The sequence below is a fragment of the Artemia franciscana genome, chromosome 13, assembly GCF_032884065.1.
Source record: "Artemia franciscana chromosome 13, ASM3288406v1, whole genome shotgun sequence".
In the NCBI taxonomy this organism is placed as follows: Eukaryota; Metazoa; Arthropoda; class Branchiopoda; order Anostraca; family Artemiidae; genus Artemia; species Artemia franciscana.
In genome coordinates this window covers 21,989,218-22,277,575 of record NC_088875.1, presented here as the reverse complement: position 1 = coordinate 22,277,575, position 288,358 = coordinate 21,989,218, and the positions used below count along the sequence as shown (strand labels likewise).

The following is a 288,358-nucleotide window of genomic DNA, read 5'->3' as shown; positions in this document are numbered from 1 at the left end:
GGTGGTCATAAATAATAATCATAGCCACATTCCATATCAGGTTTGTATTTGTTCCCCAGCTAATGGATCGAGCTTTTGAAAAGCAAGGAAGTACTCATCAACCTTTACTCAATTCCAGTGTTGCTAATATACTCATTTTTCGCTTCTGTTTTGGTATTACCGATTGTGATGTGCCAATATATGTTATGGTCAGTTGTGCTATTAGGATATAGTTCCTTCTCAAGCGTTCAGTAAATCAACTGTTTGGTGCAAGTATATTGGCGTTTTAGTTGCATGCTTTGTGGTAATTTTTTTTAAATAATTTGTTTTACATCGTTGACAAGTGTTTAAACATTCCATAGCCTTGGTGGCATTTGGCTATTAAATTGGTGTCTTTTTTTAGGGAGTATATTGCAAGACGAAGCAAAATGCATTAACGATCAGCCAAATTTCTAATTTACCTTTTGCAGCGAAATTAACATACGACTTAAAATAGGGAAAATGAATATACCGATTTATTAACTTATTTTTTTTTGGGACATAATAAGTAAGTTAAAGACGTATTTTTCTAAAATTGCCAGTGGTGGTTCTTAAAAGTTGCAATATCACTCGCTATCGCGAATTCACAGACTTAGTATAGTAATGCCAAAGTTTACTCAATCTGAATGACAACCAGATCAGTTGAAAACATTTTATTCAGAAATTTTCTTTATGCTGATAAAACCAATCTGGGCAAAATTTATACAGATTGGTTGACACGCAAAGATTAAAAGTAAATATTATGTATATAAATTTAGCTTCTGCATACAGTACTTGAATGTTTAAACTACTTATACGACTAACAACGACTGCTCATTGTAGTACCAAGCCACCTATGCCTAACACAGTTGTGTACACTCCTCATTTAACCTTATCTTTCATAGCTTCACTCTTTATTCTTCCTCGTTAACCATGGACATCCTTTAAATTTTTGGTTATGAACCCTTCCCAATCCATCGTAAATCCTAATAAATAGACAAAAAAAAATTATATGTTTTATCACATCTATTTGGATTCGTACTTGAATATAAAATGTGTGCCAAATTGGCTTTAACCTTAAACATCAACAATACTTTTAAATATTATTCGTTTCTTAGACTTGTTGGATCAAAACCAAAAATGTGAAGCACCAGGAAGAGCTCAGAAATACAATCTTGTAGCTCTTTAAACGATATTAATTTCAATGGCAGTCTCTCATTTTTTTTTTTTTGGAAGACAGCTGTACTTATTCCAGTACTCATAAAACAATTAAACGAAATTATATTTAAGGTAAATTAGTTTTTCCGTTCAATCACGAATCCAAACCTTGTTCTTGGCCACAAACAACAGCATTAACGATAATGTTAACAAGGTTTTACAACTATAGCCTGTGCAAAGGCTATAAGACTAGTAACACATATGGTAACTCTAAGAAAATGCTGCAAAAATATCTTGCGATTGAGGATTACTAGACACCTTATAATGGTAAAACTTTCAGTTTAACAAAAAGCCATGGTAAATTACTCGACTCCCTGTGATTTAAGAAAAAATGGCTTTTGGGGGTCTGATAAACTATTTTACGACCCTAGCTTAGATACCAATATACAGTTATGAAAACTCAATTTATTTTTGGGACGAGCATCTCCACGTACTGAAAACTGTGTTGTGATAAAGATGGGCCCAGGATTGCACAAAGTCTCCATTCACACTGGAGGTCCTAGGGACTTCTTGCTGTCTGGCTCTAATCCAGCTTCAGCGCTTCGGCTTAGGAGATATGTTGGTCCCCATCCTGCACTGGTATTTGGGATTATTGCTTTTCCTGAATCCAAAATAATTTCAATGATTTAAAGAGCATGAAAATTGGAAGTTGGAATGTTACGACGTTAAAAAAATGACCATGATATCGAGGTTTTGACTGACAAATTCAAATGATTCGAGCTGGACCTATTAGAAGTTTTAAAAACTCATATCCCAGGGGTAGGAAGTGTGAAATTAGGTGATATAGAATTTGTTTACTCAGTCAGGAAGGATGCTTTACATAGACAGGTAATGGAAGGCTGGGAAGGGCTTGTTTAGGCTGGAAAGGTATTAATAATAGAATACTTACTGGTCATTTTATGACTAAAAAGTTCAGTGTATCAGTTATAGTAGTATATACCCCTGTTGAACCGACTGACGGGGACACTAGAGATTCAGATGAATTTTACTTACAATTACAGGAGCAAATAGACAGGGTACCAGGTGTATTTTTACTAGGGGATTTTAACGCCCAGGTTGGTAGAAATAGGGATATATGGTATTCTAGCCTAGGTAAATTTGGTGTTGGAAAAGAAAACAGTAGTTTCTATAGACTTTTGCAATTTTGTAGGTATAACAATCTAGTTATAACCGATACGGTGGTTGGTCATAAAATGGTCCGTAAGTTGACATGGTATTCGTGTGATGGTAAGACAGCAAACCTTATTGATTATGTTATAATAAACCGATATATTGGAGTGCCGCTATTGATGTTAAAAGTAAAGATCTCCGTTTAGTATTGTCTAGTGTTAATTTAAAGCTGAAACTACCTCCCGGGAAGTTATGATGCTGGTAAACTCCAGGTTGAGAATTTGAGAGAAACTTTCGAGGAACAGTGTTGAATGCTAAACTTGAAAGGTCAAAATTTGACAATGTGAAAGATGGTTGGAATGGTTTTAGACAAACAATTTGGGAGGTTGCTGATGGTGTCTTGAGAAGAATTTTAAGACAGCAGCTAGGAATATTAGTGAAAATGCTTTGAAAAGAAAAGCTTTTAAAAGGGTTTGTATAATATTTATCTTAATGATAAATCTTATGAAAACAAAAGGAATGTAAAGATAGTGGAAAAAACATTAAAATATGAACTAAGGAAATGTGAAGTAGAGGCGATAAGATAGGAGGGAGTATCCCCTAAAATTGTACTCAATAAAATAAATAACCCAAAAAAGTTTTTCAAAAGTAGGTCTTTTCTACCACTACAGTACCTTAAATTGAAACGCCATTCACATTAGACTCTTTATCAAACTTACTTTACCAATTCTTATAAAAGAAAAGGACGTTCACTTTTTCGTGTTTATAGTTCTTTAAATGGTCTGTTTTTCTATTGGTTCTTTTAATCTGTTGCATTGTCATCACTAGCAAGCTGCATCTTCATCGTTCGAGTCCAGTCCCTTCTGTCCATCATCAGTTTATGAGTTGCTGGGACTTCCAATAAATAAACAAGTTTTTTTAGCTGCAAGTAAGGAGCGACATTAAAACTTAAAACGAACAAAAATTGTTCCGTGTATGAAAAGGGTTGTCTCCTCCTCAACGCCTCCCTCTTTACGCTAACGTTTGACTCTTTGTTACAACTCTACTTTTTAAAACATTAAAAAACTTTACCGTAAAGAGCGAGGCGTTGAGGAGGGGTCCCTTTCATATACAGAAAAGTTTCTGTTTGTTTTAAGTTTTAATGTCACTCCATACTTGCAGTTAGAAAAAATTTTGTTTTCTTTTATTTAATTTCTGAACGCTTTTGAATTAATGCATCTTTTGATTTTAGCTCACCGCACATAATTAATTAAAACGAAATTTGCAAAATATTTGTTTTGCTAAATAGCTTTCTCGTAGTTTTGATAAGCAAAGGGGGGGGGTGGAGGAGGCCTAGTCGCCCTCCAATTTCTGGTAACTTAAAAGTGCAACTAGAATTTTTTATTTTTTTTTACGAACGTTTTTGTTAGTAATAAATATAGGTAACTTACAAACTAACCTACGTAATGAATTTCTATATTTGTGTATCTTTATTACATATATGAGAGGGTTCTCCCTCTCTTCAATGCCTCGCTCTTTACACTAGAGCTTGAATTTTGTCCCAATTCTTTAAGAATGGCTCCTGCATCACAAAGGCCGTAGAATAAATAGTTGAAATTATTAAAAATATTTTAGCACAAACAGCAAGGTATTGTGGAGGAGAAAAACCCCCTTATATACGTAATATTCTCTGTTTGTTTTAAGTTTTATTGCTGCTTATTAGTTCCAGTTAAAAAAATTATAAATTTTCTCATTGTTTTCTTTTTTAATAATGCTAGAAAATCCTCCACCTCCTTCCTGGAAATTCTCTTCCCTCACGATAAATGCCTCTATGGAAAGATCCCCCATGTAACCCACTCACACCGACCCACCCCCTCCCCAACGTGAAAACTCCCCCTGAAAACGTCTGTACACATCATATAACCATTGCTGTATGTAAACAATGGTCAAAGTTTGTAACTTGCAGCCCCTTCCCTGCGAACTCTTGGGGATGATGGCGTCCCAAAGGACATATTTATTAGGTTTTTGACTAATTTGAACAAAATGACTGTCTCAAAATTTTGATCTGGTGACTTTGGGGATAAAAAGGGCGTGGAAGAGGACCTAGGCGCCCTCCAATTTTTTGGTCACTTAAAAAGGGCACTATAACTTTTAATTTTCGTTAGAATGATTCCTCTTGTGACATTTTAGGACAACTGGGTCGATAAGATCACCCCTGAAAAAAAAAAAACAAATAAATACGCATCCGTGAGCTGTCTTCTTGCAAAAAATACAAAATTCCACATTTTTGTAGAACCTTTGTACTACCATTTTTGTAGCTTGAAACTTTTACAGTAGGGTTCACTGATACGCTGAATCTGATGGTGTGATTTTCGTTAAGATTCTATGACTTTTAGGTGTTTTTCCAATTTTCTAAAATAAGGCGAATTTTCTCAGGCTCGTAACTTTTGATGGGTAAAACTGAACTTGATGAAACTTATGTTTCTAAAATCAGCATTAAAATGAAATTCTTTTGATGCAACTATTGGTATCAAAATTCCGTTTTTTAGAGTTTCTGTTACTACTGAGCCGGGTCGCTCCTTACTACGGTTTGTTACCACGAAGTGTTTGTTACCGTAAGGTTCAGGTGTACCTTAGTCATAATGTGCGTGTCTCCCGTAATCATAGGGATTTTTCAGGTTCGTATTATTTGAATAACGGAATATGTCCTTCTTTTTATTTTGATAGTTTAGGATACCTGAAAAAAGGGTACCCGCAGTTACCCGCAGCAACCACAACTATGTGCCTGGTTACACTCACTACAACTATAACAACAACTACAGTTATGATTATTACTGCAGTAATAATTTCTATCTTAGGAATGCTTGTTGTAATGCAAATTAAATGTATCTACACATGGGTTTTAATTTTCCTATTATCTTAACTCTAAATTCATGGTGAATTTTTGTGTGCTCTAGTTGGCACTTCATTTCAAATACTGTCAAATCAGTGTTTTGATGAAAATTTGAAAAAAGGACATTTTTCAGAAAAAAATCTGAAATAGCATTACTAATTTGTATACAAAATCTAAAAGGTCTGTATGAACGAAAATATAAGAGTAATATAAAGTGTTGACAGTAGAATAGATTTCAAAGCTAAAACGAAAATATTTCCTCAACAGAGACCGCTTTGGCTGGGACGCACCAAGGAGGAGATATTTCGGATTTGCCCTCTTCCCCACATCCTAAATTTTTCAAAATTACTGGTCACTTTTCATTTAAATTATCCAATATAAAGTATTCTATATTGTTGAGCCTGAAAATGTGGGAGGTCGAGTATTTTTTTCAGTGAAGACACAAAAAAGGGCAATTTAAAAATCTAGAGGAAATAGTTTACCCCTTAATTGCCCCCCCCCCCCCCCGCACAGACTGTTAGAGGCATAAGCACGAAAATTTATCCTGGCGGGAAAATCATCTTTGAATAAATGCCAGAAATATGCAAGTTAAATAGAAAAAAGAGCGCTGAAACAGGTTTGAGGGTTGAAGGGGGTGAAGGCCTCCCCTATATATTCCTTGGTTTTGGGCTAATATATCTGTCTCTATCTTGGCTAAACTATCTACCTAATTGAATAAAAATATGTAGGACAATGCCTGCTAATATTCAGTAATTTTCACATCCAGTAGTGTAAGAAATCCAATTCTTGAAATTGTGGCAATGTCAAAGGGAGTCAGAACCGATCTTTCCTTTTTTTGGCTTCGGGAGAATATGAGGAAAAAACGTCAATAGCTTGTTTTAAAAAAAAATTATTAAGAGGTAGAAAAACAATATTAACTGCCTAGCCTTTCGTTCATAGAGTTCTATGAGCCTACTACAATAATAATAAAACAAAATTGAGTCATTTCAAGGCTAGTAAATAACTGTAAAAACTCTTCACCAGATCTTTGTAAATAAGATACAAATCTGTAATTACATGTGGTTAGACTTTTCGGAGTTATCATTAATTGAATTAATATAGCCTTATTATAAAAATTTGTAAATTTTCGAAATTTGTATTATAAATTTATGAATTTTTGTCACGTTTTCGTGCAGCTAATAATACCCGAAAATTCAAGACCAAATTTCTACCGGTAGTTTACAGCTTTTAATTTTTTCAGATTTTTATACAATTTTTCTTACATTTTGACGTTTTTTCCTAAGAGGGGGGGGGGAGAAGGGTACTTTGACAGATTTTGGACGAGATATGTGTGTGCTATAATTAGTCTCTTTAATTTATTCAACAACAAAAACAAGTTTTTTTTATCTGGAAGTAAGGAGCGATATCAAAACTTAAAACGAACAGAAATTACTTAGTATATTAAAGTAGCTGCTCCCTCCTCAACGCCCCGCCCTTTATGCTAAAGTTTGAGTCTCTCCCAACTCTACTCTTTAAAACAGTAAAAAACCTTAGCGTAAAGAGCGGGCCGTTGAGGAGGGAGCAGCTGCTTTAATATACGAAGTAATTTCTGCACGTTTTAAGTTTTAATATCGCTCCTTACTTTCAGTTTGAAAAAAACTTGTTGTTTTTTTTCTTTAATTTCTGAACGTATTTTGAACTAATGCATTCTTTGATTTTGGCTCTCTGCAGATGAATAATTAAAACAAAATTTGCATATATTTTGTTTTGGCTAAATGGCTTTCTCATAGTTTTGATCGAAGGATTTTGAGAAAAGAAAGCAGGGGAGGAGGCCTAGTTGCCCTCCAATTTTCTGGTTACTTATAAAAACAACTAGAACTTTAATTTTTAAAGACAATTTTTATTAGTAAAAGAAATAGGTAAACTTATAAATTAGCTTAAGTAACGAACTTCTGTATTCGTATGTTTTTATTACGTATATGAGGGGACTCACCCCCTCGTCAGTACCTCGCTCTTTGCACTATAGCTTAAATTTTGTCCCAATTCCTTAAGAATGATCCCTGGATCACAATGACCGTAGAATAAATAGTTGAAATTACTATAAAGTCTTTAGCGGAAAGACTGAGATATTAGAAGGGGATGCATAATAATTTCTGTTTGTTTGAAGTTTTAATGCTGCTCCTTACGGTCAGTTGAATTTTTTTTTCATGTTTATTTTTTAATTTTTTTTTAGTAATACTAGAAAATCCTGTGCTCTCTTCATGGATAACTTCTTTCCCCATGAAAAATTCCTCCATGAAAAGCTCGCCCAACATATCCCCCTCTCCTCAACCCCTTCCCTCCAAACAAAACCCCCCTGAAAACGTCTATACACTTCCCAATAACCATTACTATATGTTAGCACTGGTCAAAGTTTGTAACTTGTAGCCCCTCCCACGGGGATTGTGGGGGAGTAAGTCGTCCCCAAAGACATAGTTATAAGATTTTTCGACTATGCTGAATAAAATAGCTATCTCAGAATTTTGATCCGATGACTTTGGGACAATAATTAGTGTGGGAGGGCGTCAAGGTGCTCTCCAATTTTTTTGGGTGACTTAAAGAGGGCACTAGAACTTTTCATTTCCGTCAGAAGCCCTCTGATGGCCTCTCACAATATTCAAGGACCATTGGTTCGATACGATCACCCCTGGGGAATATATATATATATATATATATATATATATATATATATATATATATATATATATATATATATATATATATATATATATATATATATATATATATATATATATATATATATATATATATATATATATATATATATATATATATATATATATATATATATATATTTACACACATATATATATATATATATATATATATATATATATATATATATATATATATATATATATATATATATATATATATATATATATATATATATATATATATATATATATATATATATATATATATATATATCATGAAAAGAGAAATCACCAATGCAACAGCACAAACACATAAAAAAAAAGACAGAAGGAGAAAAGAAGACTGTTTTCCTAAATTAGTGATTACTATAGACCAGCACTTGAATGAGGACTTAACTTCACTCATCCATACAATCACATAGGTCAAACAGCATAGCAATACACAATCAACCATAAAGAATAATCCATGGACAGGCAGTCATGTCGTCAATAAGTCGTCATTTACCAAACAATAGAAAAAATAATAAAGACAAATAATTCAGAGGCAACAACCCAACACAAGGGCTCATCAGGAGAATACACTTGCCTATAGGGTTTCGCCACTTTAAATTCTCTACCCAGCCAAGTGTTGAGGCTACCACAGAATATCCATGGCATCCCCGTGTCAGGTATCACCCCCAAAATACATGCCTATGAAAAAAAAAACTAATGTAAAACAACCAAGTAACACCAAAACAAGCTTATCCTGTTAATATATCCCTCTTTTTGGCAACAATAGGTAAACTAAATATGATAAATTTTACCAAATCACAAATATTAACACAATGCAAAAAAAAATTGAATGAACTAAACAATTATAGAATTCATCTTTACCATGTGGCTATTTAAAAAAAAATCCGCTCTATTAGAAACATAATTCAAAATAAATGGCGCTGCATCACCATTTTTCGAACCTCCGAAATTAGTTGAAAATTTCTTTAAATATTTCCAGATAATTCTTTTGATTTTTATTTAAAAGTTCGTTATAATGAAAACTAAATTTACTGTTTTCCTGTATTTTTATACGGATGAATTTACCCGGTTTGAAGAATTAAGTTTACCATCTCAAGCATCTTTTTATTATGATCTCAACCAAAAGGATATACGTACAGAAGAATACTCTCTTGTGAAAGAAATCTGGAATATCTTCGAGTGCGAAAATTAGTGGCATTATAACGAAGTTTATCTTGCATCAGACGCGTTAACTCTAGCCGATGTTTTTATGACCTTTGTTGAAGATTTACTAGATTTTTATAGTTTAGACCCAAATGCATATTTTTCAACACCACCTTTTTAGCATACCAACTAATGCTGAAATTTGCAGCTCCACATAAAATCAGCTTAATTGAAGATTTAGAAATTCATCATAAGATTGAAAAAGCCATATATGGTGGTTTGTTATTCTATAATGACCGATACATTCAATGTGACCCTACTCATCGTGATAATCTAAGCTACGATTTGTGTTTGGATCATAATGGAATATATGCAAACTGCTTGTCAAATTATGAAATGCCCATTGGTGATTATAAAATATTAGAGCCTCAGAATTACCCCGATTTTTCTACTATAGAAGAGAATGGAGGGTATGGTTATTTTATGACAGTTAGCGGAGAAATTCCACAAGAATTCCACGACTGTTGTCAAATGATGCCACACTTTATTTCTACGCAGAAAATCGGTTTTGAAAATATGTTCCCATACAACCGAAAACGCATAAAGGAACACAAGATTCCATAGACGTCAACAAATAAATTGGTCACATATTTTAATGCAAAAAATGAAATTACCCTACACAATATATACTTGAAATTTATACTCAATCATGATTTTCGTCTAGATAAGATCCACAGCGTAATTCAATTCAAGCAGGAATTTTTTATGACCCATTTTAAGATATTGATGATTGTGATTGGTCATTTCTCCTGAAAACAGTCGAATCTAACGGTTGGAAAAATACCAGGTTCTTTATGACTTCCTTCTGGCCCATTCCTATTTAACTCTAATAAATTAGACTGACTAGAGTTGTCTTTTAAAACTGATATTTCGCTACCAAGACTGACCATTTGAAACATTGTAATCCTTGGTCGAACTTCATCTGTAAAATTGCTTTTTTTTGCTATCAAGGGCTTGCGGGACTGGAGGTCCTTTCCGGACCACGGAAAGGGGAAAATCCCCGTCAAATTTTGCACAATGAATGTTGAGACTCTGGATCCCAGTAAGTAAATATCCGCTTCCATTTTCTGCATACTTTTCCGCCGATTCGTTGACTTTTGTGATGCATTTATTAATTTCCGAATCTATATCCCCACCTCTATAAAAGCGTTCCATGTGGAAAAGCAATAGGACCGCTTTCCGGGCTAGAAATTGTATTAATTGCCAGTTGAGCCCTTGCACTAGTACGTTCTTCTTCTTGAATTACTGTATTATTCCACAGATAGTTTGGCACAGAACATTGACTACTTCACCAGATCTTTGGGTCTTAAGGGCGACATTGGATTTAAAGCTGTATGATCTTAAGTAATTGCTGAAAGTATGATCTTTAAATTCAAATTAAGCCCCTCCAAAATGATTAGAAGGACCCGTTTGATCTAAATCGACTTGTAAAGAGAGATCATTGTCGTTTGCATCCAATAGTTGATCTTTAAATTCAAATTAAGCCCCTTCAAAGTGATTAGAAGGACCTGGTTGATCTAAATCGACTTGTAAGAAGAGATCAGCGTCGTTTGCATCCAAAAAATTTTGGACTAGCGAATCAGCACTGGTTTGTGTGTCGCTGCCATTCAATTCAAATTGAGTCCCTCCAAAATGATTAGAAGGACCTGTTTGATCTAAATCGACTTGTAAAGAGAGATCATTGTCGTTTGCATCCAAAAAATTTTGGACTAGTGAGTCAAAAGTGGTTTGTGTGTCGCTACCATTAATTGAAACTCTTATCTTTTTCACTGGTGGTTCTGAAAATCCAGAACCGTGACTACTTCCACTGTTAAAATTTTCATTTGCCATAATAAATCACTGAACATTTTCTTATCGTAATCAAGACTATATGATGCAATGATCTTTAGACCCTCCCCTTTAATAGCCTCCGCTTTTGATTATGCAATATTGGGAAATCGACCTTTTCACAACACCTGGTCTTGCCAGTCATCGAAAGGTAGAAATGTCAACAATTACAGAACATGTCTAACCCTGTTTTCGATATCACCTTTGTTTGCCAACGATCGGAATGTAATTACCAAGATTGACAAATTTGCAGGGTTTTCCTCGAGCATTCCTGAATTTCTCATGAGGATACTATCTATGTATATATTTTATGTACTTTATGTGTGGTTTTATGGCACTTGGTATTAACCAAGTGACATATAGCAATCGCCAATTCTGTCGGCCTGTCGGTCTGTCTGTCGGTCCCGGTTTTGCTACTTTAGGCATTTCCAGGTAAGCTAGGACGATGAAATTTGGCAAGCGTATCACGGACCAAACCAGATTAAATTAGAAATTGTCATTTTCCCGATTCGACCATCTGGAGGGAGTGGGGGGTGGGCCGGTTAATTCGCAAAAAATAGAAAAAAATGAAGTATTTTTAACTTATGAGCGGGTGATGGGATCCTAATGAAATTCGATGTTTGGAATGATACTGTGTCTCAGAGCTGTTATTTTAAATCCCGACCAAATCTGATGACCTTGGGGGGAGTTGGAAGGGGGAAACCTAAAGTCCTGGTTTTGCTACTTTAGGCACTTCCAGGTAAGCTAGGACGATGAAATTTGGCAAGCGTATCAGGAACCAAACCAGATTAAATTAAATATAGTCATTTTACCCGATTTGACCATCTGGGGGGGGGAGTGGGGGGTCGGTTAATTCGGAAAAAATGAAGTATTTTTAACTTATGAGCGGGTGATTGGATCTTAATGAAATATTCTGTTTTGAATGATATTGTGTCTCAGAGCTCTTATTTTAAATCCCAACCGGATTTGATGACTTTGGGGGGTGTTGGAGGGGGAAAACCTAAAGTCCCGGTTTTGCTACTTTGGCACTTCCAGGTAAGCTAGGACGATGAAATTTGACAAGCGTATCAGGGACCAGACCAGATTAAACTAGAAATTGTTGTTTTCCTGATTTGATCATCTGGGGAGGGGAGTGGGGGCCGGTTAATTCGGAAAAAATAGAAAAAATGAAATATTTTTAACTTATGAGCGGGTGATTGGATCTTAATGAAATTTTATGTTTGGAATGATATTGTGTCTCAGAGCTCTTATTTTAAATCCCGACCAGATCTGATGACATTGGAGGGGGGGGAACCTAAAATCTTGGAAAATACTTATTAATCTTGGAGTGGAGGGATCGGGATGAAACTTGATGGGAAAAATAAGCGAAAGTCCCAGATACATGATTGACATAATTTGAACTGATTCACTCTCTTTGGGGTAGTTGGGGGGGGGGGGTGAGTAATTCTTAAAAATTAGAAAAAATGAGGTATTTTCAACTTACGAACGGGTGATCGGATCTCAATAAAATTTGATGTTTAGAAGGATATTGTGCCTTAGAGCTCTTATTTAAAATCCCGACCGGATCTGGTGACGGGGGCGGGGAATTGGAAGGGGGAAACCTAAAACTTGGAAAACACTTAGAGTGGAGGGATGAAACATGGTGGAAAAAAAACACAAGTCCTAGATAGATGATTGACATAAACGGAACGGATCGACTCTCTTTGGGGTAGTTGGGGGGGGGGGGGTATTTCTGAAAAATTAAAAAAATTAGGTATTTTTAACTTACGAGCGGGTGATCGGATCTCATTGAAATTTGATATTTAGAAGGATATTGTGGCTCAGAGCTCTTTTTTTAAACATGACCGGATCTGGTGACAATTGTGGGGGGGGGGGTTAGGATGGGGAAACCTAAAATTTGGAAAACACTTAGAGTGGAGGGATCATGGTGAAACTTGGTGGAAAAAAACGAGTTCTAGATACATGATTGACATAACCAGAACAGATCCGCTCTCTTTGGGGTAGTTAGGGGGGGGGGGGTTAAGTCTGAAAAATTAGAAATAATGAGGTATTTCTAACTTACGAACGGGTGATTGGATCTCCATGAAATTTTATATTTAGAAGTATATCGTGTCTCGAAGCTCTTATTTTAAATCCTGACCGGATCTGGTGACATTGGGGGAAGTTTGGGGTGGGGGAACCTAAAATGATGGAAAACGCTTAGATTGGAGGGATTGGGAGGACACTTGGTTGGAAAAATAAGGAGAAGTCTTGCATACGTAATTTACATAATTAGAACGGATACGCTCAATTGGTGGGGGGGGGGGTAATTCTGAAAAATAAGAAAAAATGACGTAGTTTTAACTTACGAAGGAGTTTTCGGATCTTCATGAAACTTCATATTAAGAAGGACCTCGTAACTCGGATATCTTATTTTAAATCTCAACCGGATCAAGCGTAATTGGGGGGGGGCAGTTGGGGGGACTAGAAATCTTAGAAAATACTTAAAGCGGTGAGATCAGGATGAAATTGGTTGGGAAGAATAGAAACCTGTCTAAGATACGTGACTGACATAAATGGACCGGATATTCTCTCTTTGGTGGAATGGGGGGGGGGATTTTGAAAATTGAGGTATTTGTAGCTTACGAAAGGGTGACCATATCTTAATGAAATTTGATATTTAGAAGGATCTTGTGCTACAAAGTTCTAATTTCAAATTCCGACCAGATCCTTTGATATTCAGGGGAGTTGGAGGGGGAAACCGGAATTCTTGGAAAACATGAAAATTGGGGTATTTTTATCTTACGAATAGATGATCAAATCGTAATGAAATTTGATTTTTAGAAGGAATTCATGTCTCAGACCTCTTATTTCAAATCCCGACCAGATATTTTGACATTGGGGGGAGTTGGAGGGGGAAATCTTGGAAAAACACTTGGAGTGGAGGAATCGGGATGAAGCTTGGTGGATAGAATAAACAAATGTCCTTGATACGTGATTGACAGAATCGTACTGGATTCGCTCTCTTTGGGGGAGTTGGGGGGAGGTTTTCAGTTATTTTGCGAGTTTGGTGCTTCTGGACGTGCTAGGGCGATGAAAATTGGTAGGCGTGTCAGGGAGCTGCACAATTTGGCTGGATAAAGTCGTTTTCCCAGATTCAACCATCTGGGGGGCAAAAGGAAGAAGAAAAATTAGAAAAATTTAGGTATGTATAACTTACGAGTGGGTGATCGGATCTTAATGAATTTTGATATTTAGAAGGACTTTGTGACTCAGAGCTCCTATTTTAAATCTTGACCGGCATTAAGCCTCTTACTCTCCTTTTTAAATCAATCTATTGATTCATAGAATTTTGTTAGAGCTCATACCATATGATCTCTTGGCTCTTAGCTCTTCTCGCCTCGTCACAAGTGCCATATGAGCTCTTAGCTCTTGTTTATTGTTACAATGCATTATTATATGTCTACTTCTTACTCCGACTGGCTATACCATATTGAAAGCTAGGAAAACCTAGACCTATTCTTAAAAATTTTTATCTAGCATGGAAAGAATTAAAATTCATAAATTTACTAGCCTAGTCTAAATTGTGTAATAACCACCAGGTGTTCGTAAATACCTACTCTTGCGACATTGGAATGTTGCGTCACTTGTCCGCAAGGTTCTGGCCGCTAGCTGTGGAGAAACCAGGTTAATTTAACACTTTATCGGGTCACACGTAATTTTTCCATGTCTTTAATTAGGAATACCCGAATAAGAAAAATTAAATTAAGAGTAATGTGGGGGAAAAGGGGTATAGAATGGAGGGTCATTTAGTATAGGCTTAATTATACCTCCTAACTACTTATGCCATATTGGAAGCTAGGAAAACCAAGACCTATTCTTAGGAAATTTCCTCTAGCATAGAAAGAATTAAAATTCATTAATTTACTAGACTAGGCTAAATTGTGTAATATACACCAGGTGTTTGTAAATACCTACCCTTGCGATATCGGAATGTTGTGTCACTTGCACCTGGGAGACAGTTCATTGGAGGATTGGGTTGGGAAGGGGCGGGGTTTGAAAAGCCTATCCTTGTCATGTAAATTATTATAGCCCTATTACTATAATTGATGAAACGGTATGTAATCTAACTAAAACTAATTTTTTCTGAGACTCCTTAATTTTTCAATTGTATAAACAAAACCTTGTAAAGTACTGTCTATTCTACTACTTTACTGTAAATTGTGACTCTATTTCTTTGTGCTCTCTTCTTGAGAGTCTTATGGTAGCGTTGGCCTACAATCTGGGGTTCGACCGGTAGAGGATGTCAAGTGTCTACCTTTCATAAAGTTTATGTGTAGAGTATAAAAATGTTTATTTACACATATAATACATTAAATGTATACATGACGAGGACAGACACAGAATAAGAACTGAATAAAATAATCTAAAACGTTGGCTTATATACACTGAAACAAGGAACTATTTTAATCTGTCAGTTCCTGCAAATATTCGGAATTTATAATATTAATGTAATCATTTAGCAAGTGGAAATTTCACAGAACTTAATTATGATTAAGAATTTAATTATGTATCTAACCTACTTTCAAAGTTTACAGATTTTCCCCCGGGTTTTCAAAATCTGTTTTTTTTTCAAAAAAAAAAATGATTTTCTATCCTCAAACAAAGGTATACTTAATAAAACACAAAATAAAATACTGGTAATAAAACTGAACAATAAGACACAAGAAAATATTGTCCCAATTGACACTTTATTCATTTCACTTTATATTGTCACGCTCAGTTCGCATAGAATTCGCATAACTACTCCTAATAGAAAAAATTTGAACATCGAAAGAATATCTTTAGAAATAACTCATGTTTGAACATAAGACCTAAAAAAATATGATTATTTCAAATCTAAAGAAAACAATGATTTTTTTTTTCTTTCTTTCATCAAAGCTTTAATTATTCCAAAGTTATTCATTATATATCAAAATGAAGTAAATATGCCATTCGAGAAAAGTTGCTACAAAGCCATCATTTGCCATATTTATCTTTCTGTATTCCCATCTCAAAGAAAGTGTTTCTTCTGTCTAGTTCATCAGTACCAATCTATCTATCTATTCTATTCCCAACACCATTTACTGAAATACCATATCCATCCCCTACTAATTTCTATATTAGGCCCACTGTACTTATCTCTATAATAAAAATTTTCAATACACTCTATAATAGCCTGGAGGCTTATTGCTTCTTTTCCTGTTGCTTCTCCTAAAACTACTTGACTCTCCATTCGAACCTACTTCACCCTCTATTTCCCTTTTATCTTTCTCTAAACTAACTTGACTATGTACTATTTGAACCTCTGGTTGTACACTAGAAACGGAACTATCCTCCATTATCTCAGAAGTTACTGCTGGAGTATCCACTGGAAGCTGGTATACAGATAATCTTGAATCGACTCCCCTAAGCCCACGATTCTCTAACTCCAATTCTACAATTTTTGATTCCTCCGACATTAACTGACTTGCTATTACTGGCTGCTCAAGACAATTTTGAACTACCAGAAGTTTCTCAGCCGGACGTTGACGTAAGTTATAACTGTTGCTACTTTGTTCTTCATCTTTAGACTTTGACTTAGGGATAATATTAGGATTCATCATATCTTTTTTCTCCCGAAACATAGGGTTCAAACGTAAGAAAGCTTCTGAATCTTTACAGGCTTCATTAGACGACCATTTACTGTTCTTCTTACAAACTTCCCCGAAAGTTCTTGTACCAGGAATAGGGTATATTTTAGGATTTTTAAAATTATAAAGGGTTCACGAAATTGAAGCTTTAAACCCTTGATTTCTCTTGGATTTTGAGCTTTATCCTGGACATAAACTAAGTCCCCTTCTCTCAAAACTTGTAATTCTACAGCATTTTTATCATACTGGTCTTTTTGAGACTTTCTCTGTTTTTCAATTTGTTCATCACAAATCCTGTAAATCGTTAGCAAATTTCTAACTAGATTAATCATATAATCCTCATAACAATCAAAATAATCTATTGAAGGCAGTGAAAGTTGAATATCCAAAAATGAAAGAGGCTGTCTGCCAAAAACTATGGGATGTGGTGAATATTTAGTTGTGGAAGAAATAGTAGAATTCAGTACATTCTGAACGAAAGGCAAATAAGTATCCCAAGAATTGGGATGACCCTGACAATAAGGTCTCAATGCAGATTTTGCTACCTTGACAAGATCTAACATATCCCATTCGATTGAAGATTATAACTTGACGAAAAATGGTGTTTGATTTTCAATTTTGCACCCATCTCTGAAATTAGATTTGAACGGAAAGACTTATGGGAATCAATGATCAAAACTTTAAAAAGACCAAAATATACTATCACTGACTCGCAAAGGAAGTTACACATAATTTCTGCTGTAATTATTGGCATAGCTTTCAGGATACAAAATTTTGAAAAATGGTCAACCCAAACTAAAATATGACAATTTCCGTTTTCAGGTCCACCAAATGCACCCCCCATGGGACCAGCAGAGTCTACCGAAAATACATGGAATTGGTATTTTGGCTCTTCATTATTTCCTAACATAGGTTTTATATTCTGGTGCATTTTGTTTCTACGCAAACACAAATTACAATTTTCACAATACTCTCGAACCTTAGTGCTCATTCTTTCAAACATAAAAATATGGCTCACTCAGTCTAATGTTTTCTCCATAGACATGTGACCACCAATGAGTAAGTGATCATGAGCCAATTTTTTGTGAGTCTACTAGGACACTTGGCAAGACTAATTTAGCTGTTCTAGGGATCCCTTTGTCCTTGCCAATACCTCCTAGCGGATAACAATAAAGGACACCATTACTCAGAAACAGGCCGTCAAAAACACTTAACAGCCAAGACACAAAACCGCTATCTACTCTTTTTTCCCCAGGTACGGAACTCTTTCCCGGCCTGTCAGCATATATCCAATGTGTGGAACTCCTTTCCACCATGTCAGCCCTTAACACCAAAGGTACGGAACTCTTTCCCAACCCATTGGCATGTATCCTGTGTGTGGAACTCCTTTCCACCATGTCAGCCCTTAACTCCCCAGGTACGGAACTCTTTTCCGACCCGTTGGCAAATATCCCATGTTTGGAGCTCCTTTCCACCATGTCGGCCCTTTCCAAATATTCCTGGTCCCTCGGTCGACCGCAGTCCGCCCCTTCACCAGCTTCATCTTGCTCGACACTGCACCTCCTACTCAGTGCCATATAACAAATTTCTCATCATATTTAATTCCTCAAAAATGTCTGTCTAAAATATTAATTTAACCCTTACATCCTATATAAAAAAAAATCTACCTCTCCCCTGGTCACATTTTACGTCAGTCCAGTTCTGACGGAGTCCTTTAATCTGTCCTGTCCAAATTCAGCATCTACGGTTGCTGATAAAATTCCTACTTTTCTTTAAAAAGTTCGTTTTCAATAGGGGATTCATTACTGGGGTTAGACCAGTAGAGGATGTCAAAGTGTCTCTAACTTTCATAAAGTTTATATGTTGAGTATAAAAATGTTTATTTACACATATAATACATTAAATGTACACACGACGAGGACAGACAGAGAATAATGAATAAATTAATCTAAAACGTTGGCTTATATACACTGAAACAAGCAAACAAACATTGAAGCAGTTGACAAGAACTAACCTATTTTAATCTGTCAATTCCTGCAAATTTTCGGAATTTATAATATTAATGTCATCATTTAGGAAGTGGGAATTTCACAGAACTTAATTATGATTAATAATTTAATTATGTATCTCACCTACTTTCACTACTTTCAAAGTTTACAACCTGCTAATATCCCAATCCCATTCAAATAAATTATAATTATGAATGAATGAATGAATGAACTTTATTACCCGTAAAGTATAAAAAACACAAAGTACGGAGTATTTTAAATAAATATAAATAAATAAACAAAAAAAAATACGATAAACAGCGAAGAAAAACAAAATTCAAACTAACAAAAGACAATATGGACTAATCAACCAGTGTCAATATGGAAAAAAGGCTGCAGAGGGTCATAAACGTGAACAAAGTTGACAGTCTTTTTACATAAATCAACACTGGAAGACCGAATCCGAGAAGGCACATCTACTAAACCAAATCGAGCAATTATTTTTTTGTTTCGGTGCCATCTAGGAAGCCGGAGGAGGAATTTGCAATATCTGAAATAAGCCGTACGTAGAGTATGTCGATCTATCTTACGAAACAGATGAGCCATGCCTGATAAAAACAAAAGCACAGGGGCGCAATAAGCGTTATAAATCATGCACAAACCGTTGCGGTTGTAACGGCTTTTGTTTGGGGATATTTTTCCGTAAGCGACGCGAAGGTTTTTCACGGCTTGATTCACTAGGGATGAACAGGTAGCGGAAAGTGTTGGGCCGAAACACAGACCAAGCCAACTGACCAACCCCTGTCTAGACAAGCTGAAACTTTAAATAATATGTTAAAAGGACAAACCTATATTACAAAAGAAAAGACTTATATGGAAGCAGGGGCGAAATTTGCTATGGAGCAGGAATGCAAACGCCCGTCCAAGACCTCAGTTTGCCCCCCCCCCCTTCACGCGGAAAAATCTTTCCACGTTTGTTTGTTCCCAAATATTAAAAAAAACTAAGATAAACCTACGTAATTCAAATATCAAAAGAAATAGATCAATTTTTCTAGTACATATTTACCTTTATAGTACTACTAAGTACCTTTCTAGCACTTTTATAGTACTAAATAGTACCTTTATGGTATCAAACGGCTTTTTTTAGTTTTTACCGTCATTTTCTCTTGATTTTTGAGAATTTCCTCCAACTTAACCCCCCCCCCCCCCCGCCCCTCCCAAGATTTTGACAAAATTACGCCACCGTATAGATGCTCCCAAAGAGATTTGATATTAAAATTACGTATTAAAAATAAACTTAAGATAAATCTTAGAACAAATAACCGGTGAAATGGTATGTAGCTAATGAAGTAATTTCAACTAATAGGAAACTGATTCAAAACTATCTCCCGTGAGAAATGTATCACATGCTATAGACAGGTGCAAAATACATTTGCAATACAAAACTACAAAAAATGTAACCTAAGTATGACCACAATTGAACCACACAAAAATGTCGTCACGATTGATATTTAAGTCCACACTGGTAGAGTAGAAGCAATACTCTCTTATTATTCAAACAATTGAAACGTGAGTTGGATTTTCAGGATCCTGGTATAATCTTAACCCACATCGATATTAGTCTCTTGCAAATAAACTAAAGTCTCGTGCTCTTTACAATCAAACCATGATGGGTGCTTTTCTATTTTCCAGATTTATCGCAGTGCCAAGTGAAAATTGAAAATACTCCTACACATGATTAACAAAAATTTCCATTGCAGGCTAAAGAGTCCTAAACTTGAGTTTCATAGTCTCTGAACAATGAAATTATAACTTTTAACTTTGATCTTTTAAATCTAGAAAGAATAAACCTTGATTTTTTTAACCTTATGCTTTCACATAACCTTTATCCCGCAATTTCAATCCCAACTAAGATAACAGATCATTCGGCAACCCTGATTGACAATATCTTCCTTTCTTCGGATGCAATTGTGGAGTGCTGTGCTGACGTTGTCTTACACGCTGGGTCCGGCCATCTACCAGTGCTTTGTACCATTAAAAATTTGGCTGTAAAAATAAAACCATTACTAAGCTTCAATTCAGAATGATCATAGCTTAAAAATATCAGGAAATTTAAAGATGAAATCAGCACAGTATCATGGCAAGAAGTCATGGCAGAGAAAGGTGACCCCTCGACTGCTTTTGATAAATTTATGAGTATTTTGTCTCCCACCTATGATCAGTGTTGCCCATTAAAAACTGCAACTAAGAAGAAAAACCAGCCGTGGAAGCCATGAATTACGGAAGAGATACTTGAAATGATGAAGAAGAGAGACCAATTATTCTCAGATTATCTCAATTGTGAGAGTGATGACATTAGAGAAGAGTACAGAAAGGCAAGAAATAGGGTGAGTTCTGCATGACGAGCTGCAATGTGGGAGTATATCGGAGAGAAATTAAAATCGCAGAAAGGAGAAATTAGAGGAACCTGGCTGACTATTATAAGCGTTCTCGACAATGTTAAGAATTCAGCATCAACTGAACAGTTAGCCATAGGTGAAAGAACTGTGTGTGGGAGGCAAGAAGTTAGTGAAGAGTATTGTAAGTTTTTTACCAAAATAGGATCGAAAATAAACCAAGAGGCAAAAGATCAAAGCGGACAGCTAGATACTGAGGAGTTTGAAGATAACCGTGGTCTTCATCACTCATTTTACTTTACCGAATGTACTATGGATTACATTACCCAAGCAGTGAAATCTAACAAATTTAATGTAGCTGGTGTTGATGGTCTAAACATTAAAGCATTTAAAGCAATGGCTGCGTATCTCTTACCTGTGTTATTATATCTAGTTAATTTATCTGTTCAAAAAGGTGTGTTTCCTGACGAACTAAAGCGGGCAAAAGTTATACCCCTCCATAAAGGAGGTGATAAAAGAAATATTTCAAACTGAAGACCAATATCTATTCTACCGCTCTTTTCAAAAATTTATGAAAAAGTAGTGTATAAGAAAATATATGAGTACATGAATTCGCTCGGGTTTTTGTCAGATTCACAGTTTGGTTTTAGAAAAGGTCATTCTACAGTAAATGCCGTTCATCACCTTTTAGATTGTGTAAATAGTGCGTTTGAAGATAATTTTATCCCTGTAAATATTTTTATTGATTTGAAGAAGGCGTTTGACACTGTGGATTTTGAAATTCTACTGGAAATACTGCGGAGCCTTGGAATTAAAGATACAGCATTAATTTGGTTTAGGTCTTATCTGTGTGGAAGATCAATAAAGGTAGTGATGAGTGATATATCTAGTACAGCTATGCCTATAAATTGTGGTTATCCCCAAGGATCAGTCCTTGGCCCGTTACTCTTCTTGGTATAGGTGGATACTCTTCGATTTTACCTAAATGAATAAGTTTTAACCTCTGTCGCCGATGATACAGCTATCACAGTGTTTGCCCTGACTTCAAAAGAAGTGTGCAAAAAGCAAACCACGTCCTTAGTCGCCTTCATATTTGTACAGCTCTAAGCTCCCTTGAAGTAAATCCAAGAAAAATGAATTTTATTGTGTTTAGTAGAACTCGTGTACCTGCACTTCTTGAAAATGTGCTTTATAACGGTGTTAGCATAACACAGGTATTTTTTGTAAATATCTCGGATTTTATATTGATTGTAATATGTCCTGGAAGAAGTATGGTGAAATAGAATCGGCAAAAGCAGCTAGAGGATTGGGAGTGATGAGGAGGCTGAAAAAGTGTTCCGGGTAGCAGTTGTCAAATTGCTATACAGTGCTATTGTGCACTCTTATATCAAGTACGGTTGTTCTGTTTGGGCAAGCAATTTTGTGATGAATTATAAAAAAACTCCAATAATACAAAACTAAGCACTGCGTCTGATAGGAGAATTTCAAAACTGTCAGAATACTGCGGAGTGTTTTAGAAAGAATGATATTTTGAACATAGGTGAGCTACTTGATTACCATCTAGCGATTTTTGTTTTTCAAAGTGTTAATAAGGTAAGCCCTGAGTACTTTTATGATTTTATTAAAACTAACTCGTTTTATCATCCTTATTTTACCCGGAATTTGGAGGATTTGACTCACGAGAGAAGAAATACAACGAGAGCAGGATTTGTTCTCAGGAACATAGGTGTCAGCGTCTGGAATGACCTTCCAGAATCGGTCAGAGCGGCAGTAAGTCTGGCATCATTCAAGAGAATGGTTAAATTCCATTTTTTAAAAAGGAGAGAAGTGTGATAAGAGGAAAGGGTATTTATTTATTTAGTATTTAACATTAATTATTTTATTTTTTTAGCCCCCTCCAAGGATTTTTTTCTTCAAAATCATTTTAAGAAATGAGTTAGCAGATTTATTTTGGTTAGAATTGCGGCCACAGTCAGGACTCTTTTGTCTTAAGAGTGGCCGTTAATGGTAAATTCTTTGTTTAATTTATATGTTTTGGATGAAAATAAAAATGTATGTCTGTCTGTGTTTGTATAAGCTACATGGGTTACTTTTTTAGTATTTACTGTCATATTCATTTGTAATAAACACGGAGGTAACGTATAAAATATCATATGAAGTAATTTGGAAAAAAATATATATGGAAAAAATGAATGAGTGAATGAACTTTATTACCCGTAAAAGTACAAAAAACACAAAGTACGGAGTATTATAAATAAACAACAAGAGCTAAGAGCTCATATGGCACTTGTGACGAGGCGAGAAGAGCTAAGAGCCAAGAGATCATATGGTATGAGCTCTAACAAAATTCTATGAATCAATAGATTGATTTAAAAAGAAAAATAAGAGGCTTAATGCCGGTCAAGATTTAAAATAAGAGCTCTGAGTCACAAAGTCCTTCTAAATATCAAAATTCATTAAGATCCGATCACCCACTCGTAAGTTATAAATACCTAATTTTTTCTAATTTTTCCTCTCCCTTTTGCCCCCCAGATGGTCGAATCTGGGAAAACGACTTTATCAAGTCAAATTGTGCAGCTCCCTGACACGCCTACCAATTTTCATCACCCTAGCACGTCCAGAAGCACCGAACTCGCCAAATCACTGAACCCTCCCCCCAACTCCCTTAAAGAGAGCAAATCCAGTACGATTCTGTCAATTACGTATCAAGGACATTTGTTTATTCTATCCACCAAGCTTCATCCCGATTCCTACACTCCAAGTGTTTTTCCAAGATTTCCCCCTCCAAAACCCCACAATGTCAAAAGATCTGGTCGGGATTTGAAATAAGAGCTCTGAGACATGAATTCCTTCTAAAAATCAAATTTCATTACGATCCGATCATCTATTCGTAAGATATAAATACTCCAATTTTCATGTTTTCCAAGAATTCCGGTTCCCCCCTCCAACTCCCCCGAATGTCACAGGATCTGGTCGGAATTTGAAATTAGAAATTTAAAGCACAAGATCCTTCTAAATATCACATTTCATTAAGATCTGGTCACCCTTTCGTAAGTTACAAATACCTCAATTTTCAAAATTACCCCCCCCCCAATTCCACCAAAGAGAGCAGATCCGGTCCAGTTATGTCAGTCACGTATCTTAGACAGGTTTCTATTCTTCCCATCCAGTTTCATCCTGATCTCATCGCTTTAAGTATTTTCTAAGATTTCTGGTCCCCCCAACTGCCCCCCCCCCCAATTACGCTTGATCTGGTTGAGATTTAAAATAAGATATCGGAGTTACGAGGTCCTTCTAAATATGAAGTTTCATGAAGATCCGATCCCTCCTTCGTAAGTTAAAAATACATCATTTTTCTTATTTTTCAGAATCACCCCCCCCCCCGCAATTGAGCGGATCCGTTCCAATTATGTAAATCACGTATGCAAGACTTCTGCTTATTTTTCCATCCAAGTTTCATCCCAATCCCTCCAATCTAAGCGTTTCCCATCATTTTAGGTTTCCCCACCCCAAACTTCCCCCAATGTCACCAGATCCGGTCAGGATTTAAAATGATAGCTTTGAGACACGATATCCTTCTAAAAATCAAATTTCATGGAGATCCAATCACCCGTTCGTAAGTTAAAATTACCTCATTTTTTCTAATTTTTCAGAATTACCCCCCCCCGCCCAACTACCCCAAAGAGAGCGGATCCGTTCTGGTTATGTCAATCATGTATCTGAGACTCCAGGTTTCATCCCGATCCCTCCACTCTAAGTGTTTTCCAATTTTTAGGTTTCTCCCTCCTAACTCCCCCCCCCCCCCAATGTCACCAGATCCGGTCGGGTTTAAAATAAGAGCTCTGAGCCACGATATCCTTCTAAATATCAAATTTCATTGAGATCCGATCACCCGTTCGTAAGTTAAAAATACCTCATTTTTTTTATTTTTCAGAAATACCCCCCTCCCCTAACTACCCAAAAGAGAGCAGATCCGTTCCGTTTATGTCAATCATCTATCTAGGACTTGTGTTTATTTTTCCCACCATGTTTCATCCCGATCCCTCCACTCTAAGGGTTTTCCAAGTTTTAGGTTTCCCCCTTCCAACTCCCCGCCCCCATCACCAGATCCTGTCGGGATTTAAAATAAGAGCTCTAAGACACGATTTCCTTCTAAACATCAAATTTCATTGAGATCCGGTCACCCGTTCGTAAGTTGAAAATACCTCATTTTTCTAATTTTTTAGAATTACTCCCCCCCCCCCCCAACTACCCCAAAGAGAGCAGATCAGTTCCGATTATATCAATCATGTATCTGGGACTTGCGCTTATTTTTCCCATCAAGTTTCATCCCGATCCCTCCACTCTAAGTGTTTTCCAAGATTTTAGGTTCCCCCCCTCCAACTCCCAACAATGTCATCAGACCCAGTCGGAATTTAAAACAAGAGCTCTGAGCCACAATATCATTCCAAACATCAAATTTCATTAAGATCCAATCACCAGCTCATAAGTTAAAAATACTTCATTTTTTCTATTTTTTCCGAATTAACCGGCCCCCACTCCCCCCCTCCAGATGGTCAAATCGGGAAAACGACTATTTCTAATTTAATCTGGTCTGGTCCATGATACGCTTGTCAAATTTCATCGTCCTAGCTTACCTGGAAGTGCCTAAAGTAGCAAAACCGGGACTTTAGGTTTTACCCCTCTAACTCCCCCCAATGTCATCAGATCCGGTCGGGATTTAAAATAAGATCTCTGAGGCTTAATATCATTCCAAACATCAAATTTCATTAAGATCCAATCACCCGCTAATAAGTTAAAAATACTTCATTTTTTCTATTTTTTGCGCATTAACCGGCCCCCACTCCCCCCCCCAGATGGTCAAATCGGGAAAACGACTATTTCTAATTTAATCTGGTCTGGTCCATGATACGCTTGTCAAATTTCATCGTCCTAGCTTACCTGGAAGTGCCTAAAGTAGCAAAACCGGGACTTTAGGTTTTACCCCTCTAACTCCCCCCAATGTCATCAGATCCGGTCGGGATTTAAAATAAGATCTCTGAGACACAATATCATTCCAAACATCAAATTTCATTAAGATCCAATCAACCGCTGATAAGTTAAAAATACTTCATTTTTTCTATGTTTTGCGCATTAACCGGGCCCCCACTCCCCCCCTCCAGATGGTCAAATCGGGAAAACGACTATTTCTAATTTAATGTGGTCTGGTCCCTGATACGCTTGCCAAATTTCATCGTCCTAGCTTACCTGGAAGTGCCTAAAGTAGCAAAACCGGGACCGACAGACAGACAGACCGACAGAATTGGCGACTGCTATATGTCACTTGGTTAATACCAAGTGCCATAAAAACGATAGACAGCGAAAAAAAATTGAACTAACAAAAGACAACATGGACTAATTAACCAGCATCAATATGGAAAAAAGGCGGCAGAGGGTCGTAATCGTGAATAAAGTTGATATTCTTTTTACATAAGTCATCACTGGAAGACCGAATCCGAGAAGGCACGTCTATTAAACCAAATCGAGCAGAAGCGCAATAAGCATTATAAATCATGCACAAACCGTTGCGGTTGTAACGGCTTTTGTTTTTGGGATATTTTTCCGTAAGCGACGCGTAGGTTTCTAATGGCTTGATTCACTAGGGATGAACAGGTAGTGGAAAATGTTGGGCCGAAAAGCAGACCAAGCCAACTGACTAAAGAAGAACATGGCAGAACTGTAGTACCAGCAACGAATGGAGCGACCACATAAGGCCTATTAAAACAAACAAACTCGCATTTCGATGCATTAACTGGCAGTCTAATCTTAGATAGTTCATTGGTTAAAATAGTATAATTGGAAAGCAATCCACGGTGAGTCCGGGCAACAAGAAGAGCCTCGTCTGCATATGCAACAGAAGACAAACCAATGTTATCGTAAACAATAGAACTTTTGAGAAAGCGCAGGTGCGATGCAAGGACACATTTAAATATACTAGGAGACAACACGGCACCTTGTCGAACTCCCTTATTTATTTTTACCGGGTTAGATATTTTGCCATTCCAGGTAACTTGGATTTTAAACTGTCAATACCAAGAAGACAATAAACATAGTACAGAAGGATTAACACCTGAAGACGAAAGGGAAAATAGAGCCTGAGCGTGCACAATTTTGTCAAAAGCCCAAGAAATGTCAACAGTAAGACAGTATAAAGACATTTTAGTTTTGTACGGCATCTTTCATGAGTCGGCTTAAGACATGATGTTCATGGGAGCAACTGAAACTTTTCCGAAAACCAAACTGAAAAGGCGTAAAATTACAATTCGACTCAATTTCTGGTAGCAATAAATGTTCAAGCAACTTACTTAAAAACACGATTCTGTATTGGGACGATAATTTACACATGACGTGGAGTCCTTGCCTTGCTTTTGAATAGACGTTACTTGACCACAAAGGAAACTATCAGGTACAAGCGACTGTGCTAAGCAAGACTGGAAAAATATTTGTAGATGGTTAAGAAGAGCAGGACAATCATAAGCGAAAAATCGGTAAGAAAGGCCGTCACCATCAAGGCTATTTGAACGTTTAATTTTTCTTAAAGATCGGTGAATTGCAGATATTGCTACTTGCTGGACGTGAGCCTGCAAGAGACGGTATGGTAACAACAGTTTAAGTAAATTATAATAAAAAGACTGAAAAAAATTACTAAATACACTAAACACACGCTTATAATGATCAACAAATTAGCTAGCTGGAGACAAGATAGGGCAGATGTAGAACATTTCTCACTATTAATAACCTTATTCCAGGAGGCCTTATCGGTGGGGCCTGGCCATGCATTCAAGCGTGCTCTCTTCAAACTGGCCTTATATTAAAGTTTTACACTTTTGTTTCACAGAGAAAACAGCTCCGGAGGATGGTCGGTCATATGATATCCACATACGTAGCCAAAATTTGGCTTTTTGCTTTGCACGTTTTACTTCAGGATCAACGTTCCAATTAGGCTTCCTAGTACCAATCCAACCTTTATCCACAGGCACTACAGTTTTGGAAGCTGATTTAAGGCAATGGACAATTTAGATAATAATAGCAATTTAGGTCAACTCCACTTGAAGGCGAGGAAACCAAAGTTTGCAGCAGGTGATATGGCACTTTTATGGTCGACAGTAAAGCAGGTAACGTAGCAAGGTATAGGGAGACATTAGCACGATCCCAGTTCAACTTCTTATGCCATTTCGGCTGAGCCGAAAGTGTTTTTCCAGATAGCTCACAGGACAAAATTACAGCCAACAATAAGGTGATCGTCATCAATCTTCTCTTCGTCCACCCTGACAATCGATGATAATAAGCTGGAACTACAAGTGATCACATGATCCAGGTTTAATTTGAACAGCCTCATTTATGAATATACGTGAATGTGAGGCTCTTATCTACCACGTGATATCTGCTAGGAAGTGATTCTAACAAGAGGGCTTACCTATCGGATGTACCAAGAATATCACGGTTAAGGTCACCATATGAACCCCAATTTAGGTCTTTCAACTTAGACTTTCGAGTATAGACTTTAAACTGGAGCAATATTTAGCGAAAGATTTGAACGATGCTATGGAACGTCGATCGCAAGGTTAATAAACGCTTATAAAGGCAGTAGTAACACATTGAATCGCTAAGATATTATCATTACAATGAATCACAGGGGGCTTTGATGGGGAATAGAAGAAAATTGCTAGACCACCGGAAGGGCGGCCTCTAGTATTCCTGGCCTCTTGCGAAAAAAATGGTGGACAGAAGATCACTTTAGGCTAGAAACGTTTGAGAATAGTGGCTTGGTTCATTTTGGAGTAGAGTTCAGAGCTCGTTTGATCACTTGGCAATTCATATTATGGGAAAAATGAGCTTCACTGCAGTTGCCACATTTCGGAGCCTCTAAGCAAGGATTGTTTTCAGTATTTGAATGGCATCCAGAGCATTTAGAGCACTTTATCTCATTCGGGGCACATGGGCAGTGAGCTAATGAATGATAGATACTTTGGCATCTAAGACACTGTCTGGGTAGTTCTTTGTATTCTGATATTTTAAAAGACTCGTAACCAAAGCGCAGACATGGAGCAATGGCAGATTTTAGTGCAGCGGAATCAAGGAACTCTAAACGGAATGTATGAGAAGAGCCGATCTGGGTGGCCTCAACAAGACCAAGAATAGTGGTGATGAGTATACTGCTAGAAACACTATCGGGAAGTCCCCTAATTACTCCAAGAGGTTTGCGATCGATTACTTTAGCAAGAAAATTTGGTTAGCTCGCAACAGCACATGCTGCAAGAACATTGGTTGAAACTTTATCCCGCATGACAACACCCCATCTTTTCCGTACCAGATCAGACTTTACCGACATAATTCCGTTATGTCTGGCGAAAGAATCAAGCTTTTCCTTGCGAGAAACGGCTCTTAGTTCTAGAGGCGGATATTTAAGAACGACGGCGTACAAGGGTTTGCGATTGGTAGCCATAATCTCTGAGACTAAAGAACTATTTATAGACGTTGCTGGACTATTGAGGTGAGCAAGCGATTTTAGCTGATCAAGGCACTGGTTGACATTGGTGGTAAGGATAGAATAAGTTGACGCCGGGATTCTCGGGACTTTAGAGGGGGGTTTGATCACGAACTCTGGAATATCAATATTTTCTTCAGAGCAGCGAGAAAGAGTAGCGATAATGTCCGACAAAGAACTATTCTTAGCACTGGGTCCCGAACGACGAGGTATAGGCTCACCTGGGAAGCAATTGCTATATAAAAGTTTCTTAGCGCCAAGAACGTCTTCATACGGGAAATAGTCACTTGCTCATTTCACAATTGACTGATTGTCCAGCCCCTCATCGAGATTATGCTGAACAAAGTTCAAAACTGGGCAAAAATAAAGCGTACCGGTATTCCAATTGTCAATCATAAGCAAATTTCACTCACGACTCGGCATCAGTCCAAAAACAAATAAGCGAAAACTGTATATCCACAGAGAAGTTTTCGATAAGCACAATTATGAAATGAATGCAATAAGAATAAATAATAGCTTATCTTTGAGTGGGGCAAATAATCCAGTAATTTGCAAATAATTGTAAGTAATCCAAGTATTTCAGTGCACGATTCAGATGATACTAGTGCTGAATTCTAACTCAGAGCCACTATTCATAAATAATCTTTAAGCCGTAATCACATATTAATTTATCTAACAAGTTTCAATTGCAAGTTCAAAAATATTTCCTCCCTATTATAGTCCTCCTATTAAGTCCTCCTATTATAGCTCTTCATTCAGAAGATATCAATTCCTATTGATTATTTTAAAAGAAAGGAGTAATCTTGTTACGGTAGGTCTTCCTACGCCCTCACATCCTACAAAGAATCTTAAATGGTGTGTTAATCGATGGCATGTAAATTATGGCTATAAATTATCAAACATTTTTATTCCCATGTCAAAAGGGTTAAAAGTGTCAGAAATACCAATAGAGAAAGTCAATATCAACTATAAGGGTTATGAAAATCAAATCAGTTATTACCAATTAATATAGACGAAGATCAATTACATTTAAAAAAAAATTTGAATGCATCTTACTCTTCAGAGAACCTTGAAAAGACGCCAAAAAGACTGTCCCCTTCTTTCTTAGACTACGATGTCTACTGCGTTGAACCTTAAAAGGCTGACAAAAGCAAATTTTCTGTGAAATTCTAGTCCGTTTTTAAGACCATTACTTTTTCTTTAAAGAGTTCAAATTAATAATTTATTCCAATAACCCACCTGATATTACGTGCACGGTCATGGGTATTTATTTATAAAATGAAATAACGAGGTTTTATATAATAACCTATGGTTTGCTTTGTTTATCTAATGGATTTTCTGGTCAAAAGTTGTGCTTACGAAAATCCTTTTGTAATTTGCACTTTTTTCCCCTTCTTTTAATTGAATCTTAAATTTGGATTTATTAAAAGACTTTGTCCTCATGTGTGACTCAAAAAAGAAAAACCCTTTTAACCTAATGACAAAGATGCCTCTCAAACCTCAGAGCAGCATATAGCCCATTGTTGATGATACGTAGTGTTTTTACTAATATATTTTTCTTTTAAGCTAAAGTGACTGGCTGGATCCCGAGGAAACGTATTAAACAAAAGAAAAACAAGGTTTTTTTTTAACGAAAGTAAGGAACAACATTAAAACGAACAGAAATTACTCCGTGCATTAAAGGGGCTGTTCGCTCCTCAACGCCCCGCTCTTTACACTACATTTTGACTCTTTCTTTCAATTCTACTTTACAAAGTAGTAAACAACCTTAGGGTAAAGAGCGGGGTGTTGAGGAGGGAACAGCCCCTTTCATACACGGAGTAATTTCTGTTTGTTTCAAGTTTTAATGTCTTTTTGGCTTTCCGCACATGAATAATTAAAACAAAATTTGCGTATTGTTTTTTGTTTTTTGCCAAATGGCTTTCATTTAGTTTTGATTGGACGATTTTTAGAAAATGGGGTTGGGGAGGAGGTCTAGTTGCCCTAAAATGTTTCTGTTGCTTAAAAAGGCAACTAGAACTTTTAATTTTAACGAACGTTTTTAGTAGTAACAAATATTCGTAACTTACGATTTAACTTCAGGTAACAAACTTCTATATTCGTATATTTTTATTATGTATATTTGGGGGTTTTCCCCCTCGTTAATACCTCGCTCTTTATGCTAAAGCTTTAATTTTGTCCCAATTCTTTAAAAATGACCCCTGAATCACAAAGGCCACAGAATAAATAGTTGAAATTACTAGAAATACTTTAGCGTAATGAACGAGGTATTTAGGAGGAGAAGGATCCCTCATATGAACAATAATCTCTGTTCATTTTAAGTTTTAATGCTGCTCCTTACTTTCTGTTGAAATTTTTTTTGCATAATTATTTTTCATTGTTTTATTTTTAAGTAATGCTAGAGAATCATGCGCCCCTTCATGGAATTTCACTTCCCCCATGACAAAGTCCTCCAAGGGAAAAACCTTCCATTTAGCCCCCTCCCCTTACCCCCCTCCCCCTAACCCAAAAATCTCCCTGAAAACGTTTGTACACTTCCCATTAACCATTACTGTATATAAACACTGGTCAAAGTTTGTAACTTGCAGCCCCTCCCCTGGGACTGTGGGGAGTAAGTCAGCCCCGAAGACATAGTTCTTATGTTTTTCAACTATGCTGAACAAAATGGCTATCTCAAAATTTTGATCCAGTGACTTAGAGAAAAAAATGAACTTGGGAGGGGGCCTAAGTACCTTCCGATTTTTTTGGTCACTTAAAAAGGGCACTATAACTTTTGATTTCCATTAGAATGAGCTCTTTTGCGACATTTTTGGACCACTGGGTCGATATGATCACGCCTGGGGAAAACACAAAAAAAAACAAAAAAATAAACACACATTCGTGATCTTTCTTCTGGCAAAAAATTCAGAATTCTACATTTTTGCAGATAGGAGCTTGAAACTTCTACAGTAGGGTTCTCTGATGTCCTGAATCTGATGATGTGATTTTCATTAAGATTCTATGACTTTTAGGGGGTGTTTTCTTCTGTTTTCTTAAATAAGGCAAGTTTTATCAGGCTCTTAGCTTTTGATGTTTAAGACTAAACTTGATGAAACTTATATATTTAAAATCAGGATAAAAATGTTATTCTCTTGTGGTATTTCTTGGCATCAAAATTCCGTTTTTTAGGGTTTCGATTACTATTGAGCCGGGTCGCTCCTTAATACAGTTCCTTACCATGAACTCTTTGATACATTAATCAGTTCCATTTCACAATCCATGAAAAGCACTGACGATCCCACGTATAAGATATCATGAATCCTAAATTAAGAAATAATTTTTTTCCAAAACATGCGTCAGTAGATTCCTACGCTATGAAAATATTTTTATGATTTGATCAAAGAATTTGGCAAGCATATATTTTTTTCAATTAATTAAGCTTGACTGATAATTAGTCTGCTAAAACAAAATTGTTGGTGTTTAAAGTTTGTACCGTATTTAGGTCTTCAGACGCTAGAGCGTCAGCAATAAACTTAAAACAAAAGTATTATAACATGAATTTTTCCACAGGTCAATCCAGCTCAGATGCAACAACTGCAACAACTACAGGGACCCCAAAAACGACGACCAGCATACCCATCTCATCGACAACGTCAAAACAATTACAAAGGTTACAACGCCGACAGAAACATTTGTTTATTCCACAGAAGATTACTTTTCACCTAATCACTCGACGACAACAGTAGCAACAACCACAGAGACCCCAAAAACGACGACCAGCATACCCATCTCATAAACAACGTCAAAAACAAATACAAAGTTTACAACTGGGGATAAAGTGATCAGGATTGGGATATATACGAAAAATACACTGAAATCTAAATTAAATAAATCCTCGCTGTTGCGTCAAAAAGTCGTATCTAACATTTCAAACCTCTGAAATTATTGCCAAAAATAGTTCATGAATCTGAATTCAAAAATCTAATTACCTCAGAAGTGTGAAAATATCAGATACTACCTTCAGACGTAAGAGTGTCAAAACTACCCATTTTGGTTAAAATTCACTTACTGCATCTTTTGTGACTGTGTCAGTAGAGTTAACAATATTTAAATTTGGAGCTGAACCTCTATCTAGTTCTTTCATTCTATGTGTAAAAGGCCATGTAACTTTTGCCCAGTAATTTATAGCAAATGTATCAAACTTTCTTTCAGAACTGTTATCTTGAGGCTCTTCCATTTCATTTAAACTAACTTTTTTCATTTCAACCGAATTTTCTGATTTTTTTTCTTTTTTGACGCAAAACTAAGAATAATATCAAAACAATATAGAATAATGAACGTTAAAATAAATAAGACCAAAACGGGAATCAGTATTGCTGTTATCGAAGATAAATCATTGCACTCAGGAAACTGTGTTGTCGTCATGACTACTGACTACTGTTGTCATGACTACTATTGTCGCCGAGTGATTAGGTGAAAAGTAACCGAAAAGCGCTGTACGAGTATATACCAAAGTGGACAAAACAGGGTATCAGTAGTATCTCAAGAATGACTTGGGAGATCGAGTTAAATCCGTCAGAAGGTGATTGGTGTCAAGTGGCCTTCAAATTTCAAAGAGTAAAATCAAGAATTCAATTTAAAACACCAGTTATACCCAGACTATCAAAATATCATATCTGCAATATCTTGGGAACGGCTTGGGCGATGCAGATGAAACTGTCAAGTAGTGTGTGTGTAGGGAGTGGGGGAATAAAAATGTTTTCCGATCCACTTAAGCGTTGTTGTCCTATGAACCCCTATGACAATTAGAAACAATTCATGTGTTAGTAGCGAAGTAAATCAAAAGAAACTATGTATTACTAGGTTAGCAAAATATCTTATCTACAATATCATGGGAATGGCTTGGGGTGTCAGTTCAAAACTTTCAGTGAATGTTAGGGGGGCATATCTATCTCATTTTGTAACTTGAGGGAGAGGTAGTAAAGTTGGGGGCTAATAAAGTTTATATCTAATCCTAAGCGTCTTTTTAGTATAACCCATATTTGAGCTATAATCTTTTCAGGGTTAAGTAGTGAGCTAAATCGAGATTTTTTGCCTTGTGTCTAAAAGGCAAAGCTACAATATTCTGGGAACGGCTTTGAGGATTAGTTTGGAACTTCCAGTGGACCTTGATTCTTGACTTAGGAGGAGTGGGTGGTGGGAAAGGGTCAAAGGTACAGACTGAGAAATGCTTTGGAGCTGACGGATTCTGAAGAAGATTTGTTTTTTGGAGAAAAAAACATTTGGGTGACGTTAATTTTTCCGGTTTGTGAAACAGATATCAATCCGACTTCTTCTACACTTTGAATCTGTAAGTGTAGATATCAGTCTCAAACATGGGTACTATGAACAATTCTACACACAGAAACCACTCCTTGAAAACATTTATTTTCAAACTTAGTCCAATGAAAACCACTTCATAATTTTATCAGCCACATTTATTGATTTAAAAGTTGTGGCGATGAAAAAGTCTAACAATTAAATTGCCACCACTTCCGATGGATTATCAGAATTTGAACACAGTATCATACACAATTTGTTTCGACAAATAGGTATTTATATAAACGTGACATTGGTGAGCACTAGCAACAATCTATCAAACTATGCAAGCTACATACAATATATGTTGATGAATCCAATATCCTATGAGAAATTGAGAAATGAAATCATATGAAATCAATTTTTCCTATGAGAAATTGAGAGGTGTAGCGATGGCCTATGATTATAGATCGAAGGTTGATACTGATAGTGAACTTACTCAATTTGTGAGCAATGAGTGTCATTTAGCTGATAAACTAAACCATGAAATATTTAATATGCCACATAAAGTTACAACTTGCTCCATCCAATTTCGTTTTGAGAAAAAACTTGATGCATCACCCGATGCAATTGTCAATCTCTACTCGGCAATACTTCATGTACTAAAACAATAGGTTATGAGTTCTGTTGCTTTGGTAATCGAAAAATTAAGAGCCTCTATAAATAATATCAAACTGCTTGTTCCTCACACAATCACCAATCAACAGAATATTGCCATTGATTCAAGTACCTACACCTATTCCTCATTTATCAATGGCAAAATCCCTTCAAAACTTGCTTTGGCACTCGTAAAAAGTGCCATTGCCATAAGATCATTCATTCATTCTTCACATAAATTTGAAATGTTTTGATTTTCCTCTCTTGTATGTAAAGTAAATGGTATTCCTCTCTACAATTTATCCTTTGATAAATCTTATAGGACCCTATATGAATTGACAATGAAATCCCTGAATTGAAATTCACATCTTTTTGAAAATGGTATGACCGATAAAATGTTCGTAAAAAGTCACGGTATCAATGTTTTGGACTTGTCTGGTACTCAAGATATGAGTATTGTCCGAACGGCCAGTGTATATTTAGAGTGTACCTTTGCCAAACCATTGACAGGGAGCTTAGCAATATTCTCACTAAATGAATTTGAAACCTAATGGGGTATTGATCCCAACGTTAGTGTTCTGTTAGACTTGGCACCATGAACACAAATCAAATAATCGATGTATTTAACTGGGATTCATACATGTCCATATAAAAATCCTATTGCATGTAATCGAAATTCCTTGAAAATATTGATAGTGCTAACAATACCATTATCATTGTTTATAGTAGTCCACCAACTATGCAGACGGGGGATTGGCTATATATCTTTCAAACAGTGAAGAATATAGACTTTTTTTTGTCCTCTTGGTCTACTATATGCATTTTACACACCTCACATCAAAAACTTCCATGAAAGAAGTGGGAAATCAATTATTCAAAATTGGAAATGAGTACAAGATTTATCATCTAAAAGCTGTGGTCTTCGTGCACTATTATATTTTTTTTCGATGTCTTGACTATGTTTACAGTGAATTTCTCAACATTTATGTAAAGAATTCTTGATTGAATGACTTCATAGTAAAAAATCTCCCCTTCTACCTTTATAATATTGATTTCAGTGCCCTAAGAATAAAATGTTTTACAGGTGTTTGTAAATTTGGTTTTTAATAAAACGTAATGAATGAACTTTATTACCCGTAAAAGTATAAAAAACACAAAGTACGGAGTATTATAAATACACAAAAACAAAAACGATAAACAGCGAAGAAAAAAAATCAACGCGTAGGTTTTTCACGACTTGATTCACTAGGGATTAACAGGTAGTGGAAAGTGTTGGGCCGAAACACAGACCAAGCCAACTAACTAAAGAAGAACATGGTAGAACTACAGTCCCACCAACGAATGGAGCGACCGCATAAGGGCTATTAAAATAAATAAACTCGCATTTAGACGCATTAACTGCCAGTCCAATCTTAGATAGTTCATTGGTTAATATAGTAAAATTAGAAAGCAATCTACGGCGAGTCCGGGCAACAAGAAGAACGTCATCTGCATATGCAATAGAAGACAAACCAATATTACCGTAAAAAACAGAACTTCTAAGGGGATGCAGGCATGATGCAAGCGCATATTTGAATATACTAGGAGACAAAACGGCACTTTGCGGAACTTCCTTATTAAATTTTACCGGGTCTAATATTTGGCCATTCCAGGTAACTCGAATTTTAGACTTTGAATACCAAGAAGACAATAAACTTAATACGGAAGGATTAACACCTGAAGACGCAAGGGAAAATAGAGCCTGAGAGTGCACAATATTGTCGAAAGCTTCAGAAATATCAACAGTAAGACAGTATAAAGACATTTTAGTTGTTACGGCATCTTTCATGAGTCGGCTTAAAACATGATGTGCATGGGAGCAACCGAAACTTTTCCGAAAACCAAATTGAAAAGGCGTAAAATCACAATTCGACTCAATTTCTGGTAGGAACAAATGTTCAAGCAACTTACTTAAAAAATAATTTACACATGACGTGACGATAATTTACACATGACGTGAGGTCCTTGCCTCGCTTTTGAATAGACGTTAAACGGCCACAAAGGAAACTTATCATGAACAAGCGACTGTGCTAAGCAAGACTGGAAAAATATTTGTAGATGGTTAAGTAGAGCAGGACAATCATAAGCAAAAAATCGGTAAGAAAGGCCGTCACCATCAAGGCTATTTGAATGCTTAATTTTTCTTAAAGCCCGGCGAATTTCAGATATTGCTACAGGCTGGACGTGAGCCTGCAGGAGACGATGTGGTATAAGCGGTTTAAGCAACTTATGATAAAAAGACTGAAGAAAACTATTAAATACACTGAACACACGCTTATAATAATCAACAAAATTAGCTAGCTGGAGACAAGATAGGGTAGATGGGGAACATTTCTCACTATTAATAACCTTATCCCAGGAGGCCTTATCAGTGAGCCCTGGCCATGCATTCAAGCGTGCTTTCTTCAAACTGGCCTTATATTCAAGTTTATACTTTTGTTTCACAGAGAAAACAGCTCCGGACGATGGTCGGTCACATGATATCCACATGCGTAGCCAAAATTTGGCTTTTTGCTTAGCACGTTTTACTTCAGGATGAACGTTCCAATTAGGCTTTCTTGTACCAATCCGAACTTTATCCACAGGCACTACAGCTTTGGAAGCTAATTTAAGGCAATATGTAATTTGATAATAATAGTAATTTAAGTCAACTCTACTTGAAGGAGAGGAAACTGACGTTTGCAGCAGGTGATATGGCACTCTTATGGTCAACAGTAAAGCAGTTAGCGTAGCAAGGTATAGTGGGACATTAGCACGATCCCCGTTCAACTTCGTATGTCACTTCGGCTGAGCCGAAAGTGTTTTGACAGATAGCTCACAGAACAAATTACAGCTAAAAATAAGGTTATCGTCATCAATCTTCTCTTCATCCACCTTGACAATTGATGATATTAAGCTGGAACTGGAAGAGATCACATGATCCAGGCTCGATTTTGAACAGCCTCTGTTATGAATATATGTGAATAGGAGGCTCTTAACTGCGACGTGATATATACTAGGAAGTGATTCTAGCAAGAGGTTTGACCTATCGGAGGTACCAAGAATGTCAAAGTTAAGGTCACCAGCTAAAACCCAATTTAGGTCTTTCAAACATAGACTTTCGAGTAGAGACTTTAAACTGGAGCAACATTTAGCAAAAGATGTGAAAGGTGCTATAGAACGTCGATCGCAAGGTAAGTAAACGTTTATAAAGGCGGTACTGTCACATTGAACGCTAAGATATTATCATCACAATGAATCACAGACGGCTATGATGGGGAACGGAAGGAAATTGCTAGGCCACCGGAAGGGCGGCTTCTAATTTTCTTGGCCTATTGCGAAAAAAATGGTGGACAGCAGATCGGTTCAGGCTAGAAACGTTTGATTTAGTCATAAGATGTTCTTGCAAGAACCCTATGTCATGGTCCAATAATTCATTAATTAACAAGTCTTTGTCTTTTGTGCCATTAATATTGAGAGATGCAAAACTTAAAATAGTGGCTTGGTTCATTTTGAAGCAGAGTTCAGAGCGCGTTTGATCACTAGACAATTCATACTATAGGAAACATGAGCTATGCCGCAGTTGGCACATTTCGGAGCCTCTAAGCAAGGATTATCTTTAGTATTGGAATGGTATCCAGAAGTTTAGAGCACTTCATCTCATTTGGGGCACATGAGCAGTGAGCTAACGAATGATGGATACTTTGGCATCTAAGACACCGTCTGGGCAGTTTTTTTGTATTCCAATATTTTCAAAGACTCGTAACCCGAGCGCAGACCTGTAGTAATGGCAGATTTTAGTGGAGCGGAATCAAGGAGCTCTAAACGGAATGCATGAGAAGAGCCGATCCGGTTGGCCTAAACAAGACCAGGAATAGCGGAGATGAGTAAACTGCTAGAAACACTATCGGGAATTCCCCGGATTACTCCAAGAGGTTTGCGATAAATCACTTTAGCAAGAATATTTGGATAGCTCGCAACAGCAGATGCGGCAAGAGAATTGGGGAAACTTTATCCCGCGTTACAACAACCCATCTTTTCTTTGCCGGATCGGACTTTACCGACATAATCCCGTCATATCCGGCGAAAGAATCAAGCTTTTCCTTGCGAGAAACGGGGTCTCTTAGTTCTGGAGGCGGATATTTAAGAACGACGGCGTACGAGGTTTTCCGATTGGTACCCTTACTATCCGAGACCAAAGAGCTATTTATAGACGTTGCTGGACTATTGAGGTGAGCAAGTGATTTTAGCTGATCAGGGCACTGGTTGACTTTGGCGGTAAGGATAGAATAAGCTGACGCCAGAATGCAAGGGACTTCAGTGGGGGATTTGATCACAAACTCCTGAATATCAATATTTTTTGCAGAGCAGCAAAAAAGAGTAGCGATAATGTCCGACAATGAACTATTCTTAGCACTGGGTCCCAAACGACGAGGTATAGGCTCATCCGGGAAGCAATTACTATATAAAAGTTTCTTAGAGCCAAGAACATCTTCATACGGGAAAAAATCACCAGCGTATTTCACAATCGACTGATGGTCCAAACCCTCATTGAGATTGTGCTGAAAAAAATTCGGAACTGGGCAATAATAAAGCGTACTGGTATTCCAATCGTCCATGATAAGCAAATTTCACTCACGATTCGGTATCAGTCCAAAAACAATTAAGCGAAAAAGGTATATCCGCAGAGAAGTTCTCAATAAGCACAATTATGAAATGATCTACACTGGCTAAATGAGTACAATAAGAATAAATAATAACTTATCTTTGAGTGGGGCAAGTAATCCAGTGATTTGCAAGTAATACGAAAAATTCAATGCACGACTCAGATTATAATAGTGCTGAATACTAACTCAAAGCCACAATTCATAAATAATCTTTAATCTGTTATCATATACAAGTTTATAAAATTATCTAACAAGTTTCAATTACAAGTTCAAAAGTATTTCACTCGTTATTTATTTCAAACAGGTACTGAGTTAATCCGTCTTAAATTCAAATAGTTGTTGACTGGTCAAATACCAAAAGAGAACTATAATGAAGATAAATGTACTGTAAAAAGTCTTTTGTCTTCATCTTTTAAATTTTTCTTTATCAATATATAGATGGTCGTCATTGACAATGATCAGTGATGGCAGATCATTGGGATTCACCTTTTACTGATCCTGGCGTTGAAAGTCAGTGTCTCCTTTTCCACAATATAATGTAACTTAATTTTTGTTATATCTCTTTGTGAAGTCAATGACACTATTATGACCCATGTTGTAAAATTCATATGTTTCTGTCTGCTTTTTCTAAGTAGTATCAGATACGATCTTCTCATATGAATAATCACTTTGTGCAACAGCCAAATAGAAAACACCAGGTTTACAATCATAACTACCATTGTCCTTACAACGGTGATGTAGGAATTATACACTCTTGATGTTTTTATAATTAAAACTTACTCCAAATTCTTCTTCCCAAAACAATTTAAATTACAAGATTCCGTAAGAATTTATGTTTCTCAAATCCATCTGTTTTTTTATCTTTATGCTCCCACTTTCAATTATAGACTAAACTGAACGTTGCAATTTTCTACTGTACGCACACTCTCAACTCCTATTGGTTTCCTAGAAAGAGGAGTAAACAATTGACAAAAATATCTAACCAAAGAAACAAATCATTATAAAACATTCTTTATTATCAGAAATGTAATATAAGAATAATATATATTTTCTCTCATTTTTCTTGAGGTGAGTCAATCCGTTGTCCTTAATGTGCTTCATTGTTGAATTCAGTTCATGTTAAAGTCTGAATATATGCATTGTATTCACTTTTGTTGGGAAATATAATTGTTCTTCTGACTTAAATTTACTCAAAGATATGACATATCTACTAAACATCTCATCCAACTCAAACGCTAGTCGACAATCCTCTCCAATTTCAACTGCTACATTGAAGCTCTTGTCTTCATATCGTCACTGTCAACTCCTTCAAGTTGCGGTAGTGTAAAACCACTTATTTTTTAAATATTAGAACGCTTTTCCCAACTTGAAGAAAAGTAAACTAATAAAGAGCGTATTTGGAACTGTGATACTAAGAAACTTACCATCGAATTTTTATATCAATAATCACGCGACGGGTGCTCTGCGCCTGGCCACTTGTATTCAAAAGTCCTTTTCACAAAGAAATAACAGCTGAAAAGCATTTCTCAGAATGTCCTTCTCAACCAGAAATGGTGATAACACCATATGTGTCGTAGGAATGATGGGATACTCTGCGCTCGGAATGATGGGATATGTGTCTACTTCTAGTAACGGGAAATGTCTGTGCTTAAAAGCAGAGGAGGGATACTACTCCCAGGTAATGCCATGAGGACTTTACTATCTTCCTAACCCATGTCAAGAGGACTTCCCTATCCCTCGTTGTGGGGACTTCCCTATTTCTCCATGTAATATCTTGAGGAATACTCTACCCCGTTGTAACGAGAAAGGTCCCTTCCAGTGTTGTGAGAACTCGCCTATCTTCTTATCCCTTGTCCTGCCGTCACGTTAAGCTACCTAGAGCCAGCATGCTGATGAATACTCCTCTTCCACGTCACCTTGTCAAAAGCTTCTGCTTTGGCCACCTCTCAAGAAGCCTCTGAAATTTTTCGTAATTTCTAAATATCGTTCCTGTGAAACATCGTTTTCCAGTCTTTTTCACTATCGAACATGCATGCCCAACCATCTTCCTGGTGGAGTTCTTCCACTAATTCTGACTGTTGACTTGACTTCTCGCAACGGTTCATCAGCTGGCACATAGAAAATCATGAAACCGACGTTATGTCGACACAAGGAGCTTTTTTTTGTCTTTTAGTTGACCAATATGTTTACTTTTAGGGATCTGAAAACGGTAATTTGGAGGGATAATGAGGCTAAACCATTGAAGCTTAAAATACTCCAAGGCATACTCATCCATGCTCATTTGATCCAGAGGTAGTGCCAATGCCATGCATTGAATACCGCTACATCCAGCCGTCTCATATACCAAAAATAAATAGCTCGGAATTTCTTCTGGCCAGGAATTGATAGCGATTACAAGTTTTTGCTTACCTTTTTCGTTGTCATTATTTTATTTCTACCTTCAGCAACACATACTTCTTGTATCCAATATGTTTCAGGCTCTACTAGTTTTATTTATTTTCTTTATTTTTCATCCACTCTGTATATGCATCACAGATTAGATTTAGGAGAGACTGCAGCTATTTCATTGCAAAGGCTTTATTAATGAAAGTGGCGTCACCAGAAGGGACTGAAAATGGCATCTAAAGTTATTTATTATATGTCTTCTATTATATATCTTGGATGCTTTGCAAGTCATGTGCAACTGCAACTGTCTTTATTCCGTGTTTACTCACAATCTTTTCCTTTTGTTTTTATCAATAGTTCTTCTTATAATTTCTATTCCAATTATTTCTGAATGGCATCAATTGTGGGGAAGGGGGGCCAATTTCCCCTCTCTAAGAAGATTTTTCCCCTTCCCTATATTTTGAAAAATATCTAATTGGCATTTTCAACCAAAATAGATTTTCTTGGTATTTTCATTGAAAAAACAACAAAATTGTTTCCTCCCCTTATATTTGAAAAACACGTCCCCTTCCCTCTTTATTTCCATGAACTAGCCCCACTGGCTTTCTTTCTTACAGAAGAGAACACATATTTAGCCATAAATGCTAAATATTTAGCCATAAATAATTGTTTAAAAATTAGACAGTTTTTGTTTTCACCCGAGATTACAGAAACACTTATTTCACCATGAACATATATGAGAGACAGAAATGACGTCACTGTTTAATAAGTCTTCACTACAAACTTTGACCAAAATTGAACATTTTTTTAAAGATATGTCCTTAACTATTTGCTTAAGGAATTATTAGCCTTAGATTTTGTATAAAAAAACTCATAAATCCTTTAAAACAAACTTTAGCAGTCTTTTGGAAGACATATGTAAAATTTTTATTTGGTTTAAGATGCTAAAATTACGGTTTCACTATTATATTTGTTAGTAATGTAAGCGAACCCCTCAAATACGAACTTCGGTACACATCAATCAAAAATCGTAAAATTAGACAAGCGAAACTACATTGCTTCCTAGAAATATATTTAATTTGGCGATTCCGTGTTTTTTCCTTGAAATTCATTTTGAATGCTTTAAATATAATTAAAACAACTATTAAGATAGGATTCTGTTCTACGTAAGGTACAAATGATAATCTAGTCTTTAAGTGGTTTGAGGGAAATCGCAACACTATATTTATTCCTGGTAGAAACAATTCTAAAAACTCATGGATACAAACATTGGTAGAAATTATAAGCCATCTTTGAGAATGTGGCTTGCATGCTGTTTTTATAAGACTTTTTATTGCACATTTAGCCCAGTGCTTGCAATAACCGGCATCAAAAACCGTAAGAAATCTCAAGTTTCAAAAATTTAGAAAATTTGGAAAATACTGTTTGAAAACCACGTACTTCCTACCCTTTTTGGGTGGTGGGGGGGGTTCCCTGTTTCAATATTCACTTTGTAGCAAAAAAAAAGAAGTCCAGAAATATTTGGATACCAATTGCGTTGGAAACCGAAGATGTTGTGAAAAATTTGCATACTTAAGAAAAAGCTGCGTACTGTCCTTTTTTTGGGGGGGGAGGCACTCCTATTACATTTTGAGTCCTGGATTTAAAGTAGTGGCCTCATTCATCCCTCAGTTAACAACCTAAGTGGAAATCAGATACCGACTGTGAAGTACATCCCAATCACCTTTTGATTTGAGACGTAACTTTTATCCTTGAAGGCAAAACCATTCAAAGAATAAATCATGTGAGTGATGCCATATTTATGTATATTTCAAGGATGACTCTGTACAGCTAAAGAAAAAGGCATGGAACAAGGAGCAGCAAAAATCACATTGAATTGCGTAGGAAAATGCTTCATAACAAAATATCCAGTTAGATCTAGCGTAAACATTTCAAACCACAAAATGAAACATCATAAGTGAATATAACAAACCATAACTTTTAAAGCAGGGCCTTTGGAAATAGACAAGGAAAGCATCGACAAACCTATCACAGACAACTTAAATTACGAAACCGCAAAAGTAAACATACCGAATCATAACTTTTAAACAAGGTCCCTTCGAAATAGGTAGGGGAAGCACTCTCAAACCACAAGTCAAAAGCTTAATGTTATACAACGCCACCATAAGATGTGGTAGTGTAGCCTTCAATTTAATTTTTATTTCCAAAACCTCTACCATGGCAAATATTTCTATAATTCAACTATTTCTTTTTCTATTTTATGTAAGTAAAATTTAGTTTCTCCTTTAATTGTCACTTTAAGGTATTATTTCAAGTCTGAAGTTATTCAGACAAGCTTTTTCATGTACTCTTATGGTCCTTGGCCTGCCTCAACTCCATACTATGTCTTATGTTTTTACTATTTGACTTTAATTTATAACATTAATAATAGCTCATCCTAGCAATAAGTGTGATGCACCTACTAATGACACCAAGGGGTCCATAATTTTAGAATTTTGAATTTCTAACTTTTAAGATTTTTTCGATTATTCACACAGGTTGACTAAGAGGTAATTTATGATTTGCTTATATATCCTTTAATCTTATGAGCTAGAAGGGATAAAAATATCGTGGAATAATTCTTAAAATTTCAGGTTTTAATAGCTAAAACTTGAGGTTTTCCTGCTTCTTAGCTCGTATTTCTAGAATATAACGACATTAGTGTATATTTTAGATTATTTTTAACCCCACTTTCTCCTTAATACGTTCCTAAGCAGGGACTTTTACAAATTTTCTTAGGTTCCGTGAAAAACTTGCAAGGCATAGAATTTGTTTTGAAGAGCTTTCAAACAAGATAAAAGTATTGGGAGAATTTTTTAATAAGCAAAATTTGTTTAGCAGAATTTTCAAACGCGAGAAAAACCTTCAGCACAATTTTTAAACAAAGCAAATTCATGTAGCAAAAAACTTGTAAAGCGCTAGATTTACCAAAAATTCCATAACCCCTAAAGAAAAATCCGAGAAACAGGGATCATACGAAGAGAAATCTCAAAAAGACAAGAAGTTGCGCAAGCAAAAAGTGAAAAGGACATTCCTGGGGTAATCAATTCAGTGGGGTGACGTTGCAGTGGCTCTCTGCGGCTATACGATCCCATGGCAGCTCCTAGGTTGCTTCACAGCGCTCTACTGGCCACTCAGGACATCACACTATAGTTGCCGTGACGCCAGGACATCACACCACGCCGACGACCATGGTGGTGCGGTTTTTTTTCCACTTTTTGCTTGCACAATTTCGTATTGTTTTAAGAATTCTCTTCGCGTTTTCTTTTTTTTTCAGTTTCGTCCTCACATGTTTTCGACTTTTAAAAAATTCTGCCACTTTACAAGTTTTTTTGCTAAATGAATTGTGTTAATTCATAATCGTGCTAAAGACTTCTTCATTGCTTAAAAATTCAGCTAAACAATTTTTGTGTATTCTGCTGAAGATTTTTTTTTCTTGTTTGAAAAATCTGCTAAACGAATCCTGTTTATTTAAAGATTCTGCTAGAGGTTATTTTCATGTTTGAAAATTCTGATAAACGAATTTCGTATTTTTACAAGTTTATTTTACGAAAATCCTTAAGAATATTCGTTTAGAAGCGTAATATGGTAAAATTGGGGTTGAAAAAAAAATCGAAAATATATACTAACGTAGGAATATTCGAGAAATACGAGCTAAAATGCGGGAAATCAAAGGCTTTAGTTATCTAAATCTGAAATTCATAGAATTACCCTACCAGTTTTTTTTATCTTGAAATGGTCATAAAGATTAGATAATATACAAAAAAATCCTAAGTTACCTCTTAGTCGGCCTGTTCAAATTATCGAAAAAAGTTTGAAAGTTCGATTTCCCTCCGTTTCCTTTCTTTTGGCTTCCTTTTCTGGTTTGGAGTGATCCCTCTCTCGGTCTTATTGCTTGGATAAGCTATTATTACTATTTGAAATTAGAGTCTTAAGGCTAAAACATAGAACATAGTACAGAGTTGACCTGGACCTAGGGAAAAGTTTTCAACTAGCAATAAACCTCACTTCGGATAAACCTCATGGGTTTCGAGACTGCTACTGCGCAAAGCTCGGAACAAGGAACTGCGCAAAGGACCTTTAAAGAACACAAGACACAATTTTGTGAACAACTTCAGATTTCAAATCACTGCTTAAGGAGAAACTTAATTTCATTTGCGGAAAATTTGAAAATGAAACAGTGAAATTATAGAAACTTGGCAATGTAGAGGTTTTGGCACTGAAATTCCAAGTTGAATGTTGTACTACTATATCCTGTGGTACTGTGGGTTTGATCTCAGTTTGCTAAAATGGGAGCCAGAGCTCAAACCCAGCTGTAGCAAAAGGGTGGAGGCAGCGATGCAGTACGAAAAATTTTGGTTTTTGGAGTGAAAATTATCAAAATTCTGGTCAAAATCAATTAAAGAAAAATTTTAAATATTATACACGTAAGAAATTAATATTAGAGCGTGCAGAAATAAAATAAACTAAGTTTAGGAGCTTAATAGGGTATTAAAAAGAGGTTAGCAATTAATCCATAATGTATGGCTAAAGAAGGCACAGAGGTTCGGAAATGGAAAGAATATAGGCTTTGGAGGGCAAATTTTTAGAATTAGGTTTAAAATCCATAAAAAGAAATATTCATGAATTGTATTCTGGTAAGAAATTGGTGCATGAGCGTGAGGAAATATGAATAAACTTACACCAGTAGCCTAGTATGGAAAAGGGGTTGGAGATCAATGAAAGTTGTATGCTAATATTGGCATATTCTAGGAATAAAAGATTGTAAGGCCTGTTTAAGCATTCTTTTCCTTCCTTTACCTTTCTTTTCTGTCTTATTATGGGATCTAGTCTTCCCAGCCTACTTGGTTCCATCTTCTTCCTTCTGCTCTCAAAGAAATTTGAAATTAAAATTACAAATTAACAATAGGATTAGCTTTTAATAGTGTTTAATATTTAAAACTAACAGTCTCGGGAGAAGGGATCAAAAGAAAAGGATTTAAGAGGACGATAACTTAAAAAAATTGCCAATTGCAAAAAATATTCCTCATGACCATTCAGATATTCGAATAGTTTAGTAGTCTAGTTTTTTAATCTTGGAAAAATTTAATCAGATTAAATGTAACTCCGACATTTGCGTTTAGAAGACTTGTTTTGCTTAAAACTCATGAAATATTTGATCTGTCAGAGACAACGCTATAGCTATACGCTATACGTTGCCTATGGCAAGGGCCATAATACTCCTGTGTTTTATTATTTTTTTTTTTCTAGAAACAGTTTTTAGGAAAAGAGTGGTCCTATAAACTTTGGATAGGGCTTGTAGTTGGAAGCTCTAGTGCTCTTTTCCAGAGTCAAAAGTGATCGGAGGTCAACAAGCCCCCCCCCCCCTACGCCCTGTTCCCCCAAATGCATCTGATAAAAATTTTAAGATAGAAATTTTGCTAAAAAATAGTTCAAAAACAGATACCGAAAACTCCGGGGTTGAAACTATCCCCCAGATCTCGGGGCAGGTTTTATAAGGTATTACCCGGGGGCATATAATGTTTTTATTGAAGGAGAGGTTGTAAGTTCCTTTGTTAAGAGTCAAAAGGGATCTTAGGGTATCTACACTCCCCCCTACCCAATCTCTTCCCAAATGTATCCGATTAAAATTTTGTGATAGTCATTTTATTCATAAAAGTCCAACGATCAGATAGCAAAACTTTGGGGTCAACATAACCCCCCATAGGCTGGGTGAAGGGTTGTAACTTATGCCCTGGAGGTATATATGGCTTTTATGGAACATGTGGTTGTATAAGCTTCGAAGGGGACTCAAATGATTAGAAATTGAAAGTTCTAGTTCCCTTTTTAAGAGTCAAAAGGGATCGGGTGGCAAATAGCCCTAGCAGACCCCATTTTACTTACTAGTTTATGTAAATAGCTCCCCTAAAAGCATCTGATTAAATGTTTGAGATAGTCATTATGTTAAAAATAGACCAAAGATCATATAATAAAAATTCCGGGGTTTACACAGCCCTCAGAACCCTGGGGCAAGTGTTGTAAATTATGCCTTGGAGATAAATAAGCTTTTATGGTTGTTGTATAAACTTCAGATGGGCTCATTTGATTAAAAATTGAAAGTTCTAGCTCCCTTTTTCAAGAGCCTTCCCTGTCCTCTTCTCCCCAAATCTATCTGATAGAATTTTTGAGATAGCCATTTTGTTAAAATAAGTTCAAAAATCAGATAACAAAAACTCCGGGGTTGACAAAACCCGCAAGAGCCCGGGGCAAGTGTTGTAAGTTATGCCATGGGGAATTATAAGGTTTTTATCGGATAATTTTTGAAACAGTTCAAAGATCAGATAAGCCTGATCCCCACTCCCACTAAAAAAACAACTTATTAATCATATTCTATTCCAAAACTGACCCCGGTCCTCACTCCCTGGCCCGACGCCTCCCTCTACCAAAAATTTTATTAACGATTCATTATTCCAAAAATTATGGGGGCTGATTCCTGGTCATCCCTCCATGGCCCGATCACCTTCCCCCTAAAAAAACTTATTGACCACATTTTCCTCCAAAAATTATGGGAACCCACATATGGCCCTCCATAGCCCGATCCTCTTCTCCACCCTCCCCAATACGAAACAACTAGTACTTATTAACGATATATTATTCCTAGGATTATGGGGATTGACCCCTTGGCCTCCATGGCCTGAACCCCTTCCCTCTGGAAAAATGCTTATCGAAGATAAATCATTGGAGCTAGTCCTTTTTCTCTCTCCGTGGCCTGACCCCTACCTTCTCCTCATTCCTTATTCCCAAAAGCATGTGAGCTGACCCCTGGCCCTCCCTCTATGTCTTAACCCCAATCCTCTCAAAAACAGCCTATTAAGGATATTTTATTCACAAAATCATGGGAGCTGACTTCTGGCCCGTCCCTCCCCCATCATAACAACTTATTAACGATATTTTATTACAAATAACATGGGGGCTGACACCTGTCCCTCCCTCCATGGTTTTCAATAAAAAAATTAGTTAGGCTACTATATATATATATATATATATATATATATATATATATATATATATATATATATATATATATATATGTATGTATATATATATATATATATATATATATATATATATATATATATATATATATATATATATATATAAAATAACATGGGGGCTGACACCTGTCCCTCCCTCCATGGTTTTCAATAAAAAAATTAGTTAGGCTACTATATATATATATATATATATATATATATATATATATATATATATATATATATATATATATATATATATATATGTATGTATACTTGTTACAACATTTAAAACAAAATGAAAATGGCAGTAAAATCAAACCTTAAGCTAATGAGCTTTCAGCAATTAATAGTCTTATATATCAAATATTCAGTTTAATTTTATTAATTCTTGCCAAAACTGTTTCTATATACGTATATTTTAATTTTGGAATAAAAAATTATTTTGAAATAGTGAATTATGAAAAACTTGAAACTTTTACAATCAAAAACGAACAGAAATTAATTCAAAAAAAAGTTTTCCAAAAAAAGAAGTCTTTCAAAGAAAAGTAAAGGCCATATTAATTATTAAGCTTAAGATCAGAAACATACAATAGCTCAAACTCAAAACGACCAAATATTACTTCAAAAGAATAAATGAAACCCAAAATGAATAGAAATTAAATAAGCAACCATGGCAGGAAATCTTGCAACAGGTGATTAATCTGTTGTAATAATTAAATAAGAATAAATAAATCTCAAAACGAGTAAAGCTTAATTTGAATATTCAAATCAAGCTTAAAACGAACAAAAAAATCTTGCTATTGAAGCATAAATGAAAACCAAAACGAACAGAAATTAAATAAACAATCGCAGCAAACAAACATACAATAGGTGCTAATATAAATGAATAAATAAATCTGAAACCAATGAAACTTAAATTGAATATGGAAATCAAGCTTGAAACGAACAAAAGTCACTACAAACAATAGTATGGGTATTGCCTGTTTCCCTAACTGTAAAAGTCTAAAGCCTACTGTGTCATTGGCGCTTAATTGAAAATGAATTATACTACAAATATTTTCTCTTCCAGTTATTACAGCATTGAAAAATGAAAATAAAAATTACAGTGAAATAAAATCTGAAACTGATGATGTTTCTACAATTAATATCATTATATAACAAATATTCAGTTTTGATTTTATTTTTGTAGTTTTCAAGACTGTTCAATACACACATAGTTTTCAGTAAAGCACCAATAACACGGTAGGTTTTAGGCTTTTAAAGTGAGAGAAGGAGGCATTACCCAAAATCTTGTTTATAGTGATTTTTGTTCTTTTCAGGCTTGATTTTCATATTCAATATAAGTTTCACTCGTTTTAAGATTTATTTATTCATTTATATTAGTACCTGTTGTATGTTTTCTTGCCATCTCTGCTTATTTAGTTTCTGTTCGTTTTGGTTTCATTTATTCTTTATTAGTAATTTCTGGTCGTTTTGAAGTTGAGTTCTGAGATTAAGTTATTGTAGGTTTCTATGTCTTCTGATCTTAAGTTTGATATGGTCTTTACTTTTCTTTGAGAAAATTTTTTTGTAAAGTTTTTTTTAATTAATTTTTTAAAACAATGCCTTCAAGGTGACCCTAAAAATATAAATTTAGAACTATTAAAAATCACAATTCGTGTGAACAAGAATAAGTTTTGGAACCATCGATCATGACGAAATCAAGCGGACAAAACGAAAAACTTAAGTTTTCAATGGCTGAAGGTGAAAAACCTGGATAACCAATACCAATCCGAGCAATTACAGAGATAAACTTGCCTCTTTACAGATAAACAAAGGACAGCTTATGTAGCATAGGAGGCTCTGGGGGGTTATGTCATCCCGGGAAGTATATTTATGTATTTATTTGACCTTCCGACTATTTACAATAACAAAAATATTCAATTTTTTTGTTCGTTTTTTTAAAAATCGTTTTTGAAATTTTTTTCAGCATTGAGGGGAAAGGGGGCACATCAAAAGGGCAAGAGGGCATATAGTACTCCAATAATTTGAAAATCCCCCTCAGCTTACCCTGCAAGTTTCAACTTAAAACCCTTAGCCGTTCCTTAGATATTGCTCATACACCTTTTTGGGAACCAGTACGCAAACAATCTGTTTTTATTGTGGTCAGCATTCCTCTCCAAAGCTGTGGAGGGTCATGTCATTCCGTAGGGATAATCATTTTACGTTTGACCATTTCAACAAGACGGCTATTTCAAAATTTTGATCTACTGATGGAGGTATGATAAGGCATCTACTTTCAAAAATTTTGATTCACTGATGGAGGTATGATAAGGCAACTTACAGCATTATTTTATGTTAAGGGGGAATTTTTTGAACTGCCCCTTTCCCCTTCCAACTCAACAAAACATCCTTAATTTTAGTTTTAGGACTAATCAAATAGCGAACGGCCCAATAGGGCTTTCGTTTGATAAATATATCTATCTATTTATTTTAACTATATAGCTAATTTGGTTGAAATTCGATGAATGAAAGAGCTAAAAGTAATTTAGGCCAAGAACAAATCCATGGGGTCGGAGAAGGAGACCCCTCCTAAGACTCTACTGAAACCCTTATTCGATTTTTTTTTTATCTTTTTTAGGATAAACTTCTCAATTTGGTATCCACCTCGAGTCAATCTATCTATCTATTTATTTTAACTATGTAGCTAATTTAGTTGAAATTCGATGAATGAAAAAGCTAAAAGCAATTTAGGCCTGGAAGAGATCCATGGGTTGAAGAGGGCGAACCTCTCCGCTCCCTCCTACCCCCCCCCCCCAAGACACTCCTGGAACCCTTATTTTGTTCTTTTTTCTTTTTTTAATCTTTTATAGGATAAACTTGTCAATTTGGTACCCACCTCGAGTCACACTGTCGCCTTTGTTCCACCGGCCTAGAGCTCATGGTATGAGCTCTAGCAAAATTCCAAGAATCAATAGATTGATTTAAAAGGAAAATTGGAGGTTTCATGCCGGTCAGAATTAAAAATAAGAGCTCTAAGTCACGAGGTCCTTCTAAATGTCAAAATTTATTAAGATCCGATTACTCACTCTTAGTTATAAATACTTCATTTTTCTACTTTTTCCTCACCATTTTCAACCTAAAATTTGGTTGAAATTCGATGAATGAAAGAGCTAAAAGCAATTTAGGCCAAGAACAAATCCATGGGGTCGGAGAAGGAGACCCCTCCTAAGACTCTTCTGACACCCTTATTCTATTTTTTTTTATCTTTTTTAGGATAAACTTCTCAATTTGGTATCCACCTCGAGTCACACTGTCGAGTCAATCTATCTATCTATTTATTTTAACTATGTAGCTAATTTAGTTGAAATTCGACGAATGAAAAAGCTAAAAGCAATTTAGGCCTGGAAGAGATCCATGGGTTGAAGAGGGCGAACCTTTCCGCCCCCTCCTACCCCCCCCCCAAGACACTCCTGGAACCCTTATTTTGTTCTTTTTTCTTTTTTTAATCTTTTATAGGATAAACTTGTCAATTTGGTACCCACCTCGAGTCACACTGTCGCCTTTGTTCCACCGGCCTACCAAGATTTTTTCCTAAATCCACCCCTGACCAATAGCAAGTATAATTCCACCGAAAAATAGGTATAAATGTGTGTCGTTATAATGTAACAAGAGTTAAGAGCTCATACGGCACTTGTGACGAGGTCGGAAGAGCCAAGAGCTAAAAGCTCATATGGTATGAGCTCTAGCAAAATTCCAAGAATCAATAGATTGATTTAAAAGGAAAATTGGAGGTTTCATGCCGGTCAGGATTAAAAATAAGAGCTCTAAGTCACGAGGTCCTTCTAAATGTCAAAATTCATTAAGATCCGATTACTCACTCTTAGTTATAAATACTTCATAAACAACTTTATCAAGTCAATTTGTGCAGCTCCCGGACACGCCTACCAATTCCCATCGTTCTAGCTGGGGAGCAAAATTCGGCTTATGAGCGATCTCCTCAGCTACTCCTGAGGAATGTTATTGTATAAAAAATTAAAGGACGAAATCGCTGAAAATTTAAGATTTTGGGCGTTGGGTCTGAGACCACTACCCCTCCCTTATGCTTATCAGCAGTCCCTACTGTAGCTATGTCATAACATTTATGTGTAATAACTCTTCTTTGTGGATGAGCATAAATAGATTATGCTGCTAAAAATAAATCTTGTCTCTAAGGATGCTTATGAAATATTAAGGATATCGTGGTGATAAAATTGGTAATCAGAAAACAATTGTATTTATCTGATATTTCAGAAAAATCTTGACTAGCAATATTTTGGGATAGTAAAAGAAAGGAAAAGGAGTGGTATATGGGAAACTAACTTTAACCGGTCAGACTGTTAAAACTCTATTTACATAATAATGAAGTATACTTTAATATAACTTTCAACTTTCATTTCCTTAAGCGCTTTTATTTAACTTCACCCTGTCTGGATCATAAATTGTAATCAATATTTCACCCACTTCTGTGGTTTAATTGTGCGCGCGCATTGACTTGATGATTCTGTTTATGTCAAGTATCAATTAACATCAACAGAACAATTCATTAAAACTATTTAATCATCTATTTATGTATATTTTGCCTATAGTGTCGACGGTGTCTAGAAAAATTGGAGCTTGTGAGATGCCTAGCGCAACCGACATGATTTCTGGATTTATACTTAGGACCCATTGCAGCCAAACCTGCAAACAGGGATAAGTTTGATTTTGAGAATGGTCTTAAGTACCTCTCTTGGACAAATGGTGGCATAAAGTGCACTTCCCATGGTTTTAACCCCCTGATTTTTGATAATGAATAATTAGGTATAATGTCTCACAGTTTCATCTCACTTAGATAAATTGTCGGTTCTACTGTATGATGGAAAAAACGCACGTTTTTTTTGGTGTTGCTTTACGGCGAGACTACAAATGTTAAAGATTCATAGGAGCTAAATATTATGATTATGTACTGTTTGGAAACGAAAGATTGGGGATATGCCCGACATCTACGATCCTTTTTCTCTTTTTACCCAAGACAGAACAAAATTCATTTTTTGGAACAAAAGATTTTGGAATAATTCTTGTGTTACTACCATCGGCGTGAATTCTGAAGCCGCCCGTGACGTAAGGAGCTTGCTACAGTTGGAACCTAGTTTGATTACGGACAAAGCTTCGTAAAGGATCATTTATGTCAAAAACCTTTTTTTTGTTTCAAAAACCATCAAGGACTGATGAAACATCCCCTATTCTCGAAGATTGTGAAGGCAGCTCTTTGGGGACGCTGATATGGAAGATGGTTTTTCCTGGTGATGATGGATTATGGCCGATGTGAAATCTTCAGTTAATGTAAAAGCGCTCAACGCCAGAACAGTGGTGGTTTAAAGAACTTTCAGCTCAAGCCCGAGTTATTTCCAATTAACAAAGAGTAATTGTCTTGTGGTGGAATGCTTACCATAGCTACAAACTGTACCTTTAAAATTGTGTGTATTAGGTAGGCTGAACAGGAAACCATAAAAGATCAGAGAAAAAGAAAAGAGGAAGAAAAAAGAACATATTGTCCAAGACAAACACCATTGAAAACGTGAAAGAAAAAGCTGAAAAGGAGATTAGTAAAGCTAATTAAAAACAAACAAGGCAAGAAATTGCAGAGGCCTTGCTCAAAGTATGATTGAGGCTTAGAGAAATATATGAAGAAGACAAGGCAGTAAGAGAGGTCAAACTGATCCAGATCAGAGCCAACATGTGAAGATTCACCCAGATATTGCCCTATTTTGCCAATTTTATTTTTTCTTTTTTTTTCTTTTTGGTTTTTTCCTTTTTCAGTTTTTCTTCTTTTTTTTGTAGAGGATAGTTTTTTATTTTATTTTCCTTTTTTTAGTTTTCTTTTAGTAATTTTTAATGTTTTTTTATTCATTTATTTTTTGTTTAGTTTTTTCCTTTTTTTTATAGAAGTTAGTGTAACAGATGGACATGTGCTACATTTATATATATATATATATATATATATATATATATATATAAATATAGAGGCTGAAAAGTAATAATTCTTGTCCGTTGGAAGTTTCAACTTCATTCTTTACTTCCCTCAGAAAAACTTTGTTTTTTTAGCTGATTCCGTGTAACAGCTGGCTTACGGAGAAGACCTATATGATAACCTTAGAAGGAAATTTAAAGGGACATAGACGGTTTCGACGGATGAATTGTGTCAAAAGTAAGTTTAATGCATGTCTATGTTAGAAACGCATATGTTTCTTACTTTTGTAAGAATCAAGGAGAGTTTTTAAAAGAAAAGCACTTTTTATATAACGCTTTAGCTTATAAGAGAAAAAATTATTGTATATGCGATAAGCTCTTGGATGCTTTTTTTCATATGTTTTATTCTTTCTTTTTTCTTTTAACTATGAATTGTATGAACTAATAAGGGGACCCGCATACATTTTCAGACGGAGACCCAGCATTTATTTTTCAGCAGGAAAGGGGGTTTTTTCCAGTGAATAACTAGTATTAATTTCAAATATTACGTGGGAATAAAGCAACTGTTCCCCTTGTAGACACTCTTGTACATCTTTAACTATTTTCTTTCTCTTTCAGACATCACTTGGAAAGGACATTACACTCCATGTAGAAGCAAGGAATCCCGCTGTGTTTTTGTATCAGAAGTTTTGCTTCAAGATAGAAGAGTTCATAGCTGATTTTTATGATAAATATCTTCCAGCTTCGTCATCTCAATGCGAACATGCACTTTTTATACAACTGAGTCGTTAAATAAGATATGTAATTTCAGTTCAAGAATGAATGTAAAAATGAGACGAGTTTTCTTCTTGCAGTCAGACCAATGAAACAGTGGAGAATCAAGTAGATGTCTAAAACCAATGCTTGCTATTTTCAATGGTTTGATGGTCTTATTGGAAATGATTATTAATTAATTCGAGTAAAGTTGTTTTTACATCTTCTATCGACTTTTTTTAATCCGTTAAAAAGGCAAAGTAAAAGAAGCAAAATCAGCAACTAAGTATTTTCTCTAAGTATTTTCTTAATCTGCCCACAACCTCGTATAGAATATATGGTAAGGCGACTAATTTGCTAATAGAAATAAACCCTTATATTTTTGGTACTTTATGCTTTTTCATACTCGTCCTTGGGAAGTTTTTTTTTTTTTTATCAGAATGGTTTAAGCTATAGTTTCCAAGAACAGCGGTGCCGTTATCTCGCTGTCGTCACACGGCAGTTGTTAATGACGACGGTCTTTAGATTGAACAACCTATGTTTCCTTTACCCTATACAATCGTAGTCACTCAGGGCTCAATCGGGTGGTGTGTCGCCCATTGGTGGAAGATTCTACCAGTGGCGAATGGAAGATTCGCACATAGCATTTTAGAATATTTGGATGATGAAGTCATCAGAAGACGAAAAAAATCGTTTGAAAGAGAGTATGATGCTTGAAAATCGTGTTATTGGAGGTGCGTTTGAAATTTTAGAAATTGTTCCACAAATATTGCTTCAATTGGGCTTCTCTACTTCTCTACTCTTTCGATTTGAAATTATATAACGCTTCATAATTTTTGACAAAATAAATTAAATTTTTGTCAATTTTCACTCGCTCAAGTCACGGTTCCACTCATCGTTTTAAACAAAGTGGTCACCGCTACACCCGAAAACGTCCCAAACCTGTTTATGGTCACTATGACTGCCGTCACGCAATTGACATTACGCTATTTGGTGTTATTGTGACGTTTGACGTTCTCTTGGAAATCTACCTTGATGGTTTGTATAGAAAACGTTCTGTTGACATCACTCCGCGCTACATTACGGCCGCTTGGTAATCACACCGTGTTTCTACGAAATCATAGCATAGCCCTACTTCCAGTCGATTTTGCGCTTTTTCCTGAAATTTTCTGAGTGAATTATTTCATTGCAACCTTCGATCTCGTGATGTGTTTCAAATTGTGGCAACACTAAGAACATCCAAAGGTTCAAGCTCCTTACGATCTTGTCCAAGCGAAGCGAGTGCCATCAAACTCCCCCGTGTTTTCATGCACAGCATCCTCAAATCGAACAAAAAATAAAAATAAACGCTTGACTAATATTTATTATTTTGTAAAAATAACAGTGTAGTTCATCCTCTCTTATAAACTAAACACTGCAATAACAAGATTCTTAGGACATGCAGAAAATTTATATTCAACGGATTTTCAGGGTCACTTTCAGTTTAACAGCATCCAAGCATCACCCCTTCTCTGATGTCTTGATTCATAGGTGAGCCTTATGCTCAGGTTTATTGATTTTGTAGCCTTTATTTTAAGTAGCTTTATCAAACAGTTCCTGATAAAGAACTGTATATACGGAGCGACTCAGCCAAATAGTGACCGAAACTCTCAAAAAACGGAATTTTGATATCAATAGATACATTAAAAAGAATCGGCTCATTATGCCGATTCCAAATATATAAGAACCTATAAAAAGCTATGAGTCTGGAAAAAAATTGTCTTATTTTTGGAAAAGGGGAGAGATATTCCCAAAAAGTCAAGGAATCTTAATAAAATCAGCTTCAGCTTTTTCAGAACCCTACTGTAGAGGTTTCAAGCTTTCATCTGCTTAAATGTGGAATTTTTTATTTTTTGCCAGAAGAAAGATCACGGATACCCGTTTATTTGTTGTTCTTCTTTTCCAGGAGTGGTCATTACGAACCAATGGTCCTAGAATATCGGGAGAGGGCTAATTGAAACGATAATAAAAAGCTCTAGTGTGCCTTTTAAGTGACTAGTAAGATTGGGTAGCTAACTCCCATAACGTGCCACTTTCTCTCCACCCAAGTTTTCCGATCAAAATTTTGAGATAGCGATTTTTTAGCATAGTTTAAAGGTCCAAGAACTACGCCTTTGGGGAAAACATGAACCCCACAGCCTCAAGAATTACCATTGATTTGATTTGTGAATCAGCTGGATCAAAGTGATGAAAAATTTAAGAATGTAGTAAGAGTAAAGCCAAAACTGATATAACTTTTTCAGGCACTACTTGAGGATAATCTATCATCCTAAGGCAAAACTAAGGCATATAGTTATACAATAAGGGCGATTCAGATACAATAAGGTGATTCAGGAATTACACAGCACACAGGATTTTTTATGGGGAGAACTTACCGTAGGAAGGAAATTTTGGGGTGAATTTTCCTGAAGAAATGCTAAATGGGAAAGAAATTACAGGCAGAATTAGAAAAAAAAAGTTTTTTCAACTGAAACTAAGGAGCAACATTAAACATTAAAAAAACACAGAAATTGTATTGTATATTAGGAGGGTTGCCTCCTTATCGACACTCGCTCTTAACGTTAAAGTTAGACTTTTTATTCTGATTCTTTGGGAAAGACTACTCAAACAAAAAGGGTGTTGGTTTTGGACAAGAAGCTTGTTTTTTGTAACTTTGACGCTAGCGTAAAGAGTGGGGTTGAGGAAAGGGTATCCTTCCTCATACATAAAATAAATTATGTTAGTTTTAAGTTTTAATATTGCTCTTTACGAGTTGAATTTTTTTTTATTAAGTTGATAATACAGACCCACTGTCGGTGAGATATAAGTAAAAAAGGGGGAAATCAACAAAATCAGCTAGCTTCTGTATACGGTATTGGGCCTAATAAAGGCATTGACAAGAGAATATGGGAGAGAGACTGGTGTGCTGTTAAACTAGAAGAGATTCTTTAAAATTAAATAAATAGATAAGTGCAATTAAACAAAAAAACGAATACAAAAGTCCCCTTCTTTTGAGCAACACACTATAATAACAAAATCCTTACATCATTACATTAGGAAAATTTGTATATAGGCTAGTGGATTTTCAAATTCGTTTCCTGGAAAACTGCATCCCAGCCCCCGCCCTAGATTCCATAGTTGTTGGTGAGTTTTTTGTTAGTATTTTTTTGTACTAATTTCTTATCAACAGTTGGTTCACAACGCCAAATAGTGCCAATTTGAAAATAAAGAGTAAACTTTTTTATTTAGCCCATGGCTATGTTTAGGCGTTAAAGATAGGATGCAATTAAAATGGAAGCGCCTCTGAAACTCCAGTAAATAAAAGTTCTGAATACAAAGAAAGAAGGATTGTGTTCTTGTAGTGTCTACTTTTAGTAATTAGCTGAAGAGAGGATAAACTGCACCGTTAACAAATAGAATATATTAAATTTGAAAATCACAGATTTAAAAGAAATGCATAAATTATGCTGAATTTATGAGAAATTATCTAGTAGAGATTCGGAAGGGGTTCGGGCTTCCCGAATGTCTTATTTGAAATAATTACAATATTGATGAACAGATACTTATCAGAACCTGGAGGCCCCTTAGTCTCAAATAATGGAGATAAACAAGAAGGTTAACCGTATGTTATAACATTTTAGGCCAGATCTGCTGCACATAGATGTTTTGTTGTATAGAGTTATGTTAACATCCTACAATTGAATGTGTATTTTAATTGTTATGTGTGTCAGGAGTCCTGATAATGCTCCTAACTTTTTTTTAAACTTTTAAGAATAATAAAGTTCATTCATTGTTTCATTCATTCATTCTGGAGTTTGATCAGCTGCAGGCCCGTGATTTTATAGTATATATTTGTAGGGAGTTTTACCGACCATCTGAATTGACTACACACCATGCGGCTTGCTTGAGTGAAAACCAGCCAAAGGATATAGATACCATACATTTTCATAGCATGTCTGAAATTTAACTTGAAAACTTGAGGCAGTTTCCTTGTAAAGGTGCCGAGGGCGAGACATACCATCAATTGATTTTTGACTTTTGATTATTAAGCTTTACTTTCTCTTATTAAAAAAGTCTGTAACTGACTCACTTGGCTCCTTACTTTTAAATTTGAGTTTTTTGTTGCTAAGGCTTTTACTTATTGAATCAGAGAATGAACTACTTTATTACCTTTTATCTGTTTTAAAGCCAATCCAAAGTTTATTTTTCTATTTTCAATATTTTTTCAACCATTCCGACATGTTTCAGAATAACCCTGTATTTTTTCGAATGTGCCAGATTTGACAGAACACTAATCGCAAGAAGTTCAACTCTATGTGCACTGTGTTAATCCTGTCATGTGATCTGTATGATCCAATCAGAAGTTCTTTGACTGCACTTAATTGTTTTGATAGAATTTCCTTTCAAGCCGTTGTGTTGAAGATTGGTTCAGATTATTTTTTGGACTTCGTTTGGTGTGTACCAGCCAAACAAGGGAAAACAATATTCTCAAAATTTTTTCCATCATTCCCACATGTTTCAGAATAGCCCTGTATTTTTTTTCAAAAGTGCCGGATTTGATTGAACATTAATCGCCAGAAGTTCAACTCTTTGTGCAGTGTGTTAATCCTATCATGTGATCTGTCTGATCCAATCAGAAGTTTTTTGACTGCACTTAATTGTTTTGATAGTCTTTTTCTTTCAAGCCGTTGTGTTGAAAATTGGTTCAGTTTATTTTTTGGACTTTGTTGGGTGTCTACCAGCCAAACAAGGGAAAAAATATTTTCAATATTTTTTTTATCATTTCCACATGTTTCAGAAGAACCAAGTATTTTTTCAAACGTGCCAGATTTGACTGAACACTAATCACCAGAAGTTCAACTCTATGTACACTGTGTTAATCCTGTCATGTGATCTGTCTGATCCAATCAGGAGTTTTTTGACTGCACTTAATTATTTTGAAAGTGTTCTGCTTTCAAGCCGTTGTGTTAAAAAATGGGCTCAGATTATTTTCTTGGACTTTATTGGGTGTGTACCAGCCAAACAAGGGAAACGGTTAAAAACGATAAAACAGAAATTCTGGCTTTTGATAAGATTCCCAAGGGAGGAATGACAGGGAACATATTATAGGCAAGGGAAGGGGCTAAGAAGCCTTCAGAATGGCTTTAAAAGAAGGTAGCATGGGCTTTATATCAGAAATATATATATATATATATATATATATATATATATATATATATATATATATATATATATATATATATATATATATATATATATATATATATATATATATATATACCTAGGATAAATACTTGATATTTGATACTTAAGTAAGAATTTGGAAAGTACTTATTACTTGATATTTAAGTAAAAAAAAACGATGTGAAACAATGTGTACTTAATACTTGATACTTAAGTAAAAATTTGGAGTACTTGTTGCAGCACTGATCAGGACCGTATGCAGGAATTTATTTTAGGGGCTTAAATTTGAAATGGAGATGGGGGGTTGAAAAGAAAATCAGGTTAATTATACAGAAACTGTAAGAAACCATATATTTTCTTAAATTTAGGGAGGGGACATGAATCCTCTATGTAAATACTTAGTCGGATACGAGCGGAGGAAACTTTTAAGGCGGGTATATTTTGGGGCCATAATTAAGATTAAAAACAAAGAATATGCGAATTATTCGGACCATAAAATATATAATTGGAAAAAGCAGAAAATTTACAAGATTTCGGGTAAAGTAAATTTACAATAAACACGAAGAAACATAGCAATAACTGGAACGTGACAATATCTAACGCAAGTTCAGTCTCTTCAAGTGAGGAATAGATCTGAAACCCCTGGGTTATGTAAAGAACAGCCATTAAAACAACGAACATCAATGAACCACATGGAATGTCAGTTACCTCTATAGTAGAGACATACAGAGATTACTCGTAGTCTTAGAATCGAAAATTTTGTGGAGGGGTCGAAAATTTTCAAATTTTAAATCAAAAAAATATTCCGAAAATATAAGAAATCATCTATCATCTATTAATCGTCTATCACTAAAAAATTAATCTTCCAAACTCTCAGCCCGAGATCCTCTTTTTGTTCCCCCTTGTCCTCCCTCTCGGCACCCTTTTGTATATGAGTCTTTCCTAACCCATATCCCAGGATTCCAGTAAAGTTCCAGAAAACCACTTATGAAAGCATTTAAACAAAAGTCAAACTTATGTTTATATTTCTCTTTGTTCTATAATATTTTGGGTTTTCACTTTATTCTTTATGAATTACTGTGTATAACTTGCTTCTTCTACGTAAAATGGGTGCACCTATTCTAAAAAAAATTTACTCTGTAAATTGTTGAGCTGCACCTATTCTAAAAAGAAATTACTCTATAAATTGTTGAGCTTAACACCCATCTCCTATAGTATATAAAATTCAAAGAAATTAATTTTGGGGTAGGAATTAGTGTTGAAGTGGAATATGGCCATAAATTAGGCGAAATTTCCTGATAATGAGTCCAGAAATTCCTCTGAAAGTCAAAAACAGTAAAACAAAACAATTTTGTTGACTTTTGTGTTTAAAACAAAAACTTGATTTTTTAAAAGGTTTTTCCAACTACTAAAATACCAAAACTAATGCAAAAATTAGGAATTAGCTCAGAAATACACAAACAAATGTTGAGTTTCAATTATGTTGAATTATTAGCAGGTATCCCTTGAAAACAAAAAAAGTGAACCAGACTAAATTCAGTATTTAATCCTCCATAAATGAGTTCTAGGAAAAAAATTCATACAGAAATTGGATTCTACTGGACAAAATCGTTTTCTTAGGTTGTGACTTCAGAAAAAAATAGCTGACTTTCCCCTTAAGCTTCTGAGACAGTAAGTAAGTGAAATATGCCCTATTGTATAACACTTTGACCATCCCTTCCTCGTCCAAATCTCAATAATCGATTCTTAATTGTCAAATTTATTTCAGAGTCCTCTAGTTAAGCTCTGCAAAGAAAGCAGAAGGGCGGTGGAAAAATGAATAACATAAGTGAAAAGCATTTTTCAAAATAGCATATTCAATCTATTTTGCTGTGTCGAGTAGCCAAACACATATTCAAAGGCATATTTGGAATTCCAGCACCATATGTTCCCCTTTCCTTGTGTGTTTCGCTTTTCTACAATGCATGCGCAGGGCTTTTGCCACTCGTATATGAGTTTATCACTTATATACGCATTTCGTGTTACCCATCCAATTCAAATCTGTTAAGGTGGTTCAATTCAGGTTAATCCTATAAGTAGCACTTGAGAAATTGTTTATGTATCTTACAATTCTATCAATATAATAGATCATTATAATTCAAAAAACTGGAATTGGAATATCATAATGTTATAATATTATAACAATTCTATCAATATAATACAATATATATCCATCAATTAAATGATCATTAAAAATATTTACAAGATAAAAATTACTTTATCTCTAGATTTTCACAGTATTTTTCTTCAGCCAATTTAAGATGGTCCCATAATGTTCTTTCATCCAATGATGATTGTCATCAGCTCGTTGATAAGCTCGACTTATTTCTTGATTATATACCCATTTCAACTGTGGATTTTCTTTTTTTAGGAAATATAGCTAAAATTAGGAAAAATATGTGTTAAAGGTGCATTATAGAAGGTTGGACTCAACAAGAAAGTAGAAGGGCCTTGTTTCGCATAAAAATATTCACTTCACTCATAAAGCTAAGAAAGTCATACATTCCACTTAATATGTTGTATGATATACTTTTGTTGCAACTGAGATTGAACTCTGGGTCTCCTACATTCAATCACAAATCAATCGAACTTTGCCATTTCAGGACGACATTGGTTCTTCTTTCTAACCTTTATTTAATTCCTGCTTAGTCAAGGGTCCCTGCCCCCTCCCCCTCCTTCTCCCTAGTCCCTCTCTTGAAAGACATAATAAAAAATTATAAATCCAAAACAACCCGTGGAAACAGTTGGCAAATTCTTTGAAATTTTATGCGGAATACCTATTTTTTCAAGGAAAATGTTTCACTTCAAATTTTCGTCTAAATGCGTTTAATAATGAACTCTTTTTGCAGAATACAACTCATAAAAATTCAAATGAAGTATTTTTCGAAGAAATTTGAAAAATATTAATTTTTAGGAAGTATGTGTAAGTTAAAGGTTGTGTGTATTAATACTGCATATATACGGAGCCTAATAATACCTTAAATAAAAAAAACTAATTTTTTTAGCTGAAAGTAAGGAGCGAAATTAAAACTTAAAACGAACAGAAATTACTCCGTATATGAAATGGGTTATCCCCTCCGCAATCCCTCGCTCTTTAAGCTAAAGCTTTTAATTGTTTTAAAAAGTAGAATTGTGGCAAAAAGTCAAACTTTAGCGTAAAAAGCGAGGGATTGCGGAAGAAACAACCCATTTCATATACGGAGTAATTTCTGTTCGTTTTAAGTTTTAATGTCGCTCCTCACTTTCAGCTAAAAAAATTACTTTTTTTTTATTTAATTTCTGAACGTTTTTGAATTAATGCATGTTTGGTTTTGGCTCTCCGCACATAAATTATTAAAATGAAATTTGTATATTAATTCTTTTTTTGGCTAAATGGCTTTCTCTTAGTTTTGATCAGATGATTTTGAGAAATACAGGGTGGAGAAGGAGGCCTAGTTGCCCTCCAATTTTTCGGTTACTTAAAAAGGCAACTAGAACTTTTAATTTTTAACGAACGTTTTTATTAGTAAAAAATATACGTAACTTAAGAATTAACTTACGTAACAAACTTTCATAACCTTATATTTTTATTATGTATACGAGGGGGTTTGTACCCTCGTTAATACCTCGCTCTTTACACTAAATCGTAAGTTTTGTCCCAATTCTTTAAGAATGGCCCCTGAATCAGAAAGGCCGTAGAATAAATAGTTGAAATTACTAAAAATACTTTAGCATAATGAGCAAGGTATTTATCTCCTCCTAAATATCTCGCTCTTTATGCTAAAGTATTTTTAGAACCCCTCATATGCGTAATAATCTCTGTTCGTTTTAAGTTTCAATGCTACTTCTTCCTTTCATTTGAAAAAACGTTTTCATGTTTATTTTTCATTGTTTTCTTATAGTAATGCTAGAGAATCCTGCACCCTTTTCATTAAATTTTTCTTCCCCCATGACAGATTCCTCCAAGGAAAGATCCTCCAACATAACCCCCTCTCCTCAGCCCCACCCCCAAACAAAATAAAATCCCCCTGAAAACGTCTGTACACTTCCCAATAACCATTACTATATGTAAACACTGGTCAAAGTTTGTAACTCGCAGCCCCTCCCCCAGGGATTGTGTGGGAGTAAGTCATCCCCAAAGACCTAGTTTTTATGGTTTTTGACTATGTTGAACACAATGGCTATCTCAAAATTTTGATCCGTTGACTTTGGGAAAAAAATGAGCGTGGGAGTGGGCCTAGGTGCCCTCCAATTTTTTCGGTCACTTAAAAAGGGCACTAGAACTTTTCATTTCCGTTAGAATGAGCCCTCTTGCGACATTATAGGACCACTTGGTCGATACAATGACCCCTGGGAAAAAAAAACATACAAATAAACACGCACCTGTGATTTGTCTTTTGGCAAAAAATACAAAATTCCACATTTTTATAGATAGGAGCTTGAAACTTCTACAGTAGGGTTCTCTGATACGTGAATCTGATGGTGTCATTTTCGTTAAGATCCTACGACTTTTAGGGGTTGTTTCCCCCTATTTTCCTAAATAAGCCAAATTTTCTTAGGCTCGTAACTTTTGATGGGTAAGACTAAACTTGATTAAACTTATATATTTAAAATCAGCATTAAAATGCGATTCTTTTGATGTAGCTATTGATATCAAAATTCAATTTTTTAGAGTTTTGGTTACTATTGAGCCGGGTCGCTCCTTACTACAGTTCGTTACCACGAACTGTTTGATAAAGTAAATCATGTGATTGGCCGTGAAAAATAAAGCGACAGTCAAATTCAACTATCCAAAAATAAAGAACTATCTTCTATTCATATTTCAGGCCTTTCTATATCTTCACACTGAACTTGAATATGAGCATTTTCTATAATAAAACAGTTTAATCTTTATCGTTGAGTCTCTTTAGTAGTCAATTATCTAAATCAGCTTTTTTGTATCAAGCAGTTTAAACTGAGATATTGACGTTATAAGCTTATCTGTTGTCTGTATATCAGAAATGATTCACTGTTTTATTTTTTTGCTATAAAAACATACTACAAAAAAAGTCAACAAAATGTTCAAAACTTGTTCTGCACTTCTTTTACTTGAAACACGCAGAAAAAAAAAGTCTTGTAAAACGACCTAACACCCATCTTCTTTAGTAGATAACAAAAAAGAGGTCAATTTGGGGGAGGAATCAGTATTCAGGTAAAATGTTGTCTACCTTTGGTGCTAAACATTCATTTAAAACCTTAAGCTAAGGGATTTATAAAATCATAGTGACAGTAAATGAGTCTCGAATAAAAAACATGTTACACATCAGTCCATAAAAGATTACCAAGCAAGATTAGGCCACATTGCTTGACTTTTTTTTTTTTTTTTTTTATTTTTCTTTATTTTCTTCTCAAATCAAAATAAGTTCTTCTTTAAGAATATATATATAAATTAGTAGAAAAAAAGTTTGAGTTGAATTATATAGGCAATCTAACAAAATAATGATTTCTTACCTCAAATATCTCACTCTTTGTATTGTAATACATAGAGAGTGCTTGAATCCATTGAATTGTTGTATGGTTGCCACCATAACTAAAATATAGGATTAAATGAATAACTGTTTAGAAACAGAAACTTACTATGGGCAATTAGTTGCTTCTTCTTCACCAAAAAACTTTGAAACTTGAAACTAATAAAACATAGTGTTAACTAACATTAATCTTAACAAAATACTAAAAGGTAGCCAGACGTCTGATAAATATATACAAACTGTATATGAGGAGGAAACTACACTATCTTTTCTCCAATCCTAAATATTTTCTAAATATCTGGAACACTGTCTAGGATTAAAGGTAACAAGATCTAACTTTGTCCTTCCAAGAGAATTTATAGTGTATGTTTGGTAAACAAATGAAACCCATACTTTACATTAAATTGTAAGACTAGTTATTTTCCGAAATAATATTTCAAGCAACAAGCGGAAATGAAGCATTGTTATTCAGGTCATTGATGCGTAGTATAAAACTGAACTTCTGGCTACAATTAATAATATCAGCTGAAATTAAAACTAACTTAGCAATGATTTTGAATAGGCCTACTGCGCAAGTAACCAATTTTACGAACAATCCGCAATTTGAAATGCAAAAGCATTTTTTTGAAATGTGACAATGTCACGCAAAAATAAAGCAACGGTTTGTATCTTGATCTGAACAAATTCAAGTCATTTCAAAAAAAAAAATTACAGAGTTGAAAATGGATGTTTGTCAATCCATGAATCAGAACTAGGCTTTTTAATAAAAGTTTCGAGGCTAAGCTGATGGTCGAGAAGGAAAGAAAGAAAAATATAGTCTAGGTGCATTCGAATACCATGAAACGTACAATTAGAACTATCAAAGGGGCAGCTGATCAGTGATGATAGGGAAAATATCGTAGAGCAGCTAACTACAAAGATCAAAGAAATAGGAAACTTGATAAAGGCGGTATCTTAAAGACTTGAACATAGATGGAATAGCAATCAAACTATTTTTGAAACTGATATAATAGCATTACGGGATTTGATACCTTAAAATCACTGTGTGAGCCACAGTATCAGCTGACTGTTTCCAAGACAAAGGACTCATTAGCAACATCTAGTGACAGCTATTGCAAACCATGTTGTCAAACTATGAAATTTGATTGGAAATACAATGAAATTTTGCGTCCCCTGTGTTAGCAGGGTTTCCAATCAAAGCGGTAGTAACAAACGGAACTCCCAAACCTGTAAAATCGCTCAAATCCTGTTTCCTTTGAGGTTATTTTCAGTGTTTTCTTAGCAGTTGTCCTAGAGCATTTCCATTGACTGCTCATTCCAGAAATATAAAAAGAAAATTCTGCTCTGTTCATTCGGAAAAACTTAACTTTTACTTTCTAATGATGAGAGTTTCATTAATACAGGATTTCTCTATATCCAAAACAAACGGAAAAAGTCAAATTCTTTTCTAAGATATCTTGCTACAATTTAGTTTTTTCTTTCTTTGTTGGGATCTTTGATCAGAACTCTACAGGCTATAAAAAGACTGCCCAATCGATTCTAAATAGTTTGACCACACAAACAAAAAGAGTACAGTGGAAGAAACAGGGGGATACTTCAAGTTATTGGATCCTGTTAACAAATACAATTGTGAAAACAGACTTTGCATTACAATTGTAAATTTTCATTTCAAAAGTGTTTTTATCCACTCAAAATGAGACAATAACGGCTTTAGCTGACTGCTTTCCTATCAATTTTAAAGTGAAGGAAATAGCTCTCACCAGATACATAAGGATAGGAAGGCCGGATTATTGGCCACCCTTGAAAAATTTAAAAGGCCCTAAATTAAATGAACATGCATATTGTATTGATTCACAAGTAAATTATGTACTCAGTAATTCGCTCTCTACTCCCAATAATATAAATACAGTTTGGAAAACATTACGCAAAAACCTATGTATGAGGTTTGAATTAGTATGAGCTATTTTCCAAGACTCCTGAGCCCTTCTGTTTTTAACTGATTACGCTGACCTTGTTCATATTGTAAGAAACCTTCTCCTAATTATAAACTAGCACCAATTGTCATTGGTCACGGTAAATTGAATCCATTTCTATTAGAATTATTGAAAGTAATTGTTCCACTTGCGATTGTAATGACGAAGAGACTCTGGATCATTATATTTTTGAGCGTACACTTTATGAAAATGAAATAACAGAAATGCAATTCAAATTACAAGAGTTCCTGACTATGGTGTTTTAAATATTATTGCTATTTGGATAATTAAAGGATTAATTAAAAATGCTATTTGGATATTGGAAATGCTAATCCTCTTTGGATTAATTAAAAATGCTAGACATGGAATAATTCTTTTTATTGTTTTTCTCTTATTTTACTTCCTAATGGTATATTTGGACTTTTCAGTGTTTTCTTTATACCTTTCTACTATATCAAGTTTTTTTCAGCTTTTGATATTTTTTTTGCACTGTTTTGTGGATTAGGTAGTGAAAAGCTTTGTACGGGTTTCGTTACAGAATAAAATCATCCATTCATCCCCTTAACGAGCATTAGGTTTACAGAAAAGGAAATAAGACGCCTGTAACAAAAGACTCACCAAAAGTAGCTATGCTACCGACTGTTGCTATTGCCCTAGAGTGAAATAAAAAAAAGGTAAGTTTAGGAATTAGCTTAGTGAGCTTAGATAGTATGTTGTTTGTTTAAATCTAACTTTGGCTATTCATTCATATCATGTTCCCTTACTGTTTAACTCAGACAAAGAAAATTGCATTAAAAATAGAATGAGATGTTTCAATTCTACTTCTAGATACAAAGAAACAGAAGGTTAACATGTGAAAATCTTGTCCTCGAAAACTTTTCTTTCTTTTTGCTCACTTGAAATTTCACATAAAAGAACCATGCTTTAAAAATGTGGGGTTATTGTGCTTCACTTTCTGACGTGCGCTTCGGCAAAAATGTGATTGGCTAGTGGAAATACGTCAACGCCGTAAACGAAGAAAATAAAAACACAATTTTCTTCACGGAGCAACAGAAAAAGTAGTTCTTTTCTCTTACTTTGGTAGGACCTCATATACTAAAACTTACCGAGACGCTATTTGTTCAAAGTTGTCTCTTATAAAGGTTAATCCAAGACTTCTTCCAATTTGGTTTTTGGCCATTCCATGGTAAATATACATTGCATCCTCCCTTCTCATTCGGCTGTCATCAGTAATGGACAAATCTAGAAGCCTAAAAGAAAAATTACTAACTTAAATCCCGGCAATCCTCATGGAATTTGAATTTGACTTTTTAATTTTCTTGTAAAATTGTATTTTTTCTGGTTTCCGCTGCCTGAAATTTTTTCTGGTTTGTTTATCCTACGTTAAGTTTTTTTATGCCAGAGAGAGAGAGAGGATAACAATTCTGGTAGATGTTTGGAATTTGCAAAATTACATGTTAAAAACCAATAATTGATTCAATAATTGGCAAAAGAACAATTTTCGATGGTCTTGGCTCCTCCTTCACTGAAGATAAATCTTGGCCGTTTCCTACCAAATGAGATCCTACCTTTCCCGTGAAACATTCGGTTATGGCATTCATCATTGGTTTGATTGCTCTTCAGAATCGGAAATATGGTAAAACTAAATTATTAGACGTCACTGTATTTTAAAAAGGAAGAAATCTTATGTTAATCTTAGTTATTTAGTGAGTAAAAGAACATATTTATCAGCACAAGAAGAGGGAAATAAAAACATTACTAGTAAGATTCAATTAAAGAAGGAAAAATAATATAAGACATGCAGAATAGTTGAAACAAAGTCTCCTTTCAATTTTAAAAACAAGAGAAGAACTTATTCAGGTTCTATATAACTATCCTTCTTAATTTTCCTTCAAAAGAAAAAAAAAATCAAAATTCAATTATACTAAGACCATTCAGCTACCATATATGCTATATATATGTATATGTATATATATATATATATATATATATATATATATATATATATATATATATATATATATATATATATATATATATATATATATATGTATGTGTAAATATATATATATATATATATATATATATATATATATATATATATATATATATATGTATGTGTATATATATATATATATATATATATATATATATATATATATATATATATATATATATATATATATATATATATATATATATGTGTGTGTGTGTGTGTATAATGAAAAGAGAAATCACCAATGCCAAAGCACAAACACATAAAAAAAGGGAAGACAGAAGAAGAAAAGGAAGTCTGTTTTCCTACATTAGTGATTAATATAGATCAGTACTTGAATGAGGCCTTAACGCTATTCATCCTCACAATCACATAAGTCAAATAGCATGGCCACACACAATCAACCATAAAGAATAATCCATGGACAGGCAGTCGTGTCGTCAGTAAGTATAAGTCGTCATTTACCAAATATTAAAAACATTAAAAATAGACTAATAATTCAGAGGCAACAACCCAACGCAAGGGCTCATCAGGAGAATACACACTTGCCTATAGGGTTTCGGCACTTTAAATTCCCTAAACAGGGAAGTGGCATGCCTACCATAAATTCCCCATAGTATCCCCGTGCCAGGTATCACCCCCAAAATATATGCCTGTGAGAAAACCAATATATAACAGCCAAGTAACACCAAAACAAGCTTAATATACCTTTGTTCTGGCCCTCGTATATTTATGTTACGAATTCACAATCTATATTAATACTAAACAATTATTAAAAATTTTCACCATATCAAATTATTCTCTATTGATGAAAATGGGACCTAGATAAAAATCAAGGAAATGAATGCAAAATAATACCATTTGAAAAAACAATATATGCAAAATCCTCTGAAAATCCACTGTCAAAAATTAAGGACACGCCAAACTCAATAACAAAGAAAATCAAAATCAACCAAAGATTTCGTTAAGTATTTCAAGATAATACTTTTGGTATTTTTTTTAAAAGCTCGTTATATTGAAAACTAAAATTTTTAATTGCCAAGTTAATTTATTTCAAGAAAAACCTCTTAAAATCAATTTTTGGCTTAAAATGTTATATCTATTTTTAAAATCAGTATAATTACTACAAATCCTTGCACATCTAAGTAGCTGTGAGTAAAATGCTGTATATGTGATATTTGAGTGTATATTACTTTCAGGGAACGGGAAATTAATCACTCTAAGATCGAAATCATCCGTTTTATTATACATTTTAAAACCTAATTTATTATGTTCGGAAATGTTAATATTCAAATCTAAGAAATGATCTTTTAGACCAGTGCCATGACTAGGTTCCAGAGTAAGCTCTGATGGATGTATATTTTTAGAAATATCAATACATTTCTTACAATTTAAAACCAAAATATCAACTAAATATCTTTTATTATTTGACAATACATGTTTTAAATTATCTGGAATATTCTTATGCATCATATGTCTATATTCGAGTTGACTTAAAAACAAGTCAGCTATAAATGGGCTGGCGCCCCCCCCGCCTCATGGGACTTTCCCCGATTTGCTTGTACAAATTATCCTTAAATCTTATATAAGTATTATATAAAACAAATTATAATAAATCAAAAATCATATCTAAGGTGTAACATCTCGAGCTAACTGTAGTCTTAAAGCACTTTGTCGATATAGCTTTTTTATTACAAGTGTCTATTTTTAAGAACCTCTTACTAGATAAGAGGAAAGATTTCTTGATAACCGTTTTTAAATTTTCTAACACTAAATTAAGTGATAAATTAGTACACATTGTCGCAAATTCAAAAGACTCAATTCTTTTAGCTGAAACCATTGTTAAAGAGTCTATCACCTACAGTGAATTATTAACACTCCAGTATGGATTAAAATTAGAAATTTTTTAATACCAGAACAAATGGCTTTAAGTTTATTTATAATTTCCTTTGCAATTAAAGAGAGGTCAGTGGCAGCAATGCGGGTTGGATATCAAGCTGCTCCAGCAATAAACCATGGATTAGGGGGATTCTTATGAAATATTACAGTCTAATACAGGAACGGGAACTTTTCATCATTGTCATTAATGCTAATATTAAATTTTTTAAAGTATTTCTTCAGTTTGTTCAATTCAATTTTCATCCTCTAAATTCACCTTTTCGCAAACATTAGTCGTGCATAACTCCATTGTTAAGACATCACAATACAACTTCTGACAAATTATGGCAAAATTATTATTCGCTTTATCTACCACAGTAATTGCTTGTTTTATCCTAGCATTATAAAATAATGATTTAGTGTTACTATTTTTTAAATTAGCATATATTTTATTTCGTATTAGACCAATAGTTAAATTCTTCCAACTATGAAAACTCTCTTTATTTTTATTCTCTTTCTTACACCACTTATCAATAAAGAAATAAAAATCATTTTCCAAGCTATCAAGAATACTCGATGTTTTCAAATGAAGAGAATGACGGAAATTAGCACCCTTATTCATTATAATTTGAAGATCATCTTGTTTTATTATTGACAAGTCCCCTGTTATAACATATAATAATTTATTTGTTACCCGCTTGTTTTGACAAATTAAGCGGAGTAAAAACATTAAGGAAAGAAAAACAAAATAACACAAACAATACAATTAATACAGTCTAATCAAAGGGTGGTAAGGGCCCAAGCGTTGACAGGCCTCAGCACCTAATCTAGCATAGAGTTTTTTATAAACAAAAATAATATCAGTGGCACAAAACTTTCTGATAATCTTCTGATTTCTATAAGAACGCGGCAGATACAATAAATATTTACAATAACGAAAATACAGAACTCTTATACCCTGCAAATCTTGATTATTAAACAACGGGCGCAAACCGGAAAGAAACAATATAGAATGATCGCAATATGTAGAATAAAGTCTGGATAAAGCCTTTCGTGAAAATCTGCCTCGGTTCGGGACAATTTTCGCGTACCCTTTTTTAAGTTTACTTTTAATATCATTGAGCCCACAAGATCGAAAAGCCGATAAAGATGAACAAATACTAATATCAAGCCACCGAATCGAAGAAACGAGCTTAACTGAAAAATAACCACAACTAAGATCACTAATTTGATGCTTAGCATTAAAAACTAAATATTCACATTTTTCAGCATTAAGTTTGAGGCCGATTTCCTCAAAAGACTTAGAAACAAGCTGGGTCGACTTAATTAGGCTAGATTTAGTGCGGCTGATCAAAAGTAAATCATCTGCATATGCAATATACGAAAGATTAGTTAGGCCTAAAAAACATGATGGATTAATACGTGGCAAAACAGAATAAAGACAAGCATTAAAAAGATAAGGAGATAAGACTCCTCCTTGCCTAAGACCAGAACGGATGGGGATATTACCAACGTAGGTGTCACCTGACTTGAGTCGAACATATGAATTAGCATACCAAAAACGAAGAGTTGATATAGTAGACACATTTGCACCAAGTTGGAGTAAAGAATACCAAAGTTGGCTATGGCATATTGAATCAAAAGCTTTTGAAACATCAAGTGCACAAAAATGAACCTCAAAACCATTTTTATGTGCTTCAAGTAATAGCGAAACTATAGCACGATGAGCATGTTGGCATCCTATATACGGCTTGAAGCCAAACTGATTAGACATATAATCTACATTAGACAGGAGATCAGGGAGCAAAACATATTCAAATACTTTACCTAAAGTACAAGCAACCGTAATAGGCCTATACGAAGCGCAACTAGTTGGGTCCTTACCACGTTTCAAAATTGACGTAATGTTACCAACTAAAAAAAGAATCAGGGACTAAAGAAGAGCATAAACACATCTGAAAAAGTAACTGCAAGTGATAAACTAATTCCTCCGAATCGGTGTTGAGGTGAAAAGCACTGATGCCGTCTATATCATAAGATTTCGATTTAAGTCTCTCTACACTTCTTTTGACACAGTCAACACTAACGGGAGGTACATGACCTTGAATTATTTTCTTAGGCAACAGATTAGAACAGAGCTTGGCAAAACGGAAATGAACCGCATATATCACTGTATCGAAAATGTTACTATAATGATTAATCCATGATACATTAGGGATTCGGTCGGCCGTAGGCAATCTATCTAACTTCGCAACATTAATCACTTTTTTCCACTGGCTAGGAGACTTGGGAAATTCGGCACCATTGTACCTAATTTTTCGAAGATAGCGTTTAAAATCAAGCTTTGTTATTTGTTTAATATCGAAAACATTACCCCTTAAAGGGCGGCCGCAAGCTATCCAAATTTTTAGCCACAATTTAGCCCTGTTTTTTATTGTTTTGAGCTCTGTGTTATTCTTCCAAATTGAACTTCTTGTTTGTGCTCTAAAACGACATAGGGGAACAGCTACCTCTTCAGACCTCTTTAAGCACGATACAATGTGGCTATAATAAATATTAAGCTGAATTCTGGCTTGTGGGGACCCAATGCTTGTACACAATAGATTAAAAGGGACTTTAATCGTTGATAGAAGGCTAACAAGTGTAGAAAAATAAAGAGGCCAGTCAGCTTTGTTCCATTCTCTTTTAGAAATCCATTTTCTAGAATTGGGACGAAGGTTCTTCTCAGCAGTAGCATTAAGGGTAACAGTGAGGGATAGGGGGAGATGGTCGTAATCACGCTCATCCTGATCAACATGGACTTCGCTACAGATGAGACCAGAAGAAACGATACAATGGTCAATGTCCGAAAGTGAGCCACTATTATGGATATAGGAATGGGAGGCATCTTTCTCCAAAATTTTGTAACTATTCGGTAGGGAATCTAAAAGAAGCTCAGTCCGCACTGATGAAGAATTAATATTACAGTTCATATCACCAATTAATAACCAATCCAGTCCATAAATCTCAATGCCATTTAAAAGACTTTTTATTAATGCGCAAGATTTCGTGTATTTAGTTAAACTTCGGAGGGATTTCTGGTCGCAGGGGAGATAAACATTAATGAGGACAAGGTTGGCAAGACGAATAGCAATATAACAATCACTCTCATGATAACATAAAGGGGTTGTTGAAAACAGCGTCTTTCTTATTAAACATGCTAGGCCACCTGATGGTCTGCCAGAAGTTTTGCGTGCACTTTTAGAAAAAACTGAGTGTTCGTTACTTCTCTGTAGGGAGTTTAAGCTCACTAAAGGTAGGAGATGCTCCTGGAGGAATAAAACATCAAAATTTTCTAATTTCTGATCTAAAGAAACGTCTTTATCCTTAGCACCGTTAATATTGAACGAACATATAGTGAAGTTAGTCTTAGCACTCATTTTCTAGTATAGGACGATCGTTTCGACAGAAGTTCACGAAGAATTCGGCATTTCATTGAGAATGACACATGATTGCCTTGACAGTTCGCACATTTTGGTGTAGCCTGGCACGGAGAATCAGGCGAGGATTCATGTTGCCCTGCACAACGGGAGCAGCATTTTTCTTTATCACAATTTGATTTTAAGTGATTTGGTGATTGGCAATTATAACAGCATTTGGGTGGGCGTTGGTATTCGTAAACTCGACATATCTTATACCCAGTCTTTATACCAAGTCGAAGTGCATTAGCGAGCGCAACAGCGTTTTCAAAAAACACTCTAACAGCCAAAGAATTGCCTATTCGTTTTGCATGAGTAATATTGTTGCAATCAATTAACATTCCCTCATCAAAATTGGTTGGTATACCTTTAATGATTCCAATATATTTCGTATTTTACTTTGACGTCACAATCTCTCATTACAGTTGGAATGGCATTGCAAAAGTTCCTTGCAGCAATCTTGTCAATTCGTACCACCAGCTTATCGCCAGAGGGCTTAATGCTATGAATACATTCATGACCTGGAATAGAGTCTATTATTTCGCGACGCTTGGCAGGATTATCTAATTCTGTTAGGACTTTAGAAATAACAACGGTCGTCAGATCGGGATTCAATGACTGAGCGCCAGGGCTGCTAAGAGGGGGGAATTTAAGATCATACGACGAAATCTTCTCACGAATTTGCTTAAGTTCCGAATCAATGCTTATAAGCTTTGAGGCGAAGCTAGAATAAGCCACACCAGGTATAACAGGAACCTCGGTAGGTAAAACAATCACGTATGTAGGCAAAGACAAATTTTCGCTGTCGCATTTCTGGAAGATTTCCATCATGTCCTTAATGTGACGGTAATTAGCTTGATCGCCTTGGCGTCTTTGCACACGTTCACCTTCGTAAACATGAGACCAAAGTTCAATTTTAGCCGCCATAATAGACTTCTCATCGAAAAAACCAACAGCATGGTTAGCAATAACTTCATCACTCACTCCTTTTTTAAGATTTGATTGCACGAAATTCAACACCGACGAATATACATATTCCGTCATAATGTGATAACCAAAAAATATGGACAATTAGCCAAAGTCCAAAATCAAATCAGTTTATTACTCACCATGCTGTCAAACAGCTGACATCCGAATAAATTAGTTTCAAAATAATCCTTTTCAAAGTAACTGAATTCGTTATTTTCGTCACACTGTAGGTCAATAAGTATAGTAGGGATTATGCGTCACTATAATCCTTATTGCAAAATTTTGAGTTTCTTCACATAAAACTTACTGAATTAATAATGTCCAAGCAATATCCAATTTAGATGTTGACACTTTGAACTCCGTTGACACTTTGTAACATTTAGATGTTACAATATCCACATATTGGTAAGTAGGATTTATAAATGGACCTAGTTGCTTAAAATTACAAACAGGTTTCAAATTTATCTCACTCTCCAATCTTTTAAGTATTAAATTATAATTAAAAATTATTTGCCCAATTGTTTTTTAAAATTTTTAAGTTAAAACTGGACTATCATTAAAACTCAAACTAAAAGGAATATATATATATATATATATATATATATATATATATATATATATATATATATATATATATATATAGTAATTTACGTTGACGAAAATTGAACAGTCCTAATCTGGCCCTTTCTCTTTGAGCCGCAAGCCTGGTTATGCGTTGCTCTAGTGTTTCCTCCTTGTGTTCCCTTTTTGGTGACATTGTAGGATAATTATACACACATTGCTTTTGTATTAAAGCAGCATATCTTCTTTTTTTTACTATCTCTATCAGCCACAAGCCTGGTTTCGTGTTCCTCTGGTAGTTCCTTGACACGCCTTTTTTTTTTACTTTCATTTTCAGCAGCAAGTCTGGTTACGCGTTGCTCTGGTGGTTCCTCAACACACCTTCTTTTTGTACTTTCTCTGTCAACTGCATGTCTGGTTTCACGCTGCTCTTTTAACTTTTTGACGTCATATTAATTATAACGTCATTTATAGATTATTTTCAGTTTCTTATCCTTTTTTTATTCAAATTTTATTTTTGGTTTTTAAAGGTTTTTCAGTTTTTTTCTTTTAATTTATTTATTTATTTACGTCATATTGAATATGACGTCATGCTTAGACATTTTTTTCTTTTTTTCTTTTTCCCTTTTTCTTTTTTGTTTTTTTAATTTTGTTAATGTCATATTGAACATGACGTCATTTATACAATTTCATCTCTTTTTAGTTTTTTCCCTTTTTTTGTTTTTTCTATTTTTTTTATTTATTGACATCATATGAACATGACTTCATGTATAGTTCTTTTTTAGTTTTTTCTTTTTTTAGTTTTTTCTTTTTTCTTTTAGTTTTTGTTCTTTTTTTAGTTTTCTTTTTTAGTTTTTTTCTTTTTTTATTTCTTTTAATTTTTTGTTTTTTTCTCTTAGTTTTTTTAGTTTTTTACCTATTTTATTTTTTTATTTTTATTTTTTTATTTTTTTCTCTTTTAGTCTTTCTTTTTTAGGCTTTTTTCCGTTTTTTTCGTTTACATTAGTTTTGCCTTTTTGTCTTTTTTTAGTTTTCTTTTTTTTAGTTTTTACTTTTTTAGTTTTCCTTTCTTTTGTTTTATTTTTTTAAGTTTTTTTTAGGGTTTTTTCCTTTTTTTTAATTTTCTTTTAGTTTAGTTTTTTTTCCTTTTTTTCAACTTCTTTAAAAGAAGTTTCTAATTCTTTTTAATTTTTTAGTTAGTTTTTTTTATATATTGACGTCATACTTAGTGACAAACAGACGGACGGACAGACATACAGAAACTGCATTTTATATATATAGACTAGCTTTTGGGGTGGCGCTTCGCGCCACCCCAAAAGCTATGTGTCCCTGTGTCCCTGTGTCCCACCTGTGAATATATATATATTGTGTCCCTGTGTCCCACCCAAAAGCTTGTGTCCCTGTGTCCCACCTGTGATATATATATATATATATATATATATATATATATATATATATATATATATATATATATATATATATATATATATATATATATATATATATATATATATATATATATATAAATAAGTTGTCTGTCTGTGTGTCTGTCTGTGGATCAGGTGACGTCATGTTTCTGTGTTGACTGACGTCATAAAATTAGTTGTCGTCATTTTTGCTTTGACGGTGACGTCATTAAAGATATTTAATCATGAAGTTAGTTGTCGTCATTTTTGCTATGACGGTGACGTCATTAAAGATATTTAAGACATATATGTTCACGTAGAAATCTATTAATGTTTAAGTTTAAAATGACTGATGAACTTACAATGGCAAAAGCCGATGAAGATGCTCAAAGAGTGTATGCCAAAAAACTTGCTGCTTATAGAGAAAGTCAGAAAAGAAAGCGTGCCGAGGAATCAAAAGAACAGCAAGGAAACAGGCTTGAGGCTGATAGAGAAAGAAAAAACAGAAAGCGTGCCGAGGAACTACCAAAGCAACGCGAAAGCAGACTTGCTACTAAAAGAGAAAGTGAAAAAAGAAGGCGTGCCGAGGAATCACAAGAAAAGCAAGAAATCAGGCTTGCTGCTGATAGAGAAAGTAAGAAAAGAAAGCGTGCCGAAGAATCACAAGAACAGCAAGAAATCAGGCTTGCTGCTGATAGAGAAAGTAAGAAAAGAAAGCGTGCCGAGGAATCAGAGCAACCTGAAAGTTATCGCCTGGCATTCAGGTACAGCCCAGTCGATGATTATAGCTTGAGCAGATGTGTTCAAATCGGGACAATGTCTAAAATTTGTCCCTATTGCAAGGCCTTGAAATTCAATGGTGAAACAATGGGAATGTGTTGCGCCTCAGGAAAAGTTAAACTTTCTCTATTGGCTGCACCACCAGAGCCATTGAAGACTTTCCTTACTGGAACTACGTCAGAATCTAAGCGTTTTTTGTCAAAAATCAGAAAATACAACTCAAGTTTCCAAATGACGTCGTTTGGAGCCCAAATCGAAAATCCAGATCAATTTATTTCTACTTTCAAAGTAAAAGGGCAAATTTATCATAGAGCAGGGTCCCTTCTACCATTCTCAGGCGAGAATCATAAATTTTTACAATTGTACTTCATCAGTGATAGAAATTCTGAATTGAATGCACGTTGCGAAATTTCTCCCAACGTTGAAAGGACAATCGTTTCCCAATTGCAACATCTTTTCCACGAAAATAATAATTTAGTGCGTCTGTTCAAAACAGCCATCGATTTGATGCCTACTGATACGCATAAAATTGTTATTTCCGCTGACTAAACGCCCCCTGGCCAACATGTTTGTAGATACAATGCTCCAACTATCGACGAAGTGGCAATCGTTATGGTCGGTGATCAGTTTTTACCTCGAGATATTATTCTTCATAAGCGAAACGCTCAGTTGTTAAGAATTGCTGAAACTCATCGATGCTACGATGCCCTACAATATCCTATCATTTTTTGGGATGGAGCCGACGGCTATCACTTTAATATTAAATTGATGAATCCAGCCACTAACAAAGAAATGAATAAGAAATGCAGTGCAATGCATTATTATTCCTATAGGCTAATGATTCGGCAGGATGAAGAAAATTATATTTTAAAATGCCGTGAATTGTTTCACCAATTTGTCGTTGATATGTATGCTAAAATTGAATCAGAACGTTTGCTATATATCCGCCTGAATCAGACCAAGCTCCGCTCTGAACAATACATTCATTTGCGAGATGCAGTTATAAATGATGGTAATACCACAAACGTTGGAAGATTAACAATTTTACCTTCGTCATATGCTGGCAGTCCCCGTCATATGCATGAATATGCTCAAGATGCTATTGCGTATGTTCGTCTCTATGGTCGTCCAGATTTATTTATTACATTTACATGTAATCAATCTTGGGACGAAATACTGCAGCTTTTATTTCAAGGACAATCGGCGGTTCATAGGAATGACATTACGGCCCGTGTCTTCCGGCAAAAGTTGAAATCACTGATAAACTACATAGTAAAACTTGAAGTGTTTGGGTCAGTGCGATGCTGGATGTACTCAGTGGAATGGCAAAAACGAGGTTTGCACACGCACATATACTAATCTGGCTACATAAAAAAAAACAATGGAAAACCTAATAGAGGCCACAATCTTGACAGGGCCTTTTGAGGGTGAGGCTGTTCTTATTCCTCGCATTCCAATGATTCCAACGGATCTGCCTTTTCAATTTAAAAGATTGCAATTCCCAATTCGATTAGCATTTGCAATCACCATTAACATAGCTCAAGGATAATCATTAGAAAAATGTGGTATAGATCTTAATACTGATTGTTTTTCCCATGGACAATTGTACGTTGCATGTTCGAGGGTCGGTAAACCTGACAATCTATTTATATGCAGCGACAATTGGACAGCAAAGAATGTTGTATATTCGCAAGTTTTATGCAGTTAATTTGTATTGTATCTATCTATCTATCTATCTATATAAAAACGAGTTGTGTGTATGCATGTTTGTTTGTTTGTAAAAAGAGCGTTTGCATATGACGTCATTATTAGTACATACGGCTTTGTATATGCACAGACAATGGGAAAGCCAAGAATGTTGTATATTCGCAATTTTTACGTAGTTTGAAACACGTATATAAATCTATCTATATTCACAGGTGGGACACAGGGACACAACTACAATGGCGCGTAACTAATATGGCGCGTAACGACTTACGCGCGCGGGGGGGGGGCTTGGGGGGGCGCGAAGCGCCCCACCAACTAGGTGTATACAGCTAGTATATATATATATATATATATATATATATATATATATATATATATATATATATATATATATATCTATATATATAAAAATAAGTTGTCTGTCTGTGGATGGATGGATGGATGGATGGATGGATGGATCAGGTGACGTCACCTGAAAAAACTGGATTAGGTGACGTCAAAACTGAAAAAACTAAAAAAAGGCAAAAACTACAAAAAAAACTAAAAACTAATAAAAAAAATAAAAAAGCTAAAAAACTAAAAAAAACTATAAAGGTAAAAACCAATAAAAAACTAAAAAAAAAACTGAAAAAACTAAAAAAAGGCAAAAACTACAAAAAAAAACTAAAAACTAATAAAAAAAGTAAAAAAGCTAAAAAACTAAAAAAACTAAAAAAACTAAAAAAAAGGTAAAAAACTAAAAAAAATAAAAAATAAAAAAAAAACTAAAAAAAAGGAAAAAACTGAAAAATAAGCTAAAATAAAGGTAAAAACCAATAAAAAACTAAAAAAAAAAAGGAAAAAACTAATAAATGACGACACTCAAAGAGAAAGCGACCAGGACAAAAGGAATGTTCGATTAGCAATCAACAAAGCACCGGGACACAGGGAGTATAAATGACGACCAGGACATAAGTTCGACCGGGACACAGGGAATATAAATAACGACCGGGACACAGGGACACAACTACAACGGGGACACCGGGGGAAACAGGGGGATATAAATGACGACCGGGACAAAAAAACTAAAAAGAAAAAAAAACTAAAAACTAATAAAAAAAACTAAAAAATCTAAAAATCTAAATAAGCTAAAAAAGAAAAAAAAAGGAAAAAAATAAAGGAGAAAAACAAAACTAAAAAACGAATGTATATACAGACCGGGACACCGGGATACAAATGACGACCGGGACCCGGGACACAGGGAATATAAATGACGACCGGGACACAGGGACACAACTACAACGGGGACACCGGGGGAAACAGGGGGATGTAAATGACGACCGGGACACCGGGACAGGGAATGGTCGATTAGCAATCACCATCAACAAAGCTCAAGGGCAATCATTAGAATCATGAGGTATAGATCTGAATACAGATTGTTTTCCCATGGACCATTATATGTTGCATGTTCAAGAGTCGGTAAACCTGACAATCTATTTATATGCAAAGACAATGGGACAGCAAAGAATGTTGTATATTCGCAAGTTTTACGTAGTTAAAACCATATATATATATCTATCTATATTCACAGGTGGGACATAGGGACACAACTACAATGGCGCGTAACTATTATGGCGCGTAACGACTTACGCGCGCGGGGGGGCTTGGGGGGGGGCGCGAAGCGCCCCCACCAACTAGGTGTTGGGGTGGCGCGAAGCGCCACCCCAACAGCTAGTATATATATATATATATATATATATATATATATATATATATATATATATATATATATATATATATATATATAAAGGAAATTTTAAATTGAATTTAAAAAAAGGGAATAGTTGTGAGAAAAGTCAGAGTCAATGCCAATTGTAGAAAAAAGATCTATACCTCATTATTCTAATGATTGCCCTTGAGCTTTCTTGATGTTGATTGCTAATCAAGCATTCCCTGTGTCCCTATCTTCATTTATATATCCCCTTGTGCCCCCCGGCGTCCCCGTTGTAGTTGTGTCCCTGTGTCCCAGTTTGTATATACATTCGTTTTTGAATAGTTATATGATGAAATAAATTTTTGCTTTTTTCTTTTTTTCTTTTTAATTTTTTTTGGGGTTTTTGCCCTATTTTTTAGTTTTTTAAGTTATTTTTTCTTTTTTCTTCTTAGTTTTTTTTGTAGTTTTTGCCATTTTCAGTTTTTTTTTTATTTTTTTTTTTAGTTTTCTTTTCTCCTTTATTTTTCAATTTTTTTGTCATTTTTTTAGTTTTTTTTTTTTTAAAGTTTTGAGTTTTCTTTAGTTTTTTTATTAGTTTTTAGTTGTTTTTTTCTTTTTACCTTTTTTTTAGTTTTTTCTTAGTTTTTTTTTAGTTTTTTTTTGTAGTTTTTACCTTTTTTAGTTTTTTTCTTCTTTTGTATTAATGCTAAAGCCAAAGTTTGAACTTGGAACATCTCGGACCTAGAACCTGGAACATAACGCTTTACCAACTCAGCTACTTCGGCTTGAATACATTTACCTTTTCTATATATATTTTTTTTTAGTTTTCTTTTTCTCCTTTATTTTTCACTTTTTTTCCTTTTTTTAGTTTTTTTTTTCTTTTTCAGTTTTTAGTTTTTTTAGTTTTTTTTATTAGTTTTTAGGGTTTTTTTTCTTTTCATTTTTGTGGTTTTTACCTTTTTTTAGCTTTTTTTCTTTTTTAGTTTTTTACCATTTTTTTTAGTCTTTTTTGTAGTTTTTACCTTTTTTAGTTTTTTTTCATCTTTTGTATTAATGCTAAAGCCAAGGTTCAAACCTGAAACATCTAGGACCTAGAACCTGAAACATAACGCTTTACCAACTGAGTTACTTCGGCTTGAATACGTTTTTGAAATTCATTTTTGAATTGGTGTACGATGAAATAATTCAGACGTCATATGCGGACAGTGACGTCACTCGACAGACAGACAGACAACTTATTTTTATATATATAGAAGATTATTATTATACTAGCTGTTGGGGTGGCGCTTCGTGCCACCCCAACACCTAGTTGGTGGGGCGCTTCGCGCCCCCCCAAGCCCCCCCGCGCGCGTAAGTCGTTACGCGCCATATTAGTTACGCGCCATTGTAGTTGTGTCCCTGTGTCCCATCTGTGAATAGAGATAGATATAAATATATGTTTTTAACTACGTAAAACATGCGAATATACAACATTCTTCGCTGTCCCATTGTCTGTGCATATAAATAGATTGTCAGGTTTACTGACTCTTGAACATGCAACATATAATTGTCCATGGGAAAAACAATCCGTATTCAGATCTATACCTCATTATTCTAATGATGTGTCCCTGTGTCCTGGTCGTCATTTATATTCCCTGTGTCCCGGTCGTGATTTGTGTCTGGGTGTCCCAGTGTGTAATTTCTCTTTGAGGTTCCCGGTCGTCACTTATATTCCCTCTGTCTCGGTCGTCATTTGTGTCCCGGTCTGTAATTTCTCTTTGAGTGTTTTTTCTTTTTAGTTTTTTTTTAGTTTTTTACCTTTTTTCTTTTTTCAGTTTTCTTTTTCTTCTTTATTTTTCAGCGTCACTATGAAGTACATATCGACGAACCTTTGTTTTTTTAACTTAAATCTGGTAGGCATTGATGACCTTATCCAAGTCAAAATCCCAAACCCAATCATCATCGCTATCATTTTCAGTTTTGATATGTTTTAACTCTCGCTGTCCAGGTGGATTTTCATCTAACTGCGCGGTTTTTTGTTCTTTAGCCGCAAGCCTGTTTTCTTGCTGTTCTTGTGATTCCTCGGAACGCTTTCTTTTCTTACTTTCTCTATCAGCAGCAAGTTTTTTGGCATAAACTCTTTGAGCAGCTTCCTCGGCTGTTGCCATTGTGGGTTCTTCAGTCATTTTACAATTAAACATTTTTCCGTGAACAAATGTCTTAAATATCTTGAATGACGTCACCGTCAAAGCAAAAATGACGACAACTAATTTCATGACGTCAGCCGACACAGAAACATGACGTCACCTGATCCACAGACAGACAGACAGACAACTTATTTTTATATATATAGATATATAGACTAGCTGTTGGGGTGGCGTTTCACCCCACCCCAACACCTAGTTGGTTGGGGCGCTTTGAGCCCCCCCGAAGCCCCCCCCCATGTGCGTAATTCGTTACGCGCCATATTTGTTATGCGCCATTGTAGTTGTGTCCCTGTGTCCCACATGTGAATATAGCTGTCCCATTGTCTGTGCATATAAATAGATTGTCAGGTTTACCGACTCTTGAACGAGCAACAAATAATTGTCCATGGGAAAAACAATCCGTATTCAGATTTATACCTCATGATTCTAATGATTGCCCTTGAGCTTTGTTTATGGTGATTACTAATCTAACATTCTCTGTTTCCCCCGTCGTCATTTATATATCCCCCTTTGCTCCCCGGCGTCCCCGTTGTAGTTGTGTCCCTGTGTCACGGTCATTTATATTCCCTGTGTCCCGGTCGTCATTTGTGTCCCGGTGTCCCAGTCTGTAATTTCTCTTTGAGTTTCCCGGTCGTCATTTATATTCCCTGTGTCCCAGTCGCCATTTGCATCCCGGTGTCCCGGTCTGTATATACATTCGTTTTTGAATTGGTATATGATGAAATAATTTTTTTTTTCCTTTTTTCTATTTAATTTGTTTTTAGTTTCTACCTTATTTTTAGCTTTTTAGTTTTTTTCTTTTTTCCTTTTATTTTTTTTTTGTAGTTTTTACACATTTTTATTTTTTTTTATTTTATTTTTTTTTTAGTTTTCTTTTTCTCCTTTATTTTTCATTTTTTTTTCCTTTTTTAGTTTTTTTTTCTTTTTTAGTTTTGAAATAAATTTTCTGTTTTTTTTCTTTTTTTCTTTTAGTTTTTTTTGGTTTCTACCTTTTTTTTTAGCTTTTTTATTTATTTTTCTTTTTTCTTTTTAGTTTTTTTTCTAGTTTTTACCTTTTTTAGTTTTTTGTATTTTTATTTTTATTTTTTTAGTTTTCTTTTTCTCCTTTATTTTTCTGTTTTTTTCCTTTTTTAGTTCTTTTTCTTTTTTAGTTTTTAGTTTTTTACCTTTTTTTTGTTTTTTAGTTTTTTAGCCTTTTTTAGTTTTTTTATTAGTTTTTAGTTTTTTTCTTTTTAGTTTTTTTGTAGTTTTTACCTTTTTTTTAGCTTTTTTTAGTTTTTTTAGTTTTTTCTTTTTAGAATTGTGTAGTGTTTACCTTTTTTAGTTTTTTTCTTCTTTTGTATTAATACTAAATTCAAGGTTCGAACCTAGAACCTCTCGAACCTAGAACTTGGAACATACCGCGTTACCAACTCAGCTACATCGGCTTGAATACTTTCGTTTTTGAATTGGTATATGATGAAATAATTCAGACGTCATATGCGGACAGACAGACAGACAAATTATTTTTATATAGATATAAATAATAATATATATATAATGGCAAATGGGTGTAAGACAATCGTGTATTTCAAGAGGCAATTTTTAAATTTTTAAATTTCAAGAGGCAATTTTAAAAGAGAAGAAATTCCCATATGAGAGAGTTATTTTCCTTGGCAGTTTCGACTGCGGTAGTTACGATACTCCAGTATTCATTTTGATCGGACAAAATTTTTATAGGGTTTCAGGCTAATTTTTTAAATTCCCATCAATTTATTTCTGAAACGAACTTTTATCATTAAGGTTACTTGAAATTATGCTTGATATTCCTGAATCACGTTTAAATGGCGACTCTGCAACTTGGCAAATTTTTTAAACACGTTTTCTGATTTTTGGTCACTATGGGCTAGGGTTTCTTCTTTATTAGGTTGCTTTTCAGGGTGCAGCCAAGAAGGATTAAAGAAGCTGTTTCCGAATAAATAAATATAGTTTAATGTTTGGATTTTTATTTTGTAAATAAGGAATGATGTGAAAGAAGATTTTCCTTTTTGTATATTGTGTATTTCTTTACTGCTTTTTTGTATTTTTTTTTATTTTTTGAAACAGGTATTTTGAGAGAGAGAATATCTTTCTTTTAAATGGATGAATAATCAGTTGAGAGTTAAAGGGATTCTATTTGCCCTGTATAATGCAGTTTGTTGTCCTCTCTTCGTGATTGTTGAAAGTGGTATTCATTTTATAGTTTTTATTTGCTTATACTTTCAGAAGGACCAAAGATGTTTTTCGTGTCACCTGGTATCTGAAACTCAGATAATTTGTGGAAATTTGTTGATCTGTAAGCTCTCCAGACTTGTGGGTTAGGTTATACAAATAAGCTAATATAAATAAAACCTATTTTTCTACTTTTTAGTGATGGCAAGTGCTTTTACTTATATATAATGTTTCATTACCTTCTCAGTAGAAGAATATCATTTGTACATGTCAATCCCGATAAAATATGACCTCGTTCTGTAGCCACATTAGTTGACAAGTAGCGTCCAATTAGAAAATGAAAATGATGCGCTGTTCCAAAATGTTTCATTCCAGTACAAATAATAGCAGACTTCAAGTTTGGGGTAATCCTAAAAATAAATGTTTTTTAAATCTGGTTATAAGGGTTTTTACAATAATTTCGTCTTGAAAGCTTGGAATATTTATTTTTCGTTCAATGTCAACCTAATAAACTAGTGAACGTATGAATAAAACAAGGGTATGTTTAGTATTCCATTACGGGACACCATTTTTGAAAATGTTTTTTTTTCGTTATATTGTGAATATATTATATATTCTTTTCATAAAGAATTTTCTAATCTTAGACAGTACCATTGCTTTGCCTATTATTAGAAGAGTCAATCGCTGAAAAGGTAATTACAAAAATCCAGATACTCATCTGGTTTGAATCATTTCTCACCTGTATTCTGCTCAGGTGGAAAAAAAAAGCTTCAAAAATGCATCTAATATTACCAAAGCATCATCAAACTGCTAAGTTCTTAGTAAATTAGAAAAGCTTCTTTTTCTAATCAAATAGCCCTTGCGTTTCAGAATTCGTTATGAATGAATGATCGATCTTTATTACCCGTAAAAAGTACAAAAAACACAAAGTTCGGAGTATTATAAATAAACAAAAACAAAAACGATAAACAGCGAAGAAAAAAAAAATTCAAACTAACAGAAGACAACGTGGACTAATTAACCAGTATCAATATGGAAAAAAAGGTCATAAATGTGAATAAATTTGATAGTCTTTTTGCATACATCATCACTGGAAGACCGAATCCGAGAAGGCACATCTATTAAACCAAATCGAGCAACTATTTTTTGTTTCGGTGCCATCTAGGAAGCCGGAGGAGGAATTTTCAATATCTGAAATAAGCCGTACGTAGAGCATGTCGATCTTTCTTACGAAACAGATGAACCATGCCTGATAAAAAAAAAGCACAGGGGCGCAATAAGTGTTATAAATCATGCACAAACCGTTGCGGCTGTAACAGCTTTTGTTTGGGGATATTTTTCCGTAAGCGACGCGTAGGTTTCTCAAGGCTTGATTCACTAGGGATGAACAGGTAGTGGAAGGTGTTGGGGCGAAACACAGACCAAGCCAACTAACTAAAAAAGAACATTGTAGAACTGCAGTCGCTGCAACGAATGGAGCGACCGCATAAGGGCTATTAAAACAAATAAGTCTATTGAAAGCTTAGGACCAAAGGGATTTAAAAGGGACCCAGAAGATCCATCGGCTTCTGTGCTGAAGTTAAAAGAGTATTTCATTTATATTTATAGATTTAATAGTTGAGAAAACTGCAGAAATCAATTTATGGGTTTAAAGAACAAACTTCATGTTTGCTTGATATAAAAATGTTTGGGTTTTCAATCGATCAGTCTATCATGCATAATAGCTTTTTGGTCTTGGGATTATTCTTATAGACTAAATAACACAGAAGGAAATACTAAAGCCGATATTTTTCACAAAAAGAAAATAAGGAAAATAGTTTCTGATAATTTTTCAAATAATGTCGGGAAATTCACCTCCCTTTCCATATAATATTCTCCCTCCCCACGAAAATCCCTCCATGAAAAAAAATTATGAAAAATCTTCCCTGGAAAAATACCCTCCGACAATTTTCTAATCGCTGAAAACTCTTTCGTAAAATTCCATCCTCTTTGAAAATTCCCACGGAAAATTTTCATCAGACAATTCAGTCTGTAAAACTCTCCACCCTTCCAATTAAAACATTTCTTTTTACGTCATTTCTGATCGTTTTCAAAACGTTCATCAAAGGCATTTGTCGTTGTACTGTTAATTATTCTCAAATCCAAAAATAGCCACACAGTTTTCAGAAGAATGGAATAAATTTATTAAATTTTCCAGGAATCATGCATAATACAAATAATAAAAAAGTTTTTAATGTCCAAGGGCTCTGCAATTGGGTAATACAATAGTCTTCAGTCTCAAGCTACTTTCAAAGCTAGGAAAACATCAAAAGGAAAACCTTAATTAAACCACTGTATAAGAAAGGTGATAAGAGTGAGTGTGATAATTATCAAGGCATTTTTCTGGTCTCTGACAAATTACTTAGTACTATGATACTTTTCAGATTGAGAGATGCTGTAGACAAAGTTTTAAGAGCAGAACAGTGTGGTTTTAGAAAAGGTAGAGGATGTGTCGACCAAATTTTCATTCTTAGGCTTATAATCAAAAAGGGCCAGAGTTGTCAAACACCTTTGGTCCTCACTTATTGATTATGAGAAGGTGTTTGATTTTGCTGATAGAATAGCTTTAGTGAAGGTCTTATCCTTGTATAGTATACCAGACAAATACATTAGAATAATTAGTGCCATGTACAAGAATAACACTGCTGTGGTTAAGGCAGGAAATAAGGTTAGCAGCTGGTTGCATATTAAATCAGGAGTTAAGTAGGGTTATGTTCTATACCCCTTTATAGAAGAGATGATTTTGATGGATTTTGTCTTAAGGAGCACAGAAAAAGCAATCGGTGACCACAGAATCAAATGGAGAGGAAAATATATTTTGGACTTAGAAGGTGCTTATGATCTAAGCACCCTAGATGAAAGTGTGAGCGAATTGAATGAGCTTTGAGAGCTTTTTCGAGGTTAGAGTGCTAGAATCGGTTTAAAAAAAGTGAAGATGAAAGGTGACGTTGGATAAAGAGAAGTTTCATCAGGTGGACAGCCTCACTTACCTTGGCAGAATTGTTAGTAAAGACGATGGGAGCAGCAAAGATGTCAAAAGTAGAATAGCCACAGCTTAGGGCGTTTTTTCACAGTTAAATAACGTTTGAAGGAATAGGAGGAAAAGTCTGCAAATCAAGATTCGAATATTGGAAGAAACAGTAATGACAGCAGTTAAATACGGCTCTAAAGCATGGGCGCTCCGGAAAGCGGGAGAAGCTAGATTTACTTAATGTCTTGAAAAGAAATTGCCCACAGATTGTTCTGGGGACCCAGTTGACTGACTGTTTTTCAAACAGTAGGCTGTACAAAAAATGTGGTTCAATCCGACTTTCTAAGGCTATAGTTAGAAAAAGGTTAAGATGGCTAGGGCACGTTCTGCAAATGTAGTATGACAGATTGCCGAAGATTGTCTTTTTCAGCCAACCTAGGGCTAAACAAAAGGCAGGTCATTCTAGCTTGGGGTGGGAGTATATATATATATATATATATATATATATATATATATATATATATATATATATATATATATATATATATATATATATATATATATATATATATATATATATATATATATATATATATATATATATATCATACAAAGAGAAATCACCAACGCAACAGCACAAACACAAAAAAAAAAGAGACAGAAGGAGAAAAGGAAGACTGTTTTCCTAAATTAGTGATTAATATAGACCAGCACTTGAATGAGGCCTTAACCCTACTCATCCATACAATCACATAAGTCAAACAGCATAGCCACACACAATCAACCATATAGAATAATCCATGGACAGGCAGTCATGTCGTCAATAAGTATAAGTCGTCATTTACCAAACAATAGAAAAAATAATAAAGACAAATAGTTCAGAGGCAACAACCCAACAAAAGGGCTCATCAGGAGATATATATATATATATATATATATATATATATATATATATATATATATATATATATATATATATATATTATATTTTATATATTTTTACATATATATATATATATATATATATATATATATATATATATATATATATACATATATATATAGATATATATATAATGGCGAGGACCACACTGCCTTTCCATAATACAACGAAAAAAGAGAGAATAATGAGGACTTTTTTCCAAGACAGTGAAGCAACAAAACCTATTTGAATATTTCGGCCCTATATATAAGGGCCGTCTTCAGCAAAGAAAATAAAAAACAACAAAACACTTACAATAAAATTTCTTAGTTAAAAATCCATTACACTTACAATTTACGTGTTGTATTCACAAGTAATTTAAGTATAATGAATCTTCTCAATTCTGGTAAGGATAAAACCCCAGTTACTCGTCTACGAGAGGTGCATCAAATACCATGTAGTTGTGGAAATTATTACATTGGTCGAACCCACCAAAATTTAGGAACAAGATTATAGCAACACAAAGAAAGTATTGAAAAAGCATTAAAATCTAGAAATAACTGCATATCTTTTGATTCAGCTTTAAGTAATTATATTTTTGAAAATACAAACCATTATGTTCTATTTGACGAAATGATTCTAATTAGCGATGACCTAGGAATCAAACAAACTGTCCACGAGGCAATCGAAATCAAACGAAACTTAAATAATAATACAACCCTAAATACTTGTGTGAATACACAATCAGCCATATGTACACAAAATTAATTACAGAAAATAATCTAATTCAAAATAAAACAAAAACAGGAACGAACAAAAACAAGCCCAATCCCAAAAGAACTATCAGATTAGCTGCAGAGAAGGCAAATATCGCAATATGAAATTATTCAAATTTTTAATAAATCCAGTTAGTGAAATGAATGAACCTTTTTAGCTTGTAAAATGTTGGCTTTTATCGCACAGTCTTGGCTGAACATTTCGTTAAGAAGTAGTGATGCCAAGGCTATTTAAAAAAAAAAAAGTGATTTTTAACTAAGAACTTCTATTGTAAGTGTTTTATTTGTTTTTTATTTTCTTTGCTGAAGATGGCCCTTAGATATAAGGCCGAAATAATCAAATAGGTTTTGTTTGTTCACTGTCTTAGAAAAAAGTCCTCATCACTCTCTCTTTTGTTGTTGTATATATATATATATATATATATATATATATATATATATATATATATATATATATATATATATATATATATATAAGTTATCTGTGTGTGTGTGTGAGTGTGTGTGTCGACTGACGTCATGTTGTGTGTCGACTGACGTCATGTTTGTCGACTGACGTCATTATAAGGATTGAGCTGTATGCGTCATGAAGTTGTTTGTCGACTGACGTCATGTTTGTCAACTCATGTTTGTCAACTGAAATTACATACCGGGACACCAGGACACAAATGACGACCAGGACACGGGGAATATAAATGATGACTGGGAACCTCAAAGAGAAATTACAGACTGGGACACCCGGACACAAATCACGATCGGGACACAGGGAATATAAATGATGACCGGGACACAAGGACACAACTACAATGGGGACGCCGGGGGCACAGGTGGGATACATAAATGACGACCGGGACACAGGGATTGTTCGAATAAAAATTACAGACCGGGACACCGGGACACAAATGACGACCGGGACACCGGGAAACAGGGAATATAAATGACGACCGGGACACTCAAAGAGATATTACAAGCTGGGACACTTGGACACAAATTACGACCGGGATATAGACAATGGGATAGCGAAGCATGTTGTATATTTGCATGTTCTACGTAGTTAAAAACATATATATATATATATATATATATATATATATATATATATATATATATATATATATATATATATATATATATATATATATATATATATATATATATATATATATATATATATATATATATATATATATATATATATATATATATATATATATATATATATTGCGCATAAACAGCAGTCAAAAGTTCAGAAAAACAGTGATTTTCATTGTAAGTCATTGGGCTAATCCTATTAATCTCCATAAAGATTTTCTTCGTGCTATTCAGTTGAAACGAAGCTATTAATCTTTTTCTAATCTAGAAAAAAGTATATACAGCGGATTCTTAAAATTAATAAGGGCTTCAATTTTAAAATATTACTTAGACTTAATGATGATTTTATTTTTTATTAAGTGATAAAATCTTTACAAGTATTTCACTGCTAAATGTCTACAAACTAGCACTACAGAATAAAACTAAAATAAATGAAACTAATAAATGCTACAATAAAAGGCAACAATCAGGTATAAATATCGAATATTAACATCAAACCAGTCTTCTACATTAATACAAAAATTTGCTCAAACATTTCCTTAATTCTTTATCTGAAATTACTGAGCTAGGACAAAATGGGATATTAATTCCTAAAGAATGGTAATTACAGGGTAAGTAAAAAGGAAGTGGCTACAAGTTTCACTTTCACCACAAATGCACTCTCCGCTTCTATCTTTTCCAATTTTATTTAAGAAATAATTTTCTGTAATTAAAGTATATATTAATTGTTCATCTTCAAAATAAGTCAAGGAGCATAGATTTCAATCAAATTTACACACAACTGGAAGCTATAGCACTTAGTATCCGATAAATACAGATTTAACCTTAGGCTTTTAGATGTTCACCCTTTCACGATTCAAATGAGACTCTTACTAAGACTTACCTTGAGAACCGTTTCCCGTAATCAACATAACTCTCATCTTCTCCATACCAAATTTTTTTCCAGTCAAAAATTTTCTTCACTTCTTTTACACATGGAGCGAAATTCGTTCCACATGCAATTTTAACTACAATCGTTCTTAATAGTAAATCCAAGTGTTTATCCAAGGGATCTTCATTAAAGGAATACAAGTCATATAAATGTAAAGCCAAGCTTTGAATATGGCTCTGAAACAGAAAAGCACTTTCTGTGAACTGGAAATAAGGAAGATAGAAATATTCGGGGTTTAAAACAAACATTTTCTTAATAAGAGGTATGTTTCTCAGGTATGAAAAACAAGAGGTATGATCTGAATGTTAAAGCCCAGATAGCTGTTGGAAAGGAATTCGAAAACCAGGCTCTTTTTAAGAGAATTTCTTATGACTATTTCAATCATTGTTTTACTGCACCGACAAAGGATATTGCCTTCAATGACAACGTTAAAGAACCAGTCAGAACAGAAAAAGTCACCCATGAATCTGCTTTCACCAATAATTCAAAACAAGTGGACGTAGCATCAGCAAAAATTAGTTAAGAAAAACAAGAGGTATGGCGCTTAGACCTGCCGTAGTGCCTACCAACACCAAATCTTAAAACGAAATTTGTTTTCTATAAATGACAGCGTGAACCTACAATCTTAAAGTTCATGTTACTTCTCATAATGAAACACGGTCATTACCGACCTCTAGCATAAGGCAATGGGGTACAAAGGGGCAAGTGATGTGGCATCATTCTTGTTCCTCAGCCTATCTAATTTTGCTGGGTCCTTAGAAATTCTGACCCTTTATTCTAGCACCTAAATAATGAAAAAGACCACACTGCCTTTTCATAATACAACAACAAAAGAGAGAACAATGAGGACTTTTTTCCCAAGACAGTGAACCAACAAAATCTATTTGAATATTTCGACCCTATATCTAAGGGCTGTCTTCAGCAAAGAAAATAAAAAACAATAAAACACTTACTATAAAAGTTCTCAGTTAAAATTTATTTATATTTTTTTTTATTACACTTACAATAAAAGTTCTCAGTTAAAAATCCACTTTTTTTTAATTTTTTAAATAGCCTTATTGTTTTTTATGTTCTTTATTGTTTTTTATTATAAAAGATATAGGGCCGAAATATTCAAATAGGTTTTGTTGGTTCACTGTCTTGGGGAAAAAAAAGTCCTCATTATTCTCTCTTTTGTTGTTGTATTCTAGCACCTATGGCTCACAAAACAGAAATAGGTTTGTGTCGATAATATTGTGTTGCTACATATATCACTTAGCTGTTAACACCCTGTCTCATTTTGATAAGGAATTCCTCAAGCCAGGTCACACCCACTAATCTTTTTTACAAGTTCGCGATTAAGAGTTCACGACATTCAAAGTATTCAAAAATTTTGCAATTTATACATACATATCAAATGCATTCTTTAAAACGAGAAAATTACTTTTTACTTTGTAGTCCATTTCTAAAACCTGGCTTTTTAAAAGTTTTTTTTAAGTATTTTCTTGACAAGACATACATTAGATTCGGTATGAGAAATATTTTCGAATTGTGAAGTCGAAGACAAACATACAAAATGAAAATTCTTTAGAGTACGAGCTTGCGGAAAAGAGGGAAAATAACTACAAAAAGTGCTGGGACTCGAACATGCAGACGGGAGATCAATCTGTAAATCAAAATACGACAATATTTTGTCCTTGTTGCCACTACTTGATGAACGGTATCATTCGTTTTATAAGAACCTCATATCGATCACTTTATCAGCAGACTTCCTGACTGAGAAACTAGAGTCTGAAGAACTGTGAGCCTGATACTTCTCGCTCCCATACTTTCTGGCTTTTTCTCATAAATTATATTCGACACTAATTTTGGCTCTTGCTATTTTTACTTTCATTTATTATAAAGAACAAAACCGCAGACTAAACACGTTTGTGCGATCTATTTTTCCTATAAAATAATATTTTGCTTAAAGGTTTTCTTTCTATTTTTTAAACTGGTAGCTATTTACTAATTACTACCCCTTCACAAAAAAGCAGGTAAAGTTTGCCTAGATTAAAAAGACCTTTCAAGGATTGTTTATGTTTATTTTCTCTCTACTCTAAAATTAGAAAAAGTGGACTGAGAATGTATGTGCATAACGGAATGGAATGTAAAATCTATATAATAATATTGCTTGTATTTCTTACCCCTATTCTAAGTCTTTTTCTTACACAGAGTTCAAGGCCAATTAACTACGCTCCCCAAAATGGAGCAATTATTGGGGCGTATACTTTGTGTATATGTTTTTTAACTAGCGCATTTTGCAAACTAACCTAGTCCATTTAGCATTAAATAATGATATGTTTAATTTACAAAGCTTTAAAGAGTTGAACCCAAATAAACTTATGACACGTTTCCATTTAACGTCTTACAGACGTGCAGCATGAAAATCATTTCCACTAAAAATTTATTATGCGAGGTGTGCACGCAGCAGCCGCACAATGAAAATTCGAGGAAACGGTTTTTTATACACAGTAAAGAAAACAAGGTTTTCATTGGCGGATTCATTTGGAGTACCATCATATAAGTGTCAAATGAAAACATGAATTTAAATGTTTAATTAAAAGTAATCTTTACTAGATATGAATAAAATGTTTTTGAATAGTTCTAATCTTTCCGGGCAACGCTCTGCGTTCACGTCACTAGCAATTTTCATTTCTTATCAAACTCATTTTGATTTGCCAAAGTCTCCTCTGATTACTTTTTCAAATTCAAAGAAGTCATACATTTAAAAGGGCTCCGGCTTCAGTTCCTAATAATAGATTTTGAAGTTTTTCAAAGTTTCTATAGGCTGTTTCCCAAGGAAGCCAATCCAACTCCTTCTTCAAATAGGCTGTTAGATCCAGTGCTCGTTTGTAAGTCATATTTAAGGAAGTTGGTATGTAACCTTGGTATTTAACAGCCAAGTTGAAAGCATCATCAATTAGTTTTGCTCTGTTCAATACGTGAATTTGCGTGTGGTTGGTCTGTAGTTGATTCTGAATAAGGTCCCAGTTTATCTCATCATAATCCACACGGTAGTATCCTGAAATAACATTGAAAGTTAGCAGTTCATCAACTAATGTAAATTAAGCTTCATATTACCAAACAGCTCGCGGTAACGAACTGTAGTAAGGAGTGACCCGGCTCAATAGTATACGAAACTCTAAAAAATGGAATACTTATACATAAATCAAAAGATTCGGAATTTTATGCTGATTTTGAATATATAGGCTAAGTTTCATCAAATTTAATCTTACTCATCAAAAATAACAAGCCTGAGAAAATTTGCCTTATTTTGGAAAATCAGGAGAATACTCCCTGAAAGTCATAAAATCTTAACGATCACACCATCGCATTCAGCGTATCAGAAAACCCTAGTGTAGAAGTTTCAAGATCCTATCTACACAAATGTGGAACTTTGTTGTTTTTTTTTTTTTGCCAGAAGACTGATCACGGATGCGCGTTTATTTGTTTGTTTGTTTTTTCCCAGGAGTGATCGTTTCAACAAAGCAGTCCTAGAATGTCGCGAGAGGCCTCAATCTAACGGAAATTAAAAGTTCTAGTGCCCTTTTTAAGTGACCAAGAAAACTGGAAAGCACCAAGGCTTTTTTCCTCCAACGCTTTTTTCCCAATGTCAACGAATCAAAATTTTGGGATAGCCATTTTGTTCAGCATAGTAAGACAACATGATAACCTTGTCTTTGGGGCTGACTTTCTCCCCCACAGTCCTCAGAGGAGGGGCTGCAAGTTACAAACTTTGACCAGTGTTTACATACAGTAATGGTTATTGGAAATTTTACAGACCTTTTCAGGGGGATTTTTTGCTTAGGGGGAGTTGAGGGGAAGGGGCTACATGGGAGAATCTTCTCTTGGAGGAATTTGTCATGGGAGAAGAGAAATTCAATGAAGGCGGGGCAGGATTCTCTAGCATTATTTTAAAAAAAATAATAAAAATAAATATGAAAAAGTTTTTTCATCTGAAAGTAAGGACCAGCATTAAAACTTAAAACGAACAGAGATTATTATGCATTTGAAGGGTCCATCTCCACCTAAATACCTAGCACTTTACGATAAAGTATTTTTAGTAATTTAAACTATTTATTCTACAGCCTTTGCGATTCGGGGGTATTCTTAAAGATTTGGAACGAATTTAAGCTTTAGTGTAAAGAGCGAGGTATTAACGAGGGGGCAAACCACCTCATATACATAAGAAAAATATACGACTATAGAAATTCGTTACGTAAGTTAATTTGTAAGTTACGTATATTTTGTACTAATTAAAACATTCGTTAAACATTAAAAATTCTAGTTGCCTTTTTAAGTAACCGAAAAACTGGAGAGCAACTAGGCCTCCTCCCCCGACCCCTTTTCTCAAAATCGTCTGATCAAAACTAAGAAAAAGACGTTTAGCAAAAAAAATAAATTAATACGAAAATTATGTTTTAATTATTCATATGCGGAGAGCCATAATCAAACATGCATTAATTCAAAAACGTTCAGAAATTAATTTAAAAAAACAAGTTTTTTAACTGAAAGTAAGGAGTGACATTAAAACTTAAACATTAAAAGACATTAAAAGGAGAAATTACTCTCAGTATGAAAGAGGCTGTTCCCTCCTCAACAACCCGCTCTTTATGCTAAAGTTGTTTAACTGTTTTTATAAAGTAGAATTAAGAGTAAGAGTCAACTTTTAGCGTAAAGAGCAGGGCGTTGAGGAGGGAACAGTCCCTTTCATACACGGAGTAATTTCTGTTCGTTTTAAGTTTTAATGTCACTCCTTACTTTCAGTAAAAAAAATAGTTTTTATTTATTTAATTATTATAGGGGTTTACAGAATGAGGGGAAATTTTTTGCCGTGAATCTTCTCAAAATAGTAAGTTCTTTAGGATTTTCCTCATTATCTCGTACAATTTATTTACAAGCGGTTTTCTTTTTTATCGTTTAAATTTTTCCCTCTTAAACTATTTTCTCATAAATATACTAATTTTTTACATACCTAACCTATACATAAATCATTACTAGCAATTGGTTATTGTTAACCTATTGATTACAGCTAACCCATTAATTACAGGTTAACCTATTGATTACAGCTAACCCACAACATGAAAGACTGTCATATTGAATTCATGTTCTTAAAAAGGGTCTATTATGATATTTATTTGCAAAAGCTTTTTCTACAGTAGAAAATTGTTCTTGAAATAAGGATTGTTTTCAGTAAAGAGTAAATAATGTTCTTATTTTAAGAAGGCAAAGGGAGCACTATTCTTATTTGTGGTAGTTGTTCCTCGTTTTGGGTTTGACTTGATTAATTATTGTAATTCCCATTCGTTTTAGGTTTCATTTATTTATTGATGCTGACTTATGGTAGGTTCTCGTTTGGAAAATGATTTAAATTTACTTCTGCTTATCTTTGGTTTGATATAGCTCTTAACTTTTCTTTGAAAAAATTTTTTAGTGGAAATATTTATTTATTTTTCTAATTGACTGTTTTTTTCATTGGTTAATTAAAGAATATTTGAAATCTTTTGGTTTTTATCTGTAAGAATTGGGATTTTGGCTTACTATTAATACGTTGGACAATTGGAAAAATTTTGCACTAATTTCTAATAATATTTATACTTTATTGCTTTGAATTGAAGAATATAAGAAATCATATTCAAATTATTGGGTTGAAAATCTACATACTCTATTTGGTCTAAGTGATATGACATACTCTTATCTAGTGTAAGTATTATATTCTTCTATTTGGCTCACGGAATTCTAACCCCCACCATTCTACGACCTTGAGTTTATACAAACATTAATCCATTATCCCCCTCCACATGCCCTGAAAGTTTCAACTTAATTACCTTCACATTTTCTAAGGTATCACATATACACCTTTTTAACAACCTTGGATGAATATTTTGAACCAAATTGACAATTTATATGCATTTAAACTTTTTTTACTCAATTCAATGTCAGTAATCTAATTAAGCTGGATTATCTGTGACAATGAGTACCGAAAAACGTATATGTATAATCTATAACAAATCAAAAGTTGGTCAATCCTTTGGAGTCAATTTCCATTTGATTTGAGAAACTTTCATTCAATTTTTTTCCTCTTTCTTCGTGTTCTTGTAAATACAAAAACGGATGGAGGGGGAGAATATATGATATAATATTTAGAAACCATTTACAAAGCCGTAGTAGCTAGTATGGGAAGGAAAATTAGGGAAAAGGGTGGAGCTAAAAAACAAGACTTTGGAAATCTGGTAAGATAATTGTTTAGGGACTCATAGTTAAAATTTATAATGGATAGGGGGGTCAAGTGACTTATATGGTATGATCTAGAGTCTAAAACCATGAAAAACTGAACATTCACGTAAACTTTCAACTCTTTCCTAGAACAAATTCTTGTGATTGAAGTGTTATTATAATAACAGTAAATCTTTTTTGGCGGAAGGAATTTACTGCTCTGTTCGTTGATTTGGCTAATTTCCAGTCTTGGGGGGGATTTTACCTAATTTCCCTGTATACATATATACAAGTTTGATTCTAGTAAGTATTAACAAAAGCTTAATAAGGTTCAACAGGGCATTTAACAAGGGGTTGGAACTTCCTAGTAATCTTACCAAATGCTTTGTGGTTACAGATTATCCATCTGTCGGGTTTGTCTACTACATCAGTGTACACAACCGGCTCATATGTGTCTGACAACCAGCGCCTCTTTAAGGACGAATTGTTGGTAAAATCTTGGATAAATGTCAGTGGTATATGCCATGCGGTAAGCCATCGTTCCTGTCACCAACCTGAAAAAGAATGATACTCTGAATATTTTCTGAAATTAAAATAGAAACAACTAAGTGAGTCAATACGTATTTAAGGCAAAAATAATGTTTCAAAACATCCAAATACTTTGTTGAAAATAGCTTTCATTTTGGCACATGCTCGTCATAATCAATATGACCAATTGTCACAGTATACCAATCAAGTCACTCTGCTCCTGCTGAGTGAGTCCCAATTGTTTCTGTCTTGACAATAAAGCCTATCCACCTTGTTCGTCAATTGTTGCAAACCCGATTATCAAATATTTCATTTCTACATTGTACTCCGATAACTGTCATATTTAGATGTAAAGCAGCTCAACAGAAACTAAAACTGATAAAAAGCTTTCAGAAATAAAATAGAAGATCAATTTAAGGGTAGAGAGGCTGATTTTGTTCAATTAATTTTGATGCCGCTTGACAATCAATCATATTTGAAGACTTGCATTAGTCAGTTTGAATAATATTGCATCGTTCAGTTGCAATAGTTAACTACATCAGCATAATGTTATATTTCATTCTTCTTTTTGACAGTAAACTTTCAAGGATTTCTGAAAGAAATTAAAAACCAAATATTTGGAATGAATGCAAGTGAAATATAAGGGGACCATATGTCTATAGTTGCTATTATATACAGGAACACCCCTCCTCCATCCTAACCAATTCAAATCCTCGCTGATTATACCCTCCCAATAAGTACCAATCTCTATTAAATCCTTCCTTACCACCTCCTTTGAAATTGTCTCCACTTTGGGGTATTTTTTTCCACACTTGACTGGAAATTATTCTCACCTCCTAGAGAAAGAAATTAAATACAACCAATATGACAGTCACAAGGTTACGTGACCAACAGAATGATATCTATCCTACTATTCTCATCCTATTAAAACTTTCCCTTGTGGAATAATCTTTGTCAGAAAGTTGATACAGTTCTTCTCAAAGCGTTGGTAACACTGGCCAACAGACATATATGCTACAAATTATTTTTTAAATCGACATTCAATTATTTTTACTTATTAACAGAATCTTAGCACACAATTAACAAAAATCTTTAGTGCATCACAAGGGACATCTATATGTTTTCAACCTAAGGCTTTGTAGCTTATCTGCATAACCAGAAGGAAGGAAGTGGAGACACTGACACTAGTACATTGTAGTTGAAAATTATCAGCGCCATTGTATACAAATTAGTTTTTGATACCATTAATTCAACAACTTAATTTGTTTGTAGAGTCTCAACTTACTCTAAAACAAACCTACACATGAAAAATCAGAGTTTGTAAGATATATTTATTTGTTTCTTCAACAAGAACCAATTTTCACTGACTTTTCCCAAACGAAGGTAATAATATCGTCAAGGTTCATCAGCATATGTTCATTAAAATGCTACATGAAATTGAGAAAAAAAACATTTCAAGCGTTCAAAGAGAAATAAAGAAGTTATTTTTAAAATGACAGACTAACAAAAAACTTCGCCTTTTTTCTATAGCCATTAAATACTGTGTGACTAATTTTTCTTTTACTCAAGAAGAATCGATGCTTTTTACTTCAGAAGCACTGTTTATATACACACACGAAGTAGCTTTCATTTGCAAAAGGAAGAAATTTGCAAATCCAGTTCAATAAGAAAATGTTTTCACCCTTAACTATTATTCCTTCGGCCTGAAATTGATTTGGCGTTAAGCATCGTTATGACGACACTGTATATCGATATTAATCTTAATTATTTTTTTTTATTGTTTGAATAGCTTGTCAAACAACTCGCGACAAGGAACTATAAGCAATGAGCAGCTCCGGTCAATAGTTATTGAAACCGTGAAACAAGAATTTGACAGCAATTAATACATAAAAAAAAGAATTGGTTTTCAATGTTGATTCTAACTTTTCAAAACTAATTAAGTTTAGTATTACCCATAAAATCTTCGAGCCTGAAAAAATGTGCTCGATTTTCAAAAAATGGGGGATATTGATATTAACAGAAATTGCACCATAAGATTTACCCTATCTACTGGAGATGTTTTAGGAGCCTGTCGACAAAAATATCGAATTATGCAATTTTTCCCAGAAAAAAGATCACGGATAGATGTTTATTTAAATTTTTTTTCAGGGGGATCATATCAAACCAGTGGTCTGAGAAGATGGAGAGAGGGCTCTTTTAAATGAAATTAAATGTTCTAGCTTCCTTTTTAAGCAGCCAAAAAGATTGTGCAATGATAAAGGGGTATTTTTCTTCATTTTGAGGCACCAAGAATGATTTTACTTCAAAGCGGACAAAGTTGTTATTGATTGAAAATTTTGAGATAGCCAATTAATTAAAATGTATCAAAGACTATATATTGAGTTTCCCAGTGCCAGAAAAAATGATACCGCTCGGTGGCAGAGCCGTTCCTGATAAGATTAAATAAAAAAAAACATATTTCTTTTAACTGAAAGTAAGGAGCAACATTGAAACTTAAATACGAACAGAAATTACTCCGTATATGAAAGGGGCTTTTCCTCCTCAACGCCCCGCTCTTTACGCTAAAGTTTGACTCTTTCTCTTAACTCTGGCTCTCCGCACATAAATAATTAAACCAAAATTTGCATATTAATTTAATTTTGGCTAAAGGGCTTTTTCATAGTTTTAAGCGGAAGATTTTGAGAAAAAGGGAGCGGGGGAGGAAGCCAAGTTGCCCTCAAATTTTGTGATTACTTAAAAAGGCAACTAGAACTTTAATTTTTTACAGACGTTATCATTAGTAAAAAATAACGTAACTTACGAATTAACTTACGTAGCAAACTTCTATATTCTGGTGTTTTTATTACGTATATGAGAGGGTTCATCCCGTTGTAAACACCTCACTCTTTACACTAAAACTTAAATTTTGTCCGAATTCCATAAAAACGACCCCTGAATCACAAATTCAGCAGAATAAATAGTTGAAATTACCAAAAATACTCTAGCGTAAACAGCGAAGTATTACGAGGAGGTGAACCGCTCATATGCGTAATAATTTTTGTTTGTTTTGAATTTTAATGCTGCTCCTTACTTTCAGTTGAAAAAAACCTTTCATATTTATTTTTTCATTGTTATTTTAAATAATGTTAGAAAGTCCTGCGCCCCACTCATTGAAATTCTTTTCCCCCATGACGCATTCCTCCATGGAAAGATCCTCCATGGAAAAATCCTCCAACGTAACCCCCCCCCGTCAACTCCCCTCCCCCTAAAAAAACAGAGAAATCCCCTTGAAAACGTCTGTACACTTCCCAATAGCCACTAGTATATATAGATAGATAGATAGATAAATGTATTTCAAAAGCCCATGGGCCATAAACAAACAAGCAAGGAAATTAACAAACAGTACGAATTACAAATACGCACAAAAACAGAATACAACGCGAGAATGCCTAATCTAACAACAAAAGAAATTAGTCATAACAAACTTTTTCTTCTTATTAAGGATTTATCTATATACACTCCCACTAGAAATATTTTGGTTGGGTTACTATTTTGTAGAATACCCGGAAACATCAAATTAATCCCAAGCAAATGAATTTCCCATAAAGCCAAGAGCACCGGGCATTTCCGGAGAAAATGATCCAAGTCTTCATCTCACCTTTACAAAGGGGACAGACATACCGTCAATCAAGACAAACTATCATTTTATTTTTGTCAAATGTTTTTTGCCTGTTCTGGATTGGAAGACAATTCGCCCTAAGCTGAATTCAACGACGTAGAATCATAGCCGGTAAATTAAATTTAAAATAAACTTCCTCTCCAAAACTAGGTTTTGCCTGATTATGATGTTGTAGAGTTGTAGAATGTAAAACCGGCCCTTGCCAATGCTGAATTTCCTGACTCTCCTGACCTAACAGAAAAATTTCCTGACTTAACAGAAAATTGTTTCATCTGCTATCGTCAACAAAAAAATTTCTGGTTGAAACTTTTTGCTAGAATGGAATTTTCTGGGGGAGTATTCTTAGCGTGGGATATCTTACGTGATAGGAGCTTCCTTTGGAGTAATTTTAAAGGGAAGAGGGAGCCAGAAATCCCAGAATTATTTAGAAACAATCAGAAATTAAATAAGAAAACGAGTTTTTTCAACTGAAAGTAAGGAGCAGCATCAAAACTTAAAACAAACACAAATTATTACGATTATTTGTGGGGTTGCCCATTCCTCAATACTTTGTTCTTTATACTGAATTTTTTATTTACTAAATTAAATTTTTATTCTAATTTAATGGCCCTTGTGCTTCAGGTGTTGTGTTGTTCTTAAGGAATTGGGACAAAAAGTCACGCTTTAGCGTAAGAATTGATGTATTGAGTTTCAAATCATTTTAAGTTTGAATGCTGCTCCTTAATTCCAGTTGAAAAAAAAATAATTTCATTTTATTTAAACAATTTTTTTTAATGTAATCTTGGTTAGGCATGGACATGTTTTGAAAAAGATCAGAAATTCTCTATTCTCAAACTCTCGCTCTTTACGATAAAATTGGTTGTTGTTTTTTTGTCCTAATATGAAGAGAAAGACTGAGTAGACACATAGGCCTTTGGCTTAGAATTAAATTAAGAAAAAACAAGTTTTTTTCAACTGAAAGTAAGGAGCAATATTAAACTTAAAAAAGCGCAAGGAGCGAGGTGTTGTGGAGGGGACATCCCCCCTTGTATACGTAATAATTTCTTTTCGTTTTAAGTTTTAATATTCCTCCTTGCTTCAGCTGAAAAAACTTATTTTTTGAATAATTTTTGACCATTTTTAAAATAATACCAGGAAATTTGGCTTTCCCTCCACGGAAAAATCCCCCTCTCAGCGTAATAATCTTCTAGATATTCAATGCTGGTGAAAATTTACCTTAAAAAATTATCCTTAAGACCTCCGCACGAAAAATTGAGTCTGTAAAGAGAAAGCAAGACATTTAAAGAAATTTCGAATGGGAATCCTGGCAAATTTACCCGGTATACAATTTCCCCTGAAAAGTTCAACCCCTGAAAAATTTCCTCTATATAAAATTATCCCCGTGCAATATCTCCTTCCCCAGCAAAAATCTCCCCCTCCCCACTTAAAATATATGCATAGTGCCGAATAACAAATACTGTACGTAAACAATGTGCAAATTTTATAACTTAAAGACCTTTCCTCAGGGTATGCAGGGGGTCATGTTATCTTCCCAGTCATAGTTATTAGGCCTTTTCACTATGTTGAACAATTTAGAAGTCTCAAAATTTTTATCGGACAATTTTGGTAAAAATGACGTGGGAGGGGACCTAGTTGCCCTTCAGTTTTTGTTCACTCAAAAAGAGCCTTTTTAATTTTGTTATAATGAGCCCTCTCCGCGATATTCTAGGTCCACTGGGTTGATACGATCACCCCTGCAAACATAAAACAAAAAACAAATAAGCACGCATCTGTGATCTTTCTTCTGGCAAGAAGCACAAAATTCCACATTTTTGCAGATACTTTAGAGGTCTAAAGCCTCTAGAGTAGGGTTCTTTTGATACACTGAATCTGATAGTATGATTTTCATTGTAATTCTAGGAATCAAAGAGGGTGCTACCCCCTTTTTTATAAAAATCAGGCAAACTTCTCAGGCTTGTCACCTTTGATGGGTAAGACTAAACTTAATAAGACTTATATACTTAAAGTCAGCATATAGATCATATTCTTTTGAAACATCTATTGGTATCAAACAAATACAAAGTTGAAACAATAGGGAAAATTTTTTCAAGACATTGGAAATGAATTCTGTGAATATTTTGGCCCTATGTTTATGGCAGTGCTTCCATTGTCCCCGAATTTTCGGGGATTTCCCCGAAAATTGAGGAAAATCCCCGACAAAAAATTTCGTTCCCCGAATCCCCGAAAACTCCCCGAAAATCTTTCTTTTCCCATGATCTACCCGAAATAGAGTTAGTGGAAGGCTCACTGTTCGTTCCACAATTTTAATATTGTTTTGCAACTTTATACTATGGTACGCTGGCGAACGTATGATATTGAAAAATATAAAACGGAATTGAGCTTATAGTTTGGAAATTCAAATCTTCTAAGCATTGGAAAGTTCAAAATTAACCGGTTGGATATAATATCTTCTGCTTCAAGTTATAATTATCTCGTGAGTATTGGTGATTCTTCGTATTTCCTTGATTATTTTACCATACTTACACTTTAGACAATTGTGATTGCAGCTGAATGCTTCAGTTACCTAACCAGGGTCTACCTGGTCCCACCCGAAATTTCCATCCCCCCTACTCTCAACCTCTATTTGGAATCCTCCCTAAAGGACAAAGTGCAACAATATATACGCAAGCACCAAATGTTTGGTGCTTTGGAAGAAAAAGGGAGGTATATTGTATATCAGTACTATTGCAGAGTCCTTCAGTGTTATAAGTCCCAGGAATATGAACACACTCAAAAAGAATGTAGAGCTAAAGAGTCAGTCAGTCTGTTTGAGGTGCTCAGAGAAACACCAATCAGACCAGTGCCCATTGAAAACAATAGAAAACCAAGTGCCTCTGCGAAATTGGACTGGTTTCTGTGCCGACACAACAAACTCAATGATGGGATGTCATAATTCGGTAGCAAAGCTGATCAGTGACAATTATCCGTGGGTGGTAGTTGTCAAGTGTGGTTGCCACTCCATTCATCTGTGTGCTTCGTATGCCTGCAAGAAGCTTACCAAAACTCTGGAAGACTTTTGTAGCCACGTATATAGTCATTTCTCTATGAGCGCTAAGCGAGTTGCAGTACTTAAAGAATTTCAAGATTTCTCGGCTGCACCAGATCACAAAATTCTAGCCCCTGGACAAACCTGGTGGCTGTCCCTCCATGCATGTGTGCGAAAAATCCTTGAACAGTGGAGCGCATTGTCCCTCTATTTCACTACTGCCAATTTTGATGACCCCAATCATTGCAACAAACTTGCCCTTAGTGCTCTGAAAAATCCTTTTATGAAGGTTCTAATGATGTTAGTTGACTACGCTCTAGGCCTTTTGAACGACTTTAATGTATTGAATCGAAGTCACCAATTTTCTATAGGCTGAAGACGGAAATACTTAAGCTTATTGCAACCTCGGCTATAAGCTATATGGATGGAACCTACGTCAGAAACTGTACTGATCCTTAGGCTCTTGACATAACAGACGAGAGCCATTATGTTGACGTTCAGAAGGTCTATCTCGGGTATACTGCGGAAGAGGAGTTGGCATCCTTGGTCTCGTCTAGTCCAGATATCTCACAGTTGGAGGTGAGGAAGGTCTACATAACAGCAAGAGACCTTTTACAAGGAGGCCATTATCCAGATACAGAGACGCTTTACGTTTGAATGTGACGTTTATGAGTTCACAAGTCTACTTGATCCTGTCAATTCCCGAAACTTGAACCCACCTAGCTTAGCAAATTTTCTAAGAAGTCGTGGGTTGCCTTCGTGGAACAAGGCTCTAATTGACAGGGAATGGCGTGAACAGAGCACTGTTTCTTTGGCGGGTTTAGACATATGTACGATGTCCGTGGAGGAGTATTGGAAGTTTATCTGTAAGCAGACATACCCATGTGGAAAGCCGAGGTTTGAAAACCTAAGAAAGGTTTTAGACTACTGATTTTAGTACTGATTACTAGATTACTAACTATAGTACTAGATTACTAATGAGCTCTTGTCGCGTGCAAAAAGTAACCAGTTATTTTTTCCTATTGAATGTGTCTGGACTTCTAAATTAGCATAATGTCTAATGAGAAAGAAAGACTTAATGCTTAGTTCATAATGCTTTGCTAAATTATTTATCGCGAGCGCTCCAAGCAAATAAGACTGATGAAATTTGCGAAAAGGCAGTGGGATTTTATGACAAGGATACGATTATAAAAGCTAAGGATACACTTTGGCACTGTTCGAATACTTCGAGTCGCAATGCTGCTCGCCAAAACACTGCCGATAATGTGTTAGATATGCTGAAACTGATCCAGTTATGTAAGACTTACCAGATCAAATTGCCGAAAATCGTAATCTTTGATCCTACGGAGGTCCCAACTACGCCTGATGAATTGAGTGCTATTGTTACTCAAAAAGTGACAAAAATCTCCAATAATTTGAAGGACTTTATTGAAAGTGAGAAAAAAGCCCTTGCAGCTGAGAAACTTGCTACATCCATGAATCAATTAGTCACTCCACCGGCCAAGCCTTCCTATGCAGTTATTCTCAAGAAGCCCCCCTTAGACCTTAAAAAGCCTGACTCCCGTAAAGCTTATCTGGAGCATGTTTGTGGAGAAGCTAGTGGGAATATAATCGAGCTTCGTCCCAATAGAGACGCCTGGAAAGTAGTCACAAAGGATAAGTGGTGACGAATCTAATATATCACGCATAATCGGGAATAACCCTGAAGTCGAGCCTAAACTCCAATGCCCCTCCTTTTTCGGTATTATCCGTTATGTTCCTGAAGATCTGGATGAAAATAGCCTATATGATCTGATTGCCAACTGTTTGAAAGCAACTCAAATCCGAAACACCCGTTCGTTTCAGCTCCTTTTTGAGTCTAAAGAGGACCTCGAATCTTCTATTCGCTTTCCGCCCATCATAGGGTACGAAAGACTCCCCATTAGTATATTTCAACGCTTGCCACCCCAATGCTTTTCTAGCCAGTCATATGGTCATTTTGCGTCTGCGTGCTCAGGTACCTGAAAATGTTCCAAGCGTGGTGAGGCTGGCCACTCCACAACCAAAGATAATCCTTGTACCAAGGCACTTAAGTGTGCTCTTTGCAATTTCTCCGACCACCCATGTTACACTTTTAAATGTCCTGTTGCTCAGTCTCTTCTTAAGAATTCCAATGCCTGAAGAAACCTTAAAAATTGTATCGTGGAACATCAGTGGGAAAGTTCAACCGAGACATCACCTACTGTCTGAACTTTGCTTGCGGTTTGACGTGGTGGGTCTTCAGGAACACTTCTTGTCAAGCGATAGTTTGTTGGACTGTTGAACTGTTGGAGTTCACGTCTTCTCATAATCTGTTTTTCCACCATGCTAAGTCCACTCGCGGTGGGCCTTCAGGTGGTTTGGCCCTGATGATACGGAAAGAGCTACTTGGTAATCTAGTTGCTAAGTCTGATAGTTTCCTTGCGGTTGAAGTTTTGAATGTGGTCATATTCGTCGTTTATTTTCCTACTAATTACCGTAATGATATGTCTGATAGAAAGTTCTCTCTCACATGTACATCTATTGCCACGCTAATATCAAAATATGAAGATGAATGCCTAAGTTGTCTCCTGTTTGGTGACTTTAACTGTGAACTGTCTGACCCTGAAAACAATAAATCTCAGATCTTGCTCCATGCTTGTCCAAGTCTCACCTATGTTGGAAATGATCGGGATTTTACGTACATCCATCACTCTGGTTCCGTGTCTCGGTTGGACTATTTCTATTGTTCTTCTATGATTAAAACCACCTCTAATACTACGGTTCTTCTTGATTACTCCATATCCGACCACATGCCGATCTGTAATTCTTTTCAAATAAAGCCCTTGCCGCAAACTTCACCCACAAATTCCCCAACTAAATGGTTATTCAGCCTCAACTGGGAAGCAGCTAACATCGATTCCTACCAGAAACAATGTGACTACATACTGTCGAAGATCCGAATTCCTTTTGCACTTCTCTGTTGTCCCAATATGACAGTAAAATCAGAAAAAACCATCCTACTAAACATCTACTGTTCTGAGATAACGCATGCTATCCATACAGCTGAGAAAACTGCAGTTCTGGTCCGCGAAATTCGCCACGGCACGGAAGTGCGTAATTGGCGGAATACGCCTAATCTCCTGGCCGCATGTGATTCAGCAAAATTCTGGCTACATTTATGGGTAGACTATGGGAAGCCGCGCTCTAGAGTAGTCAACGCTGTTCGTATTTACATGAAACGTAAATTTTTCAAAGCCATCGCACAGCATAAGGCTAACGAAATTGCCCGTACCAGCGAGATTGTCGATAATTCGCCTCTTGCTTTATGGCATCTTCGATCTAAGAACAAATCTTCCAATGGCCCGCCCTGCATGCCAGAAAAAGACTGGTGTGACTACTTAAGAGACCAATTTTCAGCCCCTAATTCCTACCTAGATAACACCTTTTGCCAGGCCCTCGATTAGGAGCTTCAGTTTGCAGTTAAGGATATTGGTGTCCTGGTCACTCCGTCCTTGATGCGTTCCAAAATTGATAAGGTAAAAAAAAAAGAAATCTAAGGGCATCGATGGTATATCTGGTACCCATTTAAGCTTTGACAGCAATCTTCTCCTAGAGCACCTTTCTCTGCTATTTCAAATGATTTTCGTTATTGGCATCGTTCCAGACAGCTTTGGTGTTGGATTGGTCCATCCTATTCTCAAAAAAGGTAAACCAGCTGACCAGTGCGCTTCATATCGTCCGATCACTGTTTCAACTACTTTTTGTAAGCTATTTGAATCCCTTATTTTTGATGAAATTGCACTTCTATGCACTACTCCGGACGACCAGTTCGGTTTCAAAAAGCACTCAGGACAGGAACACGTTCACAGCGTTCTTGCAAATCTTCTTATTGATGCAGATAAAAATGGTGATCTTCTCGTCTTTGGAGCACTTGATGTTAGTAGAGCCTTCAATTCTGGCATCCATGGCCATATCCTGCTCAAAGCCCTTCAGCGAGGTGTTTCCTCTTGCATCCTTTCCCCTGTTTACAGTATGTACAACAAGCTCTCGGCTGTCAGCCTGATCCCTTCTCAGTCCGGCACTTTTCATTCTAAAAAAATGCTGAGTGTCAAGAAAGGCGTACGTCAAGGTGGCAAAACTTCACCATCACTGTTTAATAACGCTATCATCGAAGCACAGCAAGTAATAAAGCCGTCGTGCTTTTTCCGTGGGATTAATCTTTCGCTGCTGAACTTTGCTGATGATATTCTTCATGTTTCTCGTTCGATATCTTTATTTCAACAAAATTACGACTCACTTGCAGCGGCATACAAGTAGATCGGACTTTCCTTCAACGAATCTAAAACAGAACTTCTTTTCTTCAATGGTTCAAAAAATGAGCTTTCAATTAACCTCTCCGTTAAAATTGGCGACACTCTGATTAAGCCTTGTGAGTCCCTTATGTATCTTGGCCTTCCTATTTCTTCTACATTGAAGGACACACGCTCAGCACTGACAAACCATTTCTGTTCCCGTCTACGAGCGTCTTACGGATTACTTATTGTCAATAAGTATCGTTTCAACCGTCCTCTCCTTGCCCGGCTATACAATGCTTTTACTACCCCCCATCTGCTTGCTCTGGTTCCCTTCTGGAAAATATTCAAAGCTACCGAAAAGAAAGCCATTTGCAGCGCATTTCACAGATATGATAAGTTTCTCCTGCGTCTCCCTTTGTGGGACAGCAATGGCGGCATCTCCAGGAAATATAAGGTCACCAACCCTTCCATGGCCATAGAGAGAAGAATCTCCAAACTCAGTACCAATGTTTTAAGAGCCAACCACCCCTGGACTAGTGTTACTTTATAATATTTGTAGTGGAAGTGTATTTAAATTTTTGTGCTTTTCTTTTTTTTCTTTTATATGCTCCGTCTTTTCCGTTTTTGACGGGTAATGAATTAATAATACTAATAATTACATGTGTGCACTTCAATTTTCTAACGTTACAGCAGAACGCTTGTTCAGGGCCCTCAAAGATTTGAAAACAGATAAACGAAACTGTTTGGCGACAATATCGGATGCGTGTAGTCTTCAGACCAAAGTGAGAATGAAGAGACTCAATCGCAGTTCCTCTTCTCTTGTCCTTGACCGTGAAATGACGAAGCTTCTGTCAAATGTTAAGGCTTCTGCAACTGCTGAAGAAGCAGCTACACTTATTTCTGGTTTTGTGGCTCCCTAGGTCGTAGGTAGTGTGCTTAGTTTAGCTGATATTGAGCCTCTTCCTGGCAATTTTCAATGACATATTTTTTTTCGTATAATTGAATATAACTGAAACTTGAAGGCTTCATTTTAAAGTCATTTATTTCTTAAATTCCGGTAAAGATAAGACCCCAGTTACTCGCCAAAGAGGGGTCTATCAAATACCCTGTGACTGTGAAAATTACTATGTTGGCAGGACCCATCAGAATCTAGAAAATGGCTACAACAGCATAAAAAAGACATAGACAAGGTTTTAATTTCAAATAGTTCCAACAACTTCTTTCATTCTGCTTTAAGTTGGTATATATTTAATAATCCCTCCCACATGATACGTTTTGAAAAATATTCACTCGTCAGTAACGATTGGGGGATAAAACAGGTGGTTCGGGAATCAATCGAAATTAGTCTCAAAATAAATAATAATATTTCTATGAACAAGTACTTAGGGGAGTACTCACTAAATTCTGTATACTCAAATTTAATTAAAAATGATCTAACAAAATATTTTACTAAACTGATTTATAATAGTATTAAACCAGATACGAAATGGCCTTTGAGGCAAGCTGCTAAAAATGCAAGGTTGGCTCTGAATAAAATTGAATGAATTTATCATTTCACATCGCTCTTTTTGTCAGTCCTGGTTGAACTTCGTTGAAGTAAGGATGCTAGGCCTGTTTTAAAAAAAAGTTTTTAAACAAACATTATTTGTTTTAATTCTTGCATTTTAATGTAAGTCTATTTATACATACATATTTTTTTTTCTCTCTCTCTCTTTCTCGTATTGTGCTGAAGACAGCCCTTGGACATAGGGCCGAAATATTCACAGAATTGATTTCCACTGTCTTGAAAAGATTTTCCCTATTGTTTCAACTGTGTATTTGTTTGTTATGGATAAGCAGTGGGGTCTTCGTTGCTATTTCCGTCTAGCCTATGGGGAGCTTTTGTTTGATTAGTCTTGGCAAAAAAAATCAGCTAATATGATCAATCAACATAAATTTTTAGAATCGTGTAGAAATGAAAACTTTATTCACAAGTCTTTAAGATTTAACTTACATTTAAACACCCGGAAAGAAGCGCAATTTGCCCATACACTACAGTAAAAAACCTTAGTCCATATTATTAAGTACAAAGAACAAATAAGACACATAATTTCATCAGAGAGAAAATCGTTGGAAACTTTTTTGCTGGAAAATCTGTCCACTGTTGATTTTGCTAAAGTTGTCAGAACGTCAATTCACAGAATTAATTTTCACTTTCTTGAAAATATTTTCCCTATTGTTTCAACTTTGTATTAGTTTGTTATGGAAAGGCAGTTTGGTCTTCGTTGCTATTTTCATCTATTGGTATCAAAATTTAGTTTGTTTAGAGTTTCAGTTACTATTGAGCCGGGTCACTTCTTACTTATAGCTCGTTACCACGAACTGTTTAATAGAAAGCTTTTTTAAAGCCCTATAAAACTTTAGCGTAACGAGCCACAGATTGGTAAGGGAACAGCTTACTGTACCTGATATATGTTGTTGACATTGTATATTCAAAGTCACCAGAATTTTCTTCTTTTCAATTTTATTTCTTGTTCTCAAGAACAGAATAATTTATTTTTGTTTTAGGTTTTAATGTGGGTCTTTACTTTCAGCTGAAACAACTTCTCTGTCTTTTTTAATTAATAACTTACACGGATTGGTTCTTAGCAAAAAGAAACAAAAAAATTTCTACTGGAGCCCCCAGTCATGTGACAATCTATAATTTTATTTTTTTTGAGTGTTTCTTTTCAACTGCAAAATTTCAAGAATTTTCTTGTTCATTCTTCAAACACTTATGCAGTTACTTATGTAGTAAAATTCTGTCGTTTCTGCCAATATTTTTATTTTTGTGTTAATAAATAAAATGGGGTGTTTAGAAGCCAGAGCGAACAATCTCGTTATTTAATAGTTAAATTTTATTATCAGTGTACTTGACTTACTCTTATTCTGGTACTTTCAAATAATTTTCAATTCTAAATGCTAGATATTTTTGTTTAATCAAATCTAAAGAATTCTGAGCCAACCATCAAATACAGAGACATGAAATGACAACAAAAATTGCCAGCGTTATTGTACCAGACATGTGTGGGTGATACTGTGTATCAAAACAAACAGAAGGCCTTTCTTTTCGATTTTATTTGTTGTCAGTTGTGCAGGGTCAATTGTTATCACAGTAGACTATCAATACCGTTTTATACTCCCTGACCTGACCTGTTATGAATTAAATAAAAAACAAGTTTTTTTAACGGAAAGTAAGGAGCGACATTAAAACTTAAAACGAACATAAATTGCTTCGCATATGAAAGAAGCTGCTTCCTGAAAGGAGCTGCTTACGCTAAAGTTTGACTCTTTCTCTTAACTCTACTTTTTAAAACAGTAAAAAACTTTAGCGTAAAGAGCGGGGCGTTGATCAGGAAGCAACCCCTTTCATGTACGAAGTAATTTATGTTGGTTTTAAGTTTTAATGTCGCTCCTTACTTTCCGTTAAAAAAAATTTGTTTTTTTTTAATTTAATTTCTGAACGTTTTTGAATCAATGCATGTTTTGATTTTGGCTCTCCGCAGATGAATAATTAAAATAATTAAAATGAAATTAGCATATTGATTTTTTTGGATAAACGGCTTTCTCATAGTTTTGATCGAATGATTTTGAGAAAAAAAGGAGCGGAGGAGGAGACCTAGTTGCCCTCCGATTTTTTGGGTACTTAAAAAGACAACTAGAACTTTTAATTTTTTACGAATATTTTTATTAGTAAAAGATATACGTAACTTACAAATTAGCTTACGTAACGAACTTTTGTATTCTCATGTTTCGTTACGTATGTGAAGGGGCTCACCCTCTCGTCAGTACCTCGCTTTTTACAATAAAGCTTAAATTTTGTCCCAATTTTTTAAGAATGTCCCTTGAATCACAAAAGCCGTAGAATAAATAGTTGCAATTACTAAAAATACTTTAGCGTAAAGAGTGCGGTATTAGGAGGAGCTGTGCCTATCATATGCGTAATAATTTCGGTTCGTTTTAAATTTTAATGTTTCTCCTTACTTTCAGTTGAAAAAACTTTTTCTTTTTTATTTTTTTATTTTTTTTAATAATGCTAGAAAACCCTTCACTCCCTTCATGAAAATTTTCTTCCCCCATGACAAATTCCTCCAAGGAAAGTTCCTCCAACATATCCTCCTCTTCTCAACCCCCCCCCCCCACCAACCTAAAAATCCTCCTGAAAACGTCTGTACACTTCCAAATAACCATTACTATATGTAAGCACTGGTCAAGGCTTATAACTTGTGGCCCCACCCACAGGGACTCTGGGGGAGTAAGTCGTCCCCAAATACATATTTATAAGGTTTTTTGACCACGCTGAATAAAATGGCTGTCTCAAAATTTTGATCTGGTGACTTTGGGAAAATAATTTGCGTGGGAGGGGGCCTAGGTGCCCTCCAATTTTTTTGGTCACTTAAAAAGGGCACTAGAACTTTTCATTTCCGTTAGAATGAGCCCTCTTGCAAGATTCTAGGACTACTGGATCGATACGGTCACCCCTGGAAAAAAAAAAAAAAACACGCATCCGTGATCGGCCTTCTGGCAAAAAATACAAAATTCCACACTTTTGTAGATATGAGCTTGAAACTTTTACAATAAGGTTCTCTGATGCTCTGAATCAGATGGTATGATTTTCGTTAAGATTCTATGACTTTTCGGGGTTGTTTCTCCCTATTTTCTAAAATAAGAAGATGAAACTTATATATTTAAAATCAGCATTAAAATGCAATTCTTTTGATGTAGCTATTGGTATCAATATTCTATTTTGTAGGGTTTTAGTTACTATTGAGCCGTGTTGCTCCTTACTACAGTTTCTTACCATGAACTGTTTGATCGAGCCTCTTTATATTTTAAATTCCCATGGATTAAATTCCAAACATTCGACAAATTCAGTTAAAACTTACTAGTCTAACAGTAATCTCCGAATAGTTTTCAGGATTTCTGTGGACCTTCACAACAGGGAATGTTGAGCGATACAAAAACCTTGAGCGATACAAAAACCAAGTGTCCATTATATCATTTACAGTTAGACCGTTTAGGTCTACCGAATACTTCTCAGCTGCAATATCCAAAGATATCCACAAATTATCAGCATTACCCGTGTAATATCTCCTGGAAAATCAAAAATATAATTTCAAGATTTGAGTTTAGAAAATGTGTCACAACAGAGGCAGTCTACAAACCAAGAACTAATTCCAGAGATGTTTCTGGAAAAGAATTTGATTAAAGCAGAGTGCTATTAATCGGAATAAAAAAGTGCCTTAAATATCACACTTCTACAATTGTAATCGGATCTATAATAAACTCGCATTCAATGTAGATTGAGCTTAAATAAAATGAAATTCTTGAGTGTTTCTGATGTACTTTGCTTTGTCCAAAAATTGAAAGTATCCAAAAATTCGGAAATACAAAATAATAATTTTCGTTTTATTATTCATAAGTATCATTGTTTAATGCTTAGAGCTCACAGAAGACATATATATATATATATATATATATATATATATATATATATATATATATATATATATATATATATATATATATATATATATATTATCAGGTGGGACACAGGGACACAACTACAATGGCGCGTAACTAATATGGCGCGTAACGACTTACGCACGCGGGGGGGCTTGGGGGGGGGGGGGAGCGAAGTGCCCCCACCAACTAGGTGTTGGGATGGCGCTAAGCGCCACCCCAACAGCATATATATATATATATATATATATATATATATATATATATATATATATATATATATATATATATATATATATATAAATTTAGTATCTGTCCATTACATTACCGTTATTACCGTTACACGAGCTAAAAAATTGAGGTTTATTTTAAATTTTATTAAATTGCTTAAAATGTGAAAAACTGGTGATTGCACAAATATTTCAATATATTTTAACAATGGATTAAAGTAATTCGAAAACCTTAAAACAGAAAACCAAACCAAGTTACGTCATCAATTCGATCCAAAAATGACATAGCGTTGCCGTAACCCAGAAGACGTGGGACAATGAGAATCCATATATGGATGCCTGCCGCTTGCCAAGCTGGGGCCCGCGGGGACCGATGGCAAAGCCGTCGGGACCCAGCACTGTCTGTGTTAGAACACAAGGGACAATGAGAATCCATATATAGAAGCCTGTCACGTGCCATGCTTGGGCCCGGTTGCGAAGCCGTCGGGACCAAGCACTCTCTGCGGTTAGAACACAAGGGACAATGAGAACACATTTATAGAAGCCTGCCATGGGCCATGCTGGGGCTTGGTGGCAAAGCTGCCGGGACCCAGCTAGTATCAAATATAATTATCCATTTTATAAAAGGCGTTTGAAGCGGTTCATAATGCCTAGAGGAAAAATAACAATCTAGACCATTAATTGCGAAAAGAACAGCCAGAGCAGCAAAATTAAATGGTACTGAAACAGTATCTAAAGTAATAATAAACAGAAATGAAAAACACAGAAAATACACTTAGAATACTTGTGTCAGTGACAATGACAACGAGTCAAAAATGAAACTGAAGAACAAAAATTATCCGATTCGAAGATAAGCAGCAGCAGGAATAAAAACGATTCAAAAACAATTGTGAAAAACAGAGAAATATGTGGTTACAAGACATGCGAAAAGAAAGAGTAGAACCTATTAAAATGATTAGAAATTAACATGAGTAGGGCTCGAAACCTCTATGCTTTCTAAAAGTCAGAACAAAAGTCAGTTTAATATACATATGCTGATATTTATTTCTTAAAATCTAGATTGGTTTTTTGATTTATTAAGGATAAAAAGTGAAAATATTAAAAAAATAATTTCAGCAAAGCGTAAATTATGTTCTGGCTCTTAGAAAGTATAGGGGGTTTTAAGCCCTACTAATGTTAATTTCTGCTCATTTTAAGTTTGATTCAGTTATTTACTATAATTTCTGTTTGTTTTGGGTTTTACTTCTTTGACGGTGCTGATTTGTGGCGGTTTTACGCTTTGCAGATTATTTGTTTCGATTTTATCTCATTTTGATTTAACCGAAATCTTGACTTTTCTTTGAAAACTTATTTGAGGGGGAAAAAAAATTCAATTAATTTTTTTTTCGTTTTATATTGACATTTTATTTTTAAGGGGAAGAGAAAATAATAGTTTGAATCTCTTGGGTTCTTCTTCAAAAATGTACAGTATGGAATGCAATTTGTATTCTGGAGAAACTTTTTCAATTAGCAACATACATCCTTTTAAAAATCTGAACACAAGTAGTAGCAATTGATTTATTTTTAAGCCTCTTGTGGTTGACCTGAAAAATAAAACTTAATACCATTCACAAAAAATTATATCTATGCTCCCTAAAGCTTGGATACACTTAGACTCTTTCGATTTACTGAAATTTTAAGAGCAGAATTAGTAAAACAAGTAGCCCCCGAAAGTTTGAACGCTCAGTTGTTCTTGTGAATATTGCTGAGGGGCTAACCTACGCATTAGCCCTAAAGATCATGTTAGCTATAACCTAAAGATCAGCTATTCTAAACAAAATGGTTATCTTAAATTTTGATTGGATGTGTTTGGAAAATTATGAGCTAAGGAGGGTGCTGATTGACCTCCAATTATCTTTGGCTCTTAAAGAGAGTATTAGAACTTTTAATTTCCGATCAAATTAGCTCATTTGAAATACCAATGATATTGCTAGCAGTAGCAGTAACCGTAGAAGTAGTATTAAAATTATACATATAGTGTCTACTGGCTAGTTCGACACCCCTCAAAACTTACCCTGACAGGTCTAGACTAAATAATTTGAGCCATTATCGTGATATTGCCTTGTAACCCTTTTGACAATATAAATTATCTCACTTCGTTTTGATTTAGTTCAACATCCTCCTAAATATTCCTTGAAGGATTCACCTTAATACTCATAGCTTGTGTAGTAGCAATAGTTGCAGTATGTTGAAGTATGTTGCAATATAGTTGAAGTATTAGTTGCAGTATGCACATAGCACCTATTTTTTTCAACATCCCCTTCAATACACGTTGAAATTTCAGACTTAATACCATAAACTGGTCATGAAGGATTGCTGATATATTCTCTTAACAATGTGACTATGTGGGTATAGTATATTTCAATTTAGTTCAATATTCCCCCTCAGTATTCTGTCGAATTTGCTGAACTTGTACGACTAACAAAATATGAACAAAATATTATTACCCATAATTCAAGTAGTTTGTCAAACCCTCCTTAAATACTTGTAAACCAAGGAAATCTTCCATCATGCGCAGGATAGCGGCACCTATAATATAGAAGAAAATTGAACATAAAACTAAAAAAAAGCATGTAAGAATTGTTTTCAACGCATCGTAGAAGATGCATATTGACCTCCAACAAACTGTATGTTGTTTGGATGCTCCCAAGCGTCTTGATGCTTTTTCTAGATATTAATTTTAAAAACTTTGGCCACAAAACAAGTTTTTAAAAGAAAAATAAAAAGCTTTACTCAATAAAAAATAAAAGGAAATATAGTCAAATAATCTTCCAATTTTAAAACTACCACAAAACACCATCATCAAATAAATGAAACCCAAAACAAAGATAGCTGAGGCTATCTATTGCGAGCAAAAATTAACAAGAGTAAAGCTAACAACCCCCATGCCATCTCAAGGCCAGAACATAATTTGCACTGTACTAAAAGAAGACCATGCATTGTCAGTTACATATGTCAGTTACGTACACATACATATGCTGATATTTATTCCTTAAAGCTTTGATATGTTTTTACTTATTAAAGTAAAAGAAGTGAAAACAATTAAAATGTATTTGTTTTCAGAAGAGTACAGATTATGTTCTGTCTTGAGTAGGTATAGGGGTTGTCAGCCCAAATCATGTTAATTTTTGCTCGTTTTGAGCTTGACTCGGCTATTTATTTTAATTTCTGTTCGTTTTGGGTTTCATTTATTTGTTGATGCTGATTTGTGGTAGTCTTACGCTTGGAAGGTTATTTGACTTTATTTCTTTTAATTTTTTGACTAATCGAGCTTTTTACTTTTTTTTGAAAACTTGTTTTGTGAGAAAAGTTTTTTAAAATCAATTTTGTTTGTTTTCATTAGCATAGTCAATTATATGGACATTTTCTTATATATATTTATGTTTTTTTTCAACAAGAATGAATTTCTTTGCTTCCTTTTTTATATTGGAGAAAGTTTTTTAACAATTATTAATCCTAACACAAATAGTTACACCTTGTCAATTTCACCTGAAAAATAAAATTTCATAACAATTCTAAAACCTTTTACCTATGCTCTTTAACAATCTGGATACACTTGCACTCTTTTGATTTATTTAAATTATAAGAGATCAAGTAATAATAGTAGTAGTCCTACTTCTCAACAAAATGACTGTCTCAAAATTTTGACTGAATGTGTTTGGAAAATGAATGGGCTTGGGAAGAGGGCTGTTCACTCTCTAATCTCTTAACTCTAAAAAGCGCACTTGAGCTTTTAGTATCTAATCAAACTAGTTCCTTTAAATATTTCAATAATATTTCCAGCTATCATAGAACAGTACATCCTAAGGTATTACATATATACATTTTTGAAAGCCAGCATACATATGGTTTTGTGTTTAATTCAAACTCACCCTAAATGGTCCCTGAAACTTTCACCTTAGTACCCTTAGCGTCATTAGTCACAGTAACTGTAGTGGCAGCGTTAATAGTATACGCATAGTACCTTCAAGCTAGTTCAAATTCCACCACAACATACCCTTAAAGGTCTAATTTAATATCCTTCTTGAGATATTTGTTTGTCACCTTTTTGAAAAACTATAGGTTCATAGTTCATTTTGAGTTCATTCAACATTCGCATAAATATTCCTTGATAGCTCCACTTTATTACTCTTAGCTTGCATAGTAGCAAAAGTTGTAGTAGTATTAGTAGCAGTTTGCACATAGCATCTTTGGTTCATTCAACATTCCCTTGAACACACACTGAAAGTTTCAAATTAATACCATCCACTATTTCTGAGGCCTTTTTGATACATCCTCTAGACATCCTGTGTGAACATTGGGCGTTTCAATTTCCATACCGTTTCAATATTTCCAAAATTATTCGCCTTAATGCCCTTCATTTTACCAGCAGTAGTATTAGTAAAATTAATGGTAGTAGCCATAGCTAAAGTGGCAGTGTTAGAAGTCAAAGTAGTAATAGTAGTTACAGTTGTAGTAGCATTTAATACAACAGTTGTAGTACAACTTAATACAGTTGTAGTACAACTTAATACTTAATACAACAGTTGTAGTAGTAATTTAATACAATGCGCCATTGCTTTGACATTGCTGGTATGTCCATATGTTCATGTAACCTGTATTTTCATCTTGAAATTTTCATATCAATGCTGTTGGCCTTACAAGTATTTGCAATAGAAGTAGTATCTGAAGTAGTAGCAGTAGCAGTAAATGTAGCAGTGATAGTAGTATTAGTAGCAGCGTGCACACATTGCCTTTTGGTCAGATGATCTTCCCTTTTAATCATTCTCTGAAAGTTCCAACTTAATGCCCAAATAAATTTTTGAGATCCACTCTTTTGACAATGTAAATGCACATTGCGTCTTTTGATTAAGTATAAAATTACCTTCAATAGTGTAAATGGAGTAATCTGGTATTAGTAATAGTAGTAGTAGCAGTACCAGTGTTGGTAGTAGTAGTAGCAGTGGTAGCATGCAAATGTTGCCTTTTTGATCATCTTTCTTATCATTTCTTGAAAGTTCAAAATTAATATACTCAGTCATTCCTGACTTACGATCTTTTTACAATCTGTATACGCATAACATGTGTTTTCATTTAGTTCAACACTCCCCTCAACATGAAATGCCTTTCGTCTTTTTTGAAATTAAAGTTCAAATATGCATACCTTTCTCAATAGCATACAATATATGTAAACAATAAACGAACTGTATATTACAACCCTTGCCCTAAGGACTGTCGGGGGATTAACATCTGCAAAGACATAATTACTGGATGTTTCAACAATGCTGAACAAAATAGTTCTCTTAAAATGTTGATCAGATTTTCTTAGGGAATGATAGGCTTGTGGGGGAGGGACTGGTTGCCCGCCATTCACTTTTTATAGTTGAAAAGGGCACTAGAACCTCCGACTTCTGATCAATTAAGCCCCATCTCATTCAAAGTTTATACGACCACCCGTGCCATAAAAAAAACCTTATATACCTCGGCACAAAACTTACAACCCTTGCCTGATAGATGGACAACTCCATCTATAGGAATTACCCTGGTTAAAAATATAAATATATAGTACGTTATGACAGTATTGCTCTTTACTTAGGCATCACTATTTAGGCATCACCTGTGATACCAGAGTTTAGGTTAAAAAGACTTTAAGGTTCAATCAACTGAGAAATCCAACTATGTATAATTCCTCCATATAAGAGATTCTTTAACCCCTAATCTTGATATCTACTTTTTAATATAATCATGTTCTTCTCTCATAGTTGTAAGAATGGAATTTTACTTAAACATAGAGGTTAGCAAATGTTTGCTATAGAGACGATCACAGAGGGGTTTACAAAGAATTATACAACCGAAGAGTCCAAAACACGAACGATATATAGTTGGCTGGAAAACTGGAAGGGAAATTTCAATTCATTAAGTTGGGAAGCAAAGAGATCCCTTGAGACGATAATGTAGGTTAGCATTTAATTTAAGAGACAAAAACCGTTGAAACTTGTATGGCGTTGGTATTAGAATACCACTTTATTTGAGAAAGTAAAGAATCGGTCTATCCTATGTTCCATTGGTGTGTACTCTGCACTCAGCATTATCTTTTAAAAAAGACTAAGAGAAATAATATTCCTGTCCTATATCGTTAAAAATGGCTTTTTAGACAAGAAAAGGAAGGTTTAAAACCAAGGTAAATTTTCTCATTGTTTTACACATTGCAATTTTTAAAAGATTAAATAAACGAAATTGTAAAAGTACACACAAACCCGTATTTCTAGAGGGGGGGGGGAGAGAAATTTTACATGATTCCAAAAATACTTTCCATTTTACACTTAGTCAATGAATTTTTGAAACTTATAGAAGGAACTTCTCGCCATCTTCCAATGATATTTTTTGACAAATGTAATTCGCTTTTCATTAAACCAACAAAAAAAATGACCATTTTCTCGAGCTTATATGACAAAAACCTCTAGAAGCATATAAATAAAAAAAATTTTACATCCCCTATTAAACATCGTTGCATTTCGTATATTTTTTTTATAGACAAAATAATTTTTTGGGCCTTTCCGTCTATGAATAAAGCGAAACCAACAAAATTTAATTGCGAATAAAATTTTGTTTAAGGCAACAAAAATAAGCACACTAGAAAAAGCCGCATTGTCTCTACTTTGCGTCCGAGAGCCTTCATCAAACCAAAAAAATAACTTTTTTTTTGGTGACAAAATTTCCATATGGGAAGCCATCATATTCAAACTTATACTTGATCCTTATGCTTAGCTGTTCCTAAGATATTACATATATGTCCTTTTAACAACATGAACACGCATGGTGTCTTTTGTTTTAGTTCAACTCCCTCTGAAAATTTTAACTAATAACCTTTGCCATTCAGATTTGTTACAGATATCCCTTTTTGCCATCCTAGATGCACATAATTTCTTTTGATTTAGTTTAGTCCTGACTAAAAAGTTTCACCAGCTATTAATGTACTTTCATATAGCTTCATTCATTAGTTCTAAACTTATCAAGCATTTGCGCAATAATTTCCAGTTTTCTATTGCGCTTTTTAGAGTTTTTTGAGGAAAAAATCTAGCATGATCTACTAAGAAAAGCTAGTTGAATTACTTATTTTCCATTTTTGCCATAATTTTTGTATTTTTATTGTTTTTTGTAAGAGCTTGGAATATGTTTTATTATTTATTTGCAAATACACAGTAGAATCATTTTTATTTGTCAACAAATTATATGATTCCACAAATAATTTGTTATATTTAGAATATGAATTTGATTTAATTCTACTTTCATTTAAGAGAAAATATTATCTTAATTTTCAATGAAAAACTAGAAATGTTGGCGTTGGAAATTACCAAAACAAGAAAAATAGAAGTTACTGGATTTCCGAAAGCCTGGAGAGGACTTGGCTCATGGAATCTTTTTTGCAACATTGATATAATTATATCTATTCAAAATATTGACAAGTTGGGTGGCTGTAGATGTCACCATAAGTTTAGGGGACAGGATTTTGACTTGCACGGTACACGTTAGTTCAATCCTTGGAGCTATTTTTGGGTGAAAAGTGTGGTAAAATAATATTCGTGAAAATGCTGGTGAGAGAAGCGGACAAGATCATGCCCAAGATGTTTCTCCAGGGAGGGGGGTGAGGGCAAAATAATTTTTTCCCATGGACTTTTGCTAACAGTTCAAACAAGGTTAAGCCTGAGCATAATGCTTGATACAATATTAGTTCAGCCCTCGAGAACAAGGACACTTCCATGCTGTTGTATGTTTAAGAGGCATATTTTTTAGTGCCATAAAAGCAAGCCAAAAATAAGTATTTACAAAATAAGGTCTAAACAACGATTTTTCTTCCTTGCAAAAATGTCCATTAGCTTTTCAGGGTTTAAAAAAAAATTCTTAGACGGTAATTGGGGATAAGCCACAGACCCTTTCTTGCATTGTTGGGTTTTTTTTAGCAAATTATTCAGCCTTCTAAGTGTGGCGAAGCTTATTCCTGAAGTAATAGTGCTTACCGGCACTGTTGCAAATACAGCCAAAGAAGCATAGTTTTTTGTGAAAAAGGAAGGGTAATATTCCTAAAGGGAAGACATAACACAAGAAGACATTTCTGTAACGGAAATCTTATCCTTTTGCTGCATCAAAGCTCAACCCTTGCTTGAAGCAATTTGCCTCGTGCAGAATATCATCGTATAGCTTAGGCAAAAGCTCAAGTTACATGGTTATCCAACTTCTGCCGTCTGTAGAATTTAATATTGTTCCTAATAACTGTGTATTGGTCAAGTCCATGGGTGTTTCTATTTAATGTGAGTGTTAGAAACAATCTTAGAAGAGACTTAGATATGTCAAAACCTGCTGGCAAAATTCAAAAAGTTGATTCAGTTGCAAAATGAAGTGGTCTAGAAGAGGAATAACTAGACGGGTTCTATAATGATAAAGCAGACCGGGATCACTTGGATAACAACTCTTTCCACCTCTCATTCCCAAGAAAATCACCTTAAGTTCTGTGGTTTTGGTAAACCACTGAACTTCGTCAAAAAAGAAATGAAAAAAGTAGAAACATTCTCTTGTATTATATTTGTTCCGGAAAGGACATGTCTGCAAGCACATGTCAAATTGTATTGAAGAGCTGAAGACCGATTGAAGAGTAATGCACAAGAGAAGCGTCGGCTTGGTGCTGCAGTGAGTTATTAGTAGTAGTAGAAATATGTTTAATTTCTCTTCGTTTTGGGTGTCATTTATTCTTTAATAGTAATTTCTGATTGTTTTGAGTTTGAGATATTGTAGGTTTCTATTTCTTCTGATATTAAGTATAACATGACCTTTACTTTTCTTTAGAAAATCTTGTTTTTCAGAAAAAAAAATTTTAAATTAATCTCCCTTCGTTTTTGATTACCAAAGTTTCAAGTTTTTCAAAATATTCTATTTCAAATATTTTGTTTTATCTTAAAATACAGTATCAGTTTTCAAGAAATAATAAATTAAGCTGAATATTGGATACATAATGATATTAATTGCAGAAAGCCGTCCAGGTCAAGATTTTGTTTCACCAAGGCCGGATTCAAAGCTTTAACACCTCTAAGCCCCAAGCAGTTTTGCCACTCCATTTTGCAAAATTTTTGGCGAAATACCCAAAACTTCGGGAACAGTGAAAGCCGCTAAATTTCACTGTAATTTTCATTTTATTTTCAAAGTTGTAATGAGAACAAAAGAAGATATTTGCAATATAATTCCTTTTAGTAAAGCTCTAAATACGTAGTAGGCCAGATACTTTTACCGTTAGAGAAACGGGCAGTAACCATAGATAGATAAGATAAGTGTATTTCAAAAGCCTAAGGGCCATATACACACAAAAATATAAATAAATAACAAACAAGCAAGAAAATTAAACAACAGTACAAATTACGAGCACGCACAGAAACAGAATACAGCGCGAAAATACCTAATCTAACGACAAAATAAGTTAATCATATAAACTTTTCTTCTTACTAAGGATTAACGGACTTTTCCCTTTATTAATAATATTTTCACTCTTAACAACCTATTCTAAAAATATTGCCAAGGACCCCCACGCTTAATTGGTCGTCCCATAAATCTTCCGCTTTCCCGATTGAAAGAGAGAGAAAAAAAGAAGAGAAAAAGAAATTCTTGTGTTTTGTATCGTATATCGGGAAAGAGAGAGCACTTCCAATCTTGATGGGATTGGAAACATACTCATGTTGATGGGATTGTCACTATAAACATACTCATGTTTGTAGTGAAGACACCATTCAGTAGGAGCAAACAGCCCCTGCTCCCTGAAAACGACCGCAGTCTTACAACAAATCCTTAGTCGAATTTTTACTTGTATTCGAATTCTGGTCTCTAATTATTATGATAAAAAAGGTAAACTAATTTTGAAGAACCTTTCAGCCACTTAAACAGAATAATAATTCTGAATAAGAGAATTGGTTATTTAAGTAAAAGAATGATACTTTTACCGTTATGTAAACGGGCAGTAGCTCTACTCTTGCTTATAGCAAAGACACCATTCATCAGAAGTACATAACCACAATTCTCAAACAGTTTGTGGTAACGAACTGTAGTAAGGAGCGACCCGGCTCAATAGTAACCAAAACTCTAAAAAATTGAATTTTGATATCAATAGCTACATCAAAAGAATCGCATTTTAATGCTGATTTTAAATATATAAGTTTCATCAAGTTTAGTCTTACCCATCAAAAGTTACGAGCCTGAGAATATTTGCCTTATTTTGGAAAATAGGGGAAACACCCCTTAAAAGTCGTAGGATCTTAACGAAAATGACACCATCAGATTCAGCGTATCAGAGAACCCTACTGTAGAAGTTTCAAGCTCCTATCTATCTACAAAAATGTGGTTTGTATTTTTTGCCTGAAGACAAATCACGGGTGCGTGTTTATTTGTTTGTTTGTTTTTTTTTTTTTTTTTTCTTTTCCCCAGGGGTTATCGTATCGACCAAGTGGTCCTAGAATGTCGCAAGAGGGCTCATTCTAGTGGAAATGAAAAGTTCTAGTTCCCTTTTTAATTGACCAAAAAATTGGAGGGCATCTAGGCCCCCTCCCACGCTCATTTTTTTCCAAAAGTCAACAGATCAAAATTTTGAGATAGCCATTTTGATTTTGTTCAACATAGTCGAAAACCATAATAACTATGTCTTTGGGGATGACTTACTCCCCCACAATCCCTGGGGGAGGGGCTGCAAGTTACAAACTTTGACCAGTGTTTACATATAGTAATGGTTATTGGGAAGTATACAGACGTTTTCAGGGGGATTTTATTTTGTTTGGGGGTGGGGCTGAGGAGAGGGGGCTATGTTGGAGGATCTTTCCTTGGAGGAATCTGTCATGGGGGAAGAAAAATTCAATGACAAGGGCGCAGGATTCTCTAGCATTACTATAAGAAAACATGAAAAATAAACATGAAAACGTTTTTTCAAATGAAAGGAAGAAGTAGCATTGAAACTTAAAATGAACATAGATTATTACGCATATGAGGGGTTCTAAAAATACTTTAGCATAAAGAGCGAGGTATTTAGGAGGATATAAATACCTTGCTCTTTATGCTAAAGTATTTTTAGTAATTTCAACTATTTATTCTACGGCCTTTCTGATTCAGGGGTCGTTCTTAAAGAATTAGGACAAAACTTACGATTTAGTGTAAAGAGCGAGGTATTAACGAGGGTACAAAACCCCCTCGTATACATAATAAAAATATAAGGTTATGAAAGTTTGTTACGTAAGTTAATTCTTAAGTTTCGTATGTTTTTTACTAATAAAAACGTTCGTTAAAAATTAAAAGTTCTAGTTGCCTTTTTAAGTAACCAAAAACTGGAGGGCAACTAGGCCTCCTTCTCCACCCCTTATTTCTCAAAATCGTCTGATCAAAACTAAGAGAAAGCCATTTAGCCAAAAAAAAGAATTAATATACAAATTTCATTTTAATAATTTATGCGCGGAGAGCCAAAACCAAACATGCATTAATTCAAAAACGTTCAGAAATTAAATAAAAAAATACTAATTTTTTTGGCTGAAAGTAAGGAGCGACATTAAAACTTAAAACGAACAGAAATTACTCCGTATATGAAATGAGTTGTCCCCTCCGCAATCCCTCGCTCTTTACGCTAAAGTTTGACTCTTTGCCACAATTCTACTTTTTAAAACAATTAAAAGCTTTGGCGTAAAGAGCGAGGGATAATTATATTCATAGAGAGCATAAAAAAGGCATCGAGTGGTATGTTCACTTTATTGGTATATTGTGATATATTCACCACAGCTTCTATAAATAATCAAATTTTTGGGTTTGAAGGAAATCTAGCGCGTCTTTAGACTGTGTTTTTTATTCCAGGAAGAGAAAGAATATTTGAAAAAAGGGCAAAAAATAAAACCGTTTCAAAATTGAAAGTTTGAAAACATTTTTAGAAAATTACTTCAGAAAAAAAAAACGAATTCTAAGTCCCTTATGAACTTCCTCGTTTGTTATGCCTGAAAGTTAACATGCCCTGAAAGTTTTAACGTAATACCCCAGGCAATCTTTCAATAATGAGAAAATTTCATAGAAACGTCTACAATCAAACAGTTCGTGGTAACGAACTCCACCCCTTATAAGGAGCGACCCGGCTCAATAGTAACCAAAACTCTATAAAACGAAATTTTGATACCAATAGTTACATCAAAAGAACCGCATTTTAATTTTGATTCTAAATATATAAGTTTCATCAAGTTTAGACTTACCCATCAAAAGTTACGAGCCTGAGAAAATCTGCCCTATTTTAGAAAATAGGGTGAAACACCCCCCTAAAAGTCATAGAATCTTAATGAAAATCACACCATCAGATTCAGCGTATCAGAGAACCCTATTGTACAAGTTACAAGATCCTATCTAGAAAAATGTGGAATTTTGTATTTTTTGCCAGAAGAAAAATCACGGATGCGTGTTTATTTGTTTGTTTGTTTGTTTTTTTTTCTTTTTCCCAGGTGTGATGGTATCGACCCAGTAGTCCTAGAATTTTGCAAGAGGGCTCATTCGAACGGAAATGAAAAGTTCTAGTGCCCTTTTTAAGTGACCAAAAATATCAGAGGGCACCTAGGCCACCTCCCACCCTCATTTTTTTCCCAAAATTGTCGGATCAAAATTCTGAGATAGCCATTTTATTCAAAATGGTCCAAATACCTTATAAATATGTCTCTGGGGACGACTTACTCCCCCACAGTCCCAGTGGGAGGGGCTGCAAGTTGCAAACTTTGACCAGTGCTTACATATATTAATGGTAATTGGAAAATGTAGAGATGTTTTCAGGTTTTTTTTGGTTGGGAGGGGGGGTTGAGAAGAGGGGTCTATGTGGGGGAAATTATCCATGGAGGAATTTGTCATGGGGGAAGAAGATTTCCATAAAGGGGGCGCAGCATTCTCTAGCATTATTTAAAAAACAATGAGAAAATAAATATGAAAAAGTTTTTTTCAACTGGAAGTATGGAGTAGCATTAAAACTTAAAACGAACAGAAAATATTATGCATATAAGGGGTTCACTTCCTCCTAATACCTCACTCTTTACGCTAAAGGATTCTTAGTAATTTCAACTATTTATTTTACGGCCTTTGTGATTCAGGGGGACAAAATTAAAGCTTTAATGCAAAGAGTTATTGACGAGGTATTGACGAGTGGGCGAACCTTCTCATATACTTAAGCTAATTCATAAGTTACGTATATCTTTTACTAATGAAAACGTTCGTAAAAACTAAAAGTTCTAGTTGCCTTTTTAAGTACCCAAAAAATTGGAGAGCAACTGGGCTTCCTTCCCCTCCTTTTCTTGCAAAATCATTCGATAGAAACTATGGGAAAGCCGTTTATCCAAATAAATAAATATGCAAATTTCGCTTTAATTATTCATCTGCAGAGAGCCGAAATCAAAACATGGATTAACTAAAAAACGTTCAGAAATTAAATTAAAAAAAACAAGTGTTTTTAACTGAAAGTCAGGAGCGACATTAAAACTTAAAACGAATAGAAATTACCCCGTATATGAAAGGGGCTGCTCCTTCTTCAACGCCCTGCTCTTTACGCTAAAGTTTTTACTGTTTTCAAAAAGTAGAGTTGAGAGAAAGAGTCAAACTTTAGCGTAAAGAGCAGGGCGTTGAAGAAGGAGCAGCCCCTTTCATATACGGGGTAATTTCTGTTCGTTTTAAGTTTTAATGTCGCTCCTGACTTTCAGTTAAAAACACTTGTTTTTTTTTAATTTAATTTCAGAAAGAATCGGGGGAAAAAACTTTTGGAGAGTTTCTTAATTAATTTTTGTTCATTGTTTGATTGCAAAAATGTTCAAATTTTTAAAAAACTATGTGTTTCAAAATAAGATTTTTTTTTCATGATCAAACTTTCATTAAAGTATCAAAACTAGTATCAAAGTAAGAATATCAAAGTAACAATAAGCTGCTTGCTTAATTTACAGCCTTTTCACCTTAAATTGAAGTTACCCCATGTATAACTAAATCCAAGTATCAAAGTAAACAAAATATCAAAGTAAAAATAAATAAGTTCCATTACTCAGAATAATTTCCCTGGGCCTATGGGAGGAGATTAATCCCAGAAGCCTAGCTATTTGGCCTTCGAAATATTTTGAACAAAATGGCTATCTCTAAATTTCTATTGGATGCCTCTTGGAAAAATGAGGCGTGGTCAAGTTTGCCAATGGTCACATTTTACTCTTAAAAAGAGCTATAAAATTCAATTTCCGATTCAACAAGCCTCCTCCAAAGTTAATATGACCAACCCTTCCACAGAACCTTATATTCTAATACTGGGCTACTTACATAATTACCCCTAACTTATCTTCAACCCCTAATTTACAGTAATTTGAATTTTGGACTATTTTGAACAAAACGGCTATTTCAAAATTTTGATAAGATACGTTTAGATAGAAAAGGCAAAAATGGGGGGGGGGTCCTTTTAATCACTTTCAATTCTTATGGACTTACAACTTACAAAAGTTACAATTCTTGTTCGGGTGTTATGGAGGATTTCTCAACCCTTAGTTTAAAGCAATATAAACTTTGGACTATTCAAACAAAATGGCTATTTCAAAATTTGTGTAGGATATATTTGCGGAAAAAGGCGTGGGCATGAAGATACCATCCGATTAATTTTGATGATTCTGAAAATTGTAGCTATAACTTTCGATTTTCAATCAAACGAGCCATCTTTGAAGCTTATACGACCACCCCTTGCATAAAACCTTATATTCCTTTGGGGCATAGCTTACAAACCTTGCCCCCGGGCTTTAGAGGGGATGTGTCAATGCCGGAGTTTTTACTATTTGATCTTTAAACTATTTTGAACAAAATAGTTAATTTCACTCCTATCACTTTTGACTCTAAAGAAGGGCACTAGAAATTCTGATTTGCAATCGAATATGCCCCCTCTGAATTTTATACGAATATCCATTCCATGACAACCTTATATGCGCCCACGGCACATTTTACAGCACTTGTCACCGGATTCTGGGAAGGGAGCTGTTTTATACCGCTCTGAAGCCCTCTCTGAAGTTTATACGAGCGTCGCTTCCATAAGAACCAAATATGCCCTCAAAGCATAACTTTGTTATATATTCTTTAAACTATTCTAAACAAAATGGCTATCTCAAAATTTTTATCAGATACATTTGGGAAAAAAGGGCGTGGGGTGGCTGGTTGCCCTCCCATCACTTTTGACTATAAACTACGACACTAGAAATTCCGATTCCCAATGTAATGAACCTCCTCCAAAGCTTAAGTGACGATCCCTTCCATATGAAGTGCTTCTGGGAAAAACATTGGAGACACATGGCCTTTACTATAGGCAACGCTATGGCGTTGCCTCTGAAATATGAACCAGAACTTTCAATTTCTAATCAAAGAAGACTTCAGAGTCCTCTCTGAAGCTTATAAGATTATTATTTCCATAAAAACAAAGTATGCCCCCAAGGTATGTCGACACCAGTGTTGTGTTGACACCAGAGTTGTGTTGACACCAGAGTTTTTGTTATCTAACCTTTTAACTATTTTTAACAAAATGGCCATCTCAAAATTTTTATTTGATACATTTGAAGGAAAAGAGGGTGGGGTGGGGGAAGTTAGTTGCCCACCGATCTCTTTCGTCTCTTAAAAATTGAACTAGAACTTCCAATTTTCAATCAAATAAGTCCTTTCTGAAGTTTATACGAGCATCCCTTTCATAAGACCCTTATTTTCCCATAGGATATAACTAACAAAGCGTGCCCATGGGCCCTGGGGGTGGGGGTTGTGTCGACACCAAAGTTTTTGTTATCTGACTTTTGAACTAAATTAAAAAAAAAATCTCCAAATTTTTATCTGAAGTATTTGGGGGGTAAAGAGTGGGGGAGGGGGAGAGAGCTAGTTGCCCTCCGATCTCTGTCGACTCTCAAACAATAAACTAGAACTTTTTTCCAATCAAATAAGCCCTCCTTTGAAGTTTATACGGGCATCCTTTCTATAATCCTGGGTTTTGAAATCCCATGTTTTCGAAGAATATTGAATATGCACTGTCCAAAAAAGATGACAAACCCGTCTATCCGTGAAATGAAGCAAGAGCTTCTAGTAACCGACATCATCAGCGTCAGAAGGTTGAGATGCTTGGGACACATCCTACGTATGGACGACTATAGGCACCAAAAATACACTTTACACTGACGACCATCGAGAAATTGTAGCCAGGAAGTCAAGAAAGACACTGCACCGGACCTACTAGAGGGATCTAAGCAACCTGCACACTTCATTTTTACCAGAATTGGAAGACATTGCTACAGCAGCAAACCAAAGGAAAGATTGGTGGCTTCTTCTTGATACCCCGGGTGCCTCAGGAGGCACAGTCGGAACTAAGCTGTAGGGTAAGGAAGGTATTTGTGTTTGACTTGTATGACATTTCGATTGCATCCATCCAGTTTCTCACGGGGTTGATGAAAATTTTTTCTAAGCAATGATGGTCACCTTTGCAAGTTGTTTGAGATGAACCAAAAACGCAAAATCTACAAAAAGTGGCGTCTTCAGGAGGAGGATAAGACAGCCAGCTGAAGGGAGCCATCCAATTCAACTAAAATTTCATATTTCTTTTCCTAGATACTGGAAAAGTGTACAAGACAAATGTACAGAGTCAAAGGCTCTATAGCAAACAAAGCTTGGACATTCCATCAAGTGTTGAGGATTTGCTTAAAAAATGACCAATATGGTTTGGAACCGACAAAGAAAACTTATCAGGTGTTTGCTGTTAAGTATTTGTATAAGTATCGACTGGATTGGACGTATACGGTTCAGAGGCCTTAACAGTTATTTGAGTATCTTGCAGGCAAACAAAGCAGACAAGCGATCCACAGATGACTACCTAACGTTAGCATCAGAAATACCCATCCTTGCCAAACTGGGTTCGAAAAAAAGTAATATCACAATTCGTCTTTATTTTGTAAGTTCTTCACTTCAAAAAATCACAACAGTACTGACAAAATAACTGATTCAATCTTGTACCTCTTTTTCTCGAATTGATAGTTTGCAGCAAAATCACATGGTCGGTTTTGCAACCCATGAATTATAGAATGCAATAGCTTAGTGATTCTCAAGATTTCTGTTACCAACCTAGTTTTATGTATATACTTTTTTAAAGACCAATTAAGATTTGGAGAATTTGTTTTTTTGTGAGGGGGGTAAACCAAGTACCTCCCTGATACTTCCCAGGAAGCAGAGTGTTACCTCGTCAAAAATGTGTAGCTAGATTTATACACTGACTCTTAATCAGTACTTGAGTGATAGCATTTATTTCAATCGCTTAGTCTCCCAATTCAAAGAAAAATTTGAAAATTTTACATTATACTTCATTATATTTTTTGGAATTCCTAGCATCTTTTGCGCAATAAAGTAAATTATGAAATAAATCGGGTGAATATTGAATCTCTTATTAGATGATGAGTTTTAGAGCATTTTCCCCAGTGGACTTTTTGTATGAAATAAAGAGGGTTGTTAAACCTAAGACACGAAGAACATATTTAAGTTGTAGCAACAAATCATAAGACAGACAGAAATCCCCTTAAGGTTTGGGGTTGCCCTTGGCTCTCATCGATAACATCAAATTTGCGCCTGGGTGGAACGATTGAAATATTTCTAGTTTTCTTAATAAGAAAAATATACCATTTGTATATATCTGTAAAGTACAGCATAAGGAGCAAGGAACCTAGTGTGTGGTGGCCTTTTGATACAAAAGGTAGTGTGTTTCATGTTTGAAGTTGCCCTAGAATATTTGGATGTTGAAATAATACCTTACATTACTTTAATGAGTAAAAGATATTTTTTAGAATTCTTATTTCTAAAAAAAAGGATTCTTTTTTCTTTTTCACATTTATATTATAAAATATGAACCATCTAATTCACATTTCATGATAATTTTTTTCTCCAATTGAGAAGAATTTTAATCCGCTAGTACCAATCACCCAAAATTCATGGGTTTAATCACCCAAAATTCAAATTTACGTTTGCATGGATCCCCCTCTAAATTTTTAATGATTATTGACTGGGAATAACCCCACCTGGAGAATGTAAAACACCTGTTGAACAGCAAATTGAAAGATAATACCATGACCAAATTTTGATAGCAGCTTTAGCTTACAATTGTTTATACTTAACTTTGTATGAAAAGTTTATAGGAGAAAATAATAATTTTTTTCCAAAACACGCTATATCTGTGTTAATACTAAGACATTCAATTTTTAAGGAATAGTTTAAGCTATATTTGGATCCATTTCTTGGATTTAAGTCAAAAAAGTGGTTATTCCTTTTGGTAATACTGTTTTAACTAAGCATCAAGGATTTTGTTGCCTTGAACAATTCGATAAAACTTGGAAAATTGTAAATATGAGATATGCACGCACCTAACACATAATACCTACTTACCTTTTTTGAAAAAGTTTAGATCAAAAGCCCGATTGATTTCAGCTTCTATATCATCATCGAGTTCACTGATTTCAGCTTCCATTATCCTTGGGTATCAAACAGCGGATTCATCAAGTTGCATCGCGTGATGAATGGCATCATTTAAGTACTTCTGTTCCATTTTCATGTCTGGCTCAACCTTAAAATAAATTTCATATTTATGAAATGGAATTTACTGGTGCATTTCTTTAAAGTTAATTTAACCCTTCTTGATTTGATGCCTGTTGAAGATTAAATATTTTTGGGATTTGAGTTGCATATTATTTTAGTTTTCAAAAAAGAAAACTAAAAAAACGACAAAAGTTCAAGATAAAGAAAAATATAAAAAAAATATAAAAAGAGACTAAGAGAAAAAAAATAATAAAAAAAGAAAGAAAAAAGGTAAGAAACTAAAAAGAATAAAAAACTAAAAAGAAACTAAAAAACGGAAGAAACTAAAAAAAATGAAAAACTAAAAAAAGAAAAAAACTAACAAATAAAAACACTAAAAAAAATTAAAAGTTAAAAAAAATTAAAAAAAGAAAAAACTAGAAAAAGAAGAACTAAAATAAAAGACGAAAAGACAAAACTAAATAAAAAAAAGAAAAAAGAGAAAAAACTAAAAAAAATAAAAAAGAATAAAAAGAAAAAGCAAAAAAAACTAAAAACCTAAATTAGATAAAAAACTAAAATAAAAGAAAAAACAAAAAAGAAAAAAAACGAAAAAAGAAAATAACAAAACACAAAAAGAAAAAAAAACTAAAAAAGAAAAAAACTGAAAAAAAGAACTATGCATAACGTCATATTGACGTAAAGAAACAACTTAAAAACAACTAAAAAAAGGAAAAAAACTGAAAAAAAGATGAAAATCTTTAAATGCCGTCATGTTCGCAACGTGAAACCAGGCTTACGGATGACAGAGATAGTAAAAAAAGAAGGCGTGTCACTGTATTACAAAAGCAATACATGTATAATTAATCTATAATGTAACCAAAAAGGGAACATCAGGAGAAAACACCAGAGCAACGCAAAACCAGGCTTGCGGCTCAAAGAGAAAGGGCCAGATTGGAAATGTCCAATTTACCTCATCAATTCAATCCAATAGTATTGGCCCTTGCGTCTTCCTAAATAGCAGCAACGTTGCTGCTTGGTGAAAGAACTGCTCATTCTGCTTTGAAATTGCCTCTGAATATGCAGTCTACAGAAACTCCCATGTGCAACATTTCCAAATCATCTGGGATGGGTAAAGTATTGCAGCAATGCAAACTTATTGTTTGGGACGAGTGCACAATGGCACACAAAAAGTCACTCGATGCTCTTGACCGATCATTGCAAGATTTGCGAGGAAATTCCAAACCCTTTGGCAGCACATTAATATTGCTTGGACGAGATTTCAGGCAAACATTACCTGTTATTCCTAGATCGACACCTGCAGACGAAATGATTGCTTGCCTTAAAAATTCTAATTTATGGGTACACATAAAGACATTAAAATTAACTAAAAATCTGCGTGTCCGATTGCAAAACGATCACTCTGCTGAAATATTTTCAGATCAGTTGCTGGCAATTGGCCGGACGATCTATTTATATGCACAGACAATGGGACTGCGAAGAATATTGTATATCCACAACTTTTACTCAGTTAAAAATTAGCACCTTACATACGTGTTGCTTCAGAGGGGGGATGGGTTAGGCATGCGGCTAAGAGAGAAAATACCAAAAGAAAGCGTGTCGATGTATTACAAGAGCAACGCGAATACCAGCTTGCGGCTGAAAGAGAAAGTTAAAAAAAGGATGCGTGCCGAGGAATTACCAGTTGTATATCCGCAAGTTTTACGTAGTTAAAAATTAGCACTTTGCACACGTGTTTCTGGGGCATGTTCCCGAAAAAAACTACAAAATAAAGAAAAAAAATTAAATAAAAAATAAAGAAAGAAACTATAAAAAAACTAAAAAAAGGTAAACAACTAAAAACAACTAAAAAGAAAAAGAAAAAAACTAAACAAAAATAAAAAACTTAAAAAGAAAAAATCTAAAAAATAAAAAAAATAAAATTAAAATTAAAAAACAAATGATAACAAGAATTCAAAAACCTTAAAAAAGAAAACCAAAATTTTGAAGCTTAGTAGATATGATGGTTTGAAATTGGACTTTAGTAGTATTTAGTAGTTTTTTCAAATATCTTTGAAAAAACTACAATGGAACACAAGAGACAATGGGAATCCATAAATAGAAGCATGCCGCGTGCCGTGCTGGGGCCCTGCGGCAACGCCATCGGGACACAGCAATATATACACACACACACACACACATACACACACACACACACACACACAAACATATATATATATATATATATATATATATATATATATATATATATATATATATATATATATATATATATATAATACATATGTATATATATATATATATATGAAAACCCTATAGGCAAGTTTGTATTCTCCTGATGAGCCCTTGTGCTGGGTTGTTGCCTCTGAATTATTTGTCTTTGCTGTTTTTATTGTTTGGTAAATGACGACTTATACTTATTGACGACACGACTGCCTGTCCATGGATTATTCCTTATGGCTGATTGTGTATGGTTATGCTGTTTGACCTATGTGATTGTATGGATGAGTAGGGTTAAGGCCTCATTCAAGTGCTGATCTATATTAATCACTAATGTAGGAAAACAGTCTTCCTTTTCTCCTTATAACTTTTTTTTTAATGTGTTTTTGCTGCTGCATTGGTGATTTCTCTTTTCATTATATATGTATATATATATATATATATATATATATATATATATATATATATATATATATATATATATATATCTTAGACCCTTACCAGTTTCCACGAATAAGCCGATATCGGCGGCATAAAAAAAAAACAAAAAAAAAAAACGGGACAAACCATTCCTAGAAACTGGAAAGGGTCTAACCTGTGCAGTTTTTACGGAAAGTGTGGACCTCAGGCCGGATTGATGAATATGGCATTACATTTTGGAAAGCTACGCAGAACTCTTGCCTGGGGCCCAAAAGGATGGTTTTTGCTTGTTAAAAGTTCTGTCATTGCTAAAAGAATTGGAGCTTATCCTTTGCTCCTTTCTAATTGGTGACGTTAGAAAGTTGAAAAGTTTGAAAGTTTCAAGGGGTTGACAACTTCAGTAGTAGGGTACACACTGAAACCAAAAATAAGACGATACCAATTGTGAGACATGTAGGGGACTTGTAAGTAAAGGTCATTTGTTAGCTCATAATCATCTTCGGCAGTGAGGGGCTTGCGAATTTGGCTATTTGGTGTACCTATTTTTTGTTTCCATTGTATTTGATGATAAGACCGAGTTGGTTCCAGTGGTAAGACATGTAGGGGACTTGTAAGTAATAATCGTCTGTTAGGCTACAATCATCTTTAGTGAAGAGGGATTTGCAAATTTTGCTAGTTGGTGTAGTCTACCCATACTCACCGTAACCTAGAATTAAGTGTTTACGCAACGGGTACAAATGGTAACGTAAAACAACGATTCAGTTTCGTAATAATTAATAGAGTGTCAACTATGGTATTTTGATCCAGAAAAGTTACGGATAGCTTTATAATACCAACTAGATTATATAAGATATTGTTCCAAGTCTTGATCTGTCACGATGTCTATGATTGAAAAGGATAAAGTTCAACTGGCTGCAAAGTCAATTTAGTCCCTTCTTTCGATATTCTTTTGTTATTGTTGTTTTTTCAACGCTGAGGAATAGCCTTTGATCATGTGATTACTGATCGCGTTCTTCTTTGAACATAACGTTTTAAAAACTTTGATAGGCTGACAACTTCAGCGTTTAACCGATAGCAAAGAAACAAAACCAAAGTGTTGCTCTCGCAACACTTTATTCGGCGAAGCCGGACAAAGGTTGCCACAGCACTTCACGTTGCTCAGGCAACGTAGGTCTGGTTTTACTTAAATAGAGATGAAAATTTCATCGAGAGGACAGAAGTTCAAAAAAATTGTAAAACACCGTCCGCACAATATTTGACGAGTGATTTATTTCCTTAATAGAAATTTTGATCTAATATTAATTTTATCTAGTTCAAAGCAAAGATCATACGAGTCAGAAGACACCAAGAAGAATTTATGTTGAATATATATTCTATAGAGATGTTAGATAGAACTATATTTCAGATATTTTCAGCTTTTACCAACGCATAGTTCGCTTATGGTAGGTATAAATGACATATATTTTAAAATTCTTTGAATATATGTGAAACAAAAAAAAATTTTCTTTGTCCAAGGAGACCAAGAATCAATTTTTTTGCCCCGTTTGGAAATATATTTGGTTTAGACAGGATGGTCCTGCAGAACCAACAGATATACTGTCTAGTAATTTTTTCAATTTCATTCGTCTTTTTAGACGTCGTATTTCAATGCTAAACCCATTTTATTTGATAAAGGAAATAACACTTTTCCTTGCAAGTTTATTGATATTGTGCCATTCTAAGGAATTTTGTTGAAAAGAGTATGTATCCGAGAAAGAGTGGTCAGAGTTAGAGCCACCTGTACCTCTTACTCATCAGAAATTCTCGCATCCATTAAAATAGAGCTGTAGATGTCTAATACATCAGAAATTTATAGAATAAACTCACCCAACCTACTCCTTTAAACTCGAGATATATTGCAAGTCCTTCATTGAGCCAAAGAAAATCCCACCAATCGCTTGTGATTTGTGAATTGTCAATCCACTGCCGTGCCAGTTTGTAAGCTATAGCAACAGCAACTTGCTGTTTGTTTTTTTCTGATGAAAAATCTGGATCATATAGAACCGCTCTTTCACTAAAAAAAAAAAAAAATTAGAATTTAGGTCCTTCTCCTTCATTGAGAAATTGGGAAGATCCAATGAAATGTATTTATGCTTATGTCCAATTTGTGGGGGAAATTCATAAATTTTATATATCATTTCAATACCGTCTGCAAGGAATTGCAGAACTCGATTTCTGAAATTTCTTTACAATAGATCAGAAAATGAGACTGATACGGAATATTCTAGGGTAGTTTTTCTTCTCATACCTGAACTTAATGTACGCAGAGATTGACCTTTTGCTAAGGGACTGCCAAACATTTAAACCTCCTGCTATTTACATTAAAGTTTATCTTGTAATTTAAAGAAAACAGTAGAAATTTTTAAACACGAGCTCTTTGTCATAATACTTTTAGAATTTTTTTTTTTGCTTTTAATATACAATTTTCTGTAAGACTGCAGAGGACGATATCTGAAATTCTCTGAAAGAAACGGGAAATGATACTTAAGAGATATCTAAGTGCACATGTAACGGGGCTCTCAGACATCTCAAGTTTTGGATACTAGTTTTAAACGGACCTAGGGAGCCCTCTGTTTTGGAGGTACCCTTCCCCTTTGAAAAATAAGCATCTTTCTCTGTAAAATGAAAACAACTGTAAAGAAGAGAAAACAAATATAATAACGGACAATGAAAACAAATGCAAATACTTGGGTCAAGTCCTTCGCTCCACTATCTTCAGTGCGGAATAAACTAATTAAAATACATATAAAAAAGAAGACACTCCTTTTAAGTAGCGATTTAAGTGTAACTTAGAAAGGGTGCTCTTCTTTTGATTTTAGTGTTCTTAAGGTTTGTTTTCTTAAATTGCCGCTGAAGACTATTAGTCTATTCTGTGGAGGTACCAAAATGTCTGCAGAGTTATCCTCTGTTTTTCACTGGCTGTTATTATACTCGTTTTTTCTTTTCTATGGTTCTAGTCATTTTGTATATATATATATATATATATATATATATATATATATATATATATATATATATATATATATATATATATATATATATATATATATATATATATATATACATATATATATGTGTATATATATATATATATATATCTTTTATATATATATATATATATATATATATATATGAAAATGTACTGTCTGTTATCTGTTACGATATGACGTCAATTTATATATAAGAAAGCTTTCATTTTAATACATGACTTTATATTCAATACTAGTGGTTGGGGTGGCGCTTCGTGCCACCCCAACACCTAGTTGGTGGGGGCACTTGGCGCCCCCCCCAAGCGCGTGTAAGTCGTTATTAGTTATATATTAGTTACGCGCCAATGTAGTTGTGTCCCTGTTTCCCACCTGTGAATATAGATAGATATATATATGCTTTTAACTACGTAAAACTTGCGAATATACAACATTCTTCGCTGTCCCATTGTCTGTGCATATAAATAGATTGTCAGGTTTACCTACCCTTGAACATTCAACATATAATTATCCATGGGAAAAACAATCCGTATTCAGATCTATACCTCATGATTCTAATGATTGCCCTTGAGCTTTGTTGATGGTGATTGCTAATCAAACATTCCCTGTGTCCCCGTCGTCATTTATATATTATTTTTAGTACCTAAGGCAATTACCAACAATGATGGATACCCTTTATATAGAAGGTTTACCGAATATGGAGAAAAATCAGCAATCATAAAGTATCGTAACTGTTACATCAAAGTAGATAACCAGTGGATCATTCCATATTCACCTTTATTATCGAAAACATACAATGCGCAAATAAACGTGGAGTATTGTAATTCCGTAGAGGCAGTCAAATACATATGTAAATACGTCAACAAAGGCAACGACATGGCAGTTTTTGGTTCCGAAATCAGTGATATTGATGAAGTCGTACAATATCAGGCTGGGAGATACATAAGCAGTAATGAGGCTGTGTGGGAAATTATTTCATTTTCGATACATGAACGAACTCCAGCTGTTGTTCACTTATCGGTACACTTACACAATGGTCAGCGTGTTTATTTTTCGGAATACAAAGTACAACAAAGAGTCAGGAATCAACTGGATACAACGTAAACTGCTTTCTTCACGTTATGTCAGAATGATTCTTTTGCAAAAAAAAACTGCTGTATTCTGAAGTGCCTACGTATTACACGTGGAATGCTAATGAAAAATCATTTAAACGTCGAAAGCGGGGTGAGTCAGTTGACGGCCAACCTAACATCTTCAAAGAAACCACGATAGAAAGAATCTACATCATTCACCCCAACCAAGATGAACGCTTTTTTTTCAGCCTGCTTTTGGCTAATGTACCCGGCCCAACATCCTTCAAGCATTTGAAAACTGTAAACAGAAATGTACTTGACACCTATTGTAGTGCATGCCAAGCTCTTGATTTATTTGAAAACGACCAACACTGGAGTAATTGTATAAATGACAAATGCGAAATGTCAACTCCAAGTCAAATTTGTGCATGGTTTAGAATCATATTGACAACTTGCTCTCCTTCATCTCCTACAGAGTTATGGAAGAAATACAAATCGCAAACGGCCGAGCATTTACTCCACCAAATACAGCTTGAGAGGTCAGATATGACCTTAAACCTTACAACAGATATTTATAACTGGACTTTAGTTATGATTGAAGATTTGTGCTTATCTATTGCAAACAAACTTCTCTCACGCATTTGGGAATGCTTTCACCTAACCGTACTGCTCCTACTTCAACATGTGTAGAATTGGATCTAAAACAAAGTCACAACAATTGATCTATTATCGTATGTACAAACAAATATTTCTAAGTTAACTTCTGTGCAAAAGGCGTTTATGATCAGATAATGCATTGTGTCAATAACCAAGTTGGGGAAATCTTCTTCTTGGATGCGGCAGGAGGTACTGGTAAAACTTTTCTAATTAGATTACTTCTGGTATCAATTCGATCCAAAAATGACATAGCGTTGGCCCTTGCGTCGTCCGAAATAGACGCGACGCTGCTGCCTGGTGGGAGAACTGCTCATTCCGCTTTGAAATTGCCTGTGAATATGCAATCTAAAGAAATTCCAACGTGCAACATTTCCAAATCATCTGGGGTGGGTAAAGTATTTCGGCAATGCAAACTTATTGTTTTGGACGAGTAAAAAATGGCACAAAAGAAATCGCTCCGGGCTCTCAAGCAATCATTGCAAGATGTGTGAGGGAATTCTAAACCCTTTGGCAGCACATTAATAGCGCTTGCAGGAGATTTCAGACAAAAATTACCTATTATTCCTAGATCAACACCTGCGGATGAAATAAATGCTTGCCTGACAAATTCTTATTTATGGGCACACGTAAATACATTGAAATTAACTATAAATATACGTGTCCTATTGCAAAACGATCACTCTGGTGAAACATTTTCAGATCAATTGCTAAAAATTGGAAACGGAATGTTCCTAGTTGAGTCAATTTCAGGACGTATACAACTGCCTTCTGAATTCTGTAATTTAGTGAGGTCAAAAATGATTTGGTTGAAAAGGTATTTCTGAATATTCTAATCAGTTATAAAAATCATAAACGGCTCAGTGAACGAGCGATTCTGGCAGCCAAGAACAAAGACGTCCATGAAATCAACAATATTTTTCTGACCAAGATTCGAGACCAGGCACTTATTTACAAGTCAGTCGACACAATTCTGGAATCAAATGAAGTGGTTAACTATCCATCAGAATTTTTAAATTCCCTGGATCTCCCAGGGTTTCTACGACACGTGCTACAATTATAAATAGGGTATCAATAATACTGTTGCAAAATATTAATTCACCAAAGCTTTGTAATAGCATGCGACTTGCCGTAAAAAAAAGCAATTTAAACGTAATAGCGGCAACGATCTTGACAGGGCCTTCCGAAAGTGAGGCTCTTCTTATTCCTCTCATTCCCATGATTCAAATGGATCTGCCTTTTCAATTTATAAGATTGTAATTTCCAATTCGATTAGCATTTGTAATCACCATCAACAAAGCTCAAGGGCAATCATTAGAAAAAAACTGTATAGATCTTAATATGGATTTTTTTCCCCATGGATAATTAAATGTTGCATGTTCAAGAGTTGGTAAACCGGACAATCTATTTATATGCAAAGACAATGGGACAGCGAAGAATGTTGTAAATCCACAAGTTTTACGCAGTTAAAAATTAGCACCTCGCATACGTGTTACCTTAGGGGAGGGGAGGCTTGTGGCTCAGAGAGAAATTACCAAAAGAAAGCGTGTTGATGTATTACAAGAGCACGCGAAACCTGGCTTGCGGCTGAAAGAGAAAGTAACAAAAGAATGCGTGTCGAGGAATTACCAGAGTATATCAGAGGAATTACCATTTGAATATCCGCAAGTTATACGTAGTTAAAAATTAGCATCTTGCCCACGAGTTGCTGGGGCATGTTCAGAAAAAAACAGCTTAAAAAATAAAGAAGAAAAATAAAATAAAAAGCAGGAAAAAAAAACTAAAACAAGATAAACAACTAAAAAAAACTAAAAAGAAAAAAAGAAAAATAAATAAAAAACTAAAAAAACTAAAAAAAAATTAAAAATTGAAATTAAAAAATAAGGGATTACAAGAATTCAAAAACCGTAAAAAACCGTCGAAATAAATAGTGACGCAGACCACACTGTTTTTCCATTACAAACACCAAAAAAAAGAAGAACAACAGGAAATTTCCTAAGACAATGAGAAACAAATTAAAATGAATACACAAAACAATAGGTATTTACACTTTAAATCAAACTACCCCCCAAAAGATAAAACTGCTGTCATAATATATCTCGTTAATCGTACACTAAACATTTGTTTAGATTCCTACATCATAGCAGAACTAGACTTTATCAGAGACATACTTTTTGGAAATGGCTTTTCTGTTTTATTTATTAATAATACAGTTAAACTTAGACTGAAAAAAAAAACTCCCGTAAAATCGACGATAATTTACCATGTGAGCCCCAAAACATGATTTACCTCCTATATATCCCAAAAATCACTCGGAATCTTAAAAAAGTATGCACACAAAATAATTTTAATGTTATATTTACCAACAATTTAAAAATCATTAATTTCTTAATTTGTTGTAAAGATGAAACTCCAGTTACTCGTCAAAGGGTTGTCTATCAAATACAATGCGACTATGGCAAATTCTATTTAGGGTGAACACACCAAAATTTTGAGAAACGCCTACAACAACATATCGATATCACCACAGCTCTAAATTCTAATATTGCTTCTGTTTCTTTTCATTCTGCTTTAAGCAGCCATGTTTTCGAGAATCCTAGCCACAAAATACTTTTTGAAGAATTCTCCCTTAACAGCAATGACCTAGGTATGAAACAAGTAGTTCGAGAAGCAATTGAAATTAGACTAAAGATTAACAATAATATTTCCTTAAATAGTGACTTGGGAGAATATTCACTAAATGCTCTATACAAAAATTTAATTAAAAACGACCTCACAAAATTTTATACAATACCAATAGATATTAACACAGAATCTGCCACATATAGACTTGTGAGATCAGCAGCCAAAAAAGCAAGGTTGGCATTAAAAACATATTTTTAAGTCATTCTCTTTCCTTTCAATGAATTACCTCGTTTCATCACAGTTTATTTATTATTCCTGGTTGAAGTTTGCTGAGGTAAGGATGCTGGCACTGCTTTGAATTTTTTTCTAGTTTTGTTGATTTTATCCTGTTGAAAGTTTTTCTTCTTATATATTTTTGTATTGCTGAGGACAACCCTTGGACATAGGGCCGACATATTCATTCTAATTTGTTCCCACTGGTGTTTGTATCAGTCAGATATATTTATAGATATCACTACGTCCATAAATATAGAGAAATACCATGTATGGAAGACCAAAGGTCTAGGTGATTTGACACTCCACAGCATCAAATCAAAATATACTGTCAGGACTCATGAATTTGGTCACTTTAAGACACTGGAGCATGCCATTTATTTGAGGAAAAGAATGGTCCAAATGACTAAAGACGGTATCAGTTTGATACCTTTTCAATCGTGGGATTTAGTGAACTTTTTATTGTAATACTAGCCTGACTTCATTTTAAAGTAAATAATATGCTATTCTTAACTACTTCTACTAGTAACTCAATGCAAGACGGAGTCGAATGAAGCCAATCCAGCTACACAGGCTCCTCATTTTTCCCTTTCTATTCAAAGTCTCCTTTTCACATTCTCTCAGGAAGCTTCCATTTCTCTTAAATTTTTACTTATGACATCCTCCCACCCAAATCAAGGACGACATGTTTTATGTTTAGCCCTTGGTGGTAGGCCAATAGGGAAATTCTTTGGCTATCTGTCATCCGTTATGTGCAGAGTGTGTCCGAGCCATCTCAACATTTATCTCATTATAAACCTAGAAAGTGGGATTGAATCAAACTTTTCTTACAACTTACTGTTTGAAGTGCGTTCAGTCAATCAGGTGCCCAAATCAATCCTTAGGCATTTCCTCTGGAAAACATATGCAAAATCTTCCTCCGTTCTTAGATTATCTTCCTTCCTCCGTTCCGATTCTTAGGTAAAAGTATATGTAACGATTTTCTTCTTTTTGTGCCTATCGTTCATAGGCTTGGACGCTAGATTTTTATATTTGAAATCAGTAGAAAAGTTAAATTAGGCTGTTTTATTGCATTGGGTAAATGAACAAAGTTTTTCACAACAATGGGAAAAGTATATTGAAAACTAAACTTCTATTATATTCAAAAAAAAAAAAAACAGAATAAAGAAAATATCAGGAGAAGCATGAAAAGAGGCTATAGTAGAATATTTTAGAAACAAAATTTATGCTTAACACTATGAATTAATTAGAAAATTATATTAATAGCGGTGCTTTTATTAGAAAATTTAGTGCCAAACAGTATCCTATTTGAGCATCCATTTCAAAATGACTAGTAGCTTTTACACCTGAATATAGATTTTAAATGTCTTTTGTGTTGTTTTTTTTTTTCTCTCTCTCTCTCTCTCTCTCTCTCTCTCTCTCTCTCTCTCTCTCTCCCTCTTTTGGTAGAGTTAGCTGTATCATACTTTATTTTTAAATAATTATAATAAGAGCTTAAAATATGTCAATCAACTCTCTCCTCTTTTTCTTTATAAATTACTGAGATTTTGATTCTAATTTAGACTATTCGGTAAAATTCTAGTCCATTGACTTCTTGCTATCTTGGAAAGTTGTTGGGCTAGAGAATTGAAACTTTCAGGGTTAGGTCTACAGGCTGAAGTATATTCTGGGAAGGTATTTTAAAGTACCCACCTCCACTCCTTCTCCCTCTAGAGGGCCCTGAAATTTGCCTACATGACAGGTCCATACCTGTTGAAATTTTGACAAAACAGCATTTACCTTAATTTTCAGTTACTAGTTGCCTTTTCTCTGCCCTTACTTCTGAAAATACAATTCCTGTTATTTGAGTAGAATTTTGAGCCATATCAACATGTTTTTTTTTCAAAATTTAGGAAATGTATTTGCATATCTTTAAAACCTTATAAAATGGAATTGAGCAAAGTTATGAAGCTGAAAATAATTTTGCTGTACTTCAATTAAGCAGAAGATCTATTTTTCAAGGTTTCACTTTTATAACACACATATTTTTAAAGGTCATCAAAGGTCATCAAAGGCTTTAGTCTGTAGGTTCATCCCTGAAAGTTTCATTTTCCTAACCTAAACTCTTTCTGAGATAGCAAGAAGTCAATTAACTAGAATTTTACCGACTATTCTATTGGAGTTGAGCAGCCTAGTAGGACTAACTTAACTACAAGGAAAGTTTACAACCGATATTTATCATTTTGTGTAATAGAAGAGCTATCACAAAACCATTTATAGTAGTCTTATTCCCTCTGAGCAAGAAACTGTATAAATTTGGGTTGAAAATTTTTTTTAGTTTCAATCGAAACAAAAAAGCTTCGTCATACCAAATGTTTCTCTCATGAATTTCAAGGATCCTTAGCTGAAAAAATAAATACCTGTATATTATTGACCCATAGTTATCCGTAGCCCTTGGTCCTACGTCTGGAATGGCAATCATATCATGCTTTTGAAGAGGATAAGGAATTTGGAAAAACTCCTCAAAGTACTCCAAAACCTTAGAAGCTATACTTATAGCATATCTGGTTTGCTCTTCAGTGCCAGGTCGCGACCAAACAGTCACCTCTGTCTCACCTACAATGAAACATAAATTACAGTAGTTTTGTTTTTTCTAATAGCAAGCAAAAGTATATCTTTCAATGATAAAATGAGGCTGTTTAATACTTTTTAAAAGTGAAAAAACCTTAAGTTACTTGAAAGTAAATTGAAGAGACAAAAGCTATAGAGTATATATTGATGTATTATTTTATTTTATTTTCTATGATTATTATGACAAAATGCTTGGTGAGAGATTGGCTGTAGTTTTTATTTTGAATTAAATGAAAATAAAGTTTTTTCAACTGAAAGTAAGGAGCGATAATAAAACTTAAAAAGAACAGAAATTATTCCGTATATGAAAGGCGTTGTCCCCTCGTCGATGCCTCGTTCTTTATGCTAAAGTTGGGCTCTTTCTCACAACTCTACCTTTTGAAACAATAAAAAACTTTAGTGTAAAAAGCGAGGCGTCGAGGAGGGGACAACTCATTTCATATACGGAATAATTTCTGTTCGTTATACGTTTTAATATCGCTTCTTACTTTCACTTGAAAAACACTATTTTTTTTATTCTATTTCTGAACGTTTCTGAATTAGAGCATATTTGATTTTGGCTCACCGTACTTGAATAATTAAAACAAAATTTGCATATTAATTTTTTTTTGCTAAATGGCTATCTCTTAGTTTTGATCGGAAGATTTTAAGGGGAAAGGGGTGAAAGAAGCGGCCTGGTTGCCCTTCAATCTTTTGGTTACTTAAAAGGGCAACTAGAACTTTTAATTTCTTACGAACTTTTTTATTAGTAAAAAATAAGTAACTTACGAATTAACTTACGTAACGAACTTCTATATTTGTACATTTTTATTACGTATATGAGGAGTTATTCCCCCTCATTAATCCTTCGCTCTTTACACTATAGCTTAAATTTTCTCCAATTTTCTTAAGTATGACCCTTGAATTACAAAGGCCGTAAAATGTATAGTTGAAATTACTAAAAATACTTTAGCACGAAGACCGATGTATGAGGGAGGAGATGAACCCCTCATATGCGTAATAAGTTCTATTCGTTTTAAATATATAAGCTTCATCAAGTTTAGTCTTACTCATCAAAATTTAAGAGCCTGAGAAAATTCGCATTACTCTAGAAATTAGGGAGAAACAGCCTTTAGAAGTCAGGGAATCGTAAAGAAAATCACACCGTCAGGTTCAGCGTATTAGAGAACCCTACAGTAGAAGTTTCAAGCTCCTATCTACAAAAATATGGGATTTTAGATTTTTTGCCAGAAAACTGATCACAGGTGCGTGTTTTTTTTTTTCCAGGGGTGATCGTATCGACCCAGTGGTCCTAGAATGTGGTAAGAGGACTCATTTGAACAAAAATTCAAAGTTCTAGTGTCCATTTTAGGTGACCTGAAAATTGGAGGGCTCCCAGGCCCCCTCCCGCGCACATTTTTTCCCAAGGTCACTGGATCAGAATTTAGAGACTGCCATTCTGGTTAGCTTAGTAAAAAACATAATAACTGTGTCCTTGGGGATGACTTAATCCCCCAAAATTCCCGAGGGATGGGCTGCAAGTTATAAACTTTGACTATTGTTTACATATTGTAATGGTTATTATGAAGTGTACAGATGTTTTCGGGGGGACTTTTTTGCATTGGGATGGGGCTGGGTCGGTGGGAGGGGGTTAAGTGGCAGGATATTTTCATAGAGGAATTGTCATGAGGGAAGAGAATTTCCATGAAGGGGGCTCAGGATTTTCTAGCATTATTTAATATAAAAAAACAATGAAAAAAAAATTTCTACTGTAAGTAATGAACAGCATTAAAACTTAAAACGAAGATAAAATAATACGTATATAAGGGGGTTCGCCTCTTCACAATACCTTGCTCTTTACGCTAAAGTATTTTTATTAATTTCAACTATTTATTCTACGGCCTTTGTGATTCAGGGGTTAATCTTAAATATTTGGGACAAAATTCAAGCTTTAGTGTAAAGAGCGAGGTATTAAGGAAAGGGGCGAGCCCCCTCATATACGTAATTAAAATAAGCAGTTATAGAAGTTTGTTACGTAAGTTATTTCGTAAGGTACGTGTTTTTATTACAAAAAAAGTGTTCGTAAAAAAAATCTAGTTACATTTTTAAGCAACCGCAAATTGGAGGGCAACAAATTGGAGAGGCCTCCTCTCTCATCCCTTTTTTTTATCAAAATTGCCCGAACAGAGCTGTAAGACAGCCATTTAGCAAAAGGAAATTTAATATGCAAATTTTGTTTTGATTATTCATGTGCGGTGAGTCAAAATCAAAACAAACATTAATTGAAAAACGTTCAGAAATTAAATAAAAAACAAGTTTTTTTTAAAAACAAGTAAAGAGCGATATTAAAACTTAAGACGAACAGAACTTATTCCGTATATGAAAGGATGTGTCCCTTCCTTAACACCCCGCTCTTTCCGCTAAAGTTTGACTCTTTGTCACAACTTTACTTTTTAAAACAATAAAAAAAATCTTTAACGTAAAGAGCAAGGTGTTGAGCGGGGGACAACCCCATATATTCTCTGAGGCCAAATTAACCTAATTTGAATTAACCTGATGATGACAGGCACAGGTCCTCTCGAAATTATCGTTAGAAGAAAAATCAACCACCTGACATCCATAGTTTAGGTAAGCTTATTACCATCTACTATTATTATGGACAATCCCATGCATATGCGGAATCATTTCTGTTCATTTTAAGTTTTAATGTCGCTCCTTACTTGCAGTTAAAAAAACTTCTTTATTTTATCTAATCTTGCAGGAAATGATAGCACTAAATTATAAAACTGCCCAAATTGCATAGGAAGAATAAATTTCACCCGTATCAATTGAACAATAATTGCATGTACATTAGTAAATTTTTCCTGGAAAATCGTACAAGGATTTTTTCTAAGATTTGGCATGCTACCGTATTCTAGTGTGAAGAGCGACTTAGATAGGTCCTGACTTTGGGGAATATTTGTTTCCAACTCCAGTCTCTTTGTTTTGTTTTTCTGTTGGCTGAAATTCGAGAGTCTTGAAGGTTGAAAGCCGCAAGCAAAAATAAAAAATGTGTATTGACATAATCAGTTGATTAAGAGCTGTTAGAGAAAAAAAATTCCATTTTGATAGCTGCGAATCGTGTCTTATATTTAAAGAGAGTGGGTAACATATTAAATAATTTAAGTCACCCATTATATTTGCTGGGATTCTCAATGTCTTTGTATCGGATGCTACGCATTGCTGGGAAAAAAAATATAATGATGCTTTGTCAGGGACAGTTCAGGCCTCTCTTGGGCCCGGGGAAAATGTCACCCCCTTCCGTCTCCCGCAAAAAATTTTGACATAGTTTTAACAAAATTTGTATTAATTAATAAAATTATTTTCGATTTGTTGATTATTTGATAATTTGTTTTTAGCCTTTTTTATTTATATTATCAATTAGCTAATGATGAATAGATTATTTTTAGTTATTTACTGCGTCTTCTATTTTATTTTGATAAAAATAAAATTATAAAATGACTGTGACCGTTATATTATCCATTTGAAATTTTGCATCCATAAAATTCCTGCACCCGGGGCAAGTCCTTTTCTGTACCCCCTAAAACTACCCCTGTAATTTATAAACCTGGGAAAAGCTGTGCTTGGTGATTACTCTTTGTTTAACTAGATCGTTCAAGATAAGATAATTGTTTGTTAAATAAAAAAAAAGTTTTTTTTTAACTGAACGTAAGGAGCAAAATTAAAACTTAAAACGAAAAGAAATTAATCCGTGTATGAAAGGGGTTGTTCCCTCCTCAACGTCCCGCTGCTTACGCTAAAGTTTGACTCTTTCTCTCAACTCTACTTTTTCAAACAGAAAAATGATCCCTGAATCACAAAGTCCATAGAATAATAGTTGAAACTACTAAAAATACTTTAGCGTAAAGAACGAGGTATTAGGAAGAGGTGAACCAGAATTTCTGTTGTGTTTTAAGTGTAAATGCTGCTCCTTAGTTTCAGTTGAAAAAACTTTTTATATTTACTTTTTCATTGTTTTTTATAAATAATGCTAGAAAATTCTGCACTTCCTTCATGGAAATTCTCTTCCTCCATGACAAAGTCCTCCATAGAAAAATCCCCCCACACAAGCCCCTCCCCTCAACCCCTCCGCTGCCCAAACAAAAAAAAATCCCCCTGAAAACGTCTGCACACTTCCCAATAACCATTACTATATGTGGTTAAAGTATGTAACTTGCAGCCCCTACCACGGGGACTGTGGGGGAGTAAGTCGTCCCCAAAGACATACTTATTAGGTTTTTTTACTATGAAGAATAAAATGGGTGTCACAGAATTTTGATCCGGTGACTTTGCGGAAAAAATGAGCGTAGGAGAGGGCCTAGAATTCGTACAATTTTTGGTCACTTAAAAAGAGCACTAGAACTTTTAATTTCTGTTATAATGAGCTTACTTGCGACACTATAGGACCACTGGGTCGTTACGATCACCCCTGGAAAGAAAAAAAAAGAACAACAAATAAAGACGCATCCGTGATCAGTCTCAGGGGAAAAAAACTCACAATTTTGTAGCCAGGAGCTTGAAACTTTTACAGGAGGGTTCTCTGATATACTGAATTAGATGGTATGATTTTCGTTATGATTCCATGACTTTTAGGGGGAGTTTTCTCCTGTTTTCTAAAATAAGGCAAATTTTCTCCGTCTCGTAACTTGTTTGATAAGACTAAACTTGATGAAACTTATGTATCTAAAATCAGCATGAAAATTCAAATCTTTTGATGTAACTCTTGGTATCAAAATTCCATTTTTTTTAGTTTCGGTTACTATTTAGCCTGGTTGCTCGTTACTACAGCTCGTTATCACGAACTGTTTAATATAGATTGGTCAAGTCTTTGGGAAAATTTGGATAGGGCCTTAATTAATTTTGGAAAAATATTATTTAACGAATAACATCACAAATTCCCGTATATCGAATATGCTAAACGGTCTTAGCGAATAAAATAAAATGAAATTAAAGCTATTTTTCAAAAGAGATTAAAAATACTTTCTTCTTTTCAACGGCTTAAGTTAAGTCTCTGGTTACCTTTCTTTATACTATGGTAGTAAAAAAAACACAGTTTTTGAGCTGCTTGCCAGCTAAGTAACCCTGATTAACAAATAAATAAATTCGAAGTTACACTTTTTGTAAGGAATAAAAAGAACATCTGACTTATATAGATATTAAACAAAAAAAACAAGTTTTTTTTAAATGAAAGTAAGGAGCGACATTAAAACTTAAAACGAACAGAAATTACTCCGTATATGAAAGGGGCTTTTCCTCCTCAACGCCCCGCTTTTTATGCTAAATTTGACTCTTTCTCTTAGCTCTACATTGTAAAACAGTAAAAACCTTTAACGTAAAGAGCGGGGCGTTGAGGAGGAAAAGCCCCTTTCATATACGGAGTACTTTCTGTTCGTTTTAAGTTTCAATGTCGCTCCTTACTTTCATTTAAAAAAACTTGTTTTTTTTGTTTAATTTCTGGACATTTTTGAATTAATGCATTTTTTTTTATCTTGGCTCTCCACGCATAAATAATTAAAACGAAATTTCATATTAATTTTTTGGGGCTAAATAGCTTTTTCATAGTTTTAATCGGAAGATTTTGAGAAAAAAGGAAGCGAGACAGGAGGCCTAGTTGCCCTCCAATTTTTTGATTACTTAAAAAGGCAACTATAACTTTTAATTTTTTACTAACGTTTCCATAAGTAAAAATATACGTAACTTTCGAATTAACTTAAGTAGCAAACTTCTATATTCGTATGTTTTTATTGCGTGTATGAGGAGGCTCACCCCGCGTCGGTACCTAGCTCTTTACACTAAAGCTTAAATTTTGTCCCAATTCCTTAAAAATGACCCCTGAATCACAAAGGCCGTAGAATAAATAGTTGAAATTACTAAAAATACTTTAGTGTAAAGATTGAGGTATTACGAGTTGGTAAACCCCTCATATACGTAATAATTTCTGTTCATTTTAAGTTTTAATGCTGCTCCTCACTTTCAGTGGAAAAAACTTTTCATATTTATTTTTTCATTGTTTTTTTAGATAATGCTAGAAAGTCCTGCGCCCCCTCCATTGAAAATCTCTTCCCCTTGAGAAGTTCCTCCATGGAAAGATCCTCCGACGTAATCCCCCTCCTTCAACTTTCCCCCCAAGCCAAAAAAATCACCCTGAAAACGTCTGTACACTTTCCAGTAACCATTACTATATGTAAACACAGGTCAAAATTTGTTACTTGCAGCCCCTCCCAAAGGGACTGAGGGGGAGTAAGTCGTCCCCAAAGACATAATTGTTCGGTTTTTTCATCTATGGTGAATAAAATGGCTATCTCAGAATTTTGATCCAGTGACTTTGGGGAAAAATGAGCGCAGGAGGGGGCTTAGGTTCCCTCCATTTTTTGTCACTTAAAAAGGGCACTAGAGCTTTTAATTTTCGTTAGGATGGGCCCTTTCGCGACATTCTGGGACCACTGAGTCGATACGATCACCCCTGGAGAAAAAAACAAATAAACACGCATCCGTGATTTGTCTTCTGGCAAAAATGCAAAATTTCAGATTTTTGTAGATAGGAGCTTGAAACTTCTGCAATAAGGTTCTCTTATACACTGAATCTGATGGTGTGATTTTCAATAAGATCGTGTGACTTTTAGGGGGTATTTTCCCCTATTTTCTAAAATGAGGCAAATTTTCACAGGCTCGTTACTTTTGACGGGTAAGACTAATATTGATGAAACTTATATATTTAAAATCAGCATTAAAATACAATTCTTTTGATGTAACTATTGGCATCAAAATTCCATTTTTTAGAGTTTTGATTACTATTGAGCCGGGTCGCTCCTTTTTACTGTTCGTTACAACGAACTGTTTAATTCCTGCATTACCAGTCTGTTCTAGGACATTTTTAACCAGTCATTTCTTGATCACTGGGGCTATCTGGAACAACCAGTGACCCGTCAATGTCAGAATACAGAAGTCCATTTTAAGATTTTTTTCACACAATTTTTTTTCTGTGAACTATCTTTTCCTCCTGGGGATATACTCAGTATGATTAAAATGTTGTTTTTGGAATAAGCAGAAAAAAAAAACTCTTGGATGTATTATTTGCTTTAAAAATTCCTTTTTTTAGAGTTTTGGTTGTTATTGTACCGAGTCGCTCCATACTTATAGTTCGTTATCACCGACTTTTTGAAAGTCTAAGTAATATCATGATCCTTGGTGAATCAACTGATACGAAATTAGCAAATTCAATGATTTAAATACCTTGTATTTACGTATTTTCCTAAAAAATTTCCCAGTGAAGTCGTCTCAGACATTTCTTTACAAGAAAATCCTATCGACGCAATCGCACACATACTGATCTGGTGACCTCAATAATATAGGAACAGACGAGAGGCAGCAAACGAAATTGCACATGCACAATAAGTAACAACAAAATGTATATTTCAATTTGGCAGCACACCAATCAAAAAAAGATATAAGGTAAACTGAAACAATGGTAGCGCTTACTGCAGTTTTTCTCGTCAGAGCCATCAGCACAATCCTTTTCGCCATCACATCGCCATCCTACAGGAATACATTTCATTGGATCGGAACAACGAAACTCGTCTGCGCTGCATGAAGCACGTGGCTCTAGGTAAGAAATTAAATACAAAAAACAAGTTTTTTCAACTGAAAGTAAGGAGTGACATCAAAACTTAAAACGCACAGAAATTACTTCGTATATGAAAGAGGCTGCTTCCTCATCAACGCCCCGCTCTTTACGCTAAAGTTTTTTACTGTTTTAGAAAGAAGAATTGAGAGAAAGAGTCAAACTTTAGCGTAAAGAGCGGGGCGTAGATGAGGAAGCAGCCTCTTTCATATACGAAGTAATTTCTGTGCGTTTTAAATTTTGATGTCACTCCTTACTTTCAGTTGAAAAAACTTGTTTTTTTTTTATTTAATTTCTGAACGTTTTTGAATCAATGCATGTTTTGATTTTGGCTCTCCGCAGAGGAATAATCAAAACGAAATTTGAATATTTTTTTTGGGGGGGGGAGCTAAATGGCTTTCTCATAATTTTGATCGAATGATTTTGAGAAAAAAAGAGCGGGGGCGAAGCCTAGTTGCCCTCCGATTTTTTGGTTAATTAAAAAGGCAACTAGAACTTTTAATTTTTTACGAATCTTTTTATTGGTAAAAGATTTACGTAGCTTATAAATTAGCTTACGTAAAGAACTTTTGTATTCTCATGTTTTTATTAAATATGTGAGGGGATTCGCCCCATCGTCAGTACCTCGCTCTTTACACTAAAGCTTAAATTTTATCCCAATTCATTAAGAATGACCCCTGAATCACAAAAGCCGTATAATAAATAGTTGAAATTACTAAAAATACTTTAGCGTAAAGAGCTAGGTATCATAAGGAGGTGAGCCCCTTATATGGGTAATAATTTCTGTTTGTTTTAAGTTTTATTGCTGTTCCTTACTTCCAGCTGAAAAAGCTTTTTCACATTTATTTTTTTTTTTTTTAAATAATGCTAGTAAATCCTGCTCTCCCATCATGGAAGTTTTCTTTTCCCATGACAAATTCTCGATGGAAAGTTCCCCCAGCATATCCCCCTCTTCTCAACCCCTCCCCTCAACCAAAAAAATCCTCCTGAAAACGCCTGTATACTTCCCAATAACCATTACTATATGTAAGCACAGGTCAAAGTTTGTAACTTGTTGCCCCTCCCACGGGGACTGTGGGGGAGTAAGTCGTCCCCAAATACATAGTTATAAGGTTTTTCGACTATGCTGAATAAAATGGCTATCTCGAAATTTTGATCCGTTGACTTTGGGAAAATAATAAGCGTGGGAGGGGGCCTAGGTGCCCTCCAATTTTTTTGGTCACTTAAAAAGGGCACTAGAACTTTTCATTTCCGTTAGAATGAGCCCTCTTCCAACATTCTAGGACAACTGGGTCGATACGATCACCCCTGGGGAAAAAAAACAAAAAAAACCAAAAAAACAAAAAAACAAAAAAACAAATAAACACGCATCCGTTATCTGCCTTCTGGCAAAAAATGCAAAATTCCACATTTTTGTAGATAGGAGCTCGAAACTTCTACAATAGGGTTCTCTGATACGCTGAAGCTGATGGTGTGATTTTCTATGACTTTTAGGGGGTGTTTCCCCCCATTTTCTAAAATAACGCAAATTTTCTCAGGCTCGTAACTTTTGATGGGTAAGACTAAACTTGATGAAACTTATATATTTAAAACCAGCATTAAAATGCAATTATTTTGATGTAACTATTGGTATCAAAATTCCATTTTTTAGAGTTTCGGTTACTATTGAGCCGGGTCGCTCCTTACTACAGTTCGTTACCAAGAACTGTTTGAATAGCGTGCAAACAAAAAGGTAATAAGAGGAAGAGGCAAGAAAGCTCAGATATTTTAATTTTTATTTTAAAAATGTTAAACTACCTAAGCGGGTGAAGATCACAAAAAACAAAGCGAACAGCGGGTAGTTTGGACCAATATTCACGGTCCGTCTTTGACACGGAAAGAAGACAAAATTGCAATGCAAAATTTGAAATAAAAACAATAAAAGCCAATGAAGTAAAGGCACAATCGCAACAGACACAAAAATAAGAATGAATATACACAAGAAAAAGTCTTAGGAGACTAAGTATTTCAGATCTAAATTAATACACTTTTTTACTTTTTCTTATTCTTTTTCTTTTTAATTTGCTACGATTGTACCATTGCTTGATCCTTATCTTAGTTCTTGACGTTGGAAAATTTCTATGTGAAAGTTCTTCCGTAAAAATATTTGTTTGAGCAAAAGTATTGACAATAATAACCAGAAAAATTGTTCTTTGAACAGCCATTATCTGAATATTACATCATCTTTGCATTAAAAGCTGCGACATAGTAAAGAGCCATTCACAACTCATAGTAACCGAAAATTCAATAACACGTTTTTAAACAAATTTATGAATCCAAAAGAATGAATCCAAATTATGAATCCACTCATAAGCTGTTTTTTGTGTGAACAAGTTTAGTAACAATATAATTACTAATTTTAATATAATTATAATTGTACAAAATCTAAGAAGTCTGAACAATATACTCATTAGAAGTATCGGCTCATTTTGTGCCAATTCCAAATGTGTGACCTATACTAAGTTCCAGGTTTTATTTCAAAATTTAGTGCCAACATCAGTTAGTGCTAAACATCATAAAGAAGAATAATACACAGAAAGTAGGTGTAATCTTGAGGAAAGTTAAAATGCTTGATTTTGAACATTTGATTCCTATATAAGCATAAAATTCTAGTCCTCTGCCTAAAAAAAAAACAAAACAGAATGGTACAATTTTCTTGAAAAAGACGGTTATGAATGTGTACTTAATTATTTGCTTTTTGCCGCTCTTTATTTATTTATTTTTTATGTACCATAGGTGAGTATATTACTGAGCCAGAGGTCTTAAGAAATTAGACAAGGATTTCCACAGTTCAGGTTTTGCTTAATATATTTTTGTTTTTATTCAAGCCTCTCTCCTTATTTCACGTTTTTTTTTGATAAATGTAAGAGTGCATAAACATCGTTAAGATTACTGGTGAAAGAATATCTTCTTTTTGAGCATAGGAGTTTGAGCGTAGATACAGAATTGTCAAGCATGGATTCAAAGTAATTAAATTAGCCGGAATGCTTATATGAGGTATATCAGTAAGAAAATTATGAGTTCAACTTTATAAGTTTAGAATTAAACCATCAATAATTGGTTTTGTCGAGTTGGGCGCTGTACACAGTGCGCTGGGAATTCCATAAGATGATATATAGATGTATTTTCAGAATTCAAATATCTTCTACTTTAAATTAAGACATATTCTATAAGATGATATATAGATGTATTTTCAGAATTCAAATATCTTCTACTTTAAATTAAGAAGTTTCATCCCAACGATGACTGTAGAATATTTTTGCTGAGTCTCCTAATAGGTCCTTATTGTTATCGTTGCTAGTTTCACTTTTATTATGGTACTAGGCAGTATATGCACCTTTATTAGGCAAAGTGGTATAAATATATATCTACTTAAATATATAATACTTTTATATACGTATAATACTGGATAACTTTTGTCTTACCTGTATTTGGAGCTATATTTTTAACAAAATCAGATATGACAAAAACCACTAAATATGTTGACATAGGGGCAGATTCTTCATATATATCCCATTCATAATCTGGCATACTCTGGCTAAAAGAAAAAAAAAGAGAGAAAACTGATATTTTTGATATTATTATAGGAGCTTTCTTTCTTAGCTTTAAAAAAACACATCAACTGTTGCATGTTATAGTTTATTTGTCCACCCCTACTATAATGATCAGGCCGTCAAGCAGCCATCCTCGCTAATTGAAAGTCCATGTATCCTTCAGGAGTGACGAAAAATTAGAAGCCAAATTAGACATATCTAAAGTAGGTGTCAACAATTTTATGAAGACACACATTACAGACCCAAAAGTTTCCAGCCTTAAGTGGCATTGGGAAATTCCCTCAGTATAGCTATATACCATTTAAACGAGTCATCAGATTTTTTATACCATTTATTTTATGCCATTCATTTACACCATTTTTGAGTCATCAGAGGCAACGCTATAGCGTTGCCTATAATAACGAATCATAACACTTATTTTTCCAAAGGTACTTCCTATGGAAGGTGCTGGGTGATTGTATAATCTTTGTTGGGGGTGGTATTATTGGAATGAAAAGTCCTACTACCCTTTTGAGAGTCAAAGGTAGTTAGAGGGCAACAGGCCCCCATCCCGTGCTATTTTATCCCAAATGTATCCAGTCAAAATTTTGAGTTAGCCATTTTATTTAAAATAGTTCAAAATTGAAACAATTCCACCTCGAGGGTTGACACTTCACATAGCCACCCCGGTATAGGGCTGTAAGCACTGCAAGTTGCCCGTTGTTAACATATAAGATTTTGTTTTGGGAAACCGTCAGGTTTGATCATGGGTCTCCAAAAAGAATTAGGGAATTAAGCTGGAACCATAAAGAAACCTTGAAAGGGATATCGGACGCAATCAAAACACACCACGTACTTGCTTTTTGTCAAAAAGGATTATCAGCAATATCTACAAAACAGCTGAGAGTATAAAGTTGAAACTTTCAAAGTCCGGTGAGGAGATATTGGAAAGGGATTGGAGGGTAACCAGCTCCCTCTACTTGCCCTTTTTAAGAGTCCCTATTCTCATCTCTGATCAAAATTTTGAATTTGTCAATTTGTCAGAACTAGATAAAAGGTTCAATAGTTATACCTGCAAGGATGCCATGCCCCTCACAACCATGGGGCAAGAATTGTAAATTATGCAGTTTGCCCATTCTTTACAGGTAGGATTAATCATTAAGAAGAGTGGAAATATTTGACTCTGGGAGTATCCAAATAGGATAAAGGTATTAAGGTGAAACTTAGGAGAATTTTGAGAAGTATTTTAAAGTAAATCAAAGGCACTATTTGCATCTAGTCAATCAAAAAGGACGATCCGCAATTTATTAGGGACAACTAAAGGAATTAAGTTGAAATTTTCAGGTGTGGTTGAAGAGGATTTTGAAAGCCGTTGGAGGGATGCCCGTCCAGTTCCTTTTTTAGCTGCCCCCGCCAAAAACATTGCTTAAAATAATCTAGAGGCTAAACAATTATGCAACTGGGGACAATGTATCCTCCCCGTTTAGATTTCGAGAGGGATGCCGAACACAGTCGAAACACATCGTTTGCATGATGGTCGTCAGAAGGGCGTATCAGGAATGTCTAAGGAATAGTAGATGGTATTAAATTGCAATTTTCTGGACTAGTAGAGGGGGATAATTAAGAGTAGTTGGAGGGCTGCCAGCCCCTCCCATACCCTCTGCTCTACCTCCAAAAACATTTGACATGTTATTTATACAGCTTTCTTGTTCAAAACAGACTAAAGTTTTAACTACTAAGGGGTGGATATTTTTGGGTAGCTCGGAAGATATTTATTTACGAAAAGTAGATATTATATACAGTATAAGAAATACTTGAAACAAATTTTACTAAAGATCAATTTATCAGATTGAGTTGAATTGTGGACAACCCCTTTCAGCTTGGGTTTGTTTCGATGGAAAGTGGCCCTCTGATGCCGACGATAGTCACTACAAAATATACAAACCACTTTGTTTTTCCTTGAATTGTCCCGAAACTTCATATATTCGTTCTATTTAGCTCACTAGTTCTTTCGCATATGAAAATTTTCCTCAAATTGACCTTTAATAGTACACTGGTCAACAGTTTCTCAATTAACTGATACTAAAGAAGTAGCTTGCGACGAAAAGTTTCTTACCCGATTCGTTAGTCCTTCTAAGGTGTGCCTTCTTGTCAGGCACAAAGGAATTTGACAAACAACCTCCAATCTTTTTGGCTGGCTACCTGATCCTGGTGCGAATCTGGTGGGCTCTAACAAGCAGTGTTGAGAGATACTTTAGTAAAAGTACTTATGTAATTACTTAAATTAAAAATCTGAGTACTTGTACTCTACTTAAGTAAAAAAAAATCTGCAGTACTTAATACTTATACTTAAATAAATAATTGAAGTGTTTAAGGGTACTCCTGTACTCAAGTATTTTCTTCATGGCACGGAAAAATTATACGTACATGACGCATGGCCAATACGACATGTTAAGAGAGATTTCTTTGCTGTAAGACCGTTGAAACTGACAAGGTCAAAAGTGAATTCTTCGGTATTGGACTATATTGTGGATGAAATGCAACCCCTGTATACCGTTGAGAGGCTGTCATTCAAAAATATGATAACAGGTCTTGCACCTTATGCAAAGGTTCCAGGAAGAAAAGCTTTAGCTGTGCAAATTGAAGTAAAATGAAGCAAAATGTTATTGGCAGCAGATATTTGGTCTGCCAACGGCAGAAGCTGCATGGGAATAATCGCAAACTTGCTCAACGAGGATTTGAAATGGAAATCTTATGCCCTTGCTTGTTCCCAGTTCAAGGGCTCACACACTTATGACAGAATTACTGAACAACTGAATGGCTTATTTGACAGGTAGAAAATTACAGTTGATAAAAAGGTACGAGGGGTTTTGACTGATAACGCCTCTAACTTTAGCAAGGCATTCAGGGAATATCTGATGGTTTCCGATGAAGATGTTCCAGTCAGTGATGAAGAAAATGAAGATGAAGCAGGCCAGAATGGCTCATTCTCTTTTACAAACGTTGGAGAGATACACAATTCTCGTGACGATCCCGATTATTTCCAACTTCCTCCACACTTCAGGTGTGTCAGCAACACACTTAACCTGCTTGAATCCACTGATGCTGATAAAGCCCTCTATTGCCCATGAGAGGCAGTACCACGCCGCTTTTCCGAAGTGTATTGCTCTTTGGGACGCCAATATGACAAACAGCTTATAATACGTGTGGTAGCCAGGTGGAACTCGAAGTATGACAATATCAAACGTCTAATGAATTGTCACAAAATTGGAAAGCTTGCTGTCGTATGTGATACTTTGCAAAAGCCAAGGCTAACTTCTCGTGAGGTTGAAATTCTGGAAGAATACATGAAAATTATGGTGCCAGTACCAGTGGCATTGGACACTCTTCAAAGGGAGGAAAAATTTTACTTTGGTACTAATTATCTTACAATCAAATTGCTTGAAAGGAAGCTCAAAAAGCTGAAAGATTGCCTATAGTTGGTACATGCTCTTTTTGTGGGTCTCGAAAACAGATTCTCCATGATCCTAGACAAGAGAGTTCTTCATGCAAGAGACTATTTTATTGCCACTGCAAGTCATCCTTTCTTGAAATTGAAGTGGTTTCCTGATAACCATAAGGATGTAGCGGTTGAACTTTTGGTGGACGAAGCGAAAAATGTCGAAGATTTCAGAAGTACTGACAAGGTTGATAAAGGCAGATTTTTGGCTGGAGATGAAAATTATGACCTTGGTGATGAAGAAACAACTCGTGATAATTCTGGTAACCATGGCTGTGAAACCAATTGTATGAAGATGGAGGTTTTGTGAGATTTGAATGAGAGGCGAAAGGAACTATCTGTGCTCAAAGTGTACCCAATGGTAATGAAAGATTTCAGGAAATACAACTGTATTCTTCCTTTGTCTGCACCCGTAGAGCGACTTTTTTCGGTAGGTGGGAAACTATTTACTCCAAAAAGAAACATGCTTGGAGATGGTATCCAAGCATAAAAGCTTCTGCTGTTGAAAGGAGCAAGTAAGAAATTAACTTAAGTTATGATGAAGTTGTAATGAATGTTTTTTTTGTAAAGTCTTTTCTTTTTATATCTTAACTTAAGTAAAATTTGATTTTTCGTGAAACTAGTTGATTTTTTTCATGAAAACTATCGGTTTTACTGATAAGCGGTCGATTTCTCGTCGGAATCTTGCTTATCTTGTCTACTTGGAAAGGAAACGGATATTAAAGAAGTGTTTTGCGTGTTATTTACTGTAAGTAAAATATTAGTACTTGAGTACTTAAACACTGAAATAAAATCGAAATACTTAAGTACTGAACTACTTTTTCAAAAGTATTTACTACTTAAGTAGGTTCTTAGAGAAGTATTTAATACCTCTACTTAAGTAAAAATTTCTGTGAGTACTTGGTACTTGTACTTAAATAAAAAAAAGAAGTTTTTGGCACAACACTGGTAACAAGGTCTCTCCAAATAAACCTTAGGATTCTGCTAAGACAATCATTCTCAAAGTTGGTAGGGCATTTCTCCCGTCCTGCAAGCAACTTTAGAAATCCCATAGAGTAACTTTCTACTGAAAAAAAATTGTTCTGGAAAAGCTGAAGTCTCAGTGTTCAGGAGTTTAAGGTGAATTTATAGACTGGTAGAATTCTCCAAAATACCTCAGTTGATAAGGCTACTGTGATGCATAATTATTTTCAACGATCTCCACTGGAAGTTACTGTGCCTCCTAAGTAATTGAAGTGTGTCCCATGTTAGATATCTTCCCGTCAAAGTAGGACTTCCTATGCGTCAACTGATAATTGACTTACCTTAAATCTTCGAGGTGGGGATGTGCAATCCGAACTCTGCAGCATTGTTCGGGGCCTTGTTTAGAAGTACCAAAAGCTTATGTAGATGCTCCCCTGTAGGATCAATATCGTTATCAAAGTCGAAACCCGTTAGAAGATTTCTCTCAGTTCATATTTGAAGTCCATTAATCTGTCTAAAAGGTGTAACAGTACCAATGATAGAGAAAAATTTTGAAGGCATATCGTTGCCTGGCTCCAGTCATCACTATTAAGCAGCACATGATACCTTCAGGGGTTTTAACATAGCATTTTATCTTTTCGGTGCTAGGCGTATTCCCTTACCCCAGGAAAATCCCCCCTCCACAGAAAGATCCCTCGCAGAAATTTTACCCCATAAGAAATTCCCTCACTGAAAATTTACCTCGTCGATAATTCCCTCATAACTTGCAGAATTGAGAAGCCACAGAGAAAGTAGGACGAATAAATTAATTTACAAATAATTTACAAATAATTTTTTTTTGGAAAATTCTACTTATTTTACAAAATATAGGCAGAATGTGGGGTTAAGAAAAAGGGGCCGACAACCAATGAGCACGGAAAGGTGTAGCATAAATGGCAGACAGTAACAACGGCAATCAAAGGGATAAAATTAACCCTTGCCCACTTAATTCAACAATCTGTCTTGGCTTTTTTCTACAATTGGCCATGACTTCCACTTTTCCCACAACTATTCCCTCTTTTTTTAAATTCAAAGATTGTTTGATTGACAGATTGACAGATTGTTTGAATTTAAAAAAAGAGGGAATAGTTGTGGGAAAAGTGGAAGTCATGGCCAATTGTAGAAAAAAGCCAAGACAGATTGTTGAATTAAGTGGGCAAGGGTTAATTTTATCCCTTTGATTGCCGTTGTTACTGTCTGCCATTTATGCTACACCTTTCCGTGCATGTGTGTCCCTTCACAAATGCCAGGGTCTTAGTCAATATTGATTAACCATTATACCTAAAGGGTTTGACTTTGGTTTCGTGTGGTTTGCTATGAGAACATTAGTATTAGTAGATATCAACTGATTCTTAGCCGGTTTTTTTAAGACTCAAAGGTCTCTTTGGCCGTAACTATGTGGGGTTTTTGAGTCATCCCCTAGGCTTCTTCAATGTATTTGGTTTAGATCATCAAGGGCTTCGACTTTATTGGACAGTTTAATACGTAGCAGAGATGAGGAGCCCTTGTCACTTGCCTTGTCTATGCCAAAGTCTCTTAATGTGTGCCTTTTGTTTCCAAATATCTGATTTCAGTTTAAATTTTAGCATGGTTGTGACTAGTTTTTGACATGGACCAACGTCAGTGCTTCTGAAACTTTTGGTAGTCAGGGAGCCACACGAGAGAAATGTTGATATTTAAGGATTGAGGTGATCAGCAAGCAGCAGAAGGTTTGAGTGTGCAATCTAATGCAATCGACCATGCTGAAAACGAAAATCGGCGTTATATAGTCGACAAATGGGTGCGGCATCCACATTTCTTCAAATTCCCTAAAAATCCATTTTAACTAGCAAAAATTATATTAAAATCGATAAAAAATTACTGGTTGCTCCAAAATTGTCCAGCTATACCTCAGATCGAAGGTAATTAAATAAAGAATCATATTCTCTTTTCAAAACATTTTTATCTTTTGCCGTTCAGCTGTAATCACAAAATTTCGACGAAAAAGTTAACACAATTTATCTCTCTTTTGGATTAATCTTGATCCATCTTGAAAATTTGCCTAACTGAGGTGTATTTTTTTTTAATGGCTTCTGTAGGAAATTTATTGTCCTACAAAATGACTGATCCAGAAATTCTCTAACTCTTCTCGTTTTTGAACTATTGACAGAAAAGCGGATTGACCCAATTTTTAGCTCGGATAAGCAGCGGCATCTATCCAGTGTGAATGCGTCAGGGTTCACCCGGCCAGATAGATTTTCCAAGATAAGCTGAATAGAAAGATTTTCCAGATAGATTTTCCAAGATAAGCACTAAAGAAAGCGTGTTCTTTGAAGAAAAGTTGGAACAGAAACCCTTCCCTGTCGTCTTCAAATCTGATTCAGCCTAGAAAGTTTGGGAAGATGTACCTAGTTTGGGAATAGAGGCGACCGATAAATGCAGCGATCTCATTGGTTTGTCAGGTGACCAGAAAGTTCCCGTTTCAGACTTTTTCACGATCTGGCTTCTTTGTAGAGCTTTGCCGACGCAGCTCATTAATGTATCAAGTGACTCGGCAGAATCTCAACCATATTTTAGTTTCAAGTGTTTCTCAGCAGTGTATGGCTGTAAGGCTGATATTCCTGTTACCAGGATCGGATACCTGCCAGTGGTTCCCCACTCTCCCTCGAACCCAGCAGTCGTGGAAGAAGTCATTAAGTCTTTCCAGAAAACTGCCAGAGAACTGGGACTGAGTTACACCGTCGTCACATGTGACCAGGCCGTATATGAAATCGTTCATGCTCTGAGAGTCAGAAATCCTGAAGCATATTCTAATGTTGTCCTCAGAATGGGTGGTCTTCATATTTTAATGAACTTCATGGGTGCCATCGGTCATATAATGAAGTGCTCGGGTCTAGAAGAGGTGATTTACGAGGCTGGAGTTCTGTTGGAAGGAACCGCAAAGAAAGTGATGAGTGGTAAACCGTACTATAAAGCTTTCGCTGCTCATACGTTAGTCCTCGAGGCAATATCCATTCTGTACTGGGAAGCTTTCGAAGATTTTTGCGCAGAATCAGACGATTCATCGTGCATCACTATCTTTTAAGAAATGGGAGATTTACTGCAAAACTGCATTTACTGCAAAACTGCAAAATCTCAAGAGAGGGTGATGAGAACTTGAACTGTCTAAAGGAAAAACTTACCGCATTGTCCCCGTGGTTAGAAAGGTTCGAGACTTCTCGTGCACGCTCAAAAACCCACAAGTTCTGGAAGCAGTACAAAGAAATGGTACTGGTTTTGTGGCAGTTTTCGTACAGTGAAAGATCTGGTGACTGGGATGGCCATCTTGAAGGAGCTAGCAAAATGCTTCCTTATTTAGTTGCATGTTGTCACTATAAGTATGGCACTTGCTTGATTGAGTACCTGGCTGAGATACAGGGCTTACCTCAAAAAGTAGATCAGGCATTCCACAATGGACTGTTCAATGTGAAGAGGAGGAATGCAAAATTCAACTGCATATCCCCAGACCATGCTGTAGAATCTACCATTAATTTAGATTCAAAAACGGAAGGTGGAATGACGGGTATTACCATGAATGAGTTGGCACTGGTGAAGTGGACTTTAACTCTTCCGTTCTGTGCCTCAGTCTCGTCTACATTCACTGAGATGCTACGCATTGTTCCCCAGACTGATTTTGACTCCTCTCACCACGAAGATCACCCTTCCTTCGTTCTGCGGCAACACATGGCTGTTGATAAAGTGAAGTCCGTTCTGGAAGCCAGGCTCAATCCCTTTCGATCCACTGACGAAGATATGCTGAACATTTATACGCTTGAGACAGTTGATAGTGAGATAGCTGACAGTCTCCTCAGTGTGCGATCCGTTGGAAGCAGAGCGGTTGATCGCTACTTGGACGGTGAAAAAGGTGCCTTTAGCAAAGTAAAGGTCATGAATAATGAGAAGGCGAAACAGAAAAAAGCAACCAATACTTCTAGTGCTGTAAATAGCCTTACCAATGTTGAACTTCAAACTGTCAAAAGGGTATTGGTGAGTGTTGACTTTACAGGCGAAAGAGGACTTCACCATCTAAAGAATTTGCTTTCCCATGAGCTTCTTCCATATGCACCTTCTATATTCCAGAGAAGTGCCATATCTGGAATGGTTGTGCTTCGGACAGGAACAAAGTCAGCTCTTCTGGAGTATTTGAAAACAAAAATCAGCTTGAGTGAGTGGCCCGTTAACCTCGAGATTAGCAGTGAGTCGACTCACTCAAGGGTGGTAGACTTGATGCCCTACCTCAGAGGCCATCCACCAAATCCATCGGAAACCGTTGAGAGCTATGGAAAACGGACATTTTCTACGCTTGTGTCTTTCAACAGCAATGTTAAGGAGCTGCACGTCCTTGCAGATAGATATGATGGGATTTTTGGATATTCCGACGAAGAAGGCAAGGTGATCTGCCTAAAGGACTGCGGTGGTTGCCATGAGCAGCGAGGATGTTCAAACAGGTCTCCGGTAGCTCTAGGTAGACACTCAAACCTAGATGACTGGAACTCGTTGCTCTCAAATTCCAAGACAAAGGCAAGACTGATTGAGCTTCTATTCGGTGAGTTTGAAAACTCAGTTCACCTGCTGCAAGCAGGGTTCACTGTGTACCTCTCAGGAGGCTTTCGAGACCGGATGAGAGTGGTGATGCTCAACAGAAGTGGAAATGCTGATACAAACTTTGAAGAGCGTTTGAGCTGTACCCATGAAGAGGCCGATACAAGAGTTGTGTTACACATGTTGGACTGTTTGGAGAGGGGTTTCGATGTCGTTTTGGTCGATGCGAATGACACAGACATAGCTGTCGTCTTGCTATATCACTACAAGTTATTCCTTGGGAACCACCCAAATTGTGAAAAGCGGAAAATTTATGTCAGGTTCCGCAACTATTTAGTGCCTATACATCGGCTTTGCAGCAATTTACCGAACGATTTTGTTCACTCCATCTGCCTTCTTCATACTCTTTCAGGGTGTGATACCGTGGGTTTCATGTTTTCTAAAGGAAAACGAGTGGTGGCCAAGGCTGTCGAGAAATGGGGATTGGAGAAACCGATTGCTTTGCTTGTCCAAGAGATACAGAAGTCAAAGCTCGACCCTGCGGTTCTAGAAAAATTCAGTGTGATTTGCAAAAAGGTCGTTGTTGCCTCATACGGAAAAGACCCAGACCACTTTACCTCTCTTAATGAATTAAGAGTGCATTTGTACCCTCGAAAGCGGGAGCTTAAGTATTTGCCACCATCTGACGCTGCCTTTGAGTGTCATGCTAAGCGCGTGTACCTGCAGTTGGACATTTTTTTGCAAGCAAATCGAGCAAAGCCACAGTTTCTGGATCCCCTGCAATTTGGCTGGATGTTTCAAGACGGTGGGGTTAGGCCAGTTGTGTCTACTTTTCAGGCATTTCCAGAAGGTGTGGTCCCCCAGTACTGCTCGTGCAAGCACTGTACAAAAAAATGTTCATGTGCTGGAAATAGACCTTGCGATTTACTTTGTGGCTGTGGTGGGAAGTGTTTTATGGACGAGTTTGATATGCTTGATGGATAATTTGATATGCTGAGCTACTTTTTAAGTTTTGTAGTAACAAGTGCCGTTCACGAAATCCGTAGCAGGTGTTAGTATAGTAATATTTTTTTTTGTTTATTCAAGCTTATTGAATAATAATCTTGTCAAGTTTACTAATAATTCTGATTAGGAATGAAAGAGATTTGTAATCAAGGTCATTGTTGAGTATAGTGGCAATCTTCCTGTCTGAGATAATAAAACTATCCGCTACCAACTGAATCTAGGCGTGAAATCTTTTCCAGCGCGAATAAAAAAAAAAAAATAAAATTGCAAGTTTCAAGGTCATTCGCGATGGTCTCTACTGTACTCGTCACTTCTGGCATCAGTTACGAAAGATTTGGCGATCATAGTGGAAATTTTTCCGAAACGTGATTTAATAGTAAAAAAAAACGCGAAATTTTCAATTTTCGGGGTCAAGCACCCCCCGGCCGAGTATATAACGCCCATTTTCGTGATCAGCGCTATCGATTACCCCATATTCCGTTGTCAAACCTTCTGCTGCTCACTGATCACCTACCCGACACATTTTCGTTGAGCGGCTCCCTGACTATGGCGTCTTTTTGCCTCGTTCACCATCTCTGGCGAATTTGAAATTGATCGATTTGATTGTTGGTGGTACCACTTGGGGAAATTCAAGTGTGCTCATGGATGCTTTTATGTAGAAAGAACTTGCAATCGATAATCATATCCCTTCCCACGGCGGAACTGACACTTGGGTATCGTTAATGTTTTGAATTGCTAACTCAACGGTTTCACATTACTTCAAGGAAACAGAGTCTGTCTGGTTAATATTCATTGAATTGAATTGAATTTATTTATAGCCCGTTATAATACACATGAAAAACGGAGTATAATGTGAATGAAAGAAAAGGAGAAAAAGAAAATGACCTAAAAAACTACACAAAAAACTTTGCAACACTTCACCTTACTTAAAAATAATTAAAACATACAAAAGCAAAACATTCATTTCATCAAAATAGCGCTCCATGGGTGCCGACCAATTCTACTATTATAATTTAGCTTCCAAACCAGGCCCTATTGGGGAGGGAAATCGAGTCAGCCACTTATTAAAGGTTTTGGTAGAAATTTTGGGGTTGATGTTTGAAAATACATCCCTTATTTGACGACTTTCTTAATTTATTTCATATTTGTGCTCTAATTAGGGCTAGTGTCTTATCTAAACTAATTTTTGCCCCCTCAACTTCAAAACCCAAGCTTTTATTTTCACGGAAAAAGCTTGGTTGAATTAAATCTATTCTAAAAACGGAATCAGTAATAATATACAATGTATTTTTGTTCAAACTAAAAAATTTCAAAAGTTCGATTAATCAATTCGAGGATCTTTTCAAGGTAAAAAAACTAAAATTACTTCTTCATCAAGCATAATATCTCTCTTACGCCTAGGGATCGTATCTCACATAATCCCACTGCAGGGGTAATTTTCAATAATTTCTTGCTAGTTTGAGCGAAGATACATTTCTCTTCTAATCATTGTTTTCAGAACAGCTTAACAACCGGCTTTGGCAATTGTCTTAGAAATATGAGAAGACCAGAAACAATCTTTATTTGAAAAATAAGCGATATCCTCCTTTGGAAAAATAAAATCAGCACCCAGAGTCACTTAAACTGCTAATTGGTTTGTTACTGACTACGAAAGTGTATCAATACTTATGATTTTAACCCGTCTAACTTGACCTATACTTAATCGTTCCAGACTCAAGTATTAATTTCGTTTCTTTGAAAGGTAACTCAATTATTTGACGAATAAAATTATTACACTTACTGAGGAACTGTGCGATTAACTGGCATATTTGAGAGTGAGGTCATATTTTTTTTCCTGCCCAAGGTGATGGCAAATCTCGCTTTGAAGTTTGGCTCGTCGAAACAAGGAAATGCCCTTCTTGCATCTGTCGGCTGGAATTGAGTAGCAGCGATATGTCTGAAAGAGAAAGTAATTTTAATAATTGCTTAAATAAGTTCAGCGTCAGCTGGCCCCATCAAATGATAAAAAAAGAACATAATTTCAGTCGCAAATGTTATTTACTTAAACTTCTTGATGGGTTGCTTTTATTAAAGCGGGCTAGTCACGCTGATATTTGAATATTTTTTTTAAAATATGACTTGCTAATTGAATATTGGTAACACATTGTGTAATGTCCCTGAAAAAATTATGTAATTGCCGTTTAATCCAGATACGTTTATCATTCTCGCAGCAGAAATATACATAAAAAACAAAAGCAAAAAGACATAAGCTCCACAATAAAAAAATTTGAAACAAATAAACTAAGCCACTCTTCATTATTCTGCCCTCAGGTACCGCACAATGACAATTGTTCAGCAAGTCGCAAAAAGTTTACGGGACATATTATAGCCCTGACGGCTTAGGAATTTTTCCGACGCACTTGGATGTATCAAATTTGGAGAAACGTTTTGTTGAAGTCCTTTATATATATTTCGAGAAAGAGAGAGAGAGAGAGAGGGAGAGAGAGAGAGAGAGAGAGAGAGAGAGAGAGAGAGAGAAAGAGAGGAGGGGAGAGAGAGAAAGAGAGTCAATATCACAAACGTGTAGTTCATCAACAGTATCAAGCGATGCATCAGGACGAAAAACTCTTGGAAGTACGCCTAATTCCAACTGTAATAAAAGTACATAAAGTGTTTTGACTTGCAGCGACTGTGTTGCGTCAAAAAACTCTTAATCATAACTAACCTTAGGCTTTGGATATCCATGTTATCATAATAAATGGAAGATATGTTATAAGGTTCATCAAAATAAGAAGATCTGTAAAAACCTCCAAGTCTATTGAGTTTGGCCAAATATGACATGGTAAGACTGAGCTGCATTCCTGCTTTTAATTCATCACTAAGGTATATGGTGAAAAATTGCGTAATTTTGTCGAAAGAAGTGTGGTGAACCAATATGCCTTCCAATCCCTCTCCAGATACCTGAAATATTTTCAATAAATTAAAACGCAACAAAGTGAATTTTCGTCTATAATCGAAATTAATCTAAATCCTTTATAATTCTATTTCTATAATGACATCAAAAAAATTATCTATTAAATTTTTCTAGTTGCTAACAATATTTGAGTTCTATTATTTTTGGCTATTCATCCTCATTTCATTGACGTAAAACTGCAGCAAAACATAATTCTAATAATGCAAAAGTTCAGTCAGTCTTAGCGTATGACTTCAGATTATCACTAGTTACTGTTAATGAGTCATCAATAACAACTACTATTTTGTGATCGACTAATATTTGTTTCTTTCTTGGAATATAGATTTTAAAACTGTACTCAAAGAATAATGTAATTCACATGTCTTCTATGGTAATTGGATTCATCGTCTTCTAAAAGTTATGTGCTTATATTTTGTAATTGCGTTGCGAGAGCAACACTTTGATTTTGTGGACCTTAGGTCAGATTGATGAATATGTTTTGCATTTTGGAAAGCTTCGTAGAACTCTTGCTTGGGGCCAAAATTATATTGTTTCTACCTATTTCTGTTCGTGATTTCAGCTGAGTTTGTCATTCGGCTTTTTTGCACTTGAAATTGTGGTAGAGAAATGGCATCAGCTGTGCCTCTTAAACTTTAAAAGTTCTCTCATTGCTAAAGAAATTTGAGTTTATCCTTTGCTCCTTTCTAAGTGATGACGTTAGAAATTTGGCCTAAGGCAAAAAGGTCAACTTTTAAACTAAGATAGATCGTTTTTTTTCGACGGCAGTCGATAGCCTTTGATGGGTTGATCAAAGTATATGTCATAATTTTTTGGTAGAAAAATTCGTTCATGAGAAATATCTGTTTGAATGTGTAAAGGGGTTGACAATTTCAGCAGTAAAGTACACACTGAAAACAAAAATAGGCCGATACAGAAATGGTATCAGAAGTACCTCTTAAACTTTAAAAGTTCTCTCATTGCTAAAGAAATTTGAGTTTATCCTTCGCTCCTTTCTAAATGATGACGTTAGAAACTTGGCATACTGCAAAAAGTCAACTTTTGAACTAAGACAGAGAGATTTTTTTTTTGGACGGCAGTTGATAGCTCTTGATGAGCTGATCAAATTATATGTCATCCATTTTTTGATGGAAAAATTCTTTCACGAGATATACCAGTTTGAAAGTTTACAGTGGTTGACCACTTCAGTAGTAAGGTACACACTGAAACCAAAAATAGGCCAATACCAATTGTGAGACATATAGAGGAATTTTAGGCAACAGTCAGCTGTTTGCTCATAATAATCTTCGGAAATGAGGGGTTTGCAACTTTTGCTAGTTGGTGTACCTATTTTTTGTTCCCAGTGTATTTGATGGTAAGACCAATTTGGTTCCGGTGGTAAGACATATAGGGGACTTGTAAGTAATAATCGGCTCTTAGAATACAATCATCTTCAGTAATGAGGGGTTTACAACTATTGCGAGTTGGTGTACCTAGTATTTGTTTTGAGATCCTTACAGATTAACAACTCCAGTTTTAATCGAAGCGAGGAAACAAAACCAAAGTGTTGCTCTCGTAACACTTTACTCGGTGAAGCCGAGCAAATTTAAATTTTGTTTTTATACTTTGTGGTAATAAACGGTAAGAAAGGAGCGAAATGTGCTAATAGTAAACGAAACTAAAAATAAAAATATTGACAACAATATACACATCAAATCCGTCTGTTTTACATGTTGAGCCAGAATATTCATAATTGATCAAGTTTAAAGTTACTCATCAAGAATTACGAACTTGAGAAAATTTACCATATTTTCAAAAAAAGAAAATAACACCCTTATAGAGACAAGTAAGCATGATGGAAATAAAACAACCAAGCTCCATCAAGTTTTTAAGCTTGCATCTTCAAAAATGTAAAATAATTCCTTTTTTTCTTTTTTTTTTTTTAGAAGGGACATTACGGAAGAGAGCTTATTTATTGTTGTGCTTCTCATGAGTTATTGCATCGAACCAATGCTCTTAGAAAATTTGAACATGACTTATCCGTAAAAGAATTATAAGTTCTACTTTTCTTTTTAAGTAGCTAAGAAGATAAGGCCACTTCAATATGATATTTTCAGCCATTTCGTGGCATCAAACAAAAATTTGCTCCTAAGGAGTCACGAACAGGGTTGGCTACTGCCAGCATCTCAAATGAGTCCAAATCAAGGCCCAAAAAGAGATATTTTTCCTCTAAAAGAGTGCAAGTTAAAAATATGTGCAACCACTTATACATTTCTGATCCTCTTGCGTCCTTTACAAAAGATTATAGGTTATCCCTGCGATCATTAAACATACTGCCATTAAACTTTTCAAATGTATTTAGAATGGAGGCAAGAAGGTACCCTACATAAATAAAGCTCTATATAATGAGTTATATTACAATTCTTGTTCTTTCTATATATAAAACAGATACTCTGCGAGACACTTGTATGTGTTAATTTTGATCACTTGGACCTTTACCTAAATTAAATAAAAAATAACTAATTTTTTTAGCTGAAAGTAAGGAGCGACATTAAAACTTGAAACGAACAGAAATTACTCCGTATATGAAATGAGTTGTCACCTCCGCAATCCCTCGCTCTTTACGCTAAAGTTAGACTCTTTGCCACAATTTTACTTTTTAAAACAATTAAAAGCTTTAGCGTAAAGAGCGAGGGATTGCGGAGGTGACAACTTATTTCATATACGGAGTAATTTCTGTTTGTTTTAAGTTTTAATGTCGCATCTTACTTTCAGCTAAAAAAATTAGTTTTTTTTTATTTAATTTCTGAAAGTTTTTGAATTAATGCATGTTTGGTTTTGCTCTCCGTACATAAATTATTAAAATGAAATTTGTATATTAATTCTTTTTTTTTGGCTAAATGGCTTTCTCTTAGTTTTGATCAGACGATTTTAAGAAATAAGGGGTGGAGAAGGAGGCTTAGTTGCCCTCCAATTTTTCGGTTACTTAAAAAGGCAACTAGAACTTTTAATTTTTAACGAACGTTTTTATTAGTAAAAAATATACGTAACTTAAGAATTAACTTACGTAACAAACTTCAATAAACTTATATTTTTATTATGTATACGAGGGGGTTTGTACCCTCGTTAATACCTAGCTCTTCACACTAAATCGTAAGTTTTGTCCCAATTCTTTAAGAATGACCCCTGAATCAGAAAGGCCGTAGTTTAAATAGTTGAAATTACTAAAAATACTTTAGCATAAAGAGCAAGGTATTTATCTCCTCCTAAATACCTCGCTCTTTATGCTAAAGAATTTTTAGAAGCCTTCATATGCATAATAATCTCTGTTCGTTTTAAGTTTCAATGCTACTTCTTCCTTTCATTTGAAAAAACGTTCTCATGTTTATTTTTCATTGTTTTCTTATAGTAATGATAGAGAATCCTGCGCCCTTTTCATTGAATTTTTCTTCCCCCATGACAGATTCCTCTAAGAAAGATCCTCCAACATAGCCCCCTCTCCTCAGCCCCACCCCCCAAAAAAATAAAATCTCCCTGAAAACGACTGTACACTTCCCAATAACCATTACTATATGTAAACACTGGTCAAAGTTTGTAACTTGCATCCCCTCCCCCAGGGATTTTGGAGGAGTAAGTCATCCCCAAGGACATAGTTACTATGGTTTTCGACTATGTTGAACAAAATGGCTATCTCAAAATTTTGATCCGTTGACTTTGGGAAAAAAATGAGCGTGGGAGAGGGCCTAGATGCCCTCCAATTTTTTGGTCACTTAAAAAAGGCACTAGAACTTTTCATTTCCGTTAGAATGAGCCCTCTTGCGACATTCTAGGACCACTTGGTCGATACGATGACCCCTGGGGAAAAGAAAAAAACAAAAAAAAAACAACAAATAAACACGCACCAGTGATTTGTCGTCTGGCAAAAAATACAAAATTCCACATTTTTGTAGATAGGAGCTTGAAACTTCTACAGTAGGGTTCGCTAATATGCTGAATCTGATGGTGTCATTTTCGTTAAGATTCTACGACATTTAGGGGGTGTTTCTCCCTATTTTCCTAAATAAGGCAAATTTTCTCGTAACTTTTGATGGGTAAGACTAAACTTGATGAAACTTATATATTTAAAATCAGCATTAAAATGCGATTCTTTTGATGTAGCTATTAATATCAAAATTCAATTTTTTAGAGTTTTGGTTACTATTGAGCCGGGTCGCTCCTTACTACAGTTCGTTACCACGAACTGTTTGACTATAGTTGACTGAGAAAATTTTTAGATATAATTTTGTCTCCAATTTGTTCAAATATTTTGAAATAATTGTTAGAAGTCCAAGCAAATATTCATGAACTACAGCTGACTTCACTATAGTCAAGTCCAGTACTTGCCGTAAAAAAATTGGTCAAGACATTCTTAATCGCATAAAATAATTCTTCTTCTTCCTATGCTAGATCTTTGCCTTTTTTATTTTCTTGGGTCCTACCCAAACAATTTCTTGGGCCCTAGCTGGTGAGATAAGATTTTATTTCAAAAAATGGCAATCTCAAGCTAAATCGTATTTTAAAATGGAGCAGAAACCTAAAGTGTTGGCAGAATTTTATCAGTTTGAGAGTGGACATTGAAAAGGTTTGTTCTGGTTGTTGCTGCTCCATCATCATCTTACTGCAGACTCATTTATCCATTTCCAACAAAAATAGTGGTAGCAAACAGCTTATAACTTCTTTTATTAAATTTTAATTTCTACCTTTCACAATCCCACTTGTTGTTTTGACTTAAATCTACTTCTTCTTAAATAGATGAAATACAGGGAAAACGACAGGAGAACCGGAAAGGCACAAACACAGATAGTAGAGATAAAAGCGGCTAGTAATTGTATCTTTTCGGGAAAACTGGCATCCTGATATACTTTCGCATAAATAAGGGATCTAGATAAGTCTGAAAAAATATGTTAGGAGTCTTAATTTTGCTTTGGTTTTTGCTAATGTCGTTATATAGTAAAAATTGCAGTGAAGGCATGACTCTTGTCACTCTTACTTTGAAAAATTCAAGATTTTCATGTATAGAGAAGTTTAAATTGAATTGATTAAAGAGCAAAAATCTAGTAATAGTGCAATTATTTGCATTTATTATTTTGACAAGGGAATTATAGCGTTAAGACTGGCGGCGACCTTCATATACAGAATAATTTTGTTCTTATAAAAGTTTAAAAGTTTATAAAAGTTTCTTTCTCTCATTTAGAAAAAACTGGTTTTTATTTTAATCTTGAAACAGACACATAACAATAAATGAAACTAAACAATAGACTGTACACTTTTTTTTGCTTTTCAAAATTTCCTTTAAACAGATTAGGATAAAACTCAATCTCTTTATAGCTTACTTTTAGCTGTTTATTTCCAAGTTATATACATTTGACTAATTTTTTCGCAAAATACCCAGTGCGTCATATTCTTAAGTTTAAAAATTCAGCCTTTCCGTGCTCTACATGAGCTTAAAAAGCAAAGATTGTGGAAATACGCCAATATAATGTTTCTAGCTATGGATGCTATTATATTTTGAAAATATTTACCAACCCTTAGAATTTGGCTTCAAAGCATTCTTTTTTTTTGCCAGTTACGTCTACTGTTTATTGATAAAAATAATTTTGGGTCAGTCTGACCAACACTTCTTTTTCTGGTCAGTTCAACGTGCTTATAATGAAAGAAACATGTTCTAAGAAGTTGTTGATTATTCAATGAAACAATTTATCGTACCTAATTAAAATAAGTTCTTTTTTGTTAGGTAGAAATTGTTGGTAAGATTGGCTTTTCAATACACTTTTTTGAACCTTTACAGTTGTCTATAAGCTGAAAATGTGAATGTTAAGGTCAGGGGCATCGTTCAAGAGGGACAAAGGGGGGCAGTTGCCCCCCAACAATTCGGAAAATAATTATTGCATAGCACATGCACCTGAACCATCCAGATAAGTCCCCTCATGTCCCCCCAATTAAAATTCTGGAGCTAGGCCTCTGATTAATATATTAAAATAGATAATGGCATTTCCATTGAAATATCTATGATAGGAGTCGAAATTTCGTCAGTTGTTCTGAAATTTGGTTTTCACCTAAAATTTAATTGTATTTGGTTAGTGGTGTTTGGGTCACTTGTGAGTGATCGTAGGCTTTTCTGTTCAAAAATGGGGTCAGTTGATTCTTTAATATGTCAAATAGGAAAGTACAAAAGCTATTTTAAAGGCTGACCATAGTATTAGACGCTAACACAAGAATTTATATGCCTGTGGGGGTTGGTGAAAAAGAAATATACAATCTAAATGAAATATATAGAAAATTTTTGGGAAAAACAAAAAGAATTTGGGAGGGGTAGGTAAAAATCCTCCTTCCGGCACTGTGTAAAGGCAATGTATGGGAGTATAGCTATAGATAATTTTAATTTTCTGGCTTGCCTGTATTGTTTCTTCATGAACATCGATGTCATTAATATGAAGCACAATATTCTTTGGAGACATTACAATAGACATGGTTTGAAGTGAAAACACAAACCATGTCTATTGTAACGTCTCCAAAAATTGAAAAATTTCCTTTGTCTCTAACATATCTGTAATCATAGTATTCTGGAGAAGGATGAACCTCTATGAACCTCTATACACTCTACGATTATTGCCTATTATAGAGGGAGTAATAATAGGCAATATTCGTAGAGTGTATAAAATTGGTAAAAATCCATGTATAAAAATAGGTAAAAATCCTCCTTCCGGCACTGTGTAAAGGCAATGTATGGGAGTATAGCTATAGATAATTTTAATTTTCTGGCTTGCCTGTATTGTTTCTTCATGAACATCGATGTCATTAATGTGAAGCACAATATTCTTTGTGTTTTCACTGCAAACCATATCTATTTTGATGTCTCCAAAAATTGAAAAATTTCCGTGGTCTCTAACGTTGAACATATATACAGAAGGACTCGCTATGAACTCTCCCTCTATAATAGGAATTATTCGTAGAGTGTATAAAATTGGCGAGATACTAGAAAATAAGAAAGAGGATTAATAAATATGCTCATTTAAATAGAGACTATACTGTGAAACAAAAATTATCTATCCGTCCATCACCCTACTTTTGCATATCTCACCCAATGAAAAACTGAACATCCAAAACTTAAATCCATGAATGATTCTACACGGACAAACTTAGCCTATCCTACGCCACAATCAACATATTCAGCCCAACAAAACTCAGACAACACAAAATTCTGCCTAGTATTACTTCAAGTCAATTCTAATCCGTAAAAGGATTTAACATGGCAAACCCAACTCATCAGGTTTTATCCTTACAAAATTTAAGCACATTCAAGTGATTAGTGCGCTATGTACTAGAATAACACTGCTGCGGGTAAGATAAGAAATGTGGTTAGCCACTGGCACTGTATTAAATCTGTGATTAAGCAGGATTGTGTTCTATACCCCTTTATATTGATCATTTTGATCGAATTTGTCTTAATGAGCACAGGAAAGGCAAGGAGAAACCACGGAATCATAAGAAAAGGAAAAACTCTCCTGAACTTAGATTATGCTAATGGTTTAAGTATCCTAGATGAAAGTGTGAACACAATGAATGAACTTTTAGAGGTTTTGTGAGCTGAGTGTACTAGAATAGGTTAGAAAATAAATTTTAAGAAGACTAAGTCACCAAGGCTAGGAATAAGTGAAATCAAAAGGTAAGGTTGGGTAACAAAAAGATTAATCAGCTGGGCAGCTTCACTTACCTTGGTAGTATTATCAGTAAAGACGGTGGAAGTAGTAAAGACATTAAAAGTAGAATAACCAAGGCTCAGGGAGTCCTTTCTCAGTTCAAAAAAAGTTTGGAAGAATAAAGAGGCAAGTCCACAAACAAAAATTATAATATTGGAAGCTACACTAATAACAGTGGTCAAATATGGCTTTGAAGCATGGGTGTTCTGAAAAGCATATGAAGATTGACTAGATGTTTTCTAGAGAAATTGCCTACTGATTGATGTGGGGGCCCGGGTGACAGACCGTACTTCATGCAGTAGGCTTTACGAAAAGTTTGGTTCAGTCCCGCTTTCGAGGGAAATAGTAAGAGAAAGGTTAAGATGGCTAGGGCACGTTTTGCGGATGAAGGATGACAGATTGCCAAAGATGGTCCTTTTGGCCAATTGTCTAGGGTCAAAAATAGCTGTAACATCTCTTAATATCATCCTTCAATGGATTTGGCTAAATCATCAATAAGAAATCATGATGCTGGTGCAACCTTCTTTATTGTATTATAGCAATCTTGCCACAAAATATAGTAATAGTAGATATTTTTCAGATTTTCGAAAAACATTTTATCACGATTTGTATTATGTCCGTTAAACGTTTTGTTTTGCCAGACATTGATGGTTCCCAAGGAAATAATTTGAATGGCGTTTTAACTTGTTAAAATCTCCTCTAATCTCAAAATACAACTAACCAAAGCCAAACTCAACCGGTAAAATAAATGTTCATTAAAAATATTACATGATTTTTTAATATAAATGAATTAACTACATATTATAACGCTTATATACATAAACACTAGTCAACAGCATGAAATAGACACTTGAATATATTTACATAGGTATACGCTAGGATATTAAATAGGCACTTAGAAATGGGCTCCACCCGGGGGACCGGATACCCCCGGAGAACGCACCGGCCAGAAATATGGCCAAAAAGCACAGTGCCCATTGCAGCGAGCAAGGACAGACACTGGGCTTGGGGAACAGAGGGTTAAGAGACATAAAATAACGTAATATTAAACATGTTTTTAAAATATTGATTCATTTTTTTGCAAAAAATAAAAAAATAAAAACATTGAAAAAAAAATACTACTTATAAAAAGACTAGAATACACACATTGCTGATATGGAAACTAATCAGAACCCCCTAACACCAGCTAGAGCTTTCTTCAACTTCCCCTTAATAGTTCCCGAAACTTTCACCTTAAAATCTTCAGCATTATTAGTAGTTGCAATAGAAGTACTAATTTTAGAAGCAGTAGTAGTAATGGTGGTGGTATGCATGTGCAGGTGGTATCTGTGTATAATTGTACTTTTACCCTTATAAATTTTCTTAACCATTAGACAAAATGGTTGCCTGCAGAGAGGGAGTCTTCCTGCCATAGAAGGTCGCTGTTAACAGTGGCAATCTAACAAACAAAAATTTATTCATTTTCTAATTATGCAAAAAAAACAAACACATTTTCTAATTTTCTAATTTTGCACATTGAACAAACACATTGCAGAAACACATTGAACAAACACATTACTTTTTTGTCAATTGATCATCTCCTCATCATTCCTTGAAAGTTCCAACCTAATACCTTAAGCCATTCTTTAGAGACACGCTATTGGCAACCTGCATGAACCTAGTGTATTGTGCACTTTAATTTTTTTTTTCTTTTTAGGCAGCCCTATTGCACTTCCTATGATCAGCACACCCCTTAACATTTCTTGACAGCTATCTGAATTTCCTTGGTCTTATTGGATACCAAGGGTCAAACACACACATCTTTCAATACGAAAAATACTATAAGCAAACAATGGGCAATTTGCACAGCTTACAGCCCTTGCCCCAAGGACTGTGGGGAAGAGGGCGACCTCCTAAGAGGCACAGTTATTGGACATTTCAACTATGTTAAAAAATGGCTATCTCAAAAGTTTGAGTAGATGTATTAGGGAGGAAAAAAGGATTGAGGGCGGCTGCATCCCTTTCAATCACTTTTGACTCTTGAAAGAGTCAGTAGAACCTTCAATCTCAATAGAATGAGCTCCTTCCAAAGTGTCTACGACAACTCCTTCCATATAAAATGTCTCAATGGAAAAAACTAATAATTTTATCATACACTTCATGTCCACTTTACTCTTTACTTTGGCAGCACTATTGCACTGTCTATGATAATTTGTTGAGTGAACCCTCTTAAGCCCAAACTCGAAGGGAGGAAGGGATAGGTACTTGGTATTATAATCTACCTACAGATCTCACTATTTTACCGATTCAAAAATTTCTTACCCAATGGCTAGAATCGGTTTAAGGGGAGAGCGAGAAATCCCTTCTTAAAACAGCGTCATGATTCAAGTTATACGATTAGCTCAAGCTTTCACTTGATAGCCTGGTTTTCAGCTCTTTGACGCCTTGATATAGTTTGATGTAGCCCCTCCTTTTCCTAAGATACTTCCTTAGTCAACAGTCACTATTGAGTTGTTTTTTCACTTTTACATAACCAAATTATCTATTACCTTTAACTCAAATTCTGTCAGATCTTTCAAGTGCGTCCAACACCTCACTGGATTAGTTGTAGCATATTTCTGTAAATTATATTTGTAAATTTTACACATTTGCCGGGTAAACAAACAAATTTGTCTTCCTCCTTTTAAGAAAAAATTCTTAATCGGCCATTCAGTAGCTATGTTTTATGTTGTAATATTCGTGGTTATTTCGAACTAGTTCATTGCAGCCTAATTAGTTTCGCACTAGCTTCAGGGTTACCACCCTCAGTGATTTATCATTATTTCTAGTGATTTTTTGTAGTGCTTGAACAAAAATCACTTTATCAGCACTTAAATCACTAGATTATTGAAGAGAATCACTAAAAATCACTAAAAGAGGGTAATTTTCATTCACCGGGCGGTAACCCTGGCTAGCTTACTAATGCTTTGGTTTCGTGAGTATTCTGCTGTAGGAAGTTTCTTTTAGCTTTTCTGTCTTTTTCAGAGATTTTTCTTAAGATTTCTTTCATACTGTGTACATGATTGAGTAAACTAAATGTTTGCACCCTGAGTTTGTAGTATAAATGAAAAATTTGTTGTATATGTATTTTTATCACGCAGCATTACCTATTTTGTGGTCATGTAGTACTTCTTATCGAATGTATACAATAATGATGCCTTTTCTTTCATTTTCAAATTTCAAATTACGGATTTTCGTTCATTAGCAGCAATAAAATGCTTAAATTGGCTTGGAGAAGGTCCAAAGTATGACTGTAAATGAATATGTGCTTGCGAAAAATTTATTTTACTTGAAAGTTCCAAGAATAATTTTTGATTCCAGGAAAACATTCCTAGCGTCCTTTTTTTTAATAAGGCAAAGACTGAAGCAAAAAAAAAATATTTGTTTGAATTACCCACTTGTATTATGAAGCTGAAGCTCAGACAGGAAAAAAAAATCCAATCGAAAAAGGGAAGGGGCTAGGATTCACCTATGGGCACAATTTCTAAGGCTTTCACCGGAATAGTTGTAAGTCTCAGTATGATATTAGCGTATTTGCCTTTATCAGGCAGATAACTATAGCTGTCAGTTCAGTTTTGAAGAAATGAAGGTTAGGCTAAGATATGATGTAGGCTAATGACCCCCAATACCCCCACTTTCTTGCTGTTAGATTGTATATATATCAATAATTGTAAACAGTAACCTTCTTTTCAGGTTTTCTGTTTAAGAAATAAAATGTTTGATTTTAAAGGAATTTATGGACGAAACTTGAATATTTGGTAATAATGTTGACAGAAATTAGTTTTGTTGAATCAGCTCTAAATAATATTTAAATTGAAGAATTTTGGTAGACAGATGGGGTTATTATTATGCTTGTGCATCAAAATTCTGCGCTATTCTTGATCTTGTTCGCGACTGAAGTCATTGTGAAATTGAAAGTAGGGTCCTTCGGTGTTTAAACACTACTTTTATTGATTTACTAAAGCACCAAGCCGTTGCAGGCCAACTCTCTGCTCACCAGCTACTCACGAATCCCAATGTATTTAAAACCTTCTTTTTTACACCATCCCGAGAAATTCTAATTATCCTTAAATACTTCCTTACGACCTTTTCCCATACAATCCAAGATCGACCTGGTTTTCGTTTGGCCCTACGTGGTTGGCTAAAAGGGACGGTCCTTGGAAATCTGTCATTCATCATCCACAAAATATGTCCTAATCATCAAGTTCTATTTAATCATAGCCGTAGAAACTGGGTAGGACCAAATTTTAGCACAGCATACAGTTCAAAATTTTGTCAGTAACACAGGTACAAAAAAGAATCCGTGGGTAATTCCCCAGGAAAACATTGAACAATTTATCTTCCGTCTTTTGCCGTGCCCGCCTTTCAGAACCGTACTTTGCCACATTTATCACTGTAGCTACCAATACTTTAGTCTTGGCTCGCAAATTTATCTTCGTATTCTCCCAATTTTTTTTCAACTGAAAAAAAAAAACACCCTCAGCTGTGGCCGTCGCTGCATACAAAATATTTAATAATATCACTATTATAAGTAAGTGAAGCTATTTATCAGAAAATTCTATGTCTGTTTGAGTTTTACTTGTCATTGAAGGAGTTTCTACTTCAAGGGGTTTGATCTTTCAGGCACTTCTCAGTGCCTAAGAGGTGCTTCTAAGAGGGGAAACTTGATTGACGCATCTCTTCTCTTCTTAAGGCCACGGTGCTCTTTTCTTAAAAACTTGGACTATGATAGAAGCAAGTGATTATCATAAAATGTAGCCATAACGACATTTATCAATTGGTTTTGTATAAACTGCCTGAAATTTCATAGCCCATTACATAGTTCATTGAATCTTTTAGATCGATTGGCTGCCTCAGAAATTGAAATCAACAACTAGGTCCTTTTTGGACCAAATTGCATAGTTTGACATCGTTGGTTGATGCCGAAACATAACAGAAAACGCCACTTTCCCACGGTAGGATCTTTTTGGCTATTCAAAAAAAGCAGTAGAGCTGTTAATTTTCGTCCTATTGAGGCTGTGAAGCTTCTCCTAATCTTCTGGGACCAGTGGTTTGATACGATGAGCCTTGGAAAAAAGATTTTAAAAAAAGGAAACACACGTTCGTGATCTTTCTTCTAGATAAAAGACGCAAAATTCTACATTTTTGTAGGTAAAATCTTGAAACCTCTAGAAAAGGGTCCTTTAATGTAATGAACCTAATGCCGTGTCTTTAATTGTGATCAGTTTCCTTTTTGGGAATGCCCCCCCCCCCATTTGCCAAATATCAGGCAAATTTTTTTAGGCTGTAAAAAGCCAGTTATTTTAATGTTTTAATTGTTATTAAAATTTGCTTTTAACAGTTTCAGTTGCTATCGGCCGAGTCACTTCTTACTTACAGTCTGTCACTACAAACTGTTTTAAAATCTGGGCTCTGTGAACTTTTACAAATTTAGCTTTGGTTGCGAAAACAGTTTAAGAGTGTTCCCAATGTAAGTGAAATATTCTTTGCATGCAATATACTACAGCAATATGAATTATAATGCATAAAAATTGTAATCATATTTTTCTTAGTATTAGTAGTTTGCCGTTTTTCAGGTTCCACTTTCAGCATCAGGTGCTTAAATCCATATTACGATTACTTAAAAGTTTTGCATTAAAAGCTTTATTTAATTATTGCTGCAATAATTTATTTTTTTTTTTTTACTTTGGAATGCTGAAACTTTGCACAAAACTCTATTTTAAAGTTATTGTGCACAAACAAATGGAGATGGTAAAACTCGTAAAAAAACGTTTAAATTGAATCTACCTCAAAACTTTTATAAGGCAATGAAACCTTCTGAATAAAAATTGACCTTATTACCACAGTTCAATAAATGCACAGGCTAATTCTTAGGCCTCCAAAATAATACTTACTGTCTCGGTAATCGGTAATTACTCTTGTCTGGTGGTCCGAACGTAGTGGTTGCCATGTCGGGTGGCGGAGACGTATTTGTTGCAGTAGAAGTATCTGTTGTCACTTCAGGACATGCCGGAGTAGTAGCTAAATAATAAATAAAAGTTCTAAAGCCGAGCTGGCAAGCCATGACAACAAACAACAAAGAGAGATAAAACTCAACAAAAAAAAACCTCAAACGAGACTGGGGTCAGTAGAGAGAAAAGAGATGAAAGACTAAAATAACGTTGATATTTCGCCTGTATCTAAACTAGGCGTCCTCTGCAGAGGAAAAAACACTAAACTAAAAACAAATAAAACCAACCCCAATAATAATAAATACAATTGTCGCTACTGATCTATGTAGAAATAAGCTATTAGAGTTACTTCAATGAAAACTTCAAATCAACTAAGGAAAAAAAATTAAACTAAATTAACTATTCTTTTGCGAAATAATCCTCTTGTTAGCTAATATTGAAGCAACTCTTTTTGGTCCAGTAGGTAATCTTGTCCCCTGGTGATTAGGTGAAAATTTTAATTCCCTTATTGACTATTGGTTTATTTCTCAAAAGACCATCATAAATAGGTCACTATTTAAATCGCCCGTGTCTCTATTTATTGAAACATTAGCAAACAAATGTCTTTTTATTTCTATAGCCTCCCTCGCCGACTGAAAAAGACCTTTATTATTAGAAATAGCTGTGGCTTCATCAAATTGTATAAAATGTTCAGGATGAAAGAATGTATGTTCAGTCAGAGCCGAAACAAATGTTTCAGGAGGCCTTCTTAATTGTAGGGTTTCATCTATTTTGTTGCGATGCTCAATAAATATTTCAATAAATTGTTGGTGAGTTCTACAAATTTAAAACTTTCCACAAGAACAAGGAATTTTATACACTCCACTAACTAAATATCCCCAGGTTAAATCCTTCCCAAAATTAAGAAAACTACCTACTGGTCTCACTGATTTGAAACAAGTATAAATATTAAGTTTACACAAATTTCGTTTAAGCATCTCCCCTAAAATAGGTATATAAAGCAAAGAAATGAAACTTTTCGGCATATTTAAGGGTGTACACTGTGAAACACCAATAGCCCCATTATTATGTTTAATGCGTCTATTTTTTATTATTTTATTAATGTATTTAATCAGTTAACTGTTACAAAATAAAATATCCCTTAAATAAAGCCATTCAAAATCTAAAAACTCCTGGGAAGAAATTCTTAGTGTGTACAATTACAGCCCCTTGTTTCACTGAGATAGGGTGGCACGAATGAAAGTTCAAATACCTATCAATGTGCGTGGGCTTTCTATATCCTGAGAACAGTAAATGGAAATCACTTTCAATCAATAGGATATCAAGAAAAGGTAGTTTGTCATTTTCTTTAAACTCCACAGTAAATTTTACATTTTTATCAAGACTATTTAAAGTTTTATTAAGATCTAAGGACTCTAAACCGTGTTTCCAAATGCAAACCATATCGTCCAGGAATCTGCCCCAGAAACAAGGGGAGAGTCGAAAACGAAAACTGTGCATAGCGAAGGTTTCAATAGATTCCATGAAAAGATTTGCCAACAAAAAAGAGAGAGATGCCCCCATATCCAAGCCAGACACCTGTTTGTAAAATTCACCTCTAAAGCCAAAATAAAGAGAATATTTATTTGCAAGGATAATCAACTTCATAATGACTTCAATCTCCAAACTGGCCATCGCCACATCTTGTATCAAATCAAAGTGCTTTCGTAATTTAAATCTTAATATATCTTGACACTTTTTCGCATTATGGAAACCACATCAAAACTACAGAGATTTATATTCTCCTGTAATGTGAAATTTTTCAACTTATTAGTGAGATCAGTGGAATTTGTTAAATACGACTTTTGTGTTCCTAAGAGTGGACGCAATGCCGTCGACAACCATTTTCCTAATTTTGAAACAGGTGACGAGAAAGTGGATACAATAGGACGGAAAGGGACTCCCGTCTTATGAATTTTGGGTAGACGATAGATCTTGGGCGCGGAACAACCTCTTGGTTAAAGTTTATTATAAAATTGTGGGTTAATGTGTAAATTACTTTTCAGCGACTCCAATTCCTTCCTTATCGACTTTATATATTTATCCGTAGGATCGAAATCCAGTTTCTTTGTAAGTAGTGGTATCAGGAAAAATTGTATTCATTTTATTATCATAATCATCGGTGTCCACAATTACAATAGTCTTGCCTTTGTCTGCCCTAGTGATAGTAAGGGCAGACAAATAATAGAGATAGTAAGATAGTAAGGCAGGCAGTAAGGGCAGATAGTTAATGTCATTTTTGTGATATCAATTTCAATTTTTCTCATGTTAAAAGTTTTTAGTTTCCTAACGATCTCGGTTCTAAGCTCCTGAGGAGCCTCGACTTTATCAATAGAAGCCTTAGTTCCTAACTCTACCCTAGAAATTATTTTTTAATAAGAAATTGGTATTGGAAAACAGAATTTAAAACCCTTCGACAAAACTGCCTCTTGTTGACTACCCAGACGAAAACGAGGATAAAAAATTTCCGAATCCTTGAGCTTATCAAACAAAAGTCTATTGAACTTGACGGCCTAACGAACCTTTGAAAAATAGAAATCATGGTGAAAAGATTTAACGGCCATTTCCTTAATTCTCAGAAAAAGTCAGATGGAATGTTATTCCTCAAAAGGCTTTCGACAAAATTTAAGTCTTTGGACAACTTAACACGTCTTTGTTTTTGCTCGGATGTCACGTGATTTAAAGCAATGAAGCTTTTTTTTTTTTATTCATTTTCAGTGCCAAAATGGGTATTGATTCTAAAAGATTTAGAATTCACGGATTCGCTCTTGCATTTTTTTAAGAAAAATTGCTCATGTAACGAATTTGCATGTTTTTTAACCAAAGAAACATAATTATTGACAGAAGCGGCTAATTGTTGCCCGTAGGCTTGACGAATAAAAGTTCATAAGCCGAACTGGTCGGCTATGACAACAAACAACAAAGAGAGATAAAACTCACCAGAAAAACTCAAACGTGACTGCGGCAAATAGAGACAAAAACATGAAAGACTAGAATAACGCGGATATTTCGCCTGTATCTAAACTAGGTATTTAGAAGTGATACCTGTATCTGGAAGTTATTACTTAATCTTGTACTTTGATGCTCAGTGTTCTTGTTTTTTCCTTTTCTTCTTTGTACTGCTCCGCTTTTCTCTTTTTATGTATGAGCAGGAAAAATAAATTATTATTATTATTACTAATACGTAACATCCCACATCCTATGATGTAACAATCAAAGAAATCCTGAAGGTTTTCCCTGCACCCTTAGGTTATTTAAACATACTTCGCTTAGAAAAAATTTCCCTATGACGTAATTAACACCTGAATCTCTTAGAAAACATTCCCTATGATGTAAGATGCACCTGATGGCTCTCATGGAAATGATGGCATAGGGTTTTCCTGGAATGGCAAGCTGCTGTGGAATGGAGGGATAGGACAAATTCAGAAATAGAAACCGGCCAAATTGAAGCCAGTGACTGTGACAATCAGAATGAGTCTCAAGCTAGTGGAGGTGAGAAAATTCTACCACAAATTTCAAGTATTCCTATTGTCATACTAATGAGACGACGAGACAATTGCATGGAGGAAAGTAGATTTTATCCCTCGGTGGTAAGATCATCTTCGAGTCGACCAAGAACTGAGCGGCAAGACCTTATTGGATGTTAGGTTGTTTTTAGACAACGAAAAAATAAGCCACATATGTGACCAGACGAATATATATGGTTTTCAGAGAGATGGCGAGAAGTTAGGTGGTTCTTTAGCTGACATTGAGCGTTTCCTGGGAGTCTTCTCGTATACAGGAATAGTGAAAATGCCCTCTTATCGCAGATACTGTTCAAACGAAACTCGTTACTCCGTGATAGCCGATGTTATGTCATGTGACAAATTTGAACTGATAAAGAAATATTTATATTTTAATAACAATGAAGGGCAAATGCCTCCCGGAGAACCTAGTTACGATAAAATTCTTGAAGTTCGTACGTTGATAGAGAAGGTTCAAGCCAAATACATTAAATTACACCCAGAATAACACCAGGTCATTGGTGAGCAAATAGTTCCGATGAAAAAACCGCATAATGAGAATAAAAGTTCATCTCCAGAGCAGGAATAAGTAGATTTAATGGTGGGGAAGGGGGTTACACAGGATGATCTTTCCATGAAGGAATTTATTATGGGGAAAGAGAATTTCCATGAAGGGGGACATGGATTTTCCAGCATATTTGTTTAAAAAAATAAGAAATTAAGAAAAAATCAAGTTTTTCAACTGAAAGTAAGGATCAACATTAAAACTTAAAACGAACATAAATTATGCGTGTATGAAGGGGATTACCCCCTCTTCAACACCTCGCTCTTTACACTAAAGTTTGTAATACTTTTAAAAAAGCTTCTTTTGTTCTAATTAAACGATCGTTTTATTTCAGGAGTCGTTCTTAAATAATTATGATGAAGTTTTCATAGGAGTTTTCATGTGCCCCTTGGCAAATTCCTGTCCAAGATCTAAATGTATAACCAAACTCCAATTAAACCAAGAAACAATTCTGGGCCATGATTTTGATCATGGATATAACGGGGGATCAGTTACACGCACACCTAACGGTTCTTGGTAATGCAAGAAAAAGTAATAAAAATGTTGCATAAAATTGACTGAGGAACCTTAATAGGGAAGAATTAGAACACATATTATAGCTTAGATAGTGGAGATGTGTCGATCTGAAGCACACTTGACAGTTTCTGTGAAATTTCATTCTTAAATTTCTTCTCTGTTGCCTCTGCTCTTGCAAGTGTATGAAAAAAATATATTTATAAATATTATATAAAACTGACTAAGGAAAACTAAATGGGAAGAATTAGAACTAGCATGAATATGTAGATTAACGAGTGTCGATCTTTCCCTACACTTCTTCAAGTTTTCAAGTTTCAAGTTTTTCTAATAGCCATGATAAAGCAAGGGACGCTTTATTATTAAAAAAAACTTTAACAATTTGCTTCTTTAAAATTTTATTATCTGATTAATTCTAAAAGAAAATTCCAAATTAAGTTTCCATATTTTTAACCTACGTAATATAAAAAATGGCACTCATGAATAAAAAAAAAAAATAGTGGACAACAACAACAAAATAACTAAAAAGATTGACTAAAGGGATATGTTTCGAAAACCGGTTAAAAGCCGAATAATGAAAATAAGGCAAATTTTCTCAGGCTTGTGACTTTTGATCGGTATCAAACAGTTCGAAGTAACGAACTGTAGCAAGGAGCGGCCCGGCTCAATAGTAACTAAAACTCTAAGAAATCGAGTTTATACACCAATAGCTACATAAAAAGAATCACATTTTAATGCTGATTTTAAATATATAAGTTTCATCAAGTTTAGTTTTACCCATCAAAAGTTACGAGCCTGAATAAACTTGCCTCATTTTAGAATATAGGGGAAAACAACCCCTAAAAGTCATAGAATCTTAACGAAAATCACATCATCAGATTCAGCAAATCAGAAAAAACCCTGTTGTAGAAGTTTCAAGCTACTATCTACAAAAATGTGGAATTTTTCATATTTTGCCTTTTTTTTATCACGGATGCGTGTTTATTTGTTTGTTTGTTGTTTCGCTTTTTCTTGTTTTTTTCCCAGGGGTGATCGTATTGACTCAGTCGTCCTAGAATCTTGCAAAAGGGGTCATTCTAACGGTAATGAAAAGTTCTAGTGCCCTTTCTAAGTGACCAAAAAAATTGGAGGGCACCTAGGCCCTCTCCCATGCTAATTATTTTCCCAAAGTCACCGGATCAAAATTCTGAGATATCTATTTTATTAAGCGTAGTCGAAACATCTTATAACTATGTCTTTGGGGACGACTTACTCCCCCACAGTCCCCATGGGAGGGGCTACAATTTAAAAACATAATTTTATAAAATGTTTAATTTCCCGATGGTTTCTTGGAATTTCTGGCAAAAGTAGGACATTTATTAAGAATTTAGATACATGTTTGAAGCCTTTGTTTGGGATTTTACAGCATGAAATTATCCGGTCAAGTCACTGCCCATTTATTTAAGCCATTTTCTGTCTAACTTTTTACCCTCTTTGAAGTAATTAGCGATTGCACTGTTATTTTTTTGTAAAGAGAGTTTGCTTTCCACAGCAAAATAGAATTATCCTTGATATTAGGGTGTTTATCCCCCCTTTTCAGGATAAAGTACTGTTTTTAATCGATCAATTTTGGAAACTATCATTATTCATTAAAATCGACGTTTTTGCAATAGAAGAACTACCCCCCACAGCACCCATATTGCACTATTAACCCTAAAACTTCCCTTTCAGTGGGATATAATAGATTAACCACTGGTTCTAAATCGCTATGAAAATAACCTGAGCCCAAAACATACTTTTGAGGCTTCAGTCTCGTTCCCCCCCCCCCCCCATCCGCTACAATACTAAAGATAAAAGTTAATCTGTATTTTCTGATATACGTGCTTTTTGCATTTATTTAGTTATTAAATAAAACAAAATGCTATTTTATATCTGCTGTTTCGAAGGTTTTCGCCCCCCCCGAAAAAATTCCTACGTACGTGCCTGCGATGACCAGTGCTTACATATACTAATGGTTATTTGGAGGTGAACAGACGCTTTCAGGGGGATTTTTTGGTTGGAGGGGGGGGGGGTAGATTAGAGAAGAGAGGGATATGTTGGGGGACACTTTAACAACACTTTAACAACATACTTTCGGAATAGCACAACATAAATCTAAAGTTAAAAAAAAATAATGTGCAAACCCTAAAACCTTGCACTGAATAATAGTATACGGAGTCATCGTTGACGTGACGTGTTTTTAAGTGTAACTTTTCAAAAATATCTACCCCAGATCATGTATGGAATAAGGAATAAAAAAAAAAAACACTACTGTTTGGTAGATTAAATTATTTTCTAAACTTAAATACTAAGTTAGCTGAGCTACAACTTTCTAAACCTGAAACGATTTAAGGTCATGATTTCAATAGCAGGAAATAAAAAAAATAACAAAACTTAAAACGGTTTTTTTTAAATGAGAGCAAGGAGAGACATCAAATATTTAAAAAATATAAATTATGCTATACGAGCAGGGAAGTCCTCTCAGAGCCCCCCCCCCCCCGTCTCCCCTATATTTACTCCAAAGTTTGACTTTGTGTCCCAATTTCTTAGGAACAACTGCTCAACAGAACAGAATAGACATATTGAAACATAATAAGACACAGAATACTGCCCGTTGAAACAGAATAAGACATATTTTTCAACTTCTATAAAAGTTTAATATAAAGAGTGGGGGGTTTAGTTGGCGACAGTCGGTCAGCAAGGTACCCAAAATAATCCTTAAACAATTCTTCTAAAAAAAAATCTAACAAACCTTTTTTACGTCTTGCCTCAGAATCATGCTTGACCAGTGTTATTATTGCAGCTTCCCATATTCTAATCTTGGTTTGCACACTTATATAAGATAGGTTTGTATTTGAAGTAAAAGTCGTTAAATATTAAGCGAATAAATTCTGCTAAACAAATGATTAAATAAACAAATGTTAACAAATACAATTAAATCTCGAAAAGTATTGGTTCCTCAAAAACATATGAAAGCTTAATTTCGAGTCTCCAAACTTTGGTTTTCTGTACTACGATAATAATAATAAAAAAAAAAAAATCCAATGGTTTTATTATTGGATGCCATGGGTATAAATACTACTAGAAATTCATGATTCATAAGTAAAAATCAAATATGAATTAGTTCTCTTGATAATTTCATACTTCAAAGAACAAAAACCAATATAACCCCATCACAAACAATTCCTTTTGAGTAACATAGATGAATTAACCATCAAAAGACTAGGCAGCAGAAGACAAAAAGCAGCAAAAGACTAAAATCTTGAGCTAAAAAAGTTGCATTTGACTTATAAGGAAGCTCATATAAATTTGACAAATGAAATTTAGGATAAATTAATTTATGCATCTTCATGTAGATACATAAGTCTTTTTTGCTCAACAATTTATATAAAAAAAAAGAATGATATGGTAAGAAAGGGAAAAACAAAAAAGAAAGAAAATGTGAGTGGAATGTAGTTTCTTTGAAACTGGTAGAATGTCCCTAACGAATGAGAAAATTTGACTCGTTCAGGTATTGCAAATAACATTTGAAGTTACAGGTATCAATTTGCAGTTCATGTTTTGTACAAAATAAAAAACTTTAACAGATGACATCCACAAATTTGACAAAGTGAGCAATACATTGCTTTAAATGCCTATAGCTCTTTTAGCCAATAGCGTTCTTTAGACAGCTTGTCACTTTATTTTTAGTGCGGTCGCACTGTGCGCCAGTTTCCAGGCTACACCTTATTCACGGAGTTGAAACTTCGACATATTCTCCCTCGATAACTCCAAATGATCAGAGACGTGTAAACGCTCCTTTATAAAATTTGGTTTTTGCCTGGGTAGGTCCCATGTATAAACGTACACAGAAAAATCCACAATATGCTATCAGTTCCCCAAGACGCATGAATCTTGCTACTCAGGTCTATCAGAAACTATTGTCACTTTTGCTTCTTTTTGTCTAACATAGGGAAGACCCGACAAATATATTTTCTGAATCTAGTTGTTTTTTTTTTAAAGGTTATACAAATATTTTTTTTTTTTTTTTTTACAGAATAAGTAGCGAGAGTCTAAATGAGCAATAATTCATGACCATTTTTTGGAAGAGTACATGGACATTTTTTTCCAATTTTAAACAAAAGTAATATTTTTATTTTTATAAGACTATATTTTTTCTAAGTTTTCAGGCTATTGAGCTATAATTACAGAGGGTCCAAAGCTTTATCAGTTTCCAAAGTATGACTTAACTTGAACTTCTTAATCAGATTTTTAAGGATTGCCTTTTCAGAAAATTGCAAAATGGAACAAGACAAAAAATTATTGTATTTAATTATCACACTTTCGTCATATAGCCATTGATTTTCAAAGGCACGGAGCTAGTTGAGTTTCTTTACACTAGTTGAACTAGTTACTGACGAAAAGACCTCAATCTACAAAAATCAAAAATATATAGAAGCTGTATTTTCTGACGAGTTTTCATGCTCGCTGTTAGGGATACATACAATATAATAATTGAAAATGTTGTGACAAATAAAAGTAAGGAAAACAAGAATGAGCAATATATCAGCTTGGGCTGAAAATGACCCGTGTTTCCAATACCCATTAAACTCGATTTCAGCTATTATTCAACACATAAGACTTACCTTTACACATGTCACACTTTATAAGGGTTTCCTTAATACTGCGAATTTCTTGGCGATTTGTTTGAACTTCCATTTGAAGCTCTTTCAAAACTTGAATCAGCTCAGTAGTGGTCTTGATAGATAACACATCTGAAACAAAAAGTTATCAATCAACACAACTACTGAGCTGATTCAACACATCTGAAACAAAAAGTTATACTAAAGGTAAAAGGAAGTATCATGGAGAACAAAATTTGCCACAGAAAAAAATAATCAAAGCGGAGTAAATTTTTTCTTTTAGAATTAATGCTTATAAAAAAAACAAAAAAAAAACTGAATATTCAACTGACTGAAAAGAAACTTCTATTCGATGACCACTAGTGTGCTTTCATATCGTTCGTCACTGTTTTTTTAAAGTTTTCTTTATTCTCAAAATGAGTCCCTTCTGGTATATTAGTCCTTTTTTTTAGGAATTAGTCCCTTTCAAAATCCCTATTTACTATGGCATTTCTCTTTATGTCCCAGATTCCGTCTCCGACGGCGAAATAAAAAAAATGGTACCCGGTTGTGTGAGAGCCTTCTACATTGGAAGAACCAGGTTTTTTAAGTTGAAGTTCTCGCGTCGTCTTGAACCCTGTTGTTATGAATAAGGAGCGGATTAAAATTGGTGAATAAGTTGGTTTCCTTTGCCTCCTCGGTGTTTCAACTGTCAGGCTGATGGGTATATGTCTGCTAAACTACTGATGCCTGTAAAGCTGCTATTTGCTACTCCCACTGTGGACTCTACTGCTATTTGCCACTCCCACACATTCGAGTAACAGCAACTTCCCTTGCCAGAACAGTGTCAATGTACACACTGTGCTCTCAAACTGCTCATTCATGTTATAGTTACAAATGCCCTGAAGCACAAAAGCTTTGAGTCCCACAATATGAATAGAGTACTCAGAATAACGTCGTGGAATGTAAACGGAGATGTAAATATGAAGCTTTCATTCATACAAACCCTATGGGAAGCGAATGATAAAGTATGTTTGCAAGAGCACCTAATGACTACGGACAGTCTTAATCTCTAAACATCAATACTTCTACTGTTACTTACTCTCATGCTGCCAAACACTGTGTGGATCCATCTAGCGGTAGCACTGCTATGTTTGTGCAAAGCAAACTTTTCCCATAGCCCTTTCACGACTTTTTTCGGCATATTTTGTCGAAGTCAAAACACAAAACTACATTGTTACCTCAGCTTACCTTCTCACTGATTATCATAATTCTAGTTATGATGTACTCTTTGATAAAGTGTGCTGAGCTCTTAGCAAACTTGCCACTGATTGTAAATCAAACGATCTGACAGTCATATAAACCGACAGCTTGAACTGATTTATATTATGACTCTGGTTGAAGAGCAAATATCCGGTGTAGCATGTGCCCTCAGCTCGTTCCAGCAGAAAATGAGCTTGGATTCAAATACATCCAAAGCTCTGGCAGTAAGTCTTCTCTGAAACTTCATGTTTTGCTCGCCTGAAAAACTGCCAAGCTCGGAAATCTATGTTATTACAGCATTCCAAATTTCAGGTGCCTTACCAATCAGAAATACTTTTCCGCTCATATTAACTCCAACGTAATCCCTCAAATCAAGTGATACCAGAAAGTGGCATGACATCTGTGACTGGGGTAAAATTGATATGTCTAATTTTCAAAGCATAAGTGATGAAGAAATTGAAATATTTAATAAGCATTGAAAAAATCGAAGTATAGTTCCAGTTCCTGTCTCAGAGGTCTGGAATTAGTTTTTCTGAAAGTTAGATTTAATTCAACACGTATCATGCTGAAATTGTGCACGCACCAAGCATTGCTGAAAAGACAAGGGTGCTGATCCACAGAGTGCAGGTCAGAGCACAAAAGCCTAGCTGGTCCAGCAATCCGGAATTCACCAAGTCGTGTGCAAAGTCAAGATGTTAGTTCTATAGTTGGAAAGAGTGTGGTATACTACGCACCGAGACAGTGAACGAAGTATGCCTTTATACAAACGGACACTTCGTGAAAGAGCCGAAACGACATCGGAAAATTCTACAGTCACAATATCCTACAAAGAATGCAAAGACCCAAACTTTGTGTGGAAAATGTTAAAATACGGCAAATTAAAACCATGTAGTGATTTTGTCCTTACAGGTTACCAGTGGTGTTCGGAACCTGAATTTTCAGAACCTGATGCAGTCTCGGAAAGTGCTTATGAGAAGAGTTTAAAAAATGGTAGCTCAAGTTGAGCAAGTCTTTTCAATTAAACAGGGAACACTTTTCGACAAGTTCTCCTCGTTCAGACCGATTACTATTTCCCCTGTACTTTGTACAATATTTGAACCGATGATTATTGACGAAATTACGACGAGTGTTATATACCAGATAGCTAGTTTAGGTGAAGAAGCAGTTGGCTGTGATCATTAATATCACCATATCGCTAATTTGTTGGTACGTGGTGATGAAAACGATGAATTTATTTACTTTGCCTTTCCTTAAATCTTGACTTTTCAAGAGTATTCGACTTTTGTGTCCATGCTCATATTCTACTGAGTGCTTATAAAAGTGGTTTGAATTCTTCTCATGTAAAGGCTTTTCGTGATATATATACATGAACCTGAATGTCAAAGTTGAAATTACTTCAAGAGAATTTTCGTATATTGTCAGAGCAGTGTGACCGTATTGAAATAAAGTTCAACAAGAGTAAAACCGAATTCATGGTTTTTAACTACTGTGTCCAAGAGCCAATCTGTTTATCTCTTAGCCCCAATGTCGTCCTTGAAAAAGATTACCTAAAAAAAACTGGTTTTTTTAACTGAAAGTAAGGAGCGACATTAAAACTTAAAATGAACAGAAATTACTCCGTATATGAAATTGGTTGTCCCCTCCGCAATCCCTTGCTCTTTACGCTAAAGTTTTTAATTGTTTTAAAAAGCAGAATTGTGGCAAAGAGTCAAACTTTAGCGTAAAGAGCGAGGGATTGCGGAGGGGACAACCCATTTCATATACGGAGTAATTTCTGTTCATTTTAAGTTTTAATGTCGCTCCTTACTTTCAGTTAAAAAAAACTAGTTTTTTATGCAATTTCTGAACGTTTTTGAATTAATGCGTGTTTGATTTTGGCTCTCCACACAAAAATTATTAAAATGAAATTTGCATATTAATTCCGTTTTTGGCTAAATGGCTTTCTCTTAGTTTTGATCAGACGATTTTGAGAAATAAGGGGTGGGGAAAGCCTAGTTGCCCTGCAATTTTTCGGTTACATAAAAAGGCAACTATAAATTTTTATTATGTATATGAGGAGGTTTGTACCCTCGTAAATATCTCGCTCTTTACACTAAATCGTAAGTTTTGTCCCAATTCCTTAAGAATGACCCCTTAATCCAAAAGACCATAGAATAAATAGTTGAAATTACTAAAAATACTATAGCATATAGAGCGAGGTATTTATAAATTCGGTGACGAAATTTTCACTTAAATAGAAGAACGTAATCCCAGATCATATGATGACGAGAAACGAGATTTCTTACCTCGAGGAAAATATTTTTATGAAATTCATCAATGTCCTTTAATTACATTTTACTCGTTCTGACACTTTATTATCTTTAATTGTTTTAATGTAAATAGAATTAATGTTTCTAGCAAGACCAGCAGAGAGCTTCTCATCCTCACCCAGGAAATCAGTACTTGAAACTCAACAACAAAAAATTCTTCATATGCACATTTCACTTCATTACTGGACACATTTTATAAGCTTGTCAGTAACATTAAAACTACAAAATCCATACACCAAAATGTTCTAAAGAAACCAAACATAGAGAAAATACGCGATCAACATTAAAAATAACGAAAACTTTGGAGCAAAAGCTGAAAAAAAACGAAATTGTGTGAATGACAATTGAGGCTGGCCTAAAATCTCGACAAAGTGTTGGGAATCTGTGTTTTCACTAGACAAAAATTTTAAATGGTTAAACATTTCTAATCTAAAAACTATGCATTTTAAAAATTTATAACAAGTATTGAAAATTTTTGAAAACATTCGGAAAAAAACTGAAACTGATGAAAAAACCTCGTCAAAAATTGGAATTAAATGTTATCTCTAGCAAAATTTAAAATGCTAAAAAATGTCCAACTTAAAAAAAGATAAAGAAATAAAAAAAACACGATGGATCATTACTAATAACATAACCCATCGATAATTGAATTTAGACCCTTAGTTTACTTTAGATTAATTTAATTAAAGTTACACATAGTTTGGCTTAAATTAGCTTAAATTAGGTTAAAATAGGTGAGCACTTGCCCCAAAAAAGGGCTATAAGACATTTTTTCCTATCGACTCAAAGCTTGTAGCCTATTCCAAGTCCTTGCAAATAGTGGTCCCGATGAATATCTCATTAGCATAACTGCATTAGCACAAAATTAAGGCATGCATTAGTTATGAAAAAGCAGCCCAATGAAAGTTGAAATACGGGTTTTCTATGGGGACATACAGGCGTAAAGGTTGACATGCCTTTGCGCGCGGATATCTTAAATTTTAATCAAAAGAGGGTGAAAATTTAAGCTTACTACATATTGTTGTTAAAAATCGGACTAGCTTCAATAATAAAATATATTTGAACAAACAGGGGACTTGGTTGGCCCATTTAGTGGGAAATTCGTCTAGGGTGGTAGCACACTTTGGGAGGGGATGATAAAAACAGTGCTAACAGTTGAATCATACGAAATTTAAAGGACACTCATGAAAATCTATTCACATATTACAGGAATATGCAGGTGAATTTTTGAGAATCGTGATTATTCGAAGTTGGCTATTGTGTCAAGTAACCGTCCAGTATCTGCAGGTCTGTGTGCTGTCATGGATAACAACTTCTTGAAAATTGTATTTCCGGTATAACAATGAAAAGAAAGACTTAATTTGTTACCTGAAGTACACTATTTTGTTTTGTTATGCTAGCTTTTATACAAGTTTAATACAAGTTACACAGTTTTTTTTTACTATTTATAGTAGCAAACTAACCACGTAAAATTCAACAAAATACGAATTCAGGTTACGCAGCATATTTAAACTCTATGTAGATAATATGTTTTTGGTTAAGATATTCGTTTTATATGATTTTCCCAGCTTTTTGGTAATTTACTTTTACATATAGGAAAAGCAAAAAGTTTCTTACCTCTCTCTTCATTGGCTGGTACGATCGGAATATCACCTGAAAGTAAAGTGGAACGAATTTATAGCATATAGTCAAATAAGAGGAAAGAGATGAGAAGGAAAATAAAATTTTAAATACAAGTTCTGTCTATCAAAACCTTTCACAAGACTTGATAATTGGTGCTATTTCAGTGAACCAGCTCTATAAGGCCTAAAAAGCAAAAAATTGCGATTATTACGAATGATGGTTCTTAGGAACCACCTGAACTATCAAACGTGAAAGGGCCCGAGAAAACGGCCTTAACATATTAAATTTACAATGGGTGAAAATCAACAACCTGTACGACCAATACATGCAGCTAAAGCAAAGGGCATTGCTAAATTGTCTGAAGTAATCAAAATCAAAAATGAAGAAGAAAGACAAACGAGGTTAGAAGATACACAGCAGCGAGTATCAAAACGTATCAAAAATGTAAATGAAGAGCCAAGACACGGGCGGTTAGAAGATATGCGAAAACGAGAATCTGAGCGAGTCAAATATTAAAATGAAGAGCAAAGACACACGCGGTTAGAAGAGAAGCAACACCAAAAATATGAGTGAGCCAAAAATGAAAATGGAGAGCAAAGACATGGTCATTTTAGAAGATATACATATTAAAAGATATGAAAAACGAGAAATAAAGCGTGTCAAAATTAAAATGTCTCTGAAAATTGATATCTTAGGATATTCCTGCCTAAAAAGAAAAATCCAAATAGGTCATAATTTCGAGAAAATTCGTTAAGAGATTTAATTTTGGAAAAAAAGATTTATGTCAGTGACGTCATTTCCCTAAACTTAATTGCAGTACTGCAATGTTTTTTTTTCACATTTATGAGGAAAAGCTGAAAATAATGCATGGAAAAGTATACAATAAATTGCTTAAATAACAAATACTGGTAATTGTTAAAAATATTTCTATGTATTTTGACTAGGGATTAAAACACTTCTAAAACCATAAAAAAGACAACCATTAGTTGGAGGCTTTGTAGAAATTGTTAGAAATCGGACTTGCTTGAAGAATCAAACATCTTTGAGAATTGAAATGATGATTCTCTGGAACCACCTGAACTATAAAGGGTGATAAAAACACCCCGAACAAATTAGATTCACAACGGGTGATAATCAATAACCTGGACTATCAAATAAGACAAGACCCGAAAAACAAAAATTTACAAGCTTTTTAAATGATAATTCATTGGAAGAAAAATAAATTTTTGTCCCACCACCTGAACCACAACCTGGATTGTCATGCATAACTAGAACAATAAGGACAGCTAACGAAAAGGGTATTGGGAAATTGTCTGAAGTAATGAAAATCCCAAATGAAGAAGAAAGAATAATGATGTTAGAAGATAAGTGACAGCAGTCAAAATGTGCCAAAATAGAAAATGATAGTTATGATAATTGGGTTGGGATTCTGACATGGAAAAGATAATCAATGTTTACCATGCCTTTGTTTAAAAAAAAAGTTTTTGCGACATCTGTTTCATAATGACAAAAGACAAACCGAGGCAAAAGTTGACTCTCAAAATTTTATAAAAGCTCCAAGCCATCAAATAGCTATAAATAATGACATTAGAGTTTATAAGGACTTTAGCCAAGAACCTGATACTGCATCAGGCTCTGTCAAAAAACAAAGTCTCGGCGTTATGTTTTTCATAATGACAAAAGACAAGCCAAGGCAAAAGTTAAAGGTCCAATAACAAAAATGTATTTTTAAAGAGACTAATTTTAATTCAACGCCACTTACAATGCTTAAAGGGTTGACTGATGAAAATGAAGCATGGATAAATGTGATTAGTACGCTAGTGAAAGTGAGAATCGCAACAGCTAAATAAAATGGCATGGAAAAAACAACATTGAGAATCACATTGAATTGTAAGCTAAATTTTAAACAGCTATCTGTGGTTAGAAACCGGAAAATCCGTATTTGTTATCTGTAACGCATTAAGAAATTAAATGAGATGACGTATGAATCTAAACTGCTAAAGCAAAAGACGTGGAAAAAACTTTCTGAGGTAAAGACGAACAACAATTGACAGTTAAATCTGCGGTTCGAGAAAGACTGGCAGCAAAAAAGATCTAATTAGATAAAAACTTTTTTAAGAAAGAATTCGTATTTTTCAAAGGGCGGCTGCACCGAACCTGTGACGTCATGACATTAAGAAAAGGCTAAAATTGTCTGCTGTTAGAACACTAATGTCAATGAGAATCCATATATAGAAGTCTGCCACGTACTAAGTGCCATATTTATATATATATATATATATATATATATATATATTATATATATATATATATATTATTATAATATATATTATATGTGATAGTCAGTCAGTCATAGCAAGTCCTAGCAATGCTTTGCAGAAGAAATATTACTGTACCAGAAATTGGAAGGTCTAATATAATCCTTTCATAATTTTACAGCGATAGGAATATAAACGTCATAGTAATCGCACAGGAATAACAGTTCTGTTGAAATAAGTGTTGCTATTTGATAAATACATTGTATTCTGTATGCTTTGAGCTACTGAAGCATTCAGACTGGTTGTGCCACTTATTTTTCACGGGATAAATTTATCTTTTATTTGGACATAATGCTGGGCGATCCCAAACTAAAAAGGATTTAGGTACATTGCATGAGTCAACTTTTCCTTAAGAAAAAAAGCACTGAGCAGATTTCTACATATTCATATTTAGTTCAATTGATCCAACTTCTTAGGTGGTCACTTTGAAAAGAAGCACTGCAACATTCAATTGGAAAGTACGACAGGAGCATGTCAGTACAATGGGTAAAATTCCAAGCCCTTATAGAAAGAGTTTAACTCTTTCTCTCAATTCTACTTTATAAAACAGTAAATAACTTTAACGTAAAGAGCAGGACGCTGAGAAGGGAACAGCCCCTTTCATACACGGAGTAATTTCTGTTCATTTTAAGTTTTAATGTCGCTCCTTACTTTCAGTTAAAAAAAAAACTTTTTTTATGTCACTTTGTATTAACCAAGTGACATAGCAATCGCAAATTCTGTCGGTCTGTCTGTCAGTCTGTCGGTCCCGGTTTTGCTACTTTAGGCACTTCCAGGTAAGCTAGGACGATGAAATTTGGCAAAAATATCAGGGACCACACCAGATGAAATTAGAAATAGTCGTTTTCACGATTCAACCTTCTGGGGGGAGTGGGGAACCGGTTGATTGGGACAAAATAGAAAAAAATGAAGTATTTTTAACTTACGAACGGTTGATCAGATCTTAATGAAATTTGATGTTTGGAAGGATGTCCTGTCTCAGAGCTGTTATTTTAAATCCCGACCGGATCTGGTGACATTGGGGAGGGGAGTTGGGAGGGGCAAACCTAAAATCTTGGAAAACACTTAGAGTGAAGGTATTGGGATGTAAATTGAGGGGGAAAATAAGCACAAGTCCTAGATACATGATTGACATAACTGTAACGGATTCACTTTCTTTTGGGTAGCTGGGGTGGGGGGAGTTAATTCTGAAAAATTAGAAAAATGAGGTATTTTTAACTTACGACCAGATGATCGGATCTCAATTAATTTTGATATTTAGCAGTATATCGTGTCTCAAAGCTCTTATTTTAAATCCCTACCAGATCTGGTGACATTGGAGTGTTTGGGGGGGGAGAACCTAAAATCATGGAAAACGCTAAGATTGGAGGAATCGGGAAGAAACTTGGTGGGAAAGACAAGCAGAAGTCTTAGATACGTGATTGACATAATTGGAACGATCCGCTCTATTTGGTGGAATTGGGCTTCCAATCCGCCTTATTGGGGGGGGGGGGTAATTCAGAAAAATTAGAAGAAATGACGTATTTTTAACTTACGAAGGAGTGATCGGATCTTCATGAAAATTCATATTTAGAAGGACCGCGTAACTCAGATCTCTTATTTTAAATCTCAACCAGATACAACGTTATTGGGGAAGGAGGGAGGCATTTTGGGGGGGGGGCTGGAAATCTTAAAAATACTTAAAGCGGAGAGATCAGGATGAAACTGGATGGAAAGAATAAAAACCTGTCTAAGATACGTGACTGACATAACTGGACCGTATCTGCTCTCTTTGGTGGAGTCGGGGGGGGGGGGTAACTCGGAAAAATGAGGCATTTGTAACTTACGAACGGGTAACTAGATCTTAGTGAAATTTGATATTTAGAAGGATCTTGTGCTTTAAAGATCTAATTTTAAATTCCGACCAGTTCCTGTGACACTGGGGGAGTTGGAGGGGGAAACTGGAATTCTTCGAAAACGTGAAAATTGGGGTATTTTTATCTTACGAATAGGTGATCGAATCTTAATGAAACTGTATATATATACGGAAGGATCTTATGTCTCAGATGCTCCATCTTCGACTCGAATTAGATCCAAGGACATAGGGGGTTGGAGGAGGGAAACAGAAATCTTGGAAATGGCTTAGAGTTGAGAGATCGGGATGAAACTTGATGGGAAGAATAAGCACAAGTTCTAGATACGTGATTGACATAAATGGAACGGATCCATTCTCTTTGGAGCAGCTGGGGAAGCGTGTTAATTTGGAAAAATTAGAAAAATTGAGCTATTTTTAACTTAGAACGGGTGACCTGATCTTAATGAAAGTTGATATTTAGAAGGAATTCATGTCTCAAAGCCCTTATTTCAAATCCCGACCAGATCTGTTGATATTGGGGGGAGTTGGAGGAGAAAAACTTGGAAAACGCTTGGAGTGGAGGAATTGGGATGAAGCTTGGTGGATAGAATAAGCAAATGTCCTTGATACGTGATCGACGTAACCGTACTAGATTTGCTGTCTTTGGGGAAGCTGGGGGGGAGGGGTTCAGTGATTTGGCGAGTTTGATGCTTTTGAACGTGCTAGGACGATGAAAATTGGTAGGCGTGTCAGGTAGCTGCACAAATTGACTTGATAAAGTCGTTTTCCCAGATTCGACCATCTGGCGGGTTAAAGGGAGAGGAAAAATTGGAAAAAATTAGGTATTTATAACTTACGAGTGGGTGATCGGATCTTAATGAATTTTGATATTTAGAAGGACATCGTGACTCACAGCACTTATTTTAAATCTTGACCGGCATTAAGCCTCTGATTTTCCTTTTAAATTAATCTATTGATTCTTAGAATTTTGTTACAGCTCATACCATATGAGCTCTTGGCTCTTCTTGCCTCGTCACAAGTGCCATATGAGCTCTTAGCTCTTGTTTTATTTAATTTCTGAACGTTTTTGAATTGATGCAAGTTTGATTTTGGCTCTCCGCAGATAAATTATTAAAATGAAATTTGTATATTAATTTTTTTTTCCCTAAATGGGTTTCTATTATTTTGATCAGACGATTTTGACAAAAAGGGTGGGGGAGTATGCCTAGCTGTCCTCCAATTTTTCGGTTACTTAAAAAGACAACTAGAATTTCGAATTTTTAACGAACGTTTTTATTAGTAAATAATATACGTAACTTACAAATCAACTTACGTAACGAACTTCTTAAGTCGTATATTTTTATTATAAACATGAGGGGATTTGTCCCCTCGTTAATACCCCGCTCTTTACAATAAATCTTTAATTTTGTCCCAATTCTTTAAGATTGACCCCTGAATCACAAAGACTGTAGAATAAATAATTGAAATTATTAAAAATACTTTAGCGTAAAGAGCGAGGTATTTAGAAAGAGATGAGCCCCCCACATACATAATAATTTGTGTTCTTTTTAAGTTTTAATGCTGGTCCTTTCTTTCAGTAGAAAAAAATTTTTCATATTTATTTTTTCATTGTTTTTTTCAATAATGTTAGAGAATCCTGCGCCCCCTTCATGGAATTTCTCTTCTCCCATGACAAATTCCTCCAAGGGAAGATCCTCCTACGTAGCCCCTGCCCATCAACCCCACCCCCTTCCCAACCAAAAAAATACCCCTGAAACTGTCTGTACGCTTCCAAATAACCATTACTGTATGTATTAATTAAAAAAAACAAGTTTTTTTTAACTGAAAGTAAGGAGCGACATTAAAACTTAAAACGCACAGAAATTACTTCGTATATGAAAGAGGCTGCTTCCTCATCAACGCCCCACTCTTTACGCTAAAGTTTGACTCTTTCTCTCAATTCTTCTTTTTAAAACAGTAAAAAGCTTTAGCGTAAAGAGCGGGGCGTTGATGAGGAAGCAGCCTCTTTCATATACGAAGTAATTTCTGTGCGTTTTAAGTTTTAATGTCACTCCTTACTTTCAGTTAAAAAAATTTGTTTTTTTTTAATTAATTTCTGAACATTTTTGAATCAATGCATGTTTTGATTTTGGCTCTCCGCAGAGGAATAATCAAAACGAAATTTGTATATTTTTTTTTTCTTTTTGGCTCAATGGCTTTCTCATAATTTTGATCGAATGATTTTGAGAAAAAAAGAGCGGGGGACGAAGCCTAGTTGCCCTCCGATTTTTTGGTTAATTAAAAAGGCAACTAGAACTTTTAATTTTTTACGAATCTTTTTATTGGTAAAAGATTTACGTAACTTATAAATTAGCTTACGCAAAGAACTTTTGTATCCTCATGTTTTTATTACATAGATGAGGGGATTCGCCCCATCGTCAGTACCTCGCTCTTTACACTAAAGCTTAAATTTTATCCCAGTTCATTAAGAATGACCCCCTGAATCACAAAAGCCGTAGAATAAGTAGTTGAAATTACTAAAAATACTTTAGCGTAAAGAGTGAGGTATTAGAAGGAGGTGAGCCCCTCATATGGGTAATAATTTCTGTTTGTTTTAAGTTTTATTGCTGTTCCTTACTTTCAGCTGAAAAAGCTTTTTCACATTTATTTTTTAATTGTTTTTTTTTAATAATGCTAGTAAATCCTGCTCTCCCTTCATGAAAATTTTCTTCTCCCATTACAAATTCTCGATGGAAAGTTCCCCCAGCATATCTCCCTCTTCTCAACCCCTCCCCCAACCAAAAAAATCACCCTGAAAACGCCTGTATACTTCCCAATAACCATTACTATATGTAAGCACAGGTCAAAGTTTGCAACTTGTTGCCCCTCCCACGGAGACTCTGGGGGAGTAAGTCGTCCCCAAAGACATAGTTATAAGGTTTTTCGACTACGCTGAATAAAATGGCTATCTCAGAATTTTGATCCGTTGACTTTGGGAAAATAATTAGCGTGAGAGGGGGCCTAGGTGCCCTCCAATTTTTTTGATCTCTTAAAAAGGGCACTAGAACTTTTCATTTCCGTTAGAATGAGCCCTCTTGCAACATTCTAGGACAACTGGGTCGATATGATCACCCCTGGGAAAAAAAACAAATAAACACGCATCCGTGATCTGCCTTCTGGAAAAAAATGCAAAATTCCACATTTTTGTAGATAGGAGCTCGAAACTTCTACAGTAGGGTTCTCTAATAAGCTGAATCTAATGATGTGATTTTCGTTAAGATTCTATGACTTTTAGGGGGTGTTTCCCCCTATTTTCTAAAATAACACAAATTTTCTCAGGCTCGTAACTTTTAATGGGTAAGACTAAACTTGATGAAACTTATATATTTAAAACCAGCATTAAAATGCGATTCTTTTGATGTAGCTATTGGTATCAAAATTCCATTTTTTAGAGTTTTGATTACTATTGAGCCGGGTCGCTCCTTACTACAGTTCGTTACCACGAACTGTTTGAAACGCTGGTCAAAGTTTGTAACTTGCAGCCCCTCCCCCAGGGACTGTGGGGGTGTAAGGCAGCCCCAAAGACATAGTTTTATGTTTTTTTTACTATGCTGGACAAAATGGCTGTCTCAAAATTTTGATCCGTTGACTTTGAGAAAAATGAGCGTGGGAGGGTTCCAGGTGCCCTCTAGTTTTTTTGTCGCTTAAAAAGAGCACTAGAACTTTTAATTTCCGTTAGAATGAGTCCCCCTGCGACATTCTAGAATAAGTTGGTCGATACGATGATCCCTAGAAAAAAAACAAACAAAAAACAAACAAGAAATAAACAAAAAAATAAACACGCACCCGTGATCGGTGTTTTAGCAAAAAATACTAAGTTCCACATTTTTTAGATAGGACCTTGAAACCCCTACCGTAGGGTTCTCTGATATGCTGAATGCGATAGTGTGATTTTCGTTAAGACCCTATAACTTTTAGGGGGTTTTTCCTTTATTTTCAAAAACAAGGCAAATTTTCCCAGGCTTGTTTCTTTTGATGAGTAAGACTAAACTTAATGAAACTTATAGATTTAAAATCAGCATAAAAATCTGATTCTTTTAATGTATCTATTAGTATCAAAATTCCGTTTTTTAGAGTTTCGTTTACTATTGAGCTGGATCGCTCCTAACTACAGTTCGTTACCACGAACTGTTTGATTACCTATGCTTCCATTTAAAGATACGACTTGTGAAGGAACGAATTTTGATAAGAATTCCCTTAGTGATAACATGCTGAATATTTTAGGAATTTTTTTATTTTTTATTTTATTATTAGCATTATATACTAGCATTCCTTGAGAACATTCATAGGGAAACAGTGGAAAAGGGCGACACGGTACCAAAAAGAAGCTCATAGAGCTACTGCACATATTACGCTTGAATATTTAAACATATTAGGGGGAGAGACGAGTTAAGATACTAGGGAATGACAAATATACCCTAAACAGCAGTTAGCAGTGTTAACCCCTAATAATATCCTAGGAAACAACACAAAAAGCTCATATTTGGCTTATCTTTAGAATTTTATGCCTAAATTTAGGTCAAAATAATCAGCTTTGCCTGCTGTTGCCCACCAGTTAGAAGTCATTTAATAACAGATCTTGAATTTTCCAATTTTCCAAAAATCTTGAAAGATTTTCCAATCCTTGAGAAGATTATTTCCTATTGATTCTATCCAGTCATAGAATATCTTTAAATCAACGCGTATTTTAGGATGTATGAAGTTGTTATCACTCTGATCAATGGGGGAAGAGAATGAATGCAAACCTAAAAACAGTTTAAATTGGAATTTATTTTCTTATTTTCCCAAAGTGTTAGTTAGCTAGTTAATTACGGTTAATTAGTGATGGCAAAGAAACCCTATATTTCTTTTATAATTTCAATATTTTCTCCTTGGCAATTGATTCAAGTTGTCGTTTTCATGAGGTATTAATTGATTCTAAATGAATGATCTACCCAAAGGAGCTTCAAACTTTTTTGTTGCGTATACATCAGATACATGGAGACTGGGCCCGAAACATGGGTAAAACCCCTGGTGGAAAAAGATGTAATTCATACACGTGGCAAACAACACACACATGATCTGGGATGGGAAGTTCGCCTGGACAAATTTGCCATCAGTAGGAGTTGAGCCCACAACTTCCTATAAAACTAAGAACTATACCCTAAGTGTTGTCACTTCAAAGACTCCTCTCCCCTAAAATGGGCATGTTTCAAGGTTCTTACGGGCACGATCATATTTAGTAGATTCAAAATTTATTTTCACTTTCTTAGGGAACCAATTTTCTCACAAATTTAGATTTATAAGGATTTTTTTTATTAAAAAAAAAATAATTTCCGTTACAAAATTTTCTACTCTTACGTTTTTTCAGTTTTTCTACTTTAACAAGAGCCAAGAGCTCAAATGGATCTTGTGACGAAGTCTGAACCTAAAATTATACTCGGTACTAGAGTATCGATTTTGCTGTTCGTCTAGAAGCACTGAAATCGCCAAAGCACTGGAAATACCCCCTTCCCAACTCCCCCGAATAGAGTGGATACGGGCCGGTTATTTCAATTAAAGAGTTCCTGGTAACGAACTGTAGTAAGGAGCGACCCGGTTCAATAGTAACGAAAACTCTAAAAAATGGGATTTCGTATGGAAAAAGTGGAAATAAAATGCCAATAGTTACATCAAAAGAATTGCATTTTAATGCTGATTTTAAATATATACCTTTCATCAAGATTAATCATACCCGTCAAAAGTTACGAGCCTGAGAAAATTTGCCTCATTTTAGAAAATAGGGAGAAATACCCCATAAATGTCATACGATCTTAACGAAAATCACACCATCAGATTCAGCGTATCCAAGAACCTTATTGTAGAAGTTTCAAGTCCCTATCTACAAAAATGTGGAATTTCGCATTTTTTGCCAGAAGACAAATCACGGATGCGTGTTTATTTGTTTTTTTTTTGTTTGTTTTTCCCCAGGCGTGATCGTATCGACTCAGTGGTCCTAGAATGTCGCGAAAGGGCTCATTCTAACGGAAATTAAAAGTTCTAGTGCCCTTTTTAAGTGACCAAAAAAATCAGAGGGCACTTAGGTCCCCTCCCACGCTAATTTTTTCCCCAGAGTCACTGGATCAAAATTCTGAGATAGCCATTTTATTCACCATAGTCAAGAAACCTAATAACACTGTCTTCGGGGACGACTTACACCCCCGAAGTCTCCGTGGAAGGGGCTGCAAGTTACAAAATTTGACCTGTGTTTACATATAGTAATGATTACTGGGAAGTGTACAGATGTTTTCAGGGGGATTTTTTTGGAATGGGGGTAGATCTGAGGGAGGGGGGAGTTACGTGGGAGGATTTTTCCATGGAGGAACTTATCAAGGGGGAAGAGACTTTCAATGGGGGGGGGCACAGGATTTTCTAGCATTATTAAAAAAAAAACAATGGAAAAATAAATACGAAAATTTATTCTACTGAAAATGAGGAGCAGCATTAAAACTTAAAACGAATAGAAATTATTACGCATACGAGGGGTTTACCTCCTCGTAATACCTCGCTCTTTACGCTAAAGTATTTTCAGTAATTTCAACTATTTATTCTACAGCCTTTGTGATTCAGGGGTCATTCTTAAGGAATTGGGCCAAAATTTAAGCTTTAGTTTAAAGAGCGGGGCATCAACGAGGGGTTAATTCGTAGGTTACGTATATTTTTTACTTATGAAAACATTAGTAAGAAATTAAAAGTTATAGTTGCCTTTTTAAGTAGTCAAAAATTGGAGGGCAACTAGGCCTCCTGTCTCGCTTCCTTTTTTCTCAAAATCTTCCGATTAAAACTATGAAAAAGCCGTTTAGCCCCAAAAAAATTAATATACAAATTTCGTTTTAATTATTTAAGCGCGGAGAGCCAAGATAAAAAAAATGCATTAATTCAAAAACGTCCAGAAATTAAACAAAAAAAAACAAGTTTTTTAAATGAAAGTAAGGAGCGACATTAAAACTTAAAACGAACAGAAATTACTCTGTATGTCAACGCTCCGCTCTTTACGCTAATGGTTTTTACTGTTTTAAAATCTAGAGCTAAGAGAAAGAGTCAAACTTTAGCGTAAAAAGCGGGGCGTTGAGGAGGAAAAGCCCCTTTCATATACGGAGTAATTTTTGTTTGTTTTAAGTTTTAATGTCGCTTCTTACTTTGATTTTAAAAAAACTTGTTTTTATTTTGTTTTCACGTATCTAGGACTCGTGCTTATTCTTCCTATCAAGTTTTATTCCAATCTCTCCACTTTAAGCGTTCTCTAAGATTTTCAGTTTCTCCCTCCAATTCCCTCCAATGCCACCGTATCCGGTCTGGACTTAAAATGAGCGCTCTGAGACACAAGGTCTTTCTAAACATCAAATTTCATTAAATCCTGATCACCCGTTCGAAAGTTAAAAATACCTCATTTTCTCTAATTTTTCCGAAATAATCATCCCTCCACTCCCCCCCCAGGTCGTCAAATAGGGGAAGTGACTTTTTCTTATTTAATCTGGTCCTGTTCCTGATACTCCTGCCAACTTTCAACGATCGTTATATCGATCCCGTATCTAATTTCAGATCTTCTTCATGTAAAAATTGAATTCGTCCAGAATTCAAACCTAGGACCTCTTTTACACAAAGCAAGAATCATATTACTAGACCACCGAGACATATATAAGAACAATCACTGCAAATAAAATTTATTTTCAACTATCTCGTTCGCTCGCCCCACCCCCCAGATGGTCGAATCAGGGAAGTGACTATTTTTAATTTAATCTTGTCTGGTCCGTGATACGCCTGCCAACTTCCATCATCCTAGCTTATCTGAAAGTGCCCGAACTAGCAAAACCGGGACCGACAGACAGAATTTGCGATCACTATATGTTACTTATTAAATACAAAATGCCACAAAAACGATTCCCACTTTAAACGTATGTGGAGTTTTCATGAAAGAAATACACCTTGACTTAAATTTCGGAAAATTTCGAGTTCAAAATGTAAAACCTTTACGCATTATCAAAACAATATCAACTAATATAATGGAAATTCTTTATGATAATATCAAAAGCATACATGGTACTATTAAAATCATGCAAGTTATTAACAAAACCTTCACGGTATTATCATTATATTAACGTTTTTTTACAATATGGCAGATAATGGGTATATGAATTCACTTTTGGCTAAATAAAGAGGAATTTAAATTTTGTTTTACTTAGGTTTACTCTGGCAGCAATACTAATTAAAGCTACGTTGGTAAGATGAGAAAATAATTTTGTTGTCGTTACAGTCCTTTTTTCTAGTGGAACTGCATAATCATCATTTATTTCTTGTCAAACACAAATTACAACCCCTGTTGCTGAAACTTCGATCACTGAAGCATTGGTGAGACACTGGAAATTTTCAAAATAGAGATGAATATTTTTATGAAGGACTTAGGGGATTACCAATTGAAATAAAAATGAAAATATTGATCTGAGACTACTGAACTACAATGATCCGCCGATCAACAAAGTGTCCACGGCAAATTGCACTTCTAATGTTTTTCATATAATAAATTCAATTTATTTATTTTTTATTTGTTCCTCTAAATTCTGCGTCTTAAATTTATTGCACTTTCAATAAAGAACTTAGCACTATAGGTACAGGAGATACTGGGTATAGGGCTGGAAATTACGGGTACATCTAAAAATCAGTGTGAAAACCCCTCATACATTCCAGCTTTACTTTTCGATTTTTATATCTGCTATAATTACATTATATTAATAACAATCCATGTCAATTGAATTCACTCGAATGATGAAAATAACGTTCCTAATAAGGTGAGCGAATGGAAGCAATTTACACTGTGCTAACTTAGGGCGTTACACAAAATAATCCAGTATAAATATGTCACGTGTTTTAATTAAAAATGTTGAAAATAAAATAGTTGAAGATTTATCAACGATTATTTCATTTCAATTCACTGTTTTGCCAAAAGGCTTTTGGCAGGGGTTGGTAAAGTCGTTTGTTGGGTCGAAGACATTGACATGTCTCCAGGGATTGATGAAACAGTGTTTCGTAAACTTTGAAAGTAGACTTTTACGTGTTAGATACATAATTAAATTTGGATTATTGAAACATGAATTGAACATCCGGTGCGAGTTGTGCAAAAAAAAGAAAAATAAAAGCCCAAAGGAAAGAAGAAGAAATAAAGATGCAACGACGTTTGATTTCTTTTCAAACCGACTGTAAGTGAATCTATCACACTTTAAGTTTTGTTTCATTGAACAAGTTGCTTAAAACAATTAAAATGAATTTGTAGCTGCTTAAAACTTTTATTTAAATTAATTTGTAAATATGAAAGATAAGGTTATTTCCAAACAAAAGCGAAACAACTTTATTGTTTGTTTTCCTTTATATAAATAAGTGAAAATCGTCAAGATTATTGATAACTGTAAAGCCCTGTTACAGAAAGTGACCAGAAAATTCTTTTTGTTCATTAAATGCAGGATTGAAAAAGAACCTACCAGGTTCTTTTCAGAATTTGTAACACTGGATGAAATTTTCAGGTTGATTTTATGTGGAATGATTCAAATAAAATACTTTTGGGTAACTTCAAAAGTCAAACTGAAAGAGCTTAAGGAACCAGCTATAAAATAGGAGTTTTCATGTGCCCCTTCGCAAATTCTTGTCCAAGATCTAGATGTATAACCAAACTCCAATAAAATCAAGAAACAATTCTGGGCCATGATTTTGATTCTGGGATTATCAAAATACGTAATGTAAGTTAGAAATTATTAACGAAACGAAAAGTAAAATTTTTAAATTCTAATCAACGCTAGCACAAACATATTCTTCGGCTTTGGGTTTAGTTGTGTTACTTAGGGGTTGATATGGGTGGGGTTAGGATGCGTGGGGTTAGGACAACGAAATCAAACAGTTCGTGGTAACGAACTGTAGTAAAGAGCGACCCGGCTCAATAGTAAGCAAAACTCTAAAAAACGGAATTTCGATGCTAAAAGATAAATCAAAAGAATCGTATTTTTATGCTGATTTTAAATATATAAGTTACATCAAATTTGTGTTGTTAAATAACAAGAATAGATTTTTATTTGAAATTATACACGGCAATTTTTCTAAGATTTTGGCTATAAATTGTTGATTAAATCAAATGATGGAAATGGATTATACAACTTTTACACATCAGATCTACAATGAAATACTAGCCTAAGTTTTAAACTAATGTTTTAACTTTTTCCTATTGTCTAGCGTACCTAAAAATGGAAACCAAAATGTAGCATTTTTTAAGGGAGGCTTAAAAAAGGCTTAGAATTCAATCCCCTAGTAAATTTATTACTTTGTACCAGAAGAGAAAAAAAGCACTAGGAGATTTATTTTTGTTAGTTCTCATTATTATTTACTTTGGTATTAGCCAAGACTTGGGACTATGGAAAAGGAGACATGTAGAACAAAAAGACAATTTTTAATTAATAATATGCGCAAAACATTTACCCCAAAACCGCAAATGTACAAATTTCTTGTTTTAAGTGCGCACTAATAAATAGAATTAGTACAGAAACAAAAACATAAATAATAATGGTTAGCCTATGTATATTTTCAACTAAGGGGAGGAGGTTGTGCATAGTAGAAGTTCCTTCAAAATGTGTTAATTTCAATTTTTCTACATAGGCTAGGCACATAAATAAATGTAGACCAACATCAATTTTTTTTTATTAACCAAAGGTTAAAATCCATCCATTAGGGAGGGAAATGAGCAAAATTATAAATGCGTACCTTTTTCTTGATAACACTTGGATGATCAATTTTCACCTACATATTAATCTTTTATTATTGTCTCATTTTGTCCAAAATGAGAATAATTTGCAATGTTACTTTTATAATTTTATCACCACAAGCCTATTATAACTGTTCAAGTCTTCTATTATCATAGCATAAGATGGTTTTGGTAATTCTTATTTAAACTGCAAAATATTTGTCATTTTTGGAGATATCTGCAGTATATCTACAGCAGATGATATCTGCTGTAGGGCAACAATAGCCTACATTGGATTTTTGGCCATATAAAAGTTGTAATATTTTATTTGATTCAGTGTATATTACAGGCTAAATTTTTTGATTTTCATAAGCTTTTTTAATTTAAAATTATAATGCTGTTTTGGTACAGCTTACCTGGGACATTTTTTCTTTTATATATGCTTGAATGTTTAGATTTTTTTGTGAGGGGGGGGGGACAGGATAAATGATGGACTGTTAACCAGGGAAATGAACAAGCTCCTCCTAATATGATTTGACTGTCAATGAAAATGTTGTGACTTGTTTTTTGCAGCAATGTTTAGAAATGATAAGCTTACAATTAGTGCTATTGAATATTGAATATTTTAGTGCCAATTTTACAAATTGGTGCCAATTAGTGCCAATTTTTGAAGTCAGCAGAGCCTGTAATTGATTGAGCTAACCATTGTCAATTTTGAAAGGTGACAATATGCTTACAATCTTTTCTAACTTGTATTTGTATGTATTTGTTCTTAGCATGAAATCATGTCATCCAGTTAGGTAGTTACATATGAAGTATTTCATTAATACTAATTTCTTGATATAACTATTGGTATGGTAATTGACTATCAGATAATTTCATATAATCAATATGAGTTATTTACAGCACAACTATCTATTATGTTTTAAAGCTCCTTCGAATTATCTGATAATTTGAATGATACCCGGAATTCTATTTCTCAAGATGCATATCTTCCATACATTTTTATGCTTCTTCAAAACATATGTTAAATAACTTTATTCCCACTATTTATTGAGTTTTGCGATTCTTGACAAATTTTTTACTATGTTACAATGTAATCTTCAGAAAATCAACCAAGTCAGGCTTGAATATTTCGAAACAAGTTATTGTAATCAAACAATCTACATATAATGAAATAAAATATCACCAACATTGTAAAAAGAACATAAAGAAAAACAATCATACGCACATAGAAAGTTAGAGAGATGGAAGTAGATTGGCATTGTCAACATAATGATTTTTTTTTTATTAGCTTAATTTTTGATAGAATATTTTTGCCTTATACATGCTTTTTTCCTTAAGGAATAAATGTCTACTTTGTAATTTAAATTTGAGCATAAGACAACCTAAAATTTTTATTAAAGATAGTTCTATTTCGTTTTCAAACATATAAAGTATTTTCATCCAAAAGGGAATTGAAATCATTTTGTTTTATAGTTTGTAACAACATTCCTAGAACACTAAACCTATACCCCTCCCCCTGAAGATTTTCGGGGTTGCAAAAGAGTAGGCACAGTGTTTAGGAACCACTCAAAACCTTATATACAAGTAAGGATCTATATATTGCTAGTTTTTCTTTGGACTATAGTCTAAAGATGCTTATATTCAGAAGTTTAGCTGGTATTTAAGGAGGCCCAACTGGACTCAAAAACAATTTGGAAGTCTAATTTTTAAATAGGCCATTATTGCTATTCTCTTCAGCGTACTTTAAAATTTAAATCTTGTTTGTTCTGTTTTTGTTTTTTAAGCTAAAAAATAAAATAAAACCTATTCATTGAAATGTGTCTTATGGTTCAACCAATGTGTTACTGTAGAATATTTATTATTATTGTTATACACTTCATTTTTTAACTTTTAAACATCCTGAATATAGTTAAGACTACTTTTAACGCTTTCTGTATGATAAAAATGTTTTTAAATTTAAACTTTAAAATGTTACTTATAATGATATAAAAAAATTTCAAGGTCCAATCTACAAAAATGTGGGATTTTGGATTTTTTTTTTTGCCAGAAGACAAATCACTGGTGCGTGTTTATTTCCAAAGTCAACGGATCAAAATTTTGAGATATCCATTTTGTTCCGCACAGTTAAAAACCATAAGAACTATGTCTCTGGGGATGACTTACCCCCCTACAGTCCCTGGGGGAGGGGCTGAAAGTTACAAACTTTGACCAATGTTTACATACAGTAATGGTTATTGGGAAGTGTGTCAGCGTTTTAAAGGGAATTTTTTTTGGTTTGGGCGTGGGGTTGAGGGGAGGGGGCTATGTGGGAGGACCTTTCCTTGGAGGAATATTTCATGGGGGAAGAGAAATTCAATGAAAAGGGCGCAGGATTTTCTAGCATTACTATTAAAAAAAATGAAAATATAAACATGAAAAAGTTTTTTCAATCAAAACTAAGGAGAAGCATTAAAACTTAAAACGAAAAGAGATTTTTTACGCATATGAGAGGTTCTAAAAATGCTTTAGCATAAAGAACGAGGTATTTAGGAGGAGATAAATAATTTGCTCTTTATGCTAAAGTATTTTTAGTAATTTCAACTATTTATTCTATGCCCTTTCTGATTCAGGAGTCATTCTTAAGGAATTGGGACAAAACTTAAGATTTAGTGTGAAGAGCAAGGTATTAACGAGGGGACAAACCCCCTCATATATATATAATCAAAAATATAATAATATAAAAGTTTATTACGTAAGTTAATTCTTAAGTTATGTATATTTTTTACTAATAAAAACGTTCGTTAAAAATTAAAAGTTCTAGTTGTCTTTTTGAGTAACTGAAAAATTGGAGGGAAACAAGGCCTCCTCCCCCACCCCTTATTTCTCAAAATCATCTCATCAAAACTAAGAGACAGCCATTTAATAAAAAAAAAACTAATATGCAAATTTCATTTGAATAATTCATGTATGGAGAGCCAAAATCAAACATGCATTAATTCAAAAACGTTCAGAAGTTAAATTAAAAAAACTGGTTTTTTTAACTGAAAGTAAAGAGCGACATTAAAACTTAAAATGAACGGAAATTAATCCGTATATGAAATGGGTTGTCCCCTTTGCAATCCCTCGCTCATTACACTAAAGTCTGACTCTTTGCCACAATTTTACTTCTTAAAACAATTAACTACAAGTACTGAGCGAGGTTAAAACTTAAAACAAACACAAATTATTCCCTATATGAAAAGGGTTGTCCACTCGTAAACACCTCGCTCTTTACGCTAACATTTTCATTGTTTTAAGAAGTAGGCTTTTGACAAAGAGACAAACCTTAGCTTAAAGAACAGGACTTTGAAGGAGGGACAGCCCCTTCCATATACGGAATAATGATCAGAAATAATGAATTTGAAATAATTAACAAGAGGGGTTGCCCCCTTCTCAGTATATCATTATTCAAGCTAATGTTTGACTTTTTGTTCTAATTATTTAACAATGACTTTTGACACACAAGCACTTTTTAATTAGGATAACAAGCTTTTTAAAAATTCACAACACTTTAGCGTAAATTGCGAGGTACCGAGGAGGGGGCAACCCACTAATATACGTAATAACAACCTAAAGAAAAATCCAAGAGAAATTTCGGTTTCGGTTATAAATGACCTATACTGGGTCCACGAGGGAAAGAATGGTCAGTGGGAGGGAGAATTTTTCCGTTGTGCTGCGTGCCGGATTTTCCAGAATTAAAAACAAACATCAGAAATTACATGATTTTTTTTTCCAATTTGTGAAGCTGAAAGCAAAAAGGGTCATTTAATTTTAAAACAAACATAAATCATTACGTAAATGCAGAAATTTTACTTTCATCAACATCACAATCTTTTGACTAGTGTTCGGATTGTATCCCGTTTCATTAATAACGACTTCCAAAACACAAGGGTCACTTAGTTATAACATTAAAAAGTTCTTTATAACTAGTAAATAGCAATTCATCGTGAAGAGAGAGGTGTTTAGAAGTATTTACTGGTGTTTTAGAGGTTTTAGAAGAGTGATATGTTTAGGAGAGGGGGAAACACTCTTCATATATCAGAAAAGGATAAAACTGTCCTTATTGTTTACACATACTATTTGTTATTGAAATGGTGACAGAATTTATAGCTAAAGGTAGACCACTCAACATCGCATTGAAAGATCATCGGTTCCAGCACGTTTTTGATTGTAGTAAAAAAAAAAAAAGAAAAACAGTTATGATATTGAATTTTAACATAAAATAATACAACAAAAAATATGAATAGCTATATTTTACTCTGAATGTAGATGGCGATGGCGGAGCATTTCATTTCTTTTTACCGCTGCAGCAATTACTTGCAAAAAAATTGACTAGGTTATTGTGCGCCTATATTATTTTTCTGTTAATTGGTTTCCAGGCTATTAGAAGCTTTTCCTGTTGATTAACATTTGTGAACTGGTATTTTTTGAGACTTGTCTTTGTTCTTAACTTGTTTTACTTTGTTTAAAAATCAGTGTTTACAAAACATCAGTGTAGCCTACCCCACAAAACATCTGTGTTTTGTTACATTTTGTGAATATCTGTGTTTAGTGTCATTTTGCAGAGCCAATCCTGGGTGAAATTCTGCAATTCTGGTAAAATTTTGCAGAGCCAATCCTGAACTACGCAGAGAAATCTTTGACCAGTAAGCAAGAGTTTTTATATTTTAATCTTTGGGCTTAGTTTAAGATTTCCTGATTAGGATATCTCTAGGTCAGTCTGTCAACAGGTGTGATTGGGCCTAGGCAGGGGTGTATTTTTTTTTGGAAGGGGGAGTTGCCCCCCAATAATGTGGAATAAAGATTATTAAAAATCCTACGCATCTTGACTCTGGATATGGACCCCTCCCCCCCCCCCCCAATAAAAAGGCTTGAGATTTATCACTAAGCCCAGGATTTTAAATTTGGAAAAAAATTAACCTGGAATCAAATGGTAGGCTAAATTTCTTTGATTTGAATCTAATTTGAGTATTGTAGCCTAAGTAGGCTAATAAGGTGCAGACTAGGCTAGGCTATTGTTAAAAGAGGTAAATGAATTAAAAAATGTTTTCTCAAAATGTGTCCTTATCAGTAGCCCCAGTCCTAGGCCAATGCCATCTGTTATAACAAATTAAAGCCAGGTAACAAGAAATTTAGAGACAAATTTATAGCCTTAAGCTTAACCTGGTTTATTAAAGTACTTTGATGCAATTGGTGAGATAACAATAATGTTTTGAGATACTGCTGAATTACTAAATCAAATAAAACAAATCTTGGTAGGATAAGTGTAGACATCTTTTTAGTATTGTTCAACAAATTAGCTGAACTTTTCACTTCATTTCTTATTTATTTTTTGGTCTAACATCTAGATATCTACATGATAGACATCAAGTATAGCTAAGTGTATATATTTCTTTAATACTGTGCAACAACTTAGCTGAACATATCACTTCACTTCTTGTTTATTTTTTGGTCCAAATATATTAATCATTGTGCTTAGAAATTCAATTTTAACACATTTATGGAACCTTAACAAGAATCAATTTTTATTTTAAATTATACACAACAATTTTTCTAAGATTTTGGCTACAAATTGTTGATTAAATCAAATGATGGAAATATATTATACAACTTTTACACAACAGATCTATAATGAAATAATAGCCTAAGTTTTAAACTAATGTTTTAACTGTTTCCTATTGTCTAATGTACCTAAAAAATGGAAAACAAAATGTAACCTTTTTTAAGAGAGGCTTATAAAAGGCTTAGAATTGAATCCCCTAGTAAATTTATTACTTTGTACCATAAGAGAAAAAAAAGCACTGGAAGATTTGTTTTTGCTAGTTCTCATTATAATTTACTTTGGTATTAGCCAAGATTTGGGGCTATAGAAAAGGAGACATGTAGAAAATAAAAAAAACAATTCTTAATATTCACAAAACATTTCCACCAAAACCACAAATGTGCAAATATTTATCCCAAACTATATTCCATGTGTCAGTCTTGGTATATATGAAGTATTTCATTAATACTAATTTCTTGATATAACTATTGGTATGGTAATTGACTATCAGATAATTTTATATAATCAACATGAGTTATTTACAGCACAGCTATCTATTATGTTCTAAAGCTCCTTTGAATGATCTGATAATTTGAATGATACCCAGAATTCTATTTCTCAAGATGCATGTCTTCCATACATTTTTATGCTTCTTCAAAACATATGTTAAATAAATTTATTCCCACTATTTATTTAGTTTTGCCATTCTTGACCAATTTTTTACTATGTTACAATGTAATCTTCAGAAAATCAACCAAGTCAGGCTTGAATATTTCGAAACAAGTTATTGTAATCAAACAATCTACATATAATGAAATAATATATCACTAACATTGTAAAAAGAACATAAAGAAAAACAATCATATGCACATAGAAAGTTAGAGAGATGGAAGTAGATTGGCATTGTCAACATAATGAATTTTTTTTTATTAGCCTAATTTTTGATAGAATATTTTTGCCTTATACATGCTTTTTTCTTAAGGAATAAATGTTTACTTTGTAATTTTAATTTGAGCATAAGACAAACTAAAATTTTTATTAAAGATAGTTCTATTTCTTTTTCAAACATAATAAAGTATTTTCATCCAAAAGGGAATTGAAATCATTTTGTTTTATAGTTTGTAACAGCATTCCTAGAACACTAAACTTATACCCCTCCTCCTGAAGATTTTTGGGGTTGCAAAAGAGTAGGCACAGGGTTTAGGAACCACTCAAAACCTTATATACAAGTAAGGATTCATGTATTACTAGTTCTTCTTTGGATTGTAGTCTAGAGATGCTTATATTCAGAAGTTTAGCTGGTATTTAAGGAGTTTACACTTTTCTTACAAAGTAAATTTTTTTGCCCATTCTGCTGAACAAGGTGAATCACTGTCAGCTTGTCGTGAAGCTATTTGTTATTATTAAATAGTATTCGATAAAATTGTAAAAGAAAATAGGGCTTTGCTAATACCAACTGAGGTCAAATGTTGAGATATCCGGGGTCCAACTGGACTCAAAAACAATTTGGAAGTCTAATTTTTAAATAGTGCATTTAAATAGTTCTCTTCAGCGTACTTTAAAATTTAAATGTTATTTGTTCTGTTTTTGTTTTTTAAGCTAAAAAAATAAAATAAAACCTATTCATTGAAATGTGTCTTATGGAACACCCAATGTGTTACTGTAGAATAGTTATTATTATTGTTATACACTTCATTTTTTAACTTTTAAACATCCTGCATATAGTTGAAACTACTTTCAACGCTTTCTGTATGATAAAATGTTTTTAAATTTAAACTTTAATAATGGTAATTTAATTTTTTTTTTCAAACAGTTCGTGGTAACAAACTGTAGTAACAAGCGACCCGGCTTATTAGTAACTGAAACTCTGAAAAACAGAAGTTTAATGCCAATAGTCAAACAGTTTGTGGTAACAAACTGTAGTAAGGAGTGACCCGGCTCAATAGTAACCAAATCTAAAAAACAAAATTTTGATACCAATAGTTACATCAAAAGAATCGCATTTTAATGCTGATTTCATATATATATAAGTTTCATCAAGTTTAGTCTTACAAATCAAAAGTTAAGAGCCTGAGAAAATTTGCCCTGTTTTAGAAAATAGGGGGAAACGCCCCCTAAAAGTCATTGACGTACTGATTTAGTGATTTTTTTTCTTTAGGCAATATAAAAAAATCACTACAAGCAGTGATATATCACTATGGTAACCCTGCATAGCTAGGAAGTTTGAACAGCCAAGAGTAGGGTTTTAGCACCTTTTTGCCCTTGGGTTTCCTGAAGCATGAGTTTTAGTTTTTCCCAGAGACAAAGCCTTATTCTGATATACTTCAAACTGGTGCAAAGTACATGTTTTTAATTGTAGTGTAGATTACTGTAAAGGAAGTTTTCAGTTTATTTTGTTGAGGGGTTTTAGCTTAGATCTGAATGACAACAAAGTATCAGTGAGTAATATACATAGATATATTACTGAATTTGAGAGGTATAGGTGCAATAAAGAATGTATCCAGGAATTTTTTTCAGGAGGAAGGGGATTACAAAGAAAACTTTTAAAAACGTATCAAAAATTTCGTCTACATCCCTTCTGTTATGTTTTGACAAGTCGGATAAACATTTGGGGGGGGATTCAAGCCCTCGTGATATGGCCTTGGGTGCAATACCCCGTTGATGGTGAAAGGGCTTAGTTTATCTTTTTTTCTCTTTCACTGTATCTATATTAGGTAAGCGTTTCACGCAGACTTTTTATTGGTCTGGACCATTAGAAAAATACTTGTCTTAATATTTCTGCCGAGATAAAGATTTATTCAATAATTGCATTTTAAATGACGACAAGGCAAACACATTTATCTCTCTCTCGTTTTTTTTTTATTATTATTATTTGAAGTCAGAGGATATTCCTTCTATCACTACCTAGGCAACAGATAGGCTTCTTCAACCGACTTTCCAAAGTCACATCTGAAATCAGAGTGACCTCCACAATTTCAATTCTTATCAAAAGAATTCCAAAATGTAATAAAAAAGTAAATGAAGACAAAAGAAAAGTTTAATCAATAAGCGTACCAATACGCCTTCCTTATGGCAACTAAAACCGGTGGGGACAATGTAGAATAATATATAGAGTTAAACCAAAGGTGAAAAAAAAACCTAAAACAACTCAGGCTATAAAAAAGAAAGGGCTGAAAAGAAACCAAAAATAATTTAAGATTTCTAGCTAGTAATGAAAGAGAACAAATAAATAAAGTTTAAAGAAATCTACTAAAACGAAAATAAGGAGTCCAATGTAGCATACAATTGGGACTTACTTATTAATCTTTGATTATTGTCTCATTTGGTCCAAAATGAGAATAATTTGCAATATTATTTTTATAATTTTATCACCACAAGCCTATTATAACTGTTCAAGCCTTCTATTATCATAGCATGAGATGGTTTTAGCAATTCTTATTTAAACTACAAAATGTTTGTCATTTTTGGGGATATCTGCTGTATATCTACAGCAGATGATATCTGCTGTAGGGCAACAATAGCCTACATTGGATTTTTAGCTAGTAATAGTAAAAATCTACTAAAACGAAAATAAAGAATCCAATGTAGCGTACAATTGAGTTTACTTTTGCCAAATTATGAAAACAAATCAACTTTTTTCATGTTCTATTTGTCAAACTTTAAACTTTCTTCTGAGTCTAACCTATCAAAAGTTACGAGCCTTAGAGAATTTGTCTCATTTTAGGAAATAGGAGAAAACACCCCATAAAAGTGACCCGGCTCAATAGTAAACGAAACTCTAAAAAAACGGAATTTCGATGCTAAAAGATATATAAAAAAAATAATATTGAAATGCTGATTTTAAATATATAAGTTTCATCAAATTTAGTCTTTGTCATCAAAAGTTACAAGCCTGAGAAAATTTGCCTTATTTTGGAAAATAGGGCGGAAACACCCCCTAAAAGTCATGGGATCTTAACGAAAATCACACCATCACATTCAGCATATCAGAGAACCCTATAAAAAAATTTCAAGGTTCAATCTACGAAAATGTGGGATTTTGTATTTTTTTGCCAGAAGACAAATCACTGGTGCGTGTTTATTTGTTTTTTTCCCAGGGGTCATCATATTAACCAAGTGGTTCTAGAGTGTTGCAAGAGGGCTCATTCTAATGGAAATGAAAAGTTCTAGTGCCCTTTTTAAGTGACCAAAAAAATTGGAGGGCACCTAGGCCCCCTCCCATGCTCATTTTATTCCCAAAGTCAACGGATCAAAATTTTGAGATAGCCATTTTGTTCCGCATAGTCGAAAATCATAAGAACTATGTCTTTGGGGATGACTTACCCCCCTACAGTCCCTGAGGGATGGGCTGAAAGTTACAAACTTTGACCAATGTTTACATACAGTAATGGTTATTGGGAAGTGTGTCAGCGTTTTCAGGGAAATTTTTTTGGTTTGGGCGTGGGGTTGAGGGGAGGGGGCAATGTGGAAGGATCTTTCCTTGGAGGAATATTTCATGGGGGAAGAGAAATTCAATGAAAAGGGCGCAGGATTTTCTAGCATTACTATTAAAAAAATGAAAATAATAACATGAAAAAGTTTTTTCAATCGAAAGTAAGGAGAAGGATTAAAACTTAAAACGAAAAGAGATTTTTTACGCATATGAGGGGTTCTAAAATACTTTAGCATAAAGAACAAGGTATTTAGGAGGAGATAAATACTTTGCTCTTTATGCTAAAGTATTTTTAGTAATTTCAACTATTTATTCTATGCCCTTTCTGATTCAGGGGTCATTCTTAAAGAATTGGGACAAAACTTAAGATTTAGTGTGAAGAGCAAGGTATTAACGAGGGGACGAACCCCCTCATATATATAATCAAAAATATAATAAACTAAACTACACTAAAGTCCGACTCTTTGCCACAATTTTACTTCTTAAAACAATTAACTACAAGTACTGAGCGACGTTAAAACTTAAAAAAAACATAAATTATTCCCTATATGAAAGGGGTTGTCCACTCGTAAACACCTCGCTCTTTACGCTAACATTTTTATTGTTTTAAGAAGTAGGCTTTTGACAAAAAGACAAACCTTAGCTTAAAGAGCAGGACTTTGAAGGAGGGACAGCCCCTTTCATATACGGAATAATGATCAGAAATAATGAATTTGAAATAATGAACAAGAGGGGTTGCCCCCTTCTCAGTATATCATTATTTAAGCTAATGTTTGACTTTTTGTTTCAATTATTTAACAATGACTTTTGACACACAAGGACCTTTTAATTAGGATAACAAGCTTTTTAAAAATTCACAACACTTTAGCGTAAATTGCGAGGTACCGAGGAAGGGGCAACCCACTCATATACTTAATATCCAAGTTACATCAAAAGAATCGCATTTCCAAGTTTCTCTTGGAAAAATCCAAGAGAAATTTCGGTTTCGGTTATAAATGACCTATACTGGGTCCACGAGGGAAAGAATGGTCAGTGGGAGGGAGAATTTTTCCGTTGTGCTGCGTCCCGGATTTTCCAGAATTAAAAACAAACATCTGAAATTACATGATTTTTTTTCCAATTTGTGAAGCTGAAAGCAAAAAGGATCATATAATTTTAAAACAAACATAAATCATTACGTAAATGCAGAAATTATACTTTCATCAACATCATAATCTTTTCACTAATGTTTGGATTGTATCCCGTTTCATTAATAACGACTTCCAAAACACAAGGGTCACTTAGTTATAACATTAAAAAGTTCTTTATAACTAGTAAATAGCAATTCATCGTGAAGAGAAAGGTGTTTAGAAATATTTACTGGTGTTTTAGAGGTTTTTAGAAGAGTGATATGTTTAGGAGAGGGGGAAACACCCTTCATATACCAGAAAAGGATAAAGCTGTGGAACTTGTCCCTATTGTTTACACGTACTATTTGTTATTGAAATGGTGACAGAATTTATAGCTAAAGGTAGACCACTCAACATCACATTGAAAATTCATCGGTTCCAGTACGTTCTTTGATTGTAGTAAAAAAGAAAAAGAAAAACAGTTATGATATTGAATTTTAACTTAAAATAATACAAAAAAAATATGAATAGCTATATTTTATTCGTAATGTAGATGGCGATGGCGGAGCATTTCATTTCTTTTTACCGCGGCAGCAGTAACATTACTTGCAAAAAAATTGATTAGGTTATTTTGCGCCTAGATTATTTTTCTGTTAATTGGTTTCCAGGCTATTAGAAGCTTTTCCTGTTGATTAACATTTGTGAACTGGTACTTTTTGAGACTTGTCTTTGTTCTTAACTTGTTTTACTTTGTTTAAAAATCAGTGTTTACAAAACATCAGTGTAGCCTACCCCACAAAACATCTGTGTTTTGTTACATTTTGTGAATATCTGTGTTTAGTGTCATTTTGCAGAGCCAATCCTGGGTGAAATTCTGCAATTCTGGTAAAATTTTGCAGAGCCAATCCTGAACTACGCAGAGAAATCTTTGACCAGTAAGCAAGAGTTTTTATATTTTAATCTTTGGGCTTAGTTTAAGATTTCCTGATTAGGATATCTCTAGGTCAGTCTATCAACAGGTGTGATTGGGCCTAGGCAGGGGTGTTGTTTTCTTTGGGAGGGGGAGTTGCCCCCCAATAATGTGAAATAAAGTTTATTAAAAATCCTATGCATCTTGACTCTGGATATGGACCCCTTCCCCCCCCCCCCCCCAATAAAAAGGCTTGAGATTTATCACTTAGCACAGGATTTTAAATTTGGAAAAAAGATGGTAAAATTCTAGTTAATTGACTTCTTGCTATCTCAGAAAGGGTTTAGGCTAGGAAAACAAAAACTTCAGGGATGAATCTACAGACTAAAGTATGTTCTGGGAAGGTATTTGCAAGCAACTACCTCCACTCCCTCTTCCTCTAGAGGGCCCTGACCTTTGATGACCTTTAAAAATATGCGTGTTATAAAAGTGAAACCTTGCAAAATAGATCTTCTGCTTAATTGGAATACAACAAAATTGTTTTCAGCTTAATAACTTTGCTCAGTTCCATTTTATAAGGTTTTAAAGATATGCAAATACATTTCCTAAATTTTGAAAAAAAAAAAAAAAAAACACTTATATGGTTCAAAATTCTTCTCAAATAACAGGAATTGGATTTTCAGAACTAAAGGCAAAGAAAAAGCAACTAGTAACTAAAAATTAAGGTAAAATGTTGTTTTGTCAAACTTTCAATAGGTATAGACCTGTCATGTAGACAAATTTTGATGCCCTCAAGAGGGAGAAGGAGTGGAGGTGGGTATTTTAAAATACCATCCCGGGACATACTTTAGCCTGTAGACCCATCCCTTAAAGTTTCATTTTCCTAACCTAAACCCTTTCTGAGATAGCAAGAAGTCAATTAACTAGAATTTTACCAAAAAAATTAATCTGGAATCAAATGGTAGGCTAAATTTCTTTGATTTGAGTATTGTAGCCTAAGTAACAAGGTGCAGACTAGGCTATTGTTGAAAGAGGTAAATGAAGTAAAAAATGTTTTCACAAAATGTGTCCTTATCAGTAGCCCCAGTCCTAGGCCAATGCCATCTGTTCCTATAACAAATTAAAGCCAGGTAACAAGAAATTTAGAGACAAATTTATAGCCTTAAGCTTAACCTGGTTTATTAAAGTACTTTGATGCAATTGGTGAGATAACAATAATGTTTTGAGATACTGCTGAATTACTAAATCAAATAAAACAAATCTTGGTAGGCTAAGTGTAGACATCTTTTTAGTATTGTTCAACAAATTAGCTGAATATATCACTTCATTTCTTATTTTTTTTGTTCTAATGTGTAGATATCTTAGTATAGATATCAAGCATAGCTAAGTGTATATATTTTTTTAATACTGTGCAACAACTTAACTGAACATATCACTTCACTTCTTGTTTATTTTTTGGTCCAAATATATTAATCATTGTGCTTAGAAATTCAATTTAAATACATTTATGGAACCTTAACAAGGAAAGATTTTTATTAAAAATTATACACAACAATTTTTCTAAGATTTTGGCTCTAAATTGTTGATTAAATCAAATGATGGAAATGGATTATACAACTTTTACACAACAGATCTACAATGAAATAATAGCCTAAGTTTTAAACTAATGTTTTAACTGTTTCCTATAGTCTAGTGTACCTAAAAAATGGAAAACAAAATGTAACATTTTTTAAGGGAGGCTTAAAAAAGGCTTAGAATTGAATCCCCTAGTAAATTTATTACTTTGTACCAGAAGAGGAAAAAAAACACTGGGAGATTTGTTTTTGCTAGTTCTCATTATAATTTACTTTGGTATTAGCCAAGATTTGGGACTATAGAAAAGGAGACATGTAGAAAATAAAAAAAACAATTCTTAATATGCACAAAACATTTCCACCAAAACCACAAATGTGCAAATATTTATCCCAAACTATATTCCATGTGTCAGTCTTGTTTTAAGTGTGCACTCATAAATAGAATCAGTACAGAAACAAAAACATAAATAATATTGGTTAGCCTATGTATATTTTCAACTAAGGGGAGGGGGTTTTGCATAGTAGAAGTTCCTTCAAAATGTGTTAATTTCAATTTTTCTACATAGGCTAGGCATATAAATAAATGTAGACCAACATAATTTTTTTTTATTAACCAAAGGTTAATATCCATCCATTAGAGAGGGAAATGAGCAGAATTAGAGATGTGTAGCTTTTTCTTGAAAACACTCGGATGATCAATTATAGCCTACATATTAATCTTTGATTATTGTCTCATTTTGTCAAAAATGAGAATAATTTGCAATATTACTTTTATAATTTTATCACCACAAGCCTATTATAACTGTTCAAGCCTTCTATTATCATAGCATAAGATGGTTTTAGCAATTCTTATTTAAACTACAAAATATTTGTCATTTTTGGGGATATCTGCTGTATATCTACAGCAGATGATATCTGCTGTAGGGCAACAATAGCATACATTGGATTTTTAGCTAGTAATAGTAGATAGTAATGAAAGAGAACAAATAAATAAAGTTTAAAGAAATATACTAAAACGGAAATATGAAATCCAATGTAGCTTACAATTGAGATTTACTTCTGCCAAATTATGGAAACAAATCAACTTTCGTCATGTTCTATTTGTCAAACTTTAAACTTTCTTCTGAGTCTAACCTATCAAAAGTTACGAGCCTGAGAAAATTTGCCTCGTTTTAGAAAAGGGGGAAACACCCCCTAAAAGTCATACAATCTTAACGAAAATCACACCTTCAGATTCACTGTATCAGAGAACCTTATTGTAGAAGTTCCAAGCTCCTATCTACAATTAAATTTAAAAAAAAAGTTTTTTTAAATGAAAGTAAGGAGCGACATTAAAACTTAAAACAAACAGAAATTACTCCGTATATGAAAGGGGGTTTTCTTCCTCAACGCCTCCCTCTGTACGCTAAAGTTTGACTCTTTCTCTTAGCTCTACTTTTTAAAAAAGGAAAAAACTTTTGCGTAAAGAGTGGGGCGTTGAGGAAGAAAAGCCCCTTTCATATACGGAGTAATTTCTGTTTGTTTTAAGTTTTAATGTCACTCCTTACTTTCATTTAAAAAAACTTGTTTTTTTATTTAATTTCTGGACGTTTTTTAATTCATGCATGTTTTGATCTTGGCTCTCTGCACATAAATAATTAAAACGAAATTTGCATATTTTCTTTTTGGCCAAATGGCTTTCTCACAGTTTTAATCGGAAGATTTTGAGAAAAAAGGAGAGAGGGAGGAAGCCTAGGTCCCCTCTAATTTTTTGATTACTTAAAAAGGCAACTAGAACTTTTAATTGTTTTACAAACATTTTCATTAGTAAAAAATATTCCTAATTTACGAATTAACTTACGTAACGAACTTCTATGTTCGTATATTTTTATTGCGTATATGAGGGAGTTCACCCCTCGTCGATACCTTGCTCTTTACACTAAAGCTTAAATTCTGTCCCAATTCCTTAAGAATGACCCTTGAATCACAAAGGCCGTAGAATAAATAGCTGAAATTACTAAAAATACTTTCGCGTAAAGAGCGAGGTATTACGAGGAGGTAAACCCCTCATATGCGCAATAATTTCTCCTCGTTTTAAGTTTTAATGCTGCTCCTCACTTTCAGTAGAAAAAACTTCTCATATTTTATTTTTATTTTATTTTTTCCTTGTTTTTTAAATAATGCAAAAAAATCCTGCGCCCCCTTCATTAAAAGTCTCTTCCCCCATGAGAAGTTTTTCTATGGAAAGATCCTCCCGCGTACATTCCCCCCCCCCACATCAACTCTCCCTCCCAAACCAAAAAAATCCCCCTGAAAACGTCCGTACATTTCCCAGTAACCATTACTATATGTAAACACAGGTCAAAGTTTGTAACTTGCAACCCCTCCCAGGGAGACTGCAGGGTAGTAAGTCGTCCCCAAAGATATAGTTATTAGGTTTTTTGACTATGGTGAATAAAATGGTTATCTCAGAATTTTGATCCGGTGACTTTTGGGAAAAAATGAGCGTGGGAGGGGGCCTAGGTGCCCTCCAATTTTTTTGGTCACTTAAAAAGGGCACTAGAACTTTTAATTTACGTTAGAATGAGCCCTCCCGCGACATTCTAGGACCACTGGGTTGATACGATCACCCCTGGAAAAAAAAACCAAATAAACACGCATCCGTCATTTGTCTTCTGGCAAAAAAAAATGCGAAATTCCACATTTTTGTAGATAGGAGCTTGAAACTTCTACAAGAAGGTTCTCTGATATGCTGAATCTGATGGTGTGATTTTCGTTAAGACTTTTAGGGGGTGTTTTCCCCTATTTTCCAAAATGAGGTAAATTTTCTCGGGCTCTTAACTTTTGATAGGTCAGACTAATCTCGACGGAAGTTATATATTTGAAATCAGCATTAAAATGCGATTTTTTTGATGTAGCTATTGGTACCAAAATTCCATTTTTTAGAGTTTTGGTTACTATTGAGCCGGGTCGCACCTTACTATAGTTCGTTACCACGAACTGTTTGAAAATGTGGAATTTTCGTTTTTGCCAGAAGACAAATCACATATGCGTGTTTATTTTTTGTTTTTGTTTTTTGTTGTTGTTTTTTTCTCCAGGGGTGATCGTATCGACCCAGTGGTCCTAGAATGTTGCGAGAGGCCTCATTCTAACGGAAATTAAAAGTTCTAGTGCCCTTTTTAAGTGACCAAGAAAATTGGAGGGTACCTAGGCCCCCTCCCACGCTCATTTCCCCCCAAAGTCACCGGATCAAAATTCTGAGATAGCCATTTTATTCAACATAGTTGAAAAATCTAATAACTATGTCTTTGGGAGGAAATATTACCCTGCAGTGTCCCTGGGAGGGGTTGCAAGTTACAAACTTTCACCTGTGTTTACATATAGTAATGGTTACTGGGAAGTGTACGGACGTTTTCAGGGGGATTTTTTTGGTTTGGGAAGTAGAGTTGAGTTGGGGGGGGTAGTTTTTTTTTACTTTTACGTTAGTTTTTTTTTCTACTGAAAGTGAAGACTAGCATTAAAACTTTAAAATATTTTAAAAAATATTTAAAGTATTTTCCAGCCTCTGCCTCAGACTGCCATTTAAAACCAATAAATTGAACCTAAAATTTCTTCCAATAAATTGAACCTAAAATTTCTTCCAATAAAATATCCATTTTATCAAAAGTGATACAAATTATTCTGACAAAAAATAAATACAAATAACTACTAGTTATTAGAATTCCGATATTGCTTTGCTTTGAAGGAGCCAAGAACCTCAAATGATTGCCAGTTCCGTGGAAATGAAATTCATGCCCTAACCAATGCAATTCTAGACCTAGCTGTATCTCAAAACATCTGGGGTAGTGGTCAAAACTACTTTTTAAACACAACTGAAAGGGAGGATCAGCAAAATGATATAGATAAAGAGGATTAAAGTTTGATCGGAGTGAACAGTTTTTGCAATTATTTCAGAATTTTTAAAATGTCGGGTAGCCTACAAGCTTCATTTGTAACAGTAACGATATGAAAATATAACGAAAATATGACAAGGGTAGCAAATCTGTAGAAAATTTCAAATGTAAAATGTTGTGACTAAAAAATTTCTGGTTATTTTTACTGGCTAAAAATCCAGGATAAAAGAACTATTCTGGTGTTACCTCTTTTGTTGGGTCAAAATTTGACACAGCAAAAACGAGAGAACGCAACGGTGGGTTAAAAATTCGTGCTTATATGGCTTTATTTTCTTACATGCGCTTAAGGAACACTTTGATTGACTAATAAAAAGAAAAGTAAAAAAACAAAACAAACACACATACAGAAATAAAGTAATTTTTTTTTAATCCTCTCCGTTTTTATCCGCTGTTGCATGTACTCATTTGAGTGAATAATATTTTTTAACGTATTTACTATGTCATATTTTAGGTAAAAAGGACATGGCAGCCGATAGGTTGTTTTCTGCAATTTTTTTGCCAATAAAAGGAACGAAAAGCTTTTGAGTTGTAGCATTCTTTAAATTAAACTCACTGTTTCTTTGTTGTTTCACACAGTAAATTATTATCGGTTTTATCGACTCAAAATTTGGCATAGCAGGAGCTATTAGTAGCTCCACAGAAGAAAACATGTTAAAAAAAACTGTACCTATAGATTTCTTCTTTTATTTTTTTTTCTCCAAATATTATGTTCAAGTACGCCCCCCATCCTGATGGTTCTAGATATTACCCATTTAATTTATTTTTTCGCTGTTTTTCATCCATTTAATGAATATTAGAATTTGCGATCTGTCCGTATCCATAGTCATTTATTAAATATTGACAAGTTTATTGGCTCAAACTTTTAGTTTTGATAGAAATATTTTCAATAAACGGGATTTGGTGAATGAATAAAATACGAACCTTTCTTGAACATTTCTGTCAAAATTTATAAGAGTTCGCTCGCATACACAAAATTTTTAATTTTAGTTAAACTGACTTACCAAAAAAAAGAGTCAAAGCTAATATAGTGAAAAATCCTTTAAATTTCATTTTTCAAGTTAATAATACTTTTCACTTATAATAAACAGCAGAACTGAAAACTTCGGCAATATAACATGAAGAAAGGAGTTAAAAAACTACAAGCGCCAGACGCAGCGTAGTGACGCAGACGCAGTGATCTGACGCAGTCGAAATTAATAAAAATGTATTTAAGTAAATAGAAAAATTTAAAGTCGAACTAGATAATTGGTATAGACCAAACTCAATAATATTGAAAACTCATAGTTTTCCAATTTCACCCCCCCCCCCCCAGATGGTCGAATCTGGGAAAACGACTTTATCGAGTCAAATTGTGCAGCTCCCTGACGCCTACCAATTTTCATCGTCCTAGCACGTCCAGAAGCACCAAACTCGCCAAATCACTGAACCCCTCCTCCCAACTCCTCCAAAGAGAGTGAATCCAGTACGATTCTGTCAATCACGTATCAAGGACATTTGTTTATTCTATCCACCAAGCTTCATCCCGATTCCTTCACTCCAAGTGTTTTTCCAAGATTTCCCCCTCCAACTCCCCCCAATGTCAAAAGATCTGGTCCGGATTTGAAAAAAGAGCTCTGAGACATGAGTTTCTTCTAAAAATCAAATTTGATTAAGATCCGATCATCTATTCGTAAAGATAAAAACCCCCCAGATGGTCGAATCTGGGAAAACGACTTTATCAAGTCAAATTGTGCAGCTCCCTGACGCCTACCAATTTTCATCGTCCTAGCACGTCCAGAAGCACCAAACTCGCCAAATCACTGAACCCCTCCCCCCAACTCCTCCAAAGAGAGCGAATCCAATACGATTCTGTCAATCACGTCAAGGACATTTGTTTATTCTATCCACCAAGCTTCATCCCGATTCCTTCACTCCAAGTGTTTTTCCAAGATTTCCCCCTCCAACTCCCCCCAATGTCACAGGATCTGGTCAGAATTTAAAATTAGAACTTTAAAGCACAAGATCCTTCTAAATATCAAATTTCATTAAGACCTGGTCACTCTTTCATAAGTTACAAATACCTCAATTTTCAAAATTACCCCCCCCCCCCCCAATTCCACCCAATTCTGCCAAGAGGGCAGATCCGGTCCGGTTATGTCAGTCACGTATCTTAAGACAGGTTTCTATTCTTCCCATCCAGTTTCATCCTGATCTCACAGCTTTAAGTATTTTCTAAGATTTCCGATCCCCCCAACTGCCCCTCCCCCCAATTACGCTTGATCCGGTTGAGATTTAAAATGAAAGATCTGAGTTACGAGGTCCTTCTAAATATGAAGTTTAATGAAGATCCGATCACTCCTTCGTAAGATAAAAATACGTTATTTTTTCTTATTTTTCAGAATCCCCCCCCAATAGAGTGGATCCGTTCCAATTATGTAAATCACGTATGTAAGACTTCTGCTTATTTTTCCCACCAAGTTTCATCCCAATCCCTCCAACTAAGCGTTTTCCATGATTTTAGGTTCCTCCATTCCAAACTTCCCCCAATGTCACCAGATCCGGTCAGGATTTAAAATAAGAGCTTTGAGACACGATATCCTTCTAAATATCAAATTTCATTGAGATCTGATCACCCGTTCGTAAGTTAAAAATACCTCATTTTTTTCTAATTTTTCAGAATTAACCCCTCCCCCAACTACCCCAAAGAGAGCGGATCCGTTCCGATTATGTCAATCATGTATCTAGGACTTGTGCTTATTCTTCCCACCAAGTTTCATCCTGATCCCTCCATTCTAAGTGTTTTCCAAGTTTTAGGTTTCCCCCTCCCAACTCCCCCCCCAATGTCACCAGATACGGTCGGGATTTAAAATAAGAGCTCTGAGACACGATATCCTTCTAAATATCAAATTTCATTGAGATCCGATCATCTTTTCGTAAGTTAAAAATACCTCATTTTTTCTAATTTTTCAGAAATAACCCCCCCCCCCCAACTACCCCAAAGAGAGAGGATCCGTTCCGTTATATGTCAATCATGTATCTAGGACTTGTGTTTATTTTTCCCACCAAGTTTCATCCCGACCCCTCCACTCTTAAGTGTTTTCCAAGTTTTAGGTTCCCCCTCCCAAATCCCCCCCACAATCTCACCAGATTCGGTCGGGATTTATAATAAGAGCTCTAAGACACAATATCCTTCTAAACATCAAATTTCATTGAGATCCGATCACCCGTTCGTAAGTTAAAAATACCTCATTTTTTCTAATTTTTCAGAATTAACCCCTCCCCCAACTATCCCAAAGAGAGCGGATCCGTTCCGATTATGTCAATCATGTATCTAGGACTTGTCCTTATTCTTCCCACCAAGTTTCATCCTGATCCCTCCACTCTAAGTGTTTTCCAAGTTTTAGGTTTCCCCCTCCCAACTCCCCCCAATGTCACCAGATCCGGTCGGGATTTAAAATAAGAGCTCTGAGACACGATATCCTTCTAAATATCAAATTTCATTGAGATCCGATCACCTGTTCGTAAGTTAAAAATACCTCATTTTTTCTAATTTTTCAGAAATAACCCCCCCCCCCCAACTACCCCAAAGAGAGAGGATCCGTTCCGTTTATGTCAATCATGTATCTAGGACTTGTGTTTATTTTTCCCACCAAGTTTCATCCCGACCCCTCCACTCTTAAGTGTTTTCCAAGTTTTAGGTTCTCCCTCCCAAATCCCCCCCCCCCACAATCTCACCAGATTCGGTCGGGATTTAAAATAAGAGCTCTAAGACAAGATATCCTTCTAAACATCAAATTTCATTGAGATCCGATCACCCGTTCGCAAGTTAAAAATACATAATTTTTTCTAATTTTTCAGAATTACCCTCCCTCCCAACTACCCCAAAGAGTGCGGATCCGTTCCGATTATGTCAATCATGTATCTGGGACTTGTGCTTATTTTTCCCATCAAGTTTCATCCCGATCCCTCCACTCTAAGTGTTTTCCAAGATTTTAGGTTTTGGCTACTGGTTTTCTTTCAAAAACTAATTTAGCTCAGTAGGTCTAGGATTGATGGGGGTAAATCATGGCTAAATAGGCTTTTTGAGCTAAGTAATTTTTAACAGATGGGTAAACTAGTTAAATAAGCTTGGGTTCTTTACCCTGAATTGCATCTCAAGTTTCCAAAAAACGTAATTATTTGGCTGTTTAAGGTGGGCTAATCTACTGTTTAAAAGACATACAAGGCCTAGCCTATTTGTCTGTGATAAAGTGTTATTTTTAATTGACTTGTTTATACAATTTCTTTGACTCTTTTAAAAGTACGGTTTAGGCTAAGTTCAAGATGACATGCTTTTTGCTAACTTGAAAGTATTTTTAAGGTCAGTCTAGCCTATGTAATTTCCCAAGCCTTATAAATAGGGAAGGGGTAGAGAAGCAGCTTAAAACATGGATGAAATTGTGCTCTAAAATCATTCCTGAATGTTTATTTGGTAAAATTCTAGTTTAGTGACTTTTGGCTATCTCGGAAAGGGGTTAGGTTAGGAAAATGAAACTTTCAGGGATGAGTCCACTGTCTAAAGTATATCCTGGGAAGGTATTTTAAAGTACCTGCCTCCACTCCTTCTTCCTCTAGAGGGCACTGAAATTCACCTACATGACGGGTCTCTACCTATTGAAATTTTGACAAAACAACATTTTACCTTAATTTTCAGTTACCAGTTGCTTTTTCTCTGCCTTTAGTTCTTAAAATGCAATTCCTGTTATTTGAGCAGAATTTCTGTGTTTCTGCGTTTTTTGATTAAGTTGCAATCGGAATCGATTTTTAAGGTAAAAATAATTGGAGTCGGATCGTAATTGTCCGTTTCTTACAATTGATCTCTAAAATCTGACATCCGATTGAGGGAAAAATGTTGTCCTACTATTAGCACTATTGTAGCCTGCTACTGGGGAAGAAGTCGTAGAAATCGATGGCCGAGGAGGACCAATAAGGATTAGTTTCTTTAGTATCTTTGAAAGTTGCCCAAGTTGGCAGAAAATGCCTGGATATACCGATGTCGAGAAGGTTTTCAGTGTTGCAGGGAAGATGATTCCTATACAGAGGGCACGACTAAAAAAAAACATTTTTAAATCTTGTGCTTCTGAAGTACATATTTGAAGATGTGGCAATACTTCTTAGCATACTTTTACCACTTTGAATTGAAATATATTTGTAAGTGAACTGAAAGTTGATATAATTGAACTAAAAGTGCTCGGAAAAAATTGTGGAAGCTAATAATTGGATTGTATTTGATTGAAAGTGGCAGGTTTAATTGCTGAAAATAACTTGTAAGTTTTACATTCCTGGGATAAACAGTCTATAATGATGGTGCATTTTTTTTTATGGAACTTCACGCAGTTGCGCCATTTTTTTGGTGGGGGGAGGGTGTCAACGGCCTTCCTGATTTCTAGAGAGGCCCAATTTCAACCACGTAGTTTCTTTGTTTATTCGTCCTTGTTCTACTTTTTTTTTTACTGTATTTCTACTGTGTCTACTGTGAATTATTACTAAATAGCAAATTGAAGAGTTATCAACGATTATTGTGTTGCGAGAGCAACACTGGTTTTGTCCCTTTTTGTTTTCTATGCCGCCGATCTCAGCTTATTCCTGAAAACTGGTAAAGGTCTAACCTTTGCAGTTTTAACGAAAGTGTGGACCTCAGGCCGGATTGATGAATATGACTTTACATTTTGGAAAGCTCCGCAGAACTCTTGCCTGGGGCCAATAAGGATGGTTTTTGCTTGTCCACGAGCCTGAGCCTATGGTGTGCGAAGTGAAGTGGAGTTATATAGCCAATGTCAGATAGGAGTATCTGAAGTTATCCAACCAAGCTTTCGTTTCATCAAACCAAGTTTCTTCTTTCAAGTGGAAAGCTCCGTTCTAGCAGGCAAGGAGGCAGGCACCACTTTCAAATTGAAGATGGACTAAAATCTATTTGTGTTAAATATATGCGGCAGTTACCCGGCCCCACTGCCAATATATCTTCTTTGAGTGATAAATAGAAAAATTTACAGAAGCAAAAATGTGGCATTTCCCACGGGTCCGAAAGTGCTGCCATCTATTGCTTCTACCCATTTCTATTCGTGATTTCAGCTGAGTTTATCATTCGGTTTTTTGGAGTTGGGATTTCGATAGAGAAATAGTATAAGATGCGCCTAATAAAATTTAAAAGTTCTCTCATTGATAAAGAAATTGGAGCTTATCCTTTGCTCCTCTCTAAGTGGTGACGTTAGAAAGTTGGCCAACGGCAAAAAAGAATAATCAACTTTTGAACTAAGACAGATAGAATTTTTTTTTCGACGGTAATCGATAGCTCTTGATGAGGTGATTGAAGTATATGACATCCATTTCTGGTACGAAAATTCCTTCATGAGGTATACCCGTTTGAAAGTTTCAAGTGGTTGACAACTTCAGTAGTAAGGTACACACTGAAACGAAATCTAGGCCGATACAAATCGTGAGACAAATAGAGGACTAGTAAGCAACAATCGGCTGTTAGGTAATAATCACCTTCGGCAATGAGGGGTTTGCCACTTTTGCTGGTTGGTTTGCCTACTATTTGTTTCTGTGTATTTGATGGTAAAACCAATTTGGTTCCAGTGGTAAGACATGTAGGGGACTTGTAAGTAATAACCTGCTGTCAGGCTACAGTCAACTTCAGCGATGAGTGGTTTGCAACTATGCTAGTTGGTGTACCCATTTTTTTGCTTCTGGTGAACTTGATGCCTATCACGGGAGAGGGACTTATAAGTAAGAATCGGTTCATTTTGGGCAAGAAACGGCTGTTAGTTTATAATCATCTTCGGTAGTGAGGGGTTTGCCACTTTTGCTAGTTGGTGTACGTATTATTTGTTTCTGTGCATTTGATGGTTAAACCAATTTGGTTCCAGTGGTAAAACATGTAGGGGACTTGTAAGTAATAACCTGCTGTTGGACTACAATCATCTTCAGTGATGAGGGGTTTGCAACTTTTGCTAATTGGTGTACCCATTTATTTGTTTCCGGTGAACTTGATGTCCATCATGAGAGAGTGACTTGTAAGTACGAATCTGTTCACTCTGGGCTAAAAATTTGTGCAAATTGGTACACATTGTATTCGATCTCTATAAATCTGACAGAATTAAGTGGTTACGCAACGGGTACAAACGATAACGTAAAACAATGAGGTAGTTTCGTAATAATTAGTGTCACCTATGGTATTTTAATCCTGAAAAGTTACGGATAGCCTTATAATACAAACTAGATTATATAAGATATTGTTCCGAGTTTTCATCCGTCACGCTGTCTACGATTGAAGATTATTTAATAGTCATCTGAGTCACTAGTATCTCTATCAGTCGGTTGTAAAGAGACATATACTACTATAATAATTATAATCTATTCCTCATAAGCCCTACTCCCTGTCTATGTACCCCATCCTTCCTGCCTGAGAAAAAATTCTATATCACCTGACCTGATTTCATGCTTCCTACCCCTGGGGTATAAGTCCCTGAAACTCTTAATAAGTCCAGTTCGAATAGTCTGAATCCGTCAGTCAAAATGTCAATACGATACTCATTTTTTAACGTCAGAATATTTCAAGTTCCAATTTTCATGTTATTTAAATCATTGAAATTATTTTGGGCTCAGAAAAAGTAGTGATCCCGGATACCAGTTCAGGAAGGGGATCAAATATCCTCTCAAGTGTACACCTAAGCACTTAAGCCGGCTCAGAACTGGACAGCAAGAAGTCACTGGGAACACTACTATAAAGAATGCAGGATTTGTTCAATCCCAGGCCAGTCTTGGTCGAAACATGGTTTTCAGCACTTGACGATGCTCTTCTATCAACAAAAGTCAATATCATCCACAGACAGTCTCAAACCTATTACCTCGGACTCATTATATGTTCATGCCCACAAATATTATGCAACTACGGGGAGGCAGCCCATAGTAGATAAATTAGCTAGGCAGAGGATTTTCAGCCCGAAAGCGCCCGTCAAATCAGACCAGGCCCAGGACAGTTACCTATTGATCAGAATCCCATGCGAATGTTGTGTCGTTTACTATAGTACTATAGCACTGCGTCGTTAGGCTATAATTTCCTCTACGGGCGCCGCTCCTTAAGAGGGAATAGAGTTGAACGTCAAATTCACTAATAAACCGTTTTCTGACAGCACCTCAAAGTATTTGCGTTGAGAGTAGAGGATCTCATTCCTAAAACCCTTGGTCCTAATTTCTTATAAATATAAGAAGTTAAATATAAGTTAAAAAGTTGGAAATACACTTCATTGTTATGAAAAGTGAAATTTTGTTCGTCAAAATTGACAGTATTTATTAAAACACTAGTTTTAAAAATAAAAAGTGACTATTCAGTGTATTATTACCTATATTTAAAACCTCCATTTAAAATTTCTTCAATGCATTTATATCTCTTTATTCTATGTTTCTTTTTACACCCCTAAGCGAACTAGTATTTGATGTTTAATCTTTTATGAATGGAGAGAAAGAGTCAAACTTTAGCGGAAAGAGTGGGGCGTTGAGAAGGGAAGAGCCCCTTTCGTACATGTAGTAATTTCTGTTCCCTTTAAGTTTTAATGTCGCTCCTTACTTTCAGTTAAAAAAAACTAGTTTTTTCTATTTAATAGCAACCAAAGGTGAGGAATAAAAAGGCTAAAGTGGAAAATACATTTCTGAAAAAAAACAACAACTATCAAACATATAAGTGTGGGGAGGGGATAATGGTGCAGCTAATTTTAAAAGTAAGCAAGAAAGAGGGAGAAAGAGAGAGAGAGAGAGAGAAAGGAGAAAGGTAATAAAACCCACTTGATTCAATATGCGTACTTCTATCAGCTGTTTTCCTAGCCTTATATGGAACTTTCTCCTGACAAAACTAATGATATCGCATCAGCCATATTTGGGCTGCATCGTTGAATTTTTAGATCACCTACAGAACGAGCTACAACAAAACCAACAAGACACACCTATAGAAGTTATGACACATCAAGTTCCTGTCCAAAGCAAACACAAATTTCAAATGATATACATGTGGTAAGTGATATACATGGTGCTTGTGACATACATGGACACTAGGGGAATAATCAATTTTTTCTTTTTTTAACATCTGTAAAAGGTAAGTCCAATGGACAAAAAACCTGTTGAATATTCCCATCGGTGTATATAGCTAAGCATAGGAAAGAGCTGCCACTGGGGGGATGTATAGCAATATATAGATATATTGTATAGGGAGCAAAAGGGAACTTAATTTTGTACAGAATTTTTGGGGAACTGGATTTTTTTTGAAGGTGTTTTGTTTACTGCTTTTATGCTTATGCTTGCTGCTTACTATCTTATGATTGCTGTTTGCTTATGTAGTTTTGTTGCAGGTCGGTTGGCCTAATAAATTAATCTACTTGGAAACAATACATGGTGTCAGAAGCTTCAGAAATGGACAATCTTCTTCCATGCCCATCATTCAACTGGGAATAAGCCAGTCTACAAGCATGGACGAAATTTGAAAACCATGTAAATCTCATATCCAGTGGTCCAATGAGTGGAAAGAATGCCAAACAACAATGTGTATACCTTCTTCTTTGGCTAGGAGAAAAAGGACGAGATTTCTTTAGTACTTGGACGTTAACATCAGAAGAAAAAAACAAACTTGATGTGTATCTTAAGAAATTTACTGAGTACATTGCTCATATGAACAATCCTATATTCGCTCGCTATAAATTCCATAAGCGGGACCAGTTGGAGCATGAATAAATTGAATATTACATTACAGCCGTCAAGGTGCTTGTCAAAGACTGTGACTTTACAGACAATTTTGAAAAGGAGATGGTGAGAGATAGATTAATATGTGGACTGAACAAAGAAGTATGACCAACCTACAACAAATGAGAAGTGTTACTTCTGTGGTGGGGCATATGACCCAAATCACAAATGTCCAGCAAAATGAAAGTCTTTCTCCAATGTGGAAAGACAAATCATTTTGCTCGTGTCTGCCGTAGCAAACCAGTAGATATTATTGATATGGAAGGAACTGATGGAAATCAAGAACAATAAATTTATATTGATACATTACTTATTGGAGCCATAGCTGAGAAATCAAGCCACCCGACTGTGGCTATCAAACTTAATTCAGCATGGGAAACTCCATTCAAAATCGACACAGAAGCCGAAGCAAATGTTATCCCAAAATCTATCTATGACAGGCTTAAACTCAAACCACAACTAAACGAGACAAGCCAGATCGTTGTAGCTTAGGGAGGAACTCGCATTCCAATTGCAGGAGTATGTTCTTTAAATTGTAGATATAAAGGAATTGTTAACAAAAAGTACATTTTCTTGTAGTTGATACACAGTCGAACCCAATACTAGGATACCAAGCATCTGTAGAAATGGGGTTTGTGAAGGTAGCTACATCTATCTCTTCCTTGTCTACAAAGAAGAATGTTAAGAAGAACCCAATTCACAAAGAGTTTGATGATGTCTTTGCTGGGATAGGTAAACGCCTAGGTAAGGTAGAGATCCATGTAGAAAAGAATGCAATTCCATCAATTAATCCTGTCAGGAGCCACCTTTTGTCTTACATGAGAGGGTTAAAAGCGAACTGGAGTGCCTGGAAAAATTAGACATCTTTGAAAGAGTGGTGGCTCCAACCGAGTGGGTTTATTCAATTGTAGCTGTGGAAAAGTCAGACGGTTCGTTATGTTTATGCTTGGATCCAAGAGAGCTTAATAAGTCCATACAAAGGCCCTATTATCTAATGCCAACTTTTGAAGATATAGCAGCCAAAATTCATGGCCATAATAAGTTCTCTAAGCTTGATGCAAAATCCGGGTATTTGATGCTGGCATTCCCTATACAATATATAAACCTGTTGAATATTCCCAGCCCCATGTATATCACTTACCACATATATATCATTTGAAATTTTTGTTTGCTTGGGACAGGAACTTGATGTGTCATAACTTCTATAGGTAAGTTTGTATCCTTCTGACAAGCCCTGGTAGAAGTTCATCAATGGAGAATATTTCATTAGGTTTGAGGCATTTTATTTTTAAGTTTATTTAGGCTTACACTTACCTGTTTTCCATTTTCAGCATTTTTTCAAAATAAAATGGGAGTTTTGTTTAGCACAAAGACAATTATTACTTTTCATTTTTTTCTCTATCTATAAAAATAGAAAGCTTGTAAGCTTGTTATACTTTAAATGGAGATATTGAATCTGGTGCGTAAATGTTAGTTTTAAGTTTGGGATTAAATATGACAAGTGCCATGGCTGTATCTCAGTTAGTTATTTCTTTAAAGATTTTTAGATTTGTTACGATCTCTCTATTTTCAACTTTTAGTTTTCCATATGGATCAAAGTCTTTTACTCACAAATAAAATTGCAAGTAAATCATATAAAATAGTCTACTTGGTGAGAAAAATACGATTTTTCAGGATAAAAAATTTATTCCAGAGCTTTTTTTTGCAGTGTATGGACGTGCTGACAATTATTTTTAGACTGTTTCTATTAACACCTCAGTAAGACCTAGTACGATGACAAAAATTGCTTGTTTCTAGCATTGAATAACCGGGGTAATACTTAATACGTCATAAGAAGATTTTTTTTATAGTTTTGTTGTGGATGAATAATATTGAAATCTGACTTAAAACAAACTTTGAACAAGAAACAACAAATATTACCTCACTATCAAACAGTTCGTGGTAACGAACTGTAGTAAGGAGCGACCCGGCTCAATAGTAAACGAAACTCTAAATAACGGAATTTTGATGCTAAAATATACATCAAAAGAATCGGATTTTCATGCTGATTTTAAATAAATTAAAAAAAAAAACAGATTTTTTTAGCTGAAAGTAAGGAGCGACATTAAAACTTAAAACGAACAGAAATTACTCCGTATATGAAATGGGTTGTCCCCTCTGCAATCCCTCGCTCTTTACGCTAAAGATTTGAATTGTTTTAAAAAGTAGAATTGTGGCAAAGAGTCAAACTTTAGCGTAAAGAGCGAGGGATTGCAGAGGGGACAACCCATTTCATATACGGAGTAATTTCTGTTCGTTTTAAGTTTTAATGTCGCTCCTTACTTTTAGCTAAAAAAATCAGTTTTTTTTATTTAATTTCTGAACGTTTTTGAATTAATGCATGTTTGGTTTTGGCTCTCCGCACATAAATTATTAAGTTTGGAAGGATATTGTGTCTCAGAGCTATTATTTTAAATCCTGACTGGATCTGGTGTCATTGGGGGGGGTTGGGGGTTGGGAGGGGGAAACCAAAAATCTTGGAAAACACTTAGAGTGGAGGGATCGGGATGAAACTTAGTGGGGAAAATAAACACAAGTCCTAGATACATGATTGACATAACCGGAATGGATTCGCTCTCTTTAGGGTAGTTAGGGGGAGGGGGTTAATTCTGAAAAATTAGAAAAAATGTGGTATTTTTAATTTACGAACGGCTGATTGGATCTCAATGAAATTTGATATTTAAATAGATATCGTTTTTCAGAGCTCTTATTTTAAATCCCGAACGGATCTGGTGACATTGGGGGGGGGGTGAGTTGGGAGGAGACCTAAAACTTATAAAACACTTAGAGTGGCGGGATCGGGATGAAACTTGGTGGGAAAAATAAGCACAAGTCCTAGATACATGATTGACATAACCGGAACGGATCCGCTCTCTTTGGGATAGTTGGGGGGGGGGGGTTAATTCTGAAAAATTAGAAAAAATGAGTTGTTTTTAACTTACGAACGTGTGATCGGATCTCAATGAAATTTGATATTTAGAAGGATATCGTGTCTCAAAGCTCTTATTTTAAATTCCGACTGGATCTGGTGACATTGGGGGGAGTTTGGGGTGGAACCTAAAATCCTGGAAAACGCTTAGATTAGAGGGATCGGGATGAAACTTGGTGGGAAAAATAAGCAGAAGTCTTAGATACGTGATTTACATAGTTGCAACGGATCCGCTCTATTGGGGAGGGGGGTTAATTCTGAAAAATTAGAAAAAATGACGTATTTTTAACTTATGAAGGAGCGATCGGATCTTCATGAAACTTCATGTTTAGAAGGACCTCGTGACTCAGATCTCTTATTTTAAATCTCAACCGGATCAAGCGTAATTGGGGGGGGGGGCAGTTGGGGGGACCGGAAATCTTAGAAAATACTTAACAGGTGAGATCAGGATGAAACTGGATGGAAAGAATAAAAACCTGTCTAAGATACGCGACTGACCTAACCGGACCGGATCTGCTCTCTTTGGAGGTGGGGGGGGGGGGTAATTTTGAAAATTGAGGTATTTGTTACTTACGAAAGGGCGACCAGATCTTAATGAAATTTGATATTTAGAAGGATCTTGCGCTTTAAAGCTCTAATTTTAAATTCCGACCTGATCCTGTGACATTGGGGGGAGTTGGAGGGGGGAACCGGAATTCTTGGAAAATGTGAAAATTGGGGTATTTTTATCTTACGAATAGGTGATCGGATCTTAATGAAATTTGATATTTAGAAGCATTTCATCTCTCAGAGCTCTTATTTCAAATCTCGACCAGATCTTTTGACATCGGGGAGAGTTGGAGGGGGAAATCTTGGAAAATACTTGGAGTGGAGGAATCGGGATGAAGCTTGGTGGATAGAATAAGCAAATGTCCTTAATAAGTGATTGACGGAACCGTACTGGATTCACTCTCTTTGGGGGAGTTGGGGGGAGGTTTTCAGTGATTTGGCGAGTTTGGTGCTTCTGGACGTGCTAGGACGATGACAATTGGTTGGTGTGTCAGGGAGCTGACAAATTGACTTGATAAAGTCGTTTTCCCAGATTCGACCATTTGGGAGACTAAAGGGAGAGGAAAAATTAGAAAAAATTAGGTATTTATAACATAGTAGTGGGTGATCGGATCTTAATGAATTTTGATATCTAGAAGGACATCGTGACTCAGAGCTCTTATTTTAAATCTTGACCGTTATTAAGCCTCTTATTTTCCTTTTAAATCAATCTATTGATTCATAGAATTTTGCTAGAGCTCATACCATATGATCTCTTGGCTCTTAGCTCTTCTTGTCTCTTCACAAGTGCCATATGAGCTCTTAGCTCTTGTTTCTTCTAAAAAATTTCAATGGCTGAAAATATCCTTGTATATCTATATGAATATATTCTATATATATATATATATATATATATATATATATATATATATATATATATATATATATATATATATATATATATATATATATATATATATATATATATATATATATATATATATATATATATATAATTCAGTTTGTGAATTATAGGATCAAAAATAATGAAACTTGTTGCCAAATCTGGCTTCGACGGGTATTGATCCCTCTTCCTCGTAGGTGATTTATAATAATAAGCTAATTAGAAAAGTTAAAGAACAGTTCTGGAAAAAAAAAATCTTTGACTCTTTCTCTTCTGCTTTTTAAAACAGTAAAAAACTTTAGCGTAAAGAGCAGCGGGGCGTTGATGAGGAAGCAGCCCCTTTCATATGCGAAGTAAATTCTGTTCGTTTTAAGTTTTAATGTCGCTCCTTACTTTCAGCTTAAAAAAACTTGTTTTTTTTAATTTAATTTCTGAACGTTTTTGAATCAATGCATGTTTTGATTTTGGCTCTCCGCAGAGTAATAATTAACACAAAATTTGCAAGTTTTTTTTTTGGCTAAATGGCTTTCTCATAGTTTTGATCGAATGATTTTAAGAAAAAAAAAGAACGGTGGCGGAAGCCTAGTTGCCCTGCGATTTTTTGGTTACTTAAAAAGGCAACTAGAACTTTTAATTTTTTACGAATGTTTTTATTAGTAAAAGATAGACGTAACTTATAAATTAGCTTACGTAACGAACTTTTGTAATCTTATGTTTTTATTACATATATGAGGGGTTCACCCCCTCGTCAGTACCTCGCTCTTTACAATAAAGATTAAATTTTGTCCCAATTCAGAAAGAATGACCCCTGAATCACAAAAGCCGTAGAATAAATAGTTGAAATCACTGAAAAAAACTTTAGCGTAAAGAGCTAGGTATTAGGAGGTGAGCCCCTCATATGCGTAATGATTTCTGTTCGTTTTAAGTTTTAATGCTGCTCCTTATTTCCAGTTGAAAAACTTTTCATATTTATTTTTTCTTTTTTTTGTCTTTTTTTTAAATAATGCTAGAAAATCCTGCGCTCCCTTGATGGAAATTTTCTACCCCCATGACAAAAGTCCTCGATTGAAAGTTCCCCCAACATATCCCCCTCTTGTCAACCCCTCCCCCAACCAAAAAATCCCTCATGAAAACGTCTGTACACTTCCCAATAAGCATTACTATATTCAAACACTGGTCAAAATTTGTAACTTGTAGCTCCTCCCACGGGGACTGTGGGGGAGTAAGTCGTCCCCAAAGACATAGTTATAAGGTTTTTCGACTACGCTGAATAAAATGGCTACCTCAGAATTTTGATCCGTTGACTTTGAGAAAATCATTAGCGTGGGAGGGGGCCTAGGTGCCCTCCAATTTTTTTGGTCACTTAAAAAGGGCACTAGAACTTTTCATTTCCGTTAGAATGAGCCGTCTCGCGAGATTCTAGGACCACTGGGTCGATACGATCACCTCTGGAAAAAAAAAAACTCAAAAAAAAAACAAACAAACAAATAAACACGCATCTGCCTTCTGGCAAAAAATACAAAATTCCACATTTTTGTAGATAGGAGCTTGAAACTTCTACAATAGGGTTCTCTGATACGCTGAATCTCATGATGCGATTTTCGTTAAGATTCTATGACTTTTAGGGTGTGTTTTCCCCTATTTTCCAAAAAAGGGCAAATTTTCTCAGGCTCGTAACTTTTGATGGTTAAGACTAAACTTGATGAAACTTATATATTTAAAATCAGCATGAAAATTTGATTCGTTTGATGTATCTTTTAGCATCAAAATTTCGTTTTTTAGTTTAAACTAAACTTGATGAAACTTATATATTTAAAATGAGCATTAAAATGTGATTCTTTTGATATAGCTATTGGTATCAAAATTCCATTTTTTAGAGTTTTGTTACTATTGAGCCGGGTTGCTCCTTACTACAGTTCGTTACCACGAACTGTTTGATTTCCGGCACGAACGGATATGAGCTTATTTTAAACGAACTAGAATTATCCTTTAAATGGAAGGTCTACGTCCCTGAAACCTCATTCATTATGCTAAATTTTCACTGAAGTTCTTGTAGAATATTAAACGTAAGCTTATGTAAAGTCCCCAAATTTCCGAAACAAAAAAGTTTCGAAAAAAAAAAAATTCTAGTGCGCTATTCTATTTTATGATGTATAGAAAAAGAAAATTATGGGTTGGCATTACAGGGGCATAAAAAAGTTCCTAGAACTCTTTGGAAGAACTTTAGGAAGAACTCCTTCTCCCCCCCCCTGAATGCAATTCGTGGATACGATGTAAAACATCGGATATGGAAAACATACCGACAAATAAGAAAAAAAATGAAAATAAAAAATTGAAAATTGGAAATAAAAAATTAGAAAAAGTAAAAATCCAAAATTGTAAAAGAATAAACTGCTATTGCTGATTTACACCAACATTTTAGGAAGAAAAGAGAAAAAAGGAAGAACTACTAAAATAAAAATGTCTTTTATTGAACAACATGAAAGACTTCAAATGAACAAATTGGAGTTAAACTTAAAGACATAACAACTGAATCTAGCCGAGGTGAATGGATAACTCAAATGAAAGGGAGGAGGGGCCTGACATAACAAAGTAATGCCATTTTTCATTGTGTAGTCAAGTCTTATTCTTTTATTTAAAACAAAAACTCTGTATTTCCAAAAGCGTTTTGTAGATATCTTCGTCGCTTTTGACATATTTTTTATTGACATGGATTGTTTTTGTATTACTAGATATATTTTTCTTTTTGCTTCCTATTTTCTTTTGCAGCCTATATTCAAAAGATTAAAATAAAAAATAAATGAATTCATAGCAAAAAAAAACTACGTTTTTGTTTTTAATGCATCGTAACTCTAAGAGAGCCTCTTTTAATTTAGTGCTTATTCAAAATTTGTTTCGTTTTTGTTTTGTCATTGGAACGTTTAATTGTACATTTTTTTTTTACTTTTATGTGCTTTCTTGGTCTGAGGGTTGTCGAGCAATTTATCTCTCCTAATTTCACTGTCAGGAATTATCCTTGTTTTTTCTTCTCCCTTTTTTTATTTCTTATTTTGTCATGATTAGCCACTATAGTCCTAAAAGTTGTTTGTGTTCGGTCGTAAAAGACGGTTATCAACTTCCGTAACGCTTGGTGATATAGGCTATCACTAACTTCTATAGATTTTCCAAGATCATCTACCTTTTATTTTTAAGTATGAAGCACTTTATAGTATTTTAAGTTTGTTTAATTTAATAACAAGTAGTTCCATAGAATATCCAAAAATTTCAATAAAAATTACAAACTTTTATAGGATATCCTTTTCCATCGTCAGTAATACCAGAAATGATGTCACCAACTCCAGGCGGCTTTGAAATGCAATTAAATAAAAAAAACTAGTTTTTTAAGTGAAAGTAAGTAGCAACATTAAAACTTAAAACGAACAAAAATTACTCTGTGTATGAAAGGGGCTGTTCCCTTCTCAACGCCCCGCTCTTTACGCTAAAGTTTGACTCTTTCTCTAAATTCTACTTTATTAAACAGTAAAAAACTTTAGTGTAAAGAGTGGGGCGTTGAGAAGGGAACAGCCCCCTTCATACACGGAGTAATATCTATCTGTTTTAAGTTTTAATGTCGCTCCTTACTTTCACATAAAAAAACTAGTCTTTTTTATTTAATTTCTGAATGTTTTTGAATTAATGGATGTTGGATTTTGGCTCTCCGCACATAAGTTATTAAAATGAAATTTGCATATTAGTTCTTTTTTTGGCTAAATGGCTTTCTCTTAGTTTTGATCAGACAATTTTGAGAAATAAGGGGCGGGGAAGGAGGCCTAGTTGTCCTTCAATTTTTTGGCTACTTAAAAAGGCAACTAGAACTTTTAATTTTTAACGTACGTTTTTATTAGTAAAAAATATACGTAACTTAAGAATTAACTTACGTAACAATCTTCTATATTTTAGATTTTTATTATGTAGATGAAGGGGTTTGTCCCCTCGTTAATACCTCGCTCTTTACACTAAATCTTAAGTTTTGTCCCAATTCTTTAAGAATGACCCCTGAATCAGAAAGGCCGTAGAATAAGTAGTTGAAATTACTAAAAATACTTTCAAAACTTTAAAGAGCAAGCATAAAGAGCATAAAGAGCAAGGTATTTAGGAGGAGAAGACCCCTTCATATGCGTAATAATCTCTGTTCGCTTTAAGTTTTAATGCTACTCCTTACTTTCAATTGAAAATTTTTTTTCATGTTTTTCATTGTTCATTATTTTTATGGCACTTGGTATTAACCAAGTGACATATAGCAATCGCAAATTCTGTCGGTCTGTCTGTCGGTTTTGCTGCTTTAGGCACTTCCAGGTAAGCTAGGACGATGAAATTTGGCAGGCGTATCAGAGACCGGACCAGATTAAATTAGAAATAGTCGTTTTCCCAATTTGACCATCTGGGGGAGGGGGTGGGGGGCCCGTTAATTCGGAAAAATAGAAGTATTTTCAACTTACGAACGATTGATCAGATCTTAATGAAATTTGATGTTTGGAAGGATATCGTGTCTCACAGCTATTATTTTAAATCCCGACCGGATCTGGTGATATTGGGGGGAGTTGGGAGGAGGAAACCTAAAATCTTGGAAAACACTTAGAGTGGAGGGATCGGGATGAAACTTAGTGGGAAAAATAAGCACAAGTCCTAGATACATGATTGACATGCGGAATGGATCCGCTCTCTTTGGGGTAGTTGGGGGGGAAGGGTAATTCTGAAAAATTAAAAAAATAAGGTATTTTTTTACTTACGAACGGGTGATCGGATCTCAATGAAATTTGATATTTAGAAGGACCTCGTAACTCAGAAGTCTTATTTTAAATCTCAACTGGATCCAGCGTAATTGGGGGGGGGGCAGTTGAGGGGAACCGGAAATCTTAGAAAATACTTAAAGCGGTGAGATCAGGATCAAACTGGATGGGAAGAATAAAAACCTGTCTAAGATACATGACTGACATAACTGTACTGGATCTGCTCTCTTTTGGGTAGTTGGGGGGGGGGGTAATTCAGAAAAAAACAAAAAAATGAGGTATTTTTAACTTACGAACAGGTGATCGGATCTCCATGGAATTTGATATTTAGAAGGATGTCGTGTCTCAGAGCTCTTATTTTAAATCCCGACCAGATCTGGTGACATTTGGAGGGGGGGGGGGGTCGGGAGGGGGGAACTTAAAACTTGGAAAACACTTAGAGTGGAGGGATCGGGATGAAACTTAGTGGGAAAAATCAGCTCTCTTTGGGGTAGTTGGGGGGGGGATTAATTCTGAAAAATTAAAAAAAATGAGGTATTTTTAACTTACGAACGGGTGATCGGATCTCAATGAAATTTGATATTTAGAAGGATATCGAAAGTATCCGTTTTCTTTGGGGTAGTTGGGGGGGGGGTAATTCTGAAAAATTAGAAAAAATGAGGTATTTTTAACTTACGAACGGGTGATCGGATCTCAATGAAATTTGATATTTAGAAGGATATTGTGTCTCAAAGCTCTTATTTTAAGTCGCGACCGGATCTGGTGCCATTGGGGGGACTTTGGGGTGGGGGAACCTAAAATGATGGAACATGCTTAGATTGGAGGGATCGGGTTGAAACTTGGTGGGGAAAATAAGCAGAAGTCTTAGATACGTGATTTACATAATTGGAACGGATCCGCTCTATTGGGAGGGGGGATTAATTCTGAAAAATTAGAAAAAATGACGTATTTTCAACTTACGAAGGAGTTATCGGATCTTAATGAAATTTCATATTTAGGAGGACCTCTTTGGTGGAGTCGGGGGGGGGGGTAATTTTGAAAATTGAGGTATTTGTAATTTACGAATGGGTGACCAGATCTTAATGAAATTTGATATTTAGAAAGATCTTGTGCTTTAAAGCTCTAATTTTAAATTCCGACCAGATCCTGTGACATTAGGGGGATTGGAGGGGGAAACCGGAATTCTTGGAAAACATGAAAATTGCGGTATTTTTATCTTACGAATAGGTGATCGGATCTTAATGAAATTTGATATTTAGAAGGAATTTATGTCTCATAGCTCTTATTCCAACTCCAGACCAGATCTTTTGACATGGGGGGGGGGAGTTGGAGGGGGAAATCTTGAAAAACACTTGGAGTGGAGGAATCGGGATGAAACTTGGTGGATAGAATAAGCAAATGTCCTTGATACGTGATTGACGGAACCGTACTGGATTCGCTCTCTTTAGGGGAGTTGGGGAGAAGGGTTCAGTGATTTGGCGAGTTTGGTGCTTCCGGACGTGCTAGGACGATGAAAATTTTTAGGCGTGTCAGGGAGCTGCACAAATTGACTTGATAAAGTCGTTTTTTCAGATTCGACCGTCTGGGGGGCTAAAGGGAGAGGAAAAATTTGAAAAAATTAGGTATTTATAACATACGAGTGGGTGATCGGATCTTAATGAATTTTGATATTTAGAAGGACATTTAGAAGCTCTTATTTTAAATCCCTACCGGCATTAAGCCTCTTATTTTCCTTTTAAATCAATCTATTGATTCATAGAATTTTGTTAGAGCTCATACCATATGATCTCTTGGCTCTTAGCTCTTCATGCCTCGCCACAAGTGCCATATGGGCTCTTAGCTCTTGTTTTTATATTAATGCTAGGAAATCCTGCGCCCTTTTCATTGAATTTCTCTTCCCCCATGGCATAGGCTATTCCTCCAAGGAAAGGTCCTCACACATCCCCTCCCCTCAACCCTCCCCCCAACCAAAAAAATCCCCCCGAAAATGTCTGTAGCTCTTCCCAATAACCATTACTGTATGTAAACACTGCTCAAAGTTTGTAATTTGCAGCCCCTCCCCCGGAGACTGTGGGGGAGTAAGTCATCCCCAAAGATATAATTGTTAAGGTTTTCGACTGTGCGGAACAAAATGGCTATCTCAAAATTTTGATCCGTTGACTTTGGGGAAAATGAGCGTAGGAGGGGGCCTAGGTGCCCTCCAATTTTTAGTCACTTAAAAAAGGCTTTAGAACTTTTTAATTTTGTTAGAATGAGCCCTCTTGCGACATTCTAGGACCATTTGGTCGATACGATGACCTATGAGGAAAAAAAACAACAACAAATAAACACGCACCCGTGATCTGTCTTCTGGCAAAAAATCGAAATTCCACATTTTTGTCTATAGTAGGCTAGCTTGAAATTTTTTCTATAGGGTTTTCTGATGCGCTGAATGTGATGGTGTGATTTTCGTTAAGATTCTATGACTTTTAATGGGATGTTTTCCCTATTTTCCAAAATAAGGAAAATTTTCCCAGGCTCGTAACTTTTGATGGCAAAGACTAAATTGGATGGAACTTATATATTTAAAATCAGCATGAAAATTTGATTCTCTTGATGTATCTTTTAGCATCAAAATTCGGTTTTTTAGTTTCGTTTACTATTGAGCCGGGTCGCTCCTTACTACAGTTCGTTACCACGAACTGTTTGAAACAACACTGCTATGCAGCGAAATATGCAGTGACTTTTCCTTCAATCGGCAGTTGCTCAGAATATGCAGATCCAACCGCAACTTATTGCGCAAAATCAAGCACTACAGCAACTACTTCAACAGAGTGCGGTAAGTCCTTAAAATAATTGTATGGAACGCACCAAAGGGATTCACACCGTGGAGTCGCTAAAATATGACATTATTCCCTAGAGAAGCAACTTTTCAAAAGACATTTGTGCTAAATTACTAGTCAAAAGCAATGTATGTTACGTCATCGTGTAATTTTCATTGAAAATGGCATTTGAATTCAATATTAGGGGAGAGGGGGGCAGGTCCGTCGCGTTTCTGCTTTTTGGCAAATCAACAATTTTTTTGAAGTTCAACCGAATTTATTTTAGTCCGATTATCTAGAATGATATCTGTACTATAGTTAATACTTTGTAGAATCTCGTTACCTTCATCCCTCTCTTCGCACTTACCATTTGCCTATGAGTTATTTTTTTCCGGACCTGCCTCAGACCCGGAGTGGGTTTGGGCATGGATGGAGCAGCTCAGGGCACCATTTTTTCCCATTGTCAAGTGGGCCAAATTTCATTTTGCTTTTATTTCAGATATATAGTAAAATTCGGTAGTAAAAATGTAAAATAGGGTAAAAAAGTTGAACCTTCTAGCGAATGTTATGGATACTGCCCAGATTTAGCCCAAACGTTATTGCTGAGGCAATCCGAGTAACTTCAGTGGTAACTATAGTAAATTGTTGATGTTGTAAATTCCGAGTAATTGTTGGACATGGTAGTCTGAGCTTTACGTCTTTAATATCAACTTGAGTAATGTCATCCACATCTGGAAAAACGAACTTCAGGCTGCTCCCTAACTTTTTCCTCTCAAACATGATCTTGAGCTCATCCTTCTCCATTTCGAGCACAAGTCCGACATAGTAGATGAATGAGTTTTTGCTCTCAAACTTAATGAACACGAAATCCTCGGGAAGCAATATCCCTAGATTAACAGGCTCTTCTCCAAATGGAAACTGTCGTCCAAGTCACTTTCATCCTGATATTGTGCTACCGCTGGGTCTGAATCAGATTCGTTCTCCTCCAGAATAGGTTTCAAAGACTTATTGTTTTTTTGCTTTTTCCCTTCCCCAATATGGCTCTTTTTTCCTTTGCTCTCTACTCCGTTTCTTTCTCCTTTAGCTTGTCTTGATTTAATTTTTCAGCTGCTTCAAGCAGATATAGAGCAATTAAAGCTGCTGATCCAGGAGATAAGATGGATGTTTGGTCTGTATCGTCATTTTTGTGACCTTTATTTGAAGACTGTTGCAGTATAGCCCTCACAGATGTCGAAATAAAAGAATCGGGACACGCAGTTGCCACTACTGGTGTTGAAAACTGCTCTGGTCTGTCACTAATTGATGCATCATAGAAATCTTCATTGCTGTTGGTAAAGCGTAAGTGAGAAGCAAAGCGAGCGTGCAAACCACACAAAGATATCATCAAATAAGTATACAAAGAGCTTGAAAGGAATGATTTTAATTTTTTAAATCATTGAGCATCATATGGAAAGGGTATTGGCTGGTATCCGGTTTAGGTGATCTGATCCAAAGTAGCTGAAAGCAGTAGAAGCCCTCGAGTATCAAAAAAATCCATCGTTTTGTGCTGACAACGGTGCATGGAATGGCGGTGAGCCAGGTGTTTTTTTTTTCTCGATCCAAATCAGGAGTTGGTGCTGTTGGTAAAGCGTCAGTGAGAAGCAAAGCGAGCGTGCAAACCACACAAAGATATCATCAAATAAGCATACAAAGAGCTTGAAAGGAATGATTTTAATTTTTTAAATCATAGAGCAGCATATGGAAAGGGCATTGGCTGATATCCGGTTTAGGTGATCTGATCCAGAGTAGCTGAAAGCAGTAGAAGCCCTCGAGTATCAAAAAGATCTTTCGTTTTGTGCCGACAACGGTGCATGGAATGGCGGTGAGCAATGTGTTTTTTTTTTCTCGATCCAAATCAGGAGTTGGTGCTGTTGGTAAAGCGTCAGTGAGAAGCAAAGCAAGCGTGCAAACCACACAAAGATATCATCAAATAAGCATACAAAGAGCTTGAAAGGAAGGATTTTAAAATTTTTCTGGGTATAATCACGGCCGTATCCAGGGGAAGGGGCCACCCGGTTGGAGTTGACGTAAAAAAAGGGATGGAAGAGTTCTGGTAGTGATTTGTCCGAGCACGCACTGGCACAAGTTTTAGCTTCTATTTCGTACGACTGACTGTCAGGGCTTCTGGGGGTAACATATCACGGTGAACAGGGCTAGACATCAGCGAAATCTTAAGTGGGATGTGCTTACCACAGAGCTAGTGAAGAGAGGCAACCCTAGCTTACAAATGTTAAAATTAACGATAAATTTTGTATTCCATCGTCCCATTTTTCAAGAATTTATGGTATTTTGATAAGCCTGTTGTTAGGGTGGACTCTCCCAGTATGGCATTTTTGTTTCACTTTGGAATAATTTAACCTTATTAACCCTTGTTAATGCGGAAACAAACGAACAGCAGAAACAGACTCTTTTTGTCCTTCTTCGTCAACCTGGAAGTTCCATATTTTTAATTTTCAGTTAAATTTGATTTAGTTACGTTGGAGCAAAGCAAACTGAAGCTGAACTTATTTTTTTTTGGGGGGGGGATGCCTAGATACCCATAAGCACCGTGACATTTTTCCCATATATTTTATACCGAAACAACATGATCTTCATCAAACAACATCTTCAACAACCAAACTTAAGGAGGGTTGCAACCTCCGAGGGCTGTTGTAAGATCAGTTCCAAAATCGACAGAAATAAATACGAAATCTATGCGGTATGAAAAAATATTTGTCCCGAGTGGCGTTCATGTGCACAATATTACCCTTTAGTAAATTGTGTATTTATTTGCCATGATTTTTTTTTTGTATTTTAACTTCTTTTTTTTATCATTTGATCTTATAATATAATAATTTTTTTTCATTTCAACTTTTATTGTGCGTTATTTTTTGACTCTGTGTTGTATTGACTGATAACATATATTCTTCATGCAGACAGTTATTTGACAATGGCCATGAAAGTGATTTTTTAGATTAAAATACGAGATTTGAAAGATTCCTGAATAAGCAAAAAGCTCAAAAGCTTTCCTATAATTTCCCAAACTCACAAATCCCCTTACTGTGTAATCACCATAAAACTTGGTAACTCAAAGAATTATTTTCGATTTCGGCGATTTTTTTTCTTTTTTTTTTCTATAAGAAAAAAGAACTCGAAAATAGGCCTCTAGCTGCATCCAGTCGTCGAATATCTGAAGTAGAGGGTATTCAGCCTGCAAAGGTAAGTCTTATCTTTGTCATATACTGTATGATTCAGGGCCAGATTAAGACCGTATGGACGACTGGGCATAAGCTTGCAGTTTGAATATGCATCTTTAGGGCGAAATACAAAAAAAAAGTACTCTCTTGTCTTAAAAAAGAATTACCAAATATTAAAAGAATTAAAATAGGAATTAAAAAAAAGTTTTTATCTTCAAAAAGCTCGTATTTCTTTTAAACCTATTTTATTTTCCTAAATATTCTTGAAAATGTTAAATTCCAGTCTGGTGTTCAACCCCCCCCCCCCTTCACTTCCCAACAGTTGAGTTACTGAATAGGTCAGCTGGTTTATTCAATGCAGTCCTTCTTTCACCGGGATGAGAGAGTTGCTCTAAATTTTTTAGCAAAAAATTTGTCCTTTCTTGAGGATAATACAGGAGCAGAGAATATTTTCAATTTCAAAAAAGATTTTCTTATAGGTGCGACTCTGGAAGTTCGAGTCTTCCTCCTAGGGTCGATTGGAATATCTGAGAAGCTATTGACCGATCATCCACAACTTCATTGTATTTCATACTGGTCAAGCATGGTTAAAATAGAACCAAAGTAGTGCAAGTCAAATGCTTGAATATAAGTCTAAGGCAGTTAATAAAATGTTGTGCTATCCTAACCGACATGCGCTTGCTTTTCTATGAATCCTGGGCAGTCACGGCAATATCAATCAACACGCACGCTGCTTGGCTAAGTTCGCTGGAGACTCTGCTGACTTACACATGCAAAAGCTACAGATGACACTGATATCTGCCTGTATCGACCAACAAGAATTCTTGACGAACCGACGCCTAAACAGGTATTGTCATCAACTAGTTACTAGGTAAAGACCATGCTAAAAAATAATTTTGTGTCGTTAAAATTAAACTTCCTAGAAAGTCCCACATAAGACCTGTAGCTACTATTTCCCTTTTGAATTGAATTTTGGAATTTTCCTACATATCTTGAGCTCAAAATTTCAGAATCAATGTTTCAGGATTTTTTTTTCTTTTTTTACATGTGATATTAATAGACAAGTATAAGCTCTTACGTCTTGACAAAAGTGTGAGTGGGTATATTGCGTTGGAGGGGGTATTTTCCGGTTGGTATTTTCTGCGGGAGGGAGGGGGTGTTTTTCAGGGGGTATTTTCCGTGGGAAGTATAATGTTTTGATGAAACAACTGTTTTGATATTATCAGTTAATCAGTATTCCAAGAAGAAAATCATGCAGGGCCATAGCACTGAAAATAATGAATATAAAATTATTTGGATTGAGCAGGCTTAAATCTGACATACTTAGTTCTTCATGAGCGAAAGATCTTATATATATCGAAGTGACATCCATTGTGGGTATAAAGATATTGATGGTGCCTGGCATAATTCCATAAGAAAAAGAATTTTTAATTTTAAAGTGGCTCACAAATTGTTTCAGTCAGTTTCTAATTTCGCGAATAAACTGCATCCTAAATTGTTTCTTTTCATATTCCCCTACAAAAAAAAAATTCCAGTTCCCCAAAAATTCTGTACAAAATTAAGTTCCCTTTTGCTCCCTATATAATATATATATTGCTATACATCTCCCCAGAGGCAGCTCTATCCTATGCTTAGCTATATACACCAATGGGAATATTCAACAGGTTTTTGTCCTTTGGACTTACCTTTTACAGATGTTAAAAAAAAGAAAAAAGTGATTATTCCGCTAATGTTCATGTATGTCACAAGCACCATGTATGTCACTTACCACATGTATATCATTTGAAATTTTTGTTTACTTGGGACAAGAACTTGATGTGTCATAACTTCTATATGTAAGTTTGTATCCTTCTGACAAGCCCTGGTAGAAGTTGATCAATGGAGAATATTTCATTAGGTTTGAGGCATTTTATTTTTAAGTTTATTTAGGCTCACATTTACCCGTTTTCCATTTTCAGCATTTTTTCAAAATAAAATGAGAATTTTGTTTAACACAAAGACAAGTGTTACTTTTCATTTTTTTTTTTCAAACAGTTCGTGGTAACGAACTGTTGTAAGGAGCGACCCGGTTCAATAGTAAACGAAACTCTAAAAACCAGAATTTTGATGCTAAAAGATATATCAAAAGAATCAGCTTTTAGTGCTGATTTTAAATATATAAGTTCCATCACATTTAGTCTTTGCCATCAAAGGTTACGAGCCTGGGAAAATTTTCCTTATTTTGGAAAATAGGGAAAACACCCCCTAAATTGCATAGAATCTTAACGAAAATCACACCATCGCATTTAGCGTATCAGAGAACCCTATAGCAAAAATTTCAAGCTCCTATCTACAAAAAAGTGGAATTTCGTATTTTTTGCCATGTGCGTGTTCTTTTTTTTTCCAGGGGTCATCGTATCGACCAAGTGGTCCTAGAATGTCGAAAGATGGCTCATTCTAACGGAAATGAAAAGTTCTAGTGCCCTTTTTAAGTGACCAAAAAAATTGGAGGGCACCTAGGCCCCCTCCCGCGCTCATTTTTTTCGCAAAGTCAACTAATCAAAATTTTGAGATAGCCATTTTGTTCCGCCTAGTCGAAAATCACAATAACTATGTCTTTGGGGAATTTTTGAATTTAAAAAAGGAGGGAATAGTTGTGGGAAAAGTGGAAGTCATGGCCAATTGTAGAAAAAAGCCAAGACAGATTGTTGAATTAAGTGGGCAGCCCAGTCAAGGGTTACCCACAGTTACCTCCCCACAGTTCCTGGGGGAGGGGCTGCAAGTTACAAACTTCGACCAGTGTATATATATAATAATGGCTATTGGGAAGTGTAAAGACAATTTCGGGGATTTTTTTTGGGGGGGAGGGGGGTTGAAGGTAGGGGGCTATGTGGGAGGATCTTTCCTTGGAGAAATTTGTCATGGGGGAACAGAAATTCAATGAAAAGGGCGCAGGATTAACTAAAATTACTAATGAAAAAATAAACATGGAAGTTTTTTCAATTGAAAGTAAGGTGTAGCATTGAAACTTAAAACGAACAGATTATGACGCATATGAGGGGTTCTAAAAATACTTTAGCGTAAAGAGCGAGGTATTTAGGAGGTGATAAATACCTTGCTCATTATACTATAGTATTTTTAGTAATTTCAACTATTTATTCTACGGTCTTTCTGATTCAGGGGTCATTCTTAAATTATTGGGACAAAACTTACGATTTATTGTAATGAGAGAGGTATTAACGAGGGTACAAACCCCCTCATATACATAATAAAAATTTAAGAATATAAAAGTTTGTTACGTAAGTTAGTTCTTGAGTTACGTATATTTTTACTAATAAAAAAATTCGTTAAAAATTAAAATTTATAGTTGCCTTTTTATGTAACCGAAAAATTACAGGGCAACTAGGCCTCCTTCCCCACCCCTTATTTCTCAAAATCTGATCAAAACTAACAGAAAGGCATTTAGCCAAAAAAGGAATTAATATGCAAATTTCATTTTAATAATTTATGTGTAGAGAGCCAAAATCAAACTTGCATTAATTCAAAAATGTTCAGAAATTACATAAAAAAAACTAGTTTTTTTTAACTAAAAGGAAGGAGCGACATTAAAACTTAAAACGAACAGAAATTACTCCGTATATGAAATGGGTTGTCCCCTCCGCAATCCCTCGCTCTTTACGCTAAAGTTCGACTCTTTGCCACAATTCTGCTTTTTAAAACAGTAAAAAACTTTAGCGTAAAGAGCGGGGCGTTGATGAGGAAGCAGCCCCTTTCATTTACGAAGTAATTTCTGTTCGTTTTGAGTTTTCATGTCGCTCCTTATTTTCAGTTAAAAAAACTTGTTTTTTTATTTAATCCATCTATAAAAACAGAAAGCTTGTTATCTTGTTATACTTTAAATGGAGATATAGAATCTGGTGCGTTACAAAAAATGTTAGTTTTAAGATTGGGATTAAATATGACAAGTGCTATGGCTGTATCTCAGTTAGTTCCTTCTTTAAAGATTTTTGTTAGAATCCCTCTATTTTCAACTTTTAGTTTTCCATAGGGATCAAAGTCTTTTACGAATAAAATTGCAAGTAAATCATATAAAATAGCCTACTTGGTGAGACAAATACGATTTTTCTGGATAGAAAATTTATTCCAGAGCTTTTTTGCAGTGTATGGACGTGCTGACAGTTATTTTTAGACTGTTTCTATTAATACCTCAGTAAGACCTTGTACGATGACAAAAATTGCTTGTTTCTAGCATTGAATAACTGGGGTAATACTTAATACGTTGTAAGAGGATTTTTTTCTAGTTTTATTCAGTTTTTCGTTGTGGATGAATAATATTGAAATCTGACTTAAAACAAACTTTGAACAAGAAACAACAAATATTACCTCACTATCTATCTAACATAGATCAAAAAGACTAGTACAAATGAACTCATTCATCATCTTTCCCTGTATTTGTGGGATTATAGAAAACTAGCGCTTTGCTTTTGGTAGTTTTGGTCAACTAAAAGTGAACCATTTAAGAAACACTTCATGATTTTTTTTGTCAACAAGTATGATGTAAAGACATTTTGACAGTATTAGGAGCATTAGGACTATAGACTAGCTTTAAAGTTTGTATCATAGCTTGAAATTCTCCGTTGTATGTAGAGAATAACTGGAATTCCAGAGTTTAGATTATGGTTTATTTGTTCTAATTTCGAGTAATACTAAGTTGCGTTTTTTGTTACAATTTAGAATTAGATATTACTCACTAATGGTATTGTGATCTTTGAAACAATCTGTAAAAAGTGTTCAAGACAACGTTAACTAGATCTACGTTGCAAGGACAACGTGAGGTGTTCCGGCTACGTTTGTTTGGCTTTGTCGAGCAAAGTGTTGCGAGAGCAACACTTTTGTTTTGTTTCCTTACTTTGATTAAACGCTGAAGTTGTTCCTATGTAAGGATCTTAAAATAACAAGTCCCCTACATGTTTACTACTGGAATCAAATTGGTCTTGCCATCAAATACACCGGAAACAAATAATAGGTACACCAACTAGAAAAAGTTGTAAACCCTTCATTGCCGAAGATGATTATGAGCTGACAGTCGACTGTTGCTTAAATCTCCCCTATATATCTCACAATTATGAGGCCTATTTTTGGTTTCAGTATGTACCTTACTACTGAAGTGGTCAACCCCTTTAAACTTTCAAACTGGTACATCTGATGAACGAATTTCTCTACCAAAAAGTGGATGGCATATACTTTGATCAGCTCATCAAGAGCTATCAACTGCCGTCGAAAAACTATATATTTATTACTTACCACAAGAGCCTTTGGGCTGAGGACATATGGAATAATTTGGAGACTACCCTCTACATTGCACGTGTACCGGTAAATATGATTGTGAAAGTCAGAGAAACAGTTTCTCAAGGCAAAATCCAAGTATTTCTTAAGCTGATTTGGATGTTCAGTTTTATTAATAAAACCTTGATGTTTGTTATATTCTAAATTATGCTACTGATATATAGTTTAATCTATTTTACTTGTCAACGCTTTGTTCATTAAACAAAAGTTTATAGTGCTTTGAATAATCTTTTTTTTTTCAATTGTATATTTTCTTAAATATTCGGAAAAAGCCAAACTTCACAGTAAAGAGCAAGGAGCTACAGAGCATGCAATACCGCCTTCATACAACGAATATTCTGTTCAAATCTTTTCCTGGATTTCAGTTGAACTTTTTTTTTTTTTATTTAGTTTCTGATTGTTTTCCAAATCATATTCAGGCCTAACCAAAATATAATTTGAGGTACTGGTCCATAAATTTCTGGTTACTTACTTTTAAAATGTGGAAATCAATAATTGTACGTTGATTAGTACCGTCCTACGTCAAAATTTTCAATGTCATAGTTGGGTTAAATTTGAATATACTTTAAAAATTGGCGATGAATTGTAATTTTGGTGATAAGTCATTTTAAATATCATTACTAAACAAATTCGGTTCGATAAAAAGTAGTATTTCTGTTTTCTTGACGGAAATTCTGTGAGACTTTTGGTCTTCTGCATTACAGAAGTCATCACAACCTTTACAATAAGATTTTCTTATCGATAAATACATTACAAGCATTCGTTAAAACAGGGAAGAGAAATATTACCATTTAAAATTGCTGAAAACTAAGTTCCTAGCAGTATTTGCCACACCAAAGAAAATTCCTGGCGTGGCTGATGATGACCTGCCTTGTCTTTTCCACCTATAGGCTTTCAAATATGGGATCGTAGTATTTTAGCTGCATAGAGAAACATTTTAAGTAATTCCTGCCCCCTCCCTACCTCTTTCAACATTTATCTGAAGTTTCAGGAAGAATAAGCAGTATTATTAATTAAAATGTAATTTTGAAGGAATCTTCCCTACCCCCACCTAAGCAATGACTCACTCATCTTCATTATAACTTATACGCACTTTCAGATCACCAAACAGAGCCTAATTTCATTGCAAATAAAGAGAATCAAGTTGGCTGAATCCACGGTTTGGCATTACTACTCTCGCAATTGGAATGGCTAAAACACAGTTATTGATACTTTTAAATCAATTAGCCTATCATAATTTCTAATTAAGTAAAACTTAATGGTCTTCGTAAGTAAAACTTGCGACAAAGTCGTAATTGGGTGCCATAAACCGCCTAAACTGTCACCCGACCACCATTGAAATTTTGACTTTTACCCCCTTCCCCTGAAATTTTTCTGCCGGTGCCCTAGAATCCAACAAAAATTGTTCACGATTTCAGTTTTCGGCCACCTGCAATTGTTTTTAGTTCAGTGATTCTATAATAGTCCCCTCTTGCACAGAGACTTCTTCTAAGTCCAACAAATACTTAGGAAGTTTTGGTCTTCCATGTTTCACGTATATTTGTTTTAACTTTTCCCTATCCTTTTGCACATTAATCAAATCAAATCCTCTTTATTGTACTTTTTCCCCATAATTAAAAAAAATATATTGAATCTCTTGAATAGAACAACATACGGCTTGAATTAAACAACGTACGGCACGTTTACCGGCAGTATCATGCGCAAGATACAACACTTAGCAGTTAAAACACTGACCCAAAAATTAAACAACCCATTCTCAACTTGAGGGCTCTGTAACTCCAATTCGATTGCAGCCAAATAAACAGATGGTAAAAACATAAACTAACATAGTTGTTCTTATTTTGAGTACAATCAACATAAACTATCTAAACAAATAGTTCAGCTTAAAAACATTAACAAGTTCGTGTGAATTTTATTGAAGTTGTTAACATAGTTTTCTTGAACAAGGCCAAGAAAATTTTTGTATAAAAAAACATTTAAAAAATAGAGATACCATAATAAAAAAATGAATCTAATTAAACTATAGCTATTAGTGCCCTGAATGGGTGAACCACAATTTGAGTTCTCAAATATACCTGTTGCTATAAACAAACAAAATTTCTTTAACAATGAAGAGATAGCCAAGTGACTTGGACAGCTTTCGCACCTTAGAAGATCAAATATCAGTGTTAGGGAAGGTTACGTGCAGTGTTACCAGAGTGGCATTTTTCACCCCTTGGTGTTGTTTTAGCCGTCAAGGGTGGGTTGAATTTTGGAGCGGGCGTGGGGCAGGAATGTGGTTCTATTAATGGGCTTATTTTGACTGAAAGTTGCGAACCGTATACAAATTCCAAAATCACCCTGACTATAAATCAAAATGGCATCTTTAACGCATGGAACGCTATTCTTCATCACTCTCCCCATGGCTCTGCAAGTGTAATCTGGTTATAGATAGGATGATGACAAAATACTCTAAATTAAGGGAATGTAATTGTCAAGTTTGTTATTCATATTGCCACTCAGATTAAGGCAAAACCTGAATTATAGGCAGATTTTTGCTTTTTGGGTATATTTGAAAGATCTTTGTGAAACAATTTTGGTTGATACTAAATTGATGGAAGTTTTATGTCCAAACCTTGGATTATTTTTCCTGGGGTTGCCTCTTATTAAGGTCCTTTCTCCGTACTACTCGCCTGGGGTTAGAATCTCACAGAGAAAAGGACGAACAGATGAGATATAACTTTAACATTTCTCTTTCAGAACTTTGTTTCGCCACAAAGAAACAGAGTTATAACTATAAACAAAGATTTTAACTCAAAAACTTTTTTTACGGGCTGTATTGTTTTTACAGGCTCAAAAATTATTTATACCAAAGATAAATTAGGCTCTGCGTTTGTAAAATTTTACTGTAAATGTGTAAATTAAAAAAAAAATGAAAATATTAAACTTACACGTTTTATGCATTAGCAGAAATTTTAGACAAGTATTTAAAATACTGATGTAAAATAAATAACTATCGCATTTAGACGGAAAGATCTCTAGGAAGACTTAAAGAATTTCGCTTTTAATCAAAATTAACAATAGGATTTCACTTAACAATGTTGCTTGTTTGTTCTTACTTGATTAAACTAGCCCGTCTTTTTCAGGCCTTAGTTTAATTAAATAAAAAAAACAAGTTTTTTTCAACTGAAAGTAAGGAGCGATATTAAAACTTAAAACGAACAGAAATTACTTCGTATACGAAAGGGACTGCTTCCTCATTAACGCCGCTCTTTACGCTAAAGTTTGACTCTTTCTCTCAACTCTTCTTTTTAAAACAGTAAAAAACTTTAGCGTAAAGAGCGGGGCGTTAATGAGGAAGCAGCCCCTTTCGTATACGAAGTAATTTCTGTTCGCTTTAAGTTTTAATGTCGCTCCTTACTTTCAGCTGAAAAAACTTGTTTTTTTTATTTAATTTCTGAACGTTTTTGAATCAATACATGTTTTGATTTTGGCTCTCCGCAGAGGAATTTGCTTTTTTTTTTTTTTTTTTTTTTTTTTGGCTAAATGGCTTTCTCATAATTTTGATCGAATGATTTTGGGAAAAAAAGAGCGGGGAGGAAGCCTAGTTGCCCTCCAATTTTTTGGTTAATTAAAAAGGCAACTAGAACTTTTAATTTTCTACGAACCTTTTATTAGTAAAAGATATACGTAACTTATAAATTAGCTTACGTAGAGAATTTTTTATTCTCATGTTTTTATTACACATATGAGAGGGTTCGCCCCCTCGTCAGTACCTCTCTCTTTACACCAAATTTTAAATTTCGTCCCAATTCATTAAGAATGACCCCTGAATCACAAAAGCCGTAGAATAAATAGTTGACATTACTAAAAATACTTTAGCGTAAACAGCGAGGTATTAGGAGGAGGTAAGCCCCTCATATGGGTAATAATTTCTGTTCGTTTTAAGTTTTAATGCTGCTCCTTACTTCCAGCTGAAAAAACTTCTTCATATTTATTTTTTCATTGTTTTTTTTTAAATAATGCTAGTAAATTCTGCGCTCCCTTCATGGAAATTCTCTTCCCCAATGACAAATTCCTCGATGGAAAGTTCCCCCAGTATATACCCCTCTTCTCAACCCCTCCCCCCAACCAAAAAATCCTCCCGAAAACGCCTGTACACTTCCCAATAACCATTACTATATATAAGCACTGGTCAAAGTTTGTAACTTGTAGCCCCTCCCACGGGGACTGTGGAGGAGTAAGTCGTCTCCAAAGACATAGTTATAAGGTTTTTCGACTACTCTGAATAAAATGGCTATCTCAGAATTTTGATCCGTTGACTTTGGGAAAATAATTAGCGTGGGAGGGGGCCTAGGTGCCCTCCAATTTTTTTGGTCACCTTAAAAGGGCACTAGAACTTTTCATTTCCGTTAGAATGAGCCCTCTCGCAACATTCTAGGACAACTGGGTCGATACGATCACCCCTGGAAAAAAAAAAAAAAAAAAACACGCATCCGTGATCTGCCTTCTCGCAAAAAATACAAAATTCCACATTTTTGTAGATAGGAGCTTGAAACTTCTACAGCAGGGTTCTCTGATACGCTGAATATGATGGTATAATTTTCGTTAAGATTCTATGACTTTTAGGGGGTGTTTCCCCCTATTTTCTAAAATAACGCAAATTTTCTCAGGCTCGTAACTTTTGATGCGTAAGACTAAACTTGATGAAACTTATATATTTAAAATCAGCATTAAAATCCGATTCTTTTGATGTAGCTATTGGTAGCAAAATTTCATTTTTTAGAGTTTTGGTTTCTTTTGAGCCGGGTCGCTCCTTACTACAGTTCGTTACCACGAACTGTTTGATCAAAAATTTATCTTGTAAATAATGTGTCGCAACAGCAACAAATAACATGTACTAAAAATTTTATGTGATAATAAATCAAAGATATTTTATGTCTTCGGCGTGTGATTGTTACACAAGCGTATCCATAGGAATAAGCTATATTAAGTTCTAGAAATTAATAAAAAGTATTCACTGTTGTTTAACCATTATGACGCATAAAAATGAAGCAAAAATCCCGATGAAATTTGGCAGATAACGCAAAATTGTTTTTTTCCCATGAATGCGGAGCAGGATGAACCAAGGGTAAGCAAGCAAGGTAAACACAAAGCTAGGGACAAAACTTTGTCTGACTTTAGCACGAAAGAACTATTTTAACACTATTTCATCATTTGTTGCACTGTAGCCCGTGCTTCAATTGGTAGCACTTCCGTAATTCATTTTTTTCTTTTTGTCATAGAAAAAATGATAAATAATTTAAAAAAAAAGGCAGAAGAATTAAGAAATAGTGTAGACTGTATTTTCCATATTTGTTCCTGGTCAGGGTGACCACCCCTAGTGATTTATTACTATTTCTAGTATTTTTTTTTATATTACCTAGAGAAAACAAGAGCTAATAGCTCATATGGCACTTGTGACAAGGTCGGAAGAGCCAAGAGCTCATATGGTATGAGCTCTAGCAAAATTCTAAGAATCAATAGATTGATTTAAAAGGAAAATCAGAGGCTTAATGCCGGTCGGGATTTAAAATAAGAGCTCTGGGTCACGAAGTCCTTCTAAATATCAAAATTCATCAAGATCCGATCACCCACTCATAAGTTATAAATACCTCATTTTTCTAATTTTTCTCCTCCTTTCAGCCTTCCAGATGTTCGAATCGGGAAAAACAACTTTATAACTTTATAGTGGAGACGTCAGGGAGAGACGTCTCCCTGAGACGTCTACCAATTCTCATCGTCCTAGAATGTCCAAAAGCAGCAAACTCGCCAAAGCACTGAACCCCATCCCTAACTCCCCCAAAGAGAGCGGATCCAGTACGGTTAATTCAATCACGCATCTACGACATTTCCGTATTCTATGGTTCTTATGGAATGGATGGTTGTATAAACTACATATGGGGCTCATTTGATTTGAAATTGGAAGTTACAGCGTCGCTTTTAAGAGTCACAGTCATTTGAGAGCAACCACCCTTTCTCCCCACCTCGGTCATTATTACCTTACTACTTCCTATCGAAATTTGGAGATAACCATTTTGTTCATCGTAATTGAAGGGCCCTGAAATTATATCTGTGAGGAAGACAACCCCCCTACAGCTCTCAGGGCAACGGTAGTAAATTATGCCCTGAGGGAATATAAGACTTATAGAAAGGCTGGTCGTATATATTTTGGAGGTAACTCATTTGGTTGCCAATCAGAGGGTCTAGTGCATTTTTAAAGTTAATGTAATCAGAGCGCAGCCATCCCTGACGCTCACAATCACGTTGTGTTTTCCTGAGATGCATCCAATAGATATTCTGAGGGAGTCATTTCATTCATACTAGTCTAACGATCATATAACAAAGCTTTTGGGGTTGATACGAACCACCAGAGCCCGAGGGTTGCAAGTTGTGCCCTTGGGGATTTAAGGTTCTTACGGAAGGGATATTATATAAACTTTAGAGGAGGCTGGTTTATTTTGGTGAAATTGGAAGTTCTACAGCCCATTTTAGAGTCAATTGTGATAGAGGTCAACTACCCTCCTCCCCCGAACTACCGCTTTTCACCCAACACATCTGATTGAAATTATGGGATGCCAATTTTCTAAAAATAGTCTAAAAATATATAACAATGCCTCCAGGATGGTACAACCCTAAAAAGCCCTAGGGCATGAGCTTTAAATTAAAGGCTGGGGGCATATAAGGCTCTTATGGAATGTATGCAGAGTAATGTATGTTTGACTTCTACTGTCCCAAAATCCGAAGTGCATTAAGATCAGTCTTTCAAAGAATGTTGAGGGGAGTGTTGAACTAAATCATAACATACTAGGTGTATATGGGTTGTCGAAAGGGTGTAGCTCAGGAATGACCGAGTTTATTAATTTAAAATCTTCAGGAGATGATAAGGGATATGATCAATTGATTAAAAAGGCAATTTTGCACGCTACTACTACTGATACTGCTGTTGCTTCTAGTGCTATCACAAGTACTATTACTACTACTGCTACTATCACTAACACGACTACTCCTATAGCGGGTACTACTGAAGCTGAGGATATTGAAAAAGAAATTTCTGAGGAAATGTTGAGGGAAAGGTGAGCTAAATGAAATCATTCTATGTGCACACATATTGTTAATACGGGTGCATCTACAATATATTTGGAAAAGCTAATCATGTGAAGAGGAAACTTCAGGGACATCATAAGTGGAATGTTCAGTTGATCAAAAGGCAAAATGTACCTGCTTCTATTGGTATTAATACTGCTACTACTGCTGTTACTACAAATAATTGTACACTAATACTGCTACTATTGTTCCTTTTCATACCACTACTGATATGATACTAGTTGAGTTAAGGCTTCATAGATGAAGATGAAAAGTTGACAGAGTATTGAGGGGGAATTTGCCCTAATCAAAACACGCTAAGAGCACATAAGATTGTCAAAAGGGTGTATCTCAAAAACCCAATTTGGTTTTACGTTGAAACTTGGATAACACTTAATGGGGAAGATCTATGATAAAACGGTTATGTATGCATATCCTTACGAACGCTAATACCACTGCCAAGGCTTAACTTATAAGGCTTAGAAAAATAAGGTGAAAAGCTCGTCAAAAGGGCATAAAAAGTGCACATCAAGCACATTTTCTGAATGGCTTTACGTCTCGAGGTGAAACCTTTAGGACATCATGAAAGTGACGTTCAACTAATCAAACGGGAAAATGTATGTGTGCTACTGCTATTAATACTGCTACTGCTGCTGTTACTTCTACTGCTACTAATAATAAAACGCAAACACTGCAACTACTCTTACTACCACCGAAACTTAATGAACAAAGTAAAATGTTTTAATTTTTATAACTTTAACAAATCAAATAACATTTTAGGAATAAGTATCAACATACGTGGATTAAACTGACAATGCACATTAATTTTTCTTTTCAGTAAAGTGTAAATTATGTTCTGACTTTGGGAATTCATACGGGGTTTTGAGCCCTGCTCATGTTAATTTCAGCGGCTTTTAAGTTTGACTCTGTTATTTATTGTAATTTTGTTGGTTTGTGGGTTTCATTTATTTCTCGATGTCGATTTGGGGATGTTTTACGCTTGGTAGATTATTTGACTTTATTTTGCTCTTTTTTGCCTTAATGAAGATGTTTGCTTTTCTTTGAAAAACTCATTTTGTGGATTTTTTTTTTATAAATTAGTGTTTCAAAAAAATGCACTGATTTCAACTAATAACGAGGATGAAATTTTTTTCGTAAAAAAAAGAATGAAATTATGCACAGAATCGTGGAATGTTTTGACAATGAAAGTTGTAATCAGGATTGAATATGGAAAAAAAGGAAATAGTAGGACTTAACATTCATGGAAGTGCTGGACCAGAATAGGTCTATATAGGGTCCAAGACAGAGCAAAACATCTCAGAATTTTACTAGGCCTACAGTTGTTGATAGAATAGTAAATTCCAGCGCGATAGTACGGTTATTTTAAGGTAAAAGTCGCTAAATTCATTGCAATGTTAATTTTTCTGTGCTTTGAAAAGAAATCTTGCTCTCTAACCCGAAATGTCATCAAAATCAGTTTTTGCACAAAACATCTTTGAAAAAGGATCTAAAATTTGTTTTCCGATTTAGTTCCCAGGAAACAGACAAAAAATCAATAATGGAACCTGGTAGCATTTTTTTTAAAAAAGGTTGGGAGGGTAAAAATGAAAAATACAAAAAATTGGAACCGCTCAAGACTAAAAAATACTTCTAAAATCAATTGGATGGATTGAAAATTCTAGATTTTAAACTTTATTCCTCTGCCCTTATTTTTTTTTACATTTTGTTTGTCTTCCAGGTCATGAATAAAAGCGACAGAGTCAAAATTAGATACAAATTGTAGCTCTTCTTTTATTTTCAGTTTTGCAAACTTTTCAGTGGTCTAATCTAAATTATTAATTTTATGTTAATTTATGGAAAAATACTTTGTTTCTACAGTTTTAAGCAACGTCACTTTACACCCCCTGGCTACATACCCAATGCTAGAAAGGGCTATAACATCTGTAGTCTGATTTTGGCTTTTGAGAGTATCGCATAAAAATGACCAGAAGAAAAAAGATGGGCAAACAATGGATTAATCCAAAACAATTGCGAGAAGTACATAATTTATAAGTAATTGTTGGAATTGATAACTTGGGTTAATATCTAATCAGTAGCGGTTTTAGGCCAAGTAATTTAGGGGGTGGGGTACATCATAATAGTGTTAAATAATACAACCACTCCCTCCTAGAACCGCCAATGTATTTTATTAAAATAGCAAGGGAAAGTATGGTGTAAATAATAAAGAAATCCGAAATAAAATCCTCTTTATGTGTCTTACATTTTATCACCCGACTCAATTTTACATATGGAGGTGTTCCGAGGAATTGCCGGCTAGGTTCGGACTGAAATGGAAGATGGAAGATATTTTCCGTGGGAAGGGGGATTATCTGTGGGAAAAGTTGTGCCTGGTGAATTCGTTCACATGAGAATTATTAACTGGGAGTGGGATTCATTCACGTTTTGATTAAGAATTTAGCTTAGTATTTGATCAATAGTGGTTTAGGCTGCATAATCGGGGGAGGGGGGCAAGGCAGATAAACATAGTGTAAAATATAAAATAAAATGAGGTTCATGTCAGAAAAACAGGAGAATGGGCAGCTGCCCCCGCCCCCAACCAGGACAGGGAAGGCCATTTTATCTGATAAAACAATAAGGGTAACTATGACGTAAGAAAAAAATTCCGGGGTATAAGGTAGGAGCTAACTCACTTCTCATAAGCGACATGTGATGGAAGTAACTAAAAAAAAAGTCCAATTCAAGGGTAAATTAGTCTACATTGATGGTATGTAACGTGATGTGTATGGGTAGCGAGGTTTGTATCATAAAAAAATAAGTACTCATCCTCCTAAATGAATAAGAAATCATCGAGCTAGAAACGGTTGAAGAGGGAAAACAGTAACCAGGGAGGATGTAAGAGGGATGATTGGTATGAAGAAATTAAGTTCCTTCCCTGTCTCATCCCAACTGATGGTATAAGAGGATGTAGAGCATTTTCTCTCTCTCTCTACATATCAACGCACAGATTATTTATAGTACAGTCAAAATAGGAGAACAAAAAGCATAGAAAATGCCTTCATTAGCCCACTAACCCAAGCACCACTCATTTATGCATCTATTAAAAATAATCAATAAAAATAGCTGAAAAAAGCTTACCAAGCCCTGAGAAGCAAATGGTTATTGGTAGTATGGGCGAAATTTTTGCTTTCGATCTATCGAAATCGATATTTTCCATCATATTTTTGATCTGATGAATTCTTGTTTTCTGAAAGTTGAATAATAAACATTGTAATTAAAGGGTATTTTGAATAGCTTTTTTTTAACTTTCAATAACATATTAGGAAACAATTAAAAGAAACCTTGATTATATAAATGAATATCACGAAAGCCCTGATTTGAAATTACTTGGGCTGAGGACAAAAAATATACTGCTGGCTATATATATCTTGCGGAAGGCAAGATTTCTTGCGGACATGACCACATATTGAAGGCTCCTTGGAGTGCGGAACAGACCCATTCACCGGAATAGAACCCAGTTTGTTGCAAGGAAAGTCGATGAAATTGAGTTAGCTGCAAAAAAGAAAGACATGGACAGCCTATTCAAGCATCTCTGAGATCTCATTGAAAATAAAACTCCCACCTTGGGTCCCGTCCTGTCCAGGGATGGTGCACTTCTTTCTGATGAAGGTTCTTGTCTTGAGAGGTGGAAGGACCACTTCTGTTCGCTTTTCAACAATACTAGTCCGTCTGCGCCTCCTAATAATTGTCCCAGTCAACCTTCCAGTCAAAGACCTGGAACAGATGCTCCTCCAGATGAACCTTTCAGCCCCTCGGAAATTGGACATGCAGTAAAAAGGCTCAAGAATAATAAAGCTGCTGGTATCTGCGGCTTAAACTCAGAGCTGCTAAAATATGGATGTCCTACAATGCTCCTGTTTCTACACACCCTGTTCTCTACAATCTGGCAAACAGAGTCAATTCCCGAGGATTGGCGGAAGGATGTCATCATTCCCTTATGGAAGAGAAAAGGCTCAAGAAGCGACTGCTCCAACTACCGGGGAATAACCCTACTGTCAGTCCCTGGCAAACTGTTTTCAATGGTCCTGCTGGATCGATGTCAGCATCATTCGAAAAATCCGGCGACTGGAGCAAGCTGGTTTTATGTCGGATCGTTATACCATCGAGCAGATTTTCACGATTCGACAAATAGTAGAGAAGACCATAGAGTTCCGACAGAAAGCATTTATTGCCTTCGTTGACTTCCGTGCTGCATTTGACTCAGTCGATCGAAAAGCTCTCTGGCGGATTCTAGAGTTGACTGGCCTACCCGAGAAATATTGCAGCTATGTACAAGTAAATGGTCGGCGCAGCCCGTTCTTTCAAATCATGACAAGGGTGTGCCAAGGATGTGCAGTGGCCCCAGAGCTCTTCAATGTCATCGTAGATTACGTTATGACAAAAACCACTTCACGTCTCAGCTTTGGGCTCAAATTTGGAGATCATACCATCACAGATGTTGATTTTGCCGATGACTTGGCCATTCTGGTGGACTCCATGGAGCAGCTGCTGGAGGCGCTCCGAATTCTGCAAGAAGAGTTTGCCAAAGTAGGACTGCATATAAACTGGAACAAAACTAAAATTATGGCCATAGACCCGTCTTCTCCTGCTGTTAACTCTCCAGTTAGCCTGGACAGCACTGCTAGTATCGAGGTTGTTCAAGAATTCACCTACCTGGGCTCCATAATTTCTTCAAATGGCTCACTTGTCCCCGAGCTGCAGGCGAGACTATCTAAAGCGTCTGCTGTCATGGGCAGACTGAATTGTCACCTCTGGCACCAAACATCAGTCGCACAAAGAAACTGTGGATCTTCAACGCTCTAGTCGGCTCTGTGATGCTTTACGGAGCTGAGACATGGCAAGCATCGGCTGCAACCCTCAAGAAAATAGACGTATTTCATGCGAAGAGGCTGAGGAGGATTAAGGGCCTATGATGGTCCGACTTCGTCAGCAATGAGAAGCTTCTGCAGCTCGCAAAGCAGTCTTGGTTTTCGACTCAAGCAGCTGAGCGAACCTTACGATGGTTCGGGCATCTGCTTCGAATGCCACCACATCTACCCGCAAAGATGATATATGACGCCGACCCAATCAAAGTTGGTTGGAAGCGACCTCGCGGCCGACCGCAGAAATGTTGGCCCGACAGCCTGTCCGAGTTCTTGACGATGGCAAACGTCCGACAGGGCCTAGAGCAAATACTTGCCATTGACCGAAGTGGATGGGGGAGGCAGATGTCACTCTACGCCGAGCAGTGCCCGGCAGGAGACTTAAGATGGCTATTATATAAAAGAAACTTAAAAATATTATTCCTGAGTGCAGTTCCATTTTTCAGTGATTAACCTACCAGCCTTGAAAAAACACTCAAAATTGGTACTGGTGACGGGGACGGTCATTAATCACGTGGCAAACTCGTATAGGTATTTCTGAGTTCTCATATTAAAAGACTTACGTGGATTAGTTTTTTTGGAAATGTAGACTAATACAAATCTGTAAAAAGATCCGGTTTCAACACAACCCCTGTGCCTTGGGGAGGCAGATGTTGTGAATTATGTCCTGGGGGCGTGCATGGTTCTTATGAAAGGGATACTTGTATAAACTTCAGTGAGGGCTCACTTGGTTGGGAATCGGAAGTTCTAGTTCACTTTTTAAGATTCAAAAGAGATTGGAGGGTAACTAGCCCCCACCACGGCCCAATTCCCAAGACCGATACGAAAATTTTTTTGAGATAGTCATTTTGTTAAAAATAGTTCTTAGGTCAGATAAGATATATATGGTTTTATGGAAGGGATTCTCGTATAAACTTGGGAGAGGGCTCATTTGATGAGAAATTGAAAGTTCAAGTTCACTTTTTAAGAGTCAAAAGAGATCTTAGGGAAACTAAGCCTACCTATCCGTTTCCCCCCAAAGCCATTCGATACAAATTATTGAGATAGCTATTTTTAAACTAGATCAAACATCAGATAACAAAATCCAGGGTCCCCCAGAGCCCGGGGGAAAATGTTTTAAGTTATGTCCCAGAGGCATATAAGGTTTCTATGCAATTGCTTGTCGTATAAATTTCAAAGATGGTTTATTTGATTGCAAATTTAAAGTTCTAGTTCACTTTTTAAGAGTCACAAGAGATCCAAGTTCAACTAGCCTCCCCCCCCCTAGCCTTTTCTCCGCAAATCCGTCTGATACAAGTTTTGAGACAACTAATTTTTTTTTTAAATAGTTTAAAAATCAGATTAAAAAAATTCCGGGCCCGACACAGCCCCCCAGAGCCCATGGACAATTGTTTCAAATTATGCCTCGGATGCGCATAAGGTTTTTATGAAAGGATGGTCGTATAAACTTCTAAGGTGGCTCATTTCATTAGATATTGGAAGTTTTAGTTACCTTATTATGAGTCACCCCCACCCCAGGAACAAATACCCTCTTTTCCTCGAACGTGTCAAATGAAACTTTTGCGACCACATTTTTTTTTTTAAATAGTCTAACGATAAGATAACAAAAACGTTGCTCTCTGAGCCAAGGAAAGGCTTGTAACTTATGTCGCAAGGGCATACAAGGTTTTTTTTATGAAGATGGGGTCCTATAAACTTTGGAAGGGACTTAATTGCTTGGAAATAGAAAGTTCCAATTCACCATTTAAGAGTCAAAGGTGATCCGACGGCTAACAGTCATACCTTCTTTTCCCTAAATGCGTCCAATTGAATTTCTTATGTCGCTATTTTGTCAAAAATAGACCAAAGATAATAAAACAAAAACTCAAGGGATAAAACAGCCGATTGTCGATTGTATATCGTAATTTTTAGTGCCTCCTCAACAGTCAAAAGTGATTGAAGGGCAACTAGCCCTCCCCCAAGGCCCATTTTCCCCAAATGTATCCAATCAAAATTCTGAGATAGCTATTTTGTTCAAAATAGTTTAAAGATAAAATAACAAAACTCCGGGGTCAACACATCCCCCCAGAACTCGGGGTCAAGAGTTGCAAGCTATACCCCGAGGACATAATATAAGATTTTATGCAAGAGGTGGTCGCATAAGGTTCAGATATGGCTCGTTGGATTAGAAATTGTTACTTTCCTGACTTAGTAATCGATTTTTATTTAGAAATGCGGGCTTTGGCGAAAAAGAAAAATCACATAAAATCGTATGGTTTTGCATAGAAATAAGCTCATAGCAACAAAATCTGTCTGTTTTGGTTTTAAATTTCGATAAGGCTTCCATCTTGCATGATTGAAAAAAAAAAGTCCTGATTGACACGGCCTTATTGCTTTTCTTGCTTTTATGTTGTTGTTCTATATGTTTATTTTCTAGTTTTTATGTAACCTTATTAAATGGACATATTTAATGGTTGTCTAAAATTTTTTAGGAGGAGATAGAGAGAGGGGGAAGGATGGAAAAAGTAAGGGAGAAGGGGGAAGAGGTGGTGGAGAGACAGAGTAAGGGAGAAGGAAGAAGATGAGTGGGGAGAGAGAGGGGGGAGGGAGAGAGAACATGAAAGAAGGCGGAAGAGGGTTGGGTTTATCGGCATCATCTAGTATGAGAGGTGTGATGTGTTAAAGAGAAGGAGAGAGAGAAACAAGAAGAGAAAAAATTAAGAGGGAGAAAAAAACCAAAAAGAAAGAAACAGAAAGAGAGAGAGGGGTATTCGTCAAGACTTTCTTGCTTTGTCATTCTTGGCGACGATTTTACGTAATCGTATAAAAAATGTTCAAGCTATTTGTCAACAATATGAGTTTTTTATGAACTAAATAGGAAAAATAGCTTCAAAATTTAGGAAAAGTCATACCTTGAAACTTCCTCCTATTGTAAATTTTTATCTAAGCTTAACATATGGCCAAAAATCTAGTCTCTGGGGTTTGGGATTGTTCTATATTCATCAACAAAAGCCGTTCATATATAATAATGTATACTATTCCTCTAACACATAGATCGCAAAATTATTAGAATCTTAAAAATAACCAAGAAAACACACCAAGTCAAAACCCACCAAAAGTCTTATTAAGCTGGTTGTAGTTTTTTTTTTTTTTTTTTTTTCTTTCTTCCGATCAGCACAAACAATATCCTCACTAGGAACTAAAAGTATCTAACAAATTATTATAAGTTCTAAAATAATTGTCTTTCAAGGCGTGAATGAACATTTAGCTTTTTTCAATAAATAACTATGAGTAGATTCTCTGAATCTGTTTCCGATTTTATAAGAAATTTCATCCTAATTACTTTTTGTGTCCACTAAAATTCCTTTTGTATAAAATCAGTCTTGGAGAAACTATGGAGTTTGATTTATGATAAAAATATTTCAAATTAAAACAAAATTACAATTAATAGCAACTCTAGAAGGGCTTATTCATGATAAAAAGTGAACAGAAATGCAGACTGGAGCTAAGAATTCCTGCCCCTTCCGATTGCAAACGTGTCCACTAGACACATATCAGAACGTTTTCCCGTCAGAAGCCCTTTTAATGGACCTTTTATTTATTTTTTTCAAATGAAAACAGAGTCAAAGTCTACGGTATTGTTTTAGCTGTGCTTAGTGAGAGCTTACCTTAAACCTTAGTCTATTTTTCCAATTTTTTTTCCATTTTATTCCTATTTTTCTTTCGATTAATATTGATTATTTTCTTCTTATGAATATTCTTTTGTTTTAAAGAAGACCATCAATATCATCTGTATAGGAGTTGGAAGCTGCCCGAAGCTGACAATAAAAATACAGTACATTTTATGTATACTTTTGACTCTGTGAAACGTAGCACTTTTGACTGTGTTATAAATAGTCTGTGCGTTGATATGTTATGTTTTTATAACTTAAGAATGATTGTCCATCCCTAACCCACAAATGCGTTTCTCCTTCGAGCTATCGCTAATCAACGCCCCGCTCTTTACGAAATCACACCATCACAATCTTAACGAAAATCACACCATTAGATTCAGCGTATCAGAGAACCCTGTTGTAGAGGTTTCAAGCCCCTATCTACAAAATGTGGAATTTCGCATTTTTTGCCAGAAGACAAATCACGTATGTGTTTATTATTTTTTTTTTCAGGGGTGATCGTATCGACTCAGTGGTCCTAGAATATCGCGAAAGGACTCATTCTAGCGGAAAATTAAAAGTTCTAGTGTCCTTTTTAAGTGACCAAAAAATTGGAGGGCACCTAGGCCCCCTCCCACGCTCATTTTTTCCCAAACTCACCGGATCAAAATCTGAGATAGCCATTTTATTCACCATAGTCGAAAAACCTAATAACTATGTCTTTGGGGACGACTTACTCCCCCGAAGTCCCCTTGGGAGGGGCTGCAAGTTACAAACTTTGACCTGTGTTTACATATAGTAATGGTTACTGAGAAGTTTACAGACGTCTTCAGGGGGATTTTTGTGATTTGGGGGGGGGGGGAGAGCTGAGAGGAGGGGTTACATGAGAGGAACTTCTCATGGGATAAGAGACTTTCAATGGAGGGGCGCAGGATTTTCAAGCATTATTTAAATAAACAATGAAAAAAAAATATGAAATGTTCTTTCTACTGAAAGTGAGGAGCAGCATTGAAACTGAAAAAAAAACAGACATTATAACGCATATGAGGGGTTTACCTCCTCGTAATACCTTGCTCTTTACGCTAAAGTATTTCTAGTAATTACAACTACTTATTCTACGGCCTTTGTGATTCAGGGGTCATTCTTAAGGAATTGGGACAAAATTTAAGCTTTAGTGTAAAGAGTGAGGTATCGACAAGGGGTGAGCCCTCTCATATACGCAATAAAAACATACGAATACAGAAGTTCGCTACGTAAGTTAATTCGTAAGCTACGTATATTTTTTACTTATGAAAACGTTCGTGAAAAATTAAAAGTTATAGTTGCCTTTTAAAGTAATCAAAAAATTGGAGGGCAACTAGGCTTCCTCCGTCGCTCCTTTTTTCTCAAAATCTTCCGATTAAAATATGAAAAAGTCACTTAGCCAAAAAATAAAAATTAATATGCAAATTTCGTTTTAATCATTTATGTGCAGAGAGCCAAGATCAAAACATGCATTTATTCAAAAACTTCCAGAAATTAAACAAAACAAAAACAAGTTTTTTTTAAATGAAAGTAAGGAGCGACATTAAAACTTAAAACAAACAGAAATTACTCCGTATATGAGAGGGGCTTTTTCTCCTCAACGTCCACTCTTTACGCTGAAGTTTTTTACTGTTTTAAAAAGTAGAGTTAAGAAAAAGAGTCAAACTTTAGCGTAAAGAGCGGGGCGTTGAGGAGGAAAAGCCCCTTTCATATACGGAGTAATTTCTATTCGTTTTAAGTTTTAATGTCGCTCCTTACTTTCATTAAAAAAACTTGTTTTTATGGCACTTGGTATTAACCAAGTGACATATAGCAGTCGCCAATTCTGTCGGTCTGTCTGTTGGTCTGTCGGTCCCGGTTTTGCTACTTTAGGCACTTCCAGGTAAGCTAGGACGATGAAATTTGGCAAGCGTATCAGGGACCAGACCAGATTAAATTAGAAATAGTCGTTTTCCCGATTTGACCATCTGGGGGGGAGTGGGGCCCCGGTTAATTCGCAAAAAATAGAAAAAATGAAGTATTTTTAACTTATCAGCGGGTGATTGGATCTTAATGAAATTTGATGTTTGGAATGATATTGTGTCTCAGAGCTCTTATTTTAAATCCCGACCGGATCTGATGACATTGGGGGGAGTTGGAGGGGGAAAACCTAAAGTCCCGGTTTGTCTACTTTAGGCACTTCCAGGTAAGCTAGGACGATGAAATTTGGCAAGCGTATCAGGGACCGGACCAGATTAAATTAGAAATAGTCGTTTTCCCGATTTGACCATCTGGGGGGGAGTGGGGGCCGGTTAATTCGGAAAAAATTGAAAAAATGAAGTATTTTTAACTTATGAGCGGGTGATTGGATCTTAATGAAATTTGATGTTTGGAATGATATTGTGTCTCAGAGCTCTTATTTTAAATCCCGACTGGGTCTGATGACATTGGGGGGAGTTGGAGGGGGGAAACCTAAAATCTTGGAAAACACTTAGAGTGGAGGGATCGGGATGAAACTTGATGGGAAAAATAAGCGCAAGTCCCAGATACATGATTGACATAATCGGAACTGATTTGCTCTCTTTGGGGTAGTTGGGGGGGGGGGAGTAATTCTTAAAAATTAGAAAAATGAGGTATTTTCAACTTACGAACGGGTTATCGGATCTCAATGAAATTTGATGTTTAGAAGGATATCGTGTCTTAGAGCTCTTATTTTAAATCCCGACCAGATCTGGTGATGGGGGCGGGGAGTTGGGAGGAGGAAACCTAAAACTTGGAAAACACTTAGAGTGGAGGGATCGGGATGAAACATGGTGGGAAAAATAAACACAAGTCCTAGATAGATGATTGACATAAACGGAACGGATCCGCTCTCTTTTGGGTAGTTGGGGGGGGGGTATTTCTGAAAAATAAAAAAAATGAGGTATTTTTAACTTACGAACGGGTGATCGGATCTCAATGAAATTTGATATTTAGAAGGATATCGTGGCTCAGAGCTCTTATTTAAAACCCAACCGGATCTGGTGACATTGGGGGGGGGGAGTTGGGAGGGAGAAACATAAAAATTGGAAAACACTTAGAGTGGAGGGATCGGGATTAAACTTGGTGGAAAAAAACACGAGTCCTAGATACATGATTGACATAACCAGAACGGATCCGCTCTCTTTGGGGTAGTTGGGGGGGGGGGTTAATTCTGAAAAATTAGAAAAAATGAGGTATTTTTAACTTACGAACGGGTGATTGGATCTCCATGAAATTTGATTTTTAGAAGGATATCGTGTCTCAAAGCTCTTATTTTAAATCCTGACCGGATCTGGTGACATTGGGGGAAGTTTGGGGTGGGGAAACCTAAAATGATGGGAAACGCTTAGATTGGAGGGATTGGGATGAAACCTGGTTGGAAAAATAAGCAGAAGTCTTGCATACGTGATTTACATAATTGGAACGGATCCTCTCAATTGTGGGGGGGGGGGTAATTCTGAAAAATAAGAAAAATGACGTATTTTTAACTTACGAAGGAGTGATCGGATCTTCATGAAACTTCATATTTAGAAGGACCTCGTAACCCCGATATCTTATTTTAAATCTCAACCGGATCAAGCGTCATTGAGGTGGGGGGGGGCAGTTGGGGGGACCGGAAATCTTAGAAAATACTTAAAGCGGTGAGATCAGGATGAAACTGGATGGGAAGAGTAAAAACCTGTCTAAGATACGTGACTGACATAACTGGACCGGATCTGCTCTCTTTGGTGGAATTGGGGGGGGGGGGTAATATTGAAAATTGAGGTATTTGTAACTTACGAAAGGGTGACCAGATCTTAATGAAATTTGATATTTAGAAGGATCTTGTGCTTTAAAGTTCTAATTTCAAATTCCGACCAGATCCTTTGACATTCGGGGGAGTTGGAGGGGGGAACTGGAATTCTTGGAAAACATGAAAATTGGAGCATTTATATCTTACGAATAGATGATCGGATCGTAATGAAATTTGATTTTTAGAAGGAATTCATGTCTCAGAGCTCTTATTTCAAATCCCGTCCAGATCTTTTGACATTGTGGGGATTTGGAGGGGGAAATCTTAGAAAAACACTTGGAGTGTAGGAATCGGGATGAAGCTTGGTGAATAGAATAAACAAATGTCCTTGATACTTGATTGACAGAATCGTACTGGATTCGCTCTCTTTGGGGGAGTTGGGGGGAGGGGTTCAGTGATTTGACGAGTTCGGTGCGTCTGGACGTGCTAGGGCGATGAAAATTGGTTGGCGTGTCAGGGAGCTGCACAATTTGACTTGATAAAGTCGTTTTCCCAGATTCGACCGTCTGGGGGGCAAAAGGGAGAGGAAAAATTAGAAAAAATTAGGTATTTATAACTTACGAGTGGGTGATCGGATCTTAATGAATTTTGATATTTAGAAGGACTTTGTGACTCAGAGCTCTTATTTTAAATCTTGACCGGCATTAAGCCTCTTATTTTCCTTTTTAAATCAATCTATTGATTCATAGAATTTTGTTAGAGCTCATACCATATGATCTCTTGGCTCTTAGCTCTTCTCGCCTCGTCACAAGTGCCATATGAGCTCTTAGCTCTTGTTTTTTTGTTTAATACATCAATAAAACGCTGGGTAATAATTCTGTAGCCTGTATGGACCAGCTGGCATTCTGGACATACACTTGAATATATAGTTTAAATGAATCCGTATTATATTCATCTTATTATTATTTTTTTATTACACTGGCTATGCGTGACTTGATACAACTAGCAGCCATATGTTAGCCTATGAATCACTATTTAGAAATTTGAAAAATCATATTTCTATATACAGCTGTAATCTCATTTCCACCTTAATGAGGTATTAATAAATTCATAAAGAAGAATATTACAAGAGATAAAAAGTTTTTTCAGTAAGTTGAACAGGTGAGGGTTTAAAAGTTTCCACTGGGGTAAAACTAAAACTTTACTAGTCCAGTTTGTTGAAACATCATTTCAAATTTATGGGATTGTGACATATGCTTTAGGCCCTTTATTACAGAATACAGTACATACATTATTTAAACTAAATTTCACTTTTTCTGTTACTCATTTTTTGTCAATAATACTAAGGGGCCATAGTTAAGCATTAGAGAAGTCATTGTTAAATAACATGTGCTTATGTATATATAGCTTTTTGCTACTTATTCTTCTCTGGTTATATAATGCTTGATGTGGTATAAGCCAAGAAAAGGACCTGTAGACCTATAGAAGAAAACCTGTTAAAAAAAGACGATTCTTCGTAATTTACATAATATTTATAGCTAACACATTCTACATGCAGCCCTGCTCTACTTTAGCCTCAACCCTCCTAATATGGAAATCTATAGCTGAAATTACATATTTTCTATTGATTCTGCCAATCTATCCATCATCCCTAGTACCTGTTAATTGAAGCAACTGTGGCAAAACAAGAACTGGAAAAACAAGTAAAAGGTGACAGAAAACATTGTAAATATATAATTTGGGCTAAATATTTGCAAATTAGGCATGTTAGGGGTAAATTTTTTGTTGTTCATATTTTGACTTACAAATAAAGTGAATATACCTCTTGATGCCTTTTTGTATTTTCTTTACAAATATAATAATTGCTTATATTGCTAGTTCAAGTTTAAGAACTTTTTGACCTTACTTAACCTAACAAATTTTGGCAGTGAAAAACATACATTATTTTGTCAAAAATGACCAAAAACACATACTTTAATTGAAAATTTGGCATCAAAGAAGAAGAAAAACAGCATAATATTGTAAAATTTATTAATCCAACTTAATTGTGGAAAATCAGTGCTCATAGATTATACAACATTTAAAAAATGGATTAATAATGAAACAGTAAGTTTGAGACTGATGTTTTAAGCTTTTTTTATACCCAAAAACTATTTGGGTATATTTTGGTCATTTTCAAAAACTTGAAAAGAGCTCAGAAACTTGCAATTGAAGCACTTATTATGTTTGTAAAGAACATAAAAAAGGCATCAAGGGGTATGTTCACTTTATTTGTAAATCAAAAATATGAACAAACAAAAAACTTACCAATTATTAATATAGCTGCATGATTTTCCCCTGGGTATGTAGGCTAAGTGGAAGGTCACTAATACCTGTTCCTGTCCCTACTGCTTTTACTTGGTTGAAAAAAAAAATCCAAAGAAAGTTCCCATTGAAAAGGAAAGAGACCAAAAGTGAGATTGAATTTGTCATAGCTTGGAGGTTTGCCCCTTCAGTCTGTTTAAAGAAAACAGATTCATAATTGAAGCTTTGTTCATTTCAATCTTAGGGATGGTCTACATTTGTTACACTTCATTAAATGGTTGTAAAGGGACACTTTTATTTATTTGTCTTGTTCGTTTTCTACATGTTTTTTTTTAATCTTTAAATTGATATACGTTTCTTACAAATTAATTAGTCATACCATAGTTCCATTTGCAAGTTTTGACCATCTTTGTAACCCTATCTCAAAATTGCATATAAATTTATTGAAGCTAGGAAACATAGAACTCCTTTTTGTTTAAAAGAAAATGGATGGTCATAAGTAGGTTTTAATACACTAAAGTCCTAGGGCCATGGCAATTAAAACAAAACAATGAAGATTAACTTTAAAATGCTTGACATTACATAAATATAACATTCACAAAGAAAAGCCATTCACAAAATTTTACTTTTGTGCTCAGTTGCCAACCTGAGCAATTGCCCTAAATTTTTAAACCTTGCAAAACATTCACCAGCCACCTCTTATGACCTACACTCTTGTCTGTACATCAACAATTCATTGAAAAAGAAGGACCACCTTACTGGCATTTCTTCCTTTGTACTTATATTTAATGGGTTTAAAAGAAAGCTTTTATGGCTAAGTCAGAAGCCCAGAAAAGGACCAGGTGGCCCTTTAGCCAAGAAGTGCAATAGGAAGCTAGGGGCCGGTCATCCTATGCTTTTGCATGCCCTTCCTGCTTACTGACCATAGATTTCTCAAGGTAACCTGTTAATTCTGGGCCAATTCCAGCTGAACTTACAGAGTCACATCGCTGACCTTTGTCCCAGACCAAATAAAGTGCTAATGCCAGGAATTAAACCTGTGCCCTTTGGATAAAGGATTCTCAACCTAGAGTGCTAGCCACTTAGGAAGGAACACAAAGGTCACCAGAGAACAAAAATTATTTGGAAAAAGAAAATATAGAAAAAAAAAACATCTCAAGTCATAGTTGCTCCCATATTTTACTGCTGTCCCACAAACAATATGTTATTAAGTGTCCCACAAACAATATTTTATTAAGACAAATAAATTTTAAGGCAAGTATCAACAAAACTTCATCAGGGATTGTATTTACTTAAGATACAATCAGCAATATGAATGCTTAGTTTTGTGACATTCTAGTCTTAAATTAATAAAATAAGAGAAATTATATGTTCTATTTGTTTTCCACCAGCCCATTTGAGAAAAATCACTTGTGACAACAATATACCCATGGTTTGCTCAGAATCTCTCTAAAATGCTTTAAATAGATAGAATTTTAAAATCAATTATACTGATCAGCGAGAAGAACATTAACATAACTCTCTAAACTTGGCACTTTTTAAGACAATGTTTAGCAAAGCAAATGCAAAACTTTAATGGTGTCCTATGTCATCTAAAAAAAAAACATTAAAATGTGTCCAATGTATTTTGGTATAAGATGCCTCAGACTTTTATTTGAATCTATGAAATAAAGGGCCAGGTATTCCTTTACATTTTATACAACATGTAAAAAGAAAAACAGTTCAAATTTTTTCACAAAAGAAGAAGCTTGAAAAAACCAGTGTTATGGCTTAAAGTTCTGCTCAATCAACAGAAATTGTCTTTTCAGAACTAAGGCCAGAGAAAAAGAAACTGATAACCAAAAACTAAGGCACCCAAAAATTTCAGGACCCTCTAGAGGGAAAAGAAGTAGGAATAGGTACTTCAAAATACCTTCCTGGGACATATTTTAGCCTGTAGACACATCCCTGTAAGTGTCATTTGCCATTTGTCATTTGTAAGTGTCAAGTAAAATTTTACCCCTACTTTACCTTAAAAATCCAGTTTTAATAGCAATCTCAACAAATATAGACTA

At 35.0% G+C, this 288,358-nt stretch overlaps 2 protein-coding genes, 1 long non-coding RNA gene and 1 pseudogene across 8 annotated transcripts; 2 read left to right on the top strand and 2 right to left on the bottom strand.

Annotated features, from left to right (window-relative positions):
* LOC136034662 (uncharacterized) overlaps window positions 1-32 on the top strand; it is a 38,418-nt pseudogene extending 38,386 nt beyond the window's left edge.
* Window positions 33-87,544: 87,512 nt separating this feature from the next.
* LOC136034278 (aminopeptidase N-like) lies at window positions 87,545-108,468 on the bottom strand. Its single transcript, XM_065715419.1, has 5 exons — window positions 108,418-108,468; window positions 101,149-101,314; window positions 97,279-97,577; window positions 94,487-94,710; window positions 87,545-88,213 (listed from the first exon to the last, which is right to left on the bottom strand). Exons 1-5 carry the CDS (start codon window positions 108,466-108,468, stop codon window positions 88,039-88,041), a joined length of 915 nt encoding a protein of 304 aa, XP_065571491.1. The 3' UTR covers window positions 87,545-88,038.
* Window positions 108,469-117,185: 8,717 nt separating this feature from the next.
* On the bottom strand, window positions 117,186-235,432 carry LOC136034660 (aminopeptidase N-like). Of its 2 annotated transcripts, XM_065715976.1 has the most exons (14): window positions 235,330-235,432; window positions 201,850-201,885; window positions 196,685-196,813; window positions 187,365-187,491; window positions 180,520-180,727; window positions 173,489-173,724; window positions 172,565-172,720; window positions 160,611-160,723; window positions 157,005-157,127; window positions 149,297-149,492; window positions 141,113-141,299; window positions 136,457-136,634; window positions 120,475-120,556; window positions 117,186-117,389 (listed from the first exon to the last, which is right to left on the bottom strand). In XM_065715976.1, exons 1-12 carry the CDS (start codon window positions 235,376-235,378, stop codon window positions 136,551-136,553), a joined length of 1,644 nt encoding a protein of 547 aa, XP_065572048.1. In that variant the 5' UTR covers window positions 235,379-235,432; the 3' UTR covers window positions 117,186-117,389; window positions 120,475-120,556; window positions 136,457-136,550. The 2 variants fall into 2 exon arrangements, with proteins under 2 accessions (XP_065572048.1, XP_065572049.1); XM_065715977.1 differs by lacking the exon at window positions 157,005-157,127.
* LOC136034661 (uncharacterized) lies at window positions 220,084-264,724 on the top strand. Of its 5 annotated transcripts, XR_010619227.1 has the most exons (5): window positions 221,745-228,847; window positions 243,216-243,355; window positions 243,691-245,286; window positions 259,743-260,110; window positions 264,391-264,724. It is a non-coding gene; the product is annotated as an uncharacterized LOC136034661 (long non-coding RNA). The 5 variants fall into 5 exon arrangements; XR_010619228.1 differs by lacking the exons at window positions 243,216-243,355; window positions 243,691-245,286 and adding an exon at window positions 220,084-221,475 and having other exon boundaries at window positions 228,767-228,847; XR_010619226.1 differs by lacking the exon at window positions 243,216-243,355.
* The last annotated feature ends 23,634 nt before the right edge of the window (window positions 264,725-288,358 follow it).

Excerpts from the sequence above, each read along its gene's own strand:
- LOC136034278 (XM_065715419.1), bottom strand. The coding sequence starts at position 108,468 with ATGGCTCTCGTCTGTTATGTCAAGAGCCTAAGGATCAGTACAGTTTCT. Across the intron at positions 101,315-108,417 it reads GGATCAGTACAGTTTCTGAC|GAACGATGGCTTACCGCATG; the intron begins GTAGGTTCCATC and ends GGTTGGTGACAG. Across the intron at positions 97,578-101,148 it reads CTGTAACCACAAAGCATTTG|GATACTACCGTGTGGATTAT; the intron begins GTAAGATTACTA and ends ATGTTATTTCAG.
- LOC136034660 (XM_065715976.1), bottom strand. The coding sequence starts at position 235,378 with ATGAAATTTAAAGGATTTTTCACTATATTAGCTTTGACTCTTTTTTTT. Across the intron at positions 187,492-196,684 it reads AAAGTGTGACATGTGTAAAG|CTACTACTCCGGCATGTCCT; the intron begins GTAAGTCTTATG and ends TTTATTATTTAG. Across the intron at positions 149,493-157,004 it reads CTCTGACGAGAAAAACTGCA|GTGAGACAGAGGTGACTGTT; the intron begins GTAAGCGCTACC and ends GTTTCATTGTAG.